Source organism: Pan troglodytes, chromosome 21 (genome assembly GCF_028858775.2).
Source record: "Pan troglodytes isolate AG18354 chromosome 21, NHGRI_mPanTro3-v2.0_pri, whole genome shotgun sequence".
Classification (NCBI taxonomy): Eukaryota; Metazoa; Chordata; class Mammalia; order Primates; family Hominidae; genus Pan; species Pan troglodytes.
The window spans coordinates 35,078,719-35,367,076 of NC_072419.2; the positions used below are offsets into that span (position 1 = coordinate 35,078,719).

Here is a 288,358-nt window from a genome sequence, read left to right on the forward strand (position 1 = left end):
TGGGATCGGTGGTGATATCACCTTTATCATTATTTATTGCATCTATTTGATTCTTCTCCCTTTTCTTTATTAGTCTTGCTAGTGGTCTATCAATTTTGTTGATCTTTTCAAAAAGCTAACTCCTGGATTCATTGATTTTTTGAAGTGTTTTTTGTGTCTCTATTTCCTTCAGTTCTGCTCTGATTTTAGTTATTTCTTGCCTTCTGCTAGCTTTTGAATGTGTTTGCTCTTGCTTTTCTAGTTCTTTTAATTGTGATGTTAGGGTGCCCGTATTTGATCTTTCCTGCTTTCTCTTGTGGGCATTTAGTGCTATAAATTTCCCTCTACACACTGCTTTGAATGCGTCCCAGAGATTCTGGTATGTTGTGTCTTTGTTCTCGTTGGTTTCAAAGAACATCTTTATTTCTGCCTTCATTTCGTTATGTACCCAGTAGTCACTCAGGAGCAGGTTGTTCAGTTTCCATATAGTTGAGCGGTTTTGAGTGAGTTTCTTAATCCTGAGTTCTAGTTTGATTGCACTGTGGTCTGAGAGACAGTTTGTTACGATTTCTTTTCTTTTACATTTGCTGAGGAGTGCTTTACTTCCAACTATGTGGTCAGTTTTGGAATAGGTGTGGTGTGGTGCTGAAAAGAATGTGTATTCTGTTGATTTGGGGTGGAGAGTTGTGTAGATGCCTATTAGGTCCGCGTGGTGTAGAGCTGAGTTCAGTTCCTGGATATCCTTGTTAACTTTCTGTCTCATTGATCTGTCTAATATTGATAGTGGAGTGCTAAAGTCTCCCATTATTATTGTGTGGGAGTCTAAGTCTCTTTGTAGGTCTCTAAGGACTTGCTTTATGAATCTGGATGCTCCTGTATTGGGTGCATATATATTTAGGATAATTAGCTCTTCTTGTTGAATTGATCCCTTTACCATTATGTCATGGCCTTCGTTGTCTCTTTTGATCTTTGTTGGTTTAAAATCTGTTTTATCAGAGACTAGGATTGCAACCCCTGCCTTTTTTTTGCTTTCCATTTGCTTGGTAGATCTTCCTCCATCCCTTTATTTTGAGACTGTGTGTGTCTCTGCATATGAGATAGGTTTCCTGAATACAGCACATGGATTGGTCTTGACTGTTTATCCAATTTGCCAGTCTGTGTCTTTTAATTGGAACATTTAGCCCATTTACATTTGAGGTTAATATTGTTATGTGTGAATTTGATCCTGTCATGATGATGTTAGCTGGTTATTTTGCTCGTTAGTTGATGCAGTTTCTTCCTAGCATCAACGGTCTTTACAATTTGGCATTTTTGCAGTGACTGGTACCGGTTGTTCCTTTCCATGTTTAGCACTTCCTTCAGGAGCTCTTTTAGGGCAGACCTGACGGTGACAAAATCTCTCAGCATTTGCTTGTCTGTAAAGCATTTTATTTTTCCTTCACTTATGAAGCTTAGTTTGGCTGGATATGAAATTCTGGGTTGAAAATTCTTTTCTTTAAGAATGATGAATATTGGCCCCCACTCTTTTCTGGCTTGTAAAGTTTCTGCTGATCGATCAGCTGTTAGTCTGATGGGCTTCCCTTTGTGGGTAACCTGACCTTTCTCTCTGGCTGCCCTTAACATTTTATCCTCATTTCAACTTTGGTGAATCTGACAATTATGTGTCTTGGAGTTGCTCTTCTCAAGGAGTATCTTTGTGGCATTCTCTGTATTTCCTGAATCTGAATGTTGGCCTGCCTTGCTAGATTGGGGAAGTTCTCCTGGATAATATCCTGCAGAGTGTTTTCCAACTTGGTTCCATTCTTCCTGTCACTTTCAGGTACACCAATCAGACGTAGATTTGGTCTTTTCACATAGTCCCATATTTCTTGGAGGCATTGTTCATTTCTTTTTATTCTTTTTTCTCTAAACTTCTCTTCTCACTTCATTTCATTCATTTCATCTTCCATCACTGATACACTTTCTTCTGGTTGATTGAATCAACTACTGAGGCTTGGGCATTCATCACGTATTTCTCATGCTCTGGTTTTCAGCTCCATCAGGTCCTTTAAGGGCTTCTCTTCTTTGTTTATTCTACTTAGCCATTCATCTAATTTTTTTTCAAGGTTTTTAACTTCTTTGCCATGGCTTCAAACTTTCTCCTTTAGCTTGGAGTAGTTTGATCGTCTGAAGCTTTCTTCTCTCAACTCGCCAAAGTCATTCTCCATCCAGCTTTGTTCCATTGCTGGTGAGGAGCTGCATTCCTTTGGAGGAGGAGAGGCACTTTGACTTTTAGAGTTTCCAGTTTTTCTGCTGTTTTTTCCCCATCTTTGTGGTTTTATCTACCTTTGGTCTTTGTTGATGGTGATGTACAGATGGGTTTTTGGCGTGGATGTGCTTTCTGTTTGTTAGTTTTCCTTCTAACAGACAGGACCCTCAGCTGCAGGTCTGTTGGAGTCTGCTGGAGGTCCACTGCTGACCCTGTTTTCCTGGGTATCAGCCGCAGTGGCTGCAGAACAGCAGATATTGCTGAACCGGAAGTGCTGCTGCTTGATTGTTCCTCTGGAAGTTTTGTCTCACAGGAGTACCTGGCCATGTTAGGTGGTGGTCTGCCCCTACTGGGGGTGCCTCCCAGTTAGGCTACTCAGGGTTCAGGGACGCAGTTGAGGAGGCAGTCTGCCCATTCTCAGATCTCCAGCTGCATGCTGGGAGAATCACTACTCTCTTCAAAGCTGTCAGACAGGGACATTTAAGTCTGCAGAGAATTCTGCTGCCTTTTGTTTGGCTATGCCCTGCCCCCAGAGGTGGAGTCTACACAGGCAGGCAGGCCCCTTGAGCTGAAATGGGCTCCACCTAGCTCGAGCTTCCAGGCTGCTTTACCTACTCAAGCCTCAGCAATTGCAGGGGACCCTCCCCCAGCCTCGCTGCCACCTTGCAGTTTGATCTCAGACTGCTGTGCTAGCAATGAGTGAGGCTCTTTGTGCGTAGGACCCTCCAAGCCATGTGTGAGATATAATCTCCTGGTGTGCCGTTTGCTAAGACCATTGGAAAAGTGCAGTATTAGGGTGGGAGTGACCCAATTTTCCAGGTGCCATCTGTCACCCCTTTCTTTGACTAGGAAAGGGAATTCCCTGACCCCTTGTGCTTCCTGGGTGAGGTGATGTCTAACCTTGCTTCTGCTCATGCTCAGTGCACTGTACCCACTGTGCTGCACCCTCTGTCTGACACTCCCCAGTGAGATGAACCCAGTACCTCATTTGGAAGTGCAGAAATCACCCATCTTCTGTGTCACTCATTCTGGGAGCTGTAGACTGGAGCTGTTGCTATTTGGCCATCTTGGCTCCAAACTCTGTTTGGCTTGTTTCTTTCTTTATGCAATCAGTGTTAAATTGTCCACAGTCTAAAATCATGTATTATATTATTTTCAAGCCTTATGGTAATTTCAAGTCAAAAAGTGTACCACAGATGTACAAAAAGTAAAAAGCAAGAAATTAGATTATAATTCAGGAGAAATCACCTTCACTAAAAGGAAGACAGGAAGAAAGGAAAGAAGGAAGAGAGGACAGAAATCAATCAGAAAGCAAATAAAAAATTGCAGGAGTAAGTGCTTATCACTGATAACATTGAATTTAAATGAACTGTATACTCCAGTCAAAAGAAAAATAGTGGATGAATGGATAAAGAAGCAGAACAATAATCTGTGACCTACCAAAAAAACACACTTTACCTATAAAGATACATTTAGACTGAAATTAAAAGGATGGAAAAATTATTCCATGCCAATAGAGACCAAAAAAAGCAGAAATAGCCATACTTATACCAGACAAAAATAGATTTCAACAAAAGACTGTAGGAAGAAATTTAAAGGTCATTATATAATAATAAAGAGATCAATTCATCAAGAAGATATAATAATTGAAAATATATATGCACCCAACACTAAAGCATCTAGATAAATGAAGCAAGTATTACAAGAGCTAAAGAAAGAGACCTCAATACAATAATGGCTGGACACTTCAACACCCCACTTTAGTCATTGGATAGACCTTCCAGACAGAAAATAAACAAAGAAACGTCAGACTTAATCTGTACTATAGAACAAATGAACCTAATAGATATTTACAGAAAATTTCTTCCAACAGCTGCAGAATACACATTCTTCTCCCCAGCACATGGGTTATTTTCAAGGATAGACCATATGTTAAGTAACAAGTCTAAAAACATTCCAAAAAATTGAAGTAATATCAAGGATTTTCTCTGACTACAGGGGATAAAACTAGAAATCAATTAAAAAAGAATTTAAGAAACTATACAAACACATGGACATTAAACAATATGCTCCTGAATGATTAGTAGGTCAATAAAAAAGTTAAGAAGAAAATAGAAAAATTTCTTGAAACAAATGATAATGGAAACATAGCATAGAAAATCCTATGGAGTATAGTAAAAGAGGTACTGTTATAAAAGGAAAATTTATAACTGTAAGTGCCTATATAAAAAACAGAAAGACTTCAAATAAATAACCTAAAAATACATCTTAATTAATTAGAATAAAAAGACCAAACCTAACCCAAAATTAGAAGAAAAGAAATAGTAAAGATTAGAGCAGAAGTAGATAAAGTTAAAATGATGAAAATAATGTAAAGAATTAATGAAAGAAAAAGTTGATTTTTTGAAAAGTGAAACAATTGACAAATATTTAAACAGGCTAACTAAAAAACAGAAAAGATACAAATTAGTAAAATCAGAGGTGAAAAAGGAGACATTAAAAGTAACACTTCAGAAAAGCAAAGGATCATTAGTGAATACTATCAGCAATTGTGTGACAACAAATTAGAAAACCTAGAGGAAATTAATTCTTAGACACACACAACTTACCAAGATTGAACTAGGGAAAAATCTAAAACCTGAACAGACCAATAACGATTAACAAAATTAAAACCTTAATAAAAAAGTCTGTAGGACCAGACTGAAAACTAGAGAAGGAAAGAACATTTCCGAACTCATTCTTTGAGGCTAGTATTACCCTTGATATCAAAACCAGACAAAGACATATTAAAAAAAGCAAACTACAGGCCCATATCTGAGAATATTGGTGCAAAAATTTGCAAAACACCTAGCAAACTGAATTAAACAATACATAAATAGGTAATTCATAATGACCAAGTGGGATTTATCCCAGGGATGCAAGGATGGTTCAACATGCGAATCAATCGATGTGATAGATCACATAAAGAGAATGAAGGGGCCAGGCAAAGTGGATCACACCTGTAATCCCAGCAATTTGGGAAGCCGAGGTGGGTGGATCACCTGAGGTCAGGAGTTTGAAACCAGTCTCCCAGCATGGCAAAGACCCATCTGTACTAAAAATACAAAAATTAGCCAGGTATGGTGGTGAGAACCTGTAATCCCAGCTCCTCGGGAGGCTGAAGAAGCAGAATCACTTGAATCAGGGAGGCAGAGTTTGCATTGAGCTGAGATCATGCCATTGCACTCCAGCCTGGGTGACAGAGGGAGACTTCATCTAAAAACAAAAAACAAAAAACAAAACAAAACAAAACAAAAATCACAGACAAATCCATATAATCATTTCAATTATGCTAAAAAAGTTTTGATAAAATTTAATATTCTTTAATAATAAAAACCCTTTGAAAACTGGGTATGGAATGAACATACTTCAACGTAATAAAAGTCATATATGACAGACCCACAGCTAGTATCACACTAAGTGGGGAAAAACTAAAAGCCTTTCCTCTAAAATCTGGAAGATGACAAGAATGTCCACTTTTACCACTGTTATTCAACATAATGCTGAAAGTCCTATCTGGAGCAATCAGACAGGAGAAAGCAATAAAATGCATCCCAATTGGAAAAGAAGTCAAATTACCTTTTTTTTCTTTTGTGCCAATGTTATAATGTTATATTGGAAAAAGTATAAAGACTCCTCTGATAGGGTTTGAATGTGTGTCCCCTCCCAAATCTCATATTTAAATATAATTCTCATTGTTGGAGATGGGCCTGGTGAAAAGTGATTTAACCATTGGGGTGGATTACTCATGAATGGCTTAGCACCATCCCATTTGGTGCTATCCTCATGATAGTGAGTGAGTTCCCATAAGATCTGGTTATTTAAAACTGTGTAACAACTCGCCCCTCTGTTTCTTGCTCCTGCTTTTTGCCCTGTGATGTGCAAGATTCTGCTTCAACTTCTGCCATGACTGTAAACTTCCAGAGACCTCCCCAGAAGCATATTCCAGGACTATGTCTTCTCTAAAGCCTGTAGAATCATAAGCCACTTAAACCTACTTTGTAAAAAATAAATTATCCAGTCCCACTCTCATAGTGATGCAAAAATAGCTTAATACAGAAAATTGGCACCAAGGAATGGAAAATGCTTATAAGAATACCCCAAAATGTGGAATCAGCTTTGTAATTGGGTAAACAGGCAGAAGTTGGAAGAATTTGTAGGATTCAGAAGACAGAAAAACGAGGGAAAGTTGAGATTTTCTTAGAGACTGGTTGAATGTCTGTGACCAAAATGCTGATAGTGATCTGGACAGTGAAGGCTGGGCTAAGGAGGTCTCAGATGAAAACTAGAAACTTACTGGGACTGAAACAAAGGTCATGCACGTTGTCTTAGCAAAGTGCTTGGCTGAATTTCTGTCATGCTCTAGGGATATATAAAAGTTTGATTTTGAAATTGATGATTTAGTGTTTCTGTTGGAAAAATATCTAAGCAGCAAAGCATTTGTGATATGGACTGGCTGCTTCTAACAACCTATGCTCACATGTTCTAGCAAAAAAAAAAAAATAATAATTAGTAACTTATACTTACACAAGAAGCATAGTGTAAAAGCTTGAAAACTTTGCAGCCTAGTCATGTGGCTGAAATATAAAAAGCTTTCATGAGAGGAACTCAAGCAGGATATGGGTCAACCACTTGTTAGAGATATTTGTATAACCTAAAAAAAAGCAAGTGGTGATAGCCAAGACAATGGGAAAGAGGAATTGAAGGCATTTTAGAAATCTAAAAGCCAGCCCCCCATCACAGGCCCTGAGGCCTAAAAGAAGAGAATAGTTTCTGGGATCAGGTCCAGGAACTGCTGCCTTGGGTAGCTTTGGAACAAGGCTCCTGCATCCTGGCCACTGCTTCAGCTCCAGGTGTAGGTCAAATTGACCCAGTTACAACTCCAGTCACTGCTTCAGAGGGTGCAAGCCATAACCTTGGTAGCTTCCATGTGGTGTTAGGCCTGTGGGTTTACCAAATGCAAGTAGTTGAGACTTGGGAGCCTCCACCTTTATTTCAAAGGATGTATGAAAAAGCCAGGATGTGCAGGCAGAAGCATGCTGCAGGGGTGGAGCCCTCTTGGAGATCCTCTACTAAAACAATGGAGAAAAGAAATGTAGGGTGACAGTCCCCAGGCAGTCTCCCCACTGGGTCATGGCCTAGTAGATCTGTGAGGAGAGGATCACTGTCCTCCAGACCCCAGAATGGTAGATCTAGCTACAGCCTGCACCTTGCACCTTGAAAAGTCAGAGGCACAGAATGCCAGCCCATGAGAGCAGCTGTGGGGGCTGAACCATGCAAAGTCACAAGGTAGAACCTTCCCAAGGCGTTAGCGTGCCCTGGAAATGGAACACAGGGTGAAAAATAATTATTTTGGAGCCTTACAATTGAATAACTGCCCTCCTGGGTTTCAGACTTTCATGGGTCCTGTGGCCCCTTTCTTTTGGCTGATTTCTTCCTTTTAGAATAGGAGTATTTACCCAATGCCTCTGCCTCATTTGTATCTTGGAAGAATCTAACTTGTTTTTTTATTTTACAGGCTTATAGGAGGAAGAAATTAGCTTTGTCTTAGATGACACTTTTGACTTTTGAGTTAAGACTGAAATTAGTTAAGATTTTGGGGATTATTGGGAAGTCATGATTGTATTTTGAAATATGAGGAGGATATGCGATTTGGAATGGCCAGGGGCAAAATGATACAGTTTGGATGTGTATTCCCACCAAAATCTTATATTGAAATATAATCCTCAATGTTGGAAGTGGGCCTAGAGGGGAGGTGATTGAATCATGAGGGCAAGATTTCCATGAACAGTTTGGCATCATTTCCTTTGGTGTCATTCCCATAGTAGTAAGTTTTTATCAGAGCTGGTTATCTACAAGTGTGTGTAGCACTTCCCCCCTGCCCTCGCACTTACCATGTGATGTGCAAGCACTGGATTTATTTTTCACCTTCTCAATTGTCAGAGGCTTCCCCAGAAGCAGAAGCCAGTGCTTCTGCTTTCTGTACAGCCTGTAGAACCATGAACCAATTAAACCTATTTTCTTTATAAATTAATCAGTCACTGATTACTTTTTATAGCAATATGAGAATGGCCTAATATATCCACCAAAAACTATTAGAGGTAATAACTTGAGTCAATTTGCAGAATACAAAATCAACATATACAAATCAGTAGGGTTTCTTTACGCCAACAGTCAACAAACTGAAAAAGAATTCAAAAATGTAATACTATTTGCAGTAGCCACAAATAAAACAAAATGTGTGGGAATTTACCAAAGAAATAAAAGTTCTCAACAATTAAAACTGTAAAACACTGATAAAAGAAATGAAAAAGGACCCAAAAGTTGGAAAGATATTTTTATGTTCATAGATTGGAAGAATCAGTATTTTTAAAAAAATGTCCATACAATCCATAGCAATCTATTCATTTCATTCCATCTCTATCAAAATAACAGGCCAGGGGCAGTGGCTCATGCCTGTAGTCTCAGCACTTTGGGAGGCCGAATTTGGTGGATCACGAGGTCAGGAGTTCAAGACCAGCCTGGCCAACTTGGTGAAACCCCACCTCTACTAAAAATACAAAAAAATTAGCCAGGCATGGTGGCAGGTGCCTGTAATCCCAGCTATTCAGGAGGCTGAGACAAAAAGTTGCTTGAACCCAGGAGGTGGAGGTTGCAGTGTGCCGAGATCACATCACTGCACTCCAGTCTAGGTGACAGAGCAAGACGCCATCTAAAAAAAAAAGAAGAAGAAGACATTCCTCACAGATATAGAAAAAAAATTCTGAAATTTATATGGAAACATCACAAAGTTAAAGTTATGCTGAGTATATAAAACAGAACTGGAGGAATTCCATTACCTGGTTTTAAATTATACTAATTAAAACAGCATGACACTAGCATAAAAACAGACATAAAGACAGATAGAACGAAATAGAGACCTTAGAAAGACACTCATACAGCTAAATTAATTTTCAACAAAAGTGCCAAGAACATACAATAAAAAATAAGACAGTTTTTGTAATAAATAGGACTGGTAAAACTGGCATTCTGTGTGAGGCACAAACATTCAGACCCTCATAGCAGTGTTCTGGAATCCTATGTGAGGGACAAACCTTCAGACCACAGCAGGAGTGTTCTGGAATCCCCTGTGAGGAACAAACATTCAGACCCTCGTAGCAGTGTTCTGAAATCCTATGTGACAAACGTTTAGAACCCAGCAACAGTGTTCTGGAGTCCTATGCAAGGGACAAACATTCAGACCCTCATAGCAGTGTTCTGGAATCCTATGGGAGGGACAGCTAAATTAATTTTCAATAAAAGTGCCAAGAACATACAATAAAAAATGAGACAGCTTTTGTAATAAATAGGGCTGGGAAAACTGGCAAGCCATAGGCAGAAGAATAAAACTAGAACCCTATTTCTTGCCACTTACAAAAATCAAATTAAAATGAATTAAAGACTTAAACCTAACGCCTCAAACCATCAAACTTTTAGAAAAAAACATTGGGGAAACTCTTTAGGTCATTGGTTTGGGCAAAAATTCCTTAAATAATGCCCCAGAAGCACAGACAACCAAAACAAACATGGACAAATCGGATTACAGAAAGTCAGAAAGACTTTTTAAAGTGAAGGAAACAAGAAACAAAGTGAAGAGAAAATCCACAGAATGGGAGAAAATATTTGTAAATTATCCATGTGAAAAGCAATTAATAGCTACATGATATGGTTAGGATGTGTGTCCCCACCCAAATCTCATATTGAATTGTAATCCCCAGATGTTGAGGGAGAGACTTGGTAGAAGGTGATTGGATCATGGGGGTGGTTTCCCCCATGCTGTTCTTGTGATAATGAGTGATTTCTCATGAGATCTGATGGTTTTATAAAGGACTCTTCCCCCTTTGCTTCACATACATGCTCTCTCGCCTGCTGTCATGTAAGAGGTGCCTGCTTCCCCATCTGCCATTATTGTAAGTTTCCTGAGGCCTCCCCGGCCATGTGGAACTGTGATTCAATTAAACCCATTTCCTTTATAAATTACCCAGTCTTGCCAGGTGTGGTGGCTCATGCCTGTAATCTCACCACTTTGGGAGGCTGAGGCAGGTGGATCACGAGGCCAGGAGTTCAAGACCAGCCTGGCCAAGATGGTGAAACCCCGTCTCCACTAAAAATATAAAAATTAGCCAGGCATGGTGGCAGGTGTCTGTAATCCCAGCTACTCAGGAGGCTGAGGCAGATAATTGCTTGAGTCAGGAGGTGGAGGGTGCAGTGAGCCAAGATTGCACCACTGCACTTCAGCCTGGGCAACAGATCAAGACTTCATCTCAGTAAATAAATAGATAACATAGTCTCAGGTATTTTTTTATAGCAGTGCAGGAACAGACTAATACACTACAATATATTGAGTTCAAAAAATTCTACAGAAAAAAGTAATAACCCAAATAAAGAGTGGACAAAAAATTTAAATAGACATTTATGAAAAGAACACATACAAATGTCAAACAGACAAATGAAAATGTGCTCCACATTGCTGATCATCATAGAAATGAAAATCAAACCCAAAATGAGATATCATTTCACCCCAGTTAAGGTGGCTTTTATCCAGAAGTCAGTGAAAAACAAATGCTGGTGAGTATGTGGAGTGAAGGGAACCCTCGTACACTGCTGTTGGGAGCACATTTAAGGATAGTTTGGATGTTCCCAATATAATTAAAAATAGAGCTACTATATGGTCCAGGAATCCCACTGCTCAGTATATGCCTACAAGAAATAAAATTGGTAAATCAAAGACCTATTGGCACTCTCATGTTTGCTACAGCAGGGTTTATAATAGCCAAGATTTGGAAGGAACCTAAATCTCCATCAACAGACGACTGTGTAGAGAAAATGTGGTACATATACACAATGGAATACTATTCAGCTGTAAGAAAGAATGAGAGCCTGTCATTTGCAATAACATAAATGGAACCGAAAGTCTTTATGTTAAGTGAAATGTCAGGCACAGAAATACAAATGTCACATCGTCTCACTTATTTGTGGGTGCTAAAATTCAAAACAATTGGTGTCCTAGAGATAGAGAGTATAAGGATGGTTACCAGAGGCTGGGAAGGGCAGGGAGGGAACAAGGGGATAGTGGAGATGCTAAATGGGTAAAAAAACAATTGTTAGAAAGAATGAATAAGACAGCATTTGATAGCACAACAGGGTGATTATAGTAAAAAATAATTTAATTCCACATTTAAAAAAACTAAAAGAGTATAATTGGATTGTTTATAACACAAGCTATAAATGCTTGAGGGGACAGATACCACGTTTTTTATTATGTATTATTCATTGCATGACTGCATCAAAGTATGTCATGTACCCCCATAAATATATACACCAACTATGTACCCACAAAAATAAATTAAAAATTGAAATTAAAATTAAAACCAAAGGGAGGAGAGTATAATGAGGCATGTGTGACCCATGGCTTGAGCTAGCTTTTCAGGTTAACTTTGGAATGTCCTTATCCAAGAAGAGAGGTCCATTTAGTCAACAGGAGTTTAGAAATTTATTTGTAGTTTATAAATGGAAAAAAGAAGGATTTTTAATCCTGAGCCATAGTTCTCAGTCAATCAATCCCTGCAGGGAGCCCTGTTCTTTACTCTGGAGATAAACACCAGTTTTCTTTTCCATGGAATAACACCGCATTTCAAAATGAGGGGAAACATCTTGCAACTAAGAGGTACAGCCTTATTAAATTTGATTTGGTTTCCACTGTAATTAATTTAATCACATGTGTTCTAGAGTTTGTCCTCAGTCTTCCTCTAGTTTAGGCCCATAATCTGTTGAATTTGCTCAGCTCCCTGCTCAACAGCAGGAAATCAGAATTATTTAAAAACCTCATTGTTGCTGGGAGTGGTGGCTCTTGCCTGTAATCCCAGCAATTTGGGAGGCCAAGGTGGGCAGATCGCTTGTTGTCAGGGGTTCGAGACCAGCCTGGCCAACAGAGTGAAACCCCATCTCTATTAATGATACAAATATTAGCTAGGTGTGGTGATTCATGCCTGTAATCCCAGCTACTTGGGAGGCTGAGGCAGGAGAATTGCTCGAACCTGGGAGGTGCAAGTTTCAGTGAGCCAAGATAGCCTCTGCAGCCTGGGCAACAGAGCAAGACTCTGCCTCAAAATAATAATAATAATAATAATAATAATAATAATAATAATAAATAAGTAAAAATAAAAATCTCATTGTATTTTAAACAAAATTTCTTTTGAATATCAACTATATCAACTTGCATATTAACTATAATCATTTTCTTTACTTTATATCCAATCTTGAGAAATCTTTGAGAACTAATTTCACTCTTTTCTGCCATTTTGGTAAACATACCAAATGCCATCAAACAAAATGCACAAAATTCCTGAGAAATACATTTTCTCCTTGAGGAGTAGACTTGCTGTGTTAGAGGAACTCATGGTTACCTAGCTTCTAGTTTAATAAACATGACTAGAATATTCTTTTTTTTTCTTTTGTCTTTCTTTTGTATTTTTATTTTTTATTATTGCACACAATTCACGCAGAGATTAAGGAGACTTTTTTTTTTTTTTTTAAGAGAAGGTGTCTCACTATGTTGCTCAGGCTAGAACTCCTGGGCTCAAGTGATCCTCCTGCCTCAGCCTCCCAAAGTGCTGGGATTACAGGTGGCAGCCACCACGCCCAGCCCAGTCTTTGCCTTTCTTAATGCTGATTTTTTAAAGAATCCAGGTAGGCCATTTTATAGAATGTCCCTTCCATTTAGGCGCATCTGATGTTTCCTCATGATTAGATCTGGGTTACATGTGTGAGACAGGAAAACCACAGAAGGGACGCCAGAGTCTCAGTGCTTTGGCTGAAGGAAGCCCATGCTCTCATGCTTCCTGAAGTTCACGTGCTCAGAGCTCATATGCTCTGAGTGCACTCCACCAAGGCTGGAGTGCAGTGGCACAAACGAGACTCACTGCAGTCTTGGCCTTCTGAGCACAAGCGATCCTCTCACCTCAGCCTCCTGAATAGCTGGGATTACAGGTGCACACCAACATGCCCGGCTAATTTTTTTTTTAATTATTATTATTTTTTTAATTGATCATTCTTGGGTGTTTCTCGCAGAGGGGGATTTGGCAGGGTCACAGGACAATAGTGGAGGGAAGGTCAGCAGATAAACAAGTGAACAAAGGTCTCTGGTTTTCCTAGGCAGAGGACCCTGCGGTCTTCCACAGTGTTTGTGTCACTGGGTCCTTGAGATTAAGGAGTGGTGATGACTCTTAACGAGCATGCTGCCTTCAAGCATCTGTTTAACAAAGCACACCTTGCACCACCCTTAATCCATTTAACCCTGAGTGGACACAGCACATGTTTCAGAGAGCACAGGGTTGGGGGTAAGGTCACAGATCAACAGGATCCCAAGGCAGAAGAATTTTTCTTAGTACAGAACAAAATGAAAAGTCTCCCATGTCTACTTCTTTCTACACAGACACGGCAACCATCAGATTTCTCAATCTTTTCCCCACCTTTCCCCCCTTTCTATTCCACAAAACCGCCATTGTCATCATGGCCCATTCTCAATGAGCTGTTGGGTACACCTCCCAGATGGGGTGGTGGCCGGGCAGAGGGGCTCCTCACTTCCCAGTAGGGGTGACCGGGCAGAGGCGCCCCTCACCTCCCGGACGGGGCGGCTGGCCGGGCAGGGGGCTGACCCCCCCACCTCCCTCCCGGACGGGGTGGCTGGCTGGGCAGAGGGGCTCCTCACTTCCCAATAGGGGCGGCCGGGCAGAGGCGCCCCTCACCTCCCGAATGGGGTGGCTGGCTAGGCGGGGGGCTGACACCCCCACCTCCCTCCCTGGCGGGGTGGCTGGCCGGGCGGGGGGCTGGCCCCCCCACCTCCCTCCCGGATGGGGCGGCTGGCCGGGCGGGGGGCTGACCCTCCCACCTCCCTCCCGGACGGGGCGGCTGGCCTGGTGGGGGCTGACCCCCACCTCCCTCCCGGACGGGGTGGCTGCTGGGCGGAGACACTCCTCACTTCCCAGACGGGGTGGCTGCCGGGTGGAGGGGCTCCTCACTTCTCAGACGGGGCGGTTGCCAGGCGGAGGGTCTCCTCACTTCTCAGATGGGGTGGCTGGGCAGAGACGCTCCTCACCTCCCAGACGGGGTCACGGCTGGGCAGAGGCGCTCCTCACATCCCAGATGGGGCAGCGGAGCAGAGACGCTCCCCACATCTCAGACGATGGGTAGCCGGGCAGAGACACTCCTCACTTCCTAGATGGGATGGTGGCCGGGAAGAGGCGCTACTCACGTCCTAGATGGGATGGCGGCCGGGCAGAGACGCTCTTCACTTTCCAGACGGGGCAGCCAGGCAGAGGGGCTCCTCACATCCCAGATGATGGGTGGCCAGGCAGAGACGCTCCTCACTTCCCAGACAGGGTGGCGGCCGGGCAGAGGCTGCACTCTAGGCACTTTGGGAGGCCAAGGCAGGTGGCTGGGAGGTGGAGGTTGTAGCGAGCCAAGATCACGCCACTGCACTCCAGCCTGGGCACCATTGAGCACTGAGTGAACCAGACTCTGTCTGCAATCCCGGCACCTCGGGAGGCTGAGGCTGGCGGATCACTCACGGTTAGGAGCTGGAGACCAGCCCGGCCAACACAGCGAAACCCCGTCTCCACCAGAAAAATACGAAAACCAGTCAGGCGTGGCAGCGCGCGCCTGCAATCGCAGGCAGTCAGCAGGCTGAGGCAGGAGAATCAGGCAGGGAGGTTGCAGTGAGCCGAGATGGCAGCAGTACAGTCCAGCTTCTGCTCAGCATCAGAGGGAGACCGTGGAAAGAGAGGGAGAGGGAGACCGTGGGGAGAGAGGGAGAGGGAGAGGAGGGAGAGGGAGAGCGAGAGGAGGGAGAGGGAGAGGGAGAGGGAGAGCGAATATTCTATCTTAATATGAGTAGATAGGTACTCACAAGGCATCTAGAGGGTTAATGTTCATGGTCTGAAAATAGTCACATTTTTTAACTGGCCACAAATTACAATTGCAGAATATGAGTGATCATACAAGACATCTTCCACCAAGCCTGAAAAATGTATAAGTGTCCTAGGAATGCAGCATTTTTTTGTAAGGATATTATTAATGAGCTAGCTTAGGTCAATGGGTTAATGGTTATTGTTAAAACCAATAGCCCCGACTTTAGTGACTACATCTACACCTTCCAAGTTTAATTATAACTCTTTCTCTTTATAGTTACTTATAAGTAGAGATACTAACAAAAGACAACGCATTCCTGCTCTTGTTTTCTGAGGATGTCCAACTCTGTAATGGAATAATTTCTAATAAACTTACTTCTTTCACTGTGCTCTCTGACTCACCTCAAATTTTTTCCTGCACAAGATCTAAGAATCCTACTTTGTGGTCTGTATCAGGACCCTCTTTTCCAGCAACATCTTTCAGCAACACCATGAACGGACAACAAGACAAGACCCCCACTCCAAGGAAAACAATCTACACAGAATCAATCAGCTGACACCTGGCAAGTGTGCTGTCTTTTAGAATCGTGAAGCCATTCAGGTGGGCAAGAATGATTATCCACTATTATCATACTCAGATTAGAGGCCAAGCCCACAGGGTTAGAGGCCCTGGGGAATATTGAGAAGAATGGATTTGGCTAAACAAGATGTTTGCCACTTTCTCTTTTTGGACTGTCCACCTTGTGCTCTCTGTCCCTTACCTGAGTGCTCTACATCTTGTCACCTTTCTGCTCACCGCCTCTGTTTTGTAATAGCCTGGAGGCTGCCCCAGGACAGAGGCCCCAAACAGTTTAGTTTTACTTTCTTCAGCGATCCTCTGACTCTTAACTGACTGCTTGTTTAATTTGCCACTGGTCCAAGTGACACTGAAAAAAAGAATTGTCTCGGGACCTAGTATTTTTGTACCTTAATTATCAGAAAAGATCAGCAGTAACCTCACCATCATTATGACTAGAAGTTGAAATGTGGTATTTAAGAGCTCTACATGATAAGATCAGATATGCCTGTTTAGTGACAGCCTCTTTTATGACAACCCTCTGCAAACAATTACCCTCAAGATAGAGAACATGAGACTTTTTCTTAACAGTTTTCTCTCATTTCTTAACCATAATGCCATCTTTGATCAGCTGATATAGGGCAGCTGGACCCTACTTTCTAAACCCAGCATGTCACTTTTTTCCTGAGAGAGTTTTGTCAGTTTTGTCATAGCAGTGTGAAAATGGACTAATACATTACAATATACAAGTTACAGCCTTCCCATTTCCCCTGTTTGATCTGACTCCTATTTTGCAGCTTAATTTGTTTTATAGAAGAGAAACTAAGAGAGAGGAAATATATTATATACAGGCTTCTCTGATGATTGGTCAGGATAAAAAATTAAAATGGACTTCTATATGTTTGATGCAGGAAAAGATAAAATAGGAACGGCATGTAATTGATTACCCTTTTAATGCAAGTGCCTCTTAATATTAGGCTTTTCTTAGCTGGGGCTGAACTCCCCCTTCCAGTCCAAGCACCCTATAAGAACACAGTTAGACTCCTTCCAGTTCTAGTGAGGTGTGCAACATGTTATTAATTTATTCTAGTTTTCCAGGGTTATCTAGTGTCCGGTCATCATCTTCTCCCTGCCCTGTGAGTCCTGTCTTACGTACATACCCCACTCTCGAAACACCCTAGCTTCACCAGAACAACATGCAGTGGGGCCTCTTATCAGCTGGCAAAGTTGAAGGTTTGCCCTCTCTGGGAAGTGACAGATGATAATAGGGACAGTATATTGAAGAAGTGGCCTGTCCCTCCACACCTGTGGGCATTTCTCGTCAGGTGGAACGAGATACTTGTGAAAAGAGACGCAGAGACAATGTATAGAGAAAAAGTGGGCCCAGGGGACCAGCGCTCAGCATACGGAGGACCCACGCCGGCACCAGTCTCTGACTTTCCTTAGTATTTATTGATCATTATCGGGCATTTCTCGGAGAGGGGTATGTGGCAGGACAATAGGGTAATAGTGGAGAGAGGGTCAGCAAGAAAACACGTGAACAAATGTCTCTGCATCATAAACAAGGTAAAGAAAAAAGTGCTGTGCTTTTGATGTGCATATACATAAACATCTCAGTGCCTTAAAGAGCAGTATTGCCTCCAGCATGTCTCACCTCCAGCCATAAGGCAGTTTTCTCCTATCTCAGTAGATGGAATATACAATCGGGTTTTACACTGAGACAGTCCATTGCCCAGGGACGAGCAAGAGACAGATGGCTTTGTCTTATCTCAACTGCAAAAAGGCCTTCCTCTTTTATTAATCCTCCTCAGCACAGACCCTTTACAGGTGTCGGGCTGGCGGATAGTCTTGTCCTTCCCTTCCCATGAGGCCATATTTCAGACTATCACATGGGGAGAAACCTTGGACAATACCTGGCTTTCCTAGGCAGTTGTCCCTGTGGCCTTCCGCAGTGTTTTGTGTCCCTGGGTACTTGAGGATAGGGTTTAACAAGCATGCTGCATTAAAGCATTTGTTTAACAAAGCACATCCTGCATATCCCTAAATCCATTAAACCTTGAGTCGACACAGCACATGTTTCTGTGAGCACAGGGTTGGGGCTAGGGTTACAGATTAACAGCCTCTCAAGGCAGAAGAATTTTTCTTAGTACAGAACAAAATGGAGTGTCTTATGTCGACTTCTTTCTACATAGACACAGTAACAGTCTGATCTCTCTTTCTTTTCCCCACACTATATAGGTACGTGTACACTTTTCTATATCTGAATTAGCCATATGCAAGGAAAAACTAAAACAGTTTTCAGAGGTTCCGGGAAAATTCATAGACAAATTTAAAAGGCTAACCTTGATGTATGATCTGACCAGGTAGGATTTGCATATATTTATGTTTACCTGCTGCATGGTAGAAAAGCAGTGCATGATGGGAGTGGCTACAGCACATGCTAATAGGGTGGCATCCTGCAACCAGGGGCATGACACCTCTCAAGTAGGAGGCACAGCAGTGCCTGACTAGGACCCAAAAGAGGACTAGAATCTAGAAAAGACAAATAAGTAAGGAAGAAAGTGGGATATAGAGAGAAAAAATTTTGATCATTTGACTCCGTGTAGGAATAAAAAAAAAGTGTGATACAGCTTTTTAATTTTTATAAAGTCTGGAAAATTACTCAGGGAAAAGATGAAAACCTAGCCTTATTACAAGGGTGGATAATTTAGACCTTGAGGAAATACACTAACACTGACCCTGACTCCAAGAAGGGACAGGCATTGCTAGGAGTTTAATTTATAGCGTGGTCTCCTTCTGATATCTGCAGGAAGCTGCCAAAAGCAGCCTTAGGCTTCCAGACTCCCACGGATCAGATTTTAGACTTGGATTTTGCAGTTTTCCATCACAGGAATTGGGCAGAGAAAACATAAAATAAAGCAAATCTTCCAAGAGGCCCAGCTTCTAGCTGCAGCCTTGTGCTCTCCACCACTTCAGAGGCAGCCCCTTAACCCCTGGCCCTCACAGAGGAAGTGAGAAGGTGAAAGTCCCAGTCTGTGCCTCTGGGCCACCGCGCCTTGGATATAAATCAATGTGCCTTCTGTAGGAAGGTCAGCCACTGCCGAAGGAAATGCACTGTCCTTCCAAGGGAGCCATCATCAGAGCCCAGCAGACTCAAAAGTGGCAGGGCCTGATACTTCCTACCTCTGCTCCCATTGGACTATTAGCTATTGAGAGATGGAGGAGCCTCAGGTGACTCTTGAAGTAGTAGGTAGGAGTATTAACTTCGTATTAGGTGTGGGAGCAGATTACTCTGTCCTGATTCAATACAATGGGCTCCTGTCTTCTCATGATGGACAAGCCCCAAAACACTCCTTTTTGTATCTTCTAAGTTGTCCTCCAGAACCTCTAGCTATCTCACCTGCCTTTTTAGTACTGTCTGATTGCCTGACCTCTTACTGGGGAGAGGTTTAATGACTCAGGAGACCAAGTCATGGTCACCTTCACAGATCATAAAGCATAGAAAGTGTTACTTTTGTTCCTGACCCCTCAGGGGAAAAAATAAGTTAAGAATGAGCTGTCACATTTACCACCTGAGATGTTGTCTCAAGTAAATCTTGAGGTTTGGGCCACACAGGCTCTGAGAAACGCACTAAACACCTCCCCCATTCAAATCCAACTTCAGCCTAGTGCTCCTCGCCCTCAGAAGAGACAACACATTTTAAGGCAAGAAGCATGAGGGGAAATTCAACCCCTTATTGCCAAATTCTTGCCATATGAGTTATTAAGGCCATGAGAGTCTCCTTACACTACTCACATGTTACCAGATAAAAAGCCTAATGGCAAGTACAGATCTGTCAGAACCCTTAGAGCATTAAGAAATGCAGTTGTCTTCGTACACCTCATTGTCCCAAATACTTACCAAGTCCCAAGGGATGCAAGCTGGTTAACATTCTTATATCTGAAAGATGCACTTTTCTGGATCTCAATGCATCCAGATTCATAATATGTTTGCCTTTGAATGGAATGATCCAGATACGCATTCAGCCTCAAAACTAACCTGGAAATCATCTCTGAAGGGTTCTGGGATAGACCCCGCTTATTTGAAAATGTTCTAGTTAAGGACTTAACAAATCTACAATTGGAAAGGGACACAATTATTCAGTACGTAGGTGACTTGCTCATTGCTAACCCAACTAAGGAAGACTCATAATAATACTGTTAAGTTGGTAAATTTCCTGGGAACTTGCAGATATAGGGCATCACCACACAGGGCTCAGATTTTGACTGAAAGACTTAAATATTTGGAATCTGTCTTAACCTCTGGAACTGATCAACATCCCTAGAAGACAAAAAAGTTATTTTAGTCACCCAAGGGTCCCTGTCCAAAAAATGACTGTGGGCTTTTTTAGGAGATGGCTGGGTACTGCTGCTTATGGGTGCCCAGATTTGGGCATGTAGCCAAGCCTTTATATGATACACTAAAGGGAAAGATTTAGAGCTCCTAGAATGTAATGAGAACTGCAAGCAAACCTTCAATACTCTCAAGGAGAAATTGGGCTCTGCTGCAGAAGTGGGAGTCCCCAAGTTGGATGAACCATTTTTTCTTTATGTGACCAAAAAGCAAGGCATAGGCTTGGGTAATCTTGTCCCAAAACTGGGGGACATTCCAAGGCCAGTAGCCTAATTTTCTAAGCAGATAGACCAGGTGGCCTCAGGGTGGCCTTGATGTCTTAGAGCTATTGCTGCTACCAGTTTTCTAGCAGGCGAAGCTAATAAACTAACATTAGAACAGCACCTACAGGTTTTTGACCCCACACCAAGGGAAGGTGGTCCTAGAAGCTAAAGGGCAGCAGTGGATAATAGGAGAACATTTAGGAAAGTATCAGGCCTTATTGCTGGACCCTCCAGACATAATCCTTAAAGCCTGCCAAACCATAAACCCAGCTGCTTATCTGCCAGAGTCCACAGGTACTTCTAGCCTTTCTGGCATACAGGTTGTATTAGTCTGTTCTCATGCTGCTAATAAAGACATATCTGAGGCTGGGTAATTTATAAAGAAAAGAGGTTTAATTGACTCACATTTGCACGTGGTCGGGGAGGCCTCACACTCATTGCAGAAGGCAAATGAGGAACAAAGTCACATCTCTTACATGGCAGCAGGCAAAAGGGCTTGTGTAGGGAAACTCCCCTTTATAAAACCATCAGCTGTAATCCCAGCACTTTGGGAGGCCAAGGCAGTGGATGAGCTGAGGTGAGGAGATCGAGGACACCCTGGCCAACATGGTGAAACCCCATCTATACTAAAAGTACAAAAATTAGACAGGCATGGTGGTAGGCACCTGTAATCCCAGCTACTCAGGAGGCTGAGACAGGAGAATCGCTTGAACCCAGGAGTCAGAGGTTGCAGTGAGCCAAGATCACGAAAATGAACTCCAGCCTGAGCAACAGAGCAAGACTATGTCTCAAAAATAAATAAATAAACCATTAGATCTCATGAGGCTTATTCTCTGTCACAAGAACAGCATGAGAAAGACCCATCCCCCAATTCGATTACCTCCCACTGGGTCCCTCCCACAATATATAGGAATTATGGGAGCTAAAATTCAAGATAAGATTTGACAGGGGACAGAGCCGAAGCATGTCATAGGTTATGAAACAAATTGATTCTAGCAGGCTAGACTTAAGAGAGATGAGCCACTTGACCATCCCAAGGAAGAGTGGTTAACAGATGCAAGTTGTTTTATGCATCAAGAGAACAGGAGGGCTAGGTATGCTATTAGTAGTCAGCACAAGAGAATCAAGGCACAAGCCTTGCTGGCTTCGACCTCAGCCCAAAAAGCTGAGTTAATTGAACTTACTCAGCCCCTGCAGTTGGGAAAGGATTTAAAAGTTAACATTTACACTGATTTCAATTATGATTTTTTAGTGCTTCATGCTTATGCTGCAATTTGGAATGGGTAGGGACTGCTGACCCCCAAGAGTTTTCCATACAACATCATTCAGATTTTGAGCTTGTTAGAATGCTGCTTTGCTGCCAAAAAGTGACTATAATTAATTTCAGAGGACATCAAAAGAGAGACTGGCCATGTAAAAGGAAATGCCCTTGTAGATGCCAAGCCAAGGCCCCTGCACTGAAAGGGCCAATGAAGCTTATGGGCGTGCTGGTCAGCATACATAGAACTGGGCCGGAATACTCTGAAGAAGAATAAAAATGGGCCAGGGATTGCATTTCAGTCCAGGGCCCCTCTGGCTGGCTGAATGATGGTAATAAATTACTAATGCCAAGTACCAATCATAGGAATATAATTCAGCACTTTCATGATTCTTTTCACCCTAGAAGGGATTCCTGGCTTCTGTTAATGTCTCATTTGTTTATAGGGGTAAATCTCTTCAAGACAGAAAAGCAGTTGACTCAGCCCTGTGAGCTCTGTGCCTGACATGACCCAAACCACCAGCAATTTTCTCCTTCTCCAGGTAAACCTGTCCAAAAAAAAATTGAGGAATCTACCCAGGTGAGAACTGGCAACTCTAATTTACTCAGCTACCTTTCTGCAGGAGATTCAAATATTTGCTAATGCCTACTGATACCTTCGCTGGTTAGATCGAGGCATTCCGCACCCCATCTGAAAAATGTTTACCAGAAGAAATAACTCCTCAGTTTGGGTAATCTAAAAGCCTGCAAAGTGGCAATGGCCCGTCTTTCACAGCAGGTGTATCCCAACACCTATCCTCAGCTTTAAGAATCCAATATTACCTTCACTCTGTGTGCAGACCGCAGTCCTCTGGAAAGGTGAAAGGGCTAATCCTACTCTAAAGAAGACTCTAGCTAAATCAGACGCCTGACTATCTCCAACACCCATAGCTTACAGCGGGTTTGAACTGCTCCAAAGTAAAACTTATAATAAAATCCTGTTGAGTTAACATTCGGAAGACCTTTCCTAAGCACAGATCTCCTAATAGATGAAAAGACTCATCAATTACAAAAATATGTCATCAATCTAGGACAGGTGCAAAGGCACTCTGTGAATATGGAAACAAGAGTCTTCCCCTCCCACATAGGAGGAAAATTCAGTTTCAGCTCAGTTGGGGATTTAGTCTTACTAACGATGTGGGAGGAAGTTCTCCAGCTGACCAGCTTTCCCCAACGTGGAAAGGACCACAGCAAGGTCACCTGAGCTCTCCAACAGACGTTCGATCCAAGGGATTCACAGCTGGGTACACCTGTGTGGAAGTAAAGCTGTTGCTTATTCTGGGAGCCGAATCCAAGGCTGAGGGAGGTGGGCGACGGGATATTTCAGCGTTGGCGGAGGGCGGACTGGGTAGCTGAGCGTCTGATCCTCCTTCTCGCGTTTCTCCTGCCGCTCTAATCCCGCCTTGGCCATGAGGAAAATGGTGCTCACGCAGGCTGGGCAGTGCGGGAACCAGATCGGCGCCAAGGTTGTATTTGACTCCATAAAAATTAAAATTTTGTATGAGAGAAAAATGTCTCAAAGTCAAAAGTCAACAGACTGGGGAAATAGATCTGCAACATAAATGACAGACAAAAAGGTAATTTGGGATATAGATAGATAGATAGATAGATAGATAGATAGATAGATAGATGTAAATATCCGTTTTTAACACCATTTAAAAAAATACCGTCCTTTCCCCATTGAACAGAGTTGACGCCCTTGTTAAAAATCATGACCATATTTTTTGGTTCTTTGTTTCTACTGCATTGGTCTTTGTGTCTGTCCCTATGCTGATACAGCATTATTTTGGGTACTGAAGTTTGAAACCAGGAGGTGTTAGTCCTCTTACTTTGTTAGTTTTTAAGATTGATTTGGCTGCTTGGGGTTTTCTGAGATTTCATCTGAATTTTAGAACAGGTTTTTCTGTTTTTACATATATTGGAATTTTTACAGTGATTTTATTGAATCTGTAGATGACCATAGATAACAATGGCACCTTGACAAGATTTTATCTTCCAGTCCATAAACACATGATGTCTTTTCATTTATTTGTGTCATCTTTAATACTTTCATGCCATGTTTATAGTTTTTGCTGTACAGGTTTTTCATTTCCTTGGTTAAGTGGGTTTCTAAGTGTTTTATTCTTTTGATGTTATCATACATGATACTGTTGTCTTGATTTCTTCTTCAGATAATTTATTGTTATTGTAGAAATACAACTGATTTTTGTGTATTGATTTTGTATCCTGCAGTTTGCTGAATTTTACTTATTGCATCTGACAGTTTATTACACAGAAACTAAAAGATTTTTAATATATAAGGTTATGTCATCTGCAAACAGATAATTTTACTTTCTAAAAAATTGGAATATCTTTAATTCTTTTACTCACCTTATTGTTTTAACTAACCAGAACCTTCAGTACTATATTAAATAGAAGTAGTAAAAGCACGCATCCTTGCTTTTGCTCTTAGGGTAAAAGCTTTCAGTCTTTCACCATGTTAGCTGTGTTTTTTTGTTTTGTTTTGTTTTGTTTTTTTGTATAGCATTATGTTAAGGTGTTTTATTTCTTTTTATAGTTTATTAAGTATATTTTATCATGAATGTGGGTTAAATTTTGACAAATGCTTTCTCTTCTTTGATTAAGATGATCACATGAGGGTTTTTTCCTTCTTTATGTTAATGTGATATTACGCTGATTTTCATGTGTTGGAACATACTTTTATTTCAGGAGTCAATTATACTCATTCATAGTGTATAATCATTTTAATGTACTGCTAAGTTTGAGTTGCTGGTATTTTGTTGAGGATTTCTGCATCGGCATTTATAAGGGATGTTTGTTTGTAGTTTTCTTATGGTGCCTTTGTCTGGCTTGGTGTCAGGGTAATACTGGCCTCATAGAATAAGTTAGAAAAAATTACCTCCTCTTCAATGTTTTGAAAAAGTTTGAGAAAATGTGGTGTTAATTCTGCTTTAAACATTGGGTAGAATTCAACAGTGAAGCCATCTGGTGCAGGCTTTTCTTTGTTGCTGGGTTTTTGATTACTGATGCAATCTTCCTGCTGAATCTCCTTGCTCAATAGGTTTATTCAACTTTTCTGATTCAGTCTTAGTAGGTTTTTTGTTTCTAGGAATTTGTTCATTTTATTTAGGCTATTCAATTTTTTAGTGTATAGTTCCTTATGGTACTCTCCTACATCCTTTTTAATCCAAAAATTTGTTAGTAAAGTACCCATTTTATTTTTGAGTTTAGTAATTTGAATATTACCTTTTTTTAATCAATCTAGATAAAATTTTGTCAGTTTTGATCTTTTTCAGAGAACAAACTAGATTTTGTTGATTTTTGATATTGATTTTCTATTCTCTATTTCACTTATTTCCACCGCTATCTTTATCATTTTTTTAAATTTTGCTGGCTTTTAGTTGTCTCTCTTTAATAGTCCCTCTTTTTCCCTCTGTTTTTAGTTCCTTAGGAGTAAAGTTGTTGATTTGGTATCTTATTTTTTATAATCATTTATAGCTATAAATTTTTTCCATATGGTACTGTTTTTGATGTATCTCTTAACTTTTGGTATTTCATGTTCTTAATTTGTCTCTAGATATTTTCTATTTTCTCTTGTGATTTCTTCTTTTATCCATCCTTGAGTGTTTCATATCTATATTTTTAGACATAAAATGTGTAACCTACAAAATTTTCTTGATTTGTTACAGCTTTATTTGTTGTAAGCTTTTATTTCAGAATTAAATGTGTGTATCAACATTTGTTATGTTCTCATACACTTTGAAATATATGGAGATTCCTGGTCCACATATGTAAGTGTCTACATGAATATTATTTTGAAGCATTTAACCTTCTGTTTTAATATTTCAAAGGTCTAAATGAAATTGAGATTTTGGTTTCTGAGATGAAATCATGATAGGTGACTGAGAAATGCTTAAAAATTAGCCAAAACTTAAAATTAAGTTAAAGTTTACCTTTGAGATTCAACCTGAATAAGTCACCCTGTATTGCTGGTAATAAAGAATAAGTCTTTAATGGTATAAAAGGAACTTCAGAGAATGTTTTCCTTTCCCCAGTTGACATATAAATTAAAAGATGTAAAAAATTTTTATGGCCTTATGCATTTTTTACCTTAGAATTCCAACTTTTTCGGGTTAAATTTTTTCCAAACAAATTCCTGTGTATTTGAAAGACAAATAATTTTTTAGTTGAAATGCTTAAGCAGTTAAATAAGGCCATGAAAGTTTCTTGAACTTGTGGGAATCCATGAGAAAATCTGACATTATGTTCTATTCTCTTGGAAGGTAGAAATATCGTTTGACTTCTGTTTTGCTGACAAGAAATGTCCTGAGCAAGGCTACCTGGGACAATGACCTCACACATGGAAAACTTTGGAGCCCATCTGTTTCCAATCTGCTTTTTTCCAAAAATTAGGGAAGTTCAGTTTTCCCTTTGATACTCTCTGTTACTACCAATCCCAATGCCAGGGCTGTCCTGCTTCTACAAGTGCCAATGACAAATATAGGCCTGAAGAAAGATGAGCTGATGGCTTTCCCAGTTTATTACCTCTACTTGGGGGCCTTATCTCACATACATGGACTCAACTCATAGACTCAGCTGGGTGAGGATCTATTATTCAGCTACATTAGAAGTGACTGCTTAAGACTCAGGTGTGTGGTGAAATGAGGCAGAATTTTCTCAATGGAGTGTTAGGAGAATTTTCTCATAACTACCATCTTACTATCACTAAATCATAGCTAAAATGAAGAAATTTTTCAAGAAGAAATAGAAATGTAATCTTAGGAAGACATAAATTTAGAGATTTGTGGAGAGCTCTTCATAATTTTATGGTGTTCTCTTTGAGCTGGGATTATAGTTGACTTTTCATTATAATATATTAGCTGTTCTAGACTTTATGCATTTATGTAAAGTTTTCTTTGTTGTACTTTAATTTCTGTGATATATGGGCAGATCATGCAGGTTTGTTACATAGTTATACATGTGCTATGGTGGTTTGCTGCACCCATCAACCCATCATCTACATAGGTATTTCTCCTAACTCTATTCCTCCCCTAGCCTCCCACCCCATGACAGGCCCCAGTGTGTGATGTTCCCCTCCCTGTGTCCATGTGTCCTCATTGTTCAACTCCCACTTATGAGTGAGAACATGCAGTGTTTGGTTTTCTTTTCTTTTTTCTTTTTCTTTCTCTCTCTCTCTCTCTTTTTTTTTTTTTTTTTTTGAGACAGTTTCACTCTTGTTGCCCAGGTTGGAGTGCAATGGCGTGACCTCGGCTCAACACAACCTCTGCCTCCTGGGTTCAAGCGATTCTCCTGCCTCAGCCTCCCAAGTAGCTAGGATTACACGTATGTGCCAACATGCCTGGCTAATTGTTTGTATTTTTAGTAGAGACGGGGTTTCTCCATGTTGGGCAGGCTGATCTCAAACTCCCCACCTCAGCCTCACAAAGTTCTGAGACTACAGGCATGAGTCACTGCTCCTGGCCTGGTTTTCTTTTCTTGTGTTAGTTTGCTGAGAATGATGATTTCCAGCTTCATCCATGTCGCTGGAAAGGACATAAATGCACAGTATTCCATGGTGTATATGTGCTACATTTTCTTTATCCAGTTTATCATTAATGGGCATTTGGGTTGGTTCCAAGTCTTTGCTATTGTGAACAGTGCTGAAGTAAACATGCAGTGTTGAAATAAACATACAGTGCATGTGTCTTTATAGTATAATAATTTATAATGCTTTGGGTATATACCCTATAATGGGATTGCTGGGTCAAATGGTATTTCTGGTTCTATATCTTTGAGGAATTTTCACACTGTCTTCCACAATGACTGAACTAATTTACACTCCTACCAACAGTGTAAAAGCATTCCTATTTCTCCACAGCCTCATCAGCATCTGCTGTTTCCTGACTTTTTAATAATCGCCATTCCAACTGGCGTGACATGGTATCTCATTGTGGTTTTGATTTGCATTCATCTAATGACCAGTGATGATGAGCCTTTTTTCATGTTTATTGGCCACATAAATGTCTTCTTTTGAGAAGTGTCTGCTCGTTTCCTTTGCCCACTTTTTGATGGGGCTTTTTCTTCTTGTAAATTTGTTTAAGATCTTTGTAGATTCTGGATATTAGCCCTTTGTCAGACAGATAGATTGCAAAAATTTTCTCCCAATCTGTAGGTTGTCTGTTCACTCTGATGATAGTTTATTTTGCTGTTCCAAAGCTCTTTAGTTTAATTAGATCCCATTTGTCAATTTGGGCTTTTGTTGCCATTGCTTTTTGTGTTTTAGTCACAAAGAATTTGCCCATGCCTATGTCCTGAATGGTATTGCCTAGGTTTTCTTCTATGGTTTCAGGTCTTATGTCTAAGTCTTTATTCTACCTTGAGTTATTTTTTGTATAAGGTATAAGGAAGATGTCCAGTTTCAGTTTCTGCATATGGCTAGCCAGTTTTCCCAACATGATTTATTAAATAAGGAATCATTTCCCCATTGCTTGTGTTTGTCAGGTTTGTCAAAGATCAGATGGTTGTATGTGTATGGTCTTATTTCAGAGTTCTCTATTCTGTTTCATTGGTTGTTTTCGTACCAGTACCATGCTGTTTTGGTTACTGTAGCATTATAGTGTAGTTTGAAGTTGGGTAGTGTGATGCCTCCAGCTTTGTTCTTTTTGCTTAGAATTGCCTTGGCTATTTGGGCTCTTTTTTGGTTCATGAGAATTTTAAAATAGTTTCTTCTAATTCTGTGAAGAATGTCATTGGTAGTTTAATGGGAATAGCATTGAATTCTTTTATAAATTACTTTGGGCAGTATGGACATTTTCAGGAATGAATTGTTCCCTATCCATGAGAATGGAATTCTCTTCTCCATTTGTTTGTGCCCTATCTGATTTCTCTGAGAAGTGGTTTGTAGTCCTCCTTGAAGAGGTTCTTCACTTCTCTTGTTAGCTGTATTCCTATGTATTTGATTCTCTTTGTAGCAATTGTGAATGAAGTTCATTCACGATTTGGCTCTCTACTTGCCTGTTGTTTGTGTATAGGAATACTAGCAATTTTTGCACACTGATTTTGTATCCTGAGATTCTGTTGATGTGGTTTATCAGCTTAAGAAGCTCTTGGGCTGAGATGATGGGGTTTTCTAGATACAGGATCATGTCATCTGCAAACAAAGATAATTTGACTTCATCTCTTCCTATTTAAATACCGTTATTTATTTTTCCTGCCTGATTGCCCTGGCCAGAAATTCCAGTACTACATTGAATAGGAGTGGTGAGAGAGGCCATCCTTTTCTTGTGCCAGTTTTCAAGGGGAATGCTTCCAGCTTTTGCTCACTCAGTATGATATTGGCTGTGAGTTTGTTATATATGGCTCTTATTATTTTGAGGTGTGATCTTTCAATACCTAGTTTATTGAGAGTTTTTAACATGAAGGGATGTTGAATTTTATTGAAGGCCTTTTCTGCATCTATTGAGATAATCGTGTTGTTTTTGTGTTTATTTCTGTTTATGTGATGAATTACATTTATAGATTTGCCTGTGTTGAACCAACCTTGTATCCCAGGGATGAAGCTGTCTTGATCGTGGTGGATCAAGGTACCCTTATCAGTCTTAAGTTCAGTCTTTTTACATAATCCCATATTTCTTGAAGGTTTTGTTGTTCTTTCTTTTTTATTCTTCTTTCTCTATTCTTCTCTTCCTGTCTTATAACAGACAGATAGTTTTGAAGCTCTGAGATTCTTTCCTCCACTTGGCCTATTCTGTGAGTGATAGTTGTGGTTGTGTTGTGAGGTTCTCATGTTGTGTTTTTCAGCTCCATCCTGTCTCTAAAATGAATATTCTGGTTATCAGCTACTGTGTTCTTTGATTTTTAGCTTCTTGCATTAAGTTAGAACTGCTCCTTTAGCTCAGAGAAGTTTGTTATTACCCACCTCCTAAAGCCTACTTTTGTCAATTCAGCCATCTCAGCCTCAGGTCAGTTTTGTGCCCTTGCTGAGGAGGTGTTGTTGTCATTTAGAGGAGAAGAGGCATTCTGCCTTTTTGAGTTTTCAGCGTTTTTGTGTTGATGCTTTCTCATCTTTGTGGGCTTATCTACCTTTGAACTTTGACGTTGCTGACCTTTGAATGGAGTTTTTGTGGGGTTTTTTATTGATGTTGTTGTTGTTGTTGTGTTTGTTTTTAACAGTCAGACCACTCTTCCCTACGGCTAGGGCTGATATGGATTTTGGGGGTCCACTCTAGACCCTAGTCACCTCAGTCTCTCCTGCACCTGGAGGTATCACCAGTGAAGTCTGTGAAACAGCAAAGCTGGCAACCTGATCCTTCCTCTGGGAGCACCAGTCCAAGGGGGTACTGACTTGATGCCAGCTGGAACACTTCTGTAGGAGGTGTCTGGAGACTCCTGTTGTGAGGTCTCACCCAGTCAGGAAGAATAGGATCAGGGACTGCTTAAAGAAGCAGTCTGGCTGCCCTTTGGCAGAGCAGGTGTGTTGTGCTGACCCCCAGGAGTCTCCAAAGCCAGCAGGCTGGAAAGGCTCAGTCGGCTGAACTGGGGAGAAACCAGCTACCCTTCTCCCTCGGGACTTCATCCCAGGGAGAAATCAGAGTTCTGTCCATAGAACTCTGGCTGGATTTGCTAAAATTCTGATGGGGAGGCCCTGTCCAGTGAGGAGGGATGGATTTTGGTCTCACTTAAAGAAGCAGCCTGGCCATGATCAGTCACAACATCTGTGCTGTGTTATGGGTGACTCCTCCTGGTCCCTTGTACCAGCAGTCTAGAGTGGCCAACTCAAACCACAGATAGAACGGCTGCCCCTCCCCCTGGGAACTCGGTCCACCTCCAGCTGTCTCCAGCCTGCTGCCGCTGGCCAGCTGGAATTCCAAGCCAATGGGTCTTGTGAGGTGCTGTGGGAGTGGGGCCTCAGAATGATATCACTTGGCTCCCTGCATTCAGCCCCTTTCCTAGGGGAATGCACGGATGTATCTCTCGCTTTGCTGGAATTCTCAAGGCAGAGTATACAAAACGCCTGGGCTTCCATGCATGCCCCAGTAACCCAGCGAGCGCTCTGCTGAGACTCCACACAGCTCTGTGCTTCAGACCCAAGGCTGTGGTGGCTGAGCTCATGAGGGGACCTCCTGATCTGCAGGTAGCAAAGATCCACGGGAGAAGCATGTTTTCCGGGCAGAGTCACACAATCACTCATGACCTCCCTTGCTTGAGAGTGGGGGCTCAGCTAGCTCTGTGACACACCTAGATGGGCCATTGACCCACTTGCTTTTCCTGACTCTCTGTGGGTCGAGCTCTCTGCCTAGTCAGTCCCAATGCAAGAACCTGAATACCTCAATTGAAGGTGCAGAATTCACTTGCAGTTTTCATTGCTCTCCATGAGAGCCACAGGCCACAGCTGCTTCTAATCGGCCAGCTTGGCCCCATCTAAAGTATGATTTCTTAATACATGAGATGTTTTAAATACATAACAATAATGATATTTATCAAAAATAATATTTTGTTTCAATGTGATAAAAATTGCTAATAAATCAATTCTCTTTTGATTATCACAAAGCTATCTGGAAATGTAACATCTGCCATTTATAAAATTTTTGTAGGGTTAATAGAACTTTACTTGAAGGGAGGCTGGCAATATGCATCATGACTTCAAACACTGCCAGTGAAGTTGTGGAGTTTGAAGTGGTACTCACATCTTGTTACTGGGATTATAAATTCGTACAAACTTTATCAATTGTGATTAAACAATATATACCAAAATTATAAATGGCAATACTCTCTGATTCAGCAATTTCATTTCCAGAAATTTACCCTACAGACATACTCATGATGCCTGGAATTATGTATGAATGGGAGAAAGTATTATACCACCTTTTTAATTAACAAAAGTCTAGAAATCACCTTAATGTTTGTCAATCACATCAATGATTATCACCTTACTGTTTATTGAAATTATGGCTATTCATATGATAGAGTACTATGCAGCTATTTAAAAAAATAAATTTTAAAAGGATGCTCAAAAATGATGTCCAAGATATTTACAAAGTAAAAAACCTGGTTGCAGAGCCATGTGTCTCATATGTCTCCATTCCTATAAAATCAGAGTGCATATAAATGAATAGAGTATCTCTATTAAATGGTAACTGTTACAAAATTTAAAGTTAATGCAGGCAAGGAATTTCTTTTTTAATGCTAAAACTCCAAGAAACTGCACAAATTTGAGGATTTCCAAAACATGCCAATCTATCTTTGAACCTACAGATTTTAGGAAATGAGACTTTTGAAAGATCAAGCATTAATATTCCTAGCTACAGTTGTTTGGGCCATAATTAGAATGACCCATTCTTTGGAAGTCTGTAAAATTTGCTCATACAACCATCTGGGCCTAGTCCTTCCTTTGTGAAAGATTTTATTTTACTAGAGATTTTATGTTTTTCATGTCGTAGTACTTCTTAGGTTTTCTATTTCTTCCTGATTCTTGAGTCAATTTTGGTACCACTTAGTACCCCACAGGTTGCTTGGGCTCAGAACACATCAGTCAAAGAAAGAGAGAAGAAAGGAAGGCAGGAAGGAGGGAGAAAGAAAAGAAGGAAAGAAGGGGACAAAGAAGGAAAGAGAGAAGGAAGGAAAGAATGAGAGAAAGAAGGATGGAGGGAGAGAAAGATGGAAAGAGAGAAAGAAAGAGAGAAGGAAATGAGAGAGAAGGAAGGAAGGAAGGAGGAAGAAAAAGTGGGAAAGAGAGAGAAGGAAAGAAACAAGGAAGCAGGGAGGGAGAGAAAGAGGAAGGGAGAGGAAGGAAGGAAGAGAGGAAGGAAGGAGAGTGGGAGGGAAGGGAGAAAGAGAGGGAGGGAGGGAAAGAAAGAAAGAGAGAAAGGTGAAAGGTGGGGACGGAAAGGGAAGAGGAGCCAGCCACAGGCTACAGGCTGTTTGTTCACTCTTTTACTTGAACCAGGCACTTCTGCCTTTTAAATATTCCACCTTCTGCCATGAGTTACACTCTTCAATATTGAAATATTCATTCCTCAGAACATTCAAAGGTCTATGTGTGCCCTGCCATGATGGAGCATGGCTTCAGCTCTCAAACACAACTCTCAGCCAAAATATTCATGACTGGTCCCTCCCATATACTCATCAATCCCCCATATATGGTCTGCGTGTGTCCCCCAGAGCTCACATGTTGGAAACTTAATCCTCTATGTGACAGTGTTGAGAGGCGGGGCCTAATAAGAGTGATTGGGTTATGAGATTCTGCCCCCATGCATGGATTAATGTCACTATCTCAGGAGTAGGTTAGTTATCTTGGGGGTGGGTTAGTTATCTTGGGAGTGGTCTTGTATTAAAAGCAAGCTCAGCCCCTTTTGCTTTCTTTCTTTCTCAAAGTCTTGCTCTACTGCCTTCAGTCATGAGATGACACAGCAAGAAGGCCCTCACCAGATGCAGACTCCCTCATCTTTGGACTTCCTAGCCTCCAGAACTCTAAGAAATAAATTTCTATTCTTTATAGATTCCCTAGTCTATGATATTCTGTTATAGCAGCACGAAATGGGTTAAGATGCCCCATTACATGGAGAGTGCTGATCCACAGGGTTGAGATCATTGACTTAGGGCTTGGAGTCTTATACAACATCCCTATGGGAGTTGGCCTCCATATTCCCTATCTTCCAGGAATCTCAAATGGTGATCTGAGACCAAAATATAGCCCAGATATTTTGCATTTGGCAATATTGCCCACTTTTCCACAACTTTATCATGACAGATTTGATGTGCTCCCTTTTATGATCCCTGAAAGGATATGAGTTCAAGATCCTTCAAGGTTACAATCCAAGGATAGAAGAGCCTAGAAAAGAGTCCCATCACCTGGGTGATCAGTGCAGAGATATGTCACAAAGCCTCCACTGGCAAAGCCTAGACAAGAGTTACGTCACCTGGGTGATCAGTGCAGAGGTATGTCACAAAGCCCCCGTAGACAGAGCCTAGACAAGAGTTACAACACCTGGATGACAGGCAAACAACAATGACAACTTATTTTCATCCCCGCTTCAGTCTTTGAGGTTAGACAGACCTGGATTCAAATCCAAGCTCCACCCCTCGCTGTGTGAGCTTGCTCATGCTGCTAACCTCTCTGAGACTTGACTCTTCATTTGTGAAATGAGGATAAAACCCCTTCTCTCAGGGGCAGTGCCAAGGATGAAATGAGTCATGCATTGGTCAGGACAGGTGATGCTGTATAACAAACAAGCCCACAATCCTCAGTGGCTTTAACAGCAAAGTTGACTTCTTTTCTTTTCTTTTTTTTTTTTGCGGGGGTTGGGGTGTGGTGGATGGAGTCTTGCTCTGTCACCCAGGCTGGAGTGCAGTGGTGCAATCTCAACTCACTGCAACCTCCACCTCCTGGGTTCAAGAGATTCTCCTGCCTCAGCCTCCCGAGTAGCAGGGACTACAGGTGCACGCCACCACGCCCAGCTAATTTTTTGTATTTTTAGTAGAGACGGGGTTTCACCGTGTTAGTCAGGATGGTCTCGATCTCCTGACCTCATGATCTGCCCACTTCAGCCTCTCAAAGTCCTGGGATTACAGGTGTGAGCCACCGCACCCGGCCTTGACTTCTCAATTGATTTCACATCCATCACGGGTCAACAAGGGGGCTCTGGTGGTCGTAGTCATTCAGAGACTCAAACAGATAGACCCTTATCCCAGAAGATGCTCCCACAGTTCCAGAAATAGAGCAAAGAAAACACAATCAGCCATGAGCCACTTCTTAAATCCCCTGCCTGGAAGGGATACACATTTCTTCTGTCACAGCTGTTGCCCAAAATGTCTCAGGCCGCCGAGTACAGTGGCTCACCTCTGTAATCTCAGCATTTTGGGAGGCAGAGGCAGGCAGATCACCTGAGGTCAGGAGTTCAAGACCAGTCTGACCAACATGGTGAAACCCTATCTCTACTAATAATACGAAAATTTGCCAGTCGTGGTGGCGGATGCCTGTAGCCCCAGCTACTCTGGAAGCTGAGGCAGGAGAATCACTTGAACCCGGGAGGCGGAGATTGCAATGAGCTGAGACCATGCCACTGCACTCCAGACTGAATGACAGAGTGAGACTTCATCTCAAAACAAAACAAAACAAAAAAGTCTCAGGCTATGTTAGAACTAAGAGAGTAGAAAGAATAGTCATTTTGGTTGCCACAAACCTTCAAAACAAAGATGCAGATCATTGATATAAAATTACAGTTAGTTCTTTCCCACTCCTTTTCAGCTTCTCTTCGTTACCATGAGCCAGAGTCTCTAGTGTCAGTATTCAGTCTATTGCCTCCCAGCTCCTAGTGCACCTTTCAATATGTGCACTGTGATAATCTGGGAAACACTGTTCAATATACCTTCTGGAAGTGAACATTCTGCAGGCCTCTAGGTAGAGGATGGAGAGACTGCAGGGGACAGGAGCTCTCTGGCTGGGCTTTGATCATGTTCAAGCCCCAACCACAGACCAAGGCGTGGTCCCTCAGCCACCTTGTAGCCTTGGCTTGCAACATCTCGACATGGAAACCAAAACGCTGCAGGGCCCATGTGATATGAAAGTTCTTGAAAAGTTGCCCAGACCCCCTCTTGTATCCCTTGTGCAACCTGCACACAGTGACCTGTAGTCTAGAGGGTCCGCACAGAACTGCCATTCCTTCTGCCAGACCCTGCGGGACCCACGCGTTCTGGAGGCTTCCTGCCCTACAAAGGCAGCCAGACTCCCGCCATGCATCCCTGCACCAGGGGCTCACGGCCAGCTCCCTCACCTGCACTCCAGCGGCTCATGCCCAGCTCCCTGACCTGCCCCAATGGCTCACGGCCTGCTGCCTCACCTGCACCAGGTGCTCACGGCCGGCTCCCTCCTCTGCACACCAGCGGTTCACAGCAGGCTCCCTCCCCTGCACTCCAGCAGCTCATGGCCAGCTCCCTCACATGCACTCCAGTGGGTGGCCTAGTGCTCGTGCAAAAGCTGCTGACTAGCTCCAGCCTGCCCAAACCCACAAACGTCTCTTATATGGTGGCTGAACCACATTTAATGACATCTGAACACCTTTCAAATCTGTGCTTCCTTGGGTACCTCCCTCTGCACTAGGGCACCAGGCAGAGTTGCTTTATGTCTTACAGAGACTCTTTTATCATAGTTGCAATCCTTTATACTCCACTTCCCCGTTAGACCCACTGTGTGCTTTCTATCTTTGAATGGGACCCAGGCTGCTACACACCCTAACCCATGCACATTGCACTTCATTAATTCCTCACTATTGGCCAAAGATCATGCTCCACCACCCCTCTCTTCCCCCGACTCTCTTTGCTTAATTGAAACCCCCAAATGCCCTCTTTGCGCCCAAAGCTTACTTGCTCTTCCTTCCCTATATTCTTGGCCAGACACAAAAATCTGATTCTCTGGCAAATGCAAAAACGGGGAGAAGGCAGGGGAATCATTTCTCCTCCCTTACATAAGCACTGAGGGTAATGTCATTCCATTGTGTGAGGAATAAAAAAATGAGGTATAGAGAGCTGCCATGATTTGCCTGGACCAATGAAGCTGTCATGGCAGAAGTGGAACAAAGGTTTAGGTGTCGCGAATGTCAGTCCAGCTCCTATGCCTTCAGAACGTGCTGTGGAGGGAGACACCGGGGGACCCCAGTCATGCTGAGCACTCAGGGTTACCCAGGTTCTGAGAGTGGGGACGTGACAGGCTGAGTTGACTCAGTCCAGTCCTCCTATACAAAATAAGGATGGAAACCCTCACATAATAGAAGTGAAGACAGGGAACAAATCCAGGGACCATTAAGAGGCTGATGCCTAGAAGGCCTGGGCAGAATGACAGGGAGATTGGAGCAGAACAGGGGCCCTAGATGGGGACAAGGGGAAGGAAGTGGCCTCAGTGGCCAGATGACACCTATCCACTGCACAGAGGCTGGAGCCTTGAGTTCCATCTAGTCCTTGTCAACTACAATCATTCTGCCCTATGGCTCAACGAGTCCTGGAGAAAATGTGTTTTCTGCAGTCTGGGGAGGTGAGAGTAAAACAATTCAGCCTCAAGAAGTTGAAAGCCCAGGAAATCATAGCACGTGGAGATGGGATTCATACTTAAACTTCCTGCCCTTGACTTCTGGTTTGGCCACTTGACTCACTTTGGCCAATGGATGTGGTAAAGTGGTAGTCTGCCCATTCTGAGCCTGGGTGGTAAGATAAGAGATCTTCACATTTCCCTTTGTTCTTTGCACTCCTGCCATTGCCATGAGAAGAAGGCACCCTGGCAGGCCCCAACCCCAGGAGGATCGGAGACACTTGGAGCATATCCAGCTCAGCCACCACATTTCGAGCTGAAACCTCCCAAGCAACCCATGCTCATGAGTGAGAAATGGTGGCCTATGGTCGTAGGCCTCTGAGGTGTGGGGTTACTTGTTACAAAGCAAGAGTTAACTACTAGAGATTTCTACCTCACATCCCTACGAATCAAAGAACAAAGGAAATAAAACAAAATATGAAAAGCAGATTTCCAATTTTTAGAAGAAACAGAGGACATATTTTATGACATTAAGCAGAGAAAAACTTTTTTAATATGACACAAAACACAGACACCATAAAAGAAATTACTGATAAATTCAATTGTATTAAATGTAGAAGCTTTGATCTGACCAAAAGGCCATGAATAAAGTTAAAAGACAAAGACAGTGCATGATATGGTTTGGCTGTGTGTCCCCACCCAAATCTCACCTTGAATTGTCCTCCCATAATTCTCCTGTGTCGTGGGAGGGAACTGGTGGGAGATAATTGGAATCATGGGGGCTGTTCCCCCATACCGTTCTCCTGGTAGTGAATAAGTCTCATGAGATCTGACGGTTTTATCCGGGGTTCCACTTTTGCATCGTCCTTATTTTTCTCTGGCCACTGTCATGTAAGAAGTGCCTTTCACCTCCCACCATGATTCTGAGGTCTCTTCAGTCATGTGGAACTGTAAGTCCAATTAAACCTTTTTTTTCTTCCCAGTCTGGGTTATGTCTTTATCGGCAGTGTGAAAATGGACTAATACAGTGCACCAATAGGGAAAACATATTTGTAAGGTATTTGGCCAAAAAAGCATTGATATCCAGATCATTAAAATCAAAATTGGCCAGTCGTGGTGACTCATGCCTGTAATCCCAGCATTTTGGGAAGCTGAGGCAGGTGGATCACCTGAGGTCGGGAGTTCGATACCAGTCTGACCAACATGGAGAAACCCCGTCTCTACTAAAAATACAAAATTAGCCGGGCGTGGTGGCACTTACCTGTAATCCCAGCTACTCAGGAGGCTGAGGTAGGAGAATCGCTTGAACCAGGGTGGTGGAAGTTGCGGTGAGCCGCGGTACTGCCATTGCACTCCCACCTAGGCAACAAGTGCAAAACTCCTTCTAAAAAAAAAAAAAATAGCACTTATAAGTCAGCAAGGAGAAACCAAAGATCCAACAGACATATGGGCCAGGAGCAATTCACAGAGAAGGAGACCCGAAGGGCTGGAAAACACAAGGCACGCGTTCAGCTACACTGCAAATTCCAAGAACAATATCAAAAAGTGCGATAACAAATATTGATGAAGATGAGTGAAGATGGATGTGAGCACTACTGGCGAGGGGCATTGTGAGGACTCCAGCCCCAAGGTCATCTGGCTGTGCTTCCTAGGAAGGGCTGACAACAGACCTGTCCCAAGACCCGAAGCCTCACCAGGCTACGTGCAGGCTTTGGACCAGAACATCAGCATCACCTAGGGATGGGGGTTGCAGGGGGAGGCACGCATCCTCTGCTCACCAGAAATGCAGAATTCTAGATTCATCTGGAAGAAATTGTTGAAGGGAAAAGCAACTTTCAGGAGAGTATGTATGGACTGCTATTTGTATACAATTGCAAAAGCAGACCAAAAAACACTATCCATTCTTCATGGACATGCACTCTAGGTATTAAACATGGATGGGAAGACACACATTGACTTCAGAATAGTGGGAGGGAGGTGGTAACTGGACTGGAAAAGGGGCATATAACTCGAGTGTCAGCTTGAACATTACGGCTGAATCTGTAATGTTTTCTTCCCTTAAACTCTGGAGCAAATGCATCCAAAAGTTACCATATTTGAATTTTAACTGGGAGGTACATGAAAGTTTAATACCATTATCCTCTATGCAGTCCTGTGTGTTTGTAATATTGAGCCATATTTTTTAAACACTTGACTCAGCATGAAAGGAAGCTTGCCTACATGGTAACAATGGTTATCTTTAGGTAGCAGAATTCAAGACTGATTCTTTTTTCTTTTTTTCCTAATTGTATGTTATCTCTATTTCCCTGTGTGAGGATTTATGACTGTTGTGATGAAAAGGCTAGTATCCTAACTCCCTGCATCATAAGCACACACCGTGCCTTGGCTGGCAGGATGAGGAGGAGGGAGCGTGTCTGTTCACCTGGCCAGCCCTAGGTAACTCTTCAGAGAAAGACACAGGCACTTCCCCTCTGCAGCCAAAGAGTTAAGAAGGCTCGATGTGAAATGAATCATTCCAGGGGAGCTAAATCCCGGCCTTATCTAATTCTGTATCCTGAGGCTGATTAATTTAAACTCAAAAATAAAATAAACATCATCTTTAAATAGGGATTAAATACTCAGCGGGGTCCTTAGTTGAACAAACTGACATACATTTTATGGTATGGATTCAGGGGGCCCGGGGTGGAGCTAGGGCTATCTGTGGGGATGCTCTCTGAGCTAAGGAGAGAAAATCGCCAGTGCTCCCGGATTCCGGAGTGCATTCACCTTTAGCTTCTTCTCTGGATACCCGCAGAAAACCAAAGAGCCACCCTGTGGCAGGATCTTCACACAGGAGGTGGGCTTGTGCCCTGTGTCCCTGAGGGAGAAGGAATTATGGAGGGAGTGGGTGAAGAGTTTGGAGGAAGCCACTGATGTTCTTAGAAAACAGTAGGAAAGAGATTCCCTTGGCTGGGCATTGTTCCCAAATAGGAGACAAGAGCATGAACTAAAAACAGAGACTCCCAGCTCCATCCATGGTCCCTGAGTTCAGAAGGGAACCCAGGGAGGTGGGGCAAGTAAAAAATTGAGTGGGCTATCTGACATGTGCCTGGAGGGACCCACGAACCTGAGTGAGGCATGAGAGTGGGCAGCTGGTGGATTTTTCCAGGCCTGCAGCACAAAGCCAGGCGGACGTCCTAAGAACAAGCCATGTCTGCAGAGGCCTCTACTGCATCCCTGCCTCATGGGCACAATGTCACAGAACAGAATTACATCATGTGGGAGGCCATGTGCAGTGTGAGTGTCATAATGGAGCTGGACCCAGAAGGTCCCAGACCCAGGTCCAGCTACGTCTCTGCTATAGTCAATGTTTGTGTGCCCCTAAAATCCGTGTGTTGAAATGTAACCCCTGATAGGTTAGGTTTGAATTAGGAGGCAAAGACTTTAGGAAGTGATTTCATCATGAAAGCAAAGACCCCATGAATGGGATTAGTGGCCTTGTAAAAGGGAGCCAATGGAGCTTGTTCTCTCCTTCCACCATTTGAGGACACAGCTAGGAGGTGCCCTCTATAAGGAACAGGTACTCAACAGACACCTAATCTGCCACTACTTTGACCTTCCACTTGCCAGCATCCAGACCTATAAGACATAAATTTCTGCTGCTTATAAGCCCCCTAGGCTAAGGTATTTTGTTGCGGCAGCCCAAATGGAAGAAGACAGCCTCTGACCATCTTGAGCAACTCACTTATCTGCTGAACTCTCCACAGATTTAACTGTGATGAAATCCCGTCAACAGATGTATATTGAACACCTTCTGTGTATAAGGACACATTGTGTTATTGGATAGGGTATAAAGAAAGTCACAGTTCCCCAGAGGAAGGCACTGCCATAGCTGAAGAGCAAACCCTAGTTGCTGTGGCCAACAGGGGAAGGGATGGGTGTCAGAGAAAAAGAGAACATGCTAGAGTCCATGTCTGCAGCAATATTGGAATGTCTAATGGATGGTTCCAAAAGTGGTGACTCCTCATCTTCTTACAAAAACTCATAGTTGTCCCTGTGTAAAGTCTTCCCAGAAGTGCAGGGCAGTTGAGAATATGCAGATCAGAAAAGACAAGAGGACAGAGAGAGCAGATTCTTGGCATCAGCAGCCACGGACTTCTTGCAGGAAGGAAAGTATTTCTCCTGGATCCCTGCGTAGCAGATAAACGTACAGAAATACATTTGTTGGCTATTTGATTCATAGACTTTGAACATTTGCAGACCGAGAGGCTGAGAATCTTCTCCAATCAGACGGTGTGGGGCGTGGAAGTACAGAAAGGGATCAAAGGAGGAGGAAAACAGAGCAATGAGAAAGGAGCTCTCAGCATGACCAACACAGAGACCTGGGTCTCTGCTACCAACAATATGAGCTAATGTATAATGATTGCAGGTGTGTAAACAGCAGGCTTTCCATATCACATGTGGCAAGCTCTGATGACAACCCTGTGTGACAGGTATTCTTATCAGAGGCAGAGAGTTGTTAAATAATCACACACAACTGGTGGAATGCCGGAGAGATTGGTTTTACTTGGTCATCTTCCTGTTTGCTTTCTATTTGTCCCATCTATAGTTGGTTCTCCTTTTCCTCTTTGACTTCTTTTGAATTTGTTGAGTATTTTTATTTCATTTAATCTTCTTTGTTGGCCTTTTACATGTAACTATTTGTGCTTCATTTGGTTTTGAGTTTTAACCATTTCTCTATGGTTTATGGTATATCATATGGTTTGGATCTGTGTCCCCACCCAAATCTCATGTGGAAATGTAATCCCCAATGCCAAACGTGGGGCCTGGAGGGAGGTGATTGGATCATGGAGCCAGTTTCTCATGGTTTAACACCATCCCCACTTGGTACTATATAGCGAGTGAGTTCTCACAAGATCTGGTTGTTTAATAGTGTGTGGCACCTCCCCTTCTCTCTCTTCCTCCTGCTCCAGTCACATAAGATGTGCCTGCTTCCCCTTTGCCTTCCGTCATGATTGTAAGCTCCCTGAGGCCTCCCCAGAAGCCGAGCAGATGACAGAATCATGCTTCCTGTACAGCCTGCAGAACTGTGAGCCAATTAAACCTCTTTTCTTCATAAATTACCCAGTCTCAGACTTTTTTTTTTTTTTGAGACGTAGTCTCACTCTGTCGCCCAGGCTGCAGTGCAGTGGTGCAATCTCGACTCACTGCAACCTCTGCCTCCCTAGATCAAGTGATTCTGCTGCCTCAGCCTCTCGAGTAGCTTAGCTGGGACTACAGGCATATGCCACCAAGCCCACCTAATTTTTTTTGTATTTTTAGTAGAGACAGGGTTTCACCATGTTGGCAAGGATGGTCTCAATCTCTTGAACTCATAATCCACACGTCTCAGCCTCCCAAAGTGCTGGGATTACAGGCGTCAGCCACCATGCCCAGCCCAAGTCTCAGACATTTCTTTTTTTTTAAATTTATTTATTATTTTTTTAAAGTATTATTATTATACTTTAAGTTTTAGGGTACATGGGCACAATGTGCAGGTTTGTTACATATGTATACATGTGTCATGTTGGTGTGCTGCACCCATTAACTCGTCATTTAGCATTAGGTATATCTCCTAATGCTATCCCTCCCCCCTCCCACCACCCCACAATAGTCCCCAGTGTGTGATATCTCCCTTCCTGTGTCCATGTGTTCTCATTGTTCAATTCCCACCTATGAGTGAGAACATGTGGTGTTTGGTTTTTTGTCCTTGTGACAGTTTGCTGAGAATGATGGTTTCCAGCTTCATCGATGTCCCTACAAAGGACATGAACTCATCATTTTTTATGGCTGCATAGTATTCCGTGGTGTATATGTGCCACATTTTCTTAATCCAGTCTATCATTGTTGGACGTTTGTGTTGGTTCCAAGTCTTTGCTATTGTGAATAGTGCCGCAATAAACATATGTGTGCATGTGTCTTTATAGCAACATGATTTATAATCCTTTGGGTATATACCCAGCAATGGGATGGGTGGGTCAAATGGTATTTCTAGTTCTAGATCCCTGAAGAATCACCACACTGACTTCCAAAATGGTTGAATTAGTTTACAGTCCCACCAAGTGTGAAAGTGTTCCTATTTCTCCACATCCTCTCCAGCACCTGTTGTTTCCTGACTTTTTAATGATCACCATTCTAACTGGTGTGAGATGGTATCTCATTGTGGTTTTGATTTGCATTTCTCTGATGGCCAGTGATGATGTTGTGGTTTTGATTTGCATTTCTCTGATGGCCAGTGATGATGAGTATTTTTTCATGTGTTTTTTTGGCTGCATAAATGTCTTCTTTTGAGAAGTGTCAGACATTTCTTTATAGCAGTTCAAGAACAGATTAATACAGTATATGTATTTAACTTAGCATTGGCTGCCATCAACATTATACCACTTCACATAGAGGATAAGAACCTTAAAACAGTGCCCATTCATTTCCCTTCTTTTGGGTTTTGTGTTATTGTTTTCATGCATTTTGCTTCTGTATGTGCTGTAAACTCACATTAATTTGTTATCATTTTTGCCTTAAACAATTATCTTTTAAAAATGCTTCTTAATGTTGTATTTTTGCTCACACATTTGCCATCTCTGGTGCTCTACATTCTTTTGTGTAGATCTGGACTTCCATCTGGTTTCACTTTCCCTCTGCCTGAAGGATTTCCTTTAATATTCCTTGTAGTGAGGACGTGCTGTTAATGCATTCTTCAAGCTTTTTAATGTCTGAAAGTCTTTATTTCACTATCATTTTTGAAAGATATTTTTTCTGGGTGTAGAATTCTAGACTGGCAATCGTTTTATCCTTAAGTATTTTATCGAAGTCACTCCACTATCCTGTAGTTTGCATTATTTCTTTTCTTTGTTTTTTTGAGTCAAGGTCTCCCTCTGTCACCCAGGCTGCAGTGCAGTGGCATGATTTCAGCTCACTGAAACATTTACCTCCTGGGTTCAAGCAATCCTCCCGCCCCAGCCTCCCAAGTAGCTGGGACTACAGGTATGCAACACCACACCCAGCTAATTTTTGCATTTTATGTAGAGGCCAGGTTTTGCCATGTTGCCCAGGCTGGTCTAGAACTCCTGGGCTCAAGTGATCATCCTGCCTTGACCTCCTAAAGTACTAGGATAACAGGCATGTGCCACCACGCCTGACCTTGCGTTCTTTCTAACCAGATGTCTGCCTTTTTTTTTTTTTTTTTTTGAGACAGAGTCTTGCTCTGTCGCCCAGGCTGGAGTGCAATGGTGCCATCTCAGCTCACTGTAACCTCCGCCTCCCAGGTTCAAGCGATTCTCCCTGCCTCAGCCTCCTGAGTAGCTGGGATTACAGATGCGTGCCACCATGCCCTGCTAATTTTTGTATTTTTAGTAGAGACGGGGTTTTGCCATGTTGCGCAGGCTGGTCTTGAACTTCTGGTCTCAAGTAATCACCCTGACTCAGCCTCCCAAAGTGCTGGGATTACAGGTGTGAGCCACCACGCTCAGCCTATTTTCATCTTTGTTCCTCTCTGTATAATGTCCTTTTCCCTTTGGTAACCTTTCAGATTTTCTCTTTGTTACTGGGTTGGGGCAATTTGATTATGATGTGCTTCAGTGTGTCATCCTCATGTCTCTTGTGCTAGGGGTTCGTTGGTTCTTAGATCTCTGCGTTTACAGTTTTTCTCAAATTTAAATTTTTCAGCCAGAGCTTTTTCAAATACTTTTTCTTCTACTCCTCCCCACCTTCTTCAGGAACTCCAATTCCACATATATTAGTCCTGTTGGTTCTGATTTTCTGTTCAGTTTTTTCCATTATTTTCTCCATGTTCCATTTTTGATAGTTTCTGATGCTACATCTTCCAGTTGACTAATCCTTTTTTGTATAATATCTATTCTACATTAAATGCCATTTAGTATATTTTTCATCTCAGACATTGTATTTTTCATCTCTAGAAATTCAAGCTGGGTCTTCCATGTCTCTACTTCCATGTTCTAACTTCCCTTTACCTTCTTCTTGTGGAATGTTATCATTACAATAAGTGTTTTAATATCGTTGCCTACTAATTCTATCTTATTTGACATTTCTGTATCTATTGATCAAGTTTTCTTCTTATTATTGAGACATTTCCTTTTTCTTCACATGCCTGGTAATTTTCAGCTGGATGGCAGACAACATGAAATTTATCTTATTGTGTGTTGGATATTGTTGGGTTCCTATAAATATTATTGAGCTATGTTCTAGGATGCAGTTAAATTATCTGGAAAGATTTTGGTTCTTTGAGGGTTTTCTTTGAGGTCTTGTTAAGTAGGACCTTAGCAGCCTCATCCTAGATCTAATCTTGCACACTACTGAGGCAATTCTTTTCTGAGTGTTCCATCCAATGGTCTAGGAAGTATGATTTGTCCACTGTTGCTGGTGGGAACACCAAATATGCCCGGTTCTGTGGGAGGTTCAAGCATTGTTCTTTCTGTTTCCTTCAGGTATTTTTTCCCCCAGACTTGTAGTTTACACACATACATGTGTTGATCAGTATTTAGGTGAAGACTCTGGAGCTTTTTTGTTTCGTGTCTTTGTCCTTTTCATTCCCTGAATACTCTGCCCTGCAGAGTTTATCTGAGCTTCTTTAGTCTCCCTGGACTCCCAGCTTCGTCTCCTCAACTCAGAACCATCACCAGGCTCAGCCTGGGTTTTCCCTCCTTGAGCTGTGGCCTAGAAACCGTTTGCCTTCTGGTCACCGCACCTGGGCAGTCCAGAGTCAGGAGAAACCCTAGGCCATGTGGCAGAATGCCCACTGTCCCCACTTCACCACACTGTACTCTCTCCATCCCGTGCTAGCTGCAGCCACGCTGTCTCACAGTCCAGAATGCTAGCCAGAGACCAAGCTTTCTGCAGTGCCTTGGCTAGGGCTCACAGATAAGGATGGCCAAGCAGTGCTCCCAGAAGCCAGCAGATGCCATCAATCAGTTTTACATCCACCAGGCACTGAGAATCTCTGGACACCAGAAGTGTCCCCTGTTGCCAGAGCTGAACTCTCAAGTGAAGACTCCAGAAGGCCCTGAAATGTGGGCAGGCTCCCATTATTGCCTGTCTGTGGCCACAAGGACACAGACTCTTTCCATGGCTGGTGAGATGTCCAGCACACTGGGGGCTCTGGAAAGCCCCTTTTCAACTTTAGGCCTTAGCTGAGCTCTCCATTTACCTCAGACCAGGCAGTGCACATTATGGGGGACACCGCTGGGTGCTGGGATGAAAATGGCACTTTGCATGTGAGCTAGGATTGAGAGCCCACCACTCTCTTCCCCAGTGAGGCGGTGGCCAGTTACCATCTCTGGCTTCTGTCCCCTTACCAGCCTCCTCTGCTACAATTGCATTTCTGGCAGGCAGTGGATCAGGGAAGCACCGGCAGTTGAGGACCATGTGGAGAACCACTACTGGCCAAGCATTCCCAACCTGACAGCAGAACAGGGGTACAGCAGTGCTGAGGTGAACTTGACAGAGAAATTTGAGACCATGAAGGCAGCCAACACTTCCAACTTATCACAACCTGCCTCTCACATAGATTTATTGTGGAAGAACTCAATCATCTCTGTGTCAACAAGAAATGGTCCTCACTCTAAACCATCACCCTTGGATTTAGATCATGAGGCTGTCCTGTCTTTAGTATGGAAGTGAAAAGCTTTAATTTCCACAAAAATGTAAGGTTTTGGGCTACAGCCTTATTAAAACAAACAAATATGAGCATCGTGGTCTACAGATGGAGTATCTGGGGCTCTAAACAAACTGCTACTTGAAAGTATAATCACTGTCTTTTTGTTTGTTTCTTTAGCCTGGTAGGGCAATGTCAGAAATTTCCTTAGTCATAGGGAATATAAAACATAGTTTGAACAAAAGCAGCAATAAAGCTACAAAATATTTTTTGGTGTATTTGCTTAAGTATAAGATAGCTGATTGGGGCTTTATCATGTAACATTAGTTTGCTTAGTTTTCATTAAGTTTGTTAAACTTGAATTGTGAATAAATATATGGCTGATTCATATTGTAATTAAACTGCACATTGACATAAACTGTACATTAAAAGTTGCTGCACACTGTCATCCAAAATAATACTTAGGTAAAACCAAAAATACTATAAACCAATGTCAAGGAACCTACCCTAAAATAAAAATACAGTTAACATGGAATTGCAAAACTAGAATGGGAGAATTATTTACCCATAAAATCTTGTTTGGAACATTGATATAACACTAGAAAAGAATTTTTCTAAATAACCACAATGTTCAACAGTGACTGTGCACCTGTGAAGACCAGGCATTTTGAATCATTGCCCTGTGGTGTATGGCAGTACAATTTTACAGAAATGCACTACAATAATTAATAAAATTCTCTAATGGGAAGATTTTAATGAATAAGTATTTATACTATTAATATTTATAATATTGGTGCTATTATTTCACAAAATAAAAAAGCTGTATTACAGCCTTTAAAGCAAATAATAGCCTTACATTTCTAAATAAAGAAAAAATATAAATTTTATGAAATATGGTTAAGAGTAATTGATAAAATAAAAATTGTGGCATAAATTATATAATAGTTTGGATAGAAGTTGAAGAAAGTGGATGAAAATTTTAATGAGCCCTTTTTGCGTGCACTAAACTTAATCTTACAGGTGAACTTTATAATATATAAGGGTACCTACTAGCTATCTAATTTACCTTTTACACAATGTATAAATCCTAGCCTATTGGTCTTAATATTTGAACCTAAAATAGCACACAAACATGCAAGAGAACAAAATAAGGAAGAAATGTATGGAGACAGTGATATTATCAAGATGGTGGAATAGGGGGTCCCTACTTTTGTATTCCCCTGCAGTAATAAAAACTAGTCAGCCATCCATCAACCAAAGTAACTTTACGAGAGATCCAGGCACAATGGCTCATGACAGTAATCTCCTCCATTCAGGAACCTGAGGCGGGAGGACTGCTCCAGGCCAGGCGTTCAAAAACAGCCTGGGCAATATAGTGAGCTTTGCGATACAGGGCATTATGAAACCTCGCTAAAACCCAAGATTGAAAAGAGTCATTTTGAGAAGCCAGGCCCTTTGGTTAATAAGGTGTCATATTATCCAAAACAATCTGTAAGTTAACTCAAATCCGTATCAAAATCCCTGTCCCACTTTTTATAGTAATAGAAAATGCAAGCCTACAATGTAGGCTGAATGGCCAAGCCAATCATGAGGAATAAGAAAAAAGTTGGGGACATCATACTCGTGACTCACACAAAACAGCTCAAAAGTCACTGTTTGTAGATAACCTGGGGAACACCTGCTAGGTACACAGTGGGAGCCACACTCACCCACACATCTGCTATTAGGCCCAGCATATAGCAGAACCTGCCCTAGTGCCTGTTTCACAAAACAAAGCCTTGAAGACAATCCAGCCTGCCCAAAAACCTAACAGAACTCACAACCACATGTGCTCCTGGTAACAAGCCCACTAAATGTAAAACCCACTTCAGATTTGGCAGCCACCTTGTGATGCAGCTACAAGCCTTTTTACTGCAAACCCAGTAAAGATCTCATCAGCCTTGAGACCCAACAGATGAAGATCTTTACCTACTAAAACCAGTTTATAAAAATGAAAAGAGCTGGCTGGGTACGGTGGTTCACACCTGTAATCCCAGCACTTTGGGAGGACGAGGTGGGTGGATCACGAGGTCAGGAGTTCCAGACCAGCCTGGCCAAGATGGTGAAACACTGTCTCTACTAAAAATACAAAAATTAGCCGGGCATGGTGGTTGGCACTTGTAATCCCAGCTACTCGGGATGCTGAGGCAGAGAATTGCTTGAACCCAGGAGGCGGAGGTTGCAGTGAGCCAAGATCGTGCCACAGCACTCCAGCCTGGGTGACAGAGCGAGTTCCCGTCTCAAAAACAAAACAACAACAACAACAACGATAAATGAAAAGAGGTGTTTGCTCCTTCAAATGCACAAACACCAATGCAAGTCTATATTATGCCCGTTCTAACGGTTCTATTTTAACATAGAATAGGAAGTCCTACATAGAATAATTGAGTCCTACGTCAAATAATTAAGCAAGAAAAGCTAAAAGATCCAAATTGAAAAGAAGAAATAACGTCACTGTTTGTAGATGACATAATGTTATATATAAAAAACATAAATAGTACGTTTAAATACTGCATTTAATGCATCTATATATAAACAGTGCATCTAATAAATGCACTCAGTAAAGAAGCAGAATATACAATTAACATACAAATATCAGTTTTGTTTCTATATGCTAGCAACAAACCAGTAAAAAAGAAAAAAAATCTCATTTATAATAGCAACAAAATAATAGATTTCTTAGCAATAAATTTAACAAACGCGGTGAAAGATCTTTACAATAAAAAATAAATTATATTGATGAAAAAAATTGAAGAAGATACAAATAAATGTAAATATATTACATGTTTATGGATTAGAAGAATATTGTCTAAGCACCATGTTATCCAAAGTAATCTGTAGATTAATTCAAATTCCTGTAAAAATTCCTGTGCCACTTTTTACAGTAATAGAAAATAAAGTCTGCAATGTATATAAAACTATAAGAAATATTGAAAGGCCAAAGCAATCACGAGAAATAAAAAGAAATCTGGGGACATTATACTTCATTATTTAAAACTACATTTCAAGACTACAGTAAACATAATAGAATGGAATGTTTATAGGAACAAACACAAAAACCAATGGAACAGAATACAGAGCCCAGAAGTAAATCTATGCATCTAAAGTTAATCTTTGACAGGGGCACTATGAATACGCAATACAAAAAGTGTAGCCTTTCAATACTTAGTGCTGGGAAAACTGGATACTCGCAAGCACAATAATAAAACTTGATCATATTTCTTATGCCAGACATAAAAATTGACTTAAAATACTTAAATTTAATACATAAATCCTTAAAAGAAAATCTTTTAAAAAGCATATGAAAAGCCTCCATGATACTGGCCTTGGCAATTTTTTTAAAATACGATATCAAAAGTATAGCAATAAAACCAGACATAAAGTTGTAGTGTATTAAACTATTGTGCACAGCAAAAAATAAGAAAACATTTATACGGGATAAAATATTTGCAAACTATATATGATACGAGGTTAATATTCAAAATATAGCAGAAACTCATACAAATCAGAAGCTAAACAATAATAATTATAAAACCCAACTAAAAAATAGGCAAAAGACTAAACATTATTTTTTAATATTATTATACTTTAACTTTTAGGGTACATGTGCACAAAGTGCAGGTTTGTTACATATGTATACATGTGCCATGTTGCTTTGCTGCACCCATTAACTCATCATTTAGCATTAGGTATATCTCCTAATGTTATCTTTCCCCCCTCCCACACCCCACAACAGGCCCCAGTGTGTGATGTTCCCCTTCCTGTGTCCATGTGTCCTCACTCTTCAATTCCCACCTATGAGTGAGAATATGCGGTGTTTGGTTATTTGTTCTTGCGATAGTTTGCTGAGAATGATGGTTTCCAGCTTCATCGATGTCCCTACAAAGGACATGAACTCATCATTTTTTATGGCTGCATAGTATTCCATGGTGTATATGTACCACATTTTCTTAATCCAGTCTATCATTGTTGGACATTTGTGTTGGTTCCAAGTCTTTGCTATTGTGATAGTGCCACAATAAATATATGTGTGCATGTGTCTTTATAGAAGCATGATTTATAATCCTTTGGGTATATACCCAGTAATGGGATGGCTGGGTCAAATGGTATTTCTAGTTCTAGATCCCTGAGGGATCACCACACTGACTTCCACAATGGTTGAACTGGTTTGCAGTCCCACCAACAGTGTGAAAGTGTTCCTATTTCTCCACATCCTCTCCAGCACCTGTTGTTTCCTGACTTTTTAATGATCACCATTCTAACTGGTGCGAGATGGTATGTCATTGTGGTTTTGATTTACATTTCTCTGATGGCCAGTGATGGTGAGCATTTTTTCATGTGTTTTTTGGCTGCATAAATTTCTTTTGAGAAGTGTCTGTTCATATCCTTTGCCCACTTTTTGATGGGGTTGTTTGTTTTTTTCTTTTTTCTTGTAAATTTGTTTGAGTTCAGTGTAGATTCTGGATATTAGCCCTTTGTCCGATGAGTAGATTGCAAAAATTTTCTCCCTTTCTGTATGTTGCCTGTTCACTCTGATGGTGGTTTCCTTCACTGTGCAGAAGCTCTTTAGTTTAATTAGTTCCTATTTGTCAATTTTGGCCTTTGTTGCCATTGCTTTTGGTGTTTTAGACATAAAGTCCTTGCCCATGCCTATGTCTTGAATGGTATTGCCTAGGTTTTCTTTTAGTGTTTTTATGGTTTTAGGACTAACATGTAAGCTTTAATCCATCTTGAATTAATTTTTATATAAGGTGTAAGGAAGGGATCCAGTTTCAGCTTTCTACATATGGCTAGCCAGTTTTCCCAGCACCATTTATTAAATAGGGAATCCTTTCCCCATTGCTTGTTTTTCTCAGGTTTGTCAAAGATCATATAGTTGTATATATGCGGCATTATTTCTGAGGGCTCTGTTCTGCTCCGTTGGTCTATATCTCTGTTTTGGTACCAGTACCATGCTGTTTCAGTTACTGTAGCCTTGTAATATAGTTTGAAGTCAGGTAGCGTGATGCCTCCAGCTTTGTTCTTTTGGCTTAGGATTGACTTGACAATGCAGGCTTTTTTTGGTTCCACATGAACTTTAAAGTAGTTTTTTCCAATTCTGTGAAGAAACTCATTGGTAGCTTGATGGGGATGGCATTGAATCCATAAATTACCTTGGGCAATATGGTAATTTTCACAACATTGATTCTTCCTACCCACGAGCATGGAATGTTCTTCCATTTGTTTGTATCCTCTTTTATTTCATTGAGCAGTGGTTTGTAGTTCTCCTTGAAGAGGTCCTTCACATCCCTTGTAAGTTGGATTCCTAGGTATTTTAATCTCTTTGAAGCAATTGTGAATGGGAGTTCACTCATGATTTGGCTCTCTGTTTATCTGTTATTGGTGTATAAGAATGCTTATGATTTCTGCACATCGATTTTGTATCCTGAGACTTTGCTGAAGTTGCTTATCAGCTTAAGGAGATTTTCGGCTGAGACAACGGGGTTTTCTAGATATACAATCATGTCATCTGCCAACAGGGACAATTTGACTTCCTCTTTTCCTAATTGAATGCCTTTTATTCCCTTCTCCTGCCTGATTTCCCTGGCCAGGACTTCCAACACTATGTTGAATAGGAGTGGTGAGAGAGGGCATCCCTGTCTTGTGCCAGTATTCAAAGGGAATGCTTCCAGTTTTTGTCCATTCAGTATGATATTGGCTGTGGGTTTGTCATAGATAGCTCTTATTATTTTGAGATAAGTCCCATCAATACCTAATTTATTGAGAGGTTTTAGCATGAAGTGTTGCTGAATTTTGTCAAAGGCCTTTTCTTCATCTATTGGGATAATCTTGTGGTTTTTGGCTTTGATTCTGTTTATATGCTAGATTACATTTATTCATTTTCGTATGTTGAACCAGCCTTGTATCCCCACGGATCAAGCCCACTTGATCATGGTGGATAAGCTTGTTTATGTGTTTCTGGATTTGGATTGCCAGTATTTTATTGAGGATTTTTGTGTCAACGTTCATCAAGGATATTGGTCTAAAATACTCTTTTTTTTTTTTTTTTTTTTTTTTTTTGTCTCTGCCAGTCTTTGGTATCAGGATGATGCTGGCTTCATAAAATGAGTTAGTGAGGATTCCTTCTTTTTCTATTGATTGGAATAATTTGAAAAGGAATGGTACCAGCTCCGCCTTGTACCTCTGGTAGAATTCGGGTGTGAATCCATCTCTTCCTGGACTTTTTTTGTTGGTAAGCTATTAATTATTGCATCAACTTCAGAGCCTGTTATTGGTTTATTCAGAGATTCAACTTCTTCCTGGTTTAGTCTTGGGAGGGTGCATGTGTTGAGGAATTTATCCATTTCTTCTAGGTTTTCTAGTTTATTTACGTAGAGGTCTTTATAGTATTCTCTGATGGTAGTTTGTATTTCTGTGGGATCAGTGGTGATATCCCCTTTGTCATTTTTTATTGCATCTATTTGATTCTTCTCTCTTTTCTTCTTTATTAGTCTTGCTAGCAGTCTATCAATTTTGTTGATCTTTTCAAAAAACCAGCTCCTGGATTCATTGATTTTTTGAAGGGTTTTTTGTGGTTCTATTTCCTTCAGTTCTGCTCTGATCTTAGTTATTTCTCACCTTCTACTAGCTTTTGAATGTGTTTGCTCTTGCTTCTCTAGTTCTTTTTATTGTGATGTTAGGGTGTCCATTTATTTCCAGCTTTCTCTTGTGGGCATTTAGTGCTATAAATTTCCCTCTACACACTGCTTTGAATGAGTCCCAGAGATTCTGGTATGTTGTGTCTTTGTTCTCATTGGTTTCAAAGATCATCTTTATTTCTACCTTCATTTCGTTATGTACCCAGTAGTCATTCAGGAGCAGGTTGTTCAGTTTCCATGTAGTTGAGCGGTTTTGAGTGAGTTTCTTAATCCTGAGTTCTAGTTTGATTGCACTGAGGTCTGAGAGACAGTTTGTTATGATTTCTATTCTTTTACATTTGCTGAGGAGTGCTTTACTTCCAACTATGTGGTCAATTTTGGAATATGTGTGGTGTGGTGCTGAAAAGAATGTATATTCTGTTGATTTGGGATGGAGAGTTCTGTGTATGCCCATTAGGTCGGCTTGGTGCAGAGCTGAGTTCAATTCCTGGATATCCTTTTTAAATTTCTGTCTTGTTGATCTCTCTAATGTTGACAGTGGGGTGTTAAAGTCTCTGATTATTATTGTGTGGGAGTCTAAGTCTCTTTGTAGGTCACTAAGGACTTGCTTTATGAATCTTGGTGCTCCTGTATTGGATGCATATATATTTATGATAGTTAGTTCTTCTTGTTGAATTGATCCCTTTACCATCACGTAATGGCCTTCTTTGTCTCTCTTGATCTTTGTTGTTTTAAAGTCTGTTTTATCTGAGACTAGTGTTGCAACCCCTGCCTTTTTTTGTTCTCCATTTGCTTGGTAGATCTTCCTCCATCACTTTATTTTGAGCCTATGTGTGTCTCTGCAAATGAGATGGGTTTCCTGAATACAGCACCCTGATGGGTCTTGACTCTTTATCCAATTTGCCAGTCTGTGCCTTTTAATTTGAGCATTTAGCCCATTTACATTTAAGGTTAGTATTGCTAAGTGTGAATTTGATCCTGTCATTATGATGTTAGCTGGTTATTTTGCTCGTTAGTTAATGCAGTTTCTTCCTAGCCTCGATGGTCTTTACAATTTGGCATGTTTTTGCAGTGGCTAGTACTGGTTGTTCCTTTCCACGTTTAGTGCTTCCTTCAGGAGCTCTTTTAGGGCAGGTCTGGTGGTGACAAAATCTCTCAGCATTTGCTTATCTGTAAAGGATTTTATTTATCCTTCACTTATGAAGCTTAGTTTGGCTGGATATGAAATTCTGGGTTGAAAATTCTTTTATTTAAGAATGTTGAATATTGGCCCCCACTCTCTTCTGGCTTGTAGAGTTTCTGCCGAGAGATCAGCTGTTAGTCTGAAGGGCTTCCCTTTGAGGGTAACCCGACCTTTCTCTCTGGCTGCCCTTAACATCTTTTCCTTCATTTCAACTTTGGTGAAGCTGCCAATGATGTGTCTTGCAGTTGCTCTTCTCGAGGAGTGTCTTTGTGACATTCTCTGTATTTTCTGAATTTGAATGTTGGCCTGCCTTGCCAGGTTGGAGAAGTTCTCCTGGATAATATCCTGCTGATTGTTTTCCAACTTGGTTCCATTCTCCCCGTCACTTTCACGTACACCAATGAGACATAGATTTGGTCTTTTCACATAGTCCCATATTTCTTGGAGGCTTTGTTCATTTCTTTTTATTATTTTTTCTCTAAACTTCTCTTCATGCTTCATTTCATTCATTTCATCTTCCATCGCTGATACCCTTTCTTCCAGTTGATCGCATCAGTTACTGAGGCTTGTGCATTTTTCACGTAGTTCTTTTGTCATGGTTTTCAGCTCCATCAGATCCTTTAAGGACTTCTCTGCATTGGTTATTCTAGTTATCCATTCGTGTATTTTTTTTTCAAAGTTTTTAACTTGTTTGCCATTGGTTTGAACTTCCTCCTTTAGCTCGGAGTAGTTTGATCTTCTGAAGCCTTCATCTCTCAACTCGTCAAAGTCATTCTCCATCCAGCTTTGTTCCGTTGCTGGTGAGGAGCTGCGTTCCTTTGGAGGAGGAGAGGTGCTATGACTTTTAGAGTTTCCAGTTTTTCTGCTCTGTATTTTCCCCATCTTTGTGGTTTTATCTACCTTTGGTCTTTGATGATGGTGACGTACAGATGGGTTTTTGGTGTGGATGTCCTTTCTGTTTTTTAGTTTTCCTTCTAACAGACAGGGCCCTCAGCTGCAGGTCTGCTGGAGTTTACTGGAGGTCCACTCCAGACCCTGCTTTCCTGGTTATCAGCAGTGGAGGCTGCAGAACAGCGGATATTGGTGAACTGCAAATGCTGCTGTCTGATAGTTCCTCTGGAAGTTTTGTCTCAGAGGAGTACCTGGCCGTGTGAGGTGTCAGTCCACCCCTACTGGGGGGTGCATCCCAGTTAGGCTACTTGTGGGTCTGGGACCCACTTGAGGAGGCAGTCTGCCCATTCTCAGATCTCAACCTGTGTGCTGGGAGAACCACTACTCTCTTCAAAGCTGTGGGACAAGGACAATTATGTCTGCAGAAGTTTTTGCTGTCTTTTATTTGTCTGTGCCCTACCCCCAGAGGTGGAGCCTACAGAGGCAGGCAGGCCTCCTTGAGCTCTGGTGGGCTCCACCTAGTTCGAGCTTCCCTGCCACTTTGTTTACCTACTCAAGCCTGAGCAATAGTGGGCACCCCTCCCCCAGCCTCACTGCCACCTTGCAGTTCGATCTCAGACTTCTGTGCTAGCAATGATTGAGGCTCCGTGGGCATAGGACCCTCTGAGCCATGTGCAGGATATAATCTCCTGGAGTGCTGTTTGGAAGCTGGTTGTAAAAGCGCAGTATTAAGGTGGGATTGACCTGATTTTCCAGTTGCCATCTGTCACCCCTTTCTTTGAGGAGGAAAGGGAATTCCCTGACCCCTTGTGCTTCCCAGGTGAGGTGATGCTTCACCCTTCTTTGGCTCATGTGTGGTGTGCTGTACCCACTATCCTGCATCCACTGACCAGCACTCCCCAGTGAGATGAGCCTGGTACCTTAGTTGGAAATGCAGAAATCACCCATTTTCTGCATCACTCAAGCTGGGAGCTGTAGACCGGAGCTGTTCCTATTTGTCCATCTTGGCTCCACCAACCAAGACTAAATATTTTTTACAAACATATTCAAGTGGCCAACATGTGTGTAGAAAGATGCTAAACATTACCATTCATGAGAAAATTGCAAATCAAAAGATACAACTTTACAGCAGTTGGAATGGCTAATATATAAAAAAAAGAAATATGACAAGTGTTAACAAGGATGTGAGAAAATATTTCTGTACAGTCTGAATGAGTTGCAAACTGGAAGAGTCATTATGAAAATTAGTTTGCAGGTTATTTTAAAAAATAGAATTATTGTACAATCCTGAAATTCCACTTCTGTCTATAAACAAATTAAAATCAGCATCTCAAAAATAATCTTCACCCCTGTATTCAATGCAGCATTATTCACAACTGTCAAAGGTATTTTTTTTAAAAAAATGACTTATCTGTAGATGCTGAATGGATAAGGAAAATGTGGTATAAATAGACAACCGAATATTATTCACTCATAAAAAAGAATGAAATTCTGCTATTTCAACAACATGAATGGACCTGGGTACATTATGCTATGCAAAATAAGCCAGGCACAGAAAGACAAACACTGTATGTTCTCACTTATGTGGACAATTTAAAAAGCCTGAACTCATAGAAGCAGAGAGTACAATGGTAATGACCAGGCCTGGAGGTAGAAAAAATGATAAGGTGTTCAAAGAGTTCAAACTTCCAGTTATAAGATAAATAAGTTTTGGGGGTCTAATGTATAGCTTTAAGATGTAGTTAATAACAGTGTTTTCTATGCTTAAAATTTGCTGCAACAGTAGGATACCTCAAATGCTCTCACTACAAAAAACATAACTATGTGAGGTGACATAAATGTTCATCAACTTAATTGTATTAAACATTTTACAATATATATAACTATCAAATTTTTATAATGTACACAATACATAATTATGCAATTTTTATTGGTCAAAAATTAATGTTATGTACACATGCATATATTCACATAAGTGTGTATATACACATATATAAAGCATATACATATATATCAATTACATATGTTGTTATGTATATACTTGTGTGTGTGTATATATATATATACACATACATATCAATGAAAAAATCCTAGTAAGCTTCAAACTAAACAAGAGAAAATTATAAAATGATAACTATTTAAAAAACAGGAAACAAATGGGTATTTAATACATGCTCAGCAATATTCTGAGTTCCTCAATGGCAAAGTACATATTTTAAATGTAGAAAGTAGATACATTAAACCATATTACAGTTTAGGAATTATGGCACAGAGTGTTTACAATATTAGCCTCAATACATACCAAAAACTTAAAATTTTGAAGTAAAATAACATTAGGTTTTATTACATGGGGCAGAAGCTTAGTGTTCTGATAAAATTATTGAGTATGAATTTCTGTAGAATCACATTTGAAACCTTCACAGGATATGAAATTATAAAGCAGAAAACATACGACATCTGGATGTGGCGTTTCTGGGATTTCTAAACCAAATCCCAATATCTCCACTACTCTCACACATTTTAGACAAGACTCAAAATGGAAATTAGAAAATGTTTAACATAGAGTTCCTTAAAAATCACAGACGGCCCCATGTCCTCAAAAGGAATAAAAGAGCAAGCAGCCAGGTCCTCCAGTCCCTTGTAAGCCATGCAAAGGGCTTTGATTTTCTTTGTAACCTAGAAGAACGATCGTTGAAGGGGAAGTCCAGTCCTAGAAAATTGAAGAGCATGGGGCAGAGGATGTCAGTCTCTAATAAAAGCAAGAGAAAGAAATCAGGGCTTTGCAGAAAAGGTTTCCATTGGAGCATAGCTTCGCAAACCACACTTTAAGACCTGGCTTTCTCCTTGACCTTTGGACATCTCGTCTGTGTCATCTGCCTTATTCACTCCCAACTATTTGGATGTTTGGCTACTATCTCCTGTCTCCTCACACTCTGGGGTTTTTTCTTTTTCTCAATGTAGGTGATCAGGATTAGCTTAGAGAACAGCCAAGGACTCTGTATTAGAAAAAGTAATATGACTTATTCTGTGATTTTCCAATTACTACTTAGTACTGTGCTCGGTGGAAAAAAAACAGAACATTATAAAAGAGTCTAAAAATGTAATATCAAATACTATTTCCTCACAGAAACATTATGATATTTAAAAACTTTTCTAAATTTGTGCCTCCTTAGCTCCATCACCCAGTGCTGCTGAATCAAAACTTGGTGGTTGTTGGCTGGGCATGGTGACTCACACCGCTGATCCCAGCACTTTGAGAGGCCAAGGCACGCAAATCACTTAAGCCCAGGAGTTTGAGGTCAGCCTGGGCAACATAGCGAGACCTATTCTACGGGTTGAGGGTGGGGAGGAGGGGGAAAGGTGGTGGTAATGGGAAGTGGTAATGCGATTATAAGGTATGGGCAACCATATTTTGTGCCTCTAAATTTGTGGAGTTACCACTAATCTAAAATGAAGGATACAGATCAGCTGAGGAAAGAAAAAGATTTATGTCAAGATGAAAGCTCCTCGTGGGGGTCCACAGCTGCAATACCACCAGGCGCAGCATCCCACCTCTTTCGACTGGCTGCAGCCCCACCAGGAGTCCGGCTCCAGCCAGGGCGCTGCGGCGCGTAACAGACCTGGAAGGTGCAGGCGCGGGTTTCCTGCCCTCCAGGGTGTCTTCCCACTCCCCGGACCCCAGGCAATTCAATTCATTCATCAAGTGCCTCCGCAACCATCCAAGTTGGGGCAGCAGGTCCCACAGTCGCCAGCCAAGACCTCCGCTCCAGAAACCATGGAATGCTTTCCCCGGGGGAAGGATATTGTCTTCGCCAGCCACGAAGAAATCCGTCCCTGTGCACCTTGTTTCCCATTGCCACCGACTTCGTGTAAAGTGTAGTCCCGAGGACACGAGAGATACACAGACCTGGCCCCGTGGACACGCTCTGTGCCATGGCTTCCACCAGGCGGATGGGTGCACTCTACAAATCTCGGGGCCCACAGCACCAAGGAGACAGAAAGAAGCAAATAAAGGAAGGATCCTATGGAACGCACCCCCAAAGCAATCAACCAATCCAAGAAAAAAAAAAAAAAAAAAAACACGTCTCAGGGCTCCGCCGGTTTTCCCGCGTTGGTGGCCCTGACCCCCTGTCCTAGCCTGGCCCAAGCACCCTCCACCTCACCCCGGCCTGCTCAAAGTGCCCTGTCTACCTGAGCAGAGCCTCCCTCTCCAAGGCTCTGTCTTTCTCCCTCTACAACTCCCTCACCCTCTCCCTTTCTCTACTTCCCCTTCCACCTCTCACTCTTCTGTCACCTTCTGTCTCTCTCGCCCTCCAACTTTCTCTCTCTCCCCCCATATCTATCTCTCCATCCCAGTCTCCCTAGCTTTCTTTCAAGCTGTGTCTGTCTTTGTCTGTATGTCCTTGTGTGTGTGTCCGTGTGCGTGTGTCCATGTGTCCGTGTGTGAGTCTTTGTGTGTCTGTGTGTCTGTGTGTGTGTCCGTGTGTTGTGTGTGTCCGTGTGTGTGCGTGTGTGCCTGTGCGCGTGCACCCGTGTGTATCTGTGTGTGTGTCGGTGTGGGTTTGCTCGTGGTGGTGGTGTGGTGTGTCTGGGTGTCTGTCAGCCCCTCTTTCCCAGGATCAGGCTGCGGGGACTCTAGTGTCAACGCGGGGCAAAGCAGGGCCTTCCTGTCCTGTTGGCCACGGGCGGGTCCTCGTTGGAACAAGTGACGATGGTGTGGGCGTTATGAGAAAAAGGGCCCGCGGGGCTGGGCCGGCTGTTCGCCCCTGGGCAGCCCTGGCGGTGACTCTGGGTGTGTGGGGCAAGAGGGGGCCTTGCAAGAGGGGTGGTGAGGGATCCAAATCAATATTTCCGTGGCAAGGCGGAGGACCAGAGATGATCCCAGGACTGTGGGCCCCGGGCCCTGACGCCTCCGAGCACACTCTGTCCTGAGCCGGCCCGATGTGTTGGAAGCTCGGGAGCTCGCGAGCTGGGGGAAGGCCTGGAATGTCAGTGAAAGGGAGGCCGCCTGATGGGCCTTGAGCCTGGGCAGGGGACTGAGGAATCAAGGCCTGACGACGGATTCCTGTTTCCTGCAACATGAGGAGTCTCCAAAATGGCCTGTTTGGAAACGAAAGGAGAGCGAAGACACGATGCTGCTTTTCCACGCTTCGCTGGAGGTTTCTGTGTTCCCACAGAGCTCGGGAAACAAACAGTCAACATGGTCACGCTTTCGGGGGCCAGAGACACGTGAGCAACAGCCCCCCCCCCCTTGCAGAAGGCAAAGGAACGTGGAATCCGGAATCATGGTTCACTCGGCTTGAGTGTGACTCCTGTGTGGATGGGAGTATCTGCCTCGCGCTCTGTTGTAGGCTTAGCGTGGGGAGGCTCACCTGTCATCTGTGAACCATGTGGATGAAAAACGGACAACAATTCGAGTCTCGGCTCTGCTCTTTGGGGAATTCGCCCATTCCTTGGGAGGCGGAATTCATCTGAATCGCTCCCGGGTGAAGTAACCCAGGCGATCCCGAGGGCCAGTGAGCCCACCGCCGGCCGATGCGGCCGTGGGCTGAGCACTCAGCCTGCACTGGGCACCCAACATTTTCCCGGAGTTCGAGGTTCTGCTGGTCCTGGTGGCAGAAGACCGCTTTTCTCTTTGCCTTCCTTTCTCTGTTTCTTGCTCCTTTTCTCCCTCTGTCCATCCTTCCCTCTGTTCTTCCTTCTCTCCCTCTCTCCCTCCCTCCCTCTCTCCCTCCTTCCCTCTGTTCTTCTCTCCTTCCCTCTCTCCCTCCATCCATACCTCCCTTTCTCCCTCCTTCCCTCCCTCCCTTCCTCTCTTATTCTTTCCCTCTCTCCCTCCCTCCTTCCCTTCCAAGGTCCCTCCTTTCATCCGTCCTTTCCTCCCTCTGTCCCTCCCTCTCACTTTGTCTCCGTTCCTTTCCCCATCTCTGCCTGGCTTCCCTCCCGCCTAGAAAGGGCAGAACCACGGTTTGCGCAAGATCTCGGGGTCTACATTTAGTTGCTGGGAGCTCCACGTGATGTGGCGGGGCACGGGTGGGCGAGGGAGGGTGGAGCGGGGAGGTAGTGGAGTTGAGCTGCGGAAAGGAGAGCAGGCCTGGCCGCTGCCCGGGCCGGTGTTTCCCGGGGTGGAGGTCTCCTCCTACACCACTGAAGAATGCGGAGGCGGGGGGGAGGTGTACGGCGTGGGGAGGCAGGGGAAGGGATGAGAGCCCTGCCCGGGCTGGTCCCAAACCCTAGCCGGCTGCCCATGGACCTGCGCATGCGCAGTAGGCTGTCCATCTCTGAGTACCTGGGCTGGCTCTGAAATCCTTGGGATGCTCAGGAAAAGAATGACAGCCCTCCTTTCTGTGGAGTCTCTCGCCGGACCTGGACTCAGGGATCCTAGACAGGTCAGCTGGAAGGGAAGACGCAGGTCTCCATACCGAGCCTGAGGTTCAGCGCGAAAGAGGGGCCACCCCCTGCCCCCACCCTGTCCCAACCCCGCGTCCTAAAGCTCCTCCAGCAGAGCCCCGTGTTCTTCCTGGCTGAGGAGTGGTTCCAGAAAAGTGGGCTCTTCCATGTCCTTCAACTCCCCCAGTGGCTCCGTTGCTTGGAAAGGTTGTGCCTTTCGCTGAAATTCTGGGGTCAACAGGAGCTCATATAACAGGGTGGATGCGAGTGCAGATGAACGCTCCAGCTCGTGGAGCGGTTGGGAGGGTGCCTGGATGGCTTACATCTGCTTCTGACACGCAGAGGCCTCCGTGGGCGCGAGCTGCGGAGGTAGATGTGCCTCGGCTTCGCGTTCCCATGTGCCCTGGCGACCTGGGGACCCTGGCCCCAGCCCCAATACGGACTCATGTGGGACGTGTGCGGCGCAAGCACACCTTGCCCCTGTGACTCAGCCTGAGCGGCTCAAGTTGTCCCACTGAGCACGCACACAGAAGGCCGCCGTGCTGCGAGTCCTGGTCCACCTGCCAACTGTTTGACTCAGCCTGAGCGGCCCAAGCTGTCCCATTGAGCACAGCACCCAGAAAGCCTCCGTACTGCGGGTTCTGGTCCCCCTGACATCTGTTCGGGTGCGGAGGTCACCCAGGTATCTGAGGGTGGGACAGCGCCACTTCCGAAGGAGCCAGAGCAGCAAACTCAAAATCCCCGAGTGCCACGGCAGGTCGGGAGATTCTTTCTGCCTGCAAAGCCTGGCTGGGCTGCAGCAGAGGGGCCACCCCTGCTGTCTGGCTCACGAAAGCCCCCTGTTCCCCACGCCCTGGAGTGGGTGAAGGCGACCAAGGAGGGAGGGTGGCACCTGCGGTGGGCCGCGTTGCACAGGCCGCCTGCGTGCGCGGATTCCCTGCCACCCTGCCCTGGATGCCTGGATCTTCGATTCTGATACGAAATCTGAATCCTGGGCTCCAAAAGGCAGGTCTCTCTGGACAGTTTGGGTACGGGTTCCGCTCAAAGCACGCTAGCAGGGAATCTTTTTTGTTCAGGTTACAAACCAGTCTCCTTCGCCGTCCTCGTCCTCGGGCTTCCGCGGGGAAGGGGCTGTCAGAAGGTGTCGGGAGAGCCATCGCGAGGGCACCTCGCCGGAATTTCACGGACAGACACGGGCAGAGAGAGGCCGGCGGCTCCTGTGCGCCTCAGTTGGCCTCTGTGCAGCACGCAGGTCCAGTCAGGAGTCCGACCCCACCAGTGGCCCTTATAAAGACCCACCAGCTTCACCCCTTCATGAATATGCGTGAGCACCCAAGGGCCCTGGGTATCCTGCCCTCCGAAGCCAGAAATCACAGACACAGGGCCCTGTGTGGTAGGCGAAGGTGGGGCCAGATCGGCCAGGAAAGGGGGGCTTCTGGGGCTGGCTTTCTGAGTTCTCCAGAATTCTACAGAAACTGGAAGTTTCTCTCTGGGCTCACATACGATTTCAGGGAGAAACCACCCTGGAAGGGTGGAGTGTGGAACTGAATCTCCATGACAGTCTTGAGTTTTCCAGGCCCTCTCCGTGAAGGCGGCAATGCCTGTGGGTGTCGCCGTTGCCGTGATAGTCTCAGACACGCAGATGTGTGGATCTCATTCATTTTCTTTTTTTTATTTTTATTTTTTATTTCTACCTCTTAAAGTCAATGATAATGTCACAAGTGTAAAATGAATACATTTAAAAACATAAAAGATACATTTCAATGACAAGAAATATGCAATGATCATGAAAATCTACTGTACACTTTGCCAAGGTCAAAGAATGAAAGACAATATGGAAAAGCCAATCTTCAAATATATCCTTAATAAAAACTCTCTCCTACATAGTAAAAGCATCATCTAAACAGCAGCTCCAACTGAGAAAAAAAAAAAAAAAAAAAAAAAAAAAAAAAAAAAAAAAGCAGGGTAGATGGGACAGATAACTTTCCCCAGGCTTTCCAGATAAAAACATGTGGTCACCAGGAATTCAAGGTAACTTCAAAAGCCACATGTAATTCAAAATAAAATGAACATTTCTGACAGATGACAGCAGTATGATACTGATTTTTTTCTTTCCTAGATACAAATGATATGGGGCATTTCTTAACAGTTTAGTAATCATCTAAGAATTACTGTAGAAATAACCCCAATTCCACCATCCCAGCCACTGGTATAAAACAAATAACCTTCCATTGATACTGTCTTTCACATAACTAAAATATCCTCACTTACTTGGAACAATTTCATGCTTACACATGATCACAAACACTTGTTTTTAGATGTTGTGGAATTATTGGAGCTGAGATTTTTGAAACAGTATCTGAATCTTAGCAGAGAGCTAATAATCCTTTCACTATACATTGATTGGGCTTCCTTAACCAAATCTGAGCAACTACTGTAATAATAATGCTGGTGGTAATCCACGATACTCTCAAATTTTTCCCTTTAAGAAATATATAATCCATGTAATTCTAGCAAATATATTACACTGCACAGTTTCTTAACAAGGATTGGCTGTTTTCAGGCCTTATTAGGAAAACAAAGAAACAAACAATGACAGTTACTATCTGTTTTTTATCACTGATAAGCTGCAATAAAACTCAAATATGAGAGTTTAATTGTGTGATATTAAGTAAAAAATGAAAACCATCATAGTTTTACCAAAAGAAACATAAAAAATATGGGAAGAATTCAAATGAGCATGGCATAAGTCCCAAAGATTACACTATGATTCTGAACAGGATTTTCCAAGCAAAGGGTATCTACTTACAATTTCTGTGAATATTTCTCACACTAGAAAGATCCAAAGCAAATGTAGGCTCAGCCCTACCTTGTCAAAGATAAATATTCAGATAAACTAGAAGTTCCATCTGCTAAAGTGCATCGGCTGACCAGGTCTACCATGGCCCTGCTACTTACAGTCATCTAAGAAATTGGCCTCACCCATGCTCATTCACTCGTTCTGTGGCCTATCAAGAGTCACACATAACAATGGTTTTGCTTTTTTTAAAAAAACAAATACTTTATACAGTGAACTACAGAAAAAATTCTAAATATACTTTTAACATTCTAGAGAGTTAAGGTAACCTCATTTTAAAAAATACTGAAAATGTAAAGGGTCCATATAAAGAGTTGTATTAGGTACATACTTCCTATTTTAATAATTCACTTGCTGTGCTCTTAAAATCTCTCTGAGAGAAGCAGATATTTTACTCATGTATTTTGGCAAGAGATTCAAAAGCAAAAGTAGCAGGGCTGTAACATTTCATAAAGTTTGTGGGATTTTTAAAAGCTAAATTATTCAATATTTTGTATTGTTATTGCACTCATATATTGCCCGGAATATATATACAGCAACCCAGCAACAGTGATTGCAATGAAAGTAAGGTGAACAGGTCTACAAACATTTGATTTCCTTATTAGATAGATGAAGTTTTCATAGAGGAAGTGCAAATTCAGATCAGATTACATAAGCTTAACAATTATTTAAACCTTATATAAAATTAAATCTAACCCTCACCACTACAAATCTGTAAGGAATCACTGTCAGGAATCTACAGGACTTGGCTCTTATTTACATTCGACGCACACTTAGAAATTTCATAAATGATGAGATGCAGGCCAAGGGGATTCCTCAAAGGGCTCCACCCAAAAGGAAAAGAAAGAGAGCTAAACAGAGAATTACCACTTATGTATTTGTGGGTAATCAGCTTATTCCTCAGCCTCTAGACAGTGAGGAGGATGAAGAAATGGAAGAAGATAACAAAGAAGAGGAAGAAAAAGATCACAGTGAAGCGATGAAGCCAGAGGAGCCACCTCAAAATTTACTGAGAGAAAAAATCATGAAGCTGCCCCTCCCTGAATCTTTAAAAGCTTACTTGACATATTTTAGAGACAAATAACTTAGATCAAGAAGAAGGAATGCCTACTGATAATTCTTTTAGTCTTGAAAATGTAGCATTTGTTAGGAATTAAGAGAATTATTTATTTCATCAGAGCAAATTATAGGGGAAAAAATATCACTTGTTACTGTCAGTAACATAAATGATGTATTGAGTGAATAAAATAATCCCTTTTATAAAATCTATTTTTCTTTAAATCTTGGAAAATTGTTGTTTCACCTCAGAGTGATTTGAAAGTGGAATGTAACAGTAGTCAAGACTTGTGTGCTATTTCTGATTCTTCCTTTTCTGATTCCTTACGGATCTCGTTCATTTTGATGTAGAAAACGAGAGTGAAAATACGGAGAAAAGAAATGCCCGGTGCATCACGGCCTGAGGATGGATTCCTGTTTCCTGCGACATGGGGAGTCTCCACTATGGCCTATTTCCAAACAGGAAACTGGAAAGGAGAGTGAAGACACGATGCTGCTTTTCCACGCTCCTCTGGAGGTTTCTGTGTCCCCACAGAGCTCGGGAAACAAACAGTCAACATGGTCACGCTTTCGGGGGCCAGAGACGCATGAGCAACAGGCCCCCTTGCAGAAGGCAAAGGAACGTGGAACCCGAAACCACGCTTCAGTCGGCCTGAGTGTGACTCCTGTGTGGACGGGACTATCCACCTCGCGCTCCGTTGCAGGCTTAACCTGGGGCTATCTCATCTGTGAACCATGTGGATGAAAAATGGACAATTGCCTGAGTCTCGGCTCATTGCTCTCTGGGCAATTCGCTCATTCCTTGGGAGACGAAATTCGTCTGAATTGCTCCCGGATTAAGTAACCCAGGCTGGCGATCCAGAGGGCAGGTGAGAGCGCCGCAGGCCGACGCGGCTGTGGGCCGAGCACTTAGCCTGCACTGGGCACCCAACATTTTCCCGGAGTGCAAGATCCTGCTAGTCCTGGAGGCAGAAGACTACTTTTCTCTCTGCCTTCCTCTCTCTGTTTCTTGCTCCCTCTTTCCCTCCGTCCCTCCCTCAGTTCCTCCCTTCTTCCCTCCCTCCCTCCTTCCCTCTCCCCCTCCTTCTATCCCTCCATCCTTTCCAAGGTCCCACGGTCCATCCGTTCTTTCCTCCCTCCATCGCTCCCTCCTTCTCTGTCTCCGTTCCTCTCCCCATCTCTGCCTGAGTTCTCTCCCGCGTAGAAAGGGCAGCACCCCGGCTTGCACGGGGTCTCGGGTCTGCATTTAGCTGTCAGGCGCTCCACAGCGATGCCGAGGAAGCTGGCGGGGCAAGGGTAGGCGAGTGACGGTGGGGCGGGGAGGCAGAGGTGGCGAGACGCGGAAAGAAGAGCAGGCCTGGCGTCTGACTGGGCCAGTGTTTCCCGGCATGGAGGTCTCCGCCCGCCCCACTGAAGAACGCGGCAGGGGGCAAGAGAGAAGGGATGAGAGCTCCGCCTAGACTAGTTAGAAAACCTAGGCTACTGCCTGCTAACCCGCCCATGAGAAGTAGACAGTCCGCCTCCCGGTACCTGGACGGGCCCTGGGATCCCCGGAATGCTCAGGAAAGAATGATAGCCCTCCTCTGAGTGGAGTCTCTCACGGGACCTGGAACTCAGGGATCCTAGGCAGGTCAGCTGGAAGGGAAGACATGCCTCTCCATACCGAGTCAGAGGTTCACCGCGAAAGAGAGGCCGCCGCCCTGCCCCCACCCTGCCTCCACCCTGCCCCAACCCCGCGTCCTAAAGCTCCTCCAACAGAGCCCGGTGTTCTTCCTGGCTGAGGAGTGGTTCCAGCGGAGCGGGCTCTTCCACGTCCTTCAGCTTCCCCAGTGACGCCGGATCTAGGAAAGACTGCCTTTTGCTGAAACTCTGGGGTTGACAGGAGCTCATCTAACAGGCTGGGGGTATGTGTAGACGAGCGCCCCGGCTCCTGGAGTGGTTGGGAGGTGCCTGGATGGCTTGCATATGTGCTTGACGAGGAGGCCTCCGGGGTCGCGAACTTCAGAGGGGGAGGTGCTCGGTCTTCGGTTTCCCACGCCGCCCTGGCAACCTGGGGCTCCAGCCCCACCGCGGACTCTGGTGTGACGTGGGTGGCGCAAACACACCTTGCCCCTGTGACTCAGCTTGAGGGGGCCCAAGCGGTCCCACTGAGCACGCGCCCACCAGGCCGCCGTGCTGCGGGTCCTCTTCCTCCTGGCATTTGTTAGGGTGCGGAGGCCACCGAGGAGTCTGAGGATGGGACAGTCCTACTTCCAGAGGAGCCAGGGCAGCGAACACAAAATCCCCGCATGCAGGGGCAGGTTGAGAGATTCCTTCTGCCTGCGCAGCCTGGCTGGGCTGGAGCGGGGGAAAGGCCCTTGCTCCCTGGCTCACGAAAGCCCCATGTGGGGGAGCCCCAGGCGTGCAGGGCGTGTGGGGTGCGGGAAGCCCCATTCCCCACGACCTGGTGTGGGTGAACTCGATTGAGGAGGGAGGAAGATGACACCCACCAGGGGTGTTAATTAGTAACCACAGTGGCCTCAAAGAGCTCAAATGAAAGGAAGAATTGCATGTCTCTCACTTTAAGTTCAGAGCTAGAAATGATTAAGCTTACTGAAGATGTAAAATTTTCATTGCTAGGGAGACGTCAACACTTGGCTTCAAAACTTCAAAGGATGGGCTGACTCTCTTTGAGGACCACTGCAGTTGGTGACTTTAAGTTACAGCCAATGCTCATTGACCACTCTGTAAATCTCAGGGCCCTTAAGAATTATGCAAAATCTATTCTTTCTGTGCTCTAGAAATGGAACATCACAATCTGAGTGACAACACATCTGTTAAGAGCATGGTTTACTGAATATTTTAATCCCACTATTGAGACCTACTGCTCAGAAAAAAACAAAAAACAAAAAAAGAAAAAACAAAAACGATTCCTTTAAAGGGATTGCTGCTTGGCCAGGCACAGTGGCTCACACCTGTAATCCCTGCACTTTGGGAGGCGAGGTGGGTGGATCGCCTGAGGTCAGGAGTTGGAGACCAGCCTGGCAAAAATGATGAAACCCTGTCTCCTATAAAAATACAAAAAAATTAGCCAGCCATGGTGGTGGTACCTGTAATTTCAGCTACTTGGGAGGCTGACGCAGAAGAATGGCTTGAATCCTGGAGGCGGAGGTTGCAGTGAGCGGAGGCCACGCCACTGCCCTCCAGCCTGGGCAACAAGAGGGAAACTACATAAAGGAAAAAAAAGGAAAGAAAAGAAAAAAAGAAAAAAGATTGCTGCTTATTGACAATTCACCTAGCTACCCAGAAGCTTAGATGGAGATGTACTTGGAAATTAATGTTATTTTCATGGCTGCTAATACAATATCTATCCTTCAGCCTGTGGATCAAGGAGTGGTTTTGACTTTTCAAGTGTTTATATTAAATAATAAATGCATTTTATAAAGGTATAGCTGTCATAGATAGTAATTTCTTTGATGAATCTGGATAAACTGAATTGAAAACCTTTTGGAAAGGTTTCACCATTAATCCCTTCATGATATTTCAACCTCTTCCGGTGAATCACAAATGTCCTTAATAGCAAATGCCATTAAGGACATTTGTGATTGATGGGAGGAGGTTGAAATGTCAACATTAACAGGAGTTTGGAAGAAGTTGATTCCAGCCCTCATGGAAGACTTTGAGGGCTCAGGATGTCAGTGGAGGAAGTCCCTGCAGATGTGGTAGAAATCACAAGACAACCAGAATTAGAATTAGGGCTTTAAGACGAGATTAAATTGCTGTAAACTCATGGTGAAACTTGAAAAAGTGGGGAGTTGCTTCTTATGGATGAACAAAGAAAATATTTTCTTGAGATGGAATATAATCCAGGTGGAGATGCAATGAAGTTTGTTGAAATAACAGCAAAGGATTTATAATATTCCATAAACCTAGTTGATAAAGCAGCAGCAGTGTTTGAGAGGGTTTACTCCAATTTTGAAGGAAGTTCTACTGTGGGTAAAATGCTATCAAACAGCATCACATTCTACAGGGAAATGTTTTGTGAAAGGAACAAACTTCATTGTTTTAAGAAATTGACACAGGCACCCAACTTTCAGCAGCCCCCACACTGATCAGTCAGCAGCCATCAACATAGCGGCAAGACCCTCACTGTAGATAAAAGAAAGAGAGATCAGACTGTTACTGTGTCTATATAGAAAGGAAAAACATAAGAGACTCCATTTTGAAAGACTTGTACTTTAAACAATTACTTTGCTGAGATGTTGTTAATTTGTAGCTTTGCACCAGCCACTTTGCCCCAGCCACTTTGACCCAACCTGGAGCCCACAAAAACATGTGTTGTATGAAATCAAGGTTTAAGCGATCTAGGGCTGTGCAGGACGTGCCTTGTTAACAAAATGTTTACAAGCAGTATACTTGGTAAAAGTCATCGCCATTCTCTAATCTCAATAAACGAGGGGCATAATGCACTGCAGAAAGCCGCAGGGACCTCTGCCCTTGAAGGCGGGGTATTGTCCAAGGTTTCTCCCCATATGATAGTCTGAAATATGGCCTCGTGGGATGAGAAAGACCTGACTGTCCCCCAGCCCGACACCCATTCAGAGTCTGTGCTGAGGTGGATTAGTAAAAGAGGAAAGCCTCTTGCTGTTGAGATAGAGGAAGGCCACTGTCTCCTGGCTGCCCCTGGGAACTGAATGTCTCAGTATAAAACCTGATTGTACATTTCTTCAATTCTGAGATAGGAGGAAAACCACCCTATGGTGGGAGGCCAGACATGTTTGCAGTAATGCTGCTTTGTTATTCTTTACTCCACTGAGATGTTTGGGTGGAGAGAAACATATCTAGCTTACGTGCACGTCCAATCATAGTACCTTCCCCTGAACTTAATTATGACATAGATTATTTTGCTCACATGTTTTTTGCTGACCTTCTCCTTATTATCACCTTGCTCTCCTACTACATTCCTTTTTGCTGAAATAATGAAAATAATAACCAATAAAAACTAAGGGAACTCAGAGGCCGGTGCTGGTGCAGGTCCTTGGCATGCTGAGCGCCGGTCCCCTGGGCCTACTGTTGCTTCTCTATACTTTGTCTCTGTGTCTTCCTTGTTTTTTCAGTCTCTGGTCCCACCTCACTAGAAATACCCGCAAGTGTGGAGGGGCAGGCCACCCCTTCACTCACCAGCAAAAAGATTATGACTTGATGAGGCTCAGATATTCATTAGTATTTTTCAGCAATGAGGTATTTTAAGTTAAGGTATGTACATAGATTTTTAGACATAATGTGATTACTAATTGATAATTAATTATTAAATACTCATTAGACTACAACATAGTTTAAGCATAACTTTTATAAGCACTGGGAAACAAAATGTGTATGCGACTAACTTGATTGTAACATTTTCCTTATTGTGGTTGTCTGGAACCAAACCCACACTATCTCTGAGTATGCTTGTAGATTTTTGGTTGTTCTTTGTTTTGAGATGGGGTTTCGCTTTGTCACCCAGGCCAGAGTGCAGTGGCATGATCATAGCTCACTGCAGCCTCAAACTGCTGGGTCAAGTGATTGTTCTACCACAGCCTCCTGAGTAGCTGGGACTACAGGCATGCAGCACTATGCCTGGCTATTTTTTTTTTTTTTTTGAGATGGAGTCTTGCTCTTTCGCCCAGGCCAGAGTGCAGTGGCGCTATCTCGGTTCACTGGAAGCTCCGCCTCCCGGGTTCACGCCATCCTCCTGTCTCAGCCTCCCGAGTAGCTGGGACTACAGGCGCCCACACCAGGCCCGGCTAATTTTTTGTATTTTTAGTAGAGAAGGGGTTTCACCGTGTTAGCCAGGATGGTCTCATCTCCTGACCTCCTGATCTGCCCGCCTCGGCCTCCCAAAGAGCTGGGATGACAGGCGTGAGACACCGCACCTGGCCTGCCTTTTCTTTCTAGTGGCTCAAGCCCCATGGTGTGTGGTGCGCCTGATCTCCGATGCTTTTGAACAGTGTAGAAACTGTTGCTGTCTGTATTTAATTTTTTCCTACACGTATGGTCTCGATCGATCACAAGAAGATCAATAACCACTTCTCCTTATTCTACTTCCCTTTCTAGCAACGGAGAACTTTGATTGGATTTTTCCTGTCTACAGACAGGAATGAATCTGCTGTTTTCTTTTTTAAACCCGGGGGGACTGAGCCTGAGGGCCTCGAGCGCGGCCACCCTCCTCCAACCCACAACTGGTGATTGTGGTGGTGGTGGTTTTGTGTTCCAGCTTCTGTTCTGTTGTTGTTGTTGCTGCTGCTGCTGCTGGTGCTGCTGCTGCTGCTGGTGCTGTCATCATTGTTTTGGTATTTTACAGACTCGGAGTGTATGTGCTTGTTTGTTAGATCAGCGTACTACTGCTTCCGGATGTAGAAGTGGACCTCCAGTGTATCCGTTACCCACATGGCGAACGTTGTCTCTGACTGGCGGTTTATCCATTCCTCGTCCCCCTCTTACCCTCCTCCTCCCTTTTGGAGTGTCTGTTATTTCCATCTTGATGACCGTGCGCGTACCCATTATTTACCTCCCACTTGTAAGCAGAAGGCAGTTCACTGGGTACATACTTGCCTCCAGCTCTACCCATGTTGTGGGAAAAGACGTGAAATCACTCTTTTTTCTGCCTGCACCATTGGAGAATTTTAACTTTTTTCTCTTCTTTTCTTTTCTTTCTTTTCTTTTTTTCTTTTCTTTCTTTTCTTTTTTTTTTCTTTTCTTTCCTCCTCCTCCTCCTCCTTCTTTTTTTCATTTTTTTCAGCTGGGCTCTCTTACTTGTGTTGCTCAGTTGCTTGGGCTGGTCTCAAACTCCTGGACTTGACACTTCTCCCGTCACATCAACCGCCTGGTTGTTGAAATGAGCATCTCTTGTAAAATTGAAAAGATGAAAAAAATAGAGAGAAAGACAAGAAGCACGGGGTGAACGTTTCTCTTGCCGCCTCCCAGGGTGTACCTTGGACCCAATAGGAGGGAGGGAGCTTGGCTGGGTGGGTTTTTGGTGCTAAATCCTCCCGAGGGCCTCCTTCCCTCTCCCCCTTGTCCCCTCTTCTCCCCCAGCCAAGGCTCCCACCGCCGCTGTGGGATTTTCCGTGGGAGAGATATGGGAGAGGAATGACACGGCTTCCAGATCTATATCTTGCCAGACGTCTCTGGCTCAGCGTCCCCCACCGGCTGCCTGCCACCTTCCAAGGAGCTCTGAGGCTGATGCCCCACCCCCTTCACATTCCGCCACCCTCCTCCGGTTGGCCCACTCCCGGCGACCCCAAGGGAGCCGCGTTGATGCTTTCTTCTTTTTTTTCTTGTTTTATTTTATTATTATTATAGTTTAAGATTTAGGGTACATGTGCACAACATGCAGGTTTGTTACATATGTATACATGTGCCATGTTGGTGTGCTGCACCCATTAGCTCGTCATTTAGCATTAGGTATATCTCCCCCAACCCCACAACAGTCCCCGGTGTGTGAAGTTCCCCTTCCTGTGTCCATGTGTTCTCATTGTTCAGTTCCCACCTATGAGTGAGAACATGCAGTGTTTGTTTTTTTGTCCTTGTGATAGTTTGCTGAGAATGATTGTTTCCAGTTTCATCCATGTCCCTACAAAGTACATTAACTCATCATTTTTTATGGCTGCATAGTATTCCAAGGTGTCGAATCCTCCAGCGAAGACTTCCACCAGATGCCCTGGGTGGGCCAGATGGATGGGATGAGACTGGACCACCCCAGACCGTGCTGTTCTTGGGGGTGGGTTGACGTACAGGGTGCACTGGCAGCCCCAGCATTGTGAAGGGTGTCCAGGTATGGAAATGTTACATAGGATGCCCTCCTTCCCGTCAGCCTGCCTTCAGCTTCCTCAGGCATGAAGACAACTTCCCATCAGAACCTTTTTTCTTCCCTTTCTCCACCACACAGATGAGACGCATGAGAGGGACAAACAGCTCAATAGATACTGCTGACCTTCATTTGTGGAATCCTCAGTCATCTACAGAGAGGTGACTAGACAGGGACCCAAATCAAACTCCATTTCCGGGTCCTCATGGTGGGATTGGTCTCTCTCTCTCTCACACACACACACACACACACACACACACACACACACACACACACACAATTTCCACATCTAGTTCACAAACCACACTAATTTACCCTTTTCACAGTATGCAGTCTGAGTAAAACCCACCCCACCCTCCACCCGGTGGCTGACGAAACCCCTTCTCTACAATTTATTAAAAAGATTATCTGGGCCAGGCACAGTGGCTCACGTGTGTCATTCCAACACTTTGGGAGGCCAAGGGGGGTGGATCGCTTGAGGCCAGGAGTTCAAGCCCAGGCTGGCCAACATGGCAAAACCCTATCTCTATGAAAAATAGAACAATTAGCCAGGCCTGTTGGCATAGGCTTGTAATCACAACTACTCAGGAAACTGAGGTGGGCAAATTGCTTGAAGCAGGGAGGCTGAGGTTGCAGTGAGCTGAGATCATGCCATGGCAATTATTGAGACAGAGCGAGACTCTCTCAATAATCATAATATTATTATAAGATTAGTTGTGCATGCTGATACCCGACTGTAGTCACAGCTACTCGTGAGGCTGAGATAAGGAGAAGATCACTTGAGGCCCCACAGGTCGAGGCTTCAGTCAGCTGTTACCCACTGTATCCTGGGCAGTCACCAGTCAAGGAGATATGCCCTTCCCCGTTTTCTTTCTTTTCCTTTCTTTTCTTTTCTTTTTTCTTTTCTTCTCTTCTCTTTTCTTCTTTTTTCTTCTCTCTTCTTCTCCCTTTCTTTCTTTCTTTCTCTCTCTCTCTTTCTTTCTTTCTTTCTTTCCTGCCTCACTGCCTTCCTGCCTTTCTTCTTTCCTCCCTTCCTCCCTTCCTTCTTTCCTCCCGCCTTGGCCTCCCAAAGTGCTGGGATTACTGGCGTGAGGCACCATGCCTGCTTGGCCTAAAGGGACATCCTTTGAAAGTAAGACACAGACAGCGCCTTCCAGTGATCTGATTGATTGACTGATTTAGAGACAGCGTCTCACACTGTCACCCTGGCAGTGGTGCCATCATATCTCACTTACTGCAGCGTGGATGCTTCTGGACTCAAGCGATCCTTCCACATCAGCCTCCAGAGTAGAGTACCTGGGAACACAGGCACACGCCATTGTGCCCAGATCATTTTTATTTATTTATTTATTTTTCCCGAGACAGAGTTTCGCTCTTGTTGCCCAGACTGGAGTGCAATGGCACGATCTTGGTCCACCACAACCTCTGCCTCCCGGGTTCATGCGATTGATTCTCTTGCGTCAGCCTCCTGAGTAGCTGGGATTGCAGGCATGCGCCACCACATCTGGCTGATTTTGTATTGTTAGTAGAGACGGGGCTTCTCCATGTTGGTCAGGCTGGTCTCGAACTCCTGACCTCAGGTGATCCTCCCTCCTCGGCCTCCCAAAGTGCTGGGATGGCAGGCGTGAGCCACTGCCCCTGGCCTTCATTTTTAAATGTTTTTCCACAGACAGGGTCTCATCATTTTGTTGCAACCCTCCTGACCCGGCGTCTCAAAGTGCTGGCGTGAAGGGCTTGAGCCACTGTGCCTTGACTCCGGGAAATGATTCACGCCCACGACCGCTGTACTTTCTTTCTTTCTTTCTTTCTTTCTTTCTTTCTTTCTTTCTTTCTTTCTTTCTTTCTTTTATTCTTTCTTTCTTTCTTTTCTTCTTTCTTATTTATTGATGAATTTTTTTATATTGATTGATTGATTTTGAGAGGGAGTCTTGCTCTGTTCGAGGCGAGGTGAGGCGAGGCGCATCACTTTGGAGGCCGCAGCACTGCCTTCTAAAGCCCCATTCAAATGCACAAAGTCCTATTCCCTTCCTGGAGTTGGAGCTGATGCCTTCCATTGCCTTGGGCTTCTCTTCTTTCAGAAGATTTTACAGGTGCAACCCCACCCAGAGGCTGGCTGCAGCTGAGGATTAGGGGATGTGGTGGGGCTGGAAACTCAGTCCTCTATTGTTGCAAGCTCAGCCAAGACATCCCCCGAACCCCATCGCTTGCTCACCCTTTGAGATCCCCTGCCTCCACCGCCTTGGAGGCTGACCTCTTACTTTAATTTCTGTCTTTCTTCCTTTCCTGCGTTTGAGGAGGGGGTGCAGGAATGAGGGTGTGTGTGGGGAGGGGGTGCGTGGTGGGGACGGAGGGGAGCGTCCTAAGGGTCAATTTAGTGTCATGCCTCTTTCACTGCCACCACCGAAGATGAAAGCAACAATCAGCTAAATACTGCGTGTTCTCATCCATAAGTGGGAACTTATAGATGAGAGTTCTGCATGGGCAGAACGAGGGGGACGAGAGACGCGGGAGCCTACTTGAGGAAGGAGGGGTGGAAGGAGAGACAGCTTCAGGAGAAACCAAAACAAAACAAAACATGAAAACTGTCGAGTACTGCGCTGAGTGTCCGGGTGATGAAATCATCTGCACACTGAACTCCCCGTCAGAAGTTTACCTATGTAACGATCTTGCACATGTATGTTTGAACAAGAAATGAAAGTTAGGGGAGAAGGAGAGAGAAAGGGAGAGAGAGAGGGAAAGAGGGAAAGAGAGAGAGAGAAGAGAAATGAAACACCACCTCCTTGACCTGAGTCAGGGTATTTCTGGCCTTTTGGGGGAACATTCAGCGACAATGCAGTACTTGGGCCCGTTCTTTTTTTTTTTCTTCTTTTCTTTTTTTGGACAGAGTATCTCTCACTCTTTCACCCAGGCTGTGGTGCAGTGGCACTCTCTAGGCTCACTGAAACCTCTGCTTCTCGGGTTCCAGTGATTCCTCTTCAGTAGCTGGGATTACAGGCGCGCACGACGATAGCCGGCTAATTTTTCTATTTTTGGTAGAGACGGGGTTTCTCCATGTTGGCCACGTTGGTATTGAACTCCTGACCTCAAGTGATCCACCCTCCTGGGCCTCCCAAAGTGCTGGGATGACAGGCCTGAGCTGCCGGGATTTCAGCCTTTAAAAGCGTGGGCCCTGACACTTTTCGCTGCGGCCCTTATGCTCAGAATGACGTGTCCTGTCTGCCATAGGTTGACTCTTTGAGTCCCCTATGCCATTGCACTCTAGCCTGGGCAGCAAGAGCGAAACTCCGTCCCACCACCTTCCTGTGCGAATAAATAGATAAATAAATAAATAAATAAATAAATAAATAAATAAATAAATAGATAAATAAAATCTCTACACATGACCTATAAGTGTGTGTTCCCATGAGTTATTTCTAAGAAATGGCACTGTACACTGAAAGCAGTGGCTCACTTCTGTCATCCCAGCACTTTGGGAGGCCGCTGTGGGTGGGTCACGAGGTCAGGAGTTCAAGACCAGCGTAGCCGACATGGTGAAACCGACTCAGTTTCGTATTTTCAATCTCTACTGAAAATACTAAACTGAGTCAGGCGCGGTGGCGCAGGCACCTGTAATCCCAGCTACTCGAGAGGTTGAGGCGGAAGAATCGCTTGAACCTGGCAGGCAGAGGTTTCAGTGACCCAGGATGGTGCCACTGCACTAAGCTTGGTCGACAGAGTGAGACTTGGTCTCGAAATAAATAAATGAAATAAAGAAAGAAAGAAAGAAAGAGAAAAGAAAAGAAGAAAGGAGAAAAGAAAAGAAAAAAAGAAAAAGAAAAGAAAGAAAAGAAAAGAAAAGAAAAGAAAAAAGAAAAAAGAAAAGGAAACCAGAAAAGAAAGATAAAATGAAAGAAAAGGCACTGTATCGCTACTGGGCTAGGACCTTCTCTCTTTCTGTCTCTTTCTCTCTGTCTCTCTCTGTCTGTGTCTGTTTCTCTCTGTCTCTCTCTGTTTTTCTCTGTCTCGCTGTCTCTATTTCTTTTTCTGAGTCTGTCTGTCTCTCTCGCTCTCTTTCTCTCTGTCTCTCTCTCTGTGCCTATCTTCTTACTCTCTTTCTCTACCCGTCTGTCTCTCTCTGTCCCTCTCCCTCCATTTCTGTCTCTCTCTCTCACTCTCTCTGTCTGTCTCTCTTTCTGTCTGTTTCTCTCTGTCTCTCTCTCTCCATGTCTGTCTGTCTCTTTCTTTCTCTCTGCCTCTGTCTGTCTCTCTCTGCCTGTCTCTCTCACTGTGTCTGTCTTCTGTCTTACTGTCTTTCTCTGCCTGTCTCTCTCTCTCTCTCCCTCCCTGCCTTTCTGTTTCTCTCTCTCTCTTTCTGTCTGTTTCTCTCTGTCTCTGTCTGTCTCTTCTTCTGTCTGTCTTTCTCTCTCTTTCTTTCTTTTTTTTTTTTTCAGATGGAGTCTCACTGTATCGCCCAGGCTGGAGTGCAGTGGCGCCATCTTGGCCCACTGCAAGCTCCACCTCCCAGGTTCACGCCATTCTCCTGCCTCAGCCTCCCGAGTAGCTGGGACTATAGGCGCCCACCACCACGCCTGGCTAACTTTTTGTATTTTTAGTAGAGACGGGATTTCACCGTGTTAGCCAGGATGGTCTCGATCTTCTGACCTCATGATCCACCCGCCTCGGCCTCCCAAAGTGCTGGGATGACAGGAGTGAGCCACCACGCCCAGACTGTCTCTCTCTTTCTTTCTCTCTCTCTCTCTCTTTCTCTCTCTCTCTCTCTCTGTGCCTATCTTCTGTCTTACTCTCTTTCTCTGCCTGTCTGTCTCTCTATCTCTCTGTCTGTCTCTCTCCCTCCCTGTCTGTTTCTTTCACTCTGTCTCTCTTGCTCTCGTGCTCTCTCTCTCTCTGTCTCTCTCTCATGCTATTTCTCTCTGTCCGTCTCTGTCTGTCTTTTTCTCTGTCTCTCTCTTTCTTTCTCTCTATCTCTGTCTCTCTCTCCCTCTGCCTGTCTCTCTCACTGTGTCTGTCTTCAGTCTTACTCTCTTTCTCTGCCTGTCTGTCTCTCTCTCCATCTCTTTCTGTTTCTCTCTCTCTCTATCTCTCACTCTCTCTGTCTCTCTCTCTTTCTGTTTCTGTCTCTGTCTGTCTGTCTCTGTGTGTGTGTCTGTCTGTTTCTCTCTGTCTCTCTCTCTCTTTCTGTTTGTTTCTCTCTGTCTCTGTCTATCTCTCTCTCTCTCTGTGTCTCCCTCCCTCCCTGTCTGTCTGTTTCTCTCTCTCTCTGTCTCTGTCTCTCTCTCTTTCTGTCTGTTTCTCTGTGTCTCTCTCTGTCCATCTCTGTCTTTCTTTGTCTGTCTCTTTCTCTGTCAGTCTGTCAGACCCCCCCGTGCCACGGAGGGCCCTGCCCCTTCCAGGAAAGTGAGAAGCGCCTGCTTAGAGAGGCCCAGAGGAATCTAGACAGACGAGACTTGCCAGGCTTCGCCACTCGGCGTATGATTTCGGGAGGTCGAGGCCGGGTCCCCATTTGGATGGAAGGGGCATTTTCACACTTTTCTCTCTGTCATGTGTGGCGTCCCTACTTCTCATATTTCCCTGATTAGCTCCTCGACTTAAAAATACACGGTTAAGGCCGGGCGCAGTGACTCACGTCTGTCATCCCAGCACTTTGCGAGGCCGAGGCGGGTGGATCACCTGAGGTTGGGAGTTCGAGACCAGCGTTGCCAACACGGCGAAACCCCGTCTCTACTAAAAATACTAAATTGAGTCGAGCGCCGGGGGGCAGGCGCCTGTAATGCCATCTACTTGGGAGGCTGAGGCGGGAGCATCGCTTGAACCTGGGAGGCGGAGGCTGCAGTGAGCCGAGATCGCGCCACTGCACTACAGCCCGGGCTGTAGAGTGAGTGAGACTCTGTCTCTAAATAAATACATAAATAAATAAATAAATAAATAAATAAATAAATAAATAAATACATTCTTTTCCGTGCTGACTGACACTTGCAGGCATCGGTTGTCTTCGGGCATCACCTAGCGGCAACTGTTATTGAAAGTCGAGGTGACACGGAGGGAGGTCTCTCCGACTTCACGGAGCCTGGGGCAACCGATTTCTCTCTCTCCCTTCTGGAGGCCCCTCCCTCTCTCCCTCGTTGCCTAGGGAACCTCCGCCCTGGCGGGGGCCCTATTGTTCTTTGATCAGCGCTTTAGTTTTCTTTGTGTGTTGGTTTCTTTCATGCACATAGACTCTTCTACTTGGGTTTTAGGAAGTGTCAGTTTAATTTTCAAGTCGCCCCCCAGCTCCCCCCACTACCCACGTCCCTTTACCTTCGTTTAGTGAGTCAGTTAGGTGGGTTCCCTCCAAACCCCCCACACCCCGCCTCCCAACACCCTGCTTGGAAACCTTCCGGAGCCACCCAGGTCTGCCTCCGTCTTCTCTCCCCTTCCCCCACCCCTTGCCGGCGATCTTATTCTTACCAGGCTGACATTTGCAACGGTGGGCGTCAGGCCTCACTCAGTGGCCACGGTTTTTTAAGATGGGGGTGGCACGGTCCCAATTCCCCAGAGGCAGCTTGGGCCGATGGCATAGCCCTTGACCCGTGTGGGCAAGCGGGCGGGTCTGCAGTTGTGGTTTTTTTCGCCCGCTTCCCTCCTCAGGCCTCCCTCCCTAGGAAAGCTTCACCCTGGCTGGGTCTCAATCACCTTTTATCATGATGTTTTAGTTTCTCCGCCCTCTGGCCAGCATAGTTTCACAATGGGAATGAAGTCACAGCTCTAGTCTGGGCCTTCTTAGCGTTTTCCCAAAATAGAAACGCTTTCTGAAAACTAATACTTTGCTCACTTAAGATTTCCAGGGACAGTGCCTTGGCCCGTGTTTGTTGGCTTGTTTTGTTTCGTTTGTGTTTTTCCTTTTTCTTATATATTCCTTTTTAGATGAAGTAGAAATCCCCAGTTTTCAGGAAGAAGTATATTTTCCCCAAGACATATTAGCTGCGGTTTTCTCCTGTTGTTAACTAACGATTTTGTGAATCTCTGAACGTATAGTGAGAGCCGGTTGATGTTTACTAGACTTCAGAACATCTCATGTTCTAGAAATCCGTAAGCAAATGCTGCTGCTGCTCTTGCTGCTGCTGCTGCTCTTGTTGCTGTTGTTGTTGTTTTCAAAGCACACCCCGGCCACCGTTTATGGGATCAAAAGCGTTATAAAATATGTGTAATTATTTCCTGAGCGTGCCCTTCCTCCTCCTCTCTCTGTCTCTCTGTCTCTCTTTCTCCGTCTTCTCTCTCTCTCTGTCTCTCTCTCTGCCTGTCTATTTCTCTCTCTGTCTCTCTGCCTGTCTCTCTCACTGTGTCTGTCTTCTGTCTTACTCCCTTTCTCTGCCTGTCTGTCTCTCTCTCTCTCTCTCTGCCTGTCTGTCTGTCTGTCTCTCTCTCTCTCTCCCTGTCTGTCTCTTTCTCTCTGTCACTGTCTCTGTCTCTCTCTTTCTGTTTCTCTCTGTCTGTCTCTGTCTTTCTCTGTCTGTCTCTCTGTTTCTCTGTTTCTCTCTCTCTGTCTCTCTGTCTCTGTCTCTCTCTCTGCCTGTCTCTCTCACTGTGTCTGTCTTCTGTCTTACTCTCTTTCTCCGCCAGCCTGTCTCTCTCTCTTTGTTTCTCTCTGTCTCTCTCTGTCCATCTCTGTCTTTCTCTGTCTGTCTCTTTGTCTGTCTGTCTGTCTGTATCTCTCTTTCTCTGTCTCGCTGTCCCTGTCTCTCTCTCTGCCTGTCTGTCTGTCTGTAGGTCTCTCTCTCTCTCCCTGTCTGTTTTTTTTCTCTCTCTCTTTGCCTGTCTGTTTCTCTGTCTCTGTCTCTCTGTCTGTCTCTCTCTGCCTGTCTCTCTCTGTGTCTGTCTTCTGTCTTACTGTCTTTCTCTGCCTGTCTGTCTGTCTCTCTCTCTCCTTGTCTGTTTCTCTCTCTCTCTGTCTCTGTTTCTCTCTCTCCCTCTGTCTGTCTCTTTCTCTCTCTGTCTCTTTCTCTCTCTCTGTCTCTCTCTTTCTTTCTCTCTGTCTGTCCATTGTCTCTGTCTCTGTGTGTGTGTGTGTGTGTCTGCCTTCTGTCTTACTCTCTTTCTCTGACTGTCAGCCTGTCTGTCTGTCTCTCTCTGTCTCTCTCTCTTTCTGTCTCTGTCTCTCTGTTTCTCTCTGTCTCTGTCCATCTCTGTCTTTGTCTGTGTCTTTATCTGTCTGTCTGTCTCTCTCTTTCTGTCTTTCTCTCTTTGTGTATCTTTGTGTCTCTCTGTCTGTCTCTCTCTGTCTCTGTCTTTGTCTCTCTCTCTCTCTCTGTGTCTCTCGCCCGCTCTCTGGCTCTCGCTATCTCCTACCCTCTCTTTCTTTGCAAAATAAGTTCAAGCACATCTAATCTAATCCATTACCACAGCCTGAATTCTTAACTTTAGACATCCCAGATTTGATCTCCCTACAGAATGCTGTACAGAACTGGCGAGTTTATTTCTGGACTTGGATACCTCATAGATACTACATATTAATAAAGATCCAACCCTAAAATCCGGGGTTGTGTTTCCCTCGACTGTCTCAAAAAATCATACCTCTGTTCACCTAGGATGCTGGGAAGGTTTTCTCAATGTGCATCTGCTCATGTCCTACCTGAACTGTGACCGAGCCCTGTCCGTTCTGTCTCAAATATGTATCTGCAAACACGTCTCTCCATTTCCACAACTACCCATGGCTCATTGTGGAACCATTGGCTCTTTGAAAAAAAACCCCAGAAGTGGCTTTGACTTTTTGGCTAGGAGGTCTAAACCTGCTGAGAACTTTCCTGTCCAGGATTCTGTGTGAACAAAAGTGCCTCTGCTGGGAGCTGGGATCCTCGGGACCATGCTTGCTACCGCTGGATAAGTCTCTGGAAGGATGCACGGGACTCCACAAAGCTGACCTGTCCCACCGAGGTCAAATGGATAACTCTGCATTGGCCCGAGTCTTCCAACTTACATCACCATCACCAACGCTCGCCATCAGCATCCTTGTGAGCCTGCCCAAGGCCTCGACTCTGGGGAGACTCTTGGGAGCCCGGTCTTCGTTGGCTAAAGTACAAAGGGATGGCGACTTCCACCCACAAGGTCCCCACTGAACTGCGAAGATGTGGAGCGTAGGTCAGAGAGGGGACCTGGAGGGGAGACGTCCTGACAGGCGATGAGTTAACTAGGCTCTGGCCACCCCACTCACGTCCCACGTCCCGGGCACCCACGGGACACTGCCGCTTTATCCCCTCCTCTGTCCACAGCCGCCCCCACCCCACCCCGCAACCCACGCACACACGCTGGAGGTTACAAAACCACACGGCGTGAATACAGCCTGACGGAGCGAGAGCTCATTTCACGAGGCGGGGGGGTGGGGTGGGGTGGGGGTTGGGGTGTCTGTAGAGAGCCCGATTCTACCTCGTGGGTGGCTACAGGATACAAATGAATATTGCTTCTTGGACGGAGGGGCTTCCTTAGGCTGTCATGTTTGTGAGACTCTCTCTCAAAACCTCCCTTGAGGCCACAAAACAGATTCCACCCCACCCCTCGACGTTTCCCCGGGGTGCTGGATGTATCCTGTCAAGAGACCTGAGCCTGACACGTTGAGTGAAACACATTTATTGGCTTTGTGTGTTTGTTTGTTTTTGAGATGGAGTCTTGCTCTGTCCCCCGCCCCGGCTGGAGTGCAGTGGCAGGATCTCAGCTCACTGCAACCTCTGTCTCCTGAGTTCGAGCGATTCTCCTGCCTCAGTGCCACCAAGCCTGGCTCATTTTTTTATTTTTAGTAGACACGGGGTTTGACCCTGTTTCATTGGTTTTCATTGGAGATTCTAGATTCAAGTCACACCTCATTGTGTGCCACATAATGACTTCTTTTCTTTTCTTTTTTTTTTAAAGCACAATATATCTGCTTTATTTGAGTGGCTTTATATATCGTTATAATTGTGTTATAGATGAAGAAAAGATATTAAACACAGTGCTAATGATAGTGAAAGTGAAAAACAAAAGAAAGGCTATCTATTTTGTAGTTAGAATAAATTTGCTCAGTATTTAGAGTTACCTAAATACGTCAGCATTTAAACTCCTCCTAGTAAAAGCTTGCCAAGCTGAATAATCCTCCTTTAAACACAATTTTTGATATGGTTAAAGTTTTTAAGAATGTGACTCCTGCAGAATAGCTGAACAGACAATACACATTTAAAAAAGAACAACACAAGGTTCAACCAGACTTGGGAAAAAATCAAAAACAACACAAGTCTTATGAAGAACTGAGTTCTTAAAATATTACGGAGGACATAGCTATCGGAAGAGAAGGCAGTATTGGTAAGTTGATTGTTACATTTTTCAGCAAAAGCTAGCACTATTTTTTTTTTGGCAATCTTTCAGGCACTGCAACTACTACTGCAAAATGAGATATAATCCATTAAACAACATATTCACAAATCAAAAAATGTTTTAGTAATATAATGCTTCAGATTTAGAAGCAAATCAAGTGTTAAAACCCTACTGCTATAATAATTAACCCCAAAGATAACCGTATCTGACAAAAAAGCTTCCACAGAGTTATAACTTCAGAATTATACTTTCTCTTGATATTTATTTATTTATTTATTTAATTTTATTTTTTTCTTGAGATGGCTTCTTGCTCTGTTGCCCAGGCTGGTGTGCAATGGCATAATCTTGGCTCACTGCAACCTCCACTTCCCGGGTTCAAGTGATTTTCTTGCCTCAGCCTCCTGAGTATCTGGGACTACCGGTGCCCAACACCATTCCCAGCTAATTTTGATACTTTTAATAGAGACGGGGTTTCACCATGTTGGCCAGCAAGGTCTCGATCTCTTGACCTTGTGATCCGCCCGCCTCGGCCTCCCGAAGTGCTGGGATGACAGGCATGAGCCACCGTGCCTGGCCTTTTCTTGATATTTAAACTTTTAAGTCAGTCCAGAAAAATACAATAAATGTCAACAGTAAGTATGGTGTTGAGGTAGAAGTAGGATCAAACTTTTTCATATGTTATTCAGTTGATAACAATATGACCTGGGTAGTAATTTCCTATGTGTCTACTTATATACAAGTACAAAAAAGTAAAACAGAGATACTGCTAAATAAAAGGTACACTAAGTTCTTAATAGTAACTCAATAAACTAGAACACTGTCAAAAAGCAGCAACTAGTGAATTTTTTCAGTGTTTTCTTCTGTTATCCAATAAGTGAATTATGCTATTCCTTTCCAATTTCCCAAGCACTTTTTGTCTCAATCACCATTTCTGTGTTCGAAGAAAAAGTAACAAATCAAGTAACAAAACTAAACAAGCAAACAAACAAACAAAACACAACTAGAGCATCTGCAAAAGTTTGGTAGAAGACTGAAACTCTTGAGTATAAGGATCTGGTATTCTACTATCATTAGTTAACTTAAGAGTTTGTTAAAGACATACATTTCATAAGAAAGCATGATAGTTTGAAGTTATTGACCAGTATGTACCATCCCTAAGTATTAGTAACCAAATTCATGACAATAAAGAGCTATCTAACAAGAAAAATTAGTGACTACCAGCACCATCAACAAGACTTTGTCTTTACACTTCATTACCACTTACCATGCATTATAATATCTAGGATTGACTCTGATAGCATTTCAAAAACTAGCTAATGCTTTGTCCAATTCTTCAGTTAAGACAAACTCATGCCCTAATAGAGTATAGACATAAGCATAATTTGGATCCACTTGGATAGCTCTCTGGAAGAATTTAATTGCAATATCGTGTTCCCGTTGCAGAGTGAAACAGTTCCCTGAAGCACATCAGGCCTCTGGCGAATTTTTATCCATGTCTGTTATGTCTTTTGACAGAAATGAAAGGGCAACATCTTTTTGAAGATGCCAAAGTGTTGTAGAGTAGATTTCCATGCCTTCAACTCTATGATTCTCAATCCTTCTAACCTCTGAGAATATTCTTTCAGCTTGCATGTACTCTGAAAGTTCAAAATAGGCCCTTCCAATTTGGCACAGTACCCAACCAGTATTGTAGTGGTGAGAAGGTAAATGGCTCAAAATATTTATAGCTTCTTTGCAGTGGTATGAACACAAAGCTAAATAACCTTTCCCCCTTTCACGAAGAAGGCTCATCAAGCCTTCTGCTTCTGCTTTTTGTAGATTAAAAGCCTGAATCTGAGGTGTGATTGTGGATATTTTCCCTTCTGAAATGATGGAAGAGTCCAATTTTGTTATTTCCAGGCTGTCATTTATATTAGGTTGAGTTATTCCTCCTTTATTAGTTTTACTTTTTGTTTTTCTGTTTGGGATTTTAGGTGGAAACTGTATTTTTAATTTCTTCCTATTCTCCTTGGTTGTGGAACTGTCACTAGTCAAGAGTCGTGAACTTCTTCGATGCAGTGCATTTGGGGGAGATGTCATAGTGGGGCTCAATACCTGAGGTGTTGTACTTATTTATGGACCAGAACTTTCTGTTTGTGCAAGAATTGGAGTTACCTCTCGGCTATTTCCACTCTGTGAGAAGACAGACTTTGCTCCAATTTGGACTATTCTGACAACAGACTTTTTTTGAGGGACTCCAGTGGATGTCACATCCATTACAGAAGCTGTATTAGTGTAGTTTTGTAAATAGAATCCATCTCCAGGACTTAGGTTTTCTAATGGGAAAATCCCTAAACTTGGGGTTAATGGACTAAGAGATGCTGGTCCTCCTAATAAACTTCGATCAGTTTTTGGTTTATTTTGAACCTGTTTAGATAATATGGAAGTTCCTGTTCCCAGTGGGACAGTATCAGGTGAAATTACAGCTGAATCAATAGAAGACACTGGGGAATCTGTATTCAAGGAGTACTTTGAATTGGCAGATTCTAAATTCAATCTGTTTAATTCAGTTGTGTTCTGGGGTGTTTCTGTAAGAACGGTCTCAGGCTGTCTGTGACATAAACTATGACGAGGTACTTGTGTGGTGCAACACTTGGACAGACAGTTGCTGAAGTTCTGTAAAGATGTGAATTTAAACCTTTCGTCAGGATCTGGCTTTTCACCTATTTCACATAATGATTCAAAGGGATACCAGAGGAAAGGATTTAAACTAAGGCTCTTTTGGTAGCATTCTGATCATTTGGCAAGCCGATCTGTCTTGCAATATACATATCCCCACAATGGAAGGGGAAAGCAAGCTGAATCACCAAACTCAGTAACAATATCATCATGGCTTTTCTGCTTATGAAACACTCCACCAGATAAGATTTGTTCCCCTTCTGCAAGCTTGCTGACATCAAAACAACATTTTGCAAGCAGGTATTTGCATTGCGGTGTAGGACAACTGTGTCCTTTCAAGAGTCTATATGCTTTATAGGCTTTTCCTTGGCGGTAAGAACAGGTCGCCAGTAAAAACAAGGCTTCTTCTGAGTGTACTTCTGCATAAAGGCGTTCTGCAAGGAAAACCCCATCTCGGTAAGCATAGTGGTTTAGTGCTTGCCATGTAGCAGCCTGGACGGGTTTCTGTAGCACCATCATCCTCGAGGCTCAGGCCCACTTTCTGCAGTGCCGCGGGCAGCCACCCACCCCACCCACCCCCCTCCCCCCCCGTAGCGGCTCCAGCAAAGCCAGCCTCGGCTCATTTAAACTCACCAGTTACCAGGGGATGGGGGAGGCTGAGCCAGAACGACTTCTTTACCCTGCCAACTGTGGAAAGCCCGGCCCCCTGTGATCCATCGCAAAGCAAGAGTCACCTCATGTTTGGAAAACGGATCCGCTCCCAAGTTCAATGGAGGGATGTGGCATGTAGGATGAAGGACTCTCTTCTTCTGATGGGGCCTAGGGCTGGAGCTCTCTCCGTGCGGACCGCTGACTCCCTCTACCTTGGGTTCCTTCGGCCCCACCCTGGGACACGGGCCTTGGCAGATTCTGACCCTTCCTGGCACTTAAGTCGCTGTCAGAAACCCCATCTCTTGCTCGGATGCCCCGAATGACTGTGGCTCACGCCTCTCTGGAAACATTGGAAATCTCTCCTCTATGCGCGGCCAACTGAAACCACAGGAGCTCGGGACACAAGCCGCCATCCACCTCACTGCTTTCGGGAGAGAATGCTGAGTCTCTTACCGACTCTCTCTTGACTTGAGTTCTTCATGGGTGTGTGGTTAAGACGTAGTGAGACCAGATATATTAACTCAGGCCTGGTGCTGGTGGCTCACGCCTGTAACCCCAACACTTTGGGAGGCCGAGGCTGTAGGATCCCTTGAGGAATTGCCGAACCCTGTGGAGGTTGAGGCTGCAGTGAGTGAGCCATAATGGTGTCACTGCACTCCAGTCTGGGGGAAAGACAGAGTGAGGCCCTGTCACAGGCAGGCAGGCAGACAGACAACAGCTGTATTATGTTCTTCTCAGGGTAGGAAGCAAAAATAACAGAATACTGCGCTTAATTTTTTTTTTTTTTGGGGGGGGGACGGAGTTTCACTCTTGTTGCCCAAACCGGAGTGCAATGGCACCATCTCGGCTCACTGCAACCTCCACCTCCCGTGCTGAAGAGATTCTCCTGCCTCAGCCTCCTGAGTAGCTGGGATTACAGGCATGGGCCACCACACCCGGCTGATTTTGTATTGTTAGTAGAGATGGCATTTCTCCATGTGGGTCAGGAGGGTCTCGAACTGGCCATCTCAGGTGATCTGCCCACCTCGGCCTCCCAAAGTGCTGGGATGACAGGCGTGAGCCATTGCGCCCGGCCAGTTATGTTTTTTTTTTTTTTTAACTTTCAATTTTGATCTCTTTATTATTATTATTATTACTTTTTTGAGACAGAGTCTCGCTCTGTTGCCCAGACTGGAGTGCTGTGGCGTGATGTCAGGTCACTGCAAGCTCTGCCTCCCAGGTTCACGCCATTCTCCTGTCTCAGCCTCCCAAGTAGCTGGGACTACAGGCGCCCGCCACCACGCCTGGCTAATCTTTTGTATTTTGAGTAGAGACGGGGTTTCACTGTGGTAGCCAGGATGGTCTCGATCTCCTGACCCCCGTGATCCGCCCGCCTCGGCCTTCCAAAGTGCTGGAATGACAGGCGTGAGCCACAGCGCCCGGCCTATTTATCTATTTATTAACTTTGAGTCCAGGTTGTGAAACCAGTTAGTTTTTGTATTTTTTTAGAGACGAGGTTTCACCATGTTGCCAAGGCTTGGATCCAAGGATCCACCTTCCCTCGCCTCCCAAAGTGCGGGGATGACAGGCGTGAGCCTACCGCGCCCGGCTCCACCCGTTCCCACAACAGCTTATCACTCAGGTGCCCGAAGTCCAGCGGTGGTGTGTGGTTCCCACCCCCAGTGCCCCCTCCTCTGGTCACCGCCGTGGTGTCCGGGAGTGGGTCCTGAGGGAGCTCGTTGGTGTGGCGGTCCAGGCGGTTGAGTGAGAAGTGCCCCTGCCACGCGGGGAAGGGCGCCGCCTGGTCTGGCGAGCGCAGGTCCCGTGATCCCCTCTGGCTGGTGCGCGTGGGCCATGTGAGCGATCGCAGTGGGCTTGGGCAGGTGAGGCGTGCGCCGGACAGCCGCTGATGGGCTACCGTTCTGCCTCCGACAGGTTGTGTGTGGATTTACTTGGAGGTGCTTTGCCTAGGAGAAAGGAGGCTGGTCCCTGGGGGTGCCTCCGGGTTCCTCGGGGTGCACGGCTGGGGGTTCCCTGGCGTGGCCTGCTGGGGCCCTCCGTCCCCCCAAGTGCAGACCGGTGACGTCTGCCCTCCTCTGCTGCCATGCCCGCCCCTTCTCCCTCCCCCCGCAGGCCCTGTGTGGTCACGCATTGGGTGGCATGGGGAAGGGGGGCTCCCGGCTGTGAGGAAGAGAGAGAGGGCGCTGCTGCCACCCGCGAAAACAGAGAGTGAAGAGAGTCGGCTGGGGCCGAGTTCCCGTGGCCACCACCGCGGTCCGGGTTCCTCCCTCGGGGCCTCCCTCGTGCCTTACGCAGCTCGTGATGCGGGGTTCGTTGGCCGTGGAGGGGTGGAAGGTCCCGTGCCGTCGTCGTCGCGTGTCGTGGGTAGTGGGGGCTTGTTGGGGGTGGGGGGAGGAAGGCAAGTAGGAAGGGTCCGCCAGGGAGAGGGTGGGGGAGCGCGTCCCGGTCGCCGCGGTTCGCCGCCGCTCCTGGTGGCGGCCCGGCCACCGGCCCACCGCCGCTCCAGCGCCCCTCCTCCCCAACACCCCTCTGAGGCACAGTCCTCCTCGCCCGCCCGCCCCCCGTCTACCCGGCGCGCATCACAGTTGTGTCCTGGGCCGGAAGCCCGCCACGCGGCCCGTCTGACAGCGCTCGTGGCCGCGGTCCTGGGGTTCGCATGCCCCTGGCGGTGACTCGCTGGATGCTGCGGTGTCGTCTGCCATTGCGCGCCTGCCTCTGGCTCTCGGCCGCGCGGTGCCTGGGGCCCGGTCTGTAGCTTCCACGTCGGGGCAGGGAGGCGCCGCCACGTCCTCGGACCCGTCCCCCACCTCCATTTAGTACGTAGGAAATCCCGTGTAACTTAGCAAAGCTAGCAAGTCCCTAAACTCGGCGCAGCGACTGTAGGGGTGGCCTCCCAGTAGCATCGTTAACATCAATTGTAATTGGTAGGCAATCACTTAGTTTCACATTTCATTACCCGAGTTACACAAATGTGTAAAAAAAAATACAATTTTAATAAAAGGGAGTAAAGGATAATATGAGTAATATTCACAATCTATAGTTGGAAGAGGTAGTGTTTTCTCAGAAATGATGCATTCCTGGAGCAAGGTCATTTTGTGTTTGGTTTGTTAAATATCTATTTCCATTTTGACAAACCACTGGAAAAGCCCAGCTTCACAAGGACTCTCCATGAGAACGATCACACAAAAGAATACCCATAACACAAAATCAAAACAAGGGTGGTCCAGGCGTCACATTAAAGGCTCATTACCAAGTTTTCTTAGAAGAGATAAAGAACACAAAGTTACTTTTATGTGATGGAAAACCGAGAGAAAGAGTAAATGCAACAATAAATGTTAGGCAAAAACAGTGAAAACCAAGCTGAGGAAAAAAATGAATGGAAATGTTTTGTTTGGTATTGATTTCCTATCCTGATATCAGAAAGTATGGGAAAGAACAAAGGACATTTTTTTGAGACAAATAGAACATAAAACAAATGAATGTTAAAGACTATTTTACAGTGCTAACAAAACTATCTGTGACTTGTTTTTTCCCTTAAAAAATATGATTTTGTACAATTACATTTATATAAATTATTGAAATAAAATTGTAAAGATGGAGAACAGACTATGGGGTTGCCAAGGGGAAGGGGTGGAGGAAAACGTGTCAGAGTGTCAACAAAGATCGCAAGTTGGAGCCTGGTGGTGAGGCAACAGTTCTGCATCTTGACTTTGGAAGTGGTAGTTGCAGAGATCTACACCACACAAAAATGAACAGAACACACGCACACACATACACACGTACAAAAATGAACACATGCAAAACGGTTGTGATCTGAGTAAGCTTTCTGAATTGTACCTATGTCAGTTTCCAGGTTTTGATAATGCTCTATGGCTATGTGAGATGTCACCACTGGAATTAGTGAATAGTACCTAAGACATCCCTGTACCTTTTGCAACTTCCTGTGAATCTATAATTATTTCAAAAGAAAGTTGAAAGTCATAGCAGACTTTCACTTCAAAGAGGAAAAAAACTGAAGATTAATGAAATTGTTGAAGAACATCAAATACTCAATAGTCTGTATGAGAGCTGTATTATGTCCACTCGCAGCACAGCTGTCATTTAGCCTTTTCCTGACGTGCCCTGGAGGACTTGAGCTCCTCTTGGATTGCCAAGGCCGATAGTGTTTACTTGTTACTAAATTTGTACTAAACCCCCCAAAAATGAAAATTGATTGAATAATCATTTATAATAACAACTAGTAATTTTACTTATAAAGAGACAATAGTGGTAACCAATTTAAATATTTAGGGTAAAGAATAGGATCTTCGTTAGACAATACTGGCATAATTTAGAAAGAAAAAATAAGGAATCAGAAACATAAGTAATTCAGTATTGTGAAAAAATTCTGGATCTGAAAAGCAAAAGAACAGAAATTGTATTGCGTTTCTGCTCCAAACCTGATGAATCACCTTAGATGTGTTGTGTTTCTGTGCCAAAGCTGCTGAATCACCTTAGGCAATGCATGCCCTTTCCCTGAATCTGTTTTCTTTTCTACAAAATGAAGTGAGCTAGATCATCTCCGAGGTCCCCCAAATATTCACATTTTCGGCTCCACATGAACTTCAGTTGAATTCCTAATTTCAGTGTGGATAATACATGTGTGCTGCACCACAAGCAGTGCGTCTAAATGGTCATGTTGGTCCTAAAAAGTAATTATTAGCAGTTTGGAAATTCTGTTGTTGTACAATCTGCAAAGGGATATTTGTGAGCACTTTGAGACCATGGTGAAAAAGGAAATACCTTCACATAAAAACTATAAAGAAGGTTTCTGAGAAGCTGCTTTGTGATGTGTGCATTCATCTCACTGAGTTAAACATTTCATTCCTTTGATGAGTCTGGAAACTCTGTTCTTGTACAATCTGCAAAGTGGTATTTGTGAGTGCTTTCAGGCCTATGGTGAAAAAGGAAATATCTTCACATAAAAACTAGACAGACGCTTTCTGAGAAACTACTTTGTGACGTGTGCATTCATCTCAAAGAATTAAACCATTCTTTTCATTGAAATGCTAGGAAATGGTGTTTTTGTAGAATCTGAAGAGGGATATTCGTGAGCACTTTGAGGCCTTTGGTGAAAAAGTAAATACCTTCACCTTTGTCAGATGAGTAGGTTGCAAAAATTTTTTCCCATTCTGTAGGATGACTGTTCACTCTGATGGTGGTTTCTTTAGCTGTGCAGAAGCTCCTTAGTTTAATTAGATCCCATTTGTCAATTGTGGCTTTGTTGCCATTGCTTTAGGTGTTTTAGACATGAAGTCCTTGCCCATGCCTATGTCCTGAATGGTATTGCCTAGGTTTTCTTCTAGGGATTTTATGTGAAGCATTCTTTTGATTAATCAGTTTGGATACTCTGTTCTTGTAGAATCTGCAAGGAGATATTTGTGAGAGCTTTGAGGCCTTTGGTGAAAAAGTAAATACCTTCACATAATAAATAGACAGAAGCTCTCTGAGAAACCTCCCTGTCTGTGTGCATTCATCTCACAGAGTTGAAACTGTCTTTTGGCTGAGCAGTTTGAAAACTGTCTATTTGTAGAATCTGCAAAGGGATATTTATGAGCGCTTTGAAGCCTATGGTGAGAAAGGAAATATCTTCACATAAAAACTGAATAGAAGATTTCTGAGAAACCTCTTTGTGATGTGTGCATTTATCTCACAGAGTTGAACCATTCTTTTGATTGAGCAGTTTGTAAAGAGACTTTTTGTAGAATCTGCAAAGGGATATTTGTCAGCTCTATGAGGCCTATGGTGAAAAAGGAAATATCTTCAATAAAAAGTATAAAGAATGTTTCTGAGAAGCTGTTTTGCAAGATGTGCACTCATCCCAGAGAGATAAAAGTTTCTATTCTTTGATGAGTCTGGAAACTCTGTTCTTGTAAAATCTGCAAAGGGATATTTGTGAGTGGCTTTAGGCCTGTGGTGAAAAAGGAAATATCTTCACATAAAAACTAGACAGAAGATTTCAGAGAAAGTTCTTTGTGATATGTGCATTCATCTCACAGAGCGGAACCACTCTTTTGATTGAGAAGTTTGGAAACAGTCTTTTCAGAGAATCTGCAAAGGAATATTTTGAGCGCTTTGATAGGTATGGTGAAAAGGGAAATATCTTCACTTAAAAACTGGACAGAAGCTTTCTGAGAAACTTCTTTGTGATGTGTGCATTCGACTAACAGAGTTGAACTTTTCTTTTGGTTGGGAAGTTTGGAAAGAGTCCTTTCCTAGAATCTGCAGAGGGATATGTGTGAGCCCTTTATGGCCTAAGGTGAAATAGGAAATATCTTCATATAAAAACTAGACAGAAGCATTCTGAGAAACTTCTTTGTCAAGTGTGCTTTCATCTCACAGAGTTGAACCTCTCTTTTGATTGAGGAGTTTGGAAACAGTCTTTCTGTAGAATATGCAAATGGATATTTGGAGCGCTTTGAGGCCTACGGTGAAAAAGGAAATATCTTCACCTAAAAACTAGACAGAAACATTATGAGAAACTTCTTTGTGATGTATGCATTCATATCACAGAGTTGAACCTCTCTTTTGATTGAGGAGTTTGGAAACAGTCTTTTTGTAGAATATGCAAATGGATATTTAGAGTGCTTTGAGGCCTATGGTGAAAAAGGAAATATCTTCACCTAAAAACTAGACAGAAGCATTCTGAGAAACTTCTTTGTGATGTATGCATTCATATCACAGAGTTGAACCTCTCTTTTGATTGAGGAGTTTGGAAACAGTCTTTTTGTAGAATATGCAAATGGATATTTGGAACGCTTTGAGGCCTATGGTGAAAAAGGAAATATCTTCACCTAAAAACTAGACAGAAGCATTCTGAGAAACTTCTTTGTGATGTATGCATTCATATCACAGAGTTGAACCTCTCTTTTGATTGAGGAGTTTGGAAACAGTCTTTTTGTAGAATATGCAAATGGATATTTGGAACGCTTTGAGGCCTATGGTGAAAAAGGAAATATCTTCACCTAAAAACTACACAGAAGCATTCTGAGAAACTTCTTTCTGATGTATGCATTCATATCACAGAGTTGAACCTTTCTTATGACTGAGCACTTTCAAAGCAGTCCTTTTGTAGAATATGAAAAGGGATATTTGTCAGCCCATTGAGGCCTATGGTGAATTAGGAAATATCTTCACATAAAAACTAGTCAGAAGATTTCTGAGAAACTTCTTTGTGATGTGTGCTTTCATCTCACAGAGTTGAACCTTTCTTTTGAATGAGCAGTTTGGAAACACACTTTTTGTAGAATCTGCAAATGTATATTTAGAGCACTTTGAGGACTATGGTGAAAAAGGAAATATCTTCACATAAAAACTAGAAAGCAACATTCTATGAAACTTCTTTGTGATGTGTACTTTCATCTCACAGAGTTGAACCTCTCTATTCATTGAACAGTTTGGAAACCATCTTTTTGTAGCATCTGCAAATGGATATTTGGAGCATTTTGAGGCCTTGGTGAGAATGGAAATATCTTCATATAAAAACTAGATAGAAGCATTCTGAGAAACTTCTTGGTGACGTGTGCATTTATCACACAGAGTTATACCTTTCTTTTGATTGAACACTTTGGAAACAGTCTTTTTGTAGTATCTGTAGAGGGATGTTTGCGAGCCATTTGAGGCCTATGGTGAAAAAGGAAATATCTTCACATAAAAACTAGACAGAAGCTTTCTGAGAAACTTCTTTGTGATGTGTGAATTCATCTCACAGTGTTGAACCTTCCTTTGGATAGAGCAGTTTGGAAACAATCCTTTTGTAGAATCTGCAAAGGTATATTTCTGAGCCCATTGAGGCCTATGGTGAAATATGAAATATCTTCCCATAAAAACTAGACAGAAGGTTTCTAAGAAACTCCTTTGTGATGTGTGCTTCCATCTCACAGAGTTGAACCTTTCTTTTGATTGAGCAGTTTGGAAACACTCTTTTTGTAGAATCTGCAAATGGATATTTGGAGCACTTTGAGGCCTATGGTAAAAAAGGAAATATCATCACATAAAAATTAGACGGAAGCATTCTGAGAAACTTCTTTGTGATGTTTGCATCCATCTCACACAGTTGAACATTTCTTTGATTGAAGATTGGGAAACAGTCTTTTTGTAAAATCTACGAAGGGATAATTGTGAACCCTTTGAGGCCTATGGTGAAGTAGGAAATATCTTAACATAAAAACTACACAGAAACATTTTGAGAAACTTTTTTGTGATGGGTACATTCATCTCACAGAGTTGAAGCTTTCTTTTTCTAGAGCAGTTTGGAAACAGTCCTATTGTAGAATCCCCAAAGGGATATTTCTGAGTCCATTGAGGCCTTTGGTAATATAGGAAATACCTTCACATAAAGCTAGATGGAAGCTTTCTGAGAAACTTCTTTTCAATGAGTGCTTTCATCTCAAAGAGTTGAGCATTTCTTTTGACTGAGCAGTTTGGAAACACTCTTTTTGCATAATCTGCAAATGCATAATTGGAGCATTTTGAGGTCTATGGTGAAAAAGGAAATATCTTCACAAAAAAACTAGAAAGATACATTCTGAGAAACTTCTTTGTGATGTGTGCTTTCAACTCACAGAGTTGAAACTTTCTTTTCACTGAGCAATTTGGAAACAGTCTTTTTGTGGAATCTGCAAAAAATATTTTTGAGCCCTTTATGGCCCATGCTGAAACAGGAAATATCCTCACAGAAAAACTAGACAGAAGCTTTCTGAGAAACTTCTTTGTGATGTGTGCTTTGAACTCACAGAGTTGTACCTTTCTTTTGATTGAGCAGTTTGGAAACAGTCTTTTTGTGGAATCAGCAAATGGATGTTTGGAGGGCTTTGAAGCCTATGGTGAAAAAGGAAATACCTTCACATAAAAAATAGACAGAAGCATTGTGAGAAACATCTCTGTGATGTGTGCATTCATCTCATAGTGTTGAACTTTTGTTTGATTGAGCAGTTTGGAAACAGTCCTTTTGTAGAATCTGCAAAGGGATATTTCTGAGCCCATTGAAGCCTAGGGTGAAAAAGAAATGTCTTCACATAAAAACTAGACAGAAGCATTCTGATAAACTTTTGTGATGTGTCCATTCATCTCACAGAGTTGAAACTTCCTTTGGATTGAGCAGAGTGGAAACAGTCTTTTTGTAGAATCTGCAAAAAGTATTTTTGAGCCCTATATGGCCCAAGGTGAAATAGGAAATATCTTCAAAAAAAAACTAGACAGAAGCATTCTGAGAAACCTCTTTGTGATGTGTGCTTCTGTGTCACAGAGTTGAACATTTCTTTTGATTGAGCAGTTTGGAAACACTCTTTTTGTAGAATCTGCAAATGGGTATTTGGAGCGCTTTGAGGCCTACAGTGAAAAAAAGAAATATCTTCACATAAAAACTAGACAGATGCATTCTGTGAAACTTCTTTGTGATGTGTGCATTCATCTCACAGAGTTGAATCTTTCTTTGGATTCAGCAGTTTTCTAAACAGTCCTTTTGTAGAATCTGCAAAGAGATATTTCTGAGCCCATTGAGGCCTATGGTGAAAAAGGAAATATCTTCAAATAAAAACAAAACAGAAGCTTTCTGAGAAGCTTCTTTATGATGTGTGCATTCATCTCACAGAGTTGAATCTTTCTTTTGCTTGAGCAGTTTGGAAACAGTCTTTTTGTAAAATCTGCAAAAGGGTATTTCTGAGCCGTTTGAGGCTGATGGTGAAAAAGAAATATCTTCACATAAAAACTAGACAGAAGCATTCTGAGAAACTTGTTTCTGATGTGTGCATTCATCTCACAGGGTTGAACCTTTCTTTTGTTTGAGCAGTTTGGAAACAGTCTTTTTTTTGAATATGCAAACGGATATTTTTGAGCCCTTTACAGCCTATGGTGAAATAGGAAATATCTTCACATAAAAATTAGACAGAATATTTCTGAGAAAATGCTTTGTGATGTGTGCTTTCATCTCACAGAGGTGAACTTTTGTTTTGATTGAGTAGTTTGGAAACAGTCTTTCTGTAGAATCCACAAATGGATATTTGCAGTGCTTTTAGGCCTATGGTGAAAAAGGAAATATCTTCACAACAACACTAAAAAGAAGCTTTCTGAGAAACTTCTTTGTAATGTGTGGATTCATATCACAGAGCTGATCCTTTCTTTTGATTGAGCAGATTGGAAACCATCTTTTTGTACAATCTGCAAAGGGATATTTCTGAGCCATTTGATGCCTATGGTGAAAAAGAATTATCTTCACATAAAAACTAGACAGAATCATTGTGAGACACTTCCTTGTGATGAGTGCCTTCATCTCACAGAGTTGAACCTTTCTTTTCTTGGAGCAGTTTGGAAAAAGTCTTTTTGAAGTATCTGCAGAGGGATATTTGTGAGCAGTTAAAGGCCTATGGTGAAAAATAAAATATCTTCACATAAAAACTATACAGAAGCATTCTGAGAAACTTGTTTTTTATGTTTGCATTCATCTCCCAGAGATGAATCTTTCTTTTCATTGAGCAGTCTGGAAACAGTCTCTTTATACAATGTGCAAAGGGATATTTCTGAGAGGTTTGAGGCCTATGGTGAAAAAGTAATATCTTCACATAAAAACTAGACAGAAGCATTCTGAGAAACTTCTTTTTTATGTGTGCATTCACCTCACAGAGTTGAAACTTCCTTTTCATTGAGCAGTTTGGAAACAGTCTTTTTGTAGAATCTGCAAAGGGATATTTGTGATTCCTTTGAGTCCTGTGGTGAAATAGGAAATATCCTCAAATAAAAACTAGACAGAAGCTTTCCAAGAAACTTCTTTTTGATGTGTGCTTTCATCTCACAGAGTTGAACCTTTCTTTTGATTGAACAGTTTGCAAACAGTCTTTTTGTGGAATCTGCAAATGGATGTTTGGAGTGTTTTGAGGCCTATGGTGAAAAAGTAAATATCTTCACATAAAAACTAGATGGAAGCATTCTGAGAAACTTATTTGTGACGTGTGCATTCATCTCACGTTGTTGAGCCTATCTTTTGATTTAGCAGATTGGAAACAGTCCTTTTGTTGTATCTGCAGAGGTATATTTGTGAGCGGTTTGAGGCCTATGGTGAAAAAGGAGATACCTTCACATAAAAACTAGAAAGAAGCATTCTGGGAAACTTCTCTGTGATGTGTGCATTCAACTCACAGAGGTGAACCTTTCTTTAGATTGAGCAGTTTGGATACCGTCCTTTTGTGGAATCTGCAAAGGGATATTTCTGAGCCCTTTGAGTCCTATAGTGAAATAGGAAATATCTTCACATAATAACTAGACAGAAGCATTCTGAGAAACTTCTTTGTGATGTATGCTTTCATTTCACAGAGTTGAACCTTTCCTTTGATTGAGCAGTTTGGAAGCACTCTTTTTGTAGAATCTGTAAACAGATATTTAGAGTGCTTTGAGGCATAAGGTGAAAAAGGAAGTATCTGCACCTAAAAACTAGACAGAAACTTTCTGAGAAACTTCTTTGTGATGCTTGCTTTCATCTCACAGATTTGACCCTTTCTTTCATTGAGCAGTTTGGGAACAAGTCGTTTTGTAGAATCTGCAGAGGTACATTTGTGAGCAGTTTGAGGCCTATGGTGAAAAACTAAATATCTTCACATAAAAACCAGACAGAAGCTTTTTGAGATTATTCTTTGTGATATTTGCATTCATCTCAAAGAGTTGAACCTCTCTCTTCATTGAGGAGTTTGGAGACTTTTTTTTGTGCAATCTGCAAAGGAATATTTCTGAGTGGTTTGAGGCCTATGGTGAAAAAGAAATAACTTCATATAAAAACTAGACAGAAGCATTCTGATAAACTTCTTTTTTATCTGTGCATTCACCTCACAGAGTTGAACCTTTCTTTCCATTGAGCAGTTTGGAAACAGTCTTTTTGTAGAATCTGCAAAGGGATATTTGTGATTCCTTTGAGGTCTATGATGAAATAGGAAATATATTCACATAAATACTAGATAGAAGCTTTCTGAGAAACTTCTTTGTGATGTGTGCTTTCATCCTACAGAGTTGAACCTTTATTTTGATTGATAACCTTGGAAACAGTATTTTTGAAGAAACTACAAATGGATATTTGGAGAGATTTGAGGCCTACAGTTAAAAAGGAAATATATTCACATAAAAACTAGACAGAAGTATTTTGAGAAACTTCTTTGTGATGTGTGCTTTCATTTCACAGAGTTGAATCTTTTTTTTTTAATTGAGAAGCTTGGAAACAATCTTTTTGTATAAGCTGCAAAGGGATATTTCTGAGCCATTTGAGGCTTATGGTGAAAACGAAATATCTGCACATAAAACCTTGACAGAAGCATTCTGAAAAACTTCTTTGTGATGTGTCCTTTCATGTCACAGAGTTGAACCTTTCTTTTGATTGAGCAGTTTGGAAGCAGTCGTTTTGTAGAATGTGTAAGGGATATTTGTGAGCCCTTTATGGCCTGTGGTGAAATAGGAAATGTCTTCACATAAAAACTAGACAGAAGATTTCTGAGAAACTTCTTTGTGATGTGTGCTTTCATCTCACAGTGTTGAACGTTTCTTTTGATTGAGCAGTTTGGAAAGTGTTTTTGTAGAATCTGCAAATGGATATTTGGAGCTATTTGAGGCCCATGGTGAAAAAGGAAGTATCTTCACATAAAAACTAGACAGAAGATTTCTGAGAAACTTCTTTGTGATGTGTGAATTCATGTCACAGAATTCAACCTTTCTTTCCATTGAGCAGTTTGGAAACAGTCTTTTGTAGAAGCTGCAAAGGGAAATTTCTTAGCCGTTTGAGGCCTATGGTGAAAAAGAAATATCTTCACATAAAAACTAGATGGAAGCTTTCTAAGAAACTTCCTTGTGATGTGTCCATTCATCTCACAGAGATAAACCTTTCTTTTGATCAAGGAGTTTGGAAAATGTCTTTTCTTAGAATCTGCAAAGGGATATTTGTGAGCCCTCTATGGCCTATGTTGAAATATGAAATATCTTCACATAAAAACTAGACAGAAACTTTCTGAGAAACTTCTTTGGGGTGTGTACATTTGTCTCACAGAGTTGAACCTTTCGTTTGATTGAGCAGTTTGGAAACAGTCTTTTTGTAGAATCTGCAAATGTATATTTGGAGTGTTTTAAGGCCTATATTGAAAAACAAAATATCTTCACATAAAAACTACACAGTAGCTTTTTGAGAAAACTCTTTGTGACATTTGCATTCATATCTAAGAGTTGACCATTTCTTTTCATTGAGCAGTTTGGAAACAGTCCTTTTGTAGAAACTGCAAAGGGATATTTCTGAGCAGTTTGAGGCCAATGGTGAAAAATAAATATCTTCACATGAAAATTAGACAAAAGCATTTTGAGAATCTTCTTTGTGATGTGTGCATTCATCTCACAGAGTTGAACATTTCTTTTGATTTAGCAATTTGGAGAAAGTGGAGTTATATTTGTGAGCAGTTTAAGGCCTATGGTGCAAAAGGAAATACCTTCACATAAAAAGTAGACAGAAGTTTTCTGAGAAACTTCTTTGTGATGTGTGCTTTCGTCTCACAGAGTTGAGCCTTTCTTTTGATTGACCAGTTTGGAAACATTCTTTTTGTAGAATCTGCAAATGGATATTTGGAGCGATTTGAGGCCTATGGTGAAAAAGGAAATATCTTCACATGAAAACTAGACAGAAGAATTCTGAGAAACTTTTTTGTGATGACTCCATTCATCTCACAGAGTTGAAACATTCTTTGATGGACCAGTTTGTAAATAGTCTTTTTGTAGTATCTGCAGAGGGATATTTTTGAGCTGTTTAAAGACTATGGTGAAAAAGGAAATATCTTCACTTAAGAACTAGACAGAAGCATTCTGAGAAACTTCTTTGTGATGTGTGCATTCATCTCACAATGTTGAACGTTTCTTTTGATTGAGCAGTTTGGAAACAACTTTTGTAGCATCTGCAGAGGGATATTTGTGAGCCCATTAATTCCTATGGTGAAATAGGAATTATTTTGAGATAAAAACTAGACAGAAGATTTCTGAGAAACTTCTTTGTGATGTGTGCTTTCATCTCACAGAGTTGAAGATTTCTTTTGATTGGGCAGTTTGGAAACAGTCTTTTTGTATAATCTGCAAATGGATATTTGGAGCACTTTGTGGCCTAAGGTGAAAATGGAAATATCTTCACATAAAACCTAGACAGAAGAATTCTGAGAAACTTCTTTGTGATGTGTGCATTCATCTCAGAGAGGTGAACTTTTCTTTTGATGGAGCAGTTTGGAAACAGTATATTTTTAGTATCTGCAGAAGGATATTTGTTAGCGGTTTAAAGCCTATGGTGAAAAAGGAAATATCTTCACATAAAAACTAGACAGAAGCTTTCTGAGAAACTTCTTTGTGATGTGTGCATTCATCTCACAGTGTTGAAACTTTATTTTGTTTGAGCAGTTTAGAAACAGTCTTTTTCTGCAATCTGCAAAGGTATATTTCTGAGCCATTTGAGGTCTATGTTGAAAAAGAGATATCCTCACATTTTAACTAGACAGAAGCATTCTGAGGAACATCTTGGTGATGTCTCCATTCATTTGACAGAGTTGAACGTTTCTTTTAATTCAGAAGTTTGGCAACGGTATTTTTGTAGAATCTGCAAAGGGATATTTGTGAGCCATTTGAAGCCTATAGTGAAATAGTAAATATATTCACATAAAAACTAGACAGAAGAATTCTAAGAAACTTCATTCTAATGTGTGCATTCACCTCACAGAATTTAACCTTTCTTTTGATTGAGCAGTATGGAAATGGTCCTCTTTTAGAATCTGCAAAGGGATATTTCTTAGCCCTTTGAGGCCTATGGTGAAACTGGAAATATCTTCACATGAAAACTAGACCGAAGCTTTCTGAGAAACTTCTTTGAGATGTGTGCTTTCATCTCACAGAGTCAAACCTTCTTTTGATTGAGTAGTTTGGAAAAACTCTTTTGTGTAATCTGTAAGTGGATATTAAGAGTGCTTTGAGGCCAATGGTGACAAAGGAAGTATCTTCACATAAAAACTAAACAGAAGTTTTCTGAGAAACTACTTTTTGATGTGTCCATTAATCTAACAGAGTTGAAACTTTCTTTTTATTGAGCAGTTTGGATACAGTCTTTTTGTAGAATCTGCAAAAAATATTTGTGAGCCCTTTATTGCCTATGGTGAAACAGGAATTTTCTTCACATATAAACTAGACAGAAGCATTCTGAGAAACTTCTTTGTGATGTGTGCATTCATCTCACAGAGTTGAAACTGTCTTTGGATTGAGCAGTTTGGAAACAGTCCTTTTGTAGAATCTGCAAAGGGATATTTCTGAGCCCATTGAGTACTATGGTGAAATGTGAAATATCTTCACATAAAAACTAGACAGAAGCTTTCTAAGAAACTTGTTTGTGATGTGTGCTTTCATCTCACAGAATTGAAACTTTCTTTTGATTGAGGAGTTTGGAAACAGTCTTTTTCTAGAATCTACAAATGGATATTTGGAGCGCTTTGAGGCCCATGGTGAAAAATGAAATATCTTCACATAAAAACTAAACAGAAGCTTTCTAAGAAACTTCCTTGTGATGTGTGCATTCATCTCACAGAGTTGAACCTTTCTTTTGATTGAGCAGGTTGGAAAGAGGCTTATTGTACAATCTGCAAAGGGATAATTCTGATCCGTTTGAGGCCTATGGTGAAAGAGAAATAACTTCATGTAAAAACTAGACAGAGTCAGTCCAAAAAATTTCTTTCTGATGTTTCCATTCATCTCACAGAGTTGAACCTTTCTTTTGATTAAGCAGTTTGGAAACAGTCTTTTTGTAGAATCTTCAAAGGGATATTTGTGAGCCCTTTACGGCCTCAGGTGAAATAGGAAATATCTTCACATACAAACTAAAGAGAAGCTGTCTGAGTAACTTTTCTGTGATGTGTGCTTTCATCTCAGAGAGGTAAAAATTTGTTTTGATTGATCAGTTTGGGAACAGTCTTTTTGTAGAATCTGCCAATGGATATTTGGATTGCTTTGAGGCCTATGTTGAGAAAGGAAATATCTTCACATAAAAACAAGACAGATGATTTCTGAGAAACTTCTTTGTTATGTGTGCACTCATCTCACAGGTTTGAACCTTTCTTTTGATTGAGCAGTTTGGAAACAGTCTTTTTGTACAATCTACAAAGGGATATTTTTGAACTGTTTGATGCCTATGGTGAAAGGGAAATATCTTCACATAAAAACTAGGCAGAAGCATTATGAGAAAGTAATTTATTATGTGTGCATTCATCTCACAGAGCTGAACCTTTCTTTTCATGGAGCAGTTCGAAAACTGTGTTTTTGTACAGTCTGCAAAGGGATATTTGTGAGACCTTTGAGTCCTATGGTGATATAGGAAATATCTTCACAAAAAAAGTAGACAGAAGCATTATGAGAAACTTCTTTGTGATATGTGCTTTCTTCTCACAGATTTGAATCTTTCTTTTAATTGAGCAGTTTGGAAACTCTCTTTTTGTAGATTCTGCAAAAGGATATTTGGAGCACTTTGAGGCCTATGGTAAAAAAGGTAATAACTTCACTTAGAAACTAAACAGAAGCTTTCTGAAAAACTTCTCTGTGATGTGCATATTCATGTCACAGTGTTGAACTTTTGTTTTCATTGAGCAGTTTGGAAACCATCTTTTTGTACAATCTGCAAAGGGATATTTCTGAGTGGTTTGAGGCCTAAGGTGAAAAACAAATATCTTAACATAAAAACTAGACAGAGGCATTCTGAGAAACTTCTTTTTCATGTGTGCATTCTTCTCCCAGAGTTTAACCATTCTTTTCATTGAGAAATTCGGAAACAGTCTTTTTGTAGAATTTGCAAAAGGATATATGTGAGCCCACTGAGGCCCATGGTGAAATGGGAAATATCTTCACAGTAAAACTAGACAGAAGCATTCTGAGAAACTTCTTTGTGATCTTTGCATTCATCTCACAGAGTTGAAACTTTCTTTTGATGGAGCAGTTTGGAAAAACTCTTTTTGAAGTATCTGCAAATGGATATTTGGAGTGCTTTGTGGTTTGTGGTGAAAAACTAAATATCTTCACATAAAATCTAGTGAGAAACTTTCTGAAGAACTTCTTTGTGATGTGTGCTTTCATCTCACAGAAGTGAAAATTTCTTTTGATTGAGCAGTTTGGAAACAGTCTTTTGTAGAATCTGCAAACTTTGGGGCCTATCGTGAGAAGGGAAATATCTTCATATAAAAACTAGACAGAAGATTTCTGAGAAACTTCTTTGTGATGTGTGCTTTCATCTCACAGAGTTGAACCTTTCTTTTGATGGAGCAGTTAGGAAACAGTCTTTATCTACAATCTGCAAAGGGATATTTCTGAGGGGTTTGAGGCCTATGGTGAAAAAGAAATATCTTCATATAAAAACTAGACAGAAGCATTCTGAGAAACTTCTTTGTGATGTGTGCTTTCATCTCACAGGTTTGAACCTTTCTTTTGATTGAGCATTTTGGAAACAGTTTTTTTGTACAATCTACAAAGGGATATTTCTGAACAGTTTGTTGCCTATGGTGGAAAAGAAATATCTTCACATAAAAACTAGACAGAAGCATTCTGAGAAACTTCTTTTTTATGTGTGCATTCGTCTCACAGAGTTGAACATTTCTTTGCATGGAGCCTTTCAAAAACAGTCTTTTTGTAGAGTCCGCAAAGGGATATTTGTGAGCTCTTTGAGGACTATGGTGAAATATGAAATATCTTCACATAAAAACTAGACAGAAGCATTATGAGGAACTTCTTTGTGGTGTGTTCTTTCATCTCACAGAGTCGAATATTACTTTTGATTGAGCAGTTTGGAAACACTCTTTTGTAGAATCTGCAAATGGATGTATGGAGCGCTTTGAGGCCTATAGTGAAAAAGGAAATATCTTCATATAAAAACTAAACAGAAGCTTTCTGAAAAACTTCTTTGTGATGGGTGCATTCATCTCACAGAGTTGAATCTTTTTTTTTGATTGAGCAGTTTGGAAACAGTCTTTTTGTGGAATCTGCAAATGGATATTTGGAGTGCTTTGAGGCCTTTTGTGAAGAAGGAACTATCTTCACATAAAAACTAGACAGAAACTTTCTGAGAAACTTCTTTGTGATGTTTGCATTCATCTCACAGAGTTGAACCTTTCTTTTCATCTGACAGTTTGGAAACAGTCTTTTTGTGCAATATGCAAAGGGATATTTCTGAACGGTTTGAGGCCTATGGTGAAAAATATATATGTCAGATAAAAACTAGACAGAAGCATTCTGAGAAACTTCTTTTCCATGTGTGCATTTATCTCACAGAGTTGAACCCTTCTTTTCATGTAGCTGTTTGGAAACAGTCTTTTTCTAGAATCTGCAAATGGATATTTGGAAAAATTTGAGGCCTGTGGCGAAAAAGGAAATATCTTCACATAAAAACTAGACAGAAGCATTCTCAGAAACTTCTTTGTGATGTGTGCATTCATCTCACAGAGATGAAAGTTTCCTTTGATAGAACAGTTTTCAAGCAGTCTTTTTGTAGTATCTGCAGAGGGATATTTGGGAGCGGTTTAAGGCCTATGGTGAAAAAGGAAATATCTTCACATAAAAATTAGACAGAAGCATTCTGAGAAACTCCTTTATGACGTGTGCATGCATCTCACAGAGTTGAACCTGTCTTTTCATTGAGCAATTTGGAAACGTCTTTTTGTTCAATCTGCAAAGGGATATTTCTTAGTCGTTTGAGGCCTATGGTGAAAAAGACATATCTTCACATAAAAACCAGACAGAAGCTTTAGAAATTCAAACTACCATCAGAGAATACTACAAACACATCTATGCAAATAAACTAGAAAATCTAGAAGAAATGGATAAATTCTTCGACACATACACCCTCCCAAAACTAAACCAGGAAGAAGTTGAATCTCTGAATAGACCAATAACAGGCTCTGAAATTGAGGCAATAATCAATAGCTTACCAACCAAAAAGAGTCCAGTATCAGATAGATTCACAGCCAAATTCTACCAGAGGTACAAGGAGGAACTGGTACCATTCCTTCTGAAATTATTCCAATCAATAGAAAAAGAGGGAATCCTCCCTAACTCATTTTATGAGGCCAGCATCATCCTGATACTAAAGCCGGGCAGAGACACAACCAAAAAAGAGAATTTTAGACCAATATCCTTGATGATCATTGATGCAAAAATCCTCAATAAAATACTGGCAAATTGAATGCAGCAGCACATCAAAAAGCTTATCCACTATGAACAAGTGGGCTTCATTCCTGGGATGCAAGGCTGGTTCAATATACACAAATCAATAAATGTAATCCAGCATATACACAGAACCAAAGACAAAAACCACATGATTATCTCAAAAGGCCTTTGACAAAATTCAACAACCCTTCATGCTAAAAACTCTCAATAAATTAGGTATTGATGGGACGTATCTCAAAATAATAAGAGCTATCTATGAAACTTCTTTGTGATGTGTGCATTTATCTCACAGAGTTGAACCTTTCTTTTGATTGGGCAGTTTGGAAACAGTCTTTTTGTAGAAACTGCAAAGAGATATGTTTCAGTTGTTTGAGTCCTATGGTGAAAAGAAAATATCAAAAAATAAAATGTAGACAGCAGCTTTCTGAAAAACTTCTTTGTGATGTGTGCATTCATCTCACAGGGTTGGAACTTTCTTTTGATTGAGCAGTTTGGAAACAGTCTTTTCTTAGAACCTGCAAAGTGATATTTGTGAACTGTTTGAGGCTTATGGTGAAAAAGGAAATAACTTCACATAAAAACTAGATTCATGTTTTCTGGGAAACCTCTTTGTGATGGGTGTATGCATCTCAAAGAGTTGAATCTTTCTTTTGATTGAGTAGTTTGGAAACAGTCTTTTTGGAGAATCTGCAAAGGGATGTTTTTGAGTGGTGTGAGGCATGTGGTGGAAAAGGAAATATCTTCATATAAAAACTAGACAGAAGAATTCTGAGAAATCACTTTGTGATGCATGCATTCATCTCACAGAGTTGAATTTTCTTTCATTGAGCAGTTTAGAAACAGTCTTTTTGTAGAATATGCAAAGCGATATTTGTGAGCTTTTTGAGGCCTATTGTGAAAAAGGAAATCTGCACAAATAAAATCTAGACAGAAGCCTTCTGAGAAACTTCTTTGTGATGTGTGCATTCATCACACAGAATTGAACCTTTCTTTCGATTGAGTAGTTTGGAAACAGTCTTTTTGTAGAATCTGCAAAGGAAAATGTGTGAACACTTTGAGGTTTATGGTGAAAAAGAAGTATCTTCACATAAAAACTAGTCAGAATCGTTCTGAGAAACTTCTTTGTGATGTGTGCAGTCATCTCACACAGCTGAAGTTTCATTTGATTGACCAGTTTGGAAACAGTCCTTTAGTAGAATCTGAAAAGGGTTATTTATGAGCAGTTTGAAGCCTATAGTGAAAAAGGGAGTATCGACAAATAAAACCTAGACAGAAACTTTCTGAGAAACTTCTCTGTGATGTGTGCATCCATCTCACAGAGTAAAACCTTTCCTTGATTGAGCAGTTTGGAAACAGTCTTTTTGTAGAATCTGCAAAGGGATACATGTAGGCGGTTTCAGGTCTATCATGAAAATGGAAATATCTTCACATAAAAACTAGAAAGAAGGTTTCTGAGAAAATTCTTTGAGATGTGCTCATTCATCTCACAGATTTGAAGTGTTCTTTTCATTGACCAGTTTGGATAGAGTCTTTTTGTAGAATCTGCTTTGCAATATTTGTGAGCCCTTTGAAGCCTATGGTGAAAAAAGAAATATCTTCACACGAAAACTAGACAGAAGTTTCTGAGAAACTTCGTTGTGATGTGTGCATTCATCCCAAAGAGTTGAACCTGTCTTTGGATTGAGCAGTTTGGAAACAGTCCTTTGTAGAATGTACAAAGGGGTATTTGGGATCCCTTTTTGGCCTATGGTGAAAAAGGAAATGTCTTCACATAAAAACTAGACAGAAGCATTCTGAGAAACTTCTTTTTGATGTGTGCATTCTTCTCACAGAGTTGAACCTTTCTTTAGATAGAGCAGGTTGGAAAATGTCTTTTTGTAGAATCTGCAAAGTGATAATTTGAATGCTTTGAGACTTATGGTGAAAAAGGAAATATCTTCACATAAAAACTGGATGGAAGCTTTCTGAGAAACTTCTTTGTGATGTGTGCATTCATCTCAAAGAGTTTAAGCTTTATTTCATTGAGCAGTTTGGGAACAGTCTTTTTGTAAAATCTGTAAAGGGACATTTGTGAGCACTTTGAGGCCTATATTGAAAAAGGAAACATCTTCAAATAAAAACTAGACAGAAGCTTTCTGAGAAACTTCTTTGTGATGTGTGCATTCACCTCACAGAGTTGAACCTTTCTTTTGATTGAGTAGTTTGGAAACAGTCTTTTTGTAGAATCTGCAAAGGGTTATTTATGAGCAGTTTGAGGCCTATGATGAAAAAAAGAGTATCAACAAATTAAAACTAGACAGAAACTTTCTGAGAAACTTCTCTGTGATGTGTGCATTCATCTCACAGAGTGGAAGCTTTCTTTGAGCAGGTTGGAAGCAGTCTTTTTGTAGAATCTGCAAAGGGATATATGTGGGTGGTTTGAGGTCTATCATGAAAATGGAAATATCTTCTCATAAAAACTAACTGTTCAACAGGAAGAAACTTTTACTTGAGTGTGATGAATGCACACATCACAAAGGAGTTACTCAGAAAACTTCTTTCTACTTTTAATGTGAAGATATTTCCTTTTTCACCATATGCCTCAACACACTCCCAGATATCCCTTTACAGATTCTACAAAAAGACTGTTTCCAAACTGCTCAATAAACAAAATGGTTCAACCCTGTGAGACGAATGTGCACATCACAAAGAAGCTTCTCAGAAAACTTCCTTCTTGTGTTTATGTGAAGATATTTATTTCCTTTTTGAACATAGGCCTCAATGCACTCCCAAATATACCTTTGCAGAATCTACAAAAAGACTGTTTCCAAAGTGCTCAATCAAAAGAAAGTTTCAACTCTGTTAGATGAATGCACACATCAGAAAGTAGTTTCTCAGCAAGCTTCTCACTAGTTTTTATGTGAAGATAGTTCCTTTTTCAACGTGAGTCTCAAAGCACTCAAAAATATCCCTTTGCAGACTCTAGAATAACAGAGTTTACAAACTGCTCAATGAAAAGAAACTTTTACCTCTGTGAGATGAATACACATATCTTAAAGCAGCTTCTCAGAATGCTTCTTTCTAGTTTTTATGTGAAGATATTTCCTTTTTCACCATGGTCCTCAAAGCGCTCTAAATATCCCTTTGCAGATTGTACAAAAAGACTGTTTCCAAACTGCTCAATCAAAAGAAATGTTAAAGTCTATGAGATAAATGCACACATCACAAAAAGTTTCTCGGAAAACTTTTGTCTAGTTTTTATGTGAAGATAATTCCTTATTCACCATAGGCCTCAAAGCACTACAAATATCCCTCTGCAGATTCTACAAAAAGGCTGTTTGCAAACTGCTCAATCCAAAGAATGTTTCAACTCTGTGAGATGAATGCACACACCAAAAGAAGTTTCTCAGAAACTTTCTTTATGGTTTTTCTGTGAAGATATTTCCTTTTTCACCATAGGCCTCAAAGCCCTCACAAATATCGCTTTGCAGATTCTACAAACAGACTGTTTCCAAACCGCTCAATAAAAAGAATTATTGAATACTGTGAGATGAATGCACACAGCTCAAAGAAGTTTCTCAGAATTCTTCAGTCTGGTTTTTATGTGAATATATTTCCTTTTACACCATAGGCCTCAAAGCACTCCAAATATCCATTTGCAGATTCTACAAAAAGACTGTTTCCAAACTGCTCAATCAAAACAAAGGTTCAACTCTGTGTGATGAATGCACACATCATGAAGAAGTTTCTCAGAATGCTTCTGTCTCGTTTTTATGTGAAGATACTTGCTTTTTCACCATAGGCCTCAAAGTGCTCACAAATATCCCTTTACAGATTCTACAAAAATACTTTTTCCAAATTGCTCAATCAAAAGAAAGGTTCAACCCTTTGAGAGGTATGCACACCACAAAGAGGTTTCTCAGAAAGCTTCTCTCTAGTTTTTATGTGAAGATATCTCCATTTTCACCATAGGCCTCAAAGTACTCACAAATATCCCTTTGCAGACTCTACAAGAATAGTTTCCAGACTGACCAGAGAAAAGAAATGTTTACCTCTGTGAGATGAATGCATACATCACAAAGCTGTTTCTGAGAAACCTTGTTTATACTTTTTATGTGAATATATTTCCTTTTTCACCATAGGTCTCAAAGCACTCACAAATATACCATTACAGATTCTACAAAAAGACAGTTTCCCAACTGCTCAGTCAAAAGAATTGTTGAACTCTGTGAGATGAATGCATACATCACAAAGCAGTTTGTCAGAATTCTTTAGTCTAGTTTTTATGTGAAGATATTTTCTCTTTCACCATAGGCCTCAAAGTGCTCAGAAATATCCCTTTACAGATTTCACAAAAAGACGTTTCCAAACTGCTCAATCAAAACAAAGTTTCAATTCTGTGAGATAAATGCACACATCACCAAAAAGTTTCTCAGTATGCTTCTGTCTAGTTTTTATGTGAAGACAATTCCTTTTTCACCATAGGGCTCTATGCACTCACAAATACCCCTTAGCAGATTCTAAAACAACAGAGTTTCCCAAATGATCAAAGAAAAGAATCGTTTTCCTCTGTGAGATGAATGCAGACATCACAAAACAGTTTCTCAGAAAACTTCTTTACAGTTTTCTGTGAAGATACTACTTTTTCTGCATAGGTCACAAAACGCTCACAAATATCCATTTGCAGATTCTGTAAAAATACTGTTTCCAAACTGCTGAATCAAAAGAGAGGTTCAAATCTGTGAGATGAATGCACATATCACAAAGAAGTATCTCAGAAACTTTCCTTATAATTTGTATGTGAAGATATTTCCTTTGTCAACATAGGCCTCAAAGTCATCAAAAATATCCCTTTTCAGATTGTACAAGAACAGAGTTTCCAGACTGATCAGAGAAAAGAAATGCTTACCTCTGTGAGATGAATGCACACATCACAAGGCTGTTTTTAGGAAACCTGCTTCACAGTTGTTATGTGAAGATACTTCCTTTTCCACCATAGGCCTCACAGCATTCCAAATATCCACTTGCAGATTCTACAAAAAGAGTGTTTCAAAACTGCTCAATCAAAGGAAAGGTTGAACTCTGAGATGAATGCAAACATCACAAAGAAGTTTCTCAGAATGCCTCTGTCTAATTTTAATGTTAAGGTATTTCCTTTTCCACCATAGGCATCAAAGTGCTCCAAATATCCACATACAGATAGGACAAAAAGACTGTTTCCAAACTGCTCAATCAAAAGTGTGGTTCAACTCTCTCAGATGAATACACACATCACTAAGAATGCTTCTGTCTAGTTTTTATATGAAGATATTTCCTTTTCCAACATAGGCCTCAAATCGCCCCAAATATCCACTTGCAGATTCTACAAAAAGAGTATTTCAAAACTGGTCAATCAAAAGAAAGTTGGAACTCGGTGAGATGAATGCACACATCACAAGGAAGTTTCTCAGAATGCTTCTGTCTAGTTTTTATGTGAAGATATTTCCTTTCCCACTCTAGGCCCCAAAGCACTCCATATATGCAATTGCAGATTCTACAAACAGACTGTTTCAAAACTGCTCAATCAAAAGAAACGTTCAAGTCTGTGAGTTCAATACACACATCACAAAGAAGTTTCTCAGAATGCTTCTGTCCAGTTTTTATGTGGAGATATTTCCTTTTCCAACATTGGGCTAAAAGCGACACAAATATCCACTTGCACATCCTACAAATAGAGTATTTCAAAAATGCTCAATCAAAAGAAAGGCTCAACACTGTGAGATAAATGCACACATCACAAAGCAGTTTCTCAGAATGCTTCTGTCGAGTTTTTATGTGAAGATATTTCCTTTTCCACTAGAGTCCACAAAGCGCTCCAAATATCCAATTTCAGATTCTACAAAAAGAGTGTTTCAAAACTGCTCAAACAAAAGAAAGGTTCAACTTTGTGAGTTGAATGCACACAGCACAAAGAAGTTTCTCAGATTGTTTCTGCCTAGTTTTCATGTGAAGATATTCCCTTTTCCACCATAGGCCCCAAAGCGCACCAAATATCCACTTGCAGATTCTACAAAAAGTGTGTTTCAAAACAGCTGAATCAAAAGAAAGGTTCAACTCTGTTAGGTGAATGCACACATTACAAAGAAGTTTCTCAGAATGCTTCCATCTAGTTTTTATGTGGAGATATTTCCTTTTCCACTAGAGGCTGCGAAGTGCCAAAATATCCACTTGCAGACACTACAACAAGAGTGTTTCAAAACTGCTCAATCAAACGAAATGTTCAACTCTTTGAGGTAATGCACACATCACAAAGAAGTTTCTCAGAATGCTTCTGTCTAATTTTTATGTGAAGATATTTCCTTTTCCACCATAGGCCTTAAAGCACTCCAAATATCAAATTGCAGATACTACAATAAGACTATTCCCAAGCTGCTCAAACAAAACAGGTGTTCAACTCTGTGAGTTGAATGCACACTTAACAAAGAAGTTTCTCGGAATGCTTCTGTCTAGTTTTTATGTGAAGATATTTCCTTTTCCATCATAGGCCACCAATGGCTCCAAATATCCACTTGCAGATTGTACAAAAAGAGTGTTTCAAAACTGCTGAATCAAAATAAAGGTTCAACTCTGTGAGATGAATGCAAACATCACAAAGAAGTTTCTCAGAAAGCTTCTGTCTAATTTTTATATTAAGTTATTTCCTTTTCCACCGTAGGCCTCAAATCATTCCAAATATCCACTTGAAGATTCTACAAAAAGAGTGTTTCAAAACTTCTCAATCAAAAGAAAAGTTCAATTCTGTGATAGGAATGCACACATCACAATGAAGTTTCTCAGAATGCTTCTGTGTAGTTTTTATGTGAAGATATTTCCTTTGAACATAGGCCTCAAAGCGCTAAAAATCCAATTGCAGATTCTACAAAAAGAGTTTTTCAAAATTGCTGAGTCAAAAGAAACCTTCAACTCAGTGAGATGAATGCACCCATCAAAAAGAAGGTTCTCAGAATGTTTCAGTCTATTTTTTATGTGAAGATATTTCCGTTTCCAGTAGAGGCCGCAAAGTGCTCCAAATATGCACTTGAAGATTCTCTAAAAAGAGGGTATCAAAACTGCTCAATGAAAAGAAAGGTTTAACTATGTGAGGTCAATGCACATATCACAAAGAAGTTTCTCAGAGTGCTCTTGTCTAGTTTTTATGTGAAGATATTTCCTTTTCCACCATGAGCCTCAAAGCACTCCAAATATACATTTGCAGATACTAGAGAAACATTGTTTCCAAACTGCTCAATCAAAAGAAAGTTTCAACTCTGAGAGTTGAATGCGTACATCACAAAGAAGTTTCTCAGAATGCTTCTCTGTAGTTTTTATGTGAAGTTATTTCCTTTTCCACCATAGGCCTCATAGCACTCCAAGAATCCAATTGCAGATTCTACAAAAAGCCTTTTTCCAAACTGCTGAATCAATAGAAAGGTTCAACTCTGTGAGTTGAATGCACATACCACAAAGAATTTTCTCAGAATGCTTCTGTCTAGTTTTTAAGTGAAGATAGTTCCTTTTCCACCTTAGGCCTCAAAGAGATCAAATATCCATTGCAGATTCTACAAAAAGTGTGTTTCAAAACTGCTCAATCCAAAGAAAGGTTTAACTCTGTGAGTTGAATGCACACATCACAAAGAAGTTTCTCAGAATGCTTTTGTCTAGGTTTTATGTGAAGATATTACCTTTTCCACTTTAGGCCACAAAGCTCTGTAATATCCACTTGAAGATTCTACAAAAAGAGTGTTTCAAAACTATTTAATGAAAAGAAATTTCAACACTTTGAGATGAATGCACACATCACAAAGAAGTTTCTCAGAATGCTTCCATCTAGTTTTTATGTGAAGATATTTCCTTTTCCACCATAGGCCACAAAGTGCTCGAAATATCCACATGCAGATACTACAAAAAGACTGTTTCCAAACTGCTCAATAAAAAGAGCAGTTCAACTCTCCCAGATGAATGCAAACATCACGAAGTTTCTCAGAATGCTTCTGTCAAGATTTTATGTGAAGATATTTCCTTTTCAAATATAGGCCTCTAAGCACTCCAAATATACATTTGTAGATGCTACAAACAGAAAGTTTCCAAACTGCTCAATAAAAAGATAGGTGCAACTCTGTGAGCTGAATGCACACATCTCCAAGAAGTTTCTCAGAATGCTTCTCTCTAGTTTTTATGTGAAGATATTTCCTTTTCCACCAGCGGCTGCAAAGCACTCCAAATATCCATTTGCAGATTCCACAAAAAGACTGTTTCCAAACTGCTCAATCAAAAGTAAGTTTCAGCTCTGTAAGAAGAAGGCACACATCACAAAGAAGTTTCTCAGAAAGTTTCTGTCTAGTTTTTATATGAAATTACTTTTAGTTTCCCTAGAGGCCACAAAGGGCTCAGAAATATCCCTTTGCAGATTCTACAAAAGGACTGATTGAAAACTGCTCAATCTAAAGAATGGTTCAACTCTGTGAGATGAATGCACACATCAAAAAGAAGTTTCCCAGAATGCTTCTGTCTAGTTTTTATGTGAAGATGTTTCTGTTTCCATTGTAGGCCACCAATCGCTCCAAATATCCACTTGCAGATCCTACAAAAAGAGTGTTTCAAAACTGCTCAATCCAAAGAAAGTTTCAACACTGTGAGACGAATGCACACATCACAAAGAAGTTTCTCAGAATGTTTCTGTCTACTTTTTATGTAACGACATTAAATTTTCCACCATAGGCCTCAAAGCGCTCCAAATATCCAGTTGCAGATCCTACAAAAAGTGTGTTTCAAAGCTGCTTAATTAAAAGAAAGTTTCAACTCTGTGAGATGAATGCACACATCACCAAGAAGTTTTTCAGAATGCTTCTGTCTAGTATTTATGTGAAGATATTTCCTTTTCCAATAAAGGTCACAAATGATGTAAAATACCCACTTGCAGATTCTACAAAAAGGGTGTTTAAAAACTGCTCAATCAAAAGAAAGATTAAACGTTGTGAGTTGAATTCACCCATCGCAAACAAGGTTCTCAGAATGCTTCTGTCTAGTTTTTATATGAAGATATTTCCTTTTGCACCATAGGCCTCAAAGTGCTCCAAATATCCACTTGCAGATTGCACTAAAAGTGTGTTTCAACACTGCTCAATTAAAAGAAAGTTTCAACTCTGTGAAATGAATGGTAACAACATAAAGAAGTTTCTCAGAATGCTCCTGGTTAGTTTTTTTGTGAAGATATTTCCTTTTCCACCATAAGGCCCCAAAGCGCTCCAAACATCCACTTGCAGATTCTACAAAAGGACTGCTTCAAAACTGCTCAATGAAAAGAAGGGTTCAACTCTGTGAGATGAATGCACACAACAGAAAGAAGTTTCTCAGAATGCTTCTGTCAATTTTTTATGTGAAGATATTTCCTTTTCGACCATAGGCCTCAATGCATTCCAAATATCCAATTGCAGATTCTACAAGAAGAGTGTTTCAAAACTGCTCAATCAAAAGAAAGTTTCAACTCTGTGAGTTGAATGCACACATCACAAATAAGTTTTTCAGAATGCTTCTGTGTATTATTTATGTGAAGATATGTCCTTTTCCACCATAGGCCTCAATCCGCTCCAAATATCCATTTGCAGATACTACAAAAACAGTGTTTCAAAACTGCTCAATCAAAAGAAAGTTTCAACTCTGTGAGATGAATGCACACATGACAAAGAAGTTTCTCAGAATGCTTCTGTCTTGTTTTTATGTGAAGATATTTCCTTTTAAACCACAGGCTACACAGCGCTCCAAATGTCTACTTGCAGATTCTACAGAAGGAGTGTTTCAAAACTGCTCAATAAAAAGAAAAATTCAACTCTGTGAGATGAATGCACACATCACAAACATATTTCTCAGTTTCCTTCTGTCTAGTTTTTATGTGAAGATATTTCCTTTTACACCATTGGCCGCAAAGTGCTCCAAATATCCTCTTGCAGATTCTACAAAGAGAATGTTTCAAAACTGCTCAATCAAAAGACATGTTCAACACTGTGAGATGAATGCAAACATCACAAAGAAATTTCTCAGAGAGCTTCTGTGTCGTTTTTATGTGAAGATATTTCCTTTTCCACCATAGGCCTCAAGGTGCTCCAAATATCCACTAGCAGATTATACAAAAAGAGTTTTTCAAAACTGCTCAATCAAAAAAAATATTCAACTCTGTGAGATGAATACACACATCACAAAGAAGCTTCTCAGAATGCTTCTGTCTGTTTTTTAAGAGAAGATATTTCCTTTTCCACTAGAGGCCACAAAGCGCTCCAAATATACACTTGCAGATTCTACAAAAAGAGGGTTTCATAACTGCTCAATCAAAAGAAAGTTTCAACACTGTGAGGTGAATGCACACATCAGAAAGAAGTTTCTCAAATTACTTCTGTCTAGTATTTTTGTGAAGATTTTTCCTTTTCCTCTATGCCTCAAACTGCTCCAAGTATCCATTTGCAGATACTACAAAAAGAATGTTTCAAAACTCCTCAATCAAAAGAAAGTTTCAACTCTGTGAGTTGAATGCACACATCACAAAGAAGTTTCTCACAAGTTTCTGCATAGTTTTTATGTGAAGGCATTTCCTTTTCCACCATAGGCCGCAAAGTGCTCCAAATATCCACATGCAGATTCTACAAAAAGAGTGTTTCAAAACTGCTGAGTCAAAAGAAATTTTGAACTCTGTGAGATGAATGCACACATCACCAAGAAGTTTCTCAGAATTCTTCTGTCTAGCTTTTATGTGAAGATATTTCCTTTTCCACCATAGGACTCAAAGCACTGTATATATCCACTTGCCAATTCTGCAAAAAGAGTTTCAAAACTGCTCAATCAAAAGAAAGGTTGAACTCTATTAGATGAATGTGCACATCACAAAGAAGTTTCTCAGAATGCTTGTGTCTTGTTTTTAAGTGAAGATATTTCCTTTTACATCATAGGCCTCAATATGTTCCAAATATCCACTGGCAGATTCCAGAAAAAGAGTGTTGCAAAAGAGCTGAATCAAAAGAAAGTTTCAACTCCGTTAGATGAATGCACACATCACAAAGAAGTTTCTCAGAATGCTTCTGTCTAGTTTTTATATGAAGATATTTCCTTTTCCACTCTAGGCCACAAAGCTCTCCAAATGTCCACTTGCAGTTTCTACAAAAAGAGTGTTTCTAAACTGCTCAATAAAAAAAAAAGGTTCAAATCTGTGAGATGAATACACACATCACAAAGAAGTTTCTCGGAATGCTTCTGTCTACTTTTTTTGTGAAGGTATTTCCTTTTACACTGTAGTCCTCAAAGCGCTCCAAATATTCATTTGCAGATACTACAAAAAGACTGTTTCCAAACTGCTCAATAAAAGGAAAGGTTCAATTCTGTAAGTTGAATGCTCATATCAGAAAGTAGTTTCTCAGAATGCTTCTGTCTAGTTTTAATGTGAAGATATTTCCTTTTCCACTATAGGCTGCAAAGTGCTGCAAATAGTCACTTTCAGATTCTAGAAAAAGAGGGTATGAAAACTGCTCAATCAAATGAAAGGTTCAACTCTGTGAGTTGAATGCACGTATTGTAAAGAAGTTTCTCAGAATGCTTCTGTCTAGTTTTTTATGTGAAGATATTTCCTTTTCCACCTTAGGCCAAATAGTGCCCCAAATATCCAATTGCAGATTCTACAAAAGGATTGTTTCAAAACCTGCTCAATCAAAGAAATGTTCAACTGTGTGAGATGAATGCAAACATCACAAAGAAGTTTCTCAGAATTCTTCTGTCTAGTTTTTATGTGAAGATATTTCCTTTTCCCCCATAGGCCACAAAGTGCTCCAAATAGCCACTTGCAGATTCTACAAAAAGACTGTTTCAAAACTGCTCAATCAAAAGAAAGGTTCAACACTGTGAATTGTATGCACACATCAAAAAGCAATTTCTATGGTTTTAGGTTTAACATTTAAGTGTTTAATCTATCCTGAATTAATTTTTGTATAAGTTGCAAGGAAGGGTTCCAGTTTCAGCTTTCTACATATGGCTAGCCAGTTTTCCCTGCACCATTTATTAAATAGGGAATCCTTTCCTCTTTGCTTGTTTTTCTCAGGTTTGTCAATGATCAGATAGTTGTAGATATGCAGCATTATTTCTGAGGGCTTTGTTCTGTTCCATGGATCTATATCTTTGTTTTGGTACAAGTACCATGCTGTTTTGGTGACTGTAGCCTTGTAGTATAGTCTGAAGTCCAGTAGCGTGATGCCTCCAGCTTTGTTCTTTTGACTTAGGGTTGACTTGGCAATGTGGACTCTCTTTTGGTTACATGTGAACTTTAAAGTAGTTTTTTCCAATTCTGTAAAGAAAGGCATTGGTAGCTTGATGGGGATAGCATTGAATCTGTAAATTACCTTGGGCAGTATGACGATTTTCACGATATTGATTCTTCCTACCCATGAGCATGGAATGTTCTTCCTTTTGTTTGTTTCCTCTTTTATTTCCTTGAGCAGTGGTTTGTAGTTCTCCTTGAGGAGGTCCTTCACATCCCTTGAAAGTTGGATTCCTAGATATTTTATTCTTTTTGAAGCAATTGTGAATGGGAGTTCACTCATGATTTGGCTCTCTGTTTGTCTGTTATTGGTGTATAAGAATGCTTGTGATTATTGTACATTGATTTTGTATCCTGAGACTTTGCTGAAGTTGCTTATCAACTTAAGGGGATTTTGGGGTGAGACAATGGGGTTTTTTAGAAATACAATCATGTTGTCTGCCAACAGGGACAAATTGACTTCCTCTTTTCCTAATTGAATACCATTTATTTCCTTCTCATGCCTAATTGCCCTGGTCAGAACTTCCAACACTATGTTGAATAGGAGTGGTGAGAGAGGGCATCTCTGTCTTGTGCCAGTTTTCAAAGGGAATGCTTCCAGTTTTTGTCCATTCAGTATGATATTGGCTGTGGGTTTGTCACAGATAGCTCTTATTATTTTGACATACATCCCATTAATACCTAATTTATTGAGAGGTTTTAGCACGAAGGGTTGTTGAATTTTTTTTGAATGTTTTTTATTTTTATTTTTTTATTTTACTTTAAGTTTTAGGGTACATGTGCACATTGTGCAGGTTAGTTACATATCTATACATGTGCCATGCTGGTGCGCTGCACCCACTAACTCGTCATCTAGCATTAGGTATATCTCCCAAAGCTATCCCTCCCCCCTCCCCCCACCCCACAACAGTCCCCAGAGTGTGATATTCCCCTTCCTGTGTCCATGTGTTCTCATTGTTCAATTCCCACCTATAAGTGAGAATATGCGGTGTTTGGTTTTTTGTTCTTGTGATAGTTTACTGAGAATGATGATTTCCAATTTCATCCATGTCCCTACAAAGGACAAGAACTCATCAATTTTTATGGCTGCATAGTATTCCATGGTGTATGTTTGCCACATTTTCTTAATCCAGTCTATCGTTGTTGGACATTTGGGTTGGTTCCAAGTCTTTGCTATTGTGAATAATGCCGCAATAAACATACGTGTGCATGTGTCTTTATAGCAGCATGATTTATAGTCCTTTGGGTATATACCCAGTAATTGGATGGCTGGATCAAATGGTATTTCCAGTTCTAGATCCACAAGGAATAGCAACACTGACTTCCACAATGGTTGATCTAGTTTACAGTCTCACCAACCGTGTAAAAGTGTTCCTATTTCTCCACATCCTTTCCAGCACCTGTTGTTTCCTAACTTTTTAATGATCACCATTCTAACTGGTGTGAGATGGTATCTCATTATGGTTTTGATTTGCATTTCTCTGATGGCCAGTGATGATGTGCATTTTTTCATGTGTTTTTTGGCTGCACAAATGTCTTCTTTTGAGAAATGTCTGTTCACGTCCTACACCCACTTTTTGATGGAGTTGTTTGTTTTTTTCTTGTAAATTTGTTTGAGTTCATTGTAGATTCTGGATATTAGCCTTTTGTCAGATGAGTAGGTTGCGAAAAATTTCTCCCATTTTGTAGGTTTCCTGTTCACTCTGATGGTAGTTTCTTTTGCTGTGCAGAAGCTCTTTAGTTTAATTAGATCTCATTTGTCAATTTTGGCTTTTGTTGCCATTGCTTTTGGTGTTTTAGACATGAAGTCCTTGCCCATGCCTATGTCCTGAATGGTAATGCCTAGGGTTGATTCTAGGGTTTTTATGGTTTTAGGTCTAACGTTTAAGTCTTTAATCCATGTTGAATTGATTTTTGTATAAGATGTAAGGAAAGGATCCAGTTTCAGCTTTCTACATATGGCTAGCCAGTTTTCCCAGCACCATTTATTAAACAGGGAATCCTTTCCCCATTGCTTGTTTTTCTCAGTTTTGTCAAAGATCAGATAGTTGTAGATATGTGGCATTATTTCTGAGGGCTCTGTTCTGTTCCATTGATCTATATCTCTGTTTTGGTAGCAGTACCATGCTGTTTTGGTTACTGTAGCCTTGTAGTATAGTTTGAAGTCAGATAGTGTGATGCCTCCAGCTTTGTTCTTTTGGCTTAGGATTGACTTGGCGATGTGGGCTCTTTTTTGGTTCCATATGAACTTTAAAGTAGTTTTTCCAATTCTGTGAAGAAAGGCATTGGTAGCTTGATGGGAATGGCATTGAATCTGTAAATTACCTTGGACCGTATGGCCATTTTCACATTATTGATTCTTCCTACCCATGAGCATGGAATGTTCTTCCATTTGTTTGTATCCTCTTTTATTTCCTTGAGCAGTTTTTTGTACTTCTCCTTGAAGAGGTCCTTCACATCCATTGTAAGTTGGATTCCTAGGTATTTTATTCTCTTTGAAGCAATTGTGAATGGGAGTTCACTCATGATTTGGCTCTCTGTTTGTCTGTTGTTGGTGTATAAGAATGCTTGTGATTTTTGTACATTGATTTTGTATCCTGAGATTTTGCTGAAGTTGCTCATCAGCTTAAGGAGATTTTGGGCTGAGACAGTGGGGTTTTCTAGATATACAATCATGTCATCTGCAAAGAGGGACAATTTGACTTCTTCTTTTCCTAATTGAATACCCTTTATTTCCTTCTCCTGCCTAATTGCCCTGGCCAGAACTTCCAACACTATGTTGAATAGTAGTGGTGAGAGAGGGCATCCCTGTTTGTGCCAGTTTTCAAAGGGAATGCTTCCAGTTTTTGTCCATTCAGTATGATATTGGCTGTGGGTTTCTCATAGATAGCTCTTATTATTTTGAAATACGTCCCATCAATACCTAATTTATTGAGAATTCTTAACATGAAGGTTGTTGAATTTTGTCAAAGGCCTTTTCTGCAACTATTGAGATAATCATGTGGTTTTTGTCTTTGGCTCTGTTTATATGCTGGATTACATTCATTGATTTGCGTATATTGAACCAGCCTTGCATCCCCGGGATGAAGCCCACTTGATCATGGTGGATAAGCTTTTTGATGTGCTGCTGGATTCGTTTTGCCTGTATTTTATTGAGGATATTTGCATCAATGTTCATCAAGTATATTGGTCTAAAATTCTCTTTTTTTGTTGTGTCTCTTCCTGGCTTTGGTATCAGAATGATCCTGGCTTCATAAAATGAGTTAGGGAGGATTCCCTCTTTTTCTGTTGATTGGAATAGTTTCAGAAGGAATGGCACCAGTTCCTCCTTGTACCTCTGGTAGAATTCGGCTGTGAATCCATCTGGTCCTGGACTCTTTTTGGTTGGTAAGCTATTGATTATTGCCAGAATTTCAGAGCCTGTTATTGTTCTATTCAGAGATTCAACTTCTTCCTGGTTTAGTCTTGGGAGGGTGTATGTTTCAAGGAATTTATCCATTTCTTCTAGATTTTCTAGTTTATTTGCCTAGAGGTGTTTGTAGTATTCTCTGATGGTAGTTTGTATTTCTGTGGGATCAGTGGTGATATCCCCTTTATCATTTTTTATTGCGTCTATTTGAATCTTCTCTCTTTTTTTCTTTATTAGTCTTGCTAGCGGTCTATCAATTTTGTTGATCTTTTCGAAAAATCAGCTACTGGATTCATTAATTTTTGAAGGGTTTTTTGTGTCTTTATTTCCTTCAGTTCTGCTCTGATTTTAGTTATTTCTTGCCTTCTGCTAGCTTTTGAATATGTTTGCTGTTGCTTTTCTAGTTCTTTTAATTGTGATATTAGGGTGTCAGTTTTGGACCTTTCCTGCTTTCTCTTTTGGGCCATTATTGCTATAAATTTCCCTCTACACACTGCTTTGAATGCGTCCCAGAGATTCTGGTATGTTGTGTCTTTGTTCTCGTTGGTTTCAAAGAACATCTTTATTTCTGCCTTCATTTCGTTATGTACCCAGTAGTCATTCAGGAGCAGGTCATTCAGTTTCCATGTAGTTGAGTGGTTTTGAGTGAGATTCTTAGTGCTGAGTTCTAGTTTGATTGCATTGTGGTCTGAGAGAGAGTCTGTTATAATTTCTGTTCCTTTACATTTGCTGGGGAGAGCTTTACTTCCAAGTATGTGGTCAATTTTGTAATAGGTGTGGTGTGGTGCTGAAAAAAATGTATATTCTGTTGATTTGGGGTGGAGAGTTCTGTAGATGTCTATTAGGTCCGCTTGGTGCAGAGCTGAGTTCAATTCCTTGGTATCCTTGTTGACTTTCTGTCTTGTTGATCTGTCTAATGTTGACAGTGGGGTGTTAAAGTCTCCCATTATTAATGTATGGGAGTCTAAGTCTCTCTGTGGGTCACCCAGGACTTGCTTTATGAATCTGGGTGCTCCTGTATTGGGTGCATGTATTTTTAGGATAGTTAGCTCTTCTTGTTGAATTGATCCCTTTACCATTATGTAATGGTCTTCTTTGTCTCTTTTGATCTTTGTTGGTTTAAAGTCTGTTTTATCAGAGACTAGGATTGCAACCCCTGCCTTTTTTTTTTTCCATTTGCTTGGTAGATCTTCCTCCTTCCTTTTATTTTGAGCCTATGTGTGTCTCTGCATGTGAGATGAGTTTCCTGAATACAGCACACTGATGGGTCTTGACTCTTTATCCAATTTGCCAGTCTGTGTCTTTTAATTGGAGCATTTAGTCCATTTACATTTAAAGTTAATATTGTTATGTGTGAATTTGATCCTGTCGTTATGATGTTAGGTGGTTATTTTTCTCATTAGTTGATGCAGTTTCTTCCTAGTCTTGATGGTCTTTACATTTTGGCATGATTTTGCAGTGGATGGTACCGGTTGTTCCTTTCCATGTTTAGTTCTTCCTTCAGGAGCTCTTTTAGGGCAGGCCTGGTGGTGGCAAAATCTGTCAGCATTTGCTTGTCTGTAATGTATTTCATTTCTCCTTTGCTTATGAAGCTTAGTTTGGCTGGATATGAAATTCTGGGTTGAAAATTCTTTTCTTTAAGAATGTTGAATATTGGCCCCCACTCTCTTCTGGCTTGTAGGGTTTCTGCCAAGAGATTCACTGTTACTCTGATGGGCTTCCCTTTGAGGGTAACCCGACCTTTCTCTCTGGCTGCCCTTAACATTTTTTCCTTCATTTCAACTTTGGTGAATCTGACAATGATGTGTCTTGGAGTTGCTCTTCTCGAGGAGTATGTTTGTGGCGTTTTCTGTATTTCCTGAATCTGAATGTTGTCCTGCCTTGCTAGATTGGGGAAGTTCTCCTGGATAATATCCTGCAGAGTGTTTTCCAACTTGGTTCCATTCTCCCTGTCACTTTCAGGTACACCAATCAGACGTAGATTTGGTCTCTTCACATAGTCCTATATTTCTTGGAGGCTTTGCTCATTTCTTGTCATTCTTTTTTCTCTAAACTTCCCTTCTCACTTCATTTCATTCATTTCATCTTCCATCACTGATACCCTTTCTTCCAGTTGATTGCATCGGGCTCCTGGGGCTTCTGCATTCTTCATGTAGTTCTCGAGCCTTGGTTTTCAGCTCCATCATCTCCTTTAAGCACTTCTCTGCATTGGTTCTTCTAGTTATACATTCTTCTATATTTTTTTCAAAGTTTTCAACTTCTTTGCCTTTGGTTTGAATGTCCTCCCATAGCTCAGAGTAATTTGATCGTCTGAAGCCTTCTTCTCTTAGCTCGTCAAAGTCATTCTCCATCCAGATTTGTTCCATTGCTGGTGAGGAACTGCGTTCCTTTGGAGGAGGGGAGGTGCTCTGCTTTTTAGAGTTTCCAGTTTTTCTGTTCTGTTTTTTACCCATCTTTGTGGTTTTATCTACTTTTGGTCTTTGATAATGGTGATATACAGATGGGTTTTTGGTGTGGATGTCCTTTCTGTTTGTTAGTTTTTCTTCTAACAGACAGGACCCTCAGCTGCATGTCTGTTGGAATACACTGCCTTGTATGGTGTCAGTGTGCCCCTACTGGGGGGTGCCTCCCAGTTAGGCTGCTCAGGGGTCAGGGGTCAGTGTCCCACTTGAGGACCAGTCTTCCAGTTCTCAGATCTCCAGCTGTGTGCTGGGAGAACCACTGCTCTCTTCAAATCTGTCAGACAGGGACATTTAAGTTACTGCTGTCTTTTTGTTTTTCTGTGCCCTGCCCCCAGACGTGGAGCCTACAGAGGCAGGCAGACCTCCTTGAGCTGTGGTGGACTCCACCCAGTTCGACATTCCAGGCTGCTTTGTTTTCCTAATCAAGCCTGGGCAATGGTGGGCACCCCTCCCCCAGCCTTGCTGCCACCTTGCTGTTTGATCTCAGACTGCTGTGCTAGCAATCAGCGAGATTCCGCGGGCATAGGACCTTCTGAGCCAGGTTCAGGATATAATCTTCTGGTGCATCGTTTTTTAAGCCCATTGGAAAAGCACAGTATTCGGGTGGGAGTGACCCGATTTTCCAGGTGCTGTTCGTCACCCCTTTCTTTGACTTGGAATCGGAACTCCCTGACCCCTTGCACTTCCCAAGTGAGACAATGCCTCGCCCTGCTTTGGCTCACGCACAGTGCACACACCCACTGATCTGCGCCCACTTGTCTGGCACTCCCTAGTGAAAAGAACCCGGTACCTCGGATGGAAATGCAGAAATCACCGTCTTCTGCATCACTCATGCTGGGAGCTGTAGAACAGAGCTGCTCCTATTCGGCCATCTTGGCTCCTCCCCCTAGGGTTGTTGAATTTTGTCAAAGGCCTTTTCTGCAACTATTGATATAATCATGTGGTTTTTGTCTTTGGTTCTGTTTATATGCTGGATTACATTTATTGATTTGCGTATGTTGAACCAGCCTTGCATCCCAGGGTTGAAGCCCACTTGATCAAGGTGGATAAGCTTTTTGATGTCCTGCTCGATTTGGTTTGCCAGTATTTTATTGAGGATTTTTGCATCAATGTTCATCAAGGATATTGGTCTAAAATCCTCTTTTTTGGTTTTGTCTCTGCCAGGCTTTGTTATCAGGATGATGCTGGCCTCATAAAATGAGATAGGGAGGATTCCCTCTTTTTCTATTGAATGGAATAGTTTCAGAAGGAATGGTACCAGTTCCTCCTTGTACCTCTGGTAGAATTCAGCTGTGAATCCAAACCATAAAAACCCTAGAAGAAAACCTATGCATTACCTTTCAGGACATAGGCATGGGCAAGGACTTCATGTCTAAAACACCAAAAGTAATGGCAACAAAAGCCAAAATTGACAAATGGGGTCTAATTAAACTAAAGAGCTTCTGCACAGCAAAAGAAACTGTCATCAGAGTGAACAGGCAACCTACAAAATGGGAGAAAATTTTCACAACCTACTCATCAGACAAAGGGCTAATATCCAAAATCTACAGTGAACTCCAACAAATTTACAAGAGAAAAACAAACAACTCCATCAAAAAGTGGGTGAAGGACATGAACAGACACTTCTGAAAAGAAGACATTCATGCAGCTAAAAAACACATGAAAAATTGCTCACCATCACTGGCCATCAGAGAAATGCAAATCAAAACCACAGTGAGATACCATCTCACACCAGTTAGAATGGCACTCATTAAAAGGTCAGGAAACAACAGGTGCTGGACAGGATGTGGAGAAATAGAACACTTTTACACTGTTGGTGGGATTTTAAACTAGTTCAACAATTATGGAAGTCAGTGTGGCAATTCCTCAGAGATCTAGGACTAGAATTACCATTTGACCCAGCCATCCCATTACTGGGTATATACCCAAAGGACTATAAATCATGCTGGTATAAAGACACATGCACACTTATGTTTATTGCATCACTATTCACAATAGCAAAGACTTGGAACCAACCCAAATGTCCAACAAGGATAGACTGGATTAAGAAAATGTGGCACATATACACCATGAAATACTATGCAGCCATGAAAAGTGATGAGTTCATGTCCTTTATAGGACATGGATGAAATTGGAAATCAACATTCTCAGTAAACTATCGCAAGGACAAAAACCAAACAGCACATGCTCTCACTCATAGGTGGGAATTGAACAATGAGAAGACATGGACACAGGAAGGGGAACATCACACTCTAGGGACTCCTGTGGGGTGGGAGGAGAGGGGAGGGATAGCATTAGGAGATATACCTAATGTTAAATGAGGAGTTAATGGGTTCAGCACACCAGCATGGCACATGTATTCATATGTAACTAACCTGCACATTCTGCACATATACCTTAAATCTTAAAGCATAAAAATAATAAAAAAAAACAAAAAACCAAAAGAAGTTTCTCAGAATACATCTGTCTAATTTTTATGTGAAGATACTTCCTTTTCCACTTTAAGACACAAAGTGCTCCAAATATCCACATGCAGATCCTATTAAAAGAGTGTGTCAAAACTCCTCAATCAAAAGAAAAGTTCAAATCTGTGAGATGAATGGACACATCAGAAAGAAGTTTCTCAGAACGCTTCTGTCTAATTTTTATGTGAAGACATCTCCTTTTCCACTATAGGCCTCAAAACACTCCAAATATCCATTTGCAGATACTACAAAAAGACTGTTTCCAAACTGCTGAAACAAAAGAAACGATCAATTCTGTGAGATGAATGCACATATTACAAAGAAGTTTCTCAGAACGATTCTGTCTGGTTTTTAGGTGAGAATATTTCCTTTTCCACCATAGGCCTCGAACTCCTCCAAATATCCAGTTGCAGATTCTACAAAAAGAGTGTTTCAAAACTGCTCAGTCAAATGAAAGGTTCATCTCTGTGAGATGAATGCCCACATCACAAAGAGGTCTCTCAGAATGCTTCTGACTAGCTTTTACATGCAGATATTTATTTTTCCACTATAGGCTGCAGAGCTCTACAAATATCCATTTCCAGTATCACAAAACGAGTGTTTCAAAACTGCTCAATCAAAAGAAAGGTTCAACTCTGTGAGTTGAATGCACACATCACAAAGAAGCTTCTCAGAATGCTTCTGTATAGTGTTTATGTGAAGATATTTCCTGTTCCACCAAAGGCTACAAAGTGCTCCAAATATCCACTTGCAGATTCTACAAAAACAAAGTTTCAAAACTGCTCAATCAAAGGAAAGCTTCAACTCTGACAGATAAATGCTCACATCACAAAGATGTTTCTCTGAATGCTTCTGCCTAGTTTTATGTGAAGATAACTCCTGCTCCACGATAGGCTGCAAAGCACTCCAAACACCCACTTACAGATTCTACAAAAAGAGTGTTTCCAAACTGCTCAGTCAAAAGAAAGGTTCAACTCTGTCAGATGAATGGGCACATCACAAAGAAGTTCCTCAGAATGCTTCTGTCTAGTTTTTATGTGAAGATATTTCCTTTTCCAACATAGGCCTCAAAGTGCTGCAAATACCCACTTGCAGATGCTTCAAAAAGAGTGTTTCAAAACTGCTCAGTCAAATGAAAGTTTCAACTCTGTGAGATGAATGCAAACATCACAAAGAAGTCTCTCAGAATGCTTCTGACTAGTTTTTACGTACAGATATTTATTTTTCCACTATAGGCTGCAGAGCACTACAAAAATCCATTTCCAGATAACACAAAACGAGCGTCTCAATGCTGCTTAATCAAAAGAAAGATTCAACTCTGTGAGTTGAATGCACACATCACAAAGAAGCTTCTCAGAATGCTTCTGTCTAGTTTTTATGTGAAGATATTTCCTTTTCCCCAAAGGCCACAAAGCGCTCCAAATATCCACTTGCAGATTCTACAAAAACAGTGTTTCAAAACTGCTCAATCAAAGGAAAGGTCCAATTCTGAGAGATAAATGTTCACATCACAAAGATGTTCCTCTGAATGCTTCTGCCTAGTTTTTATGTTAAGATATCTCGTTTTCCATGATGGGCCACAGAGTGCTCCAAACACCCACTTGCAAAGTCTACAAAAAGAGTGTTACCAAACTGCTCAGTCAAAAGAAAGTTTCAACTCTGTGAGTTGAATATACACATCACAAAGAAGTTTATCAGAATACTTCTTAGTAGTTTTTATGTGAAGATATTTCCTTTTCCACCACAGGCTGAAAATGTCTCAAAATATCCACTTGCAGGTTCTAAAAACAGAGAGTTTCAAAACTGCTCAATAAAAAGATAGGTTCAAATCTGTGAGTTGAAAGCACACATCACAAAGAAGTTTCTCAGAATGCTTCTGTGTAGTTTTTATGTGAAGATATTTCCTTTTCCTAAATAGGCCGCAAAGGGATCCAAATATCCACTTGCAGATTCTACAACAAGAGAGAATCAAAACTGCTCAATCAAAAGATAAGTTCAACACTGTGAGTTGAATGCACACATCACAAAGAATTTTCTCAGAATGCTTCTGTGTAGTTTTTATGTGGAGATATTTCCTTTTCCACAATAGGCCTTGAAGCTCTCCAAATATCCACTTGCAGATTCTACAAAAAGAGTGTTTCCAAACTGCTCAATCAAATGAAAGTTTCGACCGTGTGAGATGAATGCATACATCACAAAGAAGATTCTCAGAATGCTTCTGTGCAGTTTTTATGTGAAGATATTTCCTTTTCCACAACAGGCATCAAAGCGCTCCAAATATTCACTTGCAGATTCTACGAAAAGGGTGTTTCAAAACTCCTAAATCAAAATAAAGGTGCAACTCTGTGTGATGAATGCACACATCACAAAGAAGTTTCTCAGAATGCTTCTGCGTAGTTCTTATGTGATGATATTTCCTTTTCCACCATAGGTCGCAAAGGGCTCAAAATATCCCCCTGCTGATTTTCCAAAAAGAGTATTTCAAAACTGCTCAATCAAAAGAAAGTTTCACGTCTGTGAGATGAATGCACACATCACAAAGAAGTTTCTCAGAATGCTTCTGTGCAGTTTTTGTAAAGATATTTACTTATCCAAAAGAGGCCTCAAAGCGCTTCAAATATCCATTTGCTGATTCTATAAAAACGGTGTTTCAAAACTGCTCAATCAAAAGAAAATTTCAACTCTGTGAGATGAATGCACACATCACAAAGAAGTTTCTGAGAATGCTTCTGTGTAGTTTTTATGTGAATATATTTTCTTTTGCACAATAGGCCTCAAAGCGCTTCAAATATCCACTTGCAGATTCTATAAAAAGGCTGTTTGCAAACTGCTCTATCAAAAGAAACTTTCAGCACTGTGAGGTGAATGTGCACATTACAAAGACGTTTCTCAGAATGCTTCTGTGTAGTTTTTATTTAGATAGGTTCAACACACTGAGTTGAAGGCACATATCACAAAGAAGGTTTTCAGAATGCTTCTGTGCAGTTTTTATGTGAAGATATTTCCTTTTCCACTATAGGCATCAAAGCGCTCTGAAGATCCACTTGCAGATTATACAAAAAGAGTGTTTCCAAACTGCTCAATGAAAAGAAAATTTCAACTCTGTGAGATGAATGGACACATCACAAAAAAGTTTGTCAGAATGCTTCTGACATGAATGTTTTCATGTGAAGCTATTTTCTTTTCCACCATAGGCCTCATCATGCTCCAAATATCCACTTGCAGATTCTAAAAAAAGAGTGTTTCAAAACTGCTCCATCAAAAGAAATGTTCAACTCCGTGAGACGAATGCACACATCACAAAGAAGTTTCTCAGAATGCGTCCATGTAGTTTTTATGTGAATATATTTCCTTTTCCACCATAGTCCAAAAAGGGCTCAAAATATTCACTTTCAGATTCTACAAAAAGAGAGAATTAAAATTGCTGTTTCAAAAGATAAGTCCATCTCTTTGAGATGAATACATAAATCACAATATAGTTTCTCAGAATGCTTTGGCGTACTTTTTATGTGAAGATATTTCCTTTTCCACCATAGGTCTCAAAGTTCTCCAAATATCCACTTGCAGATACTACAAAAAGAGTGTTTCAAAACTGCTCAATCAAAGGAAAGGTGCAACTCAGTGAAATGAATGCACACATCAAAAAGAAGTTTCTCTCAATGCTTCAGTGTAGCTTTATGTGTAGATATTTCCTTTTCCATAATAGGCCTCAGAGGGCTCCAAATATCCACTTGCAGATGCTCCAAAAGAGTGTTTCAAAACTGCTCAAACTGTTCATCAAAGAAAGGTTAAACTCTGTGTGATGAACACACACATCACAAAGAAGTTTCTCAGAATTCTTCAGTGTAATTTTTATGTGAAGATATTTCCTTTTCCATGATAGGCCTGAAAGAGCTCCAAATATCCACTTGCAGATTAATAAAGTGTGTTTCCAAACTACTCAATCAAAAGAAAAGTTCAAGCCTGTGAAATGAATGCACACATAACAAAGAAATTTCTCAGAATGCTTCTCTGTAGTTTTTATGTGGAGATATTTCCTTTTCTGACATAGGCCACAAAGGGCTCCAAATATCCACTTGCAGATACTACAAAAAGAGAATTTCAAAACTACTCATACAAAAAATAGGTTCAACTGTGTGAGTTGAATGCTCACATCACAAAGAAGTTCTTCAGAGTGCTTCTGTGTCGTTTTTATGTGAAGATATTTCCTTTTCCACAATAGGCCTCAAAGTGCTCCAAATATCCACTTGCAGATTCTGCAAAAAGAGTGTTTCAAAACTGCTCAATCAAAAGAAAGTTTCAACTGTGTGAGATGAATGCACATATCACAAGGTAGTTTCTCAGAATGCTTCTGTGTAATTTTTATACGAAGATATTTCCTTTTCCACAGCACGCTTCAAAGCGCTCCAAATATCCACATGCAGATTCTACAAAAAGAGTGTTTCAAAACTGCTCAATCGAAAGAAAGGTTAAACTTTGTGAGATGAAGGCACACATCACGAAGAAGCTTCTAAGAATGCTTCTGTGTAGTTTTTATTTGAAGATATTTCCTTTTCCACCACAGGCCTAAAAGAGCCACAAATATCCACTTGCATATCCTACAAAAAGACTGTTTCCAAACTGCTCAATCAAAAGACACGTTAAAATCTATGAGATGAATGCACACATGGCAAAGAAGTTGGTCAGAATGATTCTGTGTCGTTTTAAGTTGAAGATATTTCCTTTTCCACAAAAGGCCTCAAAGGCCTCAAAATATCCACTTGCAGATTCTACAAACAGAGTTTCTCTAACTGCTCAATCAAGTTAAAGGCTAAACTCTGTGAGATGAATGAACACATAACAAGGAAATTTCTCAGAATGCTTTGTGCAGTTTTTATGTGAAGATATTTCCTTTTCATGCACAAGCCACAAAGCGCTCCAAATATCCAATTGCAGATTCTATAAAAAGAGAGTTTCAAAACTGCTCATTCAAAAGACAGGTTCAACACTCTGAGTTCAATGCTCACATCGCAAACAAGTTTATCAGAATGCTTCTGTGTGGTTTTAATGTGAAGAGATTTCCTTTTCCACCATAGGCCTCAAAGCACTCCAAATATCCACTTGCAGATTCTACAAAAAGAGTGTTTACAAACTACTCAGTCAAAAGAAAGTTTCAACACTGTGAGATGAATGCACACATCACAAAGGAGTTTCTCAGAATGCTTCTATGTAGTTTTTATATGACGGTATTTCCTTTTCCACAATAGGCCTGAAAGCAATCCAAATATCCACTTCCAGATTCTACAAAAAGAGTTTTTCTGCTCAGTCAAAAGAAAGGCTCAACTGTGAGAGATGAATGCACACATCAAAAAGAAGTTTTTCAGAATGCTTCTGCGTAATTTTTATGTGAAGATAATTCCTTTTCCACCATAGGCCTCAAAGGGCTCCCAATTTCCACCTGCAGATTCTACAAAAAGAGAGATTCAAAACTGCTGAATCAACAGATATGTTCAACTCTGTGAGTTGAATGCAGACATGACAAAGAAGTTTTTCCGAATGCTTCTTTGTAGTTTTTATGTGAAGATATTTCCTTTTCCACTATAGTCCTCAAAGTGCTCCAAATATCCAATTGCAGATTCTAAAAAAAGGGTGTTTCAGAACTGTTCAATGAAATCAAATGTTCAACACTGTGAGATGAATGTGCACATCACAAAGAAGTTTCTCAGAATGCTTCTGTCTAGTTTTTATGTGAAGATATTTCCTTTTCCAGCATAGGCCTCAAAGCCCTCCCAATATCCACTTGCCGATTCTACAAAAAGAGTGTTTCAAAACTGCTGAATCAATAGAAAGTTTCAACTCTGTGAGATGAATGCACACATCACAAGGAAGTTTCTCAGAATGCCTCTGTATAGTTTTTATGTGAAGATATTTCCTTTTCCACAATAGGCCTCAAAGCACTTCAAATATCCACTTGCAGATTCTATAAAAAGAGGGTTTCAAAACTGCTCAATCAAAAGAAAGGTTCAGCTCCATGAGATGATTGCACACCTCCGTAAGATGATTGCACACATCACAAAGAAGCTTCTCAGAATGCTTCTGTGTAGTTTTTATGTGAAGATATTTCCTTTTCCAAAACAGGCTGCAAAGAGCTCCTAATATCCACTTGTAGATTCTACAAAAAGGGAGATTCAAAACTGCTCAATCAAAAGATAGGTTCAACTCTGTGAGTTGAATGCATACATCACAAAGAAGTTTCTCAGAATGCTTCTGTGTAGTTTTATGTGAACATATTTCCCTTTCCACAGTAGGCCTCACAGGGCTTCAAATATCCACTTCCAGATTCTGCCAAAAGAGTGTTTCATAACTGCTCAATCAAAAGAAAGTTTCAACTCTGTGAGATGAATTCACACATCAGAAAGTAGTTTCTTAGAATGCTTCTGTGTTTTGATGTGAAGATATTTCCTTTCCAAAAATAGGTTGCAAAGGGCTCCAAATATCCACTTGCAGATACTACAAACAGAGAGTTTCAAAACTTCTGTATCAAAAGAAAGGTTCAACTCTGTGAGTTGAATGCACACATCACAAAGATGTTTCTCAGAATGCTTCTGTGTAGTTTTTATGTGAAGATATTTCCATTTCCACAATAGGCCTCAAAGCTCTCTAAATATCCAAATGCAGATTCTACAAAAAGAGAGATTCAAAACTGCTCAATCAAAATGAAGGTTCAACTCTGTGAGATGAATGCCCACATCCCAAAGAAGTTTCTCAGAATGCTTCTGTGTACTTTTTATGTGAAGATATTTCCTTTTCCACAATAGGCCTCACAGCGCTTCAAATATCTACTTGCAGATTCTTCCAAAAGAGTATTTCCAAACTGCTGAATCAAAGGAAAGGTTCAATTCTGTGAGATGAATGCACATATCACAAAGAAGTTTCTCAGAATGCTTCTATATACTTTTTATTCGAAGATATTTCCTATTCCACAGTAGTCCTGTAAGCTCTCCAAATATCCACTTGCAGATTGCACAAAAAGAGTGTTTCAAGACTGCTCAATCAAAAGAGAGGTTCAACTCTTTCAGGTGAATGCACACAACACAAAGAAGTTTCTGAGAATCCTTCTGTGGACTTTTTATTTGAAGATATATCCTTTTCCACCACACGCCACAAAGGGATGAAAATATGCACTTGCAGATTCTACAAAAAGAGAGTTTCAAAACTGGTCTATCAAAAGATAGGTTCAGGTGTGTGGGTGGAATGGACACATCCAAAGAACTTTCTCAGAATGCTTCTGTGTAGTTTTTTTGTGAAGATATTTCCTTTTCAACAATAGGCCTCAAAGCGCCCCAAGTATCCAGTTGCAGATTCTACAAAAAGATAGATTAAGAAGTGCTCAATCCAAACATAGGTTCAATTCTGTAAGATGAATGCACACATCGCAAAGAAGTTTCTCAGAATGCTTCTGTATATTGTTTATGTGAAGATATTTCCTTTTCCACAGTAGGCCTCAAAGTGCTCCAAATATCCACCTGCAGATTCTACAAAAAGAGTGTTTCAAAACTGCTCAATCGAAATGAAGGTTCAACAGTGTGAGATGAATGCACATCAAAAAGAAGTTTCTCAGAATGCTTCTGTGTAGTTTTATGTGAATATATTTCCCTTTCCACAATAAGCCTCACATGGCTTCAAATATCCATTTCCAGATTCGATAAAAAGAGTGTTTCATAACTGCTCAATCAAAAGAAAGTTTCAATTCTGTGAGATGAATTCACACATCAGAAAGTAGTTTCTCAAAATGCTTCTGTGTAATTTTTATGTGAAGATATTTCCTTTTCCACCATAGGCTGCAAAGGGCTCCAAATATCCACTTGCATATACTACAAAAAGAGAGTTTCAAAAATTCTCTATCAAAAGAAAGGTTCAGCACAGTGAATTGAATGCACACATCACAAAGTAGTTTCTCAGAATTCTTCTTTGTAGTTTTTATGTGAAGATATTTCCTTTTCCACCATTGGCATCAAAGTGCTCCAAATATCCACTTGCAGATGCTACAAAAAGAGTGTTTGAAAATAGATCAATAGAAAGAAAAGTTCAACTCTGTGAGATGAATGCACACATCACACAGAAGTTTCTCAGAATGCTTTCATGTAGTTTTTATTTGAAGATATTTCCTTTTCAAAAATAGGCAGCAAAGGGATCAAAATATCCACTTGCAGATTCTACAAAAAGAGAGATTCAAAACTGTGCCATCAAAGGATAGGTTCAACTCTGTGAGTCAAATTGACACATCACAAAGTAGTGTCTCAGAATACTTCTGTGTAGTTTTTATGTGAAGATATTCCCTTTTCCAACATAGACCTCAAAGTGCTCTAAATATCCACTTACAGAATCTACAAAAAGAGTGTTTCAAATCTGCTCAATCAAAAGAAAGGTTGAACACTGTGAGATGAATGCACACATCACAAAGAAGTTTCTCAGAATGCTTCTGTGTAGTTTTTATGTGAAGATATTCCCTTTTCCACCATAGGCCTCAAAGCGCTTCAAACATCCACTTGCAGATTCTATAAAAAGAATGTTTCAAAAGTGCTCAATCAAAAGAAAGTTTCAACTCTGTAAGATGAGTGCACACGTCACAAAGATGTTTCTCAGAATGCTTCTGTTTAGTTTTACTCTGAAGATATTTCTTTTTCCAAAATAGGCCGCAAAGGTCTCCAAATATCCAAATGCACATTCTACAAAAAGAGAGATTCAAAACTGCCCAATCAAAAGAAATATTCAACTCTGTGAGATGAATGCCCACATCCCAAAGAAGTTTCTCAGAATGCTTCTGTGTAGTTTTTATGTGAAGATATTTCCTTTTCCACCACTGGCCTCAAAGCGCTGCAAATATCCACTTGCAGATATTACAGAAAGTGTGTTTCCAAACTGCTCAATGAAAAGAAAGTTTCAACTCTGTGAGATGAATGCACATATCACAAAGAAGTTTTTCAGAATGCTTCTATATACTTTTTATGCAAAGATATTTCTTATTCCACAGTAGTCCTCTAAGCTCTCCAAATATCCACTTGCAGATTCTACAAAAAGAGTGTTTCAAGACTGCTCAATCAAAAGAAAGGTTCAACTGTGTTAGGTGAATGCACACAACACAAAGATGTTTCTGAGAATCCTTCTGTGGACTTTTTATGTGAAGATATTTCCTTTTCCACCATATGCCACAAAGGGCTGAAAATATGCACTTGCAGATTCTACAAAAAGAGAGTTTCAAAACTGCTCTATCAAAAGATAGGTTCAGGTGTGTGGGTGGAATGGACACATCACAAAGAACTTTCTCAGAATGTTTCTGTGTAGTTTTTTTCTGAAGATATTTCCTTTTCAACAATAGGCCTCAAAGCGCCCTAAGTATACACTTGCAGATTCTACAAAAAGATAGATTAAAAAAGGCTCAATCAAAAAATAGATTCAATTCTGTAAGATGAATGCACACATCACAAAGAAGTTTCTCAGAATGCTTCTGTATGTTGTTTATGTGAAGGTATTTCCTTTCCCGCAGTAGGCCTCAAAGTGCTCCAAATATCCACTTGCAGATTCTACAAAAAGAGTGTTTTAAAACTGCTCAGTCAAAAGAAAAATTCAACTCTGTGAAATGAATGCACACGTCACAAAGAAGTTTCTCAGAATGCTTCTGTGTAGTTTTTATGTGAAGATATTCCCTTTTCCACCATAGGCCAAAAAGGGCTCCAAATATACACTTGCAGATTCTACACAAAGAGAGTTTCAAAACAGCTCTATAGAAAGATAGGTTCAGTTCTGTGAGTTCAATGTACATATAACAAAGAAGTTTCTAAGAGTGCTTCTGTGTAGTTTTTATGTGAAGATATTTCTTTTTCTGCTATAGGGCTCAAAGCACTCCAAATATCCACTTGCAGATTCTACAGAAAGAGTGTTTCCAAACTGCTCAATAAAAAGAAATGTTCAAATCTGTGAGATGAATGCACACATCACAAAGAAGTTTCTCAGAATGCTTCTGTGTGGTTTTTATCTGAAGATATTTCCTTTTCCACAAATGGCCTTAAAGCGTTCCAAATATCCCCTTGCAGATTCTACAAAAAGAGTGTTTCCAAACTGCTCAATAAAATGAAAGGCTTAACTCTGTGAGATGAATCTACACATCACAAAGCTGTTTCTCAGAATGCTTCTGAGTAGTTTTTATTTGAAGATATTTCCTTTTCCATCCTAGTCCACAAAGGGCTCCAAGTATCCACTTGAAGATGCTACAAAAAGAGAGTTTTGAAACTGCTCAATCAAAAGATAGGTTCAAATCTGTGAGTTGAATGCAGACATCACAAAGAAGTTTCTCGGTATTCTTCTGTGTAGTTTTTATGCGAAGATATTTCTTTTTCCACCATAGTCGTCAAATTGCTTCGAATATCCACTTGCGGATTCCAGAAAAAGTGTTTCGAAAGTGCATAATCAAAAGAGAGTTTGAACTCTGTGAGATGAATGCACAGATCACAAACAAGTTTCTCAGAATGCTTCTGTGTACTTTTTATGTGAAGATATTACTTTCTCCACCATAGGCCTCAAAGCGCTCCAAATATCTACTTGCAGATTCTTCAAAAAGAGTGTTTCCAAACTGCTGAATGAAAAGAAAGGTTCAACTCTGTGAGATGAATGCACACATAACAAAGAAGATTCTCAGAATGCTTCTGTGTAGTTTTTATGTGAAGTTATTTCCTTTTCCAGCATAGGCCTCAAAGCACTCCAAATATCCACTTGCAGATTCTACAAAAAGAGTGTTTCCAAACTGCTCAATCAAAATAAAGGTTCTACTCTGTGAGAGGAACGCACCCATTGCAAAGAAGTTTCTCAGAATGCTTCTGTGTAGTTTTTATGTGAAGATATTTCCTTTTCCATCATAGGCCAAAAAGGGCTCCATGTATCCACTTGAAGGTGCTATAAAAAGATAGTTTTGAAACTGCTCCATCAAAAGATACGTTCAAATTTCTGTGTTGAATGCACACATCACAAAGAAGTATCTTGGAATTCTTCTGTGTAGGTTTTATGTGAAGATATTTCCTTTTCCACCACTGGCATCAAAATGCTCCGAATATCCACTTGCAGATTCCACAAAAAGAGGGTTTCAAAAGTGCACAATCAAAAGAGAGGTTCAACTCTGTGAGATGAATGCACACATCACAAACAAGTTTCTCAGAATGCTTCTGTGTACTTTTTATGTGAAGATATTTCCTTTTCCAAAATAGGCCTCAAAGCGCTCCAAATATCCATCTGCAGGTTCTACAAAAAGTCTGTTTCAAAACTGCTCAATCAAAAGACAGTTTCAACTCTCTGAGGTGAATGCACACATCACAAAGAAGATTCTCAGAATGCTTCTGTGTAGTTTTTATGTGAAAATATTTCCTTTTCCATCATAGGCCACAAAGCGCTCCAAATATCCACTTGCATTTTCTACAAAAAGAGTGTCTCAAAACTGCTCAATCAAAGGAGAGGTTGAACTCTGTGAGATGAATGCACACATCACAAAGAAGTTTCTCAGAATGCTTCTGTGTAGTTTTTCTGTGAAGATATTCCTTTTTCCACCATGGGCTTCAAAGGGCTCCAAATATCCACTTGAAGAGTTTACAAAAAGAGAGTTTCAAAACTGCTCTATCAAAAGGTAGGTTCAACTCTGTGAATTGAATGCATACATCACAAAGTAGTTCCTCAGAATGCTTCTGGGTAGTTTCTATGTGAAGATATTTCCTTTTCCACCATAGGCCTCAAGGAGCTCCATATATCCACTTGCAGATTCTACAAAAAGAGTGTTTCCAGACTGCTCAATAAAATGAAAGATTCAACTCTGTGAGATGAATTCACACATCACAAAGAAATTTGTCAGAATGTTTCTGTGTCGTTTTTATGTGAAGATATTTCCTTTTTCATCGTAGGCCACAAATGGCTCCATGTGTCCACTTGAAGATGCTACAAAAAGAGAGTTTTGAAACTGCTGGATCAAAAGATAAGTTCAAATTTGTGAGTTGGATGCACACATCACAATGAAGTATCTCGGAATTCTTCTGTGCAGGTTTTTTTGTGACGCTATAACCTTTTCCACCATAGGCTTCAAAGCGCTCCAAATATCCACTTGCAGATTCCACAAAAAGAGGGTTTCAAAAGTGCACAATCAAAAGAGAGGTTCAATTCCGTGAGATGAATGCACACATCACAAACAAGTTTCTTAGAATGTTTCTGCGTACTTTTTATGTGAAGATATTTCTTTCTCCACCATAGGCCTCAAAGGGCTCCAATTATCCAGTTGCAGATTCTTCAAAAACTGTGACGTGAATGCACACATTAGAAAGAAGATTCTGAGAAAGTTTCTGTGTAGTATTTATGTGAAGATATTTCCTTTTCCACCATAGGCTTCAAAGCACTCCAATTATCCACTTGCAGATTCTACAAAAAGAGAGTTTCAAAACTTCACTATCAAAGTAGAGATTCAATGCAGTGAGTTGAATGCACACATTACACAGAAGTTTCTCAGAAAGCTTCTGTGCAATTTTTATGTGAATATATTTCCTTTTCCACCAGAGGCCTGAAAGTGCTCCAAATATCTAACTTGCAGTTTCTACAAAAAGAGTTTTTCAAAACTGCTCAATCAAAAGAAAGTTTCAACTCTTTGAGATGAATACACACATCACAAAGAACTTTCTCAGAATTCTTCTGTGTAGTTTTTATGTGAAGATATTTCCTTTTCCACCATAGGCCTCAAAGCGCTCCCAATATCTATTTGCAGATTCTACAAAAAGAGTGTTTCTAAACTGCTCAATCCAAAGAAAGCTCCAACTCTCTGAGATGAATGCACACATCACAAAAAAGTTTCTGAGAACACTTCTCTGTAATTTTAATGTGAAGATATTCCCTTTCCACAATAGGCCTCAAAGTGCTTCAAATATCCACTTGCAGATCCTATAAAGAGAGTATTTCAAAACTGCTCGAGCAAAAGAAGGGTTCAACACTATGAGATGAATGCACACATCACAAAGAAGTTTCTGAGAAAGCTGCTGTGTAGTTTTTTTGTGAAGATATTTCCTTTTCCAAAATAGGCCGCAAGTGGCTCCAAATGTCCACTTGCAGATTCTACCAAAAGAGAGATCCAAAACTGCTCTATCAAAAGGACGGTTCAACTCTCCGAGTTGAGTGCACACATCACAAAGTAGTTTCTGGGAATGCTTCTATCTCGTTTTATATGAAGATATTCCCATTTCCAATGTAGGCCACATAGTGCTCAAAATATCCACTTGCAGATTCTATAAAAAGAGTGTTTCAAAACTGCACTATCAAAAGGAGTGTTCAACTCTGTGAGTTGAATGCAAACATCACAAAGAAGTTTCTGAGAATACTTCTTTCTAGTTTCTATGTGAAAATATTTGTGTTTCCACTGATGCCTTCCTTGCGATCAAATATCCACCTGCAGATATTACAAAATGAGTGTTTCAAAACTGCTCTATCAAAAGGAAGGTTCAACTCTCTGAGTTGAATGCACACATCACAAAGAAGTTTCTGAGAATGCTTCCGTCCAGTTTTTATGTGAAGATATTCCCGTTTCCACCATAGGCCTCAAAGAGCTGAAATCATCCACTTGCAGATTGTACAAAAAGAGTGTTTCAAAACTGCTCTATCAAAAGAAAGTTCAACACTGTGAGTTGAATGAACACATCCCAAAGAAGTTTCTGAGAATGCCTCTGTCTAATTTTTATGTGAAGATATTCTCGTTTCCACCGAAGGCCTCAAAGCGGTCCAAATATCCACTTGCAGATTCTACAAAAAGAGTGTTTCAAAACTGCTCAATCAAAAGGATTGTTCAACTCTGTGAGTTAAACCCAAACATCACAACGTAGTTTCTGACAATGCTTCTGTGTAGTTTTTATATGAATATATTTCCTTTTGTACCATAGGCCTCAAAGCACTCCAAATATCCAGTTGCAGATTCTACAAAAGTGTGTTTCAAAACTGCTCTAAAAAAATGGAGGTTAAACTCTCTGAGTTGAATGCACACATCACAAAGAAGTTTCCGATAATGCTTCTGTCTAGTTTTTATGTGAAGATATACCGGTTTCCACTGTAGGCCTAAAAGCGCACCAAATATCCCCTTGCAGATTCTACAAAAAGAGGCATTCAAAACTGATCTATCAAAAGGAAGGTTCAACTCTCTGTGTTGAAAGCACACATCACAAGAAGTTACTGAGAATGCTTCTATCTAGTTTCTATGGGATGATATTTCCTTTTCCAGCACACGCCACAAAGTGCTCCAAATGTCCACTTGCATATTCTACAAAAAGAGTGTTTCAAGACTGCTCTATCAAAAGGAAGTTTCCACTCCCTGAGTTGAATGCACACGTCACAAAGAAGTTTCTGAGAATGCTTCTGTCTAGTTTTTATGTGAAGATATTCCCATTTCCACCATAGGCCTCAAAGCACTCCAAATATCCACTTGAACCTTCTACAAAAAGAGTGTTTCAAAACTGCTCTATCAAAAGGAATGCTCAAGTCTGTGAGTTGAATGCACACATCACAAAGAAGTTTCTGAGAATGCTTCTGTCTAGTTTTTATGTGAAGATATTCCCATTTCCACCATAGGCCTCAAAGCACTCCAAATATCCACTTGAACCTTCTACAAAAAGAGTGTTTCAAAACTGCTCTATCAAAAGGAATGCTCAAGTCTGTGAGTTGAATGCACACATCACAAAGAAGTTTCTGAGAATGCTTCTGTCTAGTTTTTATGTGAAGATATTTCCCTTTCCACCACAGGCCTCAAAGCGCTGCAAACGTCCACTTGCAGATTCTACAAAAAGAGTGTTTCAAAACTGCTCTATCAAAAGAAAGGTTCTACTCTTTGAGTTGAATGCACACGTCACAATGAAGTTTCTGAGAATGCTTCTGTCTAAGTTTTAGGTGAGGATTTTCCCATTTCCAACAAAGGCCTCAAAGCGCTCCAAATGTCCACTTGCAGATTCTACAAAAAGAGTGTTTCAAAAGTGCTTTATGAAAAGGAATATTCAACTCTGTGAGTGGAATGCCCACATCAAAATGAAGTTTCTGAGAATGCTTCTGTCCAGTTTTTAAGTGGAGATATTCATCTTTCCACCGAAGGCCTAAAAGCGCTCCATATATCCATCTACAGATTCTACAAAGAGAGTGTTTCAAAACTGCTCTATCAAAAGAAAGATTCAACTTTGAGATTTGAATGCACACATCACAAAGTAGTTTCTGAGAATGCTTCTGTGTAGTTTTTATATAAAGGTATTTCCTTTTCTACCATAGGCATCAAAGCTCTCCATATATCCACTTGCAGATTCTACAACAAGATTTTTCAAAGCTGCTCTACCAAAAGGAAGGTTTAACTCCCTGAGTTGAATGCAAGCATCACAAACTACTTTCTGAGAATGCTTCTGTCTAGTTTTTCTGTGAAGATATTCCCGTTTCCAACGTAGGCCTCAAAGATCTCCAAATATATACTTGCAGATTCTACAAAAAGACTCTGTCAAAACTGCTGTATCAAAAGGAAGGTTCAACTCTCCCAGTTGAATGGACAAATCACAAAGAAGTTTCTGAGAATGCTTCTGTCTAGTTTTCTTGTGAAGATATTACTGTTTCCACCGTAGGCTTCAAATCGCTCCAAATATCAAATTGCAGATTCCACAAAACGAGTGTCTCAAAACTGCACTATGAAAACGAAGGTTCAAATCTGTGAGTTGAATGCACACATCCGAAAGAAGTTTCTGAGAATGCTTCCTTCTAGTTTTTATGTGAAGATATTCCCGATTACCCCTAAGGCCTAAAAGCGGTCCAAATATCCTCTTGCAGATTCTACAAAAAGAGTGTTTCAAAACTGCTCTATGAAAAGGAATGTTCAGCTCTGTGAGTTCAATGCAAACATCACAAAGAAGTTTCTGAGAATGCTTCTGTCTAGTTTTTGTTTGCAGATATTTCCTTTTCCACCATAGGCCTCAAACCGCTCCAAATATTTACTTGCAGATTCTAAAAAAGAGTGTTTCAAAACTGCTCTAAGAAAAGGAAATTTCAACTCTGTGAGTTGAATGCACACATCACAAAGAAGATACTGAGATTGCCTCTGTCCAGTTTACATGTGAAGATATACCCCTTTCCACCAAAGGCCTAAAAGCGCTCCAAATATCCACTTGCAGATTCTACAAAAAGAGTGTTTCAAAACCCATCTATCAAAAGGAAGTGTTATCTTCATGAGGTCAATGCAAACGTCACAAAATAGTTTCTGATAATGCTTCTGTATAATTTTTATATGAAGATATGTCCTTTTCCAACATAGGCCTCAAAGGGCTCAAAATATCCACTTGCAGATTCTATGAAAAGAGTGATTCAAAACTGCTCTATGAAAAGGAAGGTTGAACTCCGTGAGCTGAATGCACCCATCACAAAGAAGGTTCTCAGAATGCTTCTGTTCAGTTTTTACGTGAAGATATTCTTGTTTCCACCGAAGGCCTCAAAGCGCTCCAAATATCCACTTGTGGATCCTACAAAAAGAGTGTTTCAAAACTGCTCTATCAAAAGAAAAGTTCAACTCTTTTAGTTGAATGCACACTTCACAAAGAAGTTTCTGAGAATGCTTCTGTCTACTCTTTAGGTGAAGAAACTTCCTTTTCCATCATAGACCTTAAAGCGCTCAAATATCCACTTGCAGATTCTTCAAAAAGAGTGTTTCAAAACTGCTGTATGAAAAGGGAGGTCCAACTCTGTGAGTTGAATGCACACATCACAAAGAAGTTTCTAGGATACTTCTGTCAAGATTTTATGTGAAGATATTCCTGTTTCCAACGTAGGCCTCAAAGAGCTCCAAATATCCACTTGCAGATTCTACAAAAATAGTGTTTCAAAACTGCTCTATCAAAAGAAAAGTTCACCTCTGTTTGTTGAACGAACACATAACAAAGAAATTTCTTAGAATCCATCTGGCTACTTTTTATGTGAAGATACTTCCTTTTCCACCATAGACCTCAAAGCGCTCCAAATATCCAATTCCAGATTCTACAAAAAGAGTGTTTCAAAACTGCTCTATCAAAACGAAGGTTAAACTCTGTGAGTTGAATGCACACATCACAAAGAAGTTTCTGAGAATGCTTCAGTCTGGTTTTTATGTGAAGTTATTTCCCTTTTCACCACAGGCATCAAAGTGCTCAAAATGTCCAATTGCAGATTCTACAAAAAGAGTTTTTCAAAACTTGTCTATGAAAAGAAAGGTTCAACTCTGTAGGTTGGATGCACACATCACAAAGTAGTTTCTGAGAATGCTTCTCTCTAGTTTTTAATATGAAGTAATTTCCTTTTCTACCTTAGGCCTCAAAGCACTCCAAATATCCACTTGCAGATTCCACAAAAAGAGTGTTTCAAAACTGATCTATGAAAAGGAAGTTTCTACTCTGTGAATTGAATACACACAACCCAAAGAAGTTTCCGAGACTGTTTCTGTCTAGTTTTTATATGAAGATATTCCAGTTTCCAGAGAAGGCCTCAAAGAGTTCCATATATCCACTTGCAGATTCTACAAAAAGAGTGTTTCAAAACTGCTCTGTGAAAAGGAATGTTCAGCACTGTGAGTGGAATGGAAACATCACAAAGAAGTTTCTGAGAATGCTGCTGTCTAGTTTTTATGTGAAAATATTCCCGTTTCCACCAAAGGCCTCAAAGCGGTCCAAGTATCCACTTACAGATTCTACGAAAAGAGTGTTTAAAAACTGCTGTATGAAAAGGTATGTTCAACTCTGTGAGTAGAATGCAAACATCACAAAGAGATTTCTGAGACTGCTTCTGTCTAGTTTTTAAGTGAAGATATTCCTGTTTCCAATGAAGGCCTCAAAGCCATCCAAATATCCACCTGCAGATACTATGAAAAGAGTGTTTCAAAACTGCTCTATGAAAAGGTACGTTCAACTCTGTGAGTTGAATGCAAACATCACAGAGAAGTTTCTGAGAATGCTTCTGTCTAGTTTTTATGTGAAGATATTTCGTTTTCCACTGAAGGCCACAGAGCACTCCAAATGTCCACTTGAAGAATCTACAAAAAGAGTGTTTCCAAATTGCTCTCTCAAAGGAAGGTTCAACTCTGTTAGTTGAATGCACACATCACAAAGACGTTTCTGAGAATGCTTCTGTCTAATTTTTACGTGAAGATATTCAGGTTTCCAATGAAGGCCTCAAAGCGGTCCGCATATCCAAGAGCAGATTCTAAGAAAAGAGTGTTTCAAAACTGCTCTATGAAAAAGTATGTTCAATTCTGTGAGTTGAAAGGAAAAATTACAAAAAGTTTCTCAGAATGCTTCTGTCTAGTTTTTATTTGAAAACACTCTTGTTTCCAATGAAGGCCTCAAAGCGGTCCTAATATCCACTTGCAGATTCTCCAAAAAGAGTGTTTCAAAACTGCTCTATGAAAAGGAAGGCTCATTTCTGTGAGTTGAACGCACACCTCACAAAGAAGTTTCTGAGAATGCTTCTGTCTAGTTTTTATGTGAAGATATTCCCGTTTCCAACGAAGACCTCAAAGCAGTCCAAATATCCACTTGCAGATTCTACGAAAAGAGTGTTTCAAAACTGCTCTAGGAAAAGTTATGTTCAACTCTGTAAGTTCTATGCAAACATCACAAAGAAGTTTCTGAGAATGCTTCTATCTGGTTTTTATGTGAAGATATTTCCTTTTCCACCATTGGTCTAAAAGCTTTCCAAATGTCCACTTGCAGATTCTACAAAAAAGAGTGTTTCAAAACTGCTCTATCAAAAGAAAGGGTCAACTCTCTGAGTTGACTGCAGACACCACAAAAAAGTTTCTGAGAATGCTTCTATCAAGATTTTATGTGAATATATTCCCGTTTCAAACGAAGGCCTCAAAGCAGTCCAAATATACACTTGCAGATTCTACGAAAAGAGTGTTTCAAAACTGCTCTATGAAAAGGAAGGCTCATTTCTGTGAGTTGAACGCACACCTCACAAAGAAGTTTCTGAGAATGCTTCTGTCTAGTTTTTATGTGAAGATATTCCCGTTTCCAACGAAGACCTCAAAGCAGTCCAAATATCCACTTGCAGATTCTACGAAAAGAGTGTTTCAAAACTGCTCTAGGAAAAGTTATGTTCAACTCTGTAAGTTCTATGCAAACTTCACAAAGAAGTTTCTGAGAATGCTTCTATCTGGTTTTTATGTGAAGATATTTCCTTTTCCACCATTGGTCTAAAAGCTTTCCAAATGTCCACTTGCAGATTCTACAAAAAAGAGTGTTTCAAAACTGCTCTATCAAAAGAAAGGGTCAACTCTCTGAGTTGACTGCAGACACCACAAAAAAGTTTCTGAGAATGCTTCTATCAAGATTTTATGTGAATATATTCCCGTTTCAAACGAAGGCCTCAAAGCAGTCCAAATATACACTTGCAGATTCTACGAAAAGAGTGTTTCACAACTGGTCTATGAAAAGATATGTTCAACTCTGTGAGTTGAATGCAAACATCACAAAGAAGTTTCTGAGAATGCTTCTGTCTCGTTTCCATGTGAATATATTTCCTTTTCCACCATAGGCCTCAAAGCTCTCCAAGTTTCCACTTGTAGATTCTACAAAAAGGGTGTTTCAAAACTGCTCTATAAAAAGACAGGTTCAAATCTGTGAGTTGAATGCTCACATCACAGAGATGTTTCTGAGAATGCTTCTGCCTAGTTTTTATATGAAGATACTCCCGTTTCCAAAGAAAGCCTCAAAGGAGTCCAAATAACCACTTGCAGATTCTACGAAAACAGATTCAAAACTGCTCTATGAACAGGTATGTTCAACTCTGTGAGTTGAATGCAGATATCACAAAGAAGTTTCTGAGAGTGCTTCTGTCTAGTTTTTATGTGAAGATATTTCCTTTTCCACCGTAGGCTTCAAAGCTCTCCAAATGTCCACTTGCAGATTCTAGAAAAAGAGAGTTTCAAAACTGCTCTATCAAAAGAAAGGTTCAACTCTGTAAGTTGAATGCACACATCACAAAGAAGTTTCTGAGAGTACTTCTGTCTGGTTTTTATGGGAAGATATTCCCATTTCCAACGAAGGCCTCAGAGCAGTCCAAATATCCACTAGCAGGTTCTACGAAAAGAGGGTTTCAAAACTGGTCTGCGAAAATGAATGTTCAACTCTGTGAGTTGAATTAAAACATCACAATGAAGTTTCTGAGAATGCTTCTGTCTAGTTTTTATGTGAGGATATTTCCTTTTCCACAATAGACCTCAAAGCTCTCCAAATGTCCACTTGCAGATACTATAAAAACAGTGTTTCAAAACTGCTCCATCAAAAGAAAGGTTCAACTGTGTGAGTTGAATGCACACGTTACAAAGTAGTTTCTGAGAATGATTCTGTCTAGTTTTTATATGAAGATATTCCCATTTCCAACGAAGGCCTCAAAGCAGTCCAAATATCCACTTGCAGATTCTACAAAAAGAGTGTTTCAAAACTGGTCTATGAAAAGATATGTTCAACTCTGTCAGTTGAATTAAAACATCACAATGAAGTTTCTGAGAATGCTTCTGTCTAGTTCTTATGTGAAGATATTTCCTTTTCCACCATAGGCCTCAAAGGTCTCCAAATGTCCTTTTGCAGATTCCACATAAAGAGTGATTAAAAACTGTTCTATCAAAAGAAAAGTTCGGCTTTGTGAGTTGAATGCACACATCACAAAGACGTTTCTGAGAATGCTTCTGTCTAGTTTTTATGTGAAGATATTCCCGTTTTCAATGAAGGCCTCAAAGAAGTCCAAATATCCACTTGCAGATTCTATGAAAAAGTGTTTCAAAACTGCTCTATGAAAAGGTATTTTGAACTCTGTGAGTTGAATGCACACATCACAAAGAAGTTTCTGAGAATGTTTCTGTCTGATTTTTATGTGAAGATATTTCCTTTTCCACCATAGACCTCAAAGCTTTCCAAATGTCCTATTGCAGATCCTACAAAAAGAGTGTTTCAAAACTGCTCTATCAAAAGAAAGGTTGAACTCTCTGAATTGAATGCACACATCACAAAGAAGTTTCTGAGAATGCTTCTGTCTAGTTTTTATGTAAAGATATTCCCGTTTCCAACGAATGCCTCAAAGCAGTCCTAATATCCATTTGCAGATTCTGGGAAAAGAGTGTTTGAAAACTGCTCTAAGAAAAGGTATGTTCAACTCTGTGAGTTGAATGCAAACATCAGAAAGAAATTTCTGAGAATGCGTCTGTCTGGTTTTTATGTGAAGATACTTTCTTTTCCACCATAGGCCTCAAAGATTTCCAATTGTCCACTTGCAGATTCTACAAAAAGCGTGTTTCAAAACTGCTCTATAAAAAAAAGGTTCAACTCTGTTAGTTGAATGCACACATGAGAAAGAAGTTTCTGAGTATGCTTCTGACTAGTTTTCATGTGAATATATTCCCGTTTCCAACGAAGGCCTCAAAGCAGTCCAAATATCCACTTGCACATTCTACGAAAAGAGTGTTTCCAAAGTGCTATATGAAATGGTAAGTTCAACTGTGTGAGTGGAATTCAAACATCACAAAGAAGTTTCTGAGAATGCTTCTGTCTGATTTTTATGTGAAGATATTTTCTTTTCCACCATAGGCCTCAAAGGTTTCCAAATGTCCGCTTGCAGATTCTACGGAAAGAGAATTTCAAAACTACTCTATGAACAGGTATGTTCAACTCTGTGAGTTGAATGCAAACGTCACAAAGAAGTTTCTGAGAAAGTTTCTGACTAGTTTTTATGTGAAGATATTTCCTTTTCCACCACAGACCTCAAAGCACTCCAAATGTTCACTTGCAGATTCTACAAAAAGAGTGTTTCAAAACTACTCTGTCAAAAGAAAAGTTCAAGTCTGTGAGTTGAATGCACACATCACAAAGAAGTTTCTGAGAATGCTTCTGTCTAGTTTTTTTTTTTTTTTTTTGGAATGATAAACATTTTAATTTGAAAAGCAGGCATCTCTGCTGTTAAGCTTTCTTTTGATGGGTGGGGAGTGGGGGGCGTTGGAATTTATTTTTTTTGTTATTATACTTTAAGTTTTAGGGTACATCTTCACAATGTGCAGGTTAGTTACATATGTATACATGTGCCATGCTGGTGTGCTGCACCCACTAACTCGTCCTCTAGCATTAGGTATATCTCCCAATGCCATCCTTCCCCCCTCCCCCCACCCCACAACAGTCCCCAGAGTGTGATGTTCCACTTCCTGTGTCTATGTGTTCTCATTGTTCAATTCCCCCCTATGAGTGAGAATATGCCATGTTTGATTTTTTGTTCTTGCGATAGTTTACTGAGAATGATGATTTCCAATTTCATCGATGTCCCTACAAAGGATATGAACTCTTCTTTTTTTATGGCTGCATAGTATTCCATGGTGTATATGTGCCATATTTTCTTTTTTTTAAAGTTTTTTTCCTTTATTATTATACTTTAAGTTTTAGGGTACATGTGCACATTGTGCAGGTTAGTTACATACATATACATGTGCCATGTTGGTGCGCTGCACCCACTAACTTGTCATCTAGCATTCGGTATATCTCCCAATGCTATCCCTCCCCCCTCCCCCCACCCCACCACAGTCCCCAGAGTGTGATGTTCCCCTTCCTGTGTCCATGTGATCTCATTGTTCAATTCCCACCTATGAGTGAGAATATGCGGTGTTTGGCTTTTTGTTCTTGTGATAGTTTACTGAGAATGATGATTTCCAATTTCATCCATGTCCCTACAAACGACATGAACTCATCATTTTTATGGCTGCATAGTATTCCATGGTGTATATGTGCCACATTTTCTTAATCCAGTCTATCATAGTTGGACATTTGGGTTGGTTCCAAGTCTTTGCTATTGTGAATAGTGCCACAATAAACATACATGTGCATGTGTCTTTATAGCAGCATGATTTATAGTCTTTTGGGTATATACCCAGTAATGGGATGGCTGGGTCAAATGGTATTTCTAGTTCTAGATCCCTGAGGAATCCCCACACTGACTTCCACAATGGTTGAACTAGTTTACAGTCCCACCAACAGTGTAAAAGTGTTCCTATTTCTCCACATCCTCTCCAGCACCTGTTGTTTCCTGACTTTTTAATGATTGCCATTCTAACTGGTGTGGGATGGTATCTCATTGTGGTTTTGATTTGCATTTCTCTGATGGCCAGTGAGGGTGAGCATTTTTTCATGTGTTTTTTGGCAGCATAAATGTCTTCTTTTGAGAAGTGTCAGTTCATGTCCTTTGCCCACTTTTTGATGGGGTTGTTTGTTTTTTTCTTGTAAATTTGTTTGAGTTCATCGTAGATTCTGGATATTAGCTCTTTGTCAGATGAGTAGGTTGTGACAATTTTCTCCCATTTTGTAGTTTGCCTGTTCATTCTGATGGTAATTTCTTTTGCAGTGCAGGAGCTCTTTAGTTTAGTTAGTTCCCATTTGTCAATTTTGGCTTTTATTGGCACTGCTTTTGGTGTTTTAGACATGAAGCCCTTGCCCATGCCTATGTCCTGAATGGTAATGCCTAGGTTTTCTTCTAGGGTTTTCATGGTTTTACGTCTAATGTTTAAGTCTTTAATCCATCTTGAATTGATTTTTGTATAAGGTATAAGGAAGGGATGCAGTTTCAGCTTTCTACATGAGGCTAGCCAGTTTTCTCAGCACCATTTATTAAATAGGGAATCCTTTCCCTATTACTTGTTTTTCTCAGGTTTGTCAAAGATCAGATAGTTGTAGATATGTGGCGTTATTTCTGAGGGCTCTGTTCTGTTCCATTGATCTATATCTCTGTTTTGGTACCAGTACCATGCTGTTTTGGTTACTGTACCCTTGTAGTATAGTTTGAAGTCAGGTAGTGTGATGCCTCCAGCTTTGTTCTTTAGGCCTAGGATTGTCTGGTGATGTGGGCTATTTTTTGATTCCTATGAACTTTAAAGTAGTTTTTTCCAATTCTATGAAGAAAGTGATTGGTAGCTTAATGGGGATGGCATTGAATCTGTAAATTACCTTTGGCAGTATGGTCATTTTCACGATATTGATTCTTCCTACCCATGAGCATGGAATGTTCTTCCATTTGTTTGTATCCTCTTTTATTTCCTTGACCAGTGGTTTGTAGTTCTCCTTGAAGAGATCTTTCACGTCCCTTGTAAGTTGGATTCCTAGGTATTTTATTCTCTTGGAAAGAACTGTGAATGGGAGTTCACTCATGATTTGGCTCTCTGTTTGTCTGTTGTTGGTGTATAAGAATGCTTGTGATTTTTGTACGTTGATTTTGTATCCTGAGACTTTGCTGAAGTTGCTTATCAGCTTAAGGAGATTTTGGGCTGAGACAATGGGGTTTTCTAGATATATAGTCATGTCATCTGCAAACAGGGACAATTTGACTTCCTCTTTTTCTAATTGAATACCCTTTATTTCATTCTCCTGCTTAATCGCCCTGGCCAGAACTTCCAACACCATGTTGAATAGGAGTGGTGAGAGAGGGCATCCCTGTCTTGTGCCAGTTTTCAAAGGGAATGCTTCCAGTTTTTGCCCATTCAGTATGATATTGGCTGTGGGTTTCTCATAGATAGCTCTTACTATTTTGAAATGCATCCCATCAATACCTAATTTATTGAGAGTTTTTAGCATGAAGGATTGTTGCATTTTGTCAAATGCCTTTTCTGCGTCTATTGAGATAATCATGAGTTTTTTTTCTTTGGTTCTGTTTATATGCTGTATTACATTTATTGATTTGCATATATTGAACCAGCCTTGCATCCCAGGGATGAAGCCCACTTCATCATGGTGGATAAGCTTTTTGATGTGCTGCTGGATTCGGTTTGCCAGTATTTTATTGAGGATTTTTGCATCAATGTTCATCATGGATATTGGTCTAAAATTCTCTTTTTTGGTTGTGTCTCTGCCCGGCTTTGGAATCAGAATGATGCTGGCCTCATAAAATGAGTTAGGGAGGATTCCCTCTTTTTCTATTGATTGGAATAGTTTCAGAAGGAATGGTACCAGTTCCTCCTTGTACCTCTGGTAGAATTCGGCTGTGAATCCATCTGGTCCTGGACTCTTTTTGGTTGGTAAGCTATTGATTATTGCCACAATTTCAGATCCTGTTATTGGTCTATTCAGAGATTCAACTTCTTCCTGGTTTAGTCTTGGGAGAGTGTATGTGTCGAGGAATTTATCCATTTCATCTAGATTTTCCAGTTTATTTGCATAGAGGTGTGTGTAGTATTCTCTGATGGTAGTTCGTATTTCTGTGGAATCAGTGGTGATATCCCCTTTATCATTTTTTTATTGCATCTATTTGATTCTTCTCTCTTTTTTTCTTTTTAGTCTTGCTAGTCGTTTATCAATTTTGTTGACCCTTTCAAAAAACCAGCTCCTGGATTCATTAATTTTTTGAAGGGTTTTTTGTGTCTCCTTTTCCTTCAGTTCTGCTCTGATTTTAGTTATTTCTTGCCTTCTGCTAGCTTTTGAATGTGTTTGCTCTTGCTTTTTTAGTTCTTTTAATTGTGATGTTAGGGTGTCAATTTTGGATCTTTCCTGCTTTCTCTTGTGGCCATTTAGTGCTGTAAAGTTCCCTCTACCCGCTGCTTTGAATGAGTCCCAGAGATTCTGGTATGTTGTGTCTTTGTTCTCATTGGTTTCAAAGAACATCTTTATTTCTGCCTTCATTTCGTTATGTACCCAGTAGTCATTCAGGAGCTGGTTGTTCAGTTTCCATGTAGTTGAGTGGTTTTGAGTGAGATTCTTAACGCTGAGTTCTAGTTTGATTGCACTGTGGTCTGAGAGAGAGTTTGTTATAATTTCTGTTCTTTTACATTTACTGAGGAGAGCTTTACTTCCAAGTATGTGGTACATTTTGAAATAGGTGTGGTGTGTTGCTGAAAAAAATGTATATTCTGTTGATATGGGATGGAAAGTTCTGTAGATGTCTATTAAGTCCGCTTGGTGCAGAGCTGAGTTGAATTCCTTGGTATCCTTGTTGACTTTCTGTTTCGTTGATCTGTCTAATGTTGACAGTGGGGTGTTAAAGTCTCCCATTTTTAATGTGTGGGAGTCTAAGTCTCTTTGTAGGTCACTCAGGACTTGCTTTGTGAATCTGGGTGCTCCTGTATTGGTTGCATATATATTTAGGATAGTTAGCTCTTCTTGTTGAATTGATCCCTTTACCATTATGTAATGGCCTTCTTTGTCTCTTTTTATCTTTGTTGGTTTAAAGTCTGTTTTATCAGAGACTAGCATTGCAACTCCTGCCTTTTTTGTTTTCCATTTGCTTGGTAAATATTCCTCCATCCTTTTATTTTGAGCCTATGTGTGTCTCTGCACGTGAGATGGGTTTCCTGAACGCAGCCCACTGATGGGTCTTGATTCTTTATCCAATATGCCAGTCTGTGTCTTTTAATTGGAGCATTTAGTTCATTTACATTTAAAGTTAATATTGTTATGTGTGAATCTGATTCTGTCATTATGATGTTACCTGGTTATCTTGCTCGTTAATTGATGCAGTTTCTTCCTAGTCTCGATGGTCTTTACATTTTGGCATGATTTTGCAGTGGGTGGTACCCGTTGTTCCTTTCCATGTTTAGTGCTTCCTTCTGGAGCTCTTTTAGGGCAGGCCTGGTGGTGACAAAATCTCTCAGCATTTGCTTGTCTGTGAAGTATTTTATTTCTCCTTTACTTAGGAAGCGTAGTTTGGCTGGATATGAAATTCTGGGTTGAAAATTCTTTTCTTTAAGAATGTTGAATATTGGCCCCCACTCTCTTCTGGCTTGTGGGGTTTCTGCCAAGAGATCCGCTGTTAGTCTGATGGGCTTCCCTTTGAGGGTAACCCGACCTTTCTCTCTGGCTGCCCTTAACATTTTTTTCCTTCATTTCAACTTTGCGGAATCTGACAATTATGTGTCTTGGAGTTGCTCTTCTCAAGTATCTTTGTGGCGTTCTCTGTATTTCCTGAATCTGAATGTTGGCCTGCCTTGTTAGATTGGGAAAGTTCTCCTGGATAATATCCTACAGAGTGTTCCAACTTGGTTCCATTCTCCCCATCATTTTCAGATACACCAAACAGATGTAGATTTGGTCTTTTCACATAGTCCCATATTTCCTGGAGGATTTGCTCATTTCTTTTTATTCTTTTTTCTCTAAACTTCCCTTCTCCCTTCATTTCATTCATTTCATCTTCCATCGCTGATACCCTTTCTTCCAGTTGATTGCATTGGCTCCTGAGGCTTCTGCATTCTTCACGTAGTTCTCGGGCCTTGGTTTTCAGCTCCATGAGCTCCCTTAAGCACTTCTCTGTATTGGTTATTCTAGTTATACATTCTTCTAAATTTTTTTCAAAGTTTTCAACTTCTTTGCCTTTGATTTGAATGTCCTCCCATAGCTCTGAGTAATTTGATCGTCTGAAGGCTTCTTCTCTCACCTCGTGAAAGTCATTTTCCATCCAGCTGTGTTCCATTGCTGGTAAGGAACTGTGTTCCTTTGGAGGAGGAGAGGTGCTCTGCTTTTTAGAGTTTCCAGTTTTTCTGCTCTTTTTTTTCCCCATCTTTGTGGTTTTATCTACTTTTGATCGTTGAGGATGGTGATGTACAGATGGGTTTTTGGTGTGGATGTCCTTTCTGTTTGCTAGTTTTCCTTCTAACAGACAGGACCCTAAGCTTCAGGTCTGTTGCAGTACCCGGCTGTGTGAGGTGTCAGTCTGCCCCTGCTGGGGGGTGCCTCCTAGTTAGACTGCTTGGTGGTCAGTGGTCAGGGACCCACTTGAGGAGGCTGTCTTCTCATTCTCACACCTCCAGCTGCGTGCTGTGAGAACCACTGCTCTCTTCAAAGCTGTCAGACAGGGATATTTAAGTCTGCAGAAGTTACTGCTGTCTTTTTGATTGTCTGTGCCCTGCCCCAGAGGTGGAGTCTACAGAGGCAGACACGCCTCCTTGAGGTGTGGTGGGCTCCACCCTCTTCGAGCTTCCCAGCTGCTTTGTTTATCTAAGGAAGCCTGGGCAATGGCGGGTGCCCATCTCCCAGCCTTGCTGTTGCCCTGCAGTTTGACATCAGACTGCTGTGCCAGCAATCAGCAAGACTCCGTGGGCGTAGGACCCTCTGAGCCAGGTGTGAGATATAATCTCCTGGTGCACCATTTTTTAAGCCCATCAGAAAAGCACAGTATTCTGGTGGGAGTGACCCGATTTTCCAAGTGCCGTCTGTCACACATTTCTTTGACTAGGAAAGGTAACTCCCTGACCCCTTGTACTTCCCGAGTGAGGCAATGTCTTGCCCTGATTCGGCTCACACAGGGTGCATGCACCCACTGACCTGCGCCCACTGTCTGGCACTCCCTAGTGAGATGAACAAAGTACCTCAGATGAAAATGCAGAAATCACCCGACTTCTGCATCGCTCATGCTGGGAGCAGTACACTGGAGCTGTTCCTATTTGGCAAACTTGGCTCCTTCCCCCAGGTGCTTCTGACAAGTATTTATGGGAAGATATTCCCATTTCCAACGAAGGCCTCAAAGCAGTCCAAATATCAACTTGCAGATTCTACCAAAAATGTGTTTCAATACTGGGCTATAAAAAGGTAAGTTCAACTTCATGAGTTCAATGAAAACATCACAAAGAAGTTTCTGAGAATGCTTTTGTCTAGTTTTTAAGTGAAGATATATCATTTCCACCATAGGCCTCAAAGCTCTCCAAATGTCCAGTTGCAGATTCCACAAAAAGAGTGTCTCAAAACGGCTCTATCAAAAGAAAGGTTCAGTTCTGTGAGTTGAATGCACACATCACAAAGACGTTTCTGAGAATGCTTCTGTCTAGTTTTTATGTGAAGATATTCCCGTTTCCAACGAAGGCCTCAAAGCAGTAAAAATATCCATATGCAGATATTACGAAAAGAGTGTTTCAAAACTGCTCTATGAAAAGGTATGTTGAACTCTGTGAGTTGAATGCAAACATAACAAAGAAGTTTCTGACAATGCTTCTGTCTGGTTTTTATGTGAAGATATTTCCTTTTCCAACATAGACCTCAAAGGTCTCCAAATGTCGACTTGCAGATTCTACAAAGAGAGTGTTTCAATCTGCTCTATCAAAAGAAATGTTCAACTCAGTGAGTTGAATGGACACATCACAAAGAAGTTTCTGAGAATGTTTCTGTCTACTTTTTATGTGAAGATATTCCCGTTTCCAAGGAAGGCCTAAAAGCAGTCCAAATATCCAATTGCAGAGCCTATGAAAAGAGTGTTTCAAAACTGCTCCATTAAAAGGTATGTTCAACTCTGTGAGTTCAATGCAAATACCAGAAAGCAGTTTCTGAGAATGCTTCTGTCTGGTTTTTATGTGAAGATATTCCTTGTCCACGATAGGCCTCAAAACTTTCCAAATGTCCACATGCAGATTCTACAAAAAGAGTGTTTCTAAACTGCTCTATGAAGAGAAAGGTTCAACTCTGTGAGTTGAATGCACACATCAGAAAGAAGTTTCTGAGAATGCTTTTGTCTAGTTTTTATGTGAAGATATTCCCGTTTCCAACGAAGGCCTCAAAGCAGTCAAAATAGCCACTGACAGATTTTACGAAAAGAGTGTTTCAAAACTGCTCTATAAAAAGGTATGTTCAACTCTGTGAGTTGAATGCAAACATCCCAAAGAAGTTTCTGAGAATGCTTCGGTCCGGTTTTTATGTGAAGATATTTCCTTTTCCACCATAGGCCTGAAAGCTTTCCAAATGTTCACTTGCAGATTCTACAAAAAGAGAGTTTCAAAATGGCTGTATCAAAATAAAGGTTCAACCCTGTGAGTTGAATGCACACATCACAAAGAAGTTTCTGAGAATGCTTCTGTCTAGTTTTTATGTGAAGATATTCCCGTTTCCAAGGAAGGCTTCAAAGCAGTCGAAATATCTACTTGCAGATTTTACGAAAAGAGGGTTTCAAAACTGCTCTAAGAAAAGGTATGTTCAACTCTCTGAGTTGAATGCAAACACCACAAATAAGTTTCTGGGAATGCTTCTGTCTACTTTTTATGTGAAGATACTTCCTTTTCCTCCATAGGCTCAAAGCTCTCCAAATATCCACTTGCAGATTCTACAAAATGACTGTTTCAAAACTGCTCTATCAGAAGAAAGGTTCAACACTGCGAGTTGAATGCACACATCAAAAAGAAGTTTCTGAGGATGATTCTGTCTAGTTTTTATGTGAAGATATTCCTGATTCCAAGGAAGGCCTCAAATCAGTACAAATATCCACTTGCAGATTCTACGAAAAGTGTTTCAAAAATGCTCCATGAAAAGGTGTGTTCAACTCTGTGAGTTGAATGCAAACATCACAAAGAAGTTTCTGAGAATGCTTCTATCTGGTTTTTATGTGAAGATATTCCTTTTCCACCATAGGCCTCTAAGCTCTCCCAATGATCACTTGCAAACTTTATGAAAAGTGTGTTTCAAAACTGATCTAAGAAAAGGTATGTTCAACTTTGTGTGTTGAATGCAAGCATCACAAAGAAGTTTCAGAGAATGCTTCTGTCTATTTTTTATGTGAAGATATTTCCTTTTCCACCATAGGCCTCAAAGATCTGAAATGTCCACTTGAACATTCTTCAAAAAGAGTGTTTCCAAACTGCTCTATCAAAAGAAAGGTTCAACTGAGTCAGTTGAATGCCCGCATCATGAAGGAGTTTCTGAGAATTCTTCTGTCTGGTTTTTATGTGAAGATATTCCCATTTCCAATGAAGGCCTTCAAAGCAGTCCAAATATCCACTTGCAGATTCTACGAAAAGAGTGTTTCGAAACTGCTCTATAAACAGGTATGTTGAACTCTGTGAGTTGAATGCAAGCATCACAAAAAACTTTCTGAGAATGCTTCTGTCTAGTTTTTATGTGAAGATATTTCCTTTTCCACCATAGGCCTCAAAGCTATCCAAATGTCCACTTGCAGATTCTACAAAAGAGTGTATCAAAACAGCTCTATCAAAACAAAGGTTCAACTCTGATAGCTGAATGCACACATCAGAAAGAAGTTTATGAGAATGCTTCTATCTTCTTTTTATGTGAAGATATTCTTGTTTCCAACGAAGGCCTCAAACAGTCCAAATATCCACTTGCAGATTCTACGAAAAGAGTGTTTCAAAACTGCTCTATAAAAAAGCTATGTTCAACTCTGTGAGTTGCTTGCAAACATCACAAAGAAGTTTCTGAGAATGCTTCTCTCCAGTTTTTATGTGAAGATAATTCCTTTTCCAACATGGGCCTCAAAGTTCTCGAAATGTCCACTTGCAGATTCTAAAAAGAGAGTGTTTCAAAACTGCTCTATCAAAGAAAGGTTCAACTCTGTGAGTTGAATGTACACATCACAAAGAATTTTCTGAGAATGCTTCTGTCTACTTTCTATGTGAAAATATTCCCTTTTCCAATGAAGGCCTCAAAGGAGTCCTAATTTCCTCTTGCAGATTCTACGAAAAGAGTGTTTCAAAACCGCTCTAAGAAAAGGTATGTTCAAAACTGTGAGTTGAATGCAAACATCATAAAGAAGTTTCTGAGAATACTTCTGTCTAAATTTTATGTGAAGGTATTTCCTTTTCCACCATGGGCCTCAATGCTCTCCGAATGTCGGCTTGCAGATTCTACAAAAAGTGTTTCAAAACTGCTCTATCAAAATAAAGATTCAAGTTTGTGAGTTGAATGCACACATCAAAAAGAGGTTTCTGAGAATCCTTCTGTTTAGTTTTTATGTGAAGATATTCATGTTTCCAACGAAGGCCTCAAAGCGCTCCAAATATCCACTTGTAGATTCTATGAAAAGAATGTTTCAAAAGTTCTCTATGAAAAAGGTTTGTCCAACTCTGTGAGTTGAATGCAAACATCACAAAGAAGTTTCTGAGAATGCTTCTGTCCAGTTTTTATGTGAAGATATTCCTTTTTACACAATATCCCTCAAAGCTCTCCAAATGTCGACTTGCAGATTCTACAAAAAGAGTGTTTCAAACTGCTCTATCAAAAGAAAAGTTCAACTCTGTCAGTTGAATGGACCCATCAAAAATAAGTTTCTGAAAATGCTTCTGTCTAGCTTTTATGTGAAGATATGCCCATTTCCAAGGAAGGGTTCAAATCAGTACCAATATACTCTTGCAGATTCTACGAACAGAGTGTTTCAAAACTGCTCCATGAAAAGGTATGCTCAACACGGTGAGTTGAATGCAAACATCACAAAGATGTTTCTGAGAATGCTTCTGTCTGGTTTTTATGTGAAGATATTCCTTTTCCACCATAGGCCTCAAAGCTCTCTAAATGTTCATTTGCAGTTCCTACAAAAAGAGTGTTTCAAAACTACTCTATGAACAGGTATATTCAACTCTTTGACTTGAATGCAGACATCACAAAGACGTTTGTGAGAATGCTTCTGTCTAGTTTTTATGTGAAGATATTTCCTTTTGCAACATTGGACTCAAAGCTCTCCCAATGTCCACTTGCAGATTTTGCAAAAAGTGTGTTTTAAAACTGCTCTAAGAAAAGGTGTGTTCACCTCTGTGAGTTGAATGCAAACATCACAAATAAGTTTCTGAGAATTCTTCGGTCTAGTATTTTTGTGAAGATATTCCCGTTTGCAACGAAGGCATCAAAGAAGTACAAATATCCACCTGTAGATTCTACGAAAAGAGTGTTTCAAAACTGCTCTATCAAGAGGTATGTTCAACTCTTTGAGTTGAATGCACACATCACAAAGTAGTTTCTGAGAATGTTTCTGTCTAATTTTTATATTAAAATGTTTCCTTTTCTACCATAGGCCTAAAAGCGCACCAAATATCCACTTGCAGATTCTACAAAAAGAGTGTTTCAAAACTGATCTATGCACAGTTATGTTCAAATCTGTGAGTTGAATCCTAACATAACAAAGAAGTTTCTGAGAATTCTTTTGTCTACTTTTTATGTGAAGATATTTCTTTTTCCACTGTAGGCCTCAAAGCTCTCCAAATGTCCAATTGCAGATTCTACGAAAAGAGAGTTTCAAAACTGCTCCATGAAAAGCTATGTTTAATTCTGTGAGTTGAATGCAAACATCACAAAGAAGTTTCTGAGAATGCTTCCGTCTGGTTTTTATGCGAAGATAATTTCTTTTCCACCAGAGGCCTCAAAACTCTCCAAATGTCCACTTGCAGATTCTACAAAGAGTGTTTCAAAACTGCTCTATGAATAGAAAGATGTACGTCTGTGAGTTGAATGCACACACCACTTAGAAGTTTCTGAGAATGCTTCTGTCTAGTTTTATTGTGACGATATTCCCGTTTCCAACGAAGGCCTCAAAGCAGTCCAAATATCCTCTTGCAGATTCTACGAAAGAGTTTTTCAAAACTGCTCTATGAACAGGTATGTTCAACTCTGTGAGTTGAATGCAAACATCACAAAGACGTTTCTGAGAATGCTTCTGACTAGTTTATTTGTGAAGATATTTCTTTTCCAACGTAGGCCTCAAAGGTCTCAAAATGTCCACTTGCAGATTCTTCAAAAAGAGTGTCTCAAAACAGCTCTATCAAAAGAAAGCTTAAAGTCTGTGAGTTGAATGCACACATCACAGAATGTTTCTGAGAATGCTTCTGTCTAGTTTTTACGGGAAGATATTCCCATTTCCAGTGAGTGTCTTAAAGCAGTCAAAATATCCACTTGCAGATTCTACGAAAAGTGTGTTTCAAAACTGGTCTTTTAAAAGGTATGTTCAACTCTGTGAGTTGTATGCAAACATCACAAGGAAGTTTCTGAGAATGCTTCCATCTAGTTTTTATGTGAAGATGTTTCCTTTACGACCATAGGCCTCAAAGCTCTCCAAATGTCCCCTTGCAGAATCTACATAGAGAGAGTTTCAAAACTTGTATATTAAAAGAAATGTTCAACTCTGTGAGTAGAACGCACACATCAGAAAGAAGTTTCTGAGAATGTTTCTGCCTAGTTTTTTGTGAAGATATTCCTGTTTCGAACGAAGGCCCCAAAGCATTCCAAATATTCACTTGCAGATTCTTCAAAAGAGTTTTTCAAAACTACTCTATGAACAGGTATGTTCAACTCTGTTAGTTGAATGCAAACATCACAAAGACGTTTCTGAGAATGCTTCTGACTAGTTTTTTTTGTTTAGATATTTCCTTTTCCACCGTAGGCCTCAAAGGTCTCAAAATGTCCACTTGCAGATTCTTCAAAAAGACTGTCTCAAGACTGCTCTATCAAAAGAAAGCTTAAAGACTGTGAGTTGAATGCACACATCACAAGATGTTTCTGAGAATGCTTCTGTCTAGTTTTAATGGGAAGATATTCCCATTTCCAATGAGTGCCTTAAAGCAGTCAAAATATCCACTTGCAGATCCTACGAAAAGAGTGTTTAAAAACTGCTCTATGAAAAGGTATGTTCAACTCTGTGAGTTGCATGCAAACATCACAAAGAAGTTTCTGAGAACGCTTCCGTCTGGTTTTTATGTGAAATAATTCCTTTACCACCATAGACCTCAAAGCTCTCCAAATGTCCACTTGCAGATTCTACAAAAAGAGTGTTTCAAAACAGCTCTATCAAAAGTAAGGTGTAAGTCTGTGAGTTGAATGCACACACCACAAAAATGTTTCTGAGAATGCTTCTGTCTATTTTTTATGTGAAGATCTTCCCGTTTCCAACGAAGGCCTCAAAGCAGTCCAAATATCCACTTGCAGATTCTATGAAGGAGTGTTTCAAAACAGCTATATGAAAAGCTAAGTTCAACTCTGTGAGTTGAATGCAAACATCACAAAGAAGTTTCTGAGAATGCTTCTGACGAGTTTTCTTGTGAAGATATTTCCTTTTCCACCGTAGGCCTAAAAGCACTCCAAATCTCCACTTGCAGATTCTACGAAAAGAGTGTTTAAAAACTGCTCTATGAACAGCTATGTTCAACACTGTGACTTGAATGCAAACATCACAAAGAAGTTTCGGAGAATCCGTCTGTCTAGTTTTTATGTGAATATATATCCTTTTGTACCATAGGCCTCAAAGCTCTCCAAATGTCTACTTGCAGATTCGACAAAAAGAGTGTTTCAAAACTGCTCTATCAAAAGAAAGTTTCAAGTCTGTGAGTTGAATGCACACATCACAAGGAAGTTTCTGAGAATGCTTCTGTCTAGCTTTTATGGGAAGATATTCCCATTTCCAACGAAGGCCTCAAAGCAGGCCACATATCCACTTGCAGATTCTATGAAAACAGAGTTTCATATCTGATATATGAAAAGGTATGCTCAACTCTGTGAGTTCAATGCAAACATCACAAGAAGTTTCTGAGAATGCTTCTGTCTGGTTTTTATGTGAAGATATTTCCTTTTCCAACATAGGCCTAAAAGCTTTCCAAATGTCCACTTGCAGATTTTACAAAGAGAGTGTTTCAAAACTGCTCCAGCAAAAGAAAGGTTCCACTCTGTGAGTTAAATGCACACATCACAAAGAAGTTTCTGAGAACGATTCTGTCTAGTTTTTATGTGAAGATATTCCCGTTTCCAACGAAGGCCTCAAAGCAGTCCAAATATCCATTTGCAGATTCTACCAAAAAAGAGCGTATCAAAATTGCTCTATGAAAAGGTATTTTCAACTCCGTGAGTTGAATGCAAACATCACAAAGAAGTTTTTGGGGATTCTTCTGTCTGGATTTTATGTGAAGGTATTTCCTTTTCCACCATAGCAATCAAACTTTCCAAATGTCTACTTGCAGATTCTTCGATAAGAGTGTTTCAAAACTGCTCCCTGAAAAGGTATGTTGAACTCTATGTGTTGAATGCAAACATAACAGAGAAGTTTCTGAGAATGCTTCTCTTAGTTTTTATGTGAAGATATTTCGTTTTCCACCATAGGCCTCAAAGCTCCCCAAATGTCCAGTTGCAGATTCTTCAAAAAGTGTGTTTCAAAACTGCTCTATGAAAAGAAAGGTTCAACTCTGTGAGTTGCATGCACACATCAAGATGAAGTTTCTGAAAATGTTTCTGTCTAGTATTTATGTGAAGAAATTTCCTTTTCCACCATAGACCTCAAATCTCTCCGAATGTCCACTTGCAGATTCGACAAAAGAGAGTTTCAAAGCTACTCTATCGAAAGAAAGGTTCAGGTCTGTGAGTTGAATGCACACATCACAATGAAGTTTCTGGTAATGCTTCTGTCTAGTTTTAATGGGAAGATATTCCCATTTCCAACGAAGGCCTCAAAGCATTCCAAATATCCACTTGCAGATTCTACGAAAAGAGTGTTTCAAAACTGATCTATTCAAAAGTATGTTCAACTCTGTGAGTTGAATGCAAACATCACAAAGAAGTTTCTGAAAATGCTTCTGTCTGCTTTTTATGTAAAGATATTTCCTTTTCCACCATAAGCCTAATAGCTTTCCAAATGTCCACTTGCAGATTTTACAAAAGAGTGTTTCAAAACTGCACTATGAAAAGAAAGGTTCAATTCTGTGAGTTGAAAGCACACATCACAAAGAAGTTTCTGGGAAAGATTCTGTCTAATTTTTATGTGAAGATATTCCCGTTTCCAACGAAGGCCTCAAAGCAGTCCAAATGTCCACTGGCAGATTCTACGAAAAAAGTGTTTCAAAACTGCTCTTAGAAAAGGTATGTTCAACTCGTTGAGTTGAATGCAAACATCATAAAGTAGATTCTGAGAATGCTTCTGTCTGGTTTTTATGTTAAGATATTTCCTTTTCCACCATAGGCCTCAAAGCTCTCCAAATGTTCACTTGCAGATTCTTCAAAAAGAGTGTTTCAAAACTGCTCTATCAAAAGAAAAGTTCAAGTCTGTGAGTTCAGTGCACACATCATGAAGTAGTTTCTGAGAATGCTTCTGTCTAGTTTTTATGTGAGGATATTCCCATTTCCAATGACGGCCTCAAAGCAGTCCAAATATCTACTTGCATATTTTAGGAAAAGATTGTTTCAGAACTCCTCTATGCACAGGTATGTTCAACCCTGTGAGGTGAATGCAAACATCACTAAGTAGTTTCTGAGAATGCTTCTGACTGGTTTTTATGTGAAGATATTTTCTTTTCCACCATTGGCCGTAAAGCTCTCCTAATGTCCACTTCCAGATTCTACAAAAGGCGTGTTTCAAAACTGTCGTATCAAAAGAAAGGTTCAACTCTGTGAGTTGAATGCACACATCAAATAGAAGTTTCTGAGAACGCCATTGTCTAATTTTTATGTGAAGATATTCCCGTTTCCATCGAAGGCCTCAAAGCAGTCCAAATATCCTCTTGCATATTCTACGAAAAGAGTACTCCAAAGCTGCTCTAAGAAACGTTATGGGGAGGAGGAGCCAAGATGGCCGAATAGGAACAGCTCCGTTCTACAGCTCCAAGCGTGAGCAACGCAGAAGATGGTTGATTTCTGAATTTCCCTCCGAGGTACGTGTTCATCTCACTAGGGAGTGCCAGTCAGTGCACGCAGGTCAGTGAGTGCACGCACCGTGCGTGAGCCGATGCAAGGCGAGGCATTGCCTCATTCGGGAAGTGCAAGGTGTCAGGGAGTTCCCTTTCCTAGTCAAAGAAAGGGATGAGAGACAGCACCTGGAAAATCGGGTCACTCCCACCCTAATACTGCACTATTCTGACGGGCTTAAAAAACCATGCACCAGGAGATTGTATCCCGCACCTGGCACAGAGGGTCCTACCCCCACGGATCTCACTGATTGCTAGCACCCTAGTCTGAGATCAAACTGCAAGGCGGCAGCGAGGCTGGGGGAAGGGCGCCCGCCATTGCCCAGGCTTGCTTAGGTAAACAAAGCAGCCGGGAAGCTCGAAGAGGGTGGAGCCCATCGCAGCTCAAGGAGGCCTGCCTGCCTCTGTAGGCTCCACCTCTGGGGTCACGGCACAGACAAACAAAAAGACAGCAGTAACCTCTGCAGACTTAAATGTCCCTGTCTGACAGCTTTGAAGAGAGCAGTGGTTCTCCCAGCATGCAGCTGGAGATCTGAGAACTGGCAGACTGCCTCCTCAAGTGGGTCCCTGACCCCTGACACACGAGCCTCCTAATTGGGTGGCACCCCCCAGCAGGGGCAGACTGACACCTCACACGACCAGGTACTCCAACAGACCTGCAGCTGAGGGTCCTGTCTGTTAGAAGGAAAACTAACAAACAGAAAGGACATCCACACCAAAAACCCATCTGTACATCACCATCATCAAAGACCAAAAGTAGATAAAACCACAAAGATGGGGGAAAAAAAGAGCAGAAAAACTGGAAACTCTAAAAAGCAGAGCACCTCTCCTCCTCCAAAGGAACGCAGTTCCTCACCAGCAACAGAACAAAGCTGGACAGAGAATGACTTTGACGAGCTGAGAGAAGAAGGCTTCAGATGATCAAATTACTCAGAGCTATGGGAGGACATTCAAACCAAAGGCAAAGAAGTTGAAAACTTTGGAAAAATTTAGAAGAATCTATAACTAGAATAACCAATACAGAGAAGTGCTTAAAGGAGCTGATGGAGATGAAAACCAAGGCTTGAGAACTACGTGAAGAATGCAGAGGCCTCAGGAGCCGAAGCAATCAACTGGAAGAAGGGGTATCAGCGATGGAAGATGAAATGAATGAAATGAAGGGAGAAGGGAAGTTTAGAGAAAAAAGAATAAAAAGAAACGAGCAAAGCCTCCAAGAAATATGAGACTATGTGAAGAGACCAAATCTACGTCTGATTGGTGTATCTGAAAGTGACGGGGAGAATGGAATCAAGTTGGAAAACACTCTGCAGGATATTATCCAGGAGAACTTCCCCAATCTAACAAGGCAGACCAACATTCAGATTCAGGAAATACAGAGAACGCCACAAAGATACTCGAGAAGAGCAATTCCAAGACACATTATTGTCAGGTTCACCAAAGGTGAAATGGAAGAAAAAATGTTAAGGGCAGCCAGAGAGAAAGGTCGGGTTACCCTCAAAGGGAAGCCCATCAGACTAACAGCGGATCTCTTGGCAGAAACCCCACAAGCCAGAAGAGAGTGGGGGCCAATATTCAACATTCTTAAAGAAAAGAATTTTCAACCCAGAATTTCATATCCAGCCAAACTAAGCTTCCTAAGTGAAGGATAAATAAAATACTTTATAGACAAGCAAATGCTGAGAGATTTTGTCACCACCAGGCCTGTCCTAAAACAGCTCCAGAAGGAAGCGCTAAACATGGAAAGGAACAACCAGTACCAGCCACTGCAAAATCATGCCAAAATGTAAAGACCATTGAGACTAGGAAGAAACTGCATCAACTAATGAGCAAAATAACCAGCTAACATCATAATGACAGGATCAGATTCACACATAACAATATTAACTTTAAATGTAAATGGACTAAGTGCTCCAATTAAAAGACACAGACTGGCAAATTGGATAAAGAGTCAAGACCCATCAGTGTGCTGTATTCAGGAAACCCAACTCACGTGCAGAGACACACATAGGCTCAAAATGAGAGGATGGAGGAAGATCTACCAAGAAAATGGAAAACAAAAAAAGGCAGAGGTTGCAATCCTAGTCTCTGATAAAACAGACTTTAAATCAGCAAAGATCAAAAGAGACAAAGAAGGCCATTACATAATGGTAAAGGGATCAATTCAACAAGAAGAGCTAACTATCCTAAATATATATGCACCCTATACAGGAGCACCCAGATTCATAAAGCAAGTCCTGAGTGACCTACAAAGAGACTTAGACTCCCATATATTAATAATGGGAGAATATAACAACCCACCATCAACATTAGACAGATCAACTAGACAGAAAGTCAACAAGGATACCCAGGAATTGAACTCAGCTCTGCACCAAGCAGACCTAATAGACATCTGCAGAACTCACCACCCCAAATCAACAGAATATACATTTTTTTCAGCACCACACCACACCTATTACAAAATTGACCACATACTTGGAAGTAAAGCTCTCCTCAGCAAATGTAAAATAATCGAAATTATAACAAACTATCTCTCAGACCACAGTACAATCAAACTAGAACTCAGGATTAAGAATCTCACTCAAAACGCTCAACTACATGGAAACTGAACAACCGGCTCCTGAATGACTACTGGGTACATAACGAAATGAAGGCAGAAATAAAGAAGTTATTTGAAACCAATGAGAACAAAGACACACATACCAGAATCTCTGGGATTCAATCAAATCAGTGTGTAGAGGGAAATTTATAGCACTAAATGGCCACAAGAGAAAGCAGGAAATATCCAAAATTGACACCCTAACATCACAATTAAATGAACTAGAGAAGCAAGAGCAAACACATTCAAAAGCTAGCAGAAGGCAAGAAATAACTAAAGTCAGAGCAGAACTGAAGGAAATAGAGACACAAAAACCCTTCAAAAAAATAATGAATCCAGGAGCTGGTTTTTTGAAAGGATCAACAAAATTGATAGACCGCTAGCAAGACTAATAAAGAAAAAAAGAGAGAAGAATCAAATAGATGCAATAAAAAATGATAAAGGGGATATCACCACTAATCCCACAGAAATACAAACTACCATCAGAGAATACTACAAACACCTCTTCGCAAATAAACTAGAAAATCTAGAAGAAATGGATAAATTCCTCGACACATACACCCTTCCAAGACTAGACCAGGAAGAAGTTGCATCTTTGAATAGACCAATAACAGGATCTGAAACTGTGGCAATAATCAATAGCTTACCAACCAAAAAGAGTCCAGGAGCAGATGGATTCACAGCCGAATTCTACCAGAGGTACAAGGAGGAACTGGTACCATTCCTTCTGAAATTATTCCAATCAACAGAAAAAGAGGGAATCCTCCCTAACTCATTTTATGAGGCCAGCATCATCCTGATACCAAAGCCGGGCAGAGACACAACCAAAAAAGAGAATTTTAGACCAATATCCTTGATGAACATTGATGCAAAAATCCTCAATAAAATACTGGCAAACTGAATCCAGCAGCACATCAAAAAGCTTATCCACCATGATCAAGTGGGCTTCATCCCTGGGATGCAAGGCTGGTTCAATATACACAAATCAATAAATGTAATCCAGCATATAAACAGAACCAAAGACAAAAACCACATGATTATCTCAATAGATGCAGAAAAGGCGTTTGACAAAATTCAACAACCCTTCATGCTAAAAACTCTCAATAAATTAGGTACTGATGGGATGTATTTCAAAATAATAAGAGCTATCTATGACAAACCCACAGCCAATATCATACTGAATGGGCAAAAACTGGAAGCATTCCCTTTGAAAATTGGCACAAGACAGGGATGCCCTCTCTCACCACTACTATTCAACATAGTTTTGGAAGTTCTGGCCAGGGCAATTAGGCAGCAGAATGAAATAAAGCGTATTCAATTAGGAAAAGAGGAAGTCAAATTGTCCATGTTTGCAGATGACATGATTATATATCTAGAAAACCCCATTGTCTCAGCCCAAAATCTCCTTAAGCTGATAAGAAACTTCAGCAAAGTCTCAGGATACAAAATCAATGTACAAAAATCACAAGCATTCTTATACACCAACAACAGACAAACAGAGAGCCAAATCATGAGTGAACTCCCATTCACAATTGCTTCAAAGAGAATAAAATACCTAGGAATCTAACTCACAAGGGATATGAAGGACCTTTTCAAGGAGAGCTACAAACCACTGCTCAAGGAAATAAAAGAGGATACAAACAAATGGAAGAACATTCCTTGCTCATGGGTAGGAAGAATCAATAATGTGAAAATGGCCATACTGCCCAAGGTAATTTACAGATTCAATGCCATCCCCATCAAGCTACCAATGACTTTCTTCACAGAATTGGAAAAAACTACTTTAAAGTTCACAGGGAACCAAAAAAGAGCCTGCATCGCCAAGTCAATCCTAAGCCAAAAGAACAAAGCTGGAGGCATCACACTACCTGACTTCAAACTATGCTACTAGGCTACAGTAACCAAAACAGCATGATACTGGTACCAAAACAGAGATACAGATCAATGGAACAGAACAGAGCCCTCAGAAATAATGCCACATATCTACAACTATCTGATCTTTGACAAAACTGAGAAAAACAAGCAATGGGGAAAGGATTCCCTATTTAATAAATGGTGCTGGGAAAACTGGCTAGCCATATGTAGAAAGCTGAAACTGGATCCCTTCCTTATACCTTATACAAAAATCAATTCAAGATGGATTAAAGACTGAAACGTTAGATGTAAAACCACAAAAACCCTAGAAGAAACCCTAGGCATTACCATTCAGCACATAGACATGGGCAAGGGCTTCATGTCTAAAACACCAAAAGCAATGGCAACAAAAGCCAAAATTGACAAATGGGATCTAGTTAAACTAAAGAGCTTCTGCACAGCAAAAGAAACTACCATCAGAGTGAACAGGCAAACTACAAAATGGGAGAAAGTTTTCACAACCTACTCATCTGACAAAGGGCTAATATCCAGAATCTACAATGAACTCAAACAAATTTACAAGAAAAATACAAAAAACCCCATCAAAAAGTGGGCAAAGTACATGAACAGACACTTCTCAAAAGAAGACATTTATGCAGCCAAAAAACACATGAAAAATTCTCACCATCACTGGCCATCAGAGAAATGCAAATCAAAACCACAATGAGATACTGTCACACACCAGTTAAAATGGCAATCAATAAAAAGGAAACAACAGGTGCTGGAGAGGATGTGGAGAAATAGGAACACTTTTACACTGTTGGTGGGACTGTAAACTAGTTCTACCGTTGTGGAAGTCAGTGTGGCGATTCCTCAGGGATCTAGAACTAGAAATACCATTTGACCCAGCAATCCCATTACCGGGTATATACACAAAGGACTATAAATAATGCTGCTATAAAGACACATGCACACATATGTTTATTGTGGCACTATGCACAACAGCAAAGACTTGGAACCAATCCAAATGTCCAACAATGATAGACTGGATTAAGAAAATATGGCACATATACACCAAGGAATACTATGCAGCCATAAAAAATGATGAGTTCATGTCCTTTGTAGGGACGTGGATGAAACAGGAAATCATCATTCCCAGTAAACTATCGCAAGAACAAATAACCAAACACCGCATATTCTCACTCATTGCTGGAAATTGAACAATGAAAACACATAGAAACAGGAAGGAGAACATCACACTCTGGGGACTGTCGTGGGGGGGTGAGGGGGGAGGGATGGCATTGGGAGATATACCTAATGCTAGATGAAGAGATAGTGGGTGCAGTGCACAAGCAAGGCACATGTATACATTTGTAATTAACTGGCAAATTGTGCACATGTATCCTAAAACTTAAGAATAATAATTAAAAAAACAAAAACTAGAAAAAAAAGAAAATAATATAGACGAAGACAGAACAAAGACATAAAGGGAAATGGAGTCTTGACAAGATTTGAATCCCTGTCTGAATTCAACATCACTGCGAAAATTTTGCTGCTGCTTTACAATCAATTCTTTTCTGATGTAAATGAGTTCAAGTTGGATTTTTTGTCTCTTTCAACAAATAGAACTAATATATAAATAAAGAACATTTTAATTAAAAAAAAAGAAAAGTTATGTTCAACTGTGTGAGTTGAAAGGACACATCACAAAGAAGTTTCTGAGAATGATTCTGTCAAGTTTTTATGTGAAGATATTCCCGTTACCAGCGAAGGCCTCAAATCAGGGCAAATATCCACTTGCAGATTCTACGAAAAGACTGTTTCAAAACTGCTGTATGAAGCGGAATGTTCAACTCTGTTAATTGAATGCACACATCACAAAGAAGTTTCTGAGAATGCTTCTGTATAGTTTTTATGTGAAGACATTCCCCTTACCAATGAAGGCCTCAAAGTAGTCCAAATATCCACTTGCAGGTTCTACAAAAAGAGTGTTTCAAAACTGCTCTAAGAAAAGGTATGTTCAACTCTGTGTGTTGAATGCACACATCACAAAGAAGTTTCTGAGAATGTTTCTATCTAGTTTTTATGTGAAGATGTTTCCTTTTCCACTGTAGGCCTGAAAGTTCTCCAAATGTCCACTTGCAGATTTTACAAAAAGAGTGTTTATTCTTGTAAATTTGTTTGAGTTCTTTGTAGATTCTGGATATTAGCCCTTTGTCAGATGAGTAGGTTGTGAAAATTTTCTCCCACTTCGTAGGTTGCCTGTTCACTCTGATGGTAGTTTCTTTTGCTGTGAAGAAGCTCTTTAGTTTAATTAGATCCCATTTGTCAACTTTGGCTTTTGTTGCCATTGCTTTTGGTGTTTTAGACATGAAGTCCTTGCCCATGCCTATGTCCTGAATGGTAATGCCTAGGGTTCTTCTAGGGTTTTTATGGTTTTAAGTCTAACGTTTCAGTCTTTAATCCATCTTGAATTGATTTTTGTATAAGGTATAAGGAAGGGATCCAGTTTCAGCTTTCTACATATGGCTAGCCAGTTTTCCCGGCACCATTTATTAAATAGGGAATCCTTTCCCCATTGCTTGTTTTTCTCAGTTTTGTCAAAGATCAGATAGTTGTAGATATGTGGCATTATTTCTGAGGGCTCTGTTCTGTTCCATTGATCTATATCTCTGTTTTGGTACAAGTACCATGCTGTTTTGGTTAATGTAGCCTTGTAGTATAGTTTGAAGTCAGGTAGTGTGATGCCTCCAGCTTTGTTCTTTTGGCTTAGGATTGACTTGGTGATGTGGGCTCTTTTTTGGTGCCCTATGAACTTTAAAGTAGTTTTTTCCAATTCTGTGAAGAAAGTCATTGGTAGCTTGATGGGGATGGCATTGAATCTGTAAATTACCTTGGGCAGTATGGCCATTTTCACGATACTGATTCTTCCTACCTATGAGCATGGAATGTTCTTCTATTTGTTTGTATCCTCTTTTATTTCCTTGAGCAGTGGTTTGTAGTTCTCCTTGAAGAGGTCCTTCACATCCCTTGTAAAACAAACAAACCCATCAAAAAGTGGGCAAAGGACATGAACAGACACTTCTCAAAAGAATACATTCATGCAGCCAAAAAACACATGAAAAAATGCTCATCATCACTGGCCATCAGAGAAATGCAAATCAAAACCACAATAAGATACCATCTCACACCAGGTAGAATGGAAATCAGTAAAAAGTCAGGAAACAACAGGTGCTGAAGAGGATGTGGAGAAATAGGAACACTTTTACACTGTTGGTGGGACTGTAAACTAGTTCAACCATTGTGGAAGTCAGTGTGGCAATTCCTCAGGGATCTAGAACTGGAAGTACAATTTGACCCAGCCATCCCATTACTGGGTATATACCCAAAGGACTATAAATCATGCTGCTATAAAGACACATGCACACGTATGTTTATTGCAGCATTATTCACAATAGCAAAGACTTGGAAGCAACCCAAATGTCCAACAATGATAGACTGGATTAAGAAAATGTGGCACATATACACTGTGGAATACTATACAGCCATAAAAAATGATGAGTTCATGTCCTTTGTAGGGACATGGATGAAATTGGAATTCAACATTCTCAGTAAACTATGGCAATAACAAAAAACCAAACACCGCATATTCTCACTCAAAGGTGGGAATTGAACAATGAGATCACATGGACACAGGAAGGGGAATATCATACTCTGGGGACTATTGTGGGGAGGGGGGAGGGGGGAGGGATAGTATCGGGAGATATACCTAATGCTAGATGACGAGTTAGTGGGTGCAGCACACCAGCATAGCACATGTATAGATATGTAACAAACCTGCACAATATGCACATGTACCCTAAAACAAAGTATAATAATAAAAAAAAAGTGTGTAAAAACTGCTCCATCAAAAGAAACTTTCAAACCTGTGAGTTCAATGCACACATCACAAAGAAGTTTCTGAGAATGTTTCTGTCTAGTTTTTATGTGAAGATATTCCCGTTTCCATCGAAGGCCTCAGGGCAGTCTGAATATCCACTTGCAGATTCTAAGAAAAGAGTGTTTCAGAACTGCTCTATGAACAGGTCTGTTCAAACCTGTGAGTTGAATGCAAACATCGCAAACAAGTTTCTGAAAATGTTTCTGCCTGATTTTTTTGTGAAGATATTTCCTTTTCCACCATACGCCTCAAAGCTCTCAAAATATCCACTTGCAGATTCCACCAAAAATGTTTCAAAACTGCTCTATCAAAAGAAATGCTCAACTCAGTGAGTTGAATGCACACATCAGAAAGATGTTTCTGAGAATGCTTCTGTCTAGATTTTATGTGAAGATATTCCATTTCCAGCGAAGTCCTCAAAGCAGTCCAAATATCCACTTGCAGATTCTACGAAAAGAGTGTTTCAAAACTGATCTATGAAAAGGTATGTTCAACTCTGTGAGTTGAATGCAAACATCACAAAGAAGTTTCTATGAAATTTTCTGTCCAGTTTTTATGTGTAGATATTTCCTTTTCCACCGTAGGCCTCAAAGCTCTCCAAATGTCCAGTTGTAGATTCTACAAAAAGAGTGTTTCAAAACTGCTCTATCAGAAGAAAGGTTCAACTCCGTGAGTTGAACAGACACATCAAAAAGAAGTTTCTGAGAATGCTTCTGTTTAGTTTTTATGTGAAGAGAGTCCCGTTTCCAACCAAGGCCTCAAAGCAGTCCAAATATTCACTTGCAGATTCTACGAAAAGAGTGTTTCAGAACTGCTCTATGAACACGTACGTTCAACTCGGTGAGTTGAATGCAAACATAACAAAGAAGTTTCTGAGAATGCTTCTGTCTGGTTTTTATGTGAAGATATTTCCTTTTCCACCATAGGCCTCAAAGCTCTCCAAATATCCACTTGCACATTCTACCAAAAGAGTGTTTCAAAACTGCTCTATCAAAAGAAAGGTACAACTTGGTGAGTTGAATGCACACATCAGAAATGTGTTTCTGAGAATGCTTCTGTCTAGATTTTATGTGAAGATATTCCCATTTCCAACGAAGGTCTCAAAGCAGTCAAAATATCCACTTGCATATTCTATGAAAAGAGTGTTTCAAAACAGCCGTATGAAAAGGTATGTTCAAGTCTGTGAGCTGAATGCAAACATCACCAAGAAGTTTCTGAGAATCCTTCTGTCTGGTTTTTATGTGAAGATATTTCCTTTTCAACCATAGGCCTGAAAGCTTTCCAAATGTCCCCTTCAGATTCTACAAAAAGAGAGTTTCAAATCTGATTTATGAACAGGTATGTTCAACCCTGTGAGTTTAATGCACACGTCACAAAGAAGTTTCTGAGAATGCTTCTGTCTTGTTTTTATGTGAAGATATTCCCGTTACCAACGAAGGCCTCAAAGCAGTCCAAATATCCACTTGTAGATTCTACGATAAGAGTGTTTCCAAACCGCTCTGTGAACAGGTATGTTCAACTCTGTGAGCCGAATGTGAACATCACAAAGAAGTTTCTGAGAATGCTTCTGTCTAGTTTTTATGTGAAGATATTTCCTTTTCCACCGTAGACCTCAAAGTTCTCCAAATGTCCATTTGTAGACTTTACAAAAAGAGTGTTTCAAAACTGTTGTATCAAAAGAAAGTTTCAAACCTGTTAGTTGAATGCTCATAACACAAAGAAGTTTCTGAGAATGCTCCTGTCTAGTTTTTATGTGAAGATATTCTCGTTTCCAATGAAGGCCTCATGGCAGTCCAATTATCCACTTGCAGATTCTACGAAAAGAGTGTTTCAAAACTATTCTATAAATGGTATGTTCACCTCTCTTTGTTGAATGCAAACATCAGAAAGAATTTTCTTAGAATGCTCATGTCTGGTTTTTATGTGGAGATATTTCCTTTTCCACCATAGGCCACAAAGCTTTCAAATGTCCACTTGCAGATGGTACAAAAAGACTGTTTCAAAACTGCTCTATCAAAAGAAAAATTCCACTCTGTGAGTTGAATGCACATGTCACAAAGAGGTTCCTGAGAATGCTTCTGTCAAGCTTTTATGTGAAGATATTCCCGTTACCAACGAGGGCCTCAAAGCAGTCCAAATATCCACTTGCAGATACTATGAAAAGAGTGTTTTAAAACTGCTCTATGAAAAGTATGTTCAACTCTGTGAGTTGAAAGGAAACATCACAAAGAAGTTTCTGAGAATGCTTCTGTCTAGTTTCTATGTGAAGATATTTCCATTTGCACCATAGGATTCAAAGCTTTCCAAATGTCCACTTGCAGATTTTACGAAAAGAGTGCTTCAAAACTGCTGTATCAAAAGAAAAGTTCAACTCTGTGAATTGAATGCACACATCACAAAGAAGTTTCTGAGAATGCCTCTGTCTAGATTTTATGGGAAGGTATTCCCGCTTCCAACGAAGGACTTAAAGCTCTCCAAATATAAACTTGCAGATTCTACAAGAAGCGTGTTTCAAAATTGCTCCATCAAAAGAAAGGTTCAACTCTGTCAGTTGAATGCACACATCATAAAGAAGTTTCTGAGAATGTTTCTGTCTATTTTTTATGTGAAGATATTTCCTTTTCCACCATAGGCCACAAAGCTCTCCAAATGCGCACTTGCAGATACTTCAAAAAGAGTGTTTCAAAACTGCCCTATGAAAAGAAAGGTTCAACTCTGTGAGTTGAATGCACACATCACAAAGTAGTTTCTGAGAATGCTTCTGTCTAAGTTTTAGGTGAAGATATTTCTTTTTACACCATAGGCCTCAAAGCTCTCCAAATGTCCACTTGCAGATTTCACAAAAAGTGTGTTTCAAAACTGCTCTATTAAAAGGAAGATTCAACTCTGTGAGTTGAATGCACACATCAGAAAGACGTTACTGAGAATGCTTCTGTCTAGTTTTCATGTGAATATATTCCCATTTCCAATGAAGGCCTCAAACCAGTCCAAATATCCACTTTCAGATTCAACGAAAACAGTGTTTCAAAATTGCTGTATGAAAAGGTATGTTCAACTCTGTGAGTTGAATGCAAGCATTACAAAAAAGTTTCTGAGAAAGCTTCTGTCTGGTTTTTATGTGAAGATATTTCTTTTTCCACCACAGGCCTAAAAGATTTCCAAATTTTCACTTGCAGATTCTACAAAGACAGTGTTTCAAAACTGCTCTATCAAAAGAAAGATTCAACTCTGTGAGTTGAATGCACACACCAGAAAGCCGTTTCTAGGAATGATTCTTTCTAGTTTTTATGTGAAGATATTCCCGTTTACAACGAAGAATTCAAAGTATTGCAAATATCCAATTGCAGATTCTCCGAAAAGAGTGTTTCAGAACTGATCTATTAAAAGGTATCTGCAACTCTGTGAGTTGAATGCAAACATCACAAAGAAGTTTGTGAGAATGCTTCTGTCTGGTTTTTATGTGAAGATATTTCCTTTTCCACCATAGGCCTCAAAGCACTACAAATGTTCACTTGCAGATACTACAAAAAGACTGTTTCAAAACTGCTCTATCAAAACAAAGCTTCAACTCTGTGAGTTGAATGCAAACATCACAAAGTAGTTTCTGAGAATGCTTCTGTCTAGTTTTTAAGTGAAGACATTTCCTTTTACACCATAGGCCTCAAAGGTCTCCAAATGTCCACTTGCAGATTCTACAAAGAGAGTGTTTCAAACTGCTCTATCAAAAGAAATGTTCAACTCAGTGAGTTGAATGGACACATCACAAAGAAGTTTCTGAGAATGCTTCTGTCTACTTTTTATGGAAATATATTCCCATTTCCAATGAAGGCCTCAAGGCAGTCAAAATATCCACTTGCAGATTCTATGAAAACAGTGTTTCAAAACTGGGCTATTAAAGGGTATGTTCAGCTCCGTGAGTTGAATGAAAACATCACAAAGAAGTTTCTGAGAATGCTTCTGTCTATTTTTTATGTGAAGATATTTCCTTTTTCATCATAGGCCTCAAAGCTCTCCAAATGTCCCCTTGCAGATTCTACAAAAAGAGTGTTTCATAACTGCTCTATCAAAAGAAAGGTTCGACTCTGTGAGTTGAATGCGCACATCACAAAGAAGTTTCTGAGAATTTTCTGTCTAGTTTTTATGTGAAGATATTCCTGTTTCCAACGAAGACCTCAAAGCAGTCCAAATATCCACTTGCAGATTCTACGGAAAGAGTGTTTAAAAACTGCTCTATGAACAGGTATGTTCAACTCTGTGAGTTGAATGGAAACATCGCAAAGACGTTTCTGAGAATGCTTCTGCCTAGTTTTTATGTGAAGATATTTCCTTTTCCACCGTAGGCCTGAAAGCTCTCCAAATGTCCACTCTCAGATTCTTCAAAAAGAGGTTTTCAAAACTGTTCAATCAAAAGAAAAGTTCAAGTCTGTGAGTTGAAGGCACACATCACAGTGAAGTTTCTGAGAACGCTTCTCTCTTTTTTATGGGAAGATATTCCCATTTCCAACAAAGGCCTCAAAGCAGTCCAAATATACACTTGTAGATTCTATGAAAAGAGCGTTTCCAAACTGATCTATGAAAAGCTATGTTCAACTCTGTGAGTTGAATACAGACATCACAAAGCATTTACTTGATAAAGAGTGTTTCAAAATTGTTCTATCAAAGGAAAGGTTCAAGTCTGCGTGTTGAATGCACACACAACAAAGAAGTTTCTCAGAATGCTTCTGTCTATTTTTCATGTGAAGAAATTCCCGTTTCCAAAGAAGTTCTCAAAGCAGTGTAAATATCTAATTGCAGATATACGAAAAGAGTATGTCAAAAGTTCTCTATTGAAAGGCATGTTCAACTATGTGAGATGAATGCAAACATCAGAAAGAAGTTTCTGCGACTGCTTCTGACTAGTTTTTTTGTGAACATATTTCCTTTTCCACCGTTGGCCTGAAAGTTCTCAAAGTGTTCACTTGCAGATTCTACAAAAAGAGTGTTTCAAAACTGCTCTATCAAAGGAAATCTTCAACCTTGTGTGTTGAATGCACACATCACAACATGTTTCTGAGAATGCTTCTATTTTTTATGTGAAGATATTCCAATTTCCAACGAATACCTTTAGGGAATCCAAATATCCAACTGCAGATTCTACGAAAAGAGTGTTTCAAAGCTTCTCTATGAAATGATATGTTCAACTCTGTTAGTTGAATGCAAACATCACAAAGAAGTTTCTGAGACTCCTTCTGACTAGTTTTTTTGTGAACATATTTCCTATTCCAACGTAGTCCTCAAAGATCTCAAAATGTTCACGTGCAGATTATAAAAAAGAATATTTCAAAACTGCTCTATCAAAAGAAAGTTTCAACTCTGTGAGTTGAATGCACACATCACAAAGAAGTTTCTGAGAATGCTTCTGTCTAGATTTTATGGGAAGATATTCCCGTTTGCAACGAAGAACTCAAAGCAGTCCAAAGATCCACTTGGAGATTCTACGAAAAGAGTGTTTCAAGACTGTTCTATGAAAAAGTATGTTCAACTCTGTGAGTGGAATGCAAACATCACAAAGAATTTTCTGAGAATGCTTCTTTCTAGTTTTTATGTGAAGATATTTCCTTTTCCACCATAGGCCTCAAAGCTCTCCAAATATCCACTTGCAGATTCTACAAAAAGAGCCGTTTCAAAACTGCTCTATCAAAGGAAAGGTGTAAGTCTGTGAGCTGAATGCACACACCACAAAGAAGTTTCTGAGAATGCTTCTGTCTAGTTTTTATGTGAAGATACTCCCGTTTCCAATGAGGGCGTCAAAGCAGTCCAAATATCCACTTACAGATTCTACGAAAAGAGTGTTTCTAAACCGCTCTATGAAAAGGTATGTTCAACTCTGTGAGATGAAAGCAAACATCACAAAGAATTTTCTGACTGCTTCTGACTGGTTTTTTTGTGAACATATTTCCTTTTCCACCGTAGGCCTCAAAATTCTGAAAATGTCCACTTGCAGATTCTACAAAAAGAGTGTTTCAAAACTGCACTATCAAAAGAAAGCTTCAAGTCTGTGAGTTGAACGCAAACATCAGAAAGAAGTTTCTGAGAATGCTTCTGTCTAGTTTTTATGGGAATATATTCCCATTCCCAATGAATGCCTTAAACCAGTCAAAATATCCACTTGCAGATTCTACGAAAACAGTGTTTCAAAACTGCTGTTAAAAAAGGTATGTTCAACTCTGTGAGTTCAATGCAAACATCACAAAGAAGTTTCTGAGGATACTTCTGTCTAGTTTTTATGTGAAGATACTTCCTTTTGCACTGTAGGCCTCAAAGCTCTCCTAATGTCCAACTGCAGATCCTACAAAAAGAGTGTTTCAAAACTGCTCTATCAAAACAAAGGTTCAAATCTGTGAGTTCAATGCACACATCAACAGGAAGTTTCTGAGAATGCTTCTGTCTAGTTTTTATGTGAAGTTATCCCCGTTTCCAACGAAGGCCTCAAAGCAGTCCAAATATCCACTTGCAGATTCTAAGAAAAGAGTGTTTCAAAACTGCCCTACGAACGGGTATGTTCAACTATGTGAGTTGAACCCAAACATCACAAAGAAGTTTCTGAGAATGCTTCATCTAGTTTTTTTGTAAAGATATTTCCTTTTCTACCGTAGGCTTACAAGCACTCCAAGTGTCCACTTGCACATTCTACGAAAAGGGTTTTTCAAAACTGTTCTATCAAAACAAAAGTTCAAGTCTGTGAGTTGGATGCACGCATCACAAAGAAGTTTCTGAGAATGCTTCTGTCTAGTTTTTTTGGTAATATATACCCATTTCCAGCGGAGGCCTCAAAGCAGCTTAAATATCCACTTGCAAATCCCACAAAAAGAGTTTTTCAAAACTGGGCTGTGAAAAGGTGTGTTCAACTCCGTAAGTTGAATGAAAATATAACAAAGAAGTTTCTGAGAATGCTTCTGTCTAGTTTTTATGTGAATATATTCCCATTTCCAACGAAGGCCTCAAACCTGTCCAAATATCCAATTTCTGATTCTATGAAAAGAGTGTTTCAAAACTGATATATGAAATGGTATGTTCAACTCTGTGAGTTGAATGCAAGCATCACAAAGTAGTTTCTGAGAATGCTTCTGCCTGGTTTTTATGTGAAGATATTCCCTCTTCCAACACAGGCCTCAAAGCTCTACAAATGTCCACTTGCAGATTATACAAAAAGATTGTTTCAAAATTGCTCCATCAAAAGAAAAGTTCAACTCTGTGAGTTGAATGCACACATCACAAAGATGTTTCTGAGAATGCTTCTGTCTAGTTTTTATGTGAAGATATTCCTGGTTTCAACGAAGGCCTCAAAGCAGTCCAAATATCCACTTGCAGATTCTACGAAAAGAGTGTATCAAAACTGCTCTATGAACAGTTATGTTCAACTCTGTGAGTTGAATGGAAACATCCAAAAGAAGTTTCTGAGAATGCTTCTGCCTAGTTTTTATAAGAAGATATTTCCTTTTCCACCGTAGGACTCAAAGCTCTCCAAATATCCACTTTCAGATTCTTCAAAAAGAGGGTTTCAAAACTGCTCTATCAAAAGAAAGCTTCAAGTCTGTCAGTTGAATGCTCACATCACAAAAAAGTTACTGAGAATGCTTCTGCTTAGTTTTTATGGGAAGATATTCCGATTTCCAACGAAAGCCTTAAAGCAGTCAAAATATCCAATTGCAGATTCTACGAAAAGAGGGTTTCAAAACTGATCTATGAAAAGGTATGTTCAACTCTCAGAGTTGAATGCAAACATCTCAAAGAAGTTTCTGAGAATGTTTCTGTCTAGTTTTTATGTGAAGATATACTCGTTTCCAAAGAAGGCCTCGAAGCAGTCCAAATATCAACTTGCAGATTCTATGAAAAGAGTGTTTCAAAACTCCTCTAAGAAAAGGTATGTTCAACTCTGTGAGTTGTAAGCAAACATCACAAAGAAGTTTCTGAGAATGTTTCTGTCCGGTTTTTCTGTGAAAATATTTCCTTTTTCACCGTAGTCCTCCAAGCATTCCAAATGTCCACTTGCAGATTCTACAAAAAAAGTGTTTCAAAACTGCTCTATCAAAAGAAATGTTCAACTCTGTGAGTTGAATGCACAGATCACAAAGAAGTTTCTGAGAATGCTTCTGTCTAGGTTTTATGTGAAGATATTAGCGTTTCCAAAGAAGGCCTCAAAGCAGTCCAAATATCCACTTGCAGATTCTACGAAAAGAGAGTTTCAAAACTGCTGTATGAAAAGGTATGTTCAACTCTGTGAGTTGAATGCTAACATCACAAACAAGTTTCTGAGAATGCTTCTGTCTGGTTTTTATGTGAAGATATTCCCGTTTCCAATGAAGGCCTCCAAGGAGTCCAAATATCCACTTGCAGATTCTACGAAAAGAGTGTTTCAGAACTGCTCTATCAAAAGAATGGTTCCACTCTGTGTGTTGAATGCACATATCACAAAGAAGTTTCTGATAATATTTCTGTCTAGCTTGTATGTGAAGATATTCCCTTTTCCAACAAAGACCTCAATGCCTTCCAAACATCCACCTGCAGATTCCACGAAAAGAGTGTTTCAAAACTGTTCTAAGAAAAGGTATGTTCAACTCAGTGAGTTGAATGCAAGCATCATGAAGAAGTTTCTGAGAATGCTTCTGTCTAGTTTTTATGTGAAGATATTTTCTTTTCCACCACAGACCTCAAAGCTCTCCAAATATCCACTTGCAGATTCTACAAAAAGAGTGTTTCAAAACTGCTCTATCAAAGGAAAGGTTCAACTCTGTGAGTGAAATGCACACATCACCTAGAAGTTTCTAAGAATTCTTCTGTCTAGCTTATATGTGAAGACATTCCCGTTTCCAACGAAGGCCTCAAAGCAGTCCAAATATCCACTTGCAGATTCTACGAAAAGAGTGTTTCAGAACTGCTCTATGAGCAGATAGTTCAACACTACGAGTTGAAAGCAAACATCACAAACAAGTTTCTGAGAATGCTTCTGTCTGGTTTTTATGTGAAGATATTTCCTTTTCCATGATAGGCCTCAAAGCACTACAAATGTTCACTTGCAGATTCTACAGAAAGATTGTTACAAAACTGCTCCATGAAAAGACAGGTTCAACTCTGTGAGTTGAATGCACACATTACAAAGAAGTTTCTGAGCATGCTTCTGTCTATATTTTATGTGAAGATATTCCCGTTTCCAAATAATGCCTCAAATTAGTCCCAATATCCAATTGCAGATTCTACGAAAAGAGTGTTTCAAAACGGCTGTATGAAAAGCTACGTTCAACTCTGTGATTTGAATGCAAACATCACAAAGATGTTTCTGAGAATGCTTCTGTAGGGTTTTTATGTGAAGCTATATCCTTTGCCACCATAAGCCTGAAAGCTCCCCAAATGTCCACTTCCAGATTCTAGAAAAAGAGTGTTTCAAAACTGCTCTATCAAAAGAAAAGTTCAACTCTGTGAATTGAATGCACACATCAAAAATAAGTTTCTGAGAATGCTTCTGTATAGATTTTATGTGAAGGTATTCCCATTTCCAACGAAGACCTCAAATCAGTCCAAATATCCACTTGCAGATTCTACGAAAAGAGTGTTTCAAAACTGCTGTATGAAAAGTTATGTTCAACTCTGTTAGTTGAATGCAAACATCACAAAGAAGTTTCTGAGAATGCTTCTGTCTGGTTTTTACGTGAAGATATTTCCTTTCACACCACAGGCCTCAAAGCTTTCCAATTGTCCACTTGCAGATTCTACAAAAAGAGTGTTTCGAAGCTCCTCAACAAAAAGAAAGGTTCAATTCTGTGAGTTGAACGCACATATCAGAAAGGTGTTTCTGAGAATGCTTCTGTCTAGTTTTTATGTGAAGATATTCCCGTTTCCAACGAAGGCCACAAGAGCTGTCCAAATATCCACTTCCATATTCTACAAAAAGAGTGTTTCAAAAATGCTCTATCAAAGGAAAGGTTCAACTCTGTGAGTTGAATGCAAACATCTCATAGGAGTTTCTGAGAATGCTTCTGTGTAGCTTATATGTGATGATATTCCCATTTCCAATGAAGGCCTCCAAGCAGTCCGAATATCCACTTCCAGATTCTAAAAAAAGATTTTTTCAGAACTCCTCTATGAACAGGTTTGTTCAACTCTGCGAGTTGAATGCAAACATCACTAAGTATTTTCTGAGAATGCTTCTCTCTGCTTTTTATGTGAAGATATTTTCTTTTCCACCATAGGCCTCAAAGCTCACCTAATGTCCACTTCCAGATACTACAAAAAGAGTGTTTCAAATCTGCTGTATCAAAAGAAGGGTTCAACTCTGTGAATTGAATGCACACATCACAATGAAGTTTCGGAGAACGCTTCTCTCTAGTTTTCATGTGAAGATATTCCCGTTTTCAACGAAGGACTCAAAGCAGTCCAAACCTCCACTTACAGATACTACGAAAAGTGTGTTCCAAAACTGCTCTAAGAAAACGTGTGTTCAACTCTGTGAGTTGAATGCAAACATCACGAAGACGTTTCAGAGAATGCTTCTGTCTTGTTTTTATGTGAGGATATTTTCTTTTCCACCACAGGCCTCAAAGCTCTCCAAATGTCCAATTGCTGGTTGTAGAAAAAGAGTGTTTCAAAACTCCTCTCTCAAAAGAAAGGTTCAAATATGTGAGTTGAATGTACACATCACAAAAAAGTTTCTGAGAATGCTTCTGACTAGTTTATATGTGAAGATATACCCGTTTCCAACGAATGCCTCAAAGCAGTCCAAATATCCTCTTGCACATTCTTCGAAAAGAGTGTTTCAGAACTGCTCTATGAACAGGTATGTTCAACTCTGTGAGTTGAATGCAAACTATGAACAGGTATGTTCAACTCTGTGAGTTGAATGAAAACATCACAAAGAAGTTTCTGAGAAAGCTTCTGTGTGATTTTTATGTGAAGATATTTCCTTTTCAACCCTAGGCCTCAAAGTACTAAAAATGTTCACCTGCAGATTCTACAAAATGAGTGTTTCTAAACTGCTCTACCAAAAGAAAAGTTCAACTCTGTGAGTTCAATGCACAGATCACAAAGAAGTTTCTGAGAATGCTTCTGTCTAGTTTCTATGTGAAGATATTCCCTTTTCCAACGAAGGCCTCAAAGCAGTTCAAATATCCACTTGCAGATTCTATGAAAAAAGTGTTTCAAAACTGCTTTAGAAAAGGTATGTTCAACTCTGTGTGTTGAATGTGAACATCAAAAATAAGTTTCTGAGAATGCTTCTGTCTAGTTTTCATGTGAAGAGATTTCCCTTTCCACCACAGGCCTCGAAGCTATCCAAATGTCCACTTGCAGATTCTACAAAAAGAGTGTTCCATAACTGTTCTATCAAAAGTAAGTTTCAACTCTGTGAGTTGAATGTACACATCAGAAAGAAGTTTCTGAGAATTCTTCTGTCTAGCTTCTATGTGAAGATATTCCCGTTTCAATGAAGGCCTCAAAGCAGTCCAAATATCCTCTTGCAGATTCTACGAAAAGAGTGTTTCAAAACTGCTCTGAGAAAATGAATGTTCAACTCTGCCATTTGAAAACAAACTTCAAAAAGAGGTTTCTGAGAATGCTTATGTCTAGTTTTTCTGTGAAGATATTTCCTTTTCCATCGTAGGCTTCAAAGCTCTCCAAATGTCCACTTAAAGATTCTACAAAAAGTGTGTTTCAAAACTGCTCTATGAAAAGAAAGGTTCAACTCTGTGGGTTGTATGCACACATCACAAAGCAGTTTCTGAGAATACTTCTGTCTGGGTTTATGTAAACATATTCCCTTTTCCAATGAAGGCCTCAAAGCAGTCTAAATATCCACTTGTAGATTCTATGAAAAGAGTGTTTCAAAACTGCTCTACGAAAAGTTACGTTTAACTCTGTGAGTTGAATGCAAACATCACAAAGAAGTTTCTGAGAATGCTTCTATCTGGTTTTTATGTGAAGATGTTTCCTTTTCCACCATAGGACTCAAAGCTTTCCTAATGTCCACTTGCAGATTCTACAAAGAGTGTTTCAAAACTGCTCTAATAGAAGAAAGGTTCAACTCTGTGAGTGAAACGCACACATCACAAAGAAGTTTCTGAGAATGCATCTGTCTAGTTTTTATGTGAAAGTATCTCCTTTTCCACCGTAGGCTTCAAAGATCTCCAAATGTCCACTCGCAGATATTACCAAAAGAATGTTTCAAAACTGCTCTATCAAAGAAAGGTTCAACTCTGTGAGTTGAAAGCACACATCACAAAAGAGTTTCTGAGAATGCTTCTGTCTAGATTTTATGTGACGGTATTTCCTTTTCCAATGAAGGCGTCAAAGCAGTCCAAATATCCACATCCAGATTCTACGAAAAGAGTCTTTCAGAACTCCTCTATGAACAGGTATGTTCAACTCTGTGAGGTGAATGCAAACATCACAAAGAAGTTCTGAGAATGCTTCTATCTGGTTTTTATGTGAAGATATTACCTTTTCTACCATATTCCTCAAAGCTTTCCATATGTCCACATGCAGATTATACAAAAGGAGTGTTTCAAAACTGCTCTATCAAAAGAAAGTTTCAACTCTGTGAGTTGAATGCACATATCACAAAGAAGTTTCTGAGAATGCTTCCGTCTAGTTTTTATATGAAGATATTCCCGTTTCCAGTGAAGGCCTCAAATGAGTCCAAATATCCACTTGCAGATTCTACGAAAAAAGTGTTTCAAAACTGCTCTTAGAAAAGGTATATTCAACTCTGTGTGCTGAATGCGGACACCACAAAGAAGTTTCTGAGAATGCTTTTGTCTAGTTTTTATGTGAAGACATTTCCTTTTCCACCACAGGCCTCGAAGCTCTCCAAAGGTCCACTTGTAGATTCTACAAAAAGAGTGTTTCAAAACTTCTCTATCAAAAGAAAGGTGCAACTTTGTGAGTTGAATGCACACATATCATAGAAGCTTCTGAGAATGCTTCTGTCTAGCTTATACGTGAAGATATTCCCGTTTCCAATGAAGGCCTCCAAGCAGTCCGAATATCCACTTGCAGATTCTACGAAAAGAGTGTTTCAGTACTCCTCTATGAACAGGTATGTTCAACTCTGTGAGGTGAATGCAAACATCACAGAAAAGTTTCTGAGAATGATTCTGTCTGGTTTTTATATGAAGATATTACCTTTTCCACCGTATTCCTCAAAGCTTTCCATATGTCCAAATGCAGATTATACAAAAGGAGTGTTTCAAAACTGCTCTATTAGAAGAGAGTTTGAACTCTGTGAGTTGAATGCACATATCAAAAAGAAGTTTCTGAGAATGCTTCTGTCTAGTTTTTATGTGCAGATATTCCCGTTTCCAATGAAGGCCTCAAATCTGTCCAAATATCCACTTGCAGATTCTACAAAAAAAGTGTTTCAAAACTGTTCTATGAACAGATATGTTCAACTCTGTGAGTTGAATGCAAACATCACAACGAAGTTTCTGAGATACTTTTGTCTGATTTTTATGTGAAGATATTTCCGTTTCCACAATAGTCTTCAAAGCTTTCCAAATGTCCACTTGCAGATTCTACAGAAAGAGTGTTTCAAAACGGCTCTATCAAAGAAAGGTTCAACTCTGTGAATTGAATGCACACATCACAAAGAAGTTTCTGAGAATGCTTCTGTCCAGTTTTTATGTGAAGATATTACCCTTTCCAACGAAGGACTCAAAGCAGTTCAAATATCCACTTGCAGATTCCATGAAAAGAATGTTTCAAAAGTGCTCTATGAAAACCTACGTTCAACTCCCTAAGTTGAATGTAAACATCAAAAGGACGTTTCTGAGAATGCTTCTCTCTGGTTTTTATGTGAAGGTATTTCCTTTCCCACCATAGGCCTCAAAACTTTCCAAATGTCCACTTGCAGATTTTACAAATAGTGTATTTCAAAACAGCTCTATCAAAAGAAAGGTTCAACTCTGTGAACTCAATGCAAATATCAGAAAGATGTTTCTCAGAATGCCTCTGTCTAGTTTTTATTTGAAGATATTTCCTTTTCCACCGTAGGCCTCAAGGATTTCCAAATGTCCACTTGCAGATTCTACAAAAAGTATGTTTCAAAACTGTTCTATCAAAAGAAGGTTCAACTCTGTGAGATGAATGCAAACATCACAAAGAAGTTACTGAGAATGGCTCTGTCTCGATTTTATGTGAAGGTATTCCCGTTTCCAAAGAAGGCCTCAAAGTAGTCCAAATATCCAATTGCAGATTCTACGAAAAGAGAGTGTCAAAACTGCTGTATGAAAAGGTAGGTTCAACTCTTTGAGTTGAATGCAAACATCAGAAAGAAGTTTCTGAGAATGCTTCTGTCTGGTTTTTATGTGAAGATATTTCCTTTTCTGCCATAGGCCTCAAAGCTTTCCATAAGTCCACTTGCAGATTCTACAAAAAGAGTGTTTCAAAACTGCTTTCTGAAAAGAAAGGTTCCACTCTGTGGGTTGAATGCAAACATCAAAAAGAAGTTTGTGAGAATGCTTCTGTCTCTTTTTTATGTGAAGATATTTCCTTTTCCAGCACAGGCCTCAAAACTCTCCAAATGTCTTCTTGCAGATTCTACAAAAAGTGTGTTTCAAAACTGCTCTATCAAAAGAAAGATTGAACTCCGTGCGTTGAATGTGAACATCACAAAGTAGTTTCTGAGAATGCTTCTGTCTAGTTTTTATGTGAACATATTCCCGTTTCCAATGAAATCCTCAAAGCAGTCCAAATATTTATTGCAGATTCTACAAAAAGAGTGTGTCAAAACTGCTCTAAGAAAAGGTATGTTCAACTCAGTGAGTTGAATGCAAGCATCATGAAGAAGTTTCTGAGAATGCTTCTGTCTACTTTTTATGTGAAGATGTTATCTTTTCCACTGTAGCCTTCACAGCTCTCCAATTGTCCACTTACAGATACTACTAAAAGAGTTTTTCTAAACTGCTCTATCAAAAGAAATTTCAACTCTGTGAGTTGAAAGCACACATCACAAAGAAGTTTCTGAGAATGCTTCTGACTAGTTTTTATGTGAAGATATTCCTGTTTCCAACGAAGGCCTCAAAGCAGTCTAAATATTCACTTGCAGATTCTACGTAAAGAGTGTTTCAAAACTGCTCTATGAAAAGTTACGTTCAACTCTGTGTGTTGAATGCAAACATCACAAAGCAGTTTATGAGAATGCTTCTGTCTAATTTTTACGTGAAGATATTTCCTTTTCCATCGTAGGCCTCAAAGATCTCCAAATGTCCACTTGCAGATTTTACCAAAAGAGTGTTTCAAAACTGCTCTATCAAAGGAAAGGTTCAACTCTGTGAGTTGAATGCACGCCTCACAAAGAAGTTTCTGAGAATGCTTCTGTCTAGATTTTATGTGAAGATATTCCCGTTTCCAACGAAGGCCTCAAAATAGTCCAAATATCTAATTGCATGTTCTACGAAAAGAGTGTTGCAAAACTGCTCTATGAAAAGGTAGGTTCAACTCTGTGAGTTGAATGCAAGCGTCACAAAGAAGTTTCTGAGAATGCTTCTGTCTGGTTTTTATGTGAAGATATTTCCTTTTCCTCCATAGGCCTCAAAGCTTTCCATATGTCCTCTTGCACATTCTACAAAAAGTGTGTTTCAAAACCGCTCTATAAGAAGAAAGGTTTAACTCTGCGAGTTGAATGCACACATAACAAAGAAGTTTCTCAGAATGCTTCTGTCTGGTTTTTATGTGAAGATATTTCATTTTCTGCCATAGGCTTCGAAGCTTTCAATATGTCCCCGGGCATATTCTGCAAAAAGAGTCTTTCAAAACTGCTCTATAAAAAGAAAGGTTCAATTCTGTGAGTTGAATGTGCACATCACAAAGAAGTTTCTGAGAATGCTTCTGTCTAGATTTTATGTGAAGGTATTCCCGTTACCAACGAAGGCCTCAAAGTAGCCCAAATATCCAATCATAGATTCTACGAAAAGAGTGTTTCAAAACTGCTGTATGAAAAGGCAGGTTCAACTCTATGAGTTGAATGCAAACATCACAAAGAAGTTTCTGAGATGCTTCTGTCTGGTTTTTATGTCAAGATATTTCCTTTTCCTCCATAGGCCTCAAAGCTTTCCATATGTCCACTTGCAGATTCTACAAAAAGAGTGTTTCAAAACTGCTCTATCAAAAGAAAGATTTCACTCTGCGAGTTGAAAGCAAACATCACAAAGAAGTTTCAAAGAATGATTCTATCTGTTTTTTATGTGAAGATATTCCCGTTTCCAACGAAGGCCTCAAAGCAGTCTAAATATCCACTTGGAGATTCTACGAAAAGAGTGTTTCAAAGCTGCTCCATGAAAAGTCACGTGCACCTCTGTGAGTTGATTGCAAACATCACAAAGTAGTTTCTGAGAATGCTTCTCTCTGGTTTTAATGTGAAGATATTTCCTTTTCCACCATAGGACTCAAATCTTTCAAAATGTCCACTTGAATATTCTACAAAAGGAGTGTCTCAAAACTGATCTATCAAAAGAAAGGTTCAACTCTGTGAGTTGAATGGACACATCACAAAGAATTTTCTGAGAATGCTTCTGTCTATATTTTATTTGAAGATATTCCCGTTTCCAAAGAAGGCCTCAAAGTAGTCGCAATATCCAATTGCAGATTCTAAGAAAAGAGTGTTTCAAAACTGCTGTATGAAAAGGTAGTTTCAACTCTGTGAGTTGAATGCAAACATCACAAAGAAGTTTCTGAGAATGATTCTGTCTAGTTTTTATGTGAAGATATTTCCTTTTCCACCATAGGCCTCAAAGCTTTCCATATGTCCACTTGCAGATTCAACAAAAAGTGTGTTTAAAAACTGCTCTATGAAAAGAAAGGTTTCACTCTTTGAGTTGAATGCCACATCACAAAGAAGTTCATGAGAACACTTCTGTCTAGTTTTTATGTGAAGATATCCCCGTTTCCAACGAAAGCCTCAAAGCAGTCCAAATATCCACTTGCAGATCCTACGAAAAAAGTGTTTCAAAACTGCTCTAATTAAAGGTATATTCCACTCTGTGAGTTGAATACGAACATCACAAAGAAGTATCTCAGAATGCTTCTGTCTAGATTTTATGTGAAGATATTCCCATATCCAAAAAGGGCCTCAAAGTAGTCCAAATATCCAATTGCAGATTCTATGAAAAGAGGGTTTCAAAACTGCTGTATGAAAAGATACTTTCAACTCTGTGAGTTGAATGCAAACTTCACAAAGAAGTTTCTGAGAATGCTTCTGTCTGTTTTTTATGTGAATATATTTCATATTCCAACATGGGTCTCAAAGTTTTCCATATGTCCACTTGCAAATTCTACAAAAAGATTGTTTCAAAACTGCTCTATCTAAAGAAAGTTTCCAATCTGTGAGTTGAATGCACACATCAAAAAGAAGTTCATGAGAATGCTTCTGTCTAGTTTTTTATGGGAAGATATTCCTGTTTCCAACGAAGGCCTCAAAGCCATCGTAATATCCATTTGCAAATTCTACTAAAAGAGTATTTGAGAGCTGTTCTATGAGCAGGTATGTTCAACACTGTCAGTTGAATGGGAACAACACAAAGAAGTTTCTGAGAATGCTTCTATCTAGTTTTTATGTGAAGATATTTCATTTTCCACCACAGGCCTCAAGTCTCTCCAATTGTCCACCTGCAGATTCTACAAAAAGAGTGTTTCAAAACTGCTCTATCGAAAGAAATGTTCAACTCTGTGAGTTGAATGTACATATGACAAAGAAGTTTCTGAGAATCCTTCTGTCTAGCTTATATGTGAAGACATTCCCATTTCCAATGAAGGCCTCAAAGCAGTCCAAATATACACTTGCAGATTCTACGAGAAGAGTGTTTCAGAACTGCTCTATGAACAGGTATGTTCAGCTCTGTGAGTTGAATGTAAACATCAAAAGAAGTTTCTGAGAATGCTTCTGTCTGGTTTTTATGTGAAGATATATCCTTTTCCACCATAGGCCTCAAAGCTTTCCAAATGTCTGCTTGCAGATTCTACAAAAAGGCTGTTTCAAAATTGCTCTAAGAGAAGAAAGGTTCAACTCTATGAGTGAAATGCATACATCACAAAGAAGTTTCTGAGAATGCTTCTGTCTAGTTTTTATGTCAAGATACTTCCCTTTCCACCGCAGGCTTCAAGGCTCTCCAAATGTCCACTCGCAGATTTTACCAAAAGAGTGTTTCAAAACTGTTCTATCAAAAGAAAGGTTCAACTCTGTGAGTTGATGCAGACATCACAAAGTAGTTTCCGAGATTGCTTCTGTACACATTTTATGTGAAGATATTCCCATTTTCAATGAAGGCCTTAAAGCAGTCGAAATATCCACTTTCAGATTCTACAAAAAGAGTGTTTCAAAACTGCTGTATGAAAAGGTATACTCAACTCTGTGAGTTGAATGCAAACATCAGAAAGAGGTTTCTGAGCTTGCTTCCGTCTGGTTTTTATGTGAAGATATTTCATTTTCCACCACAGGCCTAAAAGTTTTCCAAATGTCTACTTGCAGATTCTATAAAAAGAATGTTTCAAAACTGCTCTATCAAAGGAAGGTTCAACTCTGTGAGTTGAATGCACACGTCACAAAGTAGTTTGTGAGAATGCTTCTCTCTAGTTTTATGTGAAGATATTCCCGTTTCCAACGAAGGCCTCAGAGCCGTTCAAATATCCACTTGCAGATTCTACGAAAAAGGTGGTTCAAAACCGCTCTTAGAATAGGTATGTTCAACTCTGTGGGTTGAATACGAACATCACAAAGAATTTTCTGAGAATATTTCTGTCTAGTTTTTACGTGAAGAGATTTCCTTTTCCACCACAGGCCTCGAAGGTCTCCAAATGTCCATTTGCAGATTCCACAAAAAGAGTGTTTCATAATTGCTCTATAAAAAGAAAGGTTCAAATCTGTGAGTTGACTGTACACATCAAAAATAAGTTTCTGAGATTTCTTCTGTCTAGCTTATGTGTGAAGATATTCCCGTTTCCAAGGAAGGCCTCAAAGCAGTCCAAATATCCACTTGCAGATTCTACGAAAAGAATGTTTCAAAACTGCTGTATGAAAAGATATGTTCAAATCTGTGTGTTGAATGCAAACATAACAAAGGAATTTGCGAGAATGCTTCTGTCTAGTTTTGATGTGAAGATATTTCCTTTTCCAACATAGGCCTCAAACTCACCAAATGTACACTTGCAGATTCTACAAAAAGAGTGTTTCAAAATTGCTCTATCAAAAGAAAGGTTTAACTCTGTCAGTTGAATGTACTAATCACAAAGAAGTTTCTGAGAATGCTTCTGTCTAGATTTTGTGAAGATACTCCCATCTCCAAAGAAGGCCTCAAAGCAGTCCAAATACCCACTGGCAGATTCTAGGAAAAGAGTGTTTCAAAACTGCTGTATGAAAAGTTATGTTCAACTCTGTTAGTCGAATGCAAACATCTCAAAGAAGTTTGTGAGAATGCTTCTGTCTGGTATTTATGTGAAGATATTTCCTTTTCCACCATAGGCCTCAAAGCTCACCAAATGTATACCTGCAGATTCTAAAAAAACAGTGTTTCAAAACTGCTCTATCAAAAGAAAGGTTCAACTCTGTCAGTTGAATGTACTCATCACACAGAAGTTTCTGAGAATTCTTCTGTCCAGCTTATATGTTAAGGTATTCCCGTTTGAAACGAAGGCCTCAAAGCCGTCCAAATATCCAATTGCAGATTCTACGAAAAGAGTGTTTCAAAACTGCTCTATGAATAGGTATGTTCAACTCTGTGAGTTGAATGCAGACATCACAAAAAGTTTCTGAGAATGCTTCTGTCCGGTTTTTATGTGAAGATATTTCCTTTTCCACCATAGGCCTGAAAGCACTACAAATGTTCACTTGCAGATTCTACAAAAAGAGTGTTTCAAAACTGCTCTATCAAAAGAAAGGTTCCACTCTGTGATTTGAATGCACATATCACAAAGAAGTTTCTGAGAATGCTTCTGTCTACTTTTTTGTGAAGATATTCCCGTTTCCAACGAAGACCTCAAAGCAGTCTATATATCCCCTTGCAGAGTCTACGAAATGAGCGTTTCAAAACTGCTCTATGGAAAGTTACGTTCAACTGTGTGAGTTGAATGCAAACATCACAAAGACGTTTCTGAGAATGCTTCTATCTGGTTTTCATGTGAAGATATTTCCTTTTCCACCATAGGCTTCAAAACTTTCCAAATATCTACTTGCTGATTCTACAAAAAGGGTGTTTTAAAACTGCTCTATCAGAAGAAAGGTTCAACTCTGTGAGCTGAATGCACACATAACAAAGAAGTTTCTGAGAATGCTTCTGCCTAGTTTATTTTTGAATATATTACGTTTATTAACGTAGGCCACAAAGACATGCAAATGTCCACCTGCAGATTTTACCAAAAGAGTGTTTCAAGGCTGCTCTGTCAAAAGAAAGGTTCAACTCTGTGAGTTGAATGCACAGTTAACAAAGATGTTTCTTTGAATGCTTCTGCCTAGTTTTAATATGAAGATATTCTCGTTTCCAATGAAGGCCTCAAAGCAGTCCAAATATCCAATGCAGATTCTACGAAAAAAGTGTTTCAAAACTTCTCTTAGTAAAGGTATGTTCAACTCTGTGAGTTTAATGCAAACATCACAAGGAAATTTGTGAGAATGCTTCTGACTGGTTTTTATTTAAAGATATTTCCTTTTTGATCATATGCCTCAAAGCTCACCAATTGTACACTTGCAGAATCTACAAAAGGAGTGTTTCAAAACTGCTTCATCAAAAGAAAGGTTCAACTCCGTCAGTTGAATGCACCCATCACATAGAAGTTTCTGAAAATGCTTCTGTCTAGCTTATATGTGAAGATATCTCCAACTCCAACGAAGGCCTCAAAGCCGTCCAAATATCCCCTTGCAGATTCAACGAAAAGAGTGTTTCAGAACCCCTCTATGAATAGGTATGTGCCACTCTGTGAGTTGAATGCAAACGTCATAAAGTAATTTCTGAGAATGCTTCTGTCTAGTTTTTATGTGACGATATATCGTTTTCCACCACAGGCCTCAAATCTGTCAAAATGTCCACTAGCAGATTCTACAAAAAGAGTGTTTCAAAACTGCTCTATCAAAAGAAAGGTTCAACTCTGTGAGTTGAATGCACACATCACAAAGGAGTTTCTGAGAATGCTTCTGTCTAAATTTTACGTGAAGATATTCCCGTTTCCAATGAAGGCCTCAAAGACGTCCAAATATCCACTTGCAGATTATACGAAAAGAGTGTTTCAAAACTGCTGTCTGAAAAGGTATATTCAACTCTGTGAGTTAAATGCAAACATCGCAAAGAAGTTTGTGAGAATGCTTCTGTCTGGTTTTTATGTGAAGATACTTCCTTTTCCACCATAGGCCTCAAAGTTTTCCAAATGTCCACTTGCAGACTCTACAAAAAGAGTGCTTCAAAACTGCTCTATCGAAAGAAACTTTCAAATCTGTCAGATGAATGTGCTCATCACAAAGAAGTTTCTGAGAATGCTTCTGTCTAGCTTATATGTGAAGATATTCCTGTTTCCAACGAAGGCCTCAAAGCCGTCCAAATGTCCACTTGCAGATACTACGAAAAGAGTGTTTCGGAACTGCTCTGTGAATAGGTATGTTTAACTCTGTGAGTTGAATGCAAACATGACAAAGAAGTTACTGAGAATGTTTCTTTCTGGTTTTTATGTGAAGATATTTCATTTTCCACCATAGGCCTCAAAAATTTCCAAATGTTCACTTGCAGAATCTACAAAAAGAGAGTTTGAAAACTGCTCTCTCAAAAGAAAGATACAACTCTGTGAGTTGAATGCACACATCAAAAAGAAGTTTCTGAGAATGCTTCTGTCTAGTTTATATTTGAATATATTACCTTTTCCAATGTAGGCCACAAAGATATCCAAATTTCCACTTGCAGACTTTACCAAAAGAGTGTTTCAAAACTGCTCTATCAAAAGAATGGTACAATTCTGTGAGTTGAATGCACACATCACAAAGAAGTTTCTGAGAATGCTTCTGTCTAGTTTTAATATGAAGATAATCTCGTTTCCAAAGTAGGCCTCAAAGCTGTCCAAATATCCACTGCAGATTCTACGAAAAAAGTGTTTCAAAACTGCTCTTAGAAAAGGTATGTTCAACTCTGTGAGTTGAATGCAAACATAACAAAGAAATTGTGAGAATGCTTCTGTCTGCTTTTTATTTGAAGATATTTCCTTTCCGACCACATGCCTCAAATCTCACCAATTGTACATTTGCAGATACTACAAATGGAGTGTTTCAAAACTGCTCTATCAAAAGAAAGGTTCAACTCTGTGAGTTGAATGCACACATCACAAAGAAGTTTCTCAGAATGCTTCTGTTTAGTTTTTATGTGAAGATATTCCCGTTTCCAATGATGACCTCAAAGCACTCTAAATATCCACTTGCAGATTCTACGAAAAGAGTGTTTCAAAACTGCTCTATGAAAAGATATGTTCAACTATGTGAGTTGAATGCAAACATCACAAAGGAGTTTCTGAGAACGCTTCTGTCTGGTTTTTATTTGAAGATATTTCTTTTTCCACCATAGGCCTCAAAGTTTCCAAATGTCCACCTGCAGATTCCACAAAACAGTGTTTCAAAACTGCTCTATCAGAAGAAAGGTTCAAGTGTGTGAGTTGAATGGACTCATCACAAAGAGGTTTCTGAGAATGCTTCTGTCTAGATTTTATGTGAATATATTCCCGTTTCCCAGAAGGCCTCAAAGCAGTCCAAATATCCAATTGCAGATTCTATGAATAGATTGTTTCCAAACTGCTGTATGAAAAGGTAGGTTCAACTCTGTGAGTTGAATGCAAACATCACAATGTAGTTTCTGAGGATGATTCTGCATGGTTTTTACGTGAAGAAATTTCCTTTTCCACCATACGCCTCAAAGATTTCCAAATGTCCACTTCCAGATTCTACAAAAGGCGTTTTTCAAAACTGCTCTATAAAAAGAAAAGTTCAACTCTATGAGTTGAATGCACACATCACAAAGAAGTTTCTGAGAATGCTTCTGTCTAGATTTTATGTGAAGATATTCCCGTTACCAATGAAGGACTCAAAGCAGTCCAAATATCCACTTGCAGATTCTACGAAAAGAGTGTTTCAAAACTGCTGTATGAAAAGGTTTGTTCAACTCTGTGAGTTGTATGCAAATATCACAAAGAAGTTTGTAAGAGTGCTTCTGTATGGTTTTTCTGTGAAGATATTTCCTTTTACACGAGAGGTCTCAAATCATCAAAGTGTCCACTAGCAGATTCTACAAAAAGAGTGTTTCAAAACTGCTCTATCAAAAGAAAGGTTCAACTCTGTAAGCTGAATGCACACTTCACAAAGAAGTTTCTGAGAATGCTTCTGTCTAGATTTTATGTGAAGCTATTCCCGTTTCCAACGAAGGCCTCAAAGCAGTCCAAGTATACATTTGCAGATTCTATGAAAAAACTGTTTCAAAACTGTTCTTAGAAAAGGTTTGTTCAACTCTGTGAGTTGAATGCGAACATCACAAGGAAGTTTCTGAGAATGCTTCTGTCTAGTTTTTATATGAAGGAATTTCCTTTTCTACCACAGGCCTCGAAGCTCTCCAAATGTCCACTTGCAGATCCTACAAAATGAGTGTTTCAGAACTGCTCTATCAAAAGAAATGTTCAACTCTGTGATTTGAATGTACACATCACAAAGAAGTTTCTGAGAATGCTTCTGTCTAGATTTTATGTGAAGATATTCCCGTTTCCAATGAAGGCCTCAAAGCAGTCCAAGTATACATTTGCAGATTCTACGAAAAAACTGTTTCAAAACTGTTCTTAGAAAAGGTTTGTTCAACTCTGTGAGTTGAATGTGAACATCACAAAGAAGTTTCTGAGAATGCTTCTATCTAGTTTTTATATAAAGGAATTTCCTTTTCTACCACAGGCCTCGAAGCTCTCCAAATGTTCACTTGCGTATTCTACAAAAAGAGTGCTTCAGAACTGCTCTATGAAAAGAAATGTTCAACTCTGTGACTTGAATGCACACGTCACAAAGAAGTTTCTGAGAATTCTTTTCTATAGCTTATATATGAAGATATACCCGTTTCCAACGAAGACCTCAAAACAGTCCAAATATCCACTTGCAGATTCTGTGAAAGGAGTGTTTCAGAACTGCTCTATGAACAGGTGCATTCTACTCTGTGGGTTGAAAGGAAACATCACAAAGAAGTTTATGAGAATGCTTCCGTCTGGTTTTTATGTGAAGATATTTCCTTTTCTAACGTAGGCCTCAAAGCACTGCAAATGTTCACTTGCAGATTCTACAAAAAGAGTCTTTCATAACTGCTTTATCAAAACAAAGGTTCAACTCTGTGAGTTCAATGCACACATCACAAAGAAGTTTCTCAGAATGCTTCTGTTTAGTTTTTATGTGAAGATATTCCCGTTTCCAACGAAGGCCTCAAAGCAGTCTAAATATCCACTTCAGATTCTACGAAAAGAGCGTTTCCAAACTGCTGTATGAAAAGTTAGGTTCAACTCTGTGAGTTGAATGCAAACATGACAACGTAGTTTCTGACGATGCTTCTGTATAGTTTTTACGTGAAGAAATGTCCTTTTACACCATACGCCTCAAAAATTTCCAAATGTGCACATCCAGATTCTACAAAAAGAGTGTCTAAAAACGGCTCTATAAAAAGAAAAGTTCAACTCTGTGAGTTGGATGCACACATCACAAAGAAGTTTCTGAGAATGCTTCGGTCTAGATTTTATGTGAAGATATTCACGTTTCCAACGAAGGACTCAAAGCAGTCCAAATATCCACTTGCAGATTATACGAAAAGGGTGTTTCGAAACTGCTGTATGAGAAGTTATGTTCAACTCGGTGAGTTGAATGCAAACATCACAAAGAAGTTTCTGAGAATGCTTCTGTCTGGTTTTTATGTAAAGATATTTCGTTTTCCACCATAGGCCTCAAATGTTTCCAAATGTCCATGAGCAGATTCTACAAAAAGAGTGTTTCAAAACTGCTCTATCAAAAGAAAGGTTCAACTCTGTGAGTTGAATGCACACATCACAAAGAAGTTTCTGGGAATGCTTCTGTCTATATTTTATGTGAAGATATTCCCATTTCCAACGAAGGCCTCAAAGCAGTCCAAATATCCACTTGCAGATTCTACGAAAAGAGTGTTTCAAAACTGCTGTATGAAAATGGATGTTGAACTAAGTGAGTTGAATGCAAGCATCACAAATAAGTTTGTGAAAATGCTTCTGTCTTGTTTTTAAGTGAAGATACTTCCTTTTCCACCATAGGCCTCAAAGCTTTCCAAATGTCCACTTGCAGATTCTACAAAAAGAGTGTTTCAAAACTGCTCTATCGAAAGAAAATTTCAACTCTGTCAGTTAAATGTACTCATCACAAAGAAATTTCTGAGAATGCTTCTGTCTAGCTTATATGTGAAGATATTCCCATTTCCAATGAAGGCCTCAAAGCCGTCCAAATATCCACTTGCAGATTCTACGAAAAGAGTGTTTCAGAACTGCTCTATGAATAGGTATGTTCAACACTGTGAGTTGAATGCAAACATCACAAAGAAGTTTCTGAGAATGCTTCTGTCTGTTTTTTATGTGAAGATATTTCTTTTTCCACCATAGGCTTCAAAGCCCTGCAAATGTTCACATGCAGATTTTACAAAAAGTGTGTTTCAAAACTGCTCTATCAAAAGAAAAGTTCAACTCTGAGTTGAATGCACCCATCACAAAGAAGTTTCTGAGAATGCTTCTGTCCTGTTTTTATGTGAAGACATTCCCGTTTCCAACGAAGACCTCAAAGCAGTCTAAATATCCAATTGCAGATTCTACGAAGAGTGTTTCAAAACTTCTCTATAAAAAGTTACTTTCAACTCTTTGAGTTGAATGCACACATCACAAAGAAGATTCTGAGAATGCTTCTGTCTGGTTTTTATGTGAAGATATTCCCTTCTCCACCGTAGGCCTCAAAGCTTTCCAAATATCCATTGCAGATTCCACAAAAAGAGTGTGTCAAAACTGCCTTATCAAAAGAATGGTTCAACTGTGTGAGTTGAATGCACACATCCCAAAGAAGTTTCTGAGAGTGCTTCTGTCTAGTTTATATGTGAAGATATTTCCTTTTCTCCCGTAGGCCACAATGATCTCCAAATGTACATTTGCAGATTTTACCAAAGAAGTGTTTCAAAACTGCTCTATCAAAAGAAACGTTCAACTCTGTGAATTGAATGCACACATCTCAAAGAAGTTTCAGAGAATGCTTCTGTCTAGATTTTATGTGAAGAAATTCCCGTTTCCTACAAAGTCCTCAAAGTAGTCTAAATATCCAATTGCAAATTCTACTAAAAGAGTGTTTCAATACTGCTGTACTAAAAGGTAGGTTGAACACCGTCAGTTGAATGCAAACATCACAAAGAAGATTCCGAGAATGATTCTGTCAGGTTTTTACGTGAAGATATTTCCTTTTGCACCATAGACCTCAAAGCTTTCCATATGTCCATTTTCAAATTCTACAAAAAGAGTGTTTCAAAACTGCTCTATCAAAAGAAAGGTTCAACTCAGTGAATTGAATGCACACATCACAAAGAAGTTGCTGAGAATGCTTCTGTCTTGTTTTTATGTGAAGTTATTCCCGTTTCAAACGAAGGCCTCAAAGCATTCTAAATATCCACTTGTAGATTCTACGAAAAGAGCGTTTCAAAACTGCTCTATGAAAAGTTACATTCAACTCTGTGACTTGAATGCAAACATAACAAAGTTGTTTCTGAGAATGTTTCTGTCTGGTTTTTATGTGAAGATATTTCCTTTTCAACAATAGGCCTCAAAGTTTTCCAAATATCCACTTGCAGATTCTACAAAAAATAGTGTTTCAAAACTGCTCCAACAATAGAAAAGTTCAACTCTGTGAGTTGAATGCTCACATCACAAAGTAGTTTCTGAGAATGCTTCTGTCTAGTTTATATGTGAAGATATTTCCTTTACCAACGTAGGCCACAAAGATCTCCAAATGTTCAATTGCAGATTTTACCAAAAGAGTGTTTGAAAACTGCTCTATCAAAAGAAAGGTTCAACTCCGTGAGTTCAATGCACACATCTCAAAGAAGTTTCTGAGAATGCTTCTGTCTAGATTTTATGTGAAGATATTCCCGTTTCCAACGAAGTCCTCATAGTAGTCCAAATATCCAATTGCAGATTCTCCGAAAAGAGGATTTTGAAACTGCAGTATGAAAAGGTAGGTTGAACTCTGTGAGTTGTATGCAAACATCACAAAGAAGTTTCTGAGAATGCTTCTGTCGAGTTTTTATGTTAAAATATTTCCATTTCCAACATAGGCCTCAAAGCTTTCCATATATCCAATTGCAGATTCTACAAAAAGAGTGTTTCAAAACTGCTCTATCAAAAGAAATGTTCAACTCTGTGAGTTGAAAGCACACATCACAGAGAAGTTTCTGAGAATGATTCTGTCTATTTTTTCTGTGAATATATTCCCGTTTCAAACGAAGGACTCAAAGCAGTCCAAATATCCACTTGCAGATTCTACAAAAAAGTGTTTCAAGGCTGCTCTTAGAAAAGCTATGTTCAACTCTGTGAGTTGAATGCAAACATCACAAAGTAATTTGTGAGAATGCTTCTGTCTGGTTTTTATGTGAAGATATTTCCTTTTCCACCAGAGGCCTCAAGGCTCTCCAATTGTACACTTGCAGATTCTACAAAAAGAGTGTTTCAAAACTTTTCTATGAAAAGAAAGTTTCAACTCTGTGAGTTGAATGCACACTTCACAAAGAAGTTTCTGAGAATGCTTCTGTTTAGATTATATTTGAAGATATTCCCGTCTTCATTGAATGCCTCAAAACAGTCCAAATATCCACTTGTAAATTCTACCAAAAGAGTGTTTCAAAACTGCTGTATGAAAAGTTACGTTCAACTCTGTGAGTTGAATGCCAACATCAAAAAAAGTTTCTGAGAATGCTTCTGTGTGGTTTTTATGTGAAGATATTTTCTTTTCCACCATAGGCCTGAAAGCTCACAAATGTACACTTGCAGATTCTACAAAAAGAGTGTTTCAAAACTGCTCTATCAAAAGAAAAGTTCAACTCTGTCAGTTGAATGTCCTCATCAAAAAGAAGTTTCTGAGAATGTTTCTGTCCAGCTTATATGGAAAGATATTCCCGTTTCCAACGAAGGTCTCAAAGCCATCCAAATATCCACTTGCAGATTCTATGAAAAGAGTGTTTCAGAAATGCTCTATGAATAGATAAGTTCAATTCTGTGAGTTGAATGCAAACATTACGAGGAAGTTTCTGAGAAAGCTTCTGTCTGGTTTTCAGGTGAACATATTTCCCTTTCCACCACAGGCCCTAAAGCTTTCCATATGTCCTCTTGCAGATTCTACAAAAAGAGTGTTTCAAAACTGCTCTATCAAAAGAAGGGTTCAACTCTGTAAGTTGAATGCACACATCACAAAGAAGTTTCTGAGAATGCGTCAGTCTAGTTTTTATGCGAAGTTATTCCCGTTTCCAACAAAGGCCTCAAAGCAGTCCAAATATTCCCTGGGAGATGCTAAGAAAAGAGAGTTTGAAAACTGCTCTATGAGAAGTTACGTTAAACTCTGTGCGTTGAATGCAAAAATCAAAAGAAGTTTCTGACAATGCTTCTGTTTGGTTTTATGTGAAGATATTTCTTTTTCCACAGTAGGCCTCAAAGCATTCCAAATGTCCACTTGCAGATTCTACAAAAAGAGTGTTTCAAAACTGGTCTAACAGAAGAAAGTTTCTACACTGTGAGTGAAATGCCCACATGAAAAAGAAGTTTCTCAGAATGCTTCTGTCTAGTTTTTATGTGAAGATATTTCCTTTTCCACCGTAGGCTTTAAAGCAAACAAAATGTCCATTCGCAGATTTTACCAAAAGAGTGCTTTAAAATTGCTCTGTCTAAAGAAAGGTTCAACTCTGTGAGTTGAATGCACACTTCACAAAGAAGTTTCAGAGAATGCTTCTGTCTAGATTTTATGTGAAGATATTCCCATTTCCAACGAAGGCCTCCAAACAGTCCCAATATCCACTTGCAGATTCTACAAAAAGAGTGTTTCAGAACTCCTTTATAAACAGGTATGTTGAACTCTGTGACTGAAAGGCACACATAACAAAGATGTTTCTGAGAATGCTTCTGTCTAATTTTTATGGAAGATATTTCCTTTTCCACCATAGGCCTCAAAGCTCACCAAATGTACACTTGCAGATTCTACAAAAAGAGTGTTTCAAAACCGCTCTATCTAAAGAAAGGTTCAACTCCGTCAGTTGAATGTACTCATCACAAAGAAGTTTCTGAGAATGCTTCTGTTTAGTTTTTATGTGAAGACATTCCCGTTTCCAACGAAGGCCTCAAAGCACTCTCAATATCCACTTGCAGATTCTACGAAAAGAGTGTTTCAAAACTGCTCTATGAAAAGATATGTTCAACTATGTGAGTTGAATGCAAACATCACAAAGAAGTTTCTGAGAAAGCTTCTGTCTCATTTTTCTGTGAGGATATTTCCTTTTCCACCATAGGCCACAAATCTTTCCAAATGTCCACTTGCAGATTCTACAAAAAGAGTGTTTCAAAACTGCTCTAACAGAAGAAAGTTTCAACTCTCTTAGTGAAATGCACACATCACAAAGAAGTTTCTGAGAACGCTTCTGTCTAGTTTTTATGTGAACATATTTCCTTTTCCACCGTAGGCCTCAAAGCTCACCAAATGTACACTTGCAGATTCTACAAAAGAGTGTTTCAAAACTGCTCTATCAAAAGTTAGGTTCAACTTTGTCAGTTGAATGTACTCATCACAAAGAAGCTTCTGAGAATGCTTCTGTCTAGCTTATATTTGAAGATATTCCCGTTTCCAACGAAGTCCTCAAAGCCGTCCAAATATCCACTTGCAGATTCTACGAAAAGAGTGTTTCAGAAATGCTGTATGAATAGGTGTGTTCAACTATGTGAGTTGAATGCAAACATCACAAAGACGTTTCTGAGAATGCTTCTGTCTGGTTTTTTTGCGAAGATATTTCCTTTTCCACCATAGGCCTCAAAGCTTTCCAAATGTCAGCTTTCAGATTTTACAAAAAGAATGTTTCAAACTGCACTGTCAAAAGAAAGGTTCAACTCTGTGTGTTGAATGCACACATCATAAAGAAGTTTCAGAGAATACTTCAGTCTAGTTTTTAAGTGAAGATATTCCCGTTTCCAACGAAGGCCTCAAAGCAGTCCAAATACACACTGGCAGATTCTATCAAAAAAGTGTTTCCAAATTGCTCTTAGAAAAGGTATATTCAACTCTGTGATTTGAATGCCAACATCACAAAGAGATTTGTGAGAATGCTTCTGTCTGGTTTTTATGTGAAGATATTTCCTTTTCCACCATAGGCCTCAAAGCTCACCAATTGTACATTTTCAGATTGTACAAAAGGGTGTTTCAATACTGCTCTATGAAAAGAAACGTTCAACTCTGTCATTTGAATGTTCTCATCACAAAGAAGTTTATGAGAATGCTTCTGCCTAGATTTTATGAAAAGATATTCCCGTTTCCAACCAAGGCCTCAAAGCGTTCCAAATATCCACTTGCGGATTCTACGAAAGTGTTTCAAAACTGCTGTATGAAAAGTTATGTTTAACTATGTGAGTTGAATGCAAACATCACAAAGAAGTTTGTGAGGATGCTTCTGTCTGGTTTTTATGTGAAGATATTTCCTTTTCCACCATGGGCCTCAAAGCTCACCAACTGTACACTTGCAGATTCTACAAAAGGGGTGTTTCAAAAATGCTCTATCAAAAGAAAGGTTCAACTCCGTGAGTTGAATGCACACATCACAAAGAAGTTTCTGAGAACACTTCTGTCTAGATTTTATGTGAAGAGATTCCCATTTCCAACGAAGGCCCCAAAGCAGTCCAAATATCCACTTGCAGATCCTACGAAAAGAGTGATTCAAAACTGCTCTATGAAAATTTGTTTTCAACACTGTGAGTTGAATGAAAACATCACAAAGAAGTTTCTGAGAATGCTTCTGTCTGGTTTTGATGTGAAAATATTTCTTTTTCCACCAAAAACCTCAAAGCTTTCCAAATGTCCACTTGCAGCTTCTACAAAAAGAGTGTTTCAAAACTGCTCTAACAGAAGAAAGGTTTAACTCTGTGAGTGAAATGCACACATCGCAAAGAAGTTTCAGGAAATGCTACTGTCCAGTTTTTACGTGAAGATATTTCCTTATCCACTGTAGGCCACAAAGATCTCCAAATGTGCACTTGCAGATTTTACCAAAAGAGTTTTTGAAAACTGCTCTATCAAAAGAAAGTGTCAAATCTGTGAGTTTAACATATCTATTCTTAGAGCAGTTTTGAAACAATCTTTTCGTAGAATCTGCAATTGGATATTTGGACTACTTTGAGGGCTTCGTTGGAAATGGGAATATCTGACCATAAAATCTAGACAGAAGCATTCTCAGAAACTTCTCTGTGATGTGTGCATTCAACTCACAGAGTTGAACCTTTCTTTTGATAGAGCAGTTTTGAACCACTCTTTTTGTAGAATCTGCAAGTGTGCATTTGGAGAGCTGTGAGGCCTATGGAGGAAAAGGAAATATCTTCACATAAAAACCAGACAGAAGCATTCTCAGAAACTTCTTTGTTATGTTTGCATTCAACTCACAGAGTTGAACATACCTTTTCATACAACAGTTTTGAAACACTCTTTTCGTAGAATCTGCAAGTGGATATTTGGACTGCTTTGAGGCCTTCGTTGGAAACGGGAATATCTGCACATAAAATCTAGACAGAAGCATTCTCAGAAACTTCTTTGTGATGTGTGCACTCAACTCACAGAGTTGAACACTTCTTTTGATAAAGCAGTTTTGAAACACACTTTTTGTAGTATCTGTATGTGGACAATTGGAGAGCTTTGAAGCCTATGGTGCAAAAAGAAATATATTCACATAAAAACTAGACGGAAGGCCGGGCGCGGTGGCTCACGCCTGTAATCCCAGCACTTTGGGAGGCCGAGGCGGGCGGATCACAAGGTCAGGAGATCGAGACCATCCTGGCTAACACGGTGAAACCCCGTCTCTACTAAAAATACAAAAAATTAGCCGGGCGTGGTAGCGGGCGCCTGTAGTCCCAGCTACTCGGGAGGCTGAGGCAGGAGAATGGCGTGAACCCGGGAGGCGGAGCTTGCAGTGAGCCGAGATCGCGCCACTGCACTCCAGCCTGGGCGACTGAGCGAGACTCCGTCTCAAAAAAAAAAAAAAAAAAAAAAAAAAAAAAAAAAAAAAAAAAAAAAAACTAGACGGAAGCATTCTCAGAAACTTCTTTGTGATGTTTGTTTTCAACTCACAGAGTTGAACATTCTTTTTCTTAGAGCAGTTTTGTACCACTCTTTTCGTAGAATCTGCAAGTGGATATCTGGACTGCTTTGAGGTCTTCTCTTGAAACGGGAATATCTTCACAAATAAGCTAGGCAGAAGCATTCTCAGAAACGTCTTTGTGATGTGTACATTCAACTCACAGAGTTGAAGCTTTCCTTTGCTAGAGTAGTTTTCAAACACTCTTTTTTAAGAATCTACAAGTAGATATTTGGAGAGCTTTGAGTCCTGCAGTGGAAAAGGGAATATCTTCACATAAAAACTAGACAGAACCATTCTCAGAAACTTATTTTTGTTGTTCGCATTCAGCTCGCAGAATTGAACATACCTGTTCATAGTACAGTACTGAACCACTCTTTTCATTGAATCTGCAAGTGGATATTTGGATTGCTTTGAAGCCTTCTTTGGAAATGGGAATATCTTCACATAGAAACTAGACAGAGGCATTCTCATAAACTTCTTTGGGATGAGTGCATTCAACTCACAGAGTGGAACCTTTCTTTTGATAGTGCAGTCACTGTTTTTGTAGAATCTGTAATTGGACATATGGAAAGCTCTGCGGCCTATGGTGGAAAAGGAAATATCTTCACATAAAAACCAGACAGAAGCATTCTCACAAACTTCTTTGTGATGTTTGCATTCAAATCACGGGGTTGAACCTAACTTTTTATACAGCAGTTTTGAAACACTCTTTTCGTAGAATCTGCAATTGTTTATTTGGACTACTTTGAGGCCATCGTTGGAAACGGGAATATCTGAACATAAAATCTAGACAGAAGCATTCTCAGGAAATTCTTTGTGATGTTTGCATTCAACTCACAGAGCTGAACCTTTCTTTTGATACAGCAGTTTTGAAACACACTTTTTGTAGAATCTGCAAGTGGACATTTGGAGAGCTTTGAGGCCTTTTGTGAAAAAGGAAATATCTTCACATAAAAACAAGACAGAAGCATTCTCAGAAACATCTTTGTGAAGTTCGCATTCAACTAACAGAGTTGAGCATACCTGTTCATAGAACAGTTTTGAAACACTCTTTTCCTAGAATCTGAAAGTGTATATTTGGATTGTTTTGAGGCCTTCGTTGGAAACGGGAATATCTTCACATAAAAACTAGATAGAAGCATTTTCATAAACTTCTTTGTGATGTGGCATTCAACTCACAGAGTGGAACCTTTCTTTTGATAGAGCAGTTCTGAAACAATCTTTTTGTAGAATTTGCAAGTGGATATATGGAAAGCTTTCAGGCTTATGGTGGAAAAGGAAATATCTTCACATAAAAACCAGAAAGAAGCATTCTCAGAAACTACTTTGTGATGTTTGCATTCAACTCACAGAGTTGAACATTTCTTTTGATAGAGCAGTTTTGGAACACTCTTTTCGTAAAATCTGCAAGTGGACATTTGGAGAGCTTTGAAGCTTACGGTGGAATAGGAAATATCTTCACATAAAACTAGACAGAAGCATTCTTCCAAATTTCTTTGTGATGTGTGCATTCCACTCACAGAGTTAAATATTTCTTTTGATTGAGTACTTTTGAAACAGTCTTTTTGTAGAATCTGCAATTGAACATTTGTAGTGTTTTGAGGCCTATGGTCGAAAACGAAATATCTTCACATAAAAACCAGACAGAAGGATTCTCACAAACATTTTGTGATGTTTGCATTCAACTAACAGAGTTGAACGTACCTGCTCATAGAGCAGTTCTGAAACCTTGTTTTCGTAGAATCTGCAACTGGATACTTGGACTTCTTTGAGGCCTTCATTGGAAATGGGAATATCTTCACATAAAATGTAGACAGAAGCATTATCTGAAACTTCTTTGTGTTTTTCGCAATCAACTCACAGAGTGGAACATACCTGTTCATGGAACAGTTTTGAAACACTCTTTTCGTCGAATCTGCAAGTGGATAATTGGACTGCTTTGAGGCCTTCTTTGGAAATGAGAATATCTTCACATAAAGTCTAGACAGAAGCATTCTCAGAAACTTCTTTGTGATGTTTGCATTCAACTCACATAGTTGAACATACCTTTTCGTACAGCAGTTTCGAAACACACTTTTTGTAGAATCTGTAAGTGGACATTTGGAGAGCTTTGAAGCCTACGGTGGAAAAGGAAATATCTTCACATAAAAACTAGACAGAAGCATTCTCAGAAACTTCTTTGTGATGTTTGTTTTCAACTCACGGAGTTGAATATTCATTTTCTTAGAGCAGTTTTGTAACACTCTTTTCGTAGAACCTGCAAGTGGATATTTGGACTGCTTTGAGGCCTTCCTTTGAAACGGGAATATCTTCACAAATAAGCTAGACAGAAGCATTCTCAGAAACTTCTTTGTGATGTTTGCATTCAACTCACAGGGTTGAACCTAACTTTTCAAACAGCAGTATTGAAACGCTCTTTTCTTAGAATCTGCAATTGTTTATTTGGACTACTTTGAGGCCATCGTTGGAAATGGGAATATCTGACCAAAAAATCTAGACAGAAGCATTCTCAGAAACTCCTTTTGATGTTTGCATTCAACTCACAGAGTTGAACTTTTCTTTTGATAGAGAAGTTTTGAAACACACTTTTTATAGAATCTGTAAGTGGACATTTGGAGAGATTTGAGGCCTTTTGTGAAAAAGGAAACATCTTCACATAAAAACAACACAGAAGAATTCTCAGAAACTTGTTTGTGAAGTTCGCATTCAACTAACAGATTTGAGCATACCTATTCATAGAACAGTTTTGAAACACTCTTTTCCTAGAATCTGCAAGTGGATATTTGGATTGCTTTGAGACCTTCGTTGCAAACGGGAATATCTTCACATAAAAACTAAACAGAAGCATTTTCATAAACTTCTTTGTGACGTGACATTCAACGCACGGAGTGGAACCTTTCTTTTGATAAATCAGTTTTGAAACACTCTTTTTGTAGAATCTGCAATTGGATATATGGAAAGCTTTGAGGCCTATGGTGGAAAAGGAAATATCTTCACATAAAAACCAGACAGAGGCATTCCCAGAAACTTCTTTGTGATGCTTGCATTCAACTCACAGAGTTGAACCTACTTTTTCATACAGCAGTTTGGAAACACTCTTTTCGTAGAATCTGCAATTGGACATTTGGACTACTTTGAGGCCTTCTTTGGAAACGGGAATATCTTCACATATAATCTAGACAGAAGCATTCTCAGAAAGTTCTTTGTGATATGTGCATTAAACTCATGGAGTTCAACTTTTCTTTTGATAGAGCGGATATGAAACACACTTTTTGTAGAATCTGGAAGTGGACATTCGGAGAGCTTTGAGGCTTATGGTGGAAAAGGAAATATCTTCATATAAAACCAGACAGAAGCATTCTCAGAAACTTCTTTGGGACGTTTGCATTCAACTCACAGAGTTGAACCCTTCTTTTGATAGAACAGTTTTGCAACACTCTTTTTGTAGAATCTGCAAGTGGATATTTGGAATGCTTTGAGGCCTATGGTGGGAAAAGAAATATCTTCACATAAAAACCAGACAGAAGCATTCTGAGAAACTTCGTTGTGATATTTACATTCAACTCACAAAGGTGAACGTAAGTTTTCATGGAGCAGTTTTGAAACACTCTTTTCCTAGAATCTGCAAGTGGATATTTAGACTGCTTTGAGGCCTTCGTTGGAAACGGGAATATCGTCACATAAAAACTAGACAGAAGCATCCTGAAAAACTTCTTTGTGATGTGTGAATTCAACTCTCATAGTTGAATATTTCTTTTGATAGAGCAATTTTGAAACACTCTTCTTGTAGAATCAGCAAGAGAACATTTCTAGTGCTTTGAGACCAATTGTGGAAAAGGATATATCTTCACATAGAAAAAAGATAGAAGCATTCTCAGAAACTTCTTTGTGATGTTTGCATTCAACTCACAGAGTTGAACATACCTTTTCCTACAGCAGTTCTGAAACACTCTTGTCGTAGTATCTGCAAGGGGATATTTGGACGGCTTTGAGGCTTTCGTAGGAAACTGGAATTTCTTCACATATAAGCTAGACAGAAGCATTCTCAGAAACTCCTTTGTGATGAATACATTCAACTGACAGAGTTGAACCTTTCTTTTGATAGAGCAGTTTTGAAACACTCTTTTTGTAGAATCTGCAAGTGTACATTCGGTGTGTTTCGAGGCCTATAGTGGAAAAGGAAATATCTTCACATAAAAACCAGACAGAAACCTTCTCACAAATTTCTTTCTGACATTTGCATTCAACTCACAGAGTTTAACACACCTTTTCATATAGCAGGTTTGAAACACTCCTTTCATAGGATCTGCAAGTGGATATTTGGACGGCTTTGAGGCCTTCGTTGGAAACAAGAATATCTTCACACAAAATCTAGACAGAAGCATTCTCAGAAGGTTCTTTGTGATGGGTACATTCAACTGAGAGAGTTGAACCTTTCTTTTGATAGAGCAGTTTTGAAACAAACTTTTTGTAGAATCTGCAAATGTACATTTTGTGAGCTTTGAGGCCTGTGGTGGAAAAGGAAATATCTTCACATAAAAACCAGACAGAACATTTTCACAAATTTCTTTGTGATGTTTGCATTCAACTCACAGAGTTAAAAATTCCTTTTCATACACCAGTTTTGAAACACTCTTTTCATAGAATCTGCAAGTGGATATTTAAACTGCTTTGAGGCCTTCATTGGAAACGCGAATGTCTTCACATAAAATCTAGACAGAAGCATTCTCAGAAACTTCTTTGAGATGCGTGCATTCAACTCACGGAGTAGAACTTTTCTTTTGATAGAGCAGTTTTGAGACACTCTTTTGGTAAAATCTGCAAGTGGACATTTGGAGATCTTTGCGGCCTATGGTGGAAAAGGAAATATCCTCACATATAAACTAGACAGAAGCATTCTCAGAAACTTCTTTGTGATGTGCGCATTCAACTCACAGAGTTGAACCTTTCTTTTGATAGAGAAGTTGTGAAACACTCTTTTTGTAGAATCTGCAAGTGAACATTTGGAAAGATTTGAGGCCTATGGTGGAAAAGGAAATATCTTCACATAAAAAACAGACAGAAGCATTCTCAGAAACTTCTTTGTGGTTTTTGCATTCAACTCACAGAGTTGAAGTTAACTTTTCATACAGCAGCTTTGAAACACTCTTTTCGTAGATCTGCAATTGGATATTTGGACTACTTTGAGGCCTTCGTTGGAGTCGGGAATATCTTCACATAAAATCTAGACAGAAGCATTCTCAGAAACTTCTTCAAGATGTGTGCATTCAACTCACAGATTTGAACCTTTCTTTTGATAGAGCAGTTATGAAAATCTCTTTTAGTTAAATTTGCAAGTGGTCATTTGGAGAGCTTTGTGGCCTATGGTGAAAAAGGAAATATCTTCACATATAAACTGAACAGAAGCATTCTCAGAAACTTCTTTGTGATCTGTGCATTCGACACACAGAGTTGAACCTGTCTTTTGATAGAGCAGTTTGAAACACTCTTTTTGTAGAATCTGCAAGTGGATATTTAGACTGCTTTGAGGCCTTCTTTGGAAACGGGAATAACTTCACATAAAAACTAGACAGAAGCATTCTCAGAATCTTCTTTGTGATGTGTACATTCAACTCACAGAGTTGTACCTTTCTTTTGAAAGAGCAGTTTTGAAACACTCTTTTTGTAGAATCTGCAAGTGAACTTTTGTAGTGCTTTGAGGCCTATGGTGGAAAAGGAAATATCTTCACATAAAAACCAGACAGAAGCATTCTCAGAAACTTCTTTGTGATGTTGGCATTCAACTCACGGAGTTGAACATACCTATTCATACAGCAGCTCTGAAACACTCTTTTCGTAGAATCTGCAAGTCGATATTTGGACGGCTTTGAGGCCTTCGTTGGAAACGGGAATATCTTCACATATAAGCCAGACAGTAGCATTCTCAGAAACTTTTGTGAGATGAGTACATTCAACGGACAGAGTTGAACCTTTCTTTTTATATAGCAGTTTGAAACACTGTTTTTGTGTAATCTGCAAGTGTACCTTTTGTGATCTTTGAGGCCTATGATGGAAAAGGAAATATCTTCACATAAAAACCAGAAAGAAGCATTCTCAAAAAGTTCTTTGTGATGTTCGCATTAAACTCACAGAGTTGAACCAACTTTTTCATACAGCAGTTTTGAAACACTCTTTCCGTAGAATCTGCAATTAGATATTTGGACTACTTTGAGGCCTTCGTTGGAAACGGGAATATCTCTACATAAAAACTAGACCGAAGCATTCTCAGAAACTGCTTCATGATGTGCGCTTTCAACTCAGAAATTTGAACGTAACTTTTCATAGAGCAGTTTTGAAACACTCTTTTCGTAGAATCTGCAAGTCGATATTTAGACAACTTTGAGTCCTTCATTGGAAACGGGAATATCTTCACAGAAAAACTGCCCAGAAGCATTCTCAGAAACTTCTTTGTGATATGTGCATTCAACTCACAGAGTTAAACATACCTTTTCATAGAGGAGTTCTGAAACACTCTTTTCGTAGAATCCGCAAGCGGATATTTGGATGGCTTTGAGGCCTTGGTTGGAAACGGGAATATCTTCACATATAAGCTGGAGAGAAGCATTCTCAGAAACTTCTTTATGATTAGCACATTCAACTGACAGAGTTGAACCTTCCTTTTGATAGAGCAGTTTTGAAACACTCTTTTTGTAGAACCTGCAAATGAACATTTGTAGGGCTTTGAGGCCTATGGAGGAAAAGCAAATATCTTCACATAAAAACCAGACAGAAGCACTCTCAGAAACTTCTTTTTGATATTTGCTTTCAACTCACAGAGTTGAACATACCTATTCATAGAGCAGTTCTGGAACACTCTTTTTGTAAAATCTGCAAGTGGATGTTTGGATGGCTTTGAGGCCTTCGTTGGAAACGGGAATATCTTCACATATAAGCCAGAGAGAAGCATTCTCAGAAACTTCATTTTGATGAGTACATTCAACTGACAGAGTTGAACCTTTCTTTTGATAGAGAAGTTTTGAAACACTCTTTTTGTAGAATCTGCAAGTGAACATTTCATGAGCTTTGAGTCTTATGGTGGAAAAGGAAATATCTTCACATAAAAACCAGACAGAAGCATTCTCACAAATTTCTTTGTGATGTTTGCATTGAGCTCACAGAGTTGAACTTAACCTTTCATACACAGCTTTGAAACACTCTTTTCGTAGATCTGCAATTGGATATTTCAACTACTTTGAGGCCTTCGTTGGAATCGGGAATATCTTCACATAAAATCTAGACAGAAGCATTCTCAGAAACTTCTTTGAGATGTGTGCATTAAACTCACGGAGCTGAAACTTTCTTTTGATAGAGCAGTTATGAAAAACTCTTTTAGTTAAATCTGCAAATGGTCATTTGGAGAGCTTTGTGGCCTACAGTGAAAAAGAAAATATCTTCACATATAAATTGGACAGAAGCATTCTCAGAAACTTCTTTGTGATGTGTGCATTCGACACACAGAGTTGAACCTTTCTTTTGATAGAGCAGTTTTGAAACACTCTTTTTGTAGAATCTGCAAGTAGATATTTAGACTGCTTTGAGGCCTTCGTTGGAAACGGCAATATCTTCACATAAAAACTAGAAAGAAGCATTCTCAGAAACTTCTTTGTCATGTGTGCATTCAACTCACAGAGTTGAACCTGTGTTTTGATAGAGCAGTTTTGAAACACTCTTTTTGTAGAATCTGCAAGTGAACTTTTGTAGTGCTTTGAGGCCTATGGTGGAAAAGGAAATATCTTCACATAAAAACCAGACAGAAGCATTCTCAGAAACTTCTTTGTGATGTTGGCATTCAACTCACAGAGTTGAACATACCTGTTTATAGAACAGTTCTGAAACACTCTTTTCGTAGAATCTGCAAGTTGATATTTGGATGGCTTTGAGGTCTTCATTGGAAACGGGAATATCTTCACATATAAGCCAGACGGTAGCATTCTCTGAAAATTTTGTGTGATGAGTACATTCAATTGACAGAGTTGAACCTTTCTTTTTACATAGCAGTTTGGAACACTGTTTTTGTGTAATCTGCAAGTGTACCTTTTGTGATATTTGAGGCCTATGATGGAAAAGGATATATCTTCACATAAAAACCAGACAGAAGCATTCTCAAAAACTTCTTTGTGATGTTTGCATTAAACTCACAGAGTTGAACGTACTTTTTCATACAGCAGTTTTGAAACACTCTTTTCTTAGATTCTGCAATTGGATATTTGGACTACTTTGAGGCCTTCGTTGGAAACGGAATTGAATGTAGTGGAATGGAATGGAATGGATTGGAGTGGAGTTGAGTGGAGTGGAACAGAATAGGATGGAGTGGAGATCAGTGTAGTGGATTGGAGTGGAATGGAATGGAGTGGAGTGGAGTGGAATGGACGGAATGGAATGAAATTGAATGCAATGGTGAAAAGAAATGTGAGCTGACATTTTGTCACTGCACTCCAGCCTGTGTGACAGAGTGAGATCCTGTCGAAAGAAAGGAATGTAATAGAATGGAGTGAAATGCTATGCAATGGAACGGGATGGAGTGGAAAGGAGTGGAGTGGAGTGGAGGGGAATGGAGTGGAATGGAATGAGAAGGAACGGAATGAAGCAGAGTGGATTTGAGTGAAGTGGAGTGGAGTGGAATGGAGTGGAGTGGAGTGGAAAGGAGTGGAACGGAATGGAATGGAGGGGAGGGGAGTGGAGTGGCAAGGAATAGAGTGGAATGGAATGGAATGGAATGGTGAAATGAAATGTGAGCTGAAATTGTGCCACTTCACTCCAGGCTGGGTAACAGAGTGCCATGCTGTCGAATATAAGGAATGGAAAGGAATGGAGTGGAATGGAATGGAATAGAATGGAGTGAAGTAAAGTGGAATGGAGTGGAATGGAATGGAGTGGAAAGGAATGGAATGGAATGGAATGGAGTGGAGCAGAGTGAAGTGGAATGGAGTGGAGTGGAATGGTATGGAAAGGGATGGTACCAAATGGAAAGAAGTGGAGGGGAGTGGAGTGGAGTCAAGGGGCGAGGAGTGGATTGGAATGATATTGGATGCAATAGGATGGAGTGGAGTGGAGAGGAGTGGAGTGGAGTCGAGGGGAGAGGAGTGGATTGGAATGCAATTGGATGCAATGGAATGGAGTGGAGTGGAGTGGGTTGGAAAGGAGTATAGTAGAGTGAGTTGGAATGAAATGGAATGGAATGCTATGGAATGGAACGGAGTGGATGGAGTGGAGTGGAGTGGAACTTAATGTAGTGGAATGGAATGGAATGGAATGGGATTGAATGGAATGGAATGGAATGGAATGGAATGATGAAATGAAATGTGAGCTGAGATTGTGCCACTGCACTCCAGCCTGGGTGACAGAGTGAGACCCTGTCAAAAGAAAGGAATGGAATGGAATGAAAGGGAATGGAATGGAGTGGTGAGGAGTGGAGTGGAGTATAGTGCAATGGAGTGGAATGGAATGGGATGGAAAGGAATGGAGTGGAGTGGAGTGGAATGGAATGGAATGGAATAGAGTGCAGTGGAGTGGAGGGGAAAGGGGTGGAGTGGATAGGAGTAGAATGGAATGGATTGGAATGGAATGGAATGGATTGGAATGGAATAGAATGGAATGGAATGGAATGAAATGGAATGGAATGCAAAATAATGGAATGCAAAGGAATGCAATGGAATGGAATGGTGAAATGAAATGTGAGCTGAGATAGTGCCACTGAACTCCATTCTGGGTGACAGAGTGAGATCCTGTCAAAAGAAAATAATGGAAACAGATGGAGTGGAATGGAATACAATGGAGTGGAGTGGAGTGGATTTGAGTGGAGTGGAGTGAACTGGAGTGGAGTGGAGTGGAATGGAGTGGAATGGAATGGGGTGGAGCAGAATGTAATAGAGTGGAGAGGAGTGGAGTGGGGTGGAGTGCATTAGGGTGGAATTGAATGAGATGGAATGGAATGGAGTGGAGTGGAGTGGAGTGTAGTGGAATGGAGTGGAATGGAATGGAGAAGAATGTGATGGAGTGGAAAGAAGTGGATTGGAGTGGAGTAGAATGGAGTGGAATGGAAGGAACAAAATGGAGTAGAATGGAATGGAATGGAATCGTGAAATGAAATGTTCACTGAGATTATGACACTGCACTCCATCCTGGGTGACAGAGTGAGATCCTGTCGACAGAAAGGAATGGAATGGAATGGAATGGAATGGAATGGGATGGGATGGAGTGGAGTGGAGTGGAATGGAGGGGAATAGAATGGGATGGAGTGGAATGGAATGGAGAGGACTGGAGTGGAATGAAATTGAGTTGAAAGGAATGGGATGGAAAGGAATGGACTGGAGTGGAGTGGAGTTGAATGGAGTGGAATGGAGTGGAACGGAAAGGGACATAATGGAATGGAATGCAGTGGAGTGGTGTGGAGTGGAGTGGAGTGGAGTGCAGAGGAATGGAAAGGAATGGAATGGAATGCAATGCAATGGAATGGAATGGAATGCAATGGAAGGGAATGGAATTGAATGGTGAACTGAAACATGGGCCAAGATTGTGCAACTTCACTCCAGCCTGGTTGACAGAGTGAGATCCAGTTGAAAGAAAAGAAAGGAATGCAATGGATTGGAATAAAATAGAATGGAATGGAATGGAGTGGACTGGAGTTGAGTGGAATGGAATGGAGTAGAGTGGAAGGGAGTGGAATGGAATGGGATGGAAGGGAATGGAATGGAGTGGACTGGAGTGGAGTGGAATGGAATGGAGTAGAGTGGAAGGGAGTGGAATGGAATGGGATGGAAGGGAATGGAATGGAGTGGAGTGGAGTGGGGTGGAAATGAATGGGATGGAGTGGAGTGGAGTGGAATGGAGTGGTGTGGAGTGGAGTGGGGTGGAAATGAATGGGATGGAGTGGAGTGGAGTGGAATGGAGTGGTGTGGAGTGGAGTGGAGTGGAGTGGAATGGAATGGAATGGAAAGGAATGGAATGAAATTGAATTCAATGGTGAAATGAAATTTGAACTGAGATTCTGCCACTGCACTCCAGCCTTGGTAAAAGAGGGAGATCCTGTCGAGTGAATGGAATGGAATGGAATGGAATGGAGGAGAAGGGAATGGAATGGAGTGGAGTGGAGTGGAGTGGAATGGAGAGGAATGGAATGGGATGGAGTGGAATGGAATGGAGTGGTGTGGAGTGGAGTGGAGTGGAGTGGAATGGAGTGGAATGGAATGGGATGGAATGGAATGGAATGAAATGGAGAGGAGTGGAGTGCAGGGGAGTGGAGTGGAGTGGAATGCAGAGGATTGAAATGGGATGGAGTGGAGTTGAGTGGAGTGGAGTTGAGTGGAGTGGAGTGGAACGGAATGGGATGGGATGGGATGGAATGGAGTGGAGTGGAGTGGAGGGGAGTGGAATGGAGTGGAGTGGAATGGAATGGACTGACATAGAATGGAATGGAATGCCACGGAATGGAATGGTGAAATGAAATGTGAGCTGAGATTGTGCCGCTGCACTCCAGCCTGTGTGACAGAGTGAGATCCTGTCAAAAGAAAGGAATGTAAAGGAATGGAGTGGAATGGAATGGAGTGGAGTGCGGTGGAGTGGAGTGGAATAGAATGGAATGGAATGGAATGGAATGGAATGGAATGGAATGGAATGGAATGGAATGGAATGGAATGGAATGCAATGCAATGGAATGCAATGGAATGCAATGCAGTGGAATGGAATGCAGTACAATGGAAATGGTGAAATGAAATCTGAGCTGAGTTTGTGCCACTGCACTCCCACCTGGGTGACAGAGTGAGATCCTGTTGAAAGAAAGTAATGGAATGGAATGGTGTGTAATGGATTGGAATGGAGTGGAGTGGAGTGGAACGGAATACAATGGAGTGGAGAGCAGTGTAGTGGAGAGGAGTGGAATGGAATGGAGTGGAGTGGAGTGGAATGGATGGAATGGAATGAAATTGAATGCAATGGTGAAATGAAATGTGAGCGGACATTGTGCCACTGCACTCCAGCTAGTGTGACAGAGTGAGATGCTGTCGAAAGAAAGGAATGGAATGCAATGAAATGGAATGGAATGGAATAGAATGGAGTGGAGTGGAGTGGAGTGGAGTGTAATGGAGTGGAATGGAACAGGATGGAGTGGAATGGAATGGAGTGGAGTGGAGTGGAGTGGAGAGGAATGGAATGGAATTGAATGGAATGGAATGCAGAGGAGTGTAGTGGAGGGAAGTGGAGTGGAGAGGAATGGAATGGGATGGAATAGGATGGAGTGAAGTGGAGTGGAATGCAGTGGAATGGAATAGGTTGGGATGCAACGGAATGGAATGGAATACAATGGAATGGAATGGAATGAAATGGAATGGTGAAATGAAATGTGAGCTGAGATGGTGCCACTGCACTCCACCTTGGGTGACAGAGTGAGGTCCTGTCGAAAGAAAGGAATGGAGTTGAATGGAGTGGAATGGAGTGGAGTGGAGTGGATTGGAGTGGAAAGGAGTGGAATGGAATGTGATGGAATCGAATGGAGTGGAGTGAAGTGGACTGGAGTGGAATGGATTGGAGTGGAGTGGAGTGGAGGGGAAGGGAGTGGAGTGGATTGGAGTGGATTGGAATGGCAGGAAATGGAATGGAATGGATTGGTGAAATCACATGTGAGCTGAGATTGTGCCATTGCACTCCAGCCTGGGTGACAGGGTGAGATCCTGTCGAAAGAAAGGAATGGAAAGGAATGCAGTGGAATGGAATGGAATGGAATGGAGTGCAAAGGAGTGGAGTGGAGTGGAGTGGAGTGGAATGGATTGGGAAAGAATGGAATGAAGTGGAATGGAGTGAAGTGGAGTGAAGTGGAGTAGAGTGGAGTGGAATGGAGTGGAACGGAAGGGAATGGAATGGAATGGAGGAGAGTGGAGAGGACTGGAAGGGAATGGAGTGGAATGGAATGGAATGGAATGCAATGGAATGGTGAAATGAAATGTGAGCTGAGATTGTGCCACTGCACTCCAGACTGGGTGACAGAGTGTGATCCTTTCGAATGTAAGGAATGGAATGGAATGGAGTGGAATGGAATGGAATGGAATGGAATGGAGTGGAATGGAATGGAGTGGAATGGAATGGAATAGAATGGAGTGGAGTGGAATGGAATGGAGTAGAAAGGAATGGAATGGAATGGAGTGGAGCAGAGTGAAGTGGAGTGGAGTGGAGTGGAATGGAATGGAATGGGATGGTATCGAATGGAATGAAGTGGAGGGGAGTGGAGTGGAGTCGAGGGGAGAGGAGTGGAGTGGAATGCAATTGGATGCAATGGAATGGAGTGGAGTGGAGTGGAGAGGAGTGGAGTGGAGTAGAGTGAATTGGAATGAAATGGAATGGAATGGTATGGAATGGAACGGAGTGGAGTGGAGGGGAGTGGAGTGGAAGGGAATGTAGTGGAATGGAATGGAATGGAAGGATGAAATGAAATGTGAGCTGAGACTGTGCCACTGCACTGCAGCCTGGGTGACAGAGTAAGATCCTGTCAAAAGAAAGGAATGGAATGGAAAGGAGTGGAATGGAATGGAATGGAATGGAATGGAATGGAGTGGTGAGGAGTGGAGTGGAATATAGTGCAATGGAGTGGAATGGAATGGGATGGAAAGGAATGGAGTGGAGTGGATTATAGTGCAATGGAGTGGAATGGAATGGGATGGAAAAGAATGGAGTGGAGTGGAGTGGAGTGGATTATAGTGCAATGGAATAGAATGGAATGGGATGGAAAGAAATGGAGTGGAGTGGAGTGGAGTGGAATGGAATGGAGTGTAGTGGAGTGGAGTGGAAGGTAATGGAGTGGATAGGAGTGGAATGGAATGGAATTGAATGGAATAGAATGGTATGAAATGGAACGGAATGCAATGGAATGGAATGCGATGGAATGCAATGGAATGGAATGGTGAAATGAAATGTGAGCTGAGATAGTGCCACTGAGCTCCATTCTGGGTGACAGAGTGAGATCCTGTCAAAAGAAAGTAATGGAAACAGATGGAGTGGAATGGAATGCAATGGAATGGAATGGTGAAATGAAATGTGAGCTGAGATAGTGCCACTGAACTCCATTCTGGGTGACAGAGTGAGATCCTGTCGAAAGAAAGTAATGGAAACAGATGGAGTGGAATGGAATGCAATGGAGTGGAGTGGAGTGGATTTGAGTGGAGTGGAGTGAACTGGAGTGGAGTCGAGTGGAATGGAGTGGAATGGAATGAGGTGGAGAAGAATGTAATGGAGTGGAGAGGAGTGGAGTGGAGTGGATTTGAGTGGAATTGAAAGAGATGGAATGGAACAGAGTGAAGTGGAGTAGAGTAGAGTGTAGTGGAATGGAGTGGAATGGAATGGAATACAGTGGAATGTAATGGAGTGGAGAGAAGTTGATTGGAGTGGAGTGGAACGGAGTGGAATGGAAGGAACGGAAAGGAGTGGAATGGAAAGGAATGGAATCGTGAAATGAAATGTTAGCTGAGATTATGACACTGCACTCCATCCTGGGTGACAGAGTGAGATCCTGTCGACAGAAAGGAATAGAATGGAATGGAATGGAATGGAATGGAATGGGATGGATTGGAGTGGAATGGAGAGGAGCGGAGTGCAGTGGAATCGAGTGGAAAGGAATGGGATGGAATGGATTGGAGTAAAGTGGAGTGGAGTTGAGTGGAGTGGAAAGGTATGGAATGGATTGGAGTGGAGTGGAGTGGAGTTGAGTGGAGTGGAATGGAGTGGAATGGAAAGGGACATAATGGAATGTAATGCAGTGGAGTGGAGTGGAGGGGAGTGGAATGGAATAGTATGCAATGGAATGGAATGGAATGGAATGGTGAACTGAAATATGGGCTGAGATTGTGCAACTTCACTCCAGCCTGGGTGACAGAGTGAGATACTGTTGAAAGAAAAGAAGGAAATGGAATGGATTGGAAGGAAATAGAAAGGAATGGAATGGAGTGGAGAGGAGTGGAGTGGAGTGGAGTGGAATGTAATGGAGTAGAGTTGAAGGGAGTGGAATGGAATGGGATGGAAGGGAATGGAATGGAGTGTAGTGGAGTGGAATGGAGTGGTGTGGAGTGGAGTGGAGTGGAGTGGAGTGGAATGGAATGGAATGGAAAGGAATGAAATTGAATTCAATGGTGAAATGAAATTGGAGCTGAGATCCTGTCACTGCACTCCAGACTGGGTGACAGAGTGAGATCCTGTCGAATGAATGGAATGGAAGGGAATGGAGGGGAATGGAATGGAATGGAATGGAGTGGAGTGAAGTGGAGTGGAATGGAGAGGAATGGAATGGGATGGAGTGGAATGGAATGGAGTGGTGTGGAGTGGAGTGGAGTGCAGAGGAATGAAATGGGAAGGAATGGAATGAAGTGGACAGGAGTGGAGTGGAGGGGAGTGGAGTGGAGTGCAGAGGAATGAAATGGGATGGAGTGGAGTGCAGTGGAGTGGAGTGGAATGCAATGGGATGGGATGGAATGGAGTGGAGTGGAGTGGAGTGGAATGGAGTGGAAAGGAATGGGATGGAATGGAATGGAGTGGCGGGGAGTGTAGTGGAGTGGAGTGGAGTGGAATGGAGTGGAATGGAAAGGGACATAATGGAGTGGAATGCAGTGGAGTGGAGTGGAGTGGAGTGGAGGGGAGTGGAATGGAATGGAATGCAATGCAATGGAATGGAATGCAATGCAATGCAATGCAATGCAATGCAATGCAATGGAATGGTGAACTGAAATATGGGCTGAGACTGTACAACTTCAATTCAGCCTGGGTGACAGAGTGAGATCCTGTTGAAAGAAAAGGAAGGAATGGAATGGATTGGAACGAAATAGAATCGAATGGAATGGAGTGGAGTTGAGTGGAGTGGAATGGAATGGAGTAGAGTCAAGGGAGTGGAATGGAATGGGATGGAAGGGAAAGGAATGGAGTGGAGTGGAGTGGGGTGGAAATGAATGGGATGGAGTGGAGTGGAGTGGAGTGGAATGGAGTGGTGTGGAGTGGTGTGGAGTGGAGTGGAGTGGAGTGGAATGGAATGGAATGGAATGGAATGCAATGGTGAAATGAAATTTGAACTGAGATGCTGCCACTACACTCCAGCCTGGTTGACAGAGTGAGATCCTGTCGAATGCATGGAATGAAATGGAATGGAATGGAATGGAGTAGAGTGGAGTGGAATGGAGAGGATTGGAATGGGATGGAGTGGAATGGAATGGAGTGGTGTGGAGTGGAGTGGAGTGGAATGGAATGGAATGGGATGGAATGGAATGGAATGGAAAGGAGTGGAGTGCAGTGCAGAGGAATGAAATGGGAAGGAGTGGAGTTGCGTGGAGTGGAGTGGAATGGAGTGGAATGGAATGGGATGGGATGGAATGGAGTGCAGTGGAGTGGAGGAGAGTTGAATGGAGTGGAGTGGAATGGAATGCCATGGAATGGAATGGAATGGAATGGAATGGAATGGAATGGAATGCAATGGAATGGAATGGTGAAATGAAATGTGAGCTGAGATTGTGCCGCTGCACTCCAGCCTGTGTGACAGAGTGAGATCCTGTGGAAAGAAAGGAATTTAACAGAATGGAGTGGAATGGAGTGGAATGGAATGGAATGGAATGCAGTGGAGTGGAGTGGAATGGAATGGAATGGAAAGGATTGGAATGGAATGGAATGGAATGGAATGGAATGGAATGGAATGGAATGGAATGCAATAGAATGCAATGGAATGCAGTGAAATGGAATACAATATAATGGAAATGGTGAAATGAAATGTGAGCTGAGTTTGTGATACTGCACTCCAGCCTGGGTGACAGAGTGAGATCCTGTCAAAAAAAAAGGAATGGAATGGAAAGGAGTGGAATGGAAAGGAATGGAGTCGTGAGGAGTGGAGTGGAGCATAGTGCAATGGAGTGGAATGGAATGGGATGGAAAGGAATGGAGTGGAGTGGAGTGGAATGGAATGGAATGGAATGGAGTGCAGTGGAGAGGAGTGGAAAGGAGTGGAGCAGATAGGAGTTGAATGGAATGGAATGGAATGGAATGGAATGCAATGGAATGCAATGGAATGGAATGGTGAAATGAAATGTGAGCTGAGATAGTGCCACTGAACTCCAGCCTGGGTGACAGAGTGAGATACTGTTGAAAGAAAGTAATGGAAAGAGATGGAGTGGAATGGAATGGAATGGAGTGGAGTGGAGTGGAGTGGATTTGATTGGAGTGGAGGGAACTGGAGTGGAGTTGAGTGGAATGGAGTGGAATGGAATGGGGTGGAGCGGAATGTAATGGAGTGGAGAGGAGTGGAGTGGAGTGGGGTGGAGTGGATTTGAGTGGAAATGAATGAGAAGGAATGGAACAGAGTGGAGTGGAGTGGAGTGGAGTAGAGTGTAGTGGAATGGAATGGAATGGGATGGAATGGAGTGGAATGGAATGGAGTGGAGAGGAGTGGGTTGCAGTAGAGTGGAATGGAAGGAACGGCATGGAGTGGAATGGAATGGAATGGAATCGTGAAATGAAATGTTCGCTGAGATTATGACACTGCACTCCATCCTGGGTGACAGAGTGAGATCCTGTCGACAGAAAGTAATGGAATGGAATGGTGTGTAATGGAATGGAATGGAGTGGAGTGGAGTGGAGTGGAATGGAATGGAATGGAGTGGAATGGAATGGAGTGGAGTGGAGTGGAGTGGAATGGAATGGAATGGAGTGGAATGGAATGGAATGGAATGGAGTGGAGTGGAGTTGAATGGAATGGGATGGAGTGGAGTGGAGTGGAATGGAGGGGAATGGAATAGGATGGAATGGAATGGAATGGAGAGGAGTTGAGTGGAGTGGAATGGAGAGGAAAGAAATGGGATGGGATGGAATGGAATGGAGTGGAGTGGAGTGAAATGGAATGGAGTGGAATGGAAAGGGACATAACGGAATGTAATGCAGTGGAGTGGAGTAGAGTGGAGTGGAGTGGAGGGGAGTGGAATGGAATGGAATGGAATGGAATAAAATGCAATGTAATGGAATGGAATGGTGAACTGAAATATGGGCTGAGATTGTGCAACTTCACTCCAGCCAGGATGACAGAGTGAGATCCTGTTGAAAGAAAAGAAAGAAATGGAACGGATTGGAATGAGACAGAATGGAATGGAATGGAGTGCAGTGGAGTGGAGTGGAATGGAATGGAGTACAGTGGAAGGGAGTGGAATGGAATGGGATGGAAGGGAATGGAATGGAGTGGAGTGGAGTGGAAATGAATGGGTTGGAGTGGAGTGGAGTGGAATGGAGTGGTATGGAGTGGAGTGGAACGGAATGGAATGGAATGGAATGAAATTGAATGCAATGGTGAAATGAAATTTGAGCTGAGATTCAGCCACTGCACTCCAGCCTGGGTGACAGAGTGAGATCCTGTCGAAAGAATGTAATGGAATGGAATGAAGGGTAATGGAATGGAATGGAATGGAGTGGAGTGGAGTGGAATGGAGAGAAATGGAATGGGATGGAATGGAATAGAATGGAGTGGTGTGGAGTGGAGTGGAGTGGAATGCAGAGGAATGGAATGGGATGGAGTGGAATGGAATGGATTGGTGTGGAGTGGAGTGGAATGGAGTGGAATGGAATGGGATGGAATGGAATGAAGTGGAGAGGAGTGGAGTGGAGGGGAGTAGAGTGGAGTGCAGAGGAATGAAACGGGATGGAGTGGAGTTGAGTGGAGTGGAGTGGAATGGAGTGGAATGGAATGGGATGGGATGAAATGGAGTAGAGTGGAGTGGAAGGGAGTAGAATGGAGTGGAGTAGAATGGAATGGAATGGAATGCCATGGAATGGAATGGAATGCAATGGAATGGAATGGTGAAATGAAATGTGAGCTGAGATTGTGCCGCTGCACTCCAGCCTGTGTGACAGAGTGAGATCCTGTGGAAAGAAAGGAATGTAACGGAATGGAGTTGAATGGAATGGAATGGAGTGCAGTGGAGTGGAGTGGAATGGAATGGAATGGAGTGGAATGGAATGGAATGGAATGGAATGGAGTGGAATGGAATGGAATGGAGTGGAATGGAATGGAGTGGAATGGAATGGAATGGAGTGGAGTGGAATGGAATGGAGTGGAATGGAATGGAGTGGAATGGAATGGAATGGAATGGAGTGGAGTGGAGTGGAATGGAATGGAATGGAATGGAATGGAATGGAATGGAATGGAATGCAATAGATTGCAATGGAATGCAATGGAATAGAATCCAGTGGAATGGAATGCAATACAATGGAAATGGTTAAATGAAATGTGAGCTGAGTTTGTGCCACTGCACTCCAGCCTGGGTGACAGAGTGAGATCCTGTCGAAAGAAAGGAATGGAATGGAAAGGAGTGGAATGGAATGGAATGGAGTGGAGTGGAGTGGAGTATAGTGGAATGAAGTGGAATGGAATTGGAAGGAATGGAACGGAGTGGAGTGGAGTGGAGTGGATTGGAATGGAATGGAATGAAGTGGAGTGGAGTGGAGTGGATTGGAATGAAGTGGAATGGAATAGAATGGAATGGAATGGAGTGGAAGGAAATGGAATGCAATGGAATGGAATGCAATGGACTGGAATGGTGAAATGAAATGTAAACTGAGATTCTGCCACTGCACTCCAGCCTGGGTGACAGAGTGAGTTCCTGGTGAAAGATAAGAGTGGAATTTAATGGAGTTTAATGGAATGGAATGGAGTGGAGTGGAGGGGATTGGAATGCACTGGAGTGGAATGGAGTCGAATGGAATGGAGTGGAGTGGAGGGGATTGGAATGCACTGGAGTGGAATGGAGTCGAATGGAATGGAGTGGAATGGAATGGGGTGGAGTGGAATGTAATGGAGTGTAGAGGAGTGGAGTGGTGTGGAATTGAGTGGAATTAAACAGGATGGAATGGAACGTAATGGATTGGAGAGTAGTGGATTGTAGTGGAGTGGAATTGAGTGGAATGAGATTGGATGGAATGGAATAGAAGGAACGGAATGGAGTGGAACAGAATGGAATGGAATCGTGAAATGAAATGTTAGTTGAGATTATGACACTGCACTCCATCCTGGGTGACAGAGTGAGATCCTGTCGACAGAATGGAATGGAGTGGAATGGAATGGAATGAAATGGAATGAAGTGGAGTGGACTGGAGTGGAATGGAATGGGATGGAGTGGAATGGAATGGAGTGCAGTGGAGTGGAGTGGTATGGAGTGGAATGGAATGGAAAGGAAGGGAATGGAGTGGAGTAGAGTGGAGTGAAGTGGAGGGGAGTGGAGTGGAATGGAGGGGAGCGGGGTCGAATGGAATGCAATGGAATGAAATGTAATGAAATGGAATTGAATGGTATGGAGTGGAATAGATTGGAATGGGATGGATTGGATTGGGGTGGAATGGAGTGGAATTGAGTGAAATGGAGCAGAATGGAATGGGATGTAATGGAATGGAATGTGTGTAGTGGAGTAGAGTGCAGTGGAGTGTAGTGGAATGGAATGGAAAGGAATGGAATGGAATGGAATGGAATGGAATGGAATGGAATGGAATGGAAAGGAAAGGAATGGAATGAAATGGAATGGAATGGAATGGAATGGAGTGGAATGGAATGGAATGCAATGGAATGGTGAAATGAAATGTGGACTGAGATTGTGTCACTTCACTTCAGCCTGGGTGACAGAATGAAATCCTGTTGAAAGAAAAGAATGGAATGGAATGGATTGGAATGAAACGGAATGGAATGGAATGTAGTGGAGTAGAGTGGAGTGGAATGGAGTAGAGTAGAGTGGAAAGGAGTGGAATGGAAAGGGATGGAATGGAATGGAGTGGTGTGGAGTGGAGTGGAGAGCAGTGGGGTGGAAAGAATGTGATTGAGAGGAGTGGAGTGGAATGGAACGGAATGGAGTGGAGTGGAGAGGAAGAAAATGTAATGGAATGAAATTGAATGCAATGGTGAAATGAAATGTGTGGTGAGATTCTGACACTGCACACCAGCCTGGGTGACAGAGTGAGATCTTGTCAAAAGAAAGGAATGGAATTGAATGGAGTGGAATGGAATGGAGTGGAGTGGAGTGGAGTGGAGAGCAGTGGGGTCGAAAGGAATGTGATTGAGAGGAGTGGAGTGGAGTGGAATGGAATAGAGTGGAGTGGAGAGGAAGAAAATGTAATGGAATGAAATTGAATGCAATGGTGAAATGAAATGTGTGGTGAGATTCTGACACTGCACACCAGCCTGGGTGACAGAGTGAGATCTTGTCAAAAGAAAGGAATGGAATTGAATGGAGTGGAATGGAATGGAGTGGAGTGGAGTGGAGTGGAGTGGAGTCGAATGGAGAGGAATGGATTTGGATGGAATGTAATGGAATGGAGAGGAGTGGAGTGGAGGGGAGTGGAGTGGAGAGGAATGAAATGGGATGGAATGGGATGGAGTGGAGTGGACTGTTGGGGAGTGGAATGGAGTGGAATGGAATGGGGTGGGATGGAATGGAGAGGAGTGGTCTGGAGTGGAGGATAAGGGAGTGGAAAGGTGTGGAATGGAATGGAATGGAATGGAATGCAATGGAATGCAATGGAATGCAATGGAATGGTGAAATGAAATGTGGGTTGAGATTGTGCCACTGCACTTCAGTCTGGGTGACAGAATGAAATCCAGTTGAAAGAAAAGAACGGAATAGAATGGATTGGAATGAAATGGAATGGAATGGAGTGGAGTGGAGTGGAGCGGAGTGGAGTGGAGTGGAGTGGAATGAAGTTGAGTAGAGTGGAAGGGAGTGGAATGCAATGGGATAGAATGGAATGGAGTGGAGTGGAGTGGAATGGAATGGAGTGGAGTGGAGTGGAGAGGAAGGGAATGGAATGGAATGAAATTGAATGCAATGGTGAAATGAAATGTGAGCTGAGATTGTGACACTGCACACCAGCCTGGGTGACAGAGTGAGATCCTCTCAAAAGAAGGGAATGGAATTGAATGGAGTGGAATGGAGTGGAGTGGAGTGGATTTGAATGGAGTAGAATGGGGTGGAATGGATTGGGATGGAATGTAATGGAGAGGAGTGGAGTGGAGGGGAGTGGAGTGGAATGAAATGGGATGGAATCAGATGGAGTGGAGTGTAGGGGAGTGGAATGGAGCGGGATGGAATGGGGTGGGATGGAATGGAGGAGTGGAGTGGCGTGGAGTGTAAGGGATTGGAATGGGATGGAATGGAGAGGAGTGGAGTGACATGGAGTGTAAGGGAGTGGAATGGTGTGGAATGGAATGGAATGGAATGCAATGCAATGGAATGGAATGCAATGTAATGGAATGGTGAAATGAAATTTGAGCTGAGATTGAGCCACTGAACTCCAGCCTGAGTGACAAAGTGAGATTCTGTTGAAAGAAAGGAATGTAATTGAATGGGGTGGATTGGAATGTAATGGATTGGAGTTGAGTGGAGTGGAGTGCAGTGGAGTAGACTGGAGTGGAGTGGAGTCAAGTGGAATGGATTGGAATGGAATGGAGTGGAGTGGAATGTAATGGAGTGGAGAGGAGTGGAGTGGAGTGGAGTGGAATGCAGTGGAATTGAATGGAATGGAACGGAATGGAGTGGAGTGGAATGGAGTGGAGTGGAGTGGAATGGCATGGAATGGAATGGGATGGAGTGGAATTTAATGGAGAGGAGTGGAGTGGAGTGGAATGGAGTGAAATGGGTTAGGATGGAATTGAATGGAATGGAATCATGAAAAGAAACGTTAGCTGAGATTATGACACTGCACTCCAACCTTGGTGACAGAGATCCTGTCGACAGAAAGGAATGGAATGGAGTGGAAAGGAATGTAATGGAATGGAGTGGAGTGAAGTGGAGTGGAGTGGAATGGAGTTGAATGGAATGGGATGGAGTGGAAAGGAATGGAGTGGAGTGGAGTGGATTGGAGTGCAATGGAGTAGAATGGAATGGGATGGAATGGAATGCAGTGTATCGGAGTGGAGTAGGATTGAGTGGAGTGAATTGGAGTGGAATGGAATGAAATGGAATGGAATGGAACGGACTGTAGTAGAGTGGAGTGCAGTGGAGTGGAGAGGAATGGAGTGGAGACGAATGGAATGGAATAGAATGGTGAAACGTAATGTGAGCTGAGATTGTGCCACTGCAATCCATCCTGGGTTACAGAATGAGATGCAGCAAAAGAAAGGAATGGAATGGAGTGGAGAGGAGTGGAGTGGAATGGAATGGAGTGGAGTGGAGTGGAGTGGAATGGAGTGGAGTGGAATGGAATGGAATGGAATGGAGTGAAGTGGAATGGAATGGAATGGAATGGTGAAACGAAATGTGAGGTGAGATTTTGCCACTGCACTCCATCCTGAGTGACAGAATGAGATCATGTCAAATGAAAGGAATGGAATGTAATGGAGTGGAAAGAAATGGAATGGAATGGAATGGAGTGAAGTTGAGTGGAGTGGAGTCGAGTGGAATGGAGTGGAATGAAATGGGATGTAGTGGAATGGAATGCAGTGGAGTGGAGTGGAGTGGAGTGGAATGGAGTAGAGTGGAGTGCAGTGGAATGTAATGTAATGTAATGAAATAGAATGGAATGGAAAGGTGAAATAAAACGTGGGCTGAGATTGTGCAATTGAACTAAAGCCTGGGTGACAGAGTGAAATTCTGTTGAAAGAAAAGAATGGAATGGAATGGATTGGAATGAAAGGGAATGGAATGGAGTGGAATGGAGTGTAATGGAGTGGAGTAGAGTGGAAGGTAGTGAAATGGAAAGGGATGGAATGGAATGGAGTGGAGTGGAGTGGTGTGGAACAGAGAGGGATGGAGGCGAGAGAAGTGGAGTGGAGTGGAGTGGAGTGGAATGGAGTGGACTGGAGTGGAGTGGAATGGAATGGAATGGAATGGAATGGAATTTAATGCAGAGATGAAATGAAATGTGAGGTGAGATTGTGCCACTGCACTCCAGCCTGTGTGACAGAGTGAGATCCTGTCAAAAGAAAGGAATAGAATGGAATGGAGAGGAATGGAATGGAATGGAATGGAATGGAATGGATTGGAGTGGAGTGGAGTGTAATGGAGTGGAATGGAATTGGATGAAGTGGAATGGAATGGAGAAGAGTGGAGTGGAATGGAGTGGAATGGAATTGGATGTCATGGAATGGAATGGAGAGGAGTGGAGTGGAGGGGAGTGGAGTGGAATGGAGTGGAATGGGATGGGATGGGATGGAATGGAATGGAATGGAATCATGAAATGAAACCTTAGCTGAGATTATGATACTGCACTCCAAACTTGGTTACAAGGATCCTGTCGACAGAAAGGAATGGAATGGAATGGAGTGGAAAGGAATGGGATGGAGTGGAATGGAATAGAGTGGTGTGGAGTGGATTGCAGTGGAATGGATTGGAATGGTATGGGATGGAATGGAATGCAGTGGAGTGGAGTGGAGTAGAATGGAGTGGAATAGAATGGAATGGACTGAAGTAGAGTGGAGTGGAGTGGAGTGTAATGGAGTGGAGAGGGGTGGAATGGAATGGAATAGAATGGTGAAACGAAATGTGAGCTGAGATTGTGCCACTGCACTCCATCATGGGAGACAGAATGAGATGATGCCGAAAGAAAGGAATGGAATGGAATTGAATGGAGTGGAGGGAGTGGAGTGGAGTGCAATGGAATAGAATGGAGTGGAGTGGAGTGCAGTAGAGTGGAGTGAAGTGGAATGGAGTGGAATGGAGTGGAGTGGAGTGGAATGGAATGGAATGCAATACAATGGTAAAATGAAATGCGAGCTGAGATTGTGCCACTGCACTCCAGCCTGGGTGAGAAAGTGAGATAGTGTCGAAAGATAGGAATGGAATGGAATGTAGTGGAAAGGAATGGAATAGAATGGAGTGGAGTGGGGAGGAGTGGAATGGAGTGGAATGGAATGGGATGGAATGGAATGGAGTGGAGTGGAGTGAAATGGAAAGGAGTGGAGTGGAGTGGAGTGCAATGGAGTGGAATGGAGAAGAGTGGAATGGAATAGAATGGAATGGAGTGGAATGGAATGGAATGGAATGGAATGGAGTGGAATGGAATGGAACGGAATGGAAGGGAATGGTGAAATGAAATGTGAGCTGAGTTTGTGCCACTTTGCTCCAGCCTGGGTGACAGAGCGAGATTATGTAGAAAGAAAGGAATGCAATGGAATGGAGTCTAGTGGCATGGACTGGAGTGGAGGGTACTGGAGTGGAGCCAAAGGGAATGGATTGGAATGGGATGGAATGGAATGGAATGGAGTGGATGACGACAGAGTGGAGTGTAGTGGAATGGAGTGGAATGGAATGGGATGTAATGTAATGGAGTGGAGTAGAGTGGAGTGGAGTGCAGTGGAATGGAGTGGAATGGAATGGAATGGAATAGAATGGAGTGGAATGGAATGGAATGGAATAGAATGGAGTGGAATGGAATGGAATGGAATAGAATGGAGTGGAATGGAATGGAATGGAATGGAATAGAATGGAATGGAATGCAATGGAACGGAATGGAATGAAATCGAATGCAATGGAATGGAATGGAATGCAATGGAATGGATTGGAATGGTGAAATGAAATGTGAGCTAAGTCTGTGCCAATGAACTCCAGCCTGGTTGACAGAGAGAGATCCTGTTGAAAGAAAGGAAAGGAATGGAATGGACTGGAATGGAATTGAGTGGAGTGGAGTGCAATGGAGTGGAATGGAATGGGACACAGTGGAATGGAATGGAGTGCAGTTGAGTGGAGTGTAGTGGAGATGGGTGAAATGGAGTGGAATGGAAAGGATGGAATGGAATGGAGTGGAGTGGAATGGGGTGGCCTGGAGTGGAATGGAGTGGTATGGAATTGAATGGAATGGAGTGGAGTGAAGTTCAGTGGAGTGGAGTTGAATGGAATGGTGAAATGAAATGTGAGCTGAGATTGTGCCACTGCATTCCAGATTGGGTGACAGAGTGAGATTTTGTTGAATGTAAGGAATGGAATGGAATGGAGTGGAATGGAATGGAATGGAGTGGAGTGAAGTGGACGGGAGTGGAATGGAATGCAGTGGAAAGGAATGGAATAGAATGGAATGGAGTGGAGTTGGGTGGAGTGGAATGGAATAGAATGGAATGGAATGGAGTGGAGTGGAATGGAATGGAGTGGAATGGAATGGAATGGAATGGAGTGGGGTGGAGTGGAGTGGAGTAGAGTGGAATGGAATGGGATGTAATGTAATGGAGTGGAGTAGAGTAGAGTGGAGTAAAGCGGAGTGGAGTAGAATGGAATTAAGTAGAATGGGATGGAATGGAATGGAGTGGAATGGAGAGGAGTGGAGTGGAGTGCCATGGAATGGAGTGGAGTGGAATAGAATGGAATGGAATGGTGAAAAGAAATATGAGCTGAGATTGTCCCACTGCACTCCAGCATGAAGGACAGACTGGGATCCCAACAAAGGAATGGAATGGAATAGAATGGAGTGGAATGGAATGGAGTGGAGTGGAATGGAGTGGAATGGAATGGAGTGGAATGGAATGGAATGGAATGGAATGGAATGGAATGGAATGGAATGGAAAGGAAAGGAATGGTGAAATGCAATGTGAGCTGAGATTGTGCCACTGCACTCCAGCCTGGGTGACAGAGTGAAATCCTGTCGAAAGAAAGGAATGGAATGTAAAGGGGTGGAATGGAATGGAATGGAATGGAATGGAATGGAATGGAATGGAGAGGAGTGGAATTCAGCGGAGTAGAGCGGAGTTGAGTGGAATAGAGTGGAATGGAGTGGAATGGAATCAGTGGACTGGAGTGGAGTGGAATGGAATATAATGGAATGGAATATAATGGAATGGAATGAAATGGAATGGAATGGAGAAGAGTGGAATTGAGCGGAGTAGAGTGGAGTTGGGTGGAATGCAGTGGAATGGAATGGAATGGAATCAGTGGACTGGAGTGGAGTAGAATGGAATATAATGGAATGGAATGAAATGGAATGGAATGTTGAAATGAAATGTGAGCTGAGATTGTGCCACTGCACTCCAACCTGGGTGACAGAGTGAAATCCTGTCAAAAGAAAGGAATGGAATGTAAAGGGGTGGAATGGAATTGAATGGAATGGAATGTCATGGAGAGGAGTGGAATTGAGCAGAGTAGAGCGGAGTTGAGTGGAATGGAGTGGAATGGAGTGGAATGGAATCAGTGGACTGGAGTGGAGTGGAATGGAATATAATGGAATGGAATGAAATGGAATGGAATGTTGAAATGAAATATGAGCTGAGATTCTTCCACTTCACTCCAGCATGGGGGACAGAGTGAGAACCTGTCTAAAGAAAGGAATGGAATAGAATGGAGTAGAATGGAATGGAGTGGAATGGAGTGGAGAGGAGTGGCGTGGAATGGATGGAATGGAGTGGAGTGGAGTGCAGTGGAATGGAATGGAATGGATTGGAGTGGAGTGGAATGGAATGGAATGGAATGGAATGGAACGGAATGCAATGGAATGGTGAAATGAAATGTGAGCTGAGATTGTGCCACTGCACTCCAGCCTGGGTGAGAGAGTGAAATCCTGCCAAAAGATAGGAATGGAATGGAATGGAGTGGAAGGGAATGGAATAGAATGGAGTGGAGTGGATTGGAGTGGTATGGAATGGGATGGAATGGAATGGAGTGGAGTGGAATGGAATGGAATGGAATGGAATGGTGAAATGAAATGTGAGCTGAGTTTGTGCCACTTTGCTCCAGCCTGGGTGACAGAGCAAGATTAAGTAGAAAGAAAGGAATGCAACGGAATGGAGTCTAGTGGCATGGACTGGAGTGGAGTGTACTGGAGTGGAGCAAAAGGGAGTGGATTGGAATGGGATGGAATGGAATGGAATGGAGTGGATTAGGGCAGAGTGGAGTGTAGTGGAATGGAGTGGAATGGAATGGGATGTAATGTAATGGAGTGGAGTAGAGTGGAGTGGAGTGGAGTGGAATGGAGTGGAATGGAATGGAATGGAATAGAATGGAATGGAATGCAATGGAACAGAATGGAATGAAACCGAATGCAATGGAATGGAATGGAATGCAATGGAATGGATTGGAATGGTGAAATGAAATGTGAGCTGAGTCTGTGCCAATGAACTCCAGCCTGGTTGACAGAGTGAGATCCTGTTGAAAGAAAGGAAAGGAATGGAATGGACTGGAATGGAATTGAGTGGAGTGGAGTGGAATGGAGTGGAATGGAATGGGACACAGTGGAATGGAATGGAGTGCAGTTGAGTGGAGTGTAGTGGAGATGGGTGAAATGGAGTGGAATGGAAAGGATGGAATGGAATGGAGTGGAGTGGAATGGGGTGGCCTGGAGTGGAATGGAGTGGTATGGAATTGAATGGAATGGAGTGGAGTGAAGTTCAGTGGAGTGGAGTTGAATGGAATGGTGAAATGAAATGTGAGCTGAGATTGTGCCACTGCATTCCAGATTGGGTGACAGAGTGAGATTTTGTTGAATGTAAGGAATGGAATGGAATGGAGTGGAATGGAATGGAATGGAGTGGAGTGAAGTGGACGGGAGTGGAATGGAATGCAGTGGAAAGGAATGGAATGGAATGGAATAGAATGAAATGGAGTGGAGTTGGGTGGAGTGGAATGGAATGGAATGGAATGGAATGGAATGGAATGGAATGGAATGGAGTGGAGTTGGGTGGAGTGGAATGGAATGGAATGGAATGGAATGGAGTGGAGTGGAATGGAATGGAGTGGAGTGGAATGGAATGGAATGGAATGGAATGGAGTGGAGTGGAATGGAATGGAGTGGAATGGAATGGAATGGAATGGAATGGAGTGCGGTGGAGTGGAGTGGAGTAGAGTGGAATGGAATGGGATGTAATGTAATGGAGTGGAGTAGAGTAGAGTGGAGTAAAGTGGAGTGGAGTAGAATGGAATTAAATAGAATGGGATGGAATGGAATGGAGTGGAATGGAGAGGAGTGGAGTGGAGTGCCATGGAATGGAGTGGAGTGGAGTGGAATGGAATGGAATGGTGAAAAGAAATATGAGCTGAGATTGTCCCACTGCACTCCAGCATGAAGGACAGACTGGGATCCCAACAAAAGAATGGAATGGAATAGAATGGAGTGGAATGGAATGGAGTGGAGTGGAATGGAGTGGAATGGAATGGAGTGGAATGGAATGGAATGGAATGGAATGGAAAGGAATGGTGAAATGCAATGTGAGCTGAGATTGTGCCACTGCACTCCAGCCTGGGTGAGAGAGTGAAATCGTGTCAAAAGATAGGAATGGAATGGAATGTAGTGGAAAGGAATGGAATAGAAAGCAGTGGAGAGGAGTGGAGAGGAGTGCAGTGGAGTTCAGTGGAATGGAATGGTATGGAATGGGATGGAATGGAATGGAGTGGAGTGGAGTGGAGTATAATGGAATGGAGTTGAGTGGAGTGGAGTGGAGTGAAATGGAGTGGAATGGAGTGGAGTCGAATGCAATGGAATGGAATGGAATGCAATGGAATGGTGAAAGGAAATGTGAGCTGAGATTGTGCCACTGCACTCCAGCCTGGGTGAGAGAGTGAAATCCTGCCAAAAGATAGGAATGGAATGGAATGGAGTGGAAAGGAATGGAATAGAATGGAGTGGAGTGGATTGGAGTGGTATGGAATGGGATGGAATGGAATGGAGTGGAGTGGAACGGAATGGAGTGGAGTGGAGAGGAGTGGAGTGCAATGCAGTGGAATGGAGTGGAGTGGAATGGAATGGGGAAATCAAATGTGAGCTGAGATTGTGCCACTTTGCTCCAGCCTCGGTGACAGAGTCAGATCCTGTTGAAAGAAAGGAATGGAATGGAATGGTGTCCAGTGGTGTGGACTGGAGTGGAGTGTATTGGAGTGGAGTGGAATGGAGTGGAATGGAAGGGGATGAAAAGGAATGGAACGGAGTGGATTGGAGTGGAGTGGAGTGGAATGGAGTGGAATGGAATGGGATGTAATGTAATGGAGTGGGGTGGATTGGAGTGGAGTGGAGTGGAATGGAATGGAATGGAATACAATGGAATGGAATGCAATGGAATGGAACGCAATGGAATGGAATGTAATGCAATGGGTAGGAATGCAATGTAATTGAAAGCAATGGAATGGAATGGTGAAATGAAATGTGAGCTGAGTTTGTGCCAATGCATTCCAGCCTTGGTGACAGAGTGAGATCCTGTTGAAAGAAAGGGAAGGAATGGAGTGGAGTGGAATGCAATGGAGTAGAGAGGAGAGGAGTAATGTGGAATGGAGTGGAATGGAATGGAATGGAGTGGAGTGGAGTGGAATATAGTGGAATGGAGTGGAATGGAAAGGGATGGAATGGAATGGAGTGGAGTGGAGTGGAGAGGAATGGAATGGAATGTAGTGCTGTCAAGTGGAGTGGAGTGGATTGGAGAGAAATGGAATGGAATGGAATGGAATGGAATGGAATAGAATGGAATGGAATGCAATGGAATGTACTTGAATGGAATGCAATAGAATGCAATGGAATGCAATGGAATGGAATGACATGGAATGGAATGGAATGACATGGAATGCAATGGAATGGAATGGTGAAATGAAATGTAAGCTGAGTTTCTGCCACCGGACTCCAGCCTGGGTGACAGAGTGAGATCCTGTCAAAACAAAAGAATGGAATTGAATGGAGTGGAGTGAAATGTAATGTAATGGAGTGGAGTGGAGTGTAGTGGACTGGAATGAAGTGGAGTGAGGTGGAATGGAGTGGACTGGAGTGGAGTCGAGTGGAATGGAGTGGAAAGGAATGGGGTCGAGTGGAATGTAATAGAAGTGGAGAGGAGTGGAGTGGAGTGGAGTGCAATGGAGGGGAATTAAATGAGATGGAATGGAAGGCAGTGGAGTGGAATGGAGTGGAGTGGAGTGGAATGGAGAGGAATGGAATGGGATGGAGTGGAATGTAGTGGAGTGGAGAGGAGTGGAGTGGAATGGAGTGGAATGGGATGAGATGGAATGGAATGGAATGGAATCGTGAAATGAAACGTTAGCTGAGGTTATGACACTGCACTCCAACCTTGGTGACAGAGATCGTGTCAACAGAAAGGAATAGAATAGAGTGGAATGGAATGGAATGGAATGGGGTGGTGTGGAGTGGTGTGGAATGGAATGGGATGGAGTGGAATGGAATAGAGTGGATTGGAATGGAGTGGATTGGAGTGGAATGGAATTGGATGGAATGGAATGCAGTGGAGTGGAGTGGAGTTGAGTGGAGTGGAATGGAATGGAATGGACTGGAGTTGAGTGGAGTGGAGTAGAGTGGAGAGGAATGGAGTGGAGAGTAGTGGAATGGAATGGAATGGAATAGAATGGTGAAACGAAATGTGAGCTGAGATTGTGCCACTACACTCCATCCTGGGTGACACAGTGAGACCCTGTCAAAAGAAAGTAATGGAATGGAATGGAATGGAATGCAATGCAATGGAATGGAATGCAATGGAATGGAATGGAATGCAATGGAGTGGAGTGGAATGGAATGGAATGGAATGGAACTGGATGGAGGGGAGTGGAGTGGAGTGGAGTGGAATGGAGTGGAAGGGAATGGGATGTAACGGAATGGAATGCAGGTTAGTGGAGTGGAGTGGAGTGGAATGGAGTAGAGTGGAGTGGAATGGAGTAGAGTGGAGTGGAGTCGAGTAGAATGGAATGGAATGGTGAAATAAAAGATGGGCTGAGATTGTGCCACTGTACTAAAGCCTGGGTGACAGAGTGAGATCCTGTCAAAAGAAAGGAATAGAATGGAATGGAGTGTAATGGAATGGAATGGAGTGGAGTGGAGTGGAGTGGAACGGAATAGGATGGAGTGGAGAGCAGTGTAGTGTAGTGGAGTGGAACGGAATGAGGTGGAGTGGACTGGACTGGAAGAGACGGGATGGAATGGAATGGAATGAAATGGTGAAATGAAATGTGAGCTGACATTGTGCCACTGCACTCCAGCCTGTGTGACAGAGTGAGATCCTGTCGAAAGAAAGGAATGGAATGGAGTGGAGTGGAGTGGAGTGGAGTGGAGTGGAATGGAGTGGAATGGAACCGGATAGAGTGGAATGGAGTGGAGGAGTGGAATGGAGTGGAATAGAATGGAATTGAATGGAATGGAATGCAGAGGAGTGGAGTGGAGGGGAGTGGATTGGAGTGGAGAGGAATGGAATGGGATGGAATGGGATGGAGTGGATGGAGTGGAGTGGAATGGAGTGGAATGGAATAGGTTGGGATGCAATGGAATGGAATGGAATGGAATGGAATGCAATGGAATGGAACGGAATGCAAAGGAATGCAATGGAATGGAATGCAATGAAATGGAATGGTGAAATGAAATGTGAGCTGAGATGGTGCCACTGCACTCCACCCTGGTTGACAGAGTGAGATCCTGTCAAAAGAGAGGAATGGAGTTTAATGGAGTGGAATGGAGTGGAGTGGAGTGGAGTGGATCGGAGCAGAAAGGAGTGGAATGGAATGGGATGGAATCGAATGGAGCGGAGTGAAGAGGACTGGAGTGGAATGGATTGGAGTGGAGTAGAGTGGAGTGGAATGGAGTGGAGTGGATTGGAGTGGATTGGAATGGAATGAAATGGAATGGAATGGATTGGTGAAATTAAATGTGATCTGAGATTGTGCCACTGCACTCCAGCCAGTGACAGAGTGAGATCCTGTCGAAAGAAAGGAATGGAAAGGAATGCAGTGGAATGGATTGGAATGGAATCGAATGGAGTGGAGTGAAGAGGACTGGAGTGGAATGGATTGGAGTGGAGTAGAGTGGAGTGGAATGGAGTGGAGTGTATTGGAATGGATTGGAATGGAATGAAATGGAATGGAATGGATTGGTGAAATCAAATGTGATCTGAGATTGTGCCACTGCACTCCAGCCAGTGACAAAGTGAGATCCTGTCAAAAGAAAGGAATGGAAAGGAATGCAGTGGAATGGATTGGAATGGAGTGGAGTGAAGTGGAGTGGAGCGGAGTGGAATGGAGAGGAATCAACAGGGATGGAATGAAATGGAATGAAGTGGAGTGGAGTGGAGTGGAGTGGAATGGGGCAGAACGGAATGGGATGGAGTGGAATGGAGTGGTGTGGAGTGGAGTGGAGAGGAGTGGAGTCGAGTGGAATGGAGTTGAATGAAGTAGGATTGAATGGAATGGCATGGAGTGGAGTGGAGTGGAGAAGAGTAGAATGGCATGGCATGGAATGGACTGGAGTGGAGTGGAGTGGAATGGAATTGAATGGAATTGAATGGCATGGATTGGAACGGAATGGAATGGAATGGGGAAATGAAATGTGAGCTGAGATTGTGCCACTACACTCCAGCCTGGGTGACAGAGTGAAATCCTGTTGAAAGAAAGGAACGGAATGGAAAGGACTGGAATGGAATGGAATGGATTGGAGTGGAGTGGAGTATAGTGGAATGGAGTGGAATAGAAAGGGATGGAATGGAGTGGAGTGGAGTGGATTGGAGTGGAATGGAATGTAATGGAATGGAGTGCTGTGGAGTGGAGTGGAGTGGATTGGAGTGGAATGTAATTGAATAGAATCACATGGAATGGAATGGAATGCAATGGAATTAAATGGAATGGAATGCAATGGAATGCAATAGAATGCAATGGAATGAAATGGAATGGAATGAAATGGAACGCAATGGAATGGAAGGGTGAAATGAAATGTTAATTGAGTTTGGGCCACCGGACTCCAGTCTCAGTGACAGGAATGGAATTGAATGGAGTGTATTGGAATGTAATGGAATGGAGTGGAGTGGAGTGGCGTGTACTGGAGTGGAGTGGAGTGGAGTGGAGTGGATTGGCGTGTACTGGAGTGGAGTGGAGTGGAGTGCAGTGGAGTGGACTGGAGTGGAGTCGAGTGGAATGGAGTGGAATCGTGTAATGAAACCTTAGCTGAGATTATGACACTGCACTCCAACCTTGCTGACAGAGATCCTGTTGACAGAAAGGAATGGAATAGAATGGAATGTAATGGAATGGAGTGGAGTGGAGTGGAATGGAGTGGAATGGAATGGGATGGAATGGAATGGAATGGAGTGGATTGGAGTGGTGTGGATGGGAGTGGAACGGAGTGGAATGGAATGGGATGGAATGGAATGCAGTGGAGTGGAATGGAGTCTAGTTGAGTGGAATGGAATGGAGTGGGTTGGAAAGGAATGGAAAGAAATGGAATGGACTGGAGTAGAGTGGAGTGGAGTAGAATGGAGAGGAATGGAATGGAGAGGAGTGGAATGGAATGGAATGGAATGGAATAGAATGGTGAAACGAAATGTCAGCTGAGATTGTGCCACTGCACTCCATCCTGGGTGACACAGTGAGATCCTGTCAAAAGAAAGGAATGGAATGGAATGGAGGGGAATGCAATGGAATAGAATGGAATGAAATGGAATGGAACGGAAAGGAATGGAACGGAACGGAGTGGAGTGGAGTGGAATGGAATGGAATGGAGGAGAGTGGAGTGGAGTGGAGTGGACTGGAATGGAGTGGAATGGAATGGGATGTAATGGAATGGAATGCAGTTTAGAGGAGTGGAGTGGAGTCTACTAGAATGGAATGGAATGCAATAGAATGGGATGGTGAAATCTAACGTGGGCTGAGATTGTGCCACTGCACTCCAGCCTGGGAGACAGAGTTTGATCCTGTCAAAAGAAAGGAATAGAATGGAATGGAGTGGAGTGCAGTGGAGTGGAATGGAGTGGAATGGAAAGGGATGGAGTGGAATGGAAAGGAGTGGAGTGGAGTGGTGTGGAGTGGAATGGAGTTGAATGGAATGGGATGGAATGGAATGTAGTGGAGTGGAGTGGAGTTGAGTGGAGGGTAATGGAATGGAATGCAATGGAATGGAATAGAATAGAATGGTGAAATGAAATGTCAGCTGAGATTGTGCCACTGCACTCCATTCTGGGTGACAGAGTGAGATCCTGTCAAAAGAATAGAATGGAAGGAATGAGGAGGAATGTAATGGAATGGAATGGAATGGAATGGAACGGATTAGAGTGGAGCGGAGTGGAGTGGAGTGGAATTTAATGGGATGGAATGGAATGCAATGGAGTGGAGTGGAGTGGAGTGGTGTACAGTGGAGTGGAGTGTAGTAGAATGGAGTGGAATAGAATGGGATGGAATGAAATAGAGTGGAGTGTAGTAGAATGGAGTGGAATAGAATGGGATGGAATGAAATGGAGTGGAGTGGAGTGGAATGGAGTGTAGTGTAGGGGAGTGGAGTGGAGTGGAATGGAATGGTGCAATCAAAGGTGAGCTGAGATTGTGCCACTGCACTCCAGCCTGGGTGACAGCGTGAGATCCTGTTGAAATAAATTAATGGAATGAAATGGAGTGGAATGGAAAGGAATGGAGTGGATTTGATTGGAGTGGAGTGGAGGGGAGTGGAGTAGAATTGAGTGGAATGGAATTTTATGGAATGGAATTTAATGGAGTGGAGTTGAGTGGAGTGAAATGGAATGGAATGGAATGGAATGGAATGGAATGGAATGGAATGGAATGGTGAAATGAAATGTGAGCTGAGATTTTGTCACTGCACTCCAGCCTGGGTGACACAGTGAGATCCTCTCGAAAGAAAGGAATGCAATGGAATTGAGTGGAATGGAATGGAGTTGAGTGCAGTGGAGTGGAATGGAGTGGAGTGCAGTGCAGTGGAATGGAATGTTGAAATGAAAGGTGAGCTGAGATTGTGCCACTGCACTCTAGCCTGGGTGACAGAGTGAGATCCTGTCGAAAGAAATGAATGGAATGAAATACAGTGGAATGGAATGGGAAGGAATGGAGTGGAGTTGAGTGGAGGGGAATGGAATGGAATGGAATGGAATGGAATGGAATGGAATGGAATGCAATGCAATGCAATGGAATGGAATAGAATGGTGAAATGAAATTTGAGTTGAGTGGAATGGAGTGGAGTGAAGTGGAATGGAGTGGAATGGAATGGGATGGAATTGAATGGAGTGGAGTGGAGTAGAGTGGAATTTAATGGAATGGAGTCGAATTGAATGGAATGGAATGGTGAAATGAAATGTGGGCTGAGATTTTTGCACTGCACTCCAGCCTGGGTGACAGAGTGAGATCCTGTCGAAAGAAAGGAATGAAATGGAATGTAGTGGAAAATAATGGAATGGAGTTGAGTGGAGTGCAGTGCAGTGCAGTGGAGTGGAGTGGAGTGCTGTGGATTGTAATGGGGTGGAATGGAATGGTATGTAATGGAATGGAATGGAGTGGAGTGGAGTGGAGTCGAGTGGCGTGGAATGGAATAGGATGGAATGGAGTGGAATGGAGTGGATGGAAGTGGAGTGGAGTGCAATGGAGTGACATGGAATAGAATGGAATGGAATGGTGAAATGAAATATGAGCTGAGATTGTGCCACCGCACTCCAGCCTGTGAGACAGAGTGAGATCCTTTGGAAAGAAAGGTATGGAATGGAATCGAGTCGAATGGAATGGAATGGAATGGAGTATAGTGGAGTGGACTGGAGTGGAGTGGAGTGGAATGGAGTGGAATGGAATGGGATGGAATGGAATGGAGTGGAGTAGAGTGGCGTAGAGTGGACTGGAGTGGAGTTGAGTGCAGTGGAGTGAAATGGAGTGGAATGGAATGGGGTGGAATGGAATGGAGTGGAGTGGAGTGCAGTGGAGTGGAATGGAATGGAACAGAACGGAATGAAATGGAATGGAATGGTGAAATAAAAGGTGAGCTGAGATTGTGCCACTGCACTCCAGCCTGGGTAACGGAGTGAGATGCTGTGGTAAGAAAAGAATGGAATGGAATGGAGTGGATTGGAGTGCAGTGGAGTGGAATGGAATGGAACAGAGTGGAATGAAATGGAATGGAATGGTGAAATAAAATGTGAGCTGAGATTGTGCCACTGCACTCCAGCCTGGGTAACGGAGTGAGATGCTGTGGTAAGAAAAGAATGGAATGGAATGGAGTGGAATGGAATGGAATGGAATGGAATGGAATGGAATGGAATCGAATGGAGAGGGGTGGAGTGGAGTGGAGTCAGTGGAGAGGAGTGGAATGGACTGGATGGAATGGAATGGAATGTAGCAGAGTAGAGTGGAGTGGAATGGAGTGGAATGGACGGGAATGTAATGGAATGGAATGGCATGGAGTGGAGTGGATTGGAATTAAATGGAATGGAATGGAATGTAGCGGAGTAGAGTGGAGTGGAATGGAGTGGAATGGACGGGAATGGAATGGAATGGAATGGAATATAGTGGAGTAGAGTGGAGTGGAATGGAGTGAAATGGACGGGAATGTAATGGAATGGAATGGCGTGGAGTGGAGTGGATTGGAATGGAATGGAATGGAAAGGAATGGTGAAATGAAATGTGAGCTGAGATTGTGCCACTACACTCCAGCCTCAGTGACAGAGTGAGACCCTCTTGAAGAAAAAGAATGGAATGGAATGGAGTGAAATGGAATAGAATGGAGTGGAGAGTAGTGGACTAGAGTGGAGTGGAGTGGAGTGGAATGGAATGGTTTGGAGTGCAATTGAATGGAGTGGAGTGGAGTGGAATGAAGTGGAGTGAAATCGAGTGGAATGGAATGGGATGGAATCGAATGGAGTGGAGTGGTGTGGAGTGGAGTGGACTGGAGTGGAATGGAGTGGAATGGAATGGGATGGAATGAAATGGAGTGTAGTGGAGTGGAATAGAATGGAATGGAATATAATGGAATGGAATGGAATGTAAAGTAATGGAATAGAATGGTGAAAGGAAATGTGAACTGAAATTGTGTCACTGTACTCCTGCCTGGGTGACAGACTGAGATCCTATCAAAAGAAAGAAATGGAATGGAATGGAGTAGAATGGAATGGAATGGAATGGAGTGGAGTGGAGTGGAGTGGAGTGGAGTGGAGTGCAGTGGAATGGAGTGGAATGGAATGGAATGGAATGGAGTGGAGTGGAATGGAGTGGAATGGAATGGAATGGAATGGAATGGAATGGAGTGGAGTGGAATGGAGTGGAATGGAAAGGAATGGAATAGAATGGAGTGGAGTGGAGTGGAATGGAATGAGGTTGAATGGATATAGTGGATTGCAGTGCAATGGAATGGAATGGAATGGAATGGAATGCAGTGGAATGGAATGGTGAAATGAAATGTGAGCTGAGATTTCGCCACTGCACTCCAGCCTGGGGGACAGAGTGAGATCCTGTCGAAAGAAAGGAATGGAATGGAATGGAGTGTAATGGAATGGAATGGAGTGTAATGGAGTGGAGTGGAGTGCAGGGGAATGGACTGGAATGGAATGGGATAGAGTGGAATGGAATGAAGTGGAGTGGAGTGGAATGGAGTGGAATGGAATGGGATGGAATGGAGTGGGGTGGAGTGGAATGGAGTGGAATGGAATGGAATACAATGGAATGGAATGGAGTGGAGTGAAATGGAGTGGAGTGGAGTGGAATGGAATGGAGTGGAGTGAAGTGGAGTGGAGTGGAGTGGAGTGGAATGGAATGAAATGGAATTGAGTGGCATGGAATGGAATGGAATGCAATGCAATGGATTGCAATGGAATGGATTGGTGAAATGAAATGTGAGCTGAGATTGTGCCACTGAACTCCAGCCTGGGTGACAGAGTGAGATAATGTCGAAAGAAAGGTATGGAATGGAATGGAGCAGAATGGAATGGAATGGAATGGAATGGAATGGAATGGAATGGAATGGAATGGAATGGAATGGAATGGAATGGAGTAGAGTGGTTTGGATTGGATTGGAGTGGAATGGAATGTAGTGCAATGGAGTGGAATGGAGTGGAATGGAACGAGATGTAGTGGAATGGAGTGGAGTGGAGTGGAGTCGAGTTGAGTAGAATGGAGTGGAATGGAATGGGATGGAATGGAGTGGAGTGGAATGGAATGAATGCAATGTAGTTGAGTGGAGTGGAGTGGAGTGGAATGGAATGGAATAGAATGGAATGGCATGGAATGGTGAAATGAAATGTGAGCTGAGATGGTGCCACTGCACTCCAGCCTGTGTGACAGAGTGAGATCCTGTCAAAAGAAAGGTATGGGATGGAATGGAGTCAAATGGAATGGAATGGAAAGGAATGGAACAGAGTGGAGTGGAGTTTAATGGAGTGGAGTGGAATTCTGTTGAATGGAATGGAATGGACAGGGGTGGAGTGGAGTGGAGTGGATTGCAGTGGAATGGAGTGGAATGGAATGGGATTCAAAGGAATGGAGTGGAGTGGAGTGGAGTAGAGTGGACTGGAATGGAGTGGAATGGAATGGAATGGAATGGAATGGAGTGGAATGGTGAAATGAAATGGGAGGTGAGATAGTGCTGCTGCACTCCAGCCTGGGTGACAGAGTGAGATCCTGTCGAAAGAAAGGAATGGAATGGAATGGAATAGAATGGAGTGTAATGGAATGGAATGGAGTGGAGTGGAGCAGAGTGAAGTGTAGTGGAGTGTAGTGGAGAAGAATGGCGTGGAATGGGATGGGATGGACTTGAATGGAATGGAGTGGAGTGGACTGGAGTGGAATGGAGTGGAGTGCAGTGGAATGGAGTGGAATGAAATGGATTTGGATGGAGTGGAGTGGAATGGAGTGGAGTGCAGTGGAATGGAGTGGAATGAAATGGATTTGGATGGAGTGGAGTGGAATGGAGTGGAGTGCAGTGGAATGGAGTGGAATGAAATGGATTTGGATGGAGTGGAGCGGACTGGAGTGGATTGGAAAGGAGTGGAATAGAATGGAATGGAATGGAATCGAATTGAGTGGAGTGAAGTGGAGTGCAGTGGAGTGGAGTGAATTGGAGTGGAGTGGAATGTTTTGGAATGGAATGGAATGGAATGGAATGGAATGCAACGGAATGGTGAAGTTAAATGTCAGCTGAGATTGTTGAGTGGAGTGGAGTTGAATGCAATGGGATGGAATGGAATGGAGTGCAGTGGCGTGGAATGTAATGAAGTGGAATGGAGTGGGATGGAATGGAATGGAGTGCAGTGGAGTGGAGTGGAGTGGAGTGGAATGGAATGGAATGGAATTGAATGGAGTGGAATGGAATTGAATGGAATGGAATGGAGTGGAATGAAATTGAATGAAATGCAATGGAATGGAATGGACTGGAATGGAATTGTGAAATGAAATGTTATCTGAGATTGTGCCACTGCTCTCCAGGCTGGTTGACAGGGTGAGATCCTGTCAAAAGAAAGGAATGGAATGGAACGGATTGGAACGGAATGGAATGGAATGGAATGGAATGGAATGGAATGGAATGGAATGGAATGGAATGGAAGCGAATGGAGTGGAGTGGAGTGGAGTCGAGTCGAGTGGAGCAGAATGGAGTGGAAAGGAGAGGAGTGGAATAGGATGGAATGGAGTGGAGTGGAGTAGCGTGGAACGGAATGGAATGGAACCGCGAAATGAAATGTGAGCTGAGATTGTGCCACTGCACTTCAGCCTGGGTTACAGAGTGAGATCCTGTCGAAAGAAATGAATGGAATGGAATGGTGTGGAATGGAGTGGAATGGAATGGAGTGGAGGGGAGTGCAGTGGAGTGGATTGGAGCGCTTAGAGGCCTCTGGTGGAAAAGGAAATATCTTCACATAAAACCTAGACAGAAGCATTCTGAGAAACTTCTTTGTGATGTGTGCATTCTTCTCCAAGAGTTGAACCTTTCTTTTTATTGAGCAGTTTGAAAACACTCTTTTTGTAGAATCTGCAAGTGGACATTTGGAGCGATTTGAGGCATATGTGAAAAAGAATCTTCACATAAAAACACATCACTTTGTGATGTGTGCATGTATCTCACAGAGTTGAAACTTCCTTTTGATTGAGCAGTTTGGAAACACTCTTTTTGTAGAATCTGCAAGTGGACACTTGGAACGCTTTGGGTCCTGTGGTTGAAAAGGAAATATCTTCACATTAAAATTAGATAGAAGCATTCTGTCAAATGTCTTTGTGATATGTGGATTCGTCTTTCAGAGTTGAACCTGACTTTTGATGGTGCAGTTTTGAACGACCCTTTTTGTACTATCTGCATATGGACAGTTGCAGTGCTTTGAGGCCTATGGTGGAAAAGGAAATATCTTCACATAAAAACTAGACAGAAGCATTCTGACGAATTTCTTTGTGATGTGCGCATTCATCTCCCTGAGTTGAACCTTTCTTTTGATTAAGCAGTTTTGAAACACTCTTTTTGTAGAATCTGCAATTGGACATTTGGAGCGCTTTGCGACCTATGGTGGAAAAGGAAAGATCTTCACATAAATACTAGACAGAATCATTCTGACAACCTTCTTTGGGATATGTGCATTCATCTCACAGAGTTGAACCTTACTTTTGATGGAGCAGTTTTGAAACACTCTTTTTGTAGAATCTGCAAGTGGACAATTGGAGCTCTTTGAGGCCTATGGTGGAAATGAAATATCTTCACATAAAAACTAGATAGAATCATTCTGAGAAAATTCTTTGTGATGTGTGCATTCATCTCACGGAGTTGAAACTTTCTTTTGATTGGGCAGTTTTGAAACAGTCTTTTTGTAGAATCTGCACTTGGTCATTTAGAGGGCTTTAAGGCCTATGGAGGAAAAGGAAATATCTTCACATAAAAACTAGACAGACACATTCTGACAAATTTCTTTGTGATGTGAGCATTCGTCGCACAGAGTTGAACCTTTCTTCTGTTTGAGCAGTTTTGAAACACCCTTTTTGTAGAATCTGCAAGTGTAAATTTGGAGCATTTTGATGCCTATGTTGGATTCTGAAATATCTTCACATAATAAGTTGACAAAAGCATTCTGAGAAACTTCTTTGTGATGTGTGCATTCATCTCACAGAGCTGAAGCATTCGTTTAAGCAGTTTTTAAACACTCTTTTTGTAGAATCTCCAAGTGGACATTTGGAGCGCTTTGAGGCCTATGGTAGAAAAGGAAATATCTTCACATAAAAACTATACAGAAACATTTTGACAAACTCCTTTGTAATCTGTGCATTCATCTCACGGAGTTGAATCTTTCTTTGGATAGAGAAACTCACTTTTTGTAGAATGTGCAAGTGGACATTTGGGGCGCTTTGCGGCCTATGGTGGAAAAGGAAATATCTTCACATATAATCTAGACAGAATCATTCTGAGAAACTTCTTTGGATGTGTGCATTCACCTCACAGAGTTGAACATTTCTTTTCATTGAGCAGTTTGGCAACACTCTTTTTGAAGAATCTGCAAGTGGACATTCTTAGCACTTTGAGGCCTGTGGTGGAAAAGAAAATATCTTCACATAAACACTAGACAGAAGTTTTCTGACAAACTTCCTTGTGATATGTGCATTCATCTCACGGAGTTGAACCTTACTTTTGATCAAGCAGTTTGGAAAAACCCTCTTTGTACTATCATCAAGTGGACATTTGCAGTGCTTTGAAGCCTATGGTAGAAAAGGAAATATCTTCACATAAAAACTAGAATCATTCTGAGAAAATTCTTTGTGATGTCTTCATTCATCTCACAGAGTTGAATCTTTCTTTTGATTGAGAAGTTTGGAAACAGTCTTTTTGTAGAATCTGCAAGTGAAAATTTGGAGAGCTTTGCAGCCTACGGTGTGAAAGGAAATATCCTCACATAAAAACTAGACAGAAGCATCCTGACAAACTTCTTTGGATGTCTTCATTCATCTCAGAGAGTTGAACCTTACTATCGATTAAGCAGTTTTGAAACACTCTTTTTGTAGAATCTGCAACTGGACATTTGGAGTGCTTTGAGGCCTGTGGTTGAAAAGGAAATATCTTCAAATAAAATCTAGACAGAGGCATTCTGAGAAACTTCTTTTGGATGTGTGCATTCATCTCACAGAGTTGAACTTTTCTTTTGATTGAGCAGCTTTGAAACACTCTTCTTATAGAATCTGCAAGTGGACATTTGGAGTGCTTTGTGGCCTATGGTGGAAAAGGAAATACCTTCACATAAAAACTAGACAGAAGCATTCTGACAAACTTCTTCATGATGTGTGCATTCATCTCACAGAGTTGAATCTTACTTTCCATTGAGCAGTTTTGAAACACTGTTTTTGTAGAATCTGCAAGTGGACATTTGGAGCGCTTTGAGTCCTATGGTGGATAACGAAATATCTTCACATAAAAACTAGACAGAAGCATTCTGAGAATCTTCTTTGTGATGTGTACATTCATCCCACAGATTTGAACATTTCTTTTGATTCAGCAGCTTGGAAACACAGTTTTTGTAGAATTTGCAAGTGGACGTTTGGAGCACTTTGGGGCCTACCGTGTAAAAGGAAATGTCTTCACATAAATACTACACAGAAATATTCTGACAAACTCCTTTGTAATCTGTGCATTCATCTCACGGAGTTGAACCTTCCTTTCATTGAGCAGTTTTGAAACACCCTGTTTGTAGAATCTGCCAGTGTACATTTGGAGCGCTTTGAGGACTATTGTGGAAAAGGAAATATCTTCACATAAAAACTAGACGGAAGCATTCTGAAAAACTTCATTGTGATGTGTGCATTCATCTCACAGAGTTGAAACTTCCTTTTGATTGAGCTGTTTTAAAAGACTCTTTTAGTAGAATCTGTAAGAGGATATTTGAAACGAATTGCGTCCCATGCCGCTAAAGGAAATATTTTCACGTAAAATCTAGACAAAAGCATTCCGAACAACTTCTTTGTGATGTGAGCATTCATCTCACGGAGTTGAACTTTTCTTTTGACTGAGCAGTTTTGAAACACTCTTTTTGTAGAATCTGCAAGTGGATATTTGGCGCGCTTTGCCGCCTATAGTGGAAAAGGAAATATCTTCACATAAAAACTAGACAGAAGCATTCTGAGAAAATTCTTTGTCATGTGTACACTCATCCCTCAGACTTGAACATTTCGTTTGATTGAGCAGTTTTGAAACACACTTTTTGTAGAACCTGCAAGAGGATATTTGGAGGGCTTTGTGGCCTATTGAGGAAAAGGAAATATCTTCAGATAGAAACTAGACAGAAGCATTCTGAGAAAATTCTTTGTCATGTGTACACTCATCCCTCAGACTTGAACATTTCGTTTGATTGAGCAGTTTTGAAACACACTTTTTGTAGAACCTGCAAGAGGATATTTGGAGGGCTTTGTGGCCTATTGAGGAAAAGGAAATATCTTCAGATAGAAACTAGACAGAAGCATTCCGTGAAACTTCCTTGTGATGTGCGCATTCATCTCTCAGAGATGAAACTTTCTTTTGATTGAGCAGTTTTGAAACAATCTTTTTGTAGAATCTGCAATTGGATATTTGGAGGCTCTTCGGGCCCATGGTGGAAAGGGAAATATCCTCATGTAAAAAATACACAGAAGCATTCTGAGAAACTTCTTTGTTTAGTGCATTCAACTCACAGAGTTGAACCTTTCTTGTGATTGAGCAGTTTTTAAATACTCTTTTTGTACAATCTGCAAGTGGACATTTGTAGCGTTTTGGGGCCTATGGCAGAAAAGGAAATATCTACACATAAAAACTAGACGGAAGCACTCTCAGAAACTTCTTTGTGATGTGTGCATTCATCTCACAGAGTTGAACTTTCTTTTGAATGAGCAGTTTTTAAACTCTCTTTTTGTGGGATCTGAAAGTGGACACTTGTATTGCTTTGAGGCCTATGTTGGAAAAGGAAGTATTTTCACATAAAAACTAGAAATAAGCATTCTGAGAAACTTCTTTGTGATGTGTGCATTTATCTCACTGAGTTGAACCTTTCTTTTGATTGAGCAGTTTTGAAATACTCTTCCTGAAGGATCCGCAAGAGAACATTTGGAGCGCTTTACGGCCTATGGTGGTAAAGGAAATACCTTAACATGAAAACTTCACAGAACCATTCTGAGAAACTCCTTGGTGATGTGTGCATTCACCTCACAGAGTTGAAACTTTCTTTTGATTGAGAAGTATTTTTTATTCATATATTATTATTATACTTTAAGTTTTAGTGTACATATGCACAATGTGCAGGTTAGTTACATATGTATATATGTACCATGCTGGTGCGCTGCACCCACTAACTCATCATCTAGCATTAGGTATATCTCCCAATGCTATCCCCCCTCCCCCCACCCCACAAGAGTCTCCAGAGTGTGATGTTCCCCTTACTGTGTCCATGTGTTTTCATTGTTCAATTCCCACCTATGAGTGAGAATATGCAGTGTTTGTTTTTTTGTTCTTGTGATAGTTTACTGAGATTGATGATTTCCAATTTCATCCATGTCGCTACAAAGGACATTAACTCATCATTTTAATGGCTGCATAGTATTCCATGGTGTATATGTGCCACATTTTCTTAATCCAGTCTATCATTGTTGGACATTTGGGTTGGTTCCAAGTCTTTGCTATTGTAAATAATGCCACAATAAACATATATGTGCATGTGTCTTTATAGCAGCATGGTTTATGGTCCTTTAAGTATACACCCAGTAATGGGATGCCTGGGTCTAATGATATTTCTAGTTCTAGATCCCTGAGGAATCGCCACACTGACTTCCACAATGGTTGAACTAGTTTACAGTCCAACCAAGACTGTAAAAGTGTTCCTATTCCTCTACATCCTCTCCAGCACCTGTTGTTTCCTGACTTTTTAATGATTTCCATTCTAACTGGTGTGAAATGGTATCTTATTGTGGTTTTGATTTGCATTTCTCTGATGGCCAGTGATGGTGAGCATTTTTTCATGTGTTTTTTGGCTGTATAAATGTCTTCTTTTGAGAAGTGCCTGTTCATGTCCTTCGCCTACTTTTTGATGGGGTTGTTTTTTTCTTGTAAGTTTGTTTGACTTCATTTTAGATTCTAGATATTAGCCCTTTGTCAAATGAGTAGGTTGTGAAAATTTTCTCCCATTTTGTAGGTTGCCTGTTCACTCTGATGGCAGTTTCTTTTGCTGTGCAGAAGCTCATTAGTTTAATTAGATCCCATTTGTCAATTTTGTCTTTTGTTACCATTGCTTTTGGTGTTTTAGACATGAAGTCCTTGCCCATGCCTATGTCCTGAATGGTAATGCCTAGGTTTTCTTCTAGGGTTTTGATGGTTTTGAGTCTAACGTTTAAGTCTTTAATCCATCTTGAGTTGATTTTTGTATAAGGTGTAAGGAAGAGATCCTGTTTCAGCTTTCTACATATGGCTAGCCAGTTTTCCCAGCACCATTTATTAAATAGGGAATCCTTTCCCCATTACTTGTTTTTCTCAGGTTTGTCAAAGATCAGATAGTTGTAGATATGCGGTGTTATTTCTGAGGGCTCTGTTTTGTTCCATTGATCTATATCTCTGTTTTGGTACCAGTACCATGCTGTTTTGGTTACTGTAGCCTTGTAGTATAGTTTGAAGTCAGGTAGTGTGATGCCTCCAGCTTTGTTCTTTTGGCTTAGGATTGACTTGGCGATGTACGCTCTTTTTTGGTTCCATATGAACCTTAAATTAGTTTTTTTCCAATTTTGTGAAGAAAGTGATTGGTAGCTTGATGGGGATGGCATTGAATCTGTAAATTACCTTGGACAGTATGGCCATTTTCACAATATTGATTCTTCCCACCCATGAGCATGGAATGTTCTTCCATTTGTTTGTATCCTCTTATATTTCCTTGAGCAGTGGTTTGTAGTTCTCTTTGAAGAGGTCCTTCACATCCCTTGTAAGTTGGATTCCTAGGTATTTTATTCTCTTGGAAGCAACTGTGAATGGGAGTTCACTCATGATTTGGCTCTCTGTTTGTCTGTTATTGGTGTATAAGAATGCTTGAAATTTTTGTACATTGATTTTGTATCTTGACACTTTGCTGAAGTTGCTTATCAGCTTAAGGAGATTTTGGGCTGAGACAATGGGGTTTTCTAGATATACAATCATGTCATCTGCAAACTGGGACAATTTGACTTTCTCTTTTCCTAATTGAATACCCTTTATTTCCTTCTCCTGCCTAATTGTCCTGGCCAGAACTTCCAACACTATCTTGAATAGGAGTCGTGAGAGAGGAGAGCTCTGTCTTGTGCCAGTTTTCAAAGGGAATGCTGCAAGTTTGTGCACATTCAGTATGATATTGGATGTGGGTTTGTCATAGATAGCTCTTATTATTTTGAGATACGTCCCATTAATACCTAATTTATTGAGAGTTTTTACATGAGGAGTTGTTGAATTTTGTCAAAGGCCTTTTCTGCATCTATTGAGATAATCATGTGGTTTTTGTCTTTGGTTCTGTTTATATGCTGAATTACATTTATTCATTTGTGTATATTGAACCAGCCTTGCATCCCAGGGATGAAGCCCACTTGATCATGGTAGATAAGCTTTCTGATGTGCTGCTGGATTCGGTTTGCCAGTATTTTATTGAGGATTTTTGCATCAATGTTCATCAAGGATATTGGTCTAAAATTCTCTTTTTTGGTTGTGTCTCTTCCCGGCTTTGGTATGGGGATGTTGCTGGCCCCATGAAATGAGTTAGGGAGGAGTCCCTCTTTTTCTATTGATTGGAACAGTTTCAGAAAGAATGCTACCAGTTCCTCCTTGTACCACTGGTAGAATTCGGCTGTGAATCCATCTGGTCCTGGACTCTTTTTGGTTGGTAAGCTATTGATTATTGCCCCAATTTCAGCTCCTGTTATTGGTCTATTCTGAGATTCAATTTTTTCCTGGTTTACTCTTGGGAGAGTGTATGTGTCAAGGAATTTATCCATTTATTCTAGATTTTCCAGTTTATTTGCATCGAGGTGTTTGAAGTAATCTCTGATGGTAGTTTGTATTTCTGTGGGATTGGTGGTGATATCCCATTTATCATTTTTTCTTGCATCTAGTTGATTCTTCTCTCTTTTTTTCTTTATTATTCTTGCTAGTGGTCTATCAATTTTGTTGATCCTTTCAAAAAACCAGCTCCTGGATTCATTAATTTTTTGAAGGGTTTTTTGTGTCTTTATTTCCTTCAGTTCTGCTCTGATTTTAGTTATTTCTTGCCTTCTGCTAGCTTTTGAATGTGTTTGCTCTTGCTTTTCTAGTTCTTTTAATTGTGATGTTAGGGTGTCAATTTTGGATCTTTTCTGCTTTCTCTTGCGGGCATGTAGTGCTATGAATTTCCCTCTACACACTGCTTTGAATGCATCCCAGAGATTCTGGTATGTTGTGTCTTTGTTCTCGTTGGTTTCAAAGAACATCTTTATTTCTGCCTTCATTTCGTTATGTAACCAGTAATCATTCAGGAGCAGATTGTTCAGTTTCCATGTAGTTGAGCGGTTTTGAGTGAGATTCTTAATCCTGAGTTGTAGTTTGATTGCACTGTGGTCTGAGAGATAGTTTGTTATAATTTCTGTTCTTTTACATTTGCTGAGGAGAGCTTTACTTCCAAGTATGTGGTCAATTTTGGAATAGGTGTGGTGTGTTGCTGAAAAAAATGTATATTCTGTTGATATGGTGGGGAGAGTTCTGTAGATGTCTATTAAGTCTGCTTGGTGCAGAGCTGAGTTCAATTCCTTGGTATCCTTGTTGACTTTTTGTCTCATTGATCTGTCTAATGTTGACAGTGGGGTGTTAAAGTCTCCCATTATTAATGTGTGGGAGTCTAAGTCTCTTTGTAGGTCACTCAGGACTTGCTTTATGTATCTGGGTGCTCCTCTATAGGGCGCATATATATTTAGCTCTTAACATATATATATATGTTAGCTCTTCTTGATGAATGGATCCCTTTACCATTATGTAATGGCCTTCTTTGTCTCTTTTGATCTTTGTTGGTTTAAAGTCTGTTTTTTTTTTTTTTTGCTTTCTTTCTGTTTTTTTTTTTCTTTTTTTCATTATTATACTTTAATTTTTAGGGTGCATGTGCACAATGTGCAGGTTAGTTACATATGTTTACATGTGCCATGCTGGTGCGCTGCACCCACTAACTCATCATCTAGCATTAGGTATATCTCCCAATGCTATCCCTCTCCCCTCCTCCCACCCCACAATAGGCCCCAGAGTGTGATGTTCCCCTTCCTGTGTCCATGTATTCTCATTGCTCAATTCCCACCTATGAGTGAGAATATGCAGTGTTTGGTTTTTTGTTTTTGCAATAGTTTACTGAGAATGATGATTTCCAATTTCATCCATTTCCCTGCAAAGGACGTGAACTCATCATTTTTTGTGGCTGCATAGTATTCCATGGTGTATATGTGCCACATTTTCTTAATCGAGTCTATCATTGTTGGACATTTGGGTTGGTTCCAAGTCTTTGCTATTGTGAATAATGCCGCAATAAACATATGTGTGCATGTGTCTTTATAGCAGCATGATTTACTGTCCTTTGGGTATATACCCAGTAATGGGATGGCTGGGTCAAATAGTATTTCCAGTTGTAGATTCCTGAGGAATCCCCACACTGACTTCCACAATGGTTGAACTAGTTTACAGTCCCACCAACAGTGTAAAAGTGTTCCTATTTCTCCACATCCTCTCCAGCACCTGTTGTTTCCTGACTTTTTAATGATTGCCATTCTAAATGTTGTGAGATGGTATCTCATTGTGGTTTTGATTTGCATTTATCTGATTGCCAGTGATGGTGAGCATTTTTTAATGTGTTTTTTCACTGCATAAACGTCTTCTTTTGAGAAGTGTCTGTTCATGTCCTTCGCCCACTTTTTGATGGGGTTGTTTGTTTTTTTGTTGTAAATTTGTTTGAGTTCACTGTAGATTCTGGATGTTAGCCCTTTGTCAGATGAGTAGGTTGCAAAAATTTTCTCCCATTTTGTAGGTTGCCTGTTCACTCTGATGGTAGTTTCTTTTGCTGTGCAGAAGCTCATTAGTTTATTTAGATCCCATTTGTCAATTTTGGCTTTTGTTGCCATTGCTTTTGGTGTTTTGGACATGAAGTCCTTGCCCATGCCTATGTCCTGAATGGTAATGTCTAGGTTTTCCTCTAGGGTTTTTATGGTTTTAGTCTTTAATCCATCTTGAATTGATTTTTGTATAAGGTGTAAGGAAGAGATCCTATTTCAGCTTTCTACATATGGCTAGCCAGTTTTCCCAGCACCATTTATTAAATAGGGAATCCTTTCCCTATTGCTTGTTTTTCTCAGATTTGTCAAAGATCAGATAGTTGTAGATATGCGGTGTTATTTCTGAGGGCTCTCTTCTGTTCCATTGATCTATATCTCTGTTTTGGTAGCAGTACCATGCTGTTTTGGTTACTGTAGCCTTGTAGTATAGTTTGAAGTCAGGTAGTGTGATGCCTCCAGCTTTGTTCTTTTGGCTTAGGATTGACTTGGTGATGTAGGCTCTTTTTTGGTGCCCTATGAACCTTAAATTAGTTTTTTTCCAATTTTGTGAAGAAAGTGATTGGTAGCTTGATGGGGATGGCATTGAATCTGTAAATTACCTTGGACAGTATGGCCATTTTCACAATATTGATTCTTCCCACCCATGAGCATGGAATGTTCTTCCATTTGTTTGTATCCTCTTATATTTCCTTGAGCAGTGGTTTGTAGTTCTCTTTGAAGAGGTCCTTCACATCCCTTGTAAGTTGGATTCCTAGGTATTTTATTCTCTTGGAAGCAACTGTGAATGGGAGTTCACTCATGATTTGGCTCTCTGTTTGTCTGTTATTGGTGTATAAGAATGCTTGAAATTTTTGTACATTGATTTTGTATCTTGACACTTTGCTGAAGTTGCTTATCAGCTTAAGGAGATTTTGGGCTGAGACAATGGGGTTTTCTAGATATACAATCATGTCATCTGCAAACTGGGACAATTTGACTTCCTCTTTTCCTAATTGAATACCCTTTATTTCCTTCTCCTGCCTAATTGTCCTGGCCAGAACTTCCAACACTATCTTGAATAGGAGTCGTGAGAGAGGAGAGCTCTGTCTTGTGCCAGTTTTCAAAGGGAATGCTGCAAGTTTGTGCACATTCAGTATGATATTGGATGTGGGTTTGTCATAGATAGCTCTTATTATTTTGAGATACGTCCCATTAATACCTAATTTATTGAGAGTTTTTACATGAGGAGTTGTTGAATTTTGTCAAAGGCCTTTTCTGCATCTATTGAGATAATCATGTGGTTTTTGTCTTTGGTTCTGTTTATATGCTGAATTACATTTATTCATTTGTGTATATTGAACCAGCCTTGCATCCCAGGGATGAAGCCCACTTGATCATGGTAGATAAGCTTTCTGATGTGCTGCTGGATTCGGTTTGCCAGTATTTTATTGAGGATTTTTGCATCAATGTTCATCAAGGATATTGGTCTAAAATTCTCTTTTTTGGTTGTGTCTCTTCCCGGCTTTGGTATGGGGATGTTGCTGGCCCCATGAAATGAGTTAGGGAGGAGTCCCTCTTTTTCTATTGATTGGAACAGTTTCAGAAAGAATGCTACCAGTTCCTCCTTGTACCACTGGTAGAATTCGGCTGTGAATCCATCTGGTCCTGGACTCTTTTTGGTTGGTAAGCTATTGATTATTGCCCCAATTTCAGCTCCTGTTATTGGTCTATTCTGAGATTCAATTTTTTCCTGGTTTACTCTTGGGAGAGTGTATGTGTCAAGGAATTTATCCATTTATTCTAGATTTTCCAGTTTATTTGCATCGAGGTGTTTGAAGTAATCTCTGATGGTAGTTTGTATTTCTGTGGGATTGGTGGTGATATCCCATTTATCATTTTTTCTTGCATCTAGTTGATTCTTCTCTCTTTTTTTCTTTATTATTCTTGCTAGTGGTCTATCAATTTTGTTGATCCTTTCAAAAAACCAGCTCCTGGATTCATTAATTTTTTGAAGGGTTTTTTGTGTCTTTATTTCCTTCAGTTCTGCTCTGATTTTAGTTATTTCTTGCCTTCTGCTAGCTTTTGAATGTGTTTGCTCTTGCTTTTCTAGTTCTTTTAATTGTGATGTTAGGGTGTCAATTTTGGATCTTTTCTGCTTTCTCTTGCGGGCATGTAGTGCTATGAATTTCCCTCTACACACTGCTTTGAATGCATCCCAGAGATTCTGGTATGTTGTGTCTTTGTTCTCGTTGGTTTCAAAGAACATCTTTATTTCTGCCTTCATTTCGTTATGTAACCAGTAATCATTCAGGAGCAGATTGTTCAGTTTCCATGTAGTTGAGCGGTTTTGAGTGAGATTCTTAATCCTGAGTTGTAGTTTGATTGCACTGTGGTCTGAGAGATAGTTTGTTATAATTTCTGTTCTTTTACATTTGCTGAGGAGAGCTTTACTTCCAAGTATGTGGTCAATTTTGGAATAGGTGTGGTGTGTTGCTGAAAAAAATGTATATTCTGTTGATATGGTGGGGAGAGTTCTGTAGATGTCTATTAAGTCTGCTTGGTGCAGAGCTGAGTTCAATTCCTTGGTATCCTTGTTGACTTTTTGTCTCATTGATCTGTCTAATGTTGACAGTGGGGTGTTAAAGTCTCCCATTATTAATGTGTGGGAGTCTAAGTCTCTTTGTAGGTCACTCAGGACTTGCTTTATGTATCTGGGTGCTCCTCTATAGGGCGCATATATATTTAGCTCTTAACATATATATATATGTTAGCTCTTCTTGATGAATGGATCCCTTTACCATTATGTAATGGCCTTCTTTGTCTCTTTTGATCTTTGTTGGTTTAAAGTCTGTTTTTTTTTTTTTTTTGCTTTCTTTCTGTTTTTTTTTTCTTTTTTTCATTATTATACTTTAATTTTTAGGGTGCATGTGCACAATGTGCAGGTTAGTTACATATGTTTACATGTGCCATGCTGGTGCGCTGCACCCACTAACTCATCATCTAGCATTAGGTATATCTCCCAATGCTATCCCTCTCCCCTCCTCCCACCCCACAATAGGCCCCAGAGTGTGATGTTCCCCTTCCTGTGTCCATGTATTCTCATTGCTCAATTCCCACCTATGAGTGAGAATATGCAGTGTTTGGTTTTTTGTTTTTGCAATAGTTTACTGAGAATGATGATTTCCAATTTCATCCATTTCCCTGCAAAGGACGTGAACTCATCATTTTTTGTGGCTGCATAGTATTCCATGGTGTATATGTGCCACATTTTCTTAATCGAGTCTATCATTGTTGGACATTTGGGTTGGTTCCAAGTCTTTGCTATTGTGAATAATGCCGCAATAAACATATGTGTGCATGTGTCTTTATAGCAGCATGATTTACTGTCCTTTGGGTATATACCCAGTAATGGGATGGCTGGGTCAAATAGTATTTCCAGTTGTAGATTCCTGAGGAATCCCCACACTGACTTCCACAATGGTTGAACTAGTTTACAGTCCCACCAACAGTGTAAAAGTGTTCCTATTTCTCCACATCCTCTCCAGCACCTGTTGTTTCCTGACTTTTTAATGATTGCCATTCTAAATGTTGTGAGATGGTATCTCATTGTGGTTTTGATTTGCATTTATCTGATTGCCAGTGATGGTGAGCATTTTTTAATGTGTTTTTTCACTGCATAAACGTCTTCTTTTGAGAAGTGTCTGTTCATGTCCTTCGCCCACTTTTTGATGGGGTTGTTTGTTTTTTTGTTGTAAATTTGTTTGAGTTCACTGTAGATTCTGGATGTTAGCCCTTTGTCAGATGAGTAGGTTGCAAAAATTTTCTCCCATTTTGTAGGTTGCCTGTTCACTCTGATGGTAGTTTCTTTTGCTGTGCAGAAGCTCATTAGTTTATTTAGATCCCATTTGTCAATTTTGGCTTTTGTTGCCATTGCTTTTGGTGTTTTGGACATGAAGTCCTTGCCCATGCCTATGTCCTGAATGGTAATGTCTAGGTTTTCCTCTAGGGTTTTTATGGTTTTAGTCTTTAATCCATCTTGAATTGATTTTTGTATAAGGTGTAAGGAAGAGATCCTATTTCAGCTTTCTACATATGGCTAGCCAGTTTTCCCAGCACCATTTATTAAATAGGGAATCCTTTCCCTATTGCTTGTTTTTCTCAGATTTGTCAAAGATCAGATAGTTGTAGATATGCGGTGTTATTTCTGAGGGCTCTCTTCTGTTCCATTGATCTATATCTCTGTTTTGGTAGCAGTACCATGCTGTTTTGGTTACTGTAGCCTTGTAGTATAGTTTGAAGTCAGGTAGTGTGATGCCTCCAGCTTTGTTCTTTTGGCTTAGGATTGACTTGGTGATGTAGGCTCTTTTTTGGTGCCCTATGAACCTTAAATTAGTTTTTTTCCAATTTTGTGAAGAAAGTGATTGGTAGCTTGATGGGGATGGCATTGAATCTGTAAATTACCTTGGACAGTATGGCCATTTTCACAATATTGATTCTTCCCACCCATGAGCATGGAATGTTCTTCCATTTGTTTGTATCCTCTTATATTTCCTTGAGCAGTGGTTTGTAGTTCTCTTTGAAGAGGTCCTTCACATCCCTTGTAAGTTGGATTCCTAGGTATTTTATTCTCTTGGAAGCAACTGTGAATGGGAGTTCACTCATGATTTGGCTCTCTGTTTGTCTGTTATTGGTGTATAAGAATGCTTGAAATTTTTGTACATTGATTTTGTATCTTGACACTTTGCTGAAGTTGCTTATCAGCTTAAGGAGATTTTGGGCTGAGACAATGGGGTTTTCTAGATATACAATCATGTCATCTGCAAACTGGGACAATTTGACTTCCTCTTTTCCTAATTGAATACCCTTTATTTCCTTCTCCTGCCTAATTGTCCTGGCCAGAACTTCCAACACTATCTTGAATAGGAGTCGTGAGAGAGGAGAGCTCTGTCTTGTGCCAGTTTTCAAAGGGAATGCTGCAAGTTTGTGCACATTCAGTATGATATTGGATGTGGGTTTGTCATAGATAGCTCTTATTATTTTGAGATACGTCCCATTAATACCTAATTTATTGAGAGTTTTTACATGAGGAGTTGTTGAATTTTGTCAAAGGCCTTTTCTGCATCTATTGAGATAATCATGTGGTTTTTGTCTTTGGTTCTGTTTATATGCTGAATTACATTTATTCATTTGTGTATATTGAACCAGCCTTGCATCCCAGGGATGAAGCCCACTTGATCATGGTAGATAAGCTTTCTGATGTGCTGCTGGATTCGGTTTGCCAGTATTTTATTGAGGATTTTTGCATCAATGTTCATCAAGGATATTGGTCTAAAATTCTCTTTTTTGGTTGTGTCTCTTCCCGGCTTTGGTATGGGGATGTTGCTGGCCCCATGAAATGAGTTAGGGAGGAGTCCCTCTTTTTCTATTGATTGGAACAGTTTCAGAAAGAATGCTACCAGTTCCTCCTTGTACCACTGGTAGAATTCGGCTGTGAATCCATCTGGTCCTGGACTCTTTTTGGTTGGTAAGCTATTGATTATTGCCCCAATTTCAGCTCCTGTTATTGGTCTATTCTGAGATTCAATTTTTTCCTGGTTTACTCTTGGGAGAGTGTATGTGTCAAGGAATTTATCCATTTATTCTAGATTTTCCAGTTTATTTGCATCGAGGTGTTTGAAGTAATCTCTGATGGTAGTTTGTATTTCTGTGGGATTGGTGGTGATATCCCATTTATCATTTTTTCTTGCATCTAGTTGATTCTTCTCTCTTTTTTTCTTTATTATTCTTGCTAGTGGTCTATCAATTTTGTTGATCCTTTCAAAAAACCAGCTCCTGGATTCATTAATTTTTTGAAGGGTTTTTTGTGTCTTTATTTCCTTCAGTTCTGCTCTGATTTTAGTTATTTCTTGCCTTCTGCTAGCTTTTGAATGTGTTTGCTCTTGCTTTTCTAGTTCTTTTAATTGTGATGTTAGGGTGTCAATTTTGGATCTTTTCTGCTTTCTCTTGCGGGCATGTAGTGCTATGAATTTCCCTCTACACACTGCTTTGAATGCATCCCAGAGATTCTGGTATGTTGTGTCTTTGTTCTCGTTGGTTTCAAAGAACATCTTTATTTCTGCCTTCATTTCGTTATGTAACCAGTAATCATTCAGGAGCAGATTGTTCAGTTTCCATGTAGTTGAGCGGTTTTGAGTGAGATTCTTAATCCTGAGTTGTAGTTTGATTGCACTGTGGTCTGAGAGATAGTTTGTTATAATTTCTGTTCTTTTACATTTGCTGAGGAGAGCTTTACTTCCAAGTATGTGGTCAATTTTGGAATAGGTGTGGTGTGTTGCTGAAAAAAATGTATATTCTGTTGATATGGTGGGGAGAGTTCTGTAGATGTCTATTAAGTCTGCTTGGTGCAGAGCTGAGTTCAATTCCTTGGTATCCTTGTTGACTTTTTGTCTCATTGATCTGTCTAATGTTGACAGTGGGGTGTTAAAGTCTCCCATTATTAATGTGTGGGAGTCTAAGTCTCTTTGTAGGTCACTCAGGACTTGCTTTATGTATCTGGGTGCTCCTCTATAGGGCGCATATATATTTAGCTCTTAACATATATATATATGTTAGCTCTTCTTGATGAATGGATCCCTTTACCATTATGTAATGGCCTTCTTTGTCTCTTTTGATCTTTGTTGGTTTAAAGTCTGTTTTTTTTTTTTTTTGCTTTCTTTCTGTTTTTTTTTTCTTTTTTTCATTATTATACTTTAATTTTTAGGGTGCATGTGCACAATGTGCAGGTTAGTTACATATGTTTACATGTGCCATGCTGGTGCGCTGCACCCACTAACTCATCATCTAGCATTAGGTATATCTCCCAATGCTATCCCTCTCCCCTCCTCCCACCCCACAATAGGCCCCAGAGTGTGATGTTCCCCTTCCTGTGTCCATGTATTCTCATTGCTCAATTCCCACCTATGAGTGAGAATATGCAGTGTTTGGTTTTTTGTTTTTGCAATAGTTTACTGAGAATGATGATTTCCAATTTCATCCATTTCCCTGCAAAGGACGTGAACTCATCATTTTTTGTGGCTGCATAGTATTCCATGGTGTATATGTGCCACATTTTCTTAATCGAGTCTATCATTGTTGGACATTTGGGTTGGTTCCAAGTCTTTGCTATTGTGAATAATGCCGCAATAAACATATGTGTGCATGTGTCTTTATAGCAGCATGATTTACTGTCCTTTGGGTATATACCCAGTAATGGGATGGCTGGGTCAAATAGTATTTCCAGTTGTAGATTCCTGAGGAATCCCCACACTGACTTCCACAATGGTTGAACTAGTTTACAGTCCCACCAACAGTGTAAAAGTGTTCCTATTTCTCCACATCCTCTCCAGCACCTGTTGTTTCCTGACTTTTTAATGATTGCCATTCTAAATGTTGTGAGATGGTATCTCATTGTGGTTTTGATTTGCATTTATCTGATTGCCAGTGATGGTGAGCATTTTTTAATGTGTTTTTTCACTGCATAAACGTCTTCTTTTGAGAAGTGTCTGTTCATGTCCTTCGCCCACTTTTTGATGGGGTTGTTTGTTTTTTTGTTGTAAATTTGTTTGAGTTCACTGTAGATTCTGGATGTTAGCCCTTTGTCAGATGAGTAGGTTGCAAAAATTTTCTCCCATTTTGTAGGTTGCCTGTTCACTCTGATGGTAGTTTCTTTTGCTGTGCAGAAGCTCATTAGTTTATTTAGATCCCATTTGTCAATTTTGGCTTTTGTTGCCATTGCTTTTGGTGTTTTGGACATGAAGTCCTTGCCCATGCCTATGTCCTGAATGGTAATGTCTAGGTTTTCCTCTAGGGTTTTTATGGTTTTAGTCTTTAATCCATCTTGAATTGATTTTTGTATAAGGTGTAAGGAAGAGATCCTATTTCAGCTTTCTACATATGGCTAGCCAGTTTTCCCAGCACCATTTATTAAATAGGGAATCCTTTCCCTATTGCTTGTTTTTCTCAGATTTGTCAAAGATCAGATAGTTGTAGATATGCGGTGTTATTTCTGAGGGCTCTCTTCTGTTCCATTGATCTATATCTCTGTTTTGGTAGCAGTACCATGCTGTTTTGGTTACTGTAGCCTTGTAGTATAGTTTGAAGTCAGGTAGTGTGATGCCTCCAGCTTTGTTCTTTTGGCTTAGGATTGACTTGGTGATGTAGGCTCTTTTTTGGTGCCCTATGAACCTTAAATTAGTTTTTTTCCAATTTTGTGAAGAAAGTGATTGGTAGCTTGATGGGGATGGCATTGAATCTGTAAATTACCTTGGACAGTATGGCCATTTTCACAATATTGATTCTTCCCACCCATGAGCATGGAATGTTCTTCCATTTGTTTGTATCCTCTTATATTTCCTTGAGCAGTGGTTTGTAGTTCTCTTTGAAGAGGTCCTTCACATCCCTTGTAAGTTGGATTCCTAGGTATTTTATTCTCTTGGAAGCAACTGTGAATGGGAGTTCACTCATGATTTGGCTCTCTGTTTGTCTGTTATTGGTGTATAAGAATGCTTGAAATTTTTGTACATTGATTTTGTATCTTGACACTTTGCTGAAGTTGCTTATCAGCTTAAGGAGATTTTGGGCTGAGACAATGGGGTTTTCTAGATATACAATCATGTCATCTGCAAACTGGGACAATTTGACTTTCTCTTTTCCTAATTGAATACCCTTTATTTCCTTCTCCTGCCTAATTGTCCTGGCCAGAACTTCCAACACTATCTTGAATAGGAGTCGTGAGAGAGGAGAGCTCTGTCTTGTGCCAGTTTTCAAAGGGAATGCTGCAAGTTTGTGCACATTCAGTATGATATTGGATGTGGGTTTGTCATAGATAGCTCTTATTATTTTGAGATACGTCCCATTAATACCTAATTTATTGAGAGTTTTTACATGAGGAGTTGTTGAATTTTGTCAAAGGCCTTTTCTGCATCTATTGAGATAATCATGTGGTTTTTGTCTTTGGTTCTGTTTATATGCTGAATTACATTTATTCATTTGTGTATATTGAACCAGCCTTGCATCCCAGGGATGAAGCCCACTTGATCATGGTAGATAAGCTTTCTGATGTGCTGCTGGATTCGGTTTGCCAGTATTTTATTGAGGATTTTTGCATCAATGTTCATCAAGGATATTGGTCTAAAATTCTCTTTTTTGGTTGTGTCTCTTCCCGGCTTTGGTATGGGGATGTTGCTGGCCCCATGAAATGAGTTAGGGAGGAGTCCCTCTTTTTCTATTGATTGGAACAGTTTCAGAAAGAATGCTACCAGTTCCTCCTTGTACCACTGGTAGAATTCGGCTGTGAATCCATCTGGTCCTGGACTCTTTTTGGTTGGTAAGCTATTGATTATTGCCCCAATTTCAGCTCCTGTTATTGGTCTATTCTGAGATTCAATTTTTTCCTGGTTTACTCTTGGGAGAGTGTATGTGTCAAGGAATTTATCCATTTATTCTAGATTTTCCAGTTTATTTGCATCGAGGTGTTTGAAGTAATCTCTGATGGTAGTTTGTATTTCTGTGGGATTGGTGGTGATATCCCATTTATCATTTTTTCTTGCATCTAGTTGATTCTTCTCTCTTTTTTTCTTTATTATTCTTGCTAGTGGTCTATCAATTTTGTTGATCCTTTCAAAAAACCAGCTCCTGGATTCATTAATTTTTTGAAGGGTTTTTTGTGTCTTTATTTCCTTCAGTTCTGCTCTGATTTTAGTTATTTCTTGCCTTCTGCTAGCTTTTGAATGTGTTTGCTCTTGCTTTTCTAGTTCTTTTAATTGTGATGTTAGGGTGTCAATTTTGGATCTTTTCTGCTTTCTCTTGCGGGCATGTAGTGCTATGAATTTCCCTCTACACACTGCTTTGAATGCATCCCAGAGATTCTGGTATGTTGTGTCTTTGTTCTCGTTGGTTTCAAAGAACATCTTTATTTCTGCCTTCATTTCGTTATGTAACCAGTAATCATTCAGGAGCAGATTGTTCAGTTTCCATGTAGTTGAGCGGTTTTGAGTGAGATTCTTAATCCTGAGTTGTAGTTTGATTGCACTGTGGTCTGAGAGATAGTTTGTTATAATTTCTGTTCTTTTACATTTGCTGAGGAGAGCTTTACTTCCAAGTATGTGGTCAATTTTGGAATAGGTGTGGTGTGTTGCTGAAAAAAATGTATATTCTGTTGATATGGTGGGGAGAGTTCTGTAGATGTCTATTAAGTCTGCTTGGTGCAGAGCTGAGTTCAATTCCTTGGTATCCTTGTTGACTTTTTGTCTCATTGATCTGTCTAATGTTGACAGTGGGGTGTTAAAGTCTCCCATTATTAATGTGTGGGAGTCTAAGTCTCTTTGTAGGTCACTCAGGACTTGCTTTATGTATCTGGGTGCTCCTCTATAGGGCGCATATATATTTAGCTCTTAACATATATATATATGTTAGCTCTTCTTGATGAATGGATCCCTTTACCATTATGTAATGGCCTTCTTTGTCTCTTTTGATCTTTGTTGGTTTAAAGTCTGTTTTTTTTTTTTTTTTGCTTTCTTTCTGTTTTTTTTTTCTTTTTTTCATTATTATACTTTAATTTTTAGGGTGCATGTGCACAATGTGCAGGTTAGTTACATATGTTTACATGTGCCATGCTGGTGCGCTGCACCCACTAACTCATCATCTAGCATTAGGTATATCTCCCAATGCTATCCCTCTCCCCTCCTCCCACCCCACAATAGGCCCCAGAGTGTGATGTTCCCCTTCCTGTGTCCATGTATTCTCATTGCTCAATTCCCACCTATGAGTGAGAATATGCAGTGTTTGGTTTTTTGTTTTTGCAATAGTTTACTGAGAATGATGATTTCCAATTTCATCCATTTCCCTGCAAAGGACGTGAACTCATCATTTTTTGTGGCTGCATAGTATTCCATGGTGTATATGTGCCACATTTTCTTAATCGAGTCTATCATTGTTGGACATTTGGGTTGGTTCCAAGTCTTTGCTATTGTGAATAATGCCGCAATAAACATATGTGTGCATGTGTCTTTATAGCAGCATGATTTACTGTCCTTTGGGTATATACCCAGTAATGGGATGGCTGGGTCAAATAGTATTTCCAGTTGTAGATTCCTGAGGAATCCCCACACTGACTTCCACAATGGTTGAACTAGTTTACAGTCCCACCAACAGTGTAAAAGTGTTCCTATTTCTCCACATCCTCTCCAGCACCTGTTGTTTCCTGACTTTTTAATGATTGCCATTCTAAATGTTGTGAGATGGTATCTCATTGTGGTTTTGATTTGCATTTATCTGATTGCCAGTGATGGTGAGCATTTTTTAATGTGTTTTTTCACTGCATAAACGTCTTCTTTTGAGAAGTGTCTGTTCATGTCCTTCGCCCACTTTTTGATGGGGTTGTTTGTTTTTTTGTTGTAAATTTGTTTGAGTTCACTGTAGATTCTGGATGTTAGCCCTTTGTCAGATGAGTAGGTTGCAAAAATTTTCTCCCATTTTGTAGGTTGCCTGTTCACTCTGATGGTAGTTTCTTTTGCTGTGCAGAAGCTCATTAGTTTATTTAGATCCCATTTGTCAATTTTGGCTTTTGTTGCCATTGCTTTTGGTGTTTTGGACATGAAGTCCTTGCCCATGCCTATGTCCTGAATGGTAATGTCTAGGTTTTCCTCTAGGGTTTTTATGGTTTTAGTCTTTAATCCATCTTGAATTGATTTTTGTATAAGGTGTAAGGAAGAGATCCTATTTCAGCTTTCTACATATGGCTAGCCAGTTTTCCCAGCACCATTTATTAAATAGGGAATCCTTTCCCTATTGCTTGTTTTTCTCAGATTTGTCAAAGATCAGATAGTTGTAGATATGCGGTGTTATTTCTGAGGGCTCTCTTCTGTTCCATTGATCTATATCTCTGTTTTGGTAGCAGTACCATGCTGTTTTGGTTACTGTAGCCTTGTAGTATAGTTTGAAGTCAGGTAGTGTGATGCCTCCAGCTTTGTTCTTTTGGCTTAGGATTGACTTGGTGATGTAGGCTCTTTTTTGGTGCCCTATGAACCTTAAATTAGTTTTTTTCCAATTTTGTGAAGAAAGTGATTGGTAGCTTGATGGGGATGGCATTGAATCTGTAAATTACCTTGGACAGTATGGCCATTTTCACAATATTGATTCTTCCCACCCATGAGCATGGAATGTTCTTCCATTTGTTTGTATCCTCTTATATTTCCTTGAGCAGTGGTTTGTAGTTCTCTTTGAAGAGGTCCTTCACATCCCTTGTAAGTTGGATTCCTAGGTATTTTATTCTCTTGGAAGCAACTGTGAATGGGAGTTCACTCATGATTTGGCTCTCTGTTTGTCTGTTATTGGTGTATAAGAATGCTTGAAATTTTTGTACATTGATTTTGTATCTTGACACTTTGCTGAAGTTGCTTATCAGCTTAAGGAGATTTTGGGCTGAGACAATGGGGTTTTCTAGATATACAATCATGTCATCTGCAAACTGGGACAATTTGACTTTCTCTTTTCCTAATTGAATACCCTTTATTTCCTTCTCCTGCCTAATTGTCCTGGCCAGAACTTCCAACACTATCTTGAATAGGAGTCGTGAGAGAGGAGAGCTCTGTCTTGTGCCAGTTTTCAAAGGGAATGCTGCAAGTTTGTGCACATTCAGTATGATATTGGATGTGGGTTTGTCATAGATAGCTCTTATTATTTTGAGATACGTCCCATTAATACCTAATTTATTGAGAGTTTTTACATGAGGAGTTGTTGAATTTTGTCAAAGGCCTTTTCTGCATCTATTGAGATAATCATGTGGTTTTTGTCTTTGGTTCTGTTTATATGCTGAATTACATTTATTCATTTGTGTATATTGAACCAGCCTTGCATCCCAGGGATGAAGCCCACTTGATCATGGTAGATAAGCTTTCTGATGTGCTGCTGGATTCGGTTTGCCAGTATTTTATTGAGGATTTTTGCATCAATGTTCATCAAGGATATTGGTCTAAAATTCTCTTTTTTGGTTGTGTCTCTTCCCGGCTTTGGTATGGGGATGTTGCTGGCCCCATGAAATGAGTTAGGGAGGAGTCCCTCTTTTTCTATTGATTGGAACAGTTTCAGAAAGAATGCTACCAGTTCCTCCTTGTACCACTGGTAGAATTCGGCTGTGAATCCATCTGGTCCTGGACTCTTTTTGGTTGGTAAGCTATTGATTATTGCCCCAATTTCAGCTCCTGTTATTGGTCTATTCTGAGATTCAATTTTTTCCTGGTTTACTCTTGGGAGAGTGTATGTGTCAAGGAATTTATCCATTTATTCTAGATTTTCCAGTTTATTTGCATCGAGGTGTTTGAAGTAATCTCTGATGGTAGTTTGTATTTCTGTGGGATTGGTGGTGATATCCCATTTATCATTTTTTCTTGCATCTAGTTGATTCTTCTCTCTTTTTTTCTTTATTATTCTTGCTAGTGGTCTATCAATTTTGTTGATCCTTTCAAAAAACCAGCTCCTGGATTCATTAATTTTTTGAAGGGTTTTTTGTGTCTTTATTTCCTTCAGTTCTGCTCTGATTTTAGTTATTTCTTGCCTTCTGCTAGCTTTTGAATGTGTTTGCTCTTGCTTTTCTAGTTCTTTTAATTGTGATGTTAGGGTGTCAATTTTGGATCTTTTCTGCTTTCTCTTGCGGGCATGTAGTGCTATGAATTTCCCTCTACACACTGCTTTGAATGCATCCCAGAGATTCTGGTATGTTGTGTCTTTGTTCTCGTTGGTTTCAAAGAACATCTTTATTTCTGCCTTCATTTCGTTATGTAACCAGTAATCATTCAGGAGCAGATTGTTCAGTTTCCATGTAGTTGAGCGGTTTTGAGTGAGATTCTTAATCCTGAGTTGTAGTTTGATTGCACTGTGGTCTGAGAGATAGTTTGTTATAATTTCTGTTCTTTTACATTTGCTGAGGAGAGCTTTACTTCCAAGTATGTGGTCAATTTTGGAATAGGTGTGGTGTGTTGCTGAAAAAAATGTATATTCTGTTGATATGGTGGGGAGAGTTCTGTAGATGTCTATTAAGTCTGCTTGGTGCAGAGCTGAGTTCAATTCCTTGGTATCCTTGTTGACTTTTTGTCTCATTGATCTGTCTAATGTTGACAGTGGGGTGTTAAAGTCTCCCATTATTAATGTGTGGGAGTCTAAGTCTCTTTGTAGGTCACTCAGGACTTGCTTTATGTATCTGGGTGCTCCTCTATAGGGCGCATATATATTTAGCTCTTAACATATATATATATGTTAGCTCTTCTTGATGAATGGATCCCTTTACCATTATGTAATGGCCTTCTTTGTCTCTTTTGATCTTTGTTGGTTTAAAGTCTGTTTTTTTTTTTTTTTTGCTTTCTTTCTGTTTTTTTTTTCTTTTTTTCATTATTATACTTTAATTTTTAGGGTGCATGTGCACAATGTGCAGGTTAGTTACATATGTTTACATGTGCCATGCTGGTGCGCTGCACCCACTAACTCATCATCTAGCATTAGGTATATCTCCCAATGCTATCCCTCTCCCCTCCTCCCACCCCACAATAGGCCCCAGAGTGTGATGTTCCCCTTCCTGTGTCCATGTATTCTCATTGCTCAATTCCCACCTATGAGTGAGAATATGCAGTGTTTGGTTTTTTGTTTTTGCAATAGTTTACTGAGAATGATGATTTCCAATTTCATCCATTTCCCTGCAAAGGACGTGAACTCATCATTTTTTGTGGCTGCATAGTATTCCATGGTGTATATGTGCCACATTTTCTTAATCGAGTCTATCATTGTTGGACATTTGGGTTGGTTCCAAGTCTTTGCTATTGTGAATAATGCCGCAATAAACATATGTGTGCATGTGTCTTTATAGCAGCATGATTTACTGTCCTTTGGGTATATACCCAGTAATGGGATGGCTGGGTCAAATAGTATTTCCAGTTGTAGATTCCTGAGGAATCCCCACACTGACTTCCACAATGGTTGAACTAGTTTACAGTCCCACCAACAGTGTAAAAGTGTTCCTATTTCTCCACATCCTCTCCAGCACCTGTTGTTTCCTGACTTTTTAATGATTGCCATTCTAAATGTTGTGAGATGGTATCTCATTGTGGTTTTGATTTGCATTTATCTGATTGCCAGTGATGGTGAGCATTTTTTAATGTGTTTTTTCACTGCATAAACGTCTTCTTTTGAGAAGTGTCTGTTCATGTCCTTCGCCCACTTTTTGATGGGGTTGTTTGTTTTTTTGTTGTAAATTTGTTTGAGTTCACTGTAGATTCTGGATGTTAGCCCTTTGTCAGATGAGTAGGTTGCAAAAATTTTCTCCCATTTTGTAGGTTGCCTGTTCACTCTGATGGTAGTTTCTTTTGCTGTGCAGAAGCTCATTAGTTTATTTAGATCCCATTTGTCAATTTTGGCTTTTGTTGCCATTGCTTTTGGTGTTTTGGACATGAAGTCCTTGCCCATGCCTATGTCCTGAATGGTAATGTCTAGGTTTTCCTCTAGGGTTTTTATGGTTTTAGTCTTTAATCCATCTTGAATTGATTTTTGTATAAGGTGTAAGGAAGAGATCCTATTTCAGCTTTCTACATATGGCTAGCCAGTTTTCCCAGCACCATTTATTAAATAGGGAATCCTTTCCCTATTGCTTGTTTTTCTCAGATTTGTCAAAGATCAGATAGTTGTAGATATGCGGTGTTATTTCTGAGGGCTCTCTTCTGTTCCATTGATCTATATCTCTGTTTTGGTAGCAGTACCATGCTGTTTTGGTTACTGTAGCCTTGTAGTATAGTTTGAAGTCAGGTAGTGTGATGCCTCCAGCTTTGTTCTTTTGGCTTAGGATTGACTTGGTGATGTAGGCTCTTTTTTGGTGCCCTATGAACCTTAAATTAGTTTTTTTCCAATTTTGTGAAGAAAGTGATTGGTAGCTTGATGGGGATGGCATTGAATCTGTAAATTACCTTGGACAGTATGGCCATTTTCACAATATTGATTCTTCCCACCCATGAGCATGGAATGTTCTTCCATTTGTTTGTATCCTCTTATATTTCCTTGAGCAGTGGTTTGTAGTTCTCTTTGAAGAGGTCCTTCACATCCCTTGTAAGTTGGATTCCTAGGTATTTTATTCTCTTGGAAGCAACTGTGAATGGGAGTTCACTCATGATTTGGCTCTCTGTTTGTCTGTTATTGGTGTATAAGAATGCTTGAAATTTTTGTACATTGATTTTGTATCTTGACACTTTGCTGAAGTTGCTTATCAGCTTAAGGAGATTTTGGGCTGAGACAATGGGGTTTTCTAGATATACAATCATGTCATCTGCAAACTGGGACAATTTGACTTTCTCTTTTCCTAATTGAATACCCTTTATTTCCTTCTCCTGCCTAATTGTCCTGGCCAGAACTTCCAACACTATCTTGAATAGGAGTCGTGAGAGAGGAGAGCTCTGTCTTGTGCCAGTTTTCAAAGGGAATGCTGCAAGTTTGTGCACATTCAGTATGATATTGGATGTGGGTTTGTCATAGATAGCTCTTATTATTTTGAGATACGTCCCATTAATACCTAATTTATTGAGAGTTTTTACATGAGGAGTTGTTGAATTTTGTCAAAGGCCTTTTCTGCATCTATTGAGATAATCATGTGGTTTTTGTCTTTGGTTCTGTTTATATGCTGAATTACATTTATTCATTTGTGTATATTGAACCAGCCTTGCATCCCAGGGATGAAGCCCACTTGATCATGGTAGATAAGCTTTCTGATGTGCTGCTGGATTCGGTTTGCCAGTATTTTATTGAGGATTTTTGCATCAATGTTCATCAAGGATATTGGTCTAAAATTCTCTTTTTTGGTTGTGTCTCTTCCCGGCTTTGGTATGGGGATGTTGCTGGCCCCATGAAATGAGTTAGGGAGGAGTCCCTCTTTTTCTATTGATTGGAACAGTTTCAGAAAGAATGCTACCAGTTCCTCCTTGTACCACTGGTAGAATTCGGCTGTGAATCCATCTGGTCCTGGACTCTTTTTGGTTGGTAAGCTATTGATTATTGCCCCAATTTCAGCTCCTGTTATTGGTCTATTCTGAGATTCAATTTTTTCCTGGTTTACTCTTGGGAGAGTGTATGTGTCAAGGAATTTATCCATTTATTCTAGATTTTCCAGTTTATTTGCATCGAGGTGTTTGAAGTAATCTCTGATGGTAGTTTGTATTTCTGTGGGATTGGTGGTGATATCCCATTTATCATTTTTTCTTGCATCTAGTTGATTCTTCTCTCTTTTTTTCTTTATTATTCTTGCTAGTGGTCTATCAATTTTGTTGATCCTTTCAAAAAACCAGCTCCTGGATTCATTAATTTTTTGAAGGGTTTTTTGTGTCTTTATTTCCTTCAGTTCTGCTCTGATTTTAGTTATTTCTTGCCTTCTGCTAGCTTTTGAATGTGTTTGCTCTTGCTTTTCTAGTTCTTTTAATTGTGATGTTAGGGTGTCAATTTTGGATCTTTTCTGCTTTCTCTTGCGGGCATGTAGTGCTATGAATTTCCCTCTACACACTGCTTTGAATGCATCCCAGAGATTCTGGTATGTTGTGTCTTTGTTCTCGTTGGTTTCAAAGAACATCTTTATTTCTGCCTTCATTTCGTTATGTAACCAGTAATCATTCAGGAGCAGATTGTTCAGTTTCCATGTAGTTGAGCGGTTTTGAGTGAGATTCTTAATCCTGAGTTGTAGTTTGATTGCACTGTGGTCTGAGAGATAGTTTGTTATAATTTCTGTTCTTTTACATTTGCTGAGGAGAGCTTTACTTCCAAGTATGTGGTCAATTTTGGAATAGGTGTGGTGTGTTGCTGAAAAAAATGTATATTCTGTTGATATGGTGGGGAGAGTTCTGTAGATGTCTATTAAGTCTGCTTGGTGCAGAGCTGAGTTCAATTCCTTGGTATCCTTGTTGACTTTTTGTCTCATTGATCTGTCTAATGTTGACAGTGGGGTGTTAAAGTCTCCCATTATTAATGTGTGGGAGTCTAAGTCTCTTTGTAGGTCACTCAGGACTTGCTTTATGTATCTGGGTGCTCCTCTATAGGGCGCATATATATTTAGCTCTTAACATATATATATATGTTAGCTCTTCTTGATGAATGGATCCCTTTACCATTATGTAATGGCCTTCTTTGTCTCTTTTGATCTTTGTTGGTTTAAAGTCTGTTTTTTTTTTTTTTTTGCTTTCTTTCTGTTTTTTTTTTCTTTTTTTCATTATTATACTTTAATTTTTAGGGTGCATGTGCACAATGTGCAGGTTAGTTACATATGTTTACATGTGCCATGCTGGTGCGCTGCACCCACTAACTCATCATCTAGCATTAGGTATATCTCCCAATGCTATCCCTCTCCCCTCCTCCCACCCCACAATAGGCCCCAGAGTGTGATGTTCCCCTTCCTGTGTCCATGTATTCTCATTGCTCAATTCCCACCTATGAGTGAGAATATGCAGTGTTTGGTTTTTTGTTTTTGCAATAGTTTACTGAGAATGATGATTTCCAATTTCATCCATTTCCCTGCAAAGGACGTGAACTCATCATTTTTTGTGGCTGCATAGTATTCCATGGTGTATATGTGCCACATTTTCTTAATCGAGTCTATCATTGTTGGACATTTGGGTTGGTTCCAAGTCTTTGCTATTGTGAATAATGCCGCAATAAACATATGTGTGCATGTGTCTTTATAGCAGCATGATTTACTGTCCTTTGGGTATATACCCAGTAATGGGATGGCTGGGTCAAATAGTATTTCCAGTTGTAGATTCCTGAGGAATCCCCACACTGACTTCCACAATGGTTGAACTAGTTTACAGTCCCACCAACAGTGTAAAAGTGTTCCTATTTCTCCACATCCTCTCCAGCACCTGTTGTTTCCTGACTTTTTAATGATTGCCATTCTAAATGTTGTGAGATGGTATCTCATTGTGGTTTTGATTTGCATTTATCTGATTGCCAGTGATGGTGAGCATTTTTTAATGTGTTTTTTCACTGCATAAACGTCTTCTTTTGAGAAGTGTCTGTTCATGTCCTTCGCCCACTTTTTGATGGGGTTGTTTGTTTTTTTGTTGTAAATTTGTTTGAGTTCACTGTAGATTCTGGATGTTAGCCCTTTGTCAGATGAGTAGGTTGCAAAAATTTTCTCCCATTTTGTAGGTTGCCTGTTCACTCTGATGGTAGTTTCTTTTGCTGTGCAGAAGCTCATTAGTTTATTTAGATCCCATTTGTCAATTTTGGCTTTTGTTGCCATTGCTTTTGGTGTTTTGGACATGAAGTCCTTGCCCATGCCTATGTCCTGAATGGTAATGTCTAGGTTTTCCTCTAGGGTTTTTATGGTTTTAGTCTTTAATCCATCTTGAATTGATTTTTGTATAAGGTGTAAGGAAAAGATCCTATTTCAGCTTTCTACATATGGCTAGCCAGTTTTCCCAGCACCATTTATTAAATAGGGAATCCTTTCCCTATTGCTTGTTTTTCTCAGATTTGTCAAAGATCAGATAGTTGTAGATATGCGGTGTTATTTCTGAGGGCTCTCTTCTGTTCCATTGATCTATATCTCTGTTTTGGTAGCAGTACCATGCTGTTTTGGTTACTGTAGCCTTGTAGTATAGTTTGAAGTCAGGTAGTGTGATGCCTCCAGCTTTGTTCTTTTGGCTTAGGATTGACTTGGTGATGTAGGCTCTTTTTTGGTGCCCTATGAACCTTAAATTAGTTTTTTTCCAATTTTGTGAAGAAAGTGATTGGTAGCTTGATGGGGATGGCATTGAATCTGTAAATTACCTTGGACAGTATGGCCATTTTCACAATATTGATTCTTCCCACCCATGAGCATGGAATGTTCTTCCATTTGTTTGTATCCTCTTATATTTCCTTGAGCAGTGGTTTGTAGTTCTCTTTGAAGAGGTCCTTCACATCCCTTGTAAGTTGGATTCCTAGGTATTTTATTCTCTTGGAAGCAACTGTGAATGGGAGTTCACTCATGATTTGGCTCTCTGTTTGTCTGTTATTGGTGTATAAGAATGCTTGAAATTTTTGTACATTGATTTTGTATCTTGACACTTTGCTGAAGTTGCTTATCAGCTTAAGGAGATTTTGGGCTGAGACAATGGGGTTTTCTAGATATACAATCATGTCATCTGCAAACTGGGACAATTTGACTTTCTCTTTTCCTAATTGAATACCCTTTATTTCCTTCTCCTGCCTAATTGTCCTGGCCAGAACTTCCAACACTATCTTGAATAGGAGTCGTGAGAGAGGAGAGCTCTGTCTTGTGCCAGTTTTCAAAGGGAATGCTGCAAGTTTGTGCACATTCAGTATGATATTGGATGTGGGTTTGTCATAGATAGCTCTTATTATTTTGAGATACGTCCCATTAATACCTAATTTATTGAGAGTTTTTACATGAGGAGTTGTTGAATTTTGTCAAAGGCCTTTTCTGCATCTATTGAGATAATCATGTGGTTTTTGTCTTTGGTTCTGTTTATATGCTGAATTACATTTATTCATTTGTGTATATTGAACCAGCCTTGCATCCCAGGGATGAAGCCCACTTGATCATGGTAGATAAGCTTTCTGATGTGCTGCTGGATTCGGTTTGCCAGTATTTTATTGAGGATTTTTGCATCAATGTTCATCAAGGATATTGGTCTAAAATTCTCTTTTTTGGTTGTGTCTCTTCCCGGCTTTGGTATGGGGATGTTGCTGGCCCCATGAAATGAGTTAGGGAGGAGTCCCTCTTTTTCTATTGATTGGAACAGTTTCAGAAAGAATGCTACCAGTTCCTCCTTGTACCACTGGTAGAATTCGGCTGTGAATCCATCTGGTCCTGGACTCTTTTTGGTTGGTAAGCTATTGATTATTGCCCCAATTTCAGCTCCTGTTATTGGTCTATTCTGAGATTCAATTTTTTCCTGGTTTACTCTTGGGAGAGTGTATGTGTCAAGGAATTTATCCATTTATTCTAGATTTTCCAGTTTATTTGCATCGAGGTGTTTGAAGTAATCTCTGATGGTAGTTTGTATTTCTGTGGGATTGGTGGTGATATCCCATTTATCATTTTTTCTTGCATCTAGTTGATTCTTCTCTCTTTTTTTCTTTATTATTCTTGCTAGTGGTCTATCAATTTTGTTGATCCTTTCAAAAAACCAGCTCCTGGATTCATTAATTTTTTGAAGGGTTTTTTGTGTCTTTATTTCCTTCAGTTCTGCTCTGATTTTAGTTATTTCTTGCCTTCTGCTAGCTTTTGAATGTGTTTGCTCTTGCTTTTCTAGTTCTTTTAATTGTGATGTTAGGGTGTCAATTTTGGATCTTTTCTGCTTTCTCTTGCGGGCATGTAGTGCTATGAATTTCCCTCTACACACTGCTTTGAATGCATCCCAGAGATTCTGGTATGTTGTGTCTTTGTTCTCGTTGGTTTCAAAGAACATCTTTATTTCTGCCTTCATTTCGTTATGTAACCAGTAATCATTCAGGAGCAGATTGTTCAGTTTCCATGTAGTTGAGCGGTTTTGAGTGAGATTCTTAATCCTGAGTTGTAGTTTGATTGCACTGTGGTCTGAGAGATAGTTTGTTATAATTTCTGTTCTTTTACATTTGCTGAGGAGAGCTTTACTTCCAAGTATGTGGTCAATTTTGGAATAGGTGTGGTGTGTTGCTGAAAAAAATGTATATTCTGTTGATATGGTGGGGAGAGTTCTGTAGATGTCTATTAAGTCTGCTTGGTGCAGAGCTGAGTTCAATTCCTTGGTATCCTTGTTGACTTTTTGTCTCATTGATCTGTCTAATGTTGACAGTGGGGTGTTAAAGTCTCCCATTATTAATGTGTGGGAGTCTAAGTCTCTTTGTAGGTCACTCAGGACTTGCTTTATGTATCTGGGTGCTCCTCTATAGGGCGCATATATATTTAGCTCTTAACATATATATATATGTTAGCTCTTCTTGATGAATGGATCCCTTTACCATTATGTAATGGCCTTCTTTGTCTCTTTTGATCTTTGTTGGTTTAAAGTCTGTTTTTTTTTTTTTTTTGCTTTCTTTCTGTTTTTTTTTTTCTTTTTTTCATTATTATACTTTAATTTTTAGGGTGCATGTGCACAATGTGCAGGTTAGTTACATATGTTTACATGTGCCATGCTGGTGCGCTGCACCCACTAACTCATCATCTAGCATTAGGTATATCTCCCAATGCTATCCCTCTCCCCTCCTCCCACCCCACAATAGGCCCCAGAGTGTGATGTTCCCCTTCCTGTGTCCATGTATTCTCATTGCTCAATTCCCACCTATGAGTGAGAATATGCAGTGTTTGGTTTTTTGTTTTTGCAATAGTTTACTGAGAATGATGATTTCCAATTTCATCCATTTCCCTGCAAAGGACGTGAACTCATCATTTTTTGTGGCTGCATAGTATTCCATGGTGTATATGTGCCACATTTTCTTAATCGAGTCTATCATTGTTGGACATTTGGGTTGGTTCCAAGTCTTTGCTATTGTGAATAATGCCGCAATAAACATATGTGTGCATGTGTCTTTATAGCAGCATGATTTACTGTCCTTTGGGTATATACCCAGTAATGGGATGGCTGGGTCAAATAGTATTTCCAGTTGTAGATTCCTGAGGAATCCCCACACTGACTTCCACAATGGTTGAACTAGTTTACAGTCCCACCAACAGTGTAAAAGTGTTCCTATTTCTCCACATCCTCTCCAGCACCTGTTGTTTCCTGACTTTTTAATGATTGCCATTCTAAATGTTGTGAGATGGTATCTCATTGTGGTTTTGATTTGCATTTATCTGATTGCCAGTGATGGTGAGCATTTTTTAATGTGTTTTTTCACTGCATAAACGTCTTCTTTTGAGAAGTGTCTGTTCATGTCCTTCGCCCACTTTTTGATGGGGTTGTTTGTTTTTTTGTTGTAAATTTGTTTGAGTTCACTGTAGATTCTGGATGTTAGCCCTTTGTCAGATGAGTAGGTTGCAAAAATTTTCTCCCATTTTGTAGGTTGCCTGTTCACTCTGATGGTAGTTTCTTTTGCTGTGCAGAAGCTCATTAGTTTATTTAGATCCCATTTGTCAATTTTGGCTTTTGTTGCCATTGCTTTTGGTGTTTTGGACATGAAGTCCTTGCCCATGCCTATGTCCTGAATGGTAATGTCTAGGTTTTCCTCTAGGGTTTTTATGGTTTTAGTCTTTAATCCATCTTGAATTGATTTTTGTATAAGGTGTAAGGAAGAGATCCTATTTCAGCTTTCTACATATGGCTAGCCAGTTTTCCCAGCACCATTTATTAAATAGGGAATCCTTTCCCTATTGCTTGTTTTTCTCAGATTTGTCAAAGATCAGATAGTTGTAGATATGCGGTGTTATTTCTGAGGGCTCTCTTCTGTTCCATTGATCTATATCTCTGTTTTGGTAGCAGTACCATGCTGTTTTGGTTACTGTAGCCTTGTAGTATAGTTTGAAGTCAGGTAGTGTGATGCCTCCAGCTTTGTTCTTTTGGCTTAGGATTGACTTGGTGATGTAGGCTCTTTTTTGGTGCCCTATGAACCTTAAATTAGTTTTTTTCCAATTTTGTGAAGAAAGTGATTGGTAGCTTGATGGGGATGGCATTGAATCTGTAAATTACCTTGGACAGTATGGCCATTTTCACAATATTGATTCTTCCCACCCATGAGCATGGAATGTTCTTCCATTTGTTTGTATCCTCTTATATTTCCTTGAGCAGTGGTTTGTAGTTCTCTTTGAAGAGGTCCTTCACATCCCTTGTAAGTTGGATTCCTAGGTATTTTATTCTCTTGGAAGCAACTGTGAATGGGAGTTCACTCATGATTTGGCTCTCTGTTTGTCTGTTATTGGTGTATAAGAATGCTTGAAATTTTTGTACATTGATTTTGTATCTTGACACTTTGCTGAAGTTGCTTATCAGCTTAAGGAGATTTTGGGCTGAGACAATGGGGTTTTCTAGATATACAATCATGTCATCTGCAAACTGGGACAATTTGACTTTCTCTTTTCCTAATTGAATACCCTTTATTTCCTTCTCCTGCCTAATTGTCCTGGCCAGAACTTCCAACACTATCTTGAATAGGAGTCGTGAGAGAGGAGAGCTCTGTCTTGTGCCAGTTTTCAAAGGGAATGCTGCAAGTTTGTGCACATTCAGTATGATATTGGATGTGGGTTTGTCATAGATAGCTCTTATTATTTTGAGATACGTCCCATTAATACCTAATTTATTGAGAGTTTTTACATGAGGAGTTGTTGAATTTTGTCAAAGGCCTTTTCTGCATCTATTGAGATAATCATGTGGTTTTTGTCTTTGGTTCTGTTTATATGCTGAATTACATTTTTTCATTTGTGTATATTGAACCAGCTTTGCATCCCAGGGATGAAGCCCACTTGATCATGGTAGATAAGCTTTTTGATGTGCTGCTGGATTCAGTTTTCCAGTATTTTATTGAGGATATTTGAATCAATGTTCATCAAGGATGTTGGTCTAAAATTCTCTTTTTTAGTTGTGTCTCTTCCCGGCTTTGGTATCAGGATGATGCTGGCCTCATAACATGAGTTAGGGAGGATTCCCTCTTTTTCTATTGATTGGAATAGTTTCAGAAGGAATGGTACCAGTTCCTCCTTGTACCTCTGGTAGAATTCGGCTGTGAATCCATCTTGTCCTGGACCCTTTTTGTTTGGTAAGCTATTGATTATTGCCCCAATTTCAGCTCCTGTTATTGGTCTTTTCTGAGATTCAATTTCTTCCTGGTTTACTCTTGGGAGAGTGCATGTTTCAAGGAATTTATCCATTTCTTCTAGATTTTCTAGTTTATTTGCATAGAGGTGTTTATAGAAATCTCTGATGGTAGTTTGTATTTCTGTGGGATTGGTGGTGATATCCCATTTATCATTTTTTCTTGCATCTAGTTGATTCTTCTCTCTTTTTTTCTTTATTATTCTTGCTAGTGGTCTATCAATTTTGTTGATCCTTTCAAAAAACCAGCTCCTGGATTCATTAATTTTTTGAAGGGTTTTTTGTGTCTTTATTTCCTTCAGTTCTGCTCTGATTTTAGTTATTTCTTGCCTTCTGCTAGCTTTTGAATGTGTTTGCTCTTGCTTTTCTAGTTCTTTTAATTGTGATGTTAGGGTGTCAATTTTGGATCTTTCCTGCTTTCTCTTGCGGGCATGCAGTGCTATGAATTTCCCTCTACACACTGCTTTGAATGCATCCCAGAGATTCTGGTATGTTGTGTCTTTGTTCTCGTTGGTTTCAAAGAACATCTTTATTTCTGCCTTCATTTCGTTATGTACCCAGTAGTCATTCAGGAGCAGGTTGTTCAGTTTCCATGTAGTTGAGTGGTTTTGAGTGAGATTCTTAATCCTGAGTCGTAGTTTGATTGCACTGTGGTCTGAGAGATAGTTTGTTATAATTTCTGTTCTTTTACATTTGCTGAGGAGAGCTTTACTTCCAAGTATGTGGTCAATTTTGGAATAGTTGTGGTGTGTTGCTGAAAAAAATGTATATTCTGTTGATTTGGGGTGGAGAATTCTGTAGATGTCTATTAGGTCTGCTTGGCGCAGAGCTGAGTTCAATTCCTGGGTGTCCTTGTTGACTTTTTGTCTCATTGATCTGTCTAATGTTGACAGTGGGGTGTTAAAGTCTCCCATTATTAATGTGTGGGAGTCTAAGTCTCTTTGTAGGTCACTCAGGACTTGCTTTATGTATCTGGGTGCTCTTGTATTGGGTGCATATATATTTAGGATAGTTAGCTCTTCTTGTTATATTGATCCCTTTACCATTATGTAATGGCCTTCTTTGTGTCTCTTGATCTTTGTTGGTTTAAAGTCTGTTTTATCGGAAACTAGGATTGCAATTCCTGCCTTTTTTTGTTTTCCATTTTCTTGGTAGATCTTCCTCCATCCTTTTATTTTGAGACTATGTGTGTCTCTGCACGTGAGATGGGTTTCCTGAATGCAGCACACTGATGGGTCTTGACTCTTTATCCAATTTGCCAGTCTGTGTCTCTTAATTGGAGCATGTAGTCCATTTACATTTAAAGTTAATATTGTTATGTGTGAATTTGATCCTGTCATTATGATGTTAGCTGGTTATTTTGCTCGTTTGTTGACGCAGTTTCTTCCTAGTCTCGATGGTCTTTACATTTTTGGCATGATTTTGCAGTGGCTGGTAGTGGTTGTTCCTTTCCATGTTTAGCGCTTCCTTCTGGCACTCTTTTAGGGCAGGCCTGGTGGTGACAAAATCTCGCAGCATTTGCTTGTCTGTAAAGGATTTTATTTCTCCTTCATTTATGAAGCTTAGTTTGGTTGGATATGAAATTCTGGGTTGAAAATTCTTTTCTTTAAGAATGTTGAATATTGGCCCCCACTCTCTTCTGGCTTGTAGAGTTTCTGCCAAGAGATCTGCTGTTAGTCTGTTGGGCGTCCCTTTGAGGGTAACCCGACCTTTCTCTCTGGTTGCCCTTAACATTTTTCCCTTCATTTCAACTTTGCTGAATCTGACAATTATGTGTCTTGGAGTTGCTCTTCTCGAGGAGTATCTTTGTGGCATTCTCTGTATTTCCTGAATCTGAATGTTGGCCTGCCTTGCTAGATTGGGGAAGTTCTCCTGGATAATATCCTGCAGAGTGTTTTCCAACGTGGTTCCATTCTCCCTGTCACTTTCAGGTACACCAATCAGATGTAGATTTGGTCTTTTCACATAGTCCCATATTTCTTGGAGGGTTTGCTCATTTCTTTTTATTCTTTTTTCTCTAAACTTCCCTTCTCACTTCATTTCATTCATTTCATCTTCCATTGCTGATACCCTTTCTTCCAGTTGATCGCATCAGCTCCTGAGTCTTCTGCATTCTTCACGTAGTTCTCGAGCCTTGATTTTCAGCTCCATCAGCTCCTTTAAGCATTTCTCTGTATTGGTTACTCTAGTTATACATTCTTCTAAACTTTTTTCAAAGTTTTCAACTTCTTTGCGTTTGGTTTGAATGTCCTCCCATAGCTCGGTGTAATTTGATCATCTGAAGCTTTCTTCTCTCAACTCGTCAAAGTCATTCTCCGTCCAGCTTTGTTCCATTGCTGGTGAGGAACTGCATTTCTTTGGAGGAGGAGAGGTGCTCCGCTTTTTAGAGTTTCCAGTTTTTCTGCTCTGTGTTTTCCCCATCTTTGTGGTTTTATCTACTTTTGGTCTTTGATGATGGTGATGTACAGATGGGTTTTTGGTGTGGATGTCCTTTCTGTTTGCTAGTTTTCCTTCTAACAGACAGGACCCTCAGCTGCATGTCTGTTGGAGTACCCGGCCTTGTGAGGTGTCAGTGTGCCCCTGCTGGGGGGTGCCTCACAGTTACGCTGCTCAGGGGTCAGGGGTCAGGGACCCACTTGAGGAGGCAGTCTACACGCTCTCAGATCTGCAGCTGTGTGCTGGGAGAACCACTGCTCTCTTCAAAGCTGTCAGACAGGGACATTTAAGTCTGCAGAGGTTACTGCTGTCTTTTTGTTTGTCTGTGCCCTGCCCCCAGATGTGGAGCCTACAGAGGTAGGCAGGCCTCCTTGAGCTGTGGTGGGCTCCACCCAGTTCGAGGTTCCAGGCTCCTTTGTTTACCTAAGCAAGCCTGTGCAATGGCGGGCACCCCTCCCCCAGCCTCGCTGCCACCTTTCAGTTTGATTTCAGACTGCTGTACTAGCAATCAGTGAGACTCCATGGGTGTAGGACCCTCTGAGCCAGGTGCAGGATCTACTGGTGTGCCATTTTTTAAGCCCATCAGAAAAGCGCAGTATTTGGGTGGGAGTGACCCGATTTTCCAGGTGCTGTCTGTCACCCCTTTCTTTGACCAGGAAAGGGAACTCTCTGACCCTTTGCACTTCCTGAGTGAGGCAATGCCTCACCCTGCTTTAGCTTGTGCACAGTGTGCACAACCACTGACCTGCGCCCACTGTCTGGCACTGCCTAGTGAGATCAACCTGGTACCTCAGATCGAAATGCAGAAATCACCTGTCTTCTGCATCGCTCATGCTGTGAGCAGTAGATCGGAGCTGTTCCTATTTGGCCACCTTGGCTCAGCACCACTTCTGTGTAGTTTCTATGTGAAGGTATTTCCTTTTCCACAATAGGCCCAAAGCGCTCTAAATATCCAATTGCAGATTCTACAAAAAGAGTGTTTCAAAACTTCTCAATCAACAGGAAGGTTAAACTCTGTGAGATGAATGCACACATCACAAAGAAGTTTCTCAGAATGCTTCTGTGTAGTTTGTATGTGAAGATATTTCCTTTTCTTCAGTAGGTCACAAAGGGCTCCAAATACCTACTTGCAGATTCTACAAAAAGAGAGTTTCAAAACTGCTCTAGGAAAAGAAATTTTTATCTCTGTGACTTGAATGCACACATCACAAAGGAGTTTCTCAGAATGCTTCCGTATACTTTTTAGGGGAGGATATTTTCTTTTCCACCATAGGCCACAAAGGTCTCAAAATATCCACTTGTAGATTCTATAAAAAGAGAGTCCTAATGTGGAAAAGGACATATCTTCACATAAAAACCACACAGAAGCATTCTGAGAAACTTCTTTGTGATGTGTGCCTTCATCTCACAGAGCTGAACCTTTCCTTTGAGCAGTTTTGAATCTCTCTTTTTGTAGAATCAGCACATGGATATTTAGAGAGCTTGGAGGCCTATGGTGGAAAAGGAAATATCTTCACATAAAAAACTACACAGAAGTGTTCTGAGGAACTTCTTTGTGATGTGTGCATTCAACTCGCAGAGTTGAACCTATCTTTTGATAGAGCAGTTTTTAAACTCTCTTTTTGTGGAGTCTACAAGTAGTTATTTGGAGCCCCTTGTGGCCAATGGTGGAAAAGGAAATATCTTCACATAAAAACTACACAGAAGCATTCTGATAAACTTCTTTGTGATGTGTGCATTCATCTGAAAATATTGAATCTTTCTTTTGATTTAGCAGTTTTGAAACACTCTTTTCGTAGTATCTGCAAGTGGATATTTGTAGGGCATTTTGGCCAATGGTGGTAAAGGAAATATCTTCACATAAAAACTACACAGAAGTATTCTGATGAACTTCATTTTGATGGGTGCATTCAATTCACAGAGTTGAACCTATCTTTTGTTAGACAAGTTTTGAAACTCTCTTTTTTTTGGAATCTTCAAGTGTATATTTTCAGCCCTTTGTGCCCTATGGTGGAAAAGAAAATATCTTCTCATAAAAACTACACAGAAGCATTCTGAGAAACTTCTTTGTCATGTGTGCATTCATCTCACAGAGTTGAACATTTCGTTTGATTGAGGAGTTTTGAAACACTCCTTTTGTGGAATCTGCAAGTGGATATTTGCAGGGCTTTGAGGCCTACTGTGGAAAAGGAAATATCTTCCCATAAAAATTAACAGAAAAATTCTCAGAAACTTCTCTTTGAAGTGTGAGTTAACCTCACAGTGTTGAACCTTTCTTTTGATTGAGCAGTTCTGAAACACACTTTTTGTAGAATCTGCAAGAGTATATTTCGAGTGCTTTGAGGCCTATGGTGGAAAAGGTAATATCTTCATATAAAAACTACACAGAAGCATTCTGAGAAACCTCTTTGTATTGTGTGCATTCATCCCACAAAGCTGAACCTATCTTTTGTTAGAGCAGTTTTGAAAATCTCTTTTTGTAGAATCTTCAAGTGGATATTTGGAGCCCTTTGTGGCCTATGGTGGATAATTAAATATCTTCACACAAAAATCACAAAGATGCATTCTGAGAAACTTCGTTGTGATGTGTGAATTCATCTCACAGTGAGGAAACTTTCTGTTTATTGAGTAGTTTTGAAACTCTCTTTTCGTAGTATCTGCAAGTAGATACTTGGAGGGCTTTGTTGTCCATGGAGGAAAAGGAAATATCTTAACATAAAAACTACAGAGAAGCATTCTGAGCAACTTGTTTGTGATGTGTACGTTCAACTCACAGAGTTGAACATGTCTTTTGATAGAGCAGTTTTTAAACTCTCTTTTTGTAGAATCTGCAAGTGGATATTTGGAGACCTATGCAGCCTTTGATGAAAAAAAAAAATATCTTCACATAAATACTACACAGAAGCATTCTGAGGAACTTCTTTGTGATGTGTGCATTCAACTCACAGAGTTGAATCTCTCTTTTCATAGAGCAGTTTTGAAACTCTCTTTTTGTAGAATCTACAAGTGGATATTTGGACACCTTTGTGGCCTATGGTGGAAAAGAAAATATCCTCACATAAAAACTACACGGAAGCATTCTGAGAAACTCCTTTGTGATGTGTGCATTCATCTCATGGAGTCGAACATTTCTCTTCATTGAGCATTTTTGAAACACACTTTTCGTAGAATCTGCAAGTGGATATTTGGAGCACTTTGAGGCCTGTAGTAGAAAAGGAAATATCTTCACATAAAAACTACACAGAAGCATTCTGAGAAACTTCTGACTGATGTTTGCATTCAACTCGTGGAGTTGAACCTATCTTTTGATAGAGAAGTTTTGAAACTACCTTTTTGTAGAATCTGCAAGTGGTTATTTTGAACCCTTTGTGGCCGATGGTGGAAAAGGAAATACCTTCCCATAAAAACTACATAGAAACATTCTGAGAATCTTCTTTGTGATTTCTGCATTCATGTCACAGAGTTGAATATTTTATTTGGTTGAGCAGCTTTGAAACACTCTTTTTGTAGAATCTGTAAGTGGATATGTGCAGCGTTTTGAGGACTATTGTGGAAAGGAAATGTCTTCCATAAAAACTACAGAGAAGTATTCTCAGAAACTTCTTTGTGATGTGTCCATTCATCTCACAGTGTTGAACCTTTCTTTTGTTTGAGCAGTTTGGAAACACTCTTTTATAAGAATCTGCAAGTGGATATTTTGAGCCCTTGGAGGCCTATTGTGGAAAAGGAAATATCTTCACATAAAAATTACACAGAAGCATTCTGAGAAACTTCTTTGTGATGTGTGCATTCATCTCACAGCATCGAACTGTTCATTTGATTGAGCAGTTTGGAAACACTCTTTTTGTAGAATCTGCAAGTGGACATTTGGAACCCTTTGCGGCCAATGGTGGAAATGGAAATATCTTCACATAAAAACTACACAGAAGCATTCTGAGAAACTACTTTGTGATGTGTGCATTCATCTCACAGAGCAGAACCTTTCTTTTGAGTGAGTAGTTTTGAAACACTCTTTTTGTAGAATCTGCAAGTGAATATTTGGAGTGCTTTGAGGCCTATGGTGGAAAAGGAAATATCTAAACATAAAACCTACACAGAAGCATTCTGAGAAGCTTCTTTGTGGATGTGTGCATTCACCTCACAGAGCTGAAACTTTCTTTTGATTGAGGAGTTTTGAAACACTCTTTTTGTAGAATCTGCAAGTGGATATTTGGAGCGCTTTGAAGCCTATAGAGGAAAAGGAAATATCTTCACACGAAAAGCACACAGAAGCATTTTTAGAAACGTCATTGTTATGTGTGCATTTATCTCACAGAGTTCAACCTATCTTTTGATAGAGCAGTTTAGAAACTTTCTTTTTGTAGAATCTGCAATTGGATATTTGGAGCCCTTTGTGGCCTATTGTGGAAAAGAAAATATCTTCACATTAAAAACTACACAGAAGCATTCTGAGAAACTTCTTTGTGATGTGTGCATTTAACTCGCAGAGCTGAAACTATCTTTTGATAGAGCAGTATTGAAACTCTCTTTTTGTAGGATCTGCACGTGGATATTTCGAGTCCTTTGTGGCCTATGGTGGAAAAGGAAATATCTAAACATAAAAACTACACAGAAGCATTCTGAGAAACATCTTCGTGAAGTGTGTATTCATTTAACAGAGTTTAAACTTTCTTTTGATTGAGGAGTTTTGAAACACTCTTTTCATAGAATCTGCAAGTGGATATTTGGAGCACTTTGAGGCCTATGGTGGTAAAGGAAATATCTTCACGTAAAAACTGCACAGAAGCAATCTGATAAACTTCTTTGTGATGTGTGAATTGACCTCACAGAGTTGACCCTTTCTTTTGATTGAGCAGTTTTGAAACACTCTTTTTGTAGAATCTGCAAGTGGATATTTGGAGCGCTTAGAGGCCTATGGTGGAAAAGGTAGTATCTTCACATAAAAACTGCACAGAAGCATCCTGAGAAACTTCTTTCTGATGTGTGCATTCATCTTATGGAGTTGAACTTATCTTTTGATAGAGTAGTTTTGAAACTCTCTTTTTGAAGAATCTGCAAGTGGATATTTGCAGTCCTTTTTGGCTTTTGGTGGAAAAGGAAATATCTTCACATAAAAAACTACACAGAAGTGTTCTGAGGAACTTCTTTGTGATGTGTGCATTCAACTCGCAGAGTTGAACCTATCTTTTGATAGAGCAGTTTTTAAACTCTCTTTTTGTGGAGTCTACAAGTAGTTATTTGGAGCCCCTTGTGGCCAATGGTGGAAAAGGAAATATCTTCACATAAAAACTACACAGAAGCATTCTGAGAAACTTCTTTGTGATGTGTACATTCATCTCACAGAGTTGAAACTTTCATATGATTGAGCAGCTTTGAAATACTCTTTTTGTACTATCTGCAATTGGATATTTGGAGTGCTTTGCATCATTTTGTGGAAAACTAAAAATATTCACATAAAAACTACACAGAAGTATTCTGTGAAATTTGTTTGTGATGTGTGCATTCATTTCACAGAGTTGAACCTATCTTGTGTTAGAGAAGTTTTGAAACTCTCTTTTTGTAGAATCTGCAAGTGTATTTTTGGAGCCTTTTGCAGCTTATGTTGGAAAAGGAAATATCTTCAGATAAAAATTACACAAAAGCATTCTGAGAAACTTCTTTGTGATGTGAGCACTCATCTCACAGATTTGAACTTTTCTTTTGATTGAGCAGTTTTGAAACATTCTTTTTGTAGAATCTGCAAGTGGATATTCGGAGCTATTTGCGGCCTATTTTGGAAAAGGAAATATCTTCAGATAAAAACTATACAGAAGCATTCTGAGAAACTTCTGTGTGATGTGTGCATCCATCTCACAGACTTGAAACTTTCTTTTGATTGAGCAGTTTTGAAACACTCATTTTGTGGAATCTGCAAGTTGATATTTGGATCCCCTTGTGGCCCATTGTGGAAAAGGAAATATCTTCTCATAAAAACCACACAGAAGCATTCTGAGAAACTTCTTTGTGATGTGTGCATTCAACTCAAAAGGTTGAACCTATCTTTTGATAGAGCAGTTTTGATACTCTCTTTTTGTAGAATCTGCAAGTGCATATTTGGAGCCCTTTGAGACCTATGGTGGAAAAGGAAATATCTTCACATAAAAACTACACTGAATCATTCTGAGAAACTTCTTTGTCATCTGCGCATTCATCTCACAGAATTGAACCTCTCTTTTGATAGAGCACTTTCGAAAAACTGATTTTGTAGAATCTGCAAGTGGATATATGGAGTGATGTGAGGCCTATTGTGGAAAATGAAATATCTTCATATAAAAACTATACAGAGTGTGTGCATTCATCTCACAGAGTTGAACATTTCATTTGATTGAGCAGTTTTGAAACTCTCTTTTTGTAGAATCTGCAAGTGGATATTTGCAACGCTTTGAGGCCTATAGTGGAAAAGGAAATATCTTCCCATAAAAACTACACAGAATCATTCTCAGAAACTACTTTGTGATGTGAGCATTCATCTGCCAGATTTGAACCTTTCTTTTGATAGAGCAGTTTGGAAACATTCTTTTAGTAGAATCTGCAAGTGGATATTTGTAACCCTTGGAGGCCTATTGCGGAA

General features: G+C 40.6%; 1 pseudogene; it reads right to left on the minus strand.

Annotated features, from left to right (window-relative positions):
* Positions 1–84,822: 84,822 nt before the first annotated feature.
* Positions 84,823–86,739, minus strand: LOC107969904 (cell division cycle protein 27 homolog; annotated as a pseudogene).
* Between the last annotated feature and the right edge of the window lie 201,619 nt (positions 86,740–288,358).